This window comes from Calonectris borealis, chromosome 25 (genome assembly GCF_964195595.1).
Source record: "Calonectris borealis chromosome 25, bCalBor7.hap1.2, whole genome shotgun sequence".
NCBI lineage: Eukaryota > Metazoa > Chordata > Aves > Procellariiformes > Procellariidae > Calonectris > Calonectris borealis.
Genome location: NC_134336.1, coordinates 4949787 through 5185099, shown reverse-complemented (window position 1 = coordinate 5185099; position 235313 = coordinate 4949787). Strand labels below are relative to the sequence as shown.

General features: G+C 56.3%; 10 protein-coding genes, 3 long non-coding RNA genes and 1 other non-coding gene across 35 annotated transcripts in view; 8 read left to right on the top strand and 6 right to left on the bottom strand.

The window, feature by feature from the left end:
* Positions 1–19585: 19585 nt before the first annotated feature.
* ID3 (inhibitor of DNA binding 3) lies at positions 19586–21179 on the top strand. The gene is made up of 3 exons (XM_075173588.1): positions 19586–20111; positions 20306–20377; positions 20600–21179. The coding sequence occupies exons 1-2, from the start codon at positions 19791–19793 to the stop codon at positions 20360–20362; spliced, it is 378 nt and encodes a 125-aa protein (XP_075029689.1). The 5' UTR covers positions 19586–19790; the 3' UTR covers positions 20363–20377; positions 20600–21179.
* Positions 21180–26155: 4976 nt separating this feature from the next.
* Positions 26156–31756, top strand: LOC142093011 (cation channel sperm-associated protein 4-like). Its single transcript, XM_075173875.1, has 11 exons — positions 26156–26176; positions 26293–26361; positions 26455–26601; positions 26969–27070; positions 28266–28363; positions 28630–28738; positions 29078–29211; positions 29408–29620; positions 30088–30213; positions 30493–30655; positions 31640–31756. The coding sequence occupies exons 1-11, from the start codon at positions 26156–26158 to the stop codon at positions 31754–31756; spliced, it is 1299 nt and encodes a 432-aa protein (XP_075029976.1).
* Positions 31757–32030: 274 nt separating this feature from the next.
* E2F2 (E2F transcription factor 2) lies at positions 32031–41518 on the top strand. Its single transcript, XM_075173582.1, has 6 exons — positions 32031–33030; positions 38379–38466; positions 38833–39052; positions 39168–39326; positions 39509–39623; positions 39914–41518. The coding sequence occupies exons 1-6, from the start codon at positions 32740–32742 to the stop codon at positions 40397–40399; spliced, it is 1359 nt and encodes a 452-aa protein (XP_075029683.1). The 5' UTR covers positions 32031–32739; the 3' UTR covers positions 40400–41518.
* Positions 41519–44951: 3433 nt separating this feature from the next.
* ASAP3 (ArfGAP with SH3 domain, ankyrin repeat and PH domain 3) lies at positions 44952–64029 on the top strand. Its single transcript, XM_075173587.1, has 26 exons — positions 44952–45077; positions 49101–49173; positions 49543–49688; positions 51487–51561; positions 51894–51943; positions 52183–52309; positions 54502–54587; positions 55374–55449; positions 55579–55665; positions 55991–56100; positions 57010–57079; positions 57611–57698; positions 58082–58130; positions 58234–58421; positions 58554–58687; positions 59142–59236; positions 59555–59735; positions 60234–60319; positions 60421–60536; positions 60655–60722; positions 60864–60971; positions 61092–61335; positions 61423–61711; positions 62240–62384; positions 62561–62683; positions 62956–64029. Exons 1-26 carry the CDS (start codon positions 44952–44954, stop codon positions 63028–63030), a joined length of 3015 nt encoding a protein of 1004 aa, XP_075029688.1. The 3' UTR covers positions 63031–64029.
* A 1389-nt stretch (positions 64030–65418) lies between these two features.
* Positions 65419–73674, top strand: TCEA3 (transcription elongation factor A3). The gene is made up of 14 exons (XM_075173581.1): positions 65419–65727; positions 67500–67562; positions 67695–67800; positions 68156–68327; positions 68592–68660; positions 68874–68942; positions 69053–69136; positions 69415–69492; positions 69593–69747; positions 70853–70909; positions 71900–72054; positions 72577–72723; positions 72805–72876; positions 73015–73674. Exons 1-14 carry the CDS (start codon positions 65659–65661, stop codon positions 73021–73023), a joined length of 1305 nt encoding a protein of 434 aa, XP_075029682.1. The 5' UTR covers positions 65419–65658; the 3' UTR covers positions 73024–73674.
* Positions 73675–92334: 18660 nt separating this feature from the next.
* Positions 92335–100440, top strand: OPRD1 (opioid receptor delta 1). Of its 4 annotated transcripts, none has more exons than XM_075173583.1 (3): positions 92335–92564; positions 98847–99195; positions 99904–100440. In XM_075173583.1, the coding sequence occupies exons 1-3, from the start codon at positions 92335–92337 to the stop codon at positions 100438–100440; spliced, it is 1116 nt and encodes a 371-aa protein (XP_075029684.1). The 4 variants fall into 4 exon arrangements, with proteins under 4 accessions (XP_075029684.1, XP_075029685.1, XP_075029687.1 ...); XM_075173584.1 differs by having other exon boundaries at positions 98847–99196; positions 99908–100440; XM_075173586.1 differs by having other exon boundaries at positions 92518–92549; positions 98847–99196; positions 99908–100440.
* An 8922-nt stretch (positions 100441–109362) lies between these two features.
* Positions 109363–118598, bottom strand: RCC1 (regulator of chromosome condensation 1). 4 transcript variants are annotated; one of them, XM_075173570.1, is made up of 11 exons: positions 118530–118598; positions 115585–115646; positions 114516–114726; positions 114216–114403; positions 113758–113937; positions 113576–113672; positions 112922–113044; positions 112553–112708; positions 112072–112191; positions 111481–111633; positions 109363–110871 (listed from the first exon to the last, which is right to left on the bottom strand). In XM_075173570.1, exons 3-11 carry the CDS (start codon positions 114586–114588, stop codon positions 110696–110698), a joined length of 1266 nt encoding a protein of 421 aa, XP_075029671.1. In that variant the 5' UTR covers positions 114589–114726; positions 115585–115646; positions 118530–118598; the 3' UTR covers positions 109363–110695. The 4 variants fall into 4 exon arrangements, with proteins under 4 accessions (XP_075029671.1, XP_075029672.1, XP_075029674.1 ...); XM_075173571.1 differs by having other exon boundaries at positions 114516–114600; XM_075173573.1 differs by lacking the exons at positions 115585–115646; positions 118530–118598 and adding an exon at positions 115298–115337 and having other exon boundaries at positions 114516–114647.
* PHACTR4 (phosphatase and actin regulator 4) lies at positions 118074–209337 on the bottom strand. 11 transcript variants are annotated; one of them, XM_075173565.1, is made up of 19 exons: positions 189704–189761; positions 164601–164647; positions 162721–162791; positions 135778–135954; positions 135257–135337; positions 131942–132106; positions 131452–131811; positions 127447–128038; positions 126513–126736; positions 125903–126053; positions 125227–125282; positions 124278–124339; positions 123317–123454; positions 122554–122630; positions 120032–121932; positions 119742–119790; positions 119248–119290; positions 118530–118592; positions 118074–118231 (listed from the first exon to the last, which is right to left on the bottom strand). In XM_075173565.1, exons 4-15 carry the CDS (start codon positions 135917–135919, stop codon positions 121917–121919), a joined length of 2064 nt encoding a protein of 687 aa, XP_075029666.1. In that variant the 5' UTR covers positions 135920–135954; positions 162721–162791; positions 164601–164647; positions 189704–189761; the 3' UTR covers positions 118074–118231; positions 118530–118592; positions 119248–119290; positions 119742–119790; positions 120032–121916. The 11 variants fall into 11 exon arrangements, with proteins under 11 accessions (XP_075029666.1, XP_075029659.1, XP_075029658.1 ...); XM_075173558.1 differs by lacking the exons at positions 162721–162791; positions 164601–164647; positions 189704–189761 and adding exons at positions 187502–187593; positions 208853–209337 and having other exon boundaries at positions 118074–118367; XM_075173557.1 differs by lacking the exons at positions 162721–162791; positions 164601–164647; positions 189704–189761 and adding exons at positions 187502–187593; positions 208853–209337.
* Positions 119420–119624, bottom strand: LOC142093058 (small nucleolar RNA SNORA73 family). Its single transcript, XR_012677287.1, has one exon. It is a non-coding gene; the product is annotated as a small nucleolar RNA SNORA73 family (small nucleolar RNA).
* On the top strand, positions 196639–205740 carry LOC142092913 (uncharacterized). The gene is made up of 2 exons (XR_012677236.1): positions 196639–197398; positions 202546–205740. It is a non-coding gene; the product is annotated as an uncharacterized LOC142092913 (long non-coding RNA).
* On the bottom strand, positions 207027–208830 carry LOC142092918 (uncharacterized). Its single transcript, XR_012677237.1, has 2 exons — positions 207462–208830; positions 207027–207427 (listed from the first exon to the last, which is right to left on the bottom strand). It is a non-coding gene; the product is annotated as an uncharacterized LOC142092918 (long non-coding RNA).
* Positions 209338–209954: 617 nt separating the features above from the next.
* SESN2 (sestrin 2) lies at positions 209955–214998 on the bottom strand. The gene is given in 12 exon segments (XM_075173569.1): positions 209955–211285; positions 211367–211511; positions 211710–211900; positions 212187–212302; positions 212473–212623; positions 213164–213373; positions 213740–213922; positions 214350–214547; positions 214716–214843; positions 214846–214918; positions 214920–214955; positions 214957–214998. Coding segments are annotated over 12 exon segments (1545 nt in total). The 5' UTR covers positions 214984–214998; the 3' UTR covers positions 209955–211198.
* On the top strand, positions 210438–212587 carry LOC142092919 (uncharacterized). The gene is made up of 2 exons (XR_012677238.1): positions 210438–210528; positions 210599–212587. It is a non-coding gene; the product is annotated as an uncharacterized LOC142092919 (long non-coding RNA).
* Positions 214999–228377: 13379 nt separating the features above from the next.
* FAM76A (family with sequence similarity 76 member A) overlaps positions 228378–235313 on the bottom strand; it is a 14526-nt gene continuing 7590 nt past the window's right edge. For 3 of the 6 annotated variants that reach the window (XM_075173578.1, XM_075173575.1, XM_075173579.1), the window contains 3 exons: positions 232263–232398; positions 231695–231796; positions 230124–230355 (listed from right to left, as the gene is read on the bottom strand). In XM_075173578.1, coding sequence (XP_075029679.1) covers positions 230248–230355; positions 231695–231796; positions 232263–232398 — 346 coding nt within the window. In that variant the 3' untranslated portion in view covers positions 230124–230247. Of the gene's footprint in view, positions 229106–230123; positions 230504–231694; positions 231797–232262; positions 232399–235313 lie in introns of those variants that run through there. The other 3 variants (XM_075173577.1, XM_075173580.1, XM_075173576.1) reach the window with 2 other exon arrangements.

Here is a 235313-nt window from a genome sequence, read left to right as displayed (position 1 = left end):
CCTGTAGGAGCTCACCAAAAAGTCTGCTGATTTTTTATTATTATTATATTTTTGGACTTAACTCTTGCTTCTGGAAAGCAAACAAACAAAACCCAGCTCCAAATAGCCCAGTCTGTGTTGGGTAAGGACTGGGGCTGCTTCCTGGGAGGGGTGTGGGCTGGTGTCAAGAGCAGTTGTGTGGCCATTTGCATTTGGGATATCTTTCTTGTTTTCTTTGGAAGAATTTCTGCCTTCTTAATTCTTCGATGGCTTTGGCCTCTCTGCCTCCAAGCTGGCCGAAAACCCGAATTCCTTGCTGGTGTCCTCGTGCATCTTCAGAGAGAGCATAAAACCTGCGTTGGTTGCAAAGCTGGAGGAAATAAGGGCAGAAAGCTTGACTTGATTAAAGGCCTAAATGAAATGATTTGTATTTTGAGAGAATCTTAATTGTGAGTTTAAAAAAAAAAGCAGAGGGAGGGTTTTTCTGCCGTGCCTGGCAGGTGTTTGCGTGCTGGGTTTCACTGTTGGTCAGAGACAGTTTGTTCCCCCTTTTGGTCTTCAAGCAACAACCCAAGAGAGACGTGAGAGGAACAGGAGGATGCGATTTGAAAACCACAATACTTCAGATGCAGGAGCAGTACCTGCAGTTATTTTGACGTAAGAAAAAAAATAACTTTATTCGCAGGTCGTATCCGCGTCCTCTAACCTGGGATGGCCCCATGCCGGTGTCGCGTGCTGCTGCTTAAATTTCCCCTTGTGTTTAGCTGTGAGAGCTAAAATACTCTTTTTTTTTTTTCTCTCCTCTTTTAAGGCAAAGCAGGTGAATTGCTGGGACGTCACACTCTGATGCCTGTGTTCCCCGCAGGATTTATTCCGCAGCGCCTTCAACCTTGGCATCTCTTCCATGGAAACCAGCTGCCTCCGGGGCTGTGCGTGGGGGCAGGAGTCCGGCGTGCCCAGGGACCTGAAACAGCCCCGTCTCACCCCAAACTGGAGAGGGGAGAGAAAAATAGGTAGTTTTGTACATCGCTGGCTGGCTGCCTTCCTCCTTTGCGGTTTGGGGAGACCTCTGGAGCTTCCAGAGGGGAATGGAAAAGATGACACCAAAACAGGGCCTGATGTTAAATATTAGGAGGGTTTTTTTTAAAGGAAGAGGCCAAGTGAATGTCGGGGAGAGTAGAAATAGTCCTGGGAAAAAGGGGTAGCTCGGATGTGGGGAAAAAAAGTGGATATTTGATGCGTGACTTGGAGGTAGCTGCTTCTGCTGACCCTTCTGAGGATGCTCGGAGGGCAGGGCTAGTGGGGAACGGTTTCAGTCTGGACCTGGTCCTGTTCTGGTCTAAACTGGGACAAAAATGGGAATTTTCTAGCGCATCTGAAGAGGCTTCGCTTTCAGCCAGCGTGGCAGATTTCAGGATATGGGCAAAAAAAATCCACCCGTAACTATAACTGAAGACCCCAACAGCATGCAACGCCGTCTCCCCGTGAGCGTGGCACAGGTAAGAGCAAAAAGGTATTTATTACTGCTCTTTCTTTGCAAAAACAAAAAAAAAAAGCCAAATTGGGGCCGGGATGCTTTAGGACGAGGTGGCTGGGAAGCAGAGGACAGATGCGAGCCAGGGGCTGCGCTCACCGGATACCATCGAAAGAAAAACCTCTCGGCTGCTGCTGTTCTTGAAGTTGTATAAACCCGGGCTTGGCCCTCGCACAACGGGTCCGTGCAGGGACTGGTTCGGGGTTTTCCAACCTGTTTGCGAACACCCCGACCCCGTGGAGGGAAACGCAGCTGAGCTGAGCCCTGGAGGCAGCAGAATCCAGGCAGGGGAGTTTGGGGGGGCAGTTTTCCGTGCTGTGGCTGAGCACCCAGTGCTGTTCTCGTTCTTGGCGTCAGCCGCGGCTCTGCTTCGGCTTTATTGGCTTGGAAAAAGGAAATTCGCCGCGGGAGGGCTCCCGTGCTCCGCTGCCTGCTGTCCTGCACCGCTGTGCAGGGTTATGTACTGTTGTGCACGGCTCTGCAGCGTTGTGCCCGGCTCTGCACCCCTGTGCATGGCTGTGCCCGGCTCTGCACCCCTGTGCGATGCTCTCCCAGCCTCCCTCAGCCGTTTTGGGGCTGCAGAGCATCGCAAGGCCTGGAAGGCAGCGGTGCTTGCAGGGAAGGACAAAATACTTTTAAAATAAGCATTTTTGATGGCTCCAGGCTGGGGCAGAGGCTGTGAGGGGTATAGAGGAGCCTGGTGTCATCGCTGCAGCCCTCCCTCCGTGGCCTCGAGGTCCTGCAGGGACCCCAAAATCTCTGCCCTGCCCAGCGTCCCTGGGACACGAGGGGAAGGTGAGGGGGGTCTGAGCATCGCGCTCCCCCTTGGGCGATGCCGAATGTGTGGCTGGACTGGAGCCCGGCTCCTTGCCCCGGAGGAGGGTGGGTGCTGCACCCCCACTGCCAGAGCAGGGGTGGGAGCCTGGGGGGTGCAGGGACCCTGCCACGAGGCCGCAGAGGCTCTGCAGGGCTGGGTGCTGTGACAGCCCCAGTTGCATGCGGCTCCTGGGGAACCCGCAGCTCTTCTGATGCCCGCGGGTGCCCAGTGGGTCCCTTGGGAGGGGGGAGAGACCAGCCCGAGGGTGCCATGGGCTCACCCATGTCCTCGGGCCACTGGAGGTGAGCAGGGTGCAGGGGTGCTGAGAGCCCGGAGGAGTTAGTGGTGTTCCCAGAGCCAGCTTGGGGGATGGCGTGTCCCCCCACAACGTAGCAGCCGGGCTGCGTGCGTTTACGGACGAGATCCTTTATTGACAAACCAGCCCCTTCCCCTCCCGGCCGCCCCGGGACAGCCCCGGCCCCGCGGGTCACCTCCCACCCCAGGGGCTGTCCCGTGGGGAGCCAAGCAGCAAGACACAGTCCGTCCCCCAGCTGGACCCTCTTTTTGGGGCTTGTGGGGTGTTTAGTGGCCCTTGTTGGCTCCTTCATCTAGGCTTTGGTGGCCGGGAGGGGATGGAGCACGACGCCTGATCCTGCCCTCCCTGAGTTTTGGGATGGGAATGCGAAGATCTGGGATGCGAAAGGAGCACGTTGCCTGCAAGGACGCCTGTCCGGGGGCTCGGCGGCTCCGCTGCCTTCGCTGCTTTCCAGGGGGGCAGGGGGTGCCCCAGGCTCCTGGGGGGGACGGGGCGGTTGGGGTGCACAGGGCCCACAGGAGGATGAGGATGCAGCAAACGTGGCTTCGTGCTGCCGAGGCTGCGAGTGGGTCCCGGGAGAGGCACGGGGCTCAGCACCGAGCCGGCCTGGCTGCAGGGACGCTGGCAACCGCAAGCCTTGGAGGACAGCGGGGACAGCGACAGCAGCAAATCTACAGGGATGAGACTGGTCCTGGGCAAATTTATTGGCAGGGGAGAGCAGGACATGGGGAAAAGCAAAGTCTCCTTGTGCTCCGTGCAGGGAAAACCGCAAAAAGAAGCCTCGGAGGGAGCAGACGTCAGCTCTGCTGCAGCCTTTGGTGATGAGCAGGTTCCTGGATTAGTCCTCGGGGAGCTGTAACCCTGAGAGCCCAAAAAGCACCTTGCTGGGACAAACACGGATAAACCTGGAGCTGCAGGGAAGGCCGGCTGAGACGGGGCAGGTCAGCGATGTTCTCCCTCGCAGGAGCGATTTATCCAGCCCTTTTGCAGCACCGAGGACCGTGGTGGGTGAAACCTCCCTCCGAAATGTGGCTCCCGACTTGCTGGGAGAAGGGTGTTAAGGCAGCCGGGTCGGTCCTCATTCTCCTCGTTTTCCCCCGCTAACGAAGGCTCGTGAAGGGCTTTCTGTTGCTCCCTTCCCCCAAAATGTCCTCTCTGTTCCCTCTTCCCACCCCATCAGCTCCAGCGCCTCTGAAGGCAGCAGCACCCACTCCTGGAGAGGGAAACTACGGGAAGGGTCTGTGGTTGGGGCTCTGTGGGTTGGGGGGGGGATTTGGGGGCGCCCTGGGCTTGCAGCCCCTCTCCTGTCCTTGGCAGAGCTGGGGGGGGGTCAGGGTGGGGGGCTGTTTGGGGGGCCCTGATGGTTTCGGGTGGGACTGGACAGGGTCGGGGGGGGCCGGTGGAGTTGGGGGGTGGGAGTGCAAACAGGGCTGCAGAAAGTTGGGGGGAACGGGGAGACTGGAGGGGTCTGGGGGGGCAGGAGGGCTGGGGGTGCCGGACCCCTCCCAGCCCCGATGCTCCCTGGGGTCCCGCAGCGCGTTCCCTTACCGGCCCATGGCGATGGGGTGCTGCTGCTCAGGCTTTTTGGCATCTCCACGCTCCTCCTTTGGCGAGCGCGGCCCCCCCCCCCCAGCCCAGGCCGGCCCCCCCCTTTGGCATTCACCGCGTGCCTTAATTGTGTGACATTAAATCAAGGTCCGCGGTGAACACGAAACGCTGGGGCCGATGGCCGGGGGCGCACGGTGGTGGTGGGGGGGTCCCGAGGTCCAAACCCTCATCACCCCCCTCAGCCCCAGGACCCCCATCACCCCCTGTGCTGGGACCAAGCTGTGCCCCCCCACCCCCCCGGGGTTGGCACAGGGGGAACAAGCGTCACGGCAGATTCGGGGCTGGGGGTGCCCCCATCCCTTGTCCCTATAGAAGCCCAGATGCACCCATACCCCCCGACCTCTATAGGGTTACCATAGGAGCCCTATATGATCCTTCTTTCTCCTTTGCATAGAACTCTCCCCAGAGACCCTCCCCGCCCCATAGTGCGTGGCCGTGGGCCTGGGGTGGGGTGGGGGGCTATGATGCACCCCTGGATCCGGCCCCATCCCACATCCTTCAGGCCCAGCTGGAAAGTGGCTGCTTGACCCCCCCTGCCCCGGCGCAGGATCCGACCCCCGGCGCCAGGGCAGCTATTTTTGAATGAGATAAAAAGCAAATCCCCCCCCACCCCCCCCGCCTGTCCTCGCCTCCCCCGGCTTTCGTCAAGCCATCCGCACCCTCACAGCCATGGAAACCCGGGGGCAGCGGGGGGGGCACCTTCCTACTGGCTTAAACTCCCCAACAGATCAGTCCAGGAGGGATTTGGGGGGGCTGGGGGCTGCTTGGTTGCAGAGGGACGGGGAGGTCCTGGAAGACCAGCTAGAGCGAGGTGAATTTGGGTGTATTCAAGTGGTTTTTGGAACACTGGTCCTAGAGCGGTTGCTGAGGGGGGGTAAAACCCAATAAAACCTCATCTGCTCTATTTCCATAAGGCATTTAGCAGCAAAATAGTTGAAATGGCTGAAATTGCCTCAAATTCCCATCCTATGCCCTGGGCCTTCTTCCCTGCTCCAGGCCAGGACTCGGTCCCAAACAGCAGCACGTAAAGGCCAGTCGAGACCTCACAAACTCAGCACAGGTAACCCCCGCTCCCTGCTGGGGACCTGGATGGAACCGGGCTGGAGCGGTACCGGGCGGGGGGGGGGGAGGGAGGAACCCCAGTTTTATCCCTGTGTCCCCCCGCATCCCTCTGGGCCATCCCAAGTGCACCCCAGTAAACACCACTTTCCACCCGTGGTTTTTTTTTTTGCGGCGGGGGGAGCGGATTTTCTCAGTGCAAATATTCCCAGGCTGGGGGGAGATTTGGGGGGGGGGGGGGGGGTCGCCTTATCGGGGTCCTCGGGCCATTCCCGGCGGGGGGGATTCCTTGTGGGCCCTGAGCCCCCTTCTCCTCCCCGGGCTCTCGGGGGGGGGACGGGACACCCCCACCCCAACCCCCCCAGCGCATCCCGCATCCCACCGGGAGCAGCCGCACTGCGCCGCCCGGGCTCCCCCCCCACCTCCGTGTCCCCCCCGGGGGTCGCGCCCGGGCAGCGCCGTGGCCCCCCCCCGCCGGGAGCATCTATCGGTACGTGCCCCCCCCCCCCCCCCCCCCCGCCGTTACCTCGGTGCCCGCGGGGCTCCCCGGCAGCAGGAGGAGGAGGATGATGAAGGGCACCGCAGGCAGAGCCCGGGTGGTGGCAGCGGTTGGGGACAGGCCGCCGGCGTTGTCACCTCCCCAGGCAGAATGAGGCCACTGGGGGGGGGGGGGGGGGGGGCGTGTGTGTGTCCCGCGTGTGCGTGTGTGCGGGGTGTGCGTGTGGGGTTAACCCTTCCCTGCCCGGCCCCCGCCAGCCTGGGGGGGGGAGCCCCTGGGAAAATACCGGCACTTACTGATGGGGGGCGATGGGGGGGCTCGGGGACGGGCACGGTGTCACCGTGTGTCCCCCCCCCGCTGTTCTCCCCCCTGGGGTCGGCCCTTGTCCCCCGCTCGGGGCCAGGCCGGTGGGGAGATGGGATGGGGATGGGGATGGGGATGGGAGGGATGGGATGGGATGGAGGGGAGGGGAGGGAGGGAGGGATAGGATGGATGGGAAGTGAGGGCATGGGATGGGATGGGATGGGATGGGATGGGGATGGGATGGAGGGGAGGGAGGGAGGGATAGGATGGATGGGAAGTGAGGGCATCGGATGGGATGGGAGGGATGGGATGGAGGGGAGGGGAGGGAGGGATAGGATGGATGGGAAGTGAGGGCATGGGATGGAATGAGAGGGATGGGAGGGATGGGATGGGGATGGGATGGATGGGAGGGGAGGGCATGCGGTGGGATGGGAGGGGAGGGAGGGATAGGATGGATGGGAGGGGAGGGCATGGGATGGAATGAGAGGGATGGGATGGGATGGGATGAGAGGGATGGGATGGGAGGGCATGGGATGGAATGAGAGGGATGGGATGGGATGGGATGAGAGGGATGGGATGGGAGGGATGGGATGGGAGGGACGGGAGGGGAGGGCATAGGATGGGATGGAATGAGAGGGGTGGGGTGGGGTGGGGTGGGATCTGATCTAGACGGGGCAGGGGGATCCACCGAGGGTCCGCAGGGACCGCGGGTCCGGGCTGTCACCTGCCTGGGCCATGGCTGGGGGGTTCCCAGTGAGTCGTGGGTTATGGGGGGGGGCTGCTCTTTGGCGTAGGCTCAGATTGGGGTTAAACCCAGCGGGTTTGGGGACAATTCCTCACGTGGGCAGGGGAGTGGATGGGGGATGTCCTCGTGGACACCCCAAAGTGGGGGTGAATTCGGATGCGGTACTGCCTGCAGGCAGCGTGGCTCTCCCAGGGGGGGGCTGGATCAGGCCCTGCCCTACCCCGATGAGCCCTCGGGCATCCCCGGGTGGGACCCCCCCACCCCACCCCACCCCACCCCACCCCACCCCACCCCACAACCCCCTCAGCCTTGGGGTGCCAGGTGCCGCCCTGGGGACCAGCAGGGTCTGGAGCCCCCCAGCTCCTGCGGGAGGCTTTGGTGGGGCTCAGCCGTGGGGTGAAGGGGGGGCTGGATCCGGAGTGACCTTGGCACCGCCGGCCTCGCGTGCGTTAACGATTGACGTGGCCGGACACACCGGGACTCTGCTCGTCCCGTGGGGTCACCCCCCCGGGCCACCCCTCGTCACCCCCAGTCAGGGTTCATCGCCCCATCCTGCCCCTGGGACACGCGCTGACACCCCCCGGGGGTCCCGCGGGGGCATTTTCCCCCTGGGGCTGAGCACCCTGTCCCCGTGTCTCTGTGACAAAGCGGGACGTCCCCTCCCGTGCCCCCCACGGTGACCCCGCTCCTGGGGCCAGGCTCTGCCTCCCCAGCCCCCTGCACCCTTCTCCCTCCCAGTGTTCCCAGTGTCCCTCCCAGCACCCGCAGCTCCCTCCTCCCAGTCCACAGGGGCGGTGGGGCTCGGTGGGACGTCCTGTCTCTGTGGGGGCCATGCTGGGTGCCGGGGTGCTCCCCAGCCCCCCCGAGGCTCTGCTGGCCAGAGCCCAGAGGGTGCTGGTGGCAGGTACCAGCACAGGCCTTGGGCTGGGCTGGGGGTGGCGGGGGGCTCCCTGGGGACAGGGAGAGGGATGGCACCCTGCTGGGCACCCTGCTGAGCCCCCGCCCCAGCACCCTTGTGTGTTTTGGGGGGCTGCTCCGGGGGTATCGGTGCTGGGGGATGATGGTGGCAAGGAAAAGTCCAGGGCAGGGTGCTGGCGTGGCCCCATCACTGGGGTGTTTTGATCCCAGTGCCCCCCCCACTTCACCTGGACATGTCTGGGGGTTCGGGGGCGGGGGGGGCAGGCTCCTCTGTCCCCCCCAGGAATGCTGTAACCCCCTGGTTTGCTCACGGGAACCATCCTCGCAGGGATCTTGGGGGGGGACACAGAGGGTCTGGGAGCCCCAGAAGCAGGAGGGTGAGGAGCACGGGGGGTGTTCGTGCTCCACAAGTGTCACGAGCGGCCAGGTCTCAGCTTCCCTTTGCTGCTGGCCGGGGGGTGTCTGGGTGGCCGGTCCCAGCCCTGGCATTGCCCTCCTTAAACTCCCCGGGGACGCCCTATGCCAGGGGGGGCAGGGGAGGCAGCGGGACCCCCATGCACACCCACAGCGGACCCCTCATCTGCGGTGGGATGGAGATGGGGGGGATGTGTTCACCATGGCAACCGGCGGGGTTGCTAAGATATGGCAGCCTGGGGGGAGGGGAGGGATGCCTGCAGCCCCCCCGTGCTCCCCCTCCCCAGCCTTGGGTAGGTTCCCCCCAGCCAGAGCATCCCTGGGGCAGGGGGACATCCCTGGGGCGGGGGGACATCCCCGCAGGGGGGGAAGTGCCAGGCAGGGCACGGGGGTACCAGAGCATCCCTGGGGGAAGGTGACAGCCCCGGGACCCCCCCAGGGGCCAGGTTAGGGTCAGGGTGATCGTGAGAGGACACAGGCCAGGGGCCAGGCAGGCCGAGGAGCTGGAGGAGAGTGTGCCTGCTTTTGGGGGGGGACACAGCATAGAGATGGCTGCAGTTTGGGACGGGCTGGGGGTCCTGACCCCGTGTGTCCCCCCCGCAGTCACCCCCACCGTCATTGGGAACCCCACGCTCCCGCCGTTCCCAGCGGAGATGCAGAAGGCGATTTTCGGTGAGTGGTTCCCCCGTGCCAGGGAAGGGGGGTCCCGGCAGCATGCGCTGCCCCCAGGCCCCCCCCAGCCCAGCTCACCCCTCCCCTGAGCGAGGGCAACCAGCTGCCCGCTCCCTGCCTGTCCCCCCCCGAGGCTTCCGGGGAGCAGAAGATACCGGGGGGCTTCTCCACCCAGGTGGGGTATGCAGGAGGCTTCACCTCCAACCCCACCTACGAAGAAGCGTGCACAGGCAACGATGGGCTGCGACGGGGACCCCCCAATGTCCCCCACACGCGCGGTGGGGTGATGTCCCCATCCAGCGTCACAGCGTGTCCCACAGCCCCCGCCTTGCCCTGGCCGGGGCTCCCGTGGGACGCCCTCCACCATCCGTTGGGTGATCGGGGGGCTGCTGGAGCATGAGAGGCTGGAGGTCCGGGGGGGCCGTGTCCGTGGGGCTGCGCAGTCCGGGGGTGCCATGTCCGTGGGGCTGGAGGTCCGGGGGGGCCGTGTCCGTGGGGCTGTGCGGTCCGAGGGGGCCGTGTCTGTGGGGCTGGAGGCCCAGGGGCCCGTGTCCGTGGGGCTGTGGGGGCCGTGTCCGTGGGGCTGGAGGCCCGGGGGCCCGTGTCCGTGGGGCTGGTGGTCCGAGGGGGCCGTGTCCGTGGGGCTGTGGGGGCCGTGCCCGTGGGGCTGGCGGTCCGGGGGCCCGTGCCCGTGGGGCTGGCGGTCCGGGGGGGCCGTGTCCGTGGGGCTGTGGGGGCCGTGTCCGTGGGGCTGGAGGCCCGGGGGCCCGTGCCCGTGGGGCTGGCGGTCCGGGGGGGCCGTGTCCGTGGGGCTGTGGGGGCCGTGTCCGTGGGGCTGGAGGCCCGGGGGCCCGTGCCCGTGGGGCTGGCGGTCCGGGGGGGCCGTGTCCGTGGGGCTGTGGGGGCCGTGTCCGTGGGGCTGTGCGGTCCCTGGGGCCGCCGGCGGGCGGGGGCTGCAGCCCCGCGCTCTCCCGCCAGGGGGCAGTGCCGGGCTGCGCCCGCTGCGCCCGCCAGGGGGCAGCGACGGCGCAGGCAGAGTGCGCGCCTATACGGTACATACGGTACGTACGGTACATACGGTACATGCGTGCGCACGAGAAACACGGCACATGGGCCTGTACAGGTATGGGTGGCACACGGGGAGAGGGCACATGCGTGTGCTTGGACAGGGGCGTGCAGCACACACCTACATGCATGCACATGGACATGCAGCTCACATACACATACATGTACATGCATGCACAGGGCCAGACAGCTCACACGTACACATACATGCATGCACAGGGGCATGCAGCAAACGCATACATACACATACATGCATGCATGCACAGGGACATACAGCTCACATACGTATACATACATGCATGCACAGGGACATGTAGCACACATATGTACACATACCTGCATGCACAGGGACATACAGCTCACATACATACATGTACTTGCATGCACAGGGACATGCAGCACACACAGGTACCCACGGCACACGTAGGTACATGCACCATGGGGGGGCACTCAGCGGGGGCACTGCCTGCCCTCCCGCCTTTGGGGGATGCCCTGGGCCCCCGCCTGTCCCCCATCGCTGGGCCACGTCCCTCCTGTCCCCCGAGTCCCCAGACCTGTGCCCCTGGCCCAGGCAGAAGGGATTTGGGGAGCACGGTCCTGTCCCCTTGCCCCAGCGCTGCAGTGACAGCGATGAGGGACAGACCCCGTGATGGCCCAGTGTGACATGGTACCGGCTCCCAAAGGGCTAATGGCCCCCATGAGCCCAGTTAGAGCCAAACTGGCCCTAACTGGTGTGTGCTGGGGGGAGGGATGGGGTGCACTGGTGGTGATGGCGGTGGCTGGAGTGGGCAGGTAGGCTGAGCATGGGGTGGTGTTACCCCTGCTGTCACCCCTGTCCCCATCCTTGGGGGTGTCCCGTCCCCCCAGCAGCAGGCAGTCTCCATCCCTCTACTTCTCATGGGTGGGGGGTCCCAGTGGCCGTGTCCCACCTTGTCCTGGGCAGACTGGGTTTTGCAGGAGTGGAGGGACATGGGGGGGGACATGTCAGGACATGTTGGGACATGGGGGGACCCCCCCAGACTTGGGGGCTCAACACCAAACCCTGCCCCCTTCTAAACCCGCTGTGCCCCTTGGAGGGGGGGAGCGACCCCTCTCCCCAAGCACCCAGAGCCCCCTGCACCCCCTCACCCCCAGGGTGACAAGGACATCCGCACGGCCCCCCCATCCTTCCTCCTGCCCTGGCTCCTCAGTGGGTCCCAGTCCCTTTGGCTCGGGGTGCTCTCCTGGGTAGGGGGCCCAAGGTCACCCCCACCCAGGACCCAGGCAGCCCGTGGGCTCCACGCACCCACCCAGCACCCAGAAGCCCTTGGCTGGGTCCAGCTGGGGACACCTCGGTGTCCCCAGGGAGGGTCTGTGGCTGGAAACCGTCCTGCAGGGGATGCTTTGGGGGTGTCATGATGTCGTGTCCCCCCCCAGGGCAGGGGGGTCCCCGACTCGGTGTCCCCAGCACCCCTCTTGCACAGGGGGATTTGGGGGCTGCGTTTGGCGGATTTACACGAAACGGCTGAGCAAGAAACGAAAATAAAGCTGAAACCCCCCCAAAAAGGTTGTCAAGGGTGAGTGAAAGCGGAGAACCGAGACTCAGCTTTCGGGGAGGGGCTGGGGGGGTGACATGGCCCGGGGGAGCCCCTGGGTGCCACAGGTGCCACATGCTGGGGACCTCCCGACCCCCCCCTTGGCCAGCGCCGGCATCCCGGCTGGGTGCTGGGCGTCCCCTCGAACTCCAGGGATGGGTGCACAGCTGGGTGCCATCACGTCCCCATGCCACAGGGTGTGAGCGGAGCCCGGCGTGGGGCTTGTCCCCAACCCTGTGGGGCGGGGGGGGGGGGGGGGGAACACGGGGACAATTTTTTTTTTTTAGAAAGTGAAGTTCTCCGGGTCAGTGGAGAGCGAAAAAAATAAATAAAAGCCGAGAGAAAGCGAGCGCAGGTCGGCTTCCGGCACCTGGCCCCGCAGCTGCCGCATCGCCCGGCTTTGAAGAAGGAGTCAAAGAAGAACGAAAGCCGGGGACAGGGACGGGGACAGGGGACGCTGGCCTTCAGCCTCACGCCCCGGCATCCTCCTCATCCTTCCTCATCGTGGGCACCCGCGGGTGGGGTTTCACGGGGCGGGGATGGGTGGGATGAGGATTGCCCAAATCTGAGGATTTGTGGGTTGTTCTTTTTTTATATATAAATCCCCAGCGGCTGGAGTCAGGGGATGGGACCGGGAAAAGGGCTAAAGGATGGGGAGGTGTCCCTTGGGATGATGTGCCTCCCCCCCCCCGCTGCCGCAGGCAGCCTGCCCAGGGGACCAGAGGTGACAGCCACATCTCCCCGGGGTTTATCACTCAGGCTGTGACGGGCACGTGGGCTGTGGCAGGGCTGGGGTGTCCCAGGGGACAGATCCTGCCCCTGTGTCCCCATCCCCAGCCGCTGAGGGTGGGTGCGTAGCCAGGATTGCACCCACCGGCCACTGCTTCGGTTCCCCCCCGGGCTCCACCACCATCTCTCCCCCCATCACCCCCCCGGGATTTATTTCCCACCCCCCCTCAACCCTCGGGGTGCAGGATGGGGCCAGGGGTGCTGGACCCCCCGGGAGGATGGGGTGATGTTGGATTCTCTGATGGTGTGTGCCTGCGTGGGGAGGCAGGATCTGGCCCCAGGGTGCTGGGGGGGGGGGAATAGGGTGGGCAGAGCTGGGGGGGGGTGCACAGGGGGGACCCATCCCTGCAATAGGGACAGACCCCTTGCGTCAGGCTGGATTTTAGGGAGGGGGGGAGTTTGGGGGACCATGGTGTTTTGGGGGGTGTCCCCAGAGACTGAGGGGCAGCATGGGGGGGCTCCCACAGCTCCAATGGGTTTGGAAGAGCACTGGGACGTACTGGGGGAGACAAGCCCCGTGTCCCCCCCTTTCCTGGACGGGGCCCTGCAGGGATGCAGCTTGAGGAGAGGCGATGGGGGGGCCCCTTCTTGTCCCCCCCCCCCACTGCCCCTCACCTGGCACCTGCTCCGGGCGGATGGAAACTCTGTGTCAGAGGAAGCGGGGAGGGGGCCGCGCTCCCGGCCGGGGCGGGGGGGGGACACCCAGCTGTCCCCCCCCTTTCCAGCGCCTGCGTCGAGGGGCTGAGCTGCCCTCGTCCCCCCAGCACAGCTGGGATGAGTTGGGCAGGTCTCAGCCCATCCCCATGGGGGTGGGTTCCCAACCCTCTACCCCCCCCACTTTGTCCCCCAGCTTTTTCATCTCCTGCGTGGCCGCGCAATCCAAGGACCCCCGAGGAGTGGGGGGGGGGGGGAGCCAAGCTGGGACTCCCCATCCCCAAACCCCAGCGCTGCCCCCCATCCCTGCCTCAGTTTCCCCACTCAGGGTCTGAAAAGCAGCTGCTTCCCCCCGCTGGGGCTGGAAAACTGCGATTCAAGGCTGGAAAGAAGTGGTCCAGCCCCGAACCTCCGCCAGCATCCCAATCCCACGGGGATGCTCGGATCCCATTCCGAGAAAGCGGGGTGGCAGGGGTGCGGGGGGGGGGGGGCCGGATAAGCGGGGAGGTCGGGGAGGGGATGCTCACGCGTTATTTATACCGGGGGAGGTATCTGCAGGGTTTTTCGCCGAACGAACAAAATAACAATTCAGGCAGGTTTGAAAAGCGCCGAAACCACGACAGGAAACCCAAATTGTACAAATGCAGATGTGAGTGGAAAAAGCTCTTGAGCTGGTTGCTCTGGCTTTCACCTTCGCTAAAAATAAAGCTGCCTTATTAGGGGCCGATGGGGGCCGAGATAAAGCATCTTCCCTCCCCCTCTCCCCGTGTTTTTCCGTGGGGGGGGGTGGGGGGGTTGTTCTGCGCGATGCTGTGGGACGCAGCTTTCCGGCTGCGCCCGGGGTGGTGGGGTCAGGTGGCTGGGTTGGGGGCTTCTGTTGGCTTTTTGGGGAGGATCTGGGGGGTTTTAGGGTGCTGGGTGGGGGGGGTCAGGTTTTCTGAGGGGGGGGTTGCCAGGGATGGTGTGATTTGGGGCTGGGCAGCGCGGGGTGGGGGGTGTGATGAGTTGTAACGGTCTCTCTGGGTGTAACGAGGCAGCCTGGCAAAGCCACATCCTGCAGCGCGGCAGGACCCGGGGGGAGGAATTTGGGGGGCTGAGAAAGGGAGGGATTTTGGGGGGGCTGGGGGAGAACAGCAAAACCCCTCCTGGGACCTGCCAACCCCCACAAAACCAGGGCTGGGCTCCCCTTCCCCGTGCCTCAGTTTCCCCTCTCTGAACCATCCCAGGGCTGGAGCACCCCACCTTTTGGGAGGGGGGGGTGCGGTGAAGGCGGTGCCAGCTTTGGGTGCCCGCTGCCCCCCCCGCCGCCGCACCCTGGCCCCGGGAGGATATCGTGGGAGGCGGGAGGCGCCTTCGCTTGCCACCCCGGTGGCGGTGGCAGCGGGGCCCGGGCTCCTCTGAGTCACCAGTGTCCCCACACCTGCGGCGGCCGGGGGCTGCGAGTAGGGATGCTCACACCTGCGGCCTTCGCACCCCCCCCAGCCCCATCCTCCTCCTCCTCCTCCTCCTCCTTTTGCAGGGGAAATGATGGATGCAATGGCGGGGGGGGGGGGAATCAAAGGGGTGGAGGGAGAAGGGGGCGAAGCACGGGGGGCTGAGCGCCAAATTGTGGGTGCACCCACAGCATCTCGGCACCCACTCTGCTGGCAGCACCCCAGTGTGCCCATGGACCCCCCCTGGGCCTGTGCGGGTGGGGGGGTTGCATGGCACAAGCTGTCCTTACCCCACGGTCGCCCTCGGCCCTGTTGGGGTAACATGGGGGTGGGATGCTCCAGCCCCCCCATAGCATGACCCCAAAAGGATCGGGGGGGGGGGGATAAGACCCCCCAGGGGGGCAGATGGCACATGGGGGGCTGCTGCGGTGTCAGGCCTCGGGTGGGCATCAGGGTGGGGGGGAAGCGGGGGGCTCTGGCCGGCGTTGGGGGGAGGCCGTGAGAACGGCGACCAGGGCTGGGGGGGGGGGGGCAGCGCAGGAAGCGCCGGGGGGGGGGGTGGCCGCTCCCGGCTCCCCCAGATGTGCCCGTGAGATAGGGCGGCAGGAAGCAGCTGCGGGGAATCGCGGCGCTGGGAACGGCCGCTGCCGCCCGCCCGACGCCCCCCAGGCCTGCGGGACCCCCGCCCCCGCTGGCTCCCCCCGCAGCCAGGTACCACCCGGGGACGCTCCCGGTCTGCCGGCTTCTCCCCTCCAGGGGGCTGGAGGTGCCTGTTTGCCCTGGAGAAGCGGTTCTGCTTCCCCGGAGGAAGCCGCGGTTCCCTCCGGCCCTGCCGGTGCTGCAGGGGATGGAGATGGAGCCACGGCTCTGCTCCTGGCTGGGCTTCGAAGGGGAGGAGGGGGTCTGGGGAAACTGAGGCATGGCTGCTGGCTACTGATCAGGCTGGGCAGCTGGCCAAGGCTGGGGTCATGGGCCCCCTCCAGAGGGATGTGTGTGCTCCTCTCCCGCCCCTGGGTGCTCTGGAAGAAGGTAATGCCTCCCTGTGTTCACTCTGGCCCCTAATGATAACCTTCAGCCCGCAGTGCTGGGCGCTGCCTGCAGGCTCAGGCAGTCGGGCCGGGCTCCCCTTGAGCAGCTCCAGGGTAGGATGCTCAGTCCCTGCCTCGGGCACAAGGGCCGAGGGGGGTCCCCGGGGCTAATCCCCTGCACAAACAGCTGCACATTCCCCAGGCCTGGATCCAGTCTCCTAGTGACAGGGCTCGGGGGGGGGGGGGCTTGCTGCCCCTTTTTGGGTGCCCACTCCCAGCAATGCTGCTCCTTGATCCCCCCTAATTTTCCCCCTATTTCCCTGCACATCCAGCCCTGTGCACAGCACGGACCGGAGCCTCCGGTGCTGTCTGGCTCTTGTGGTGGTGGATGAAGGGGTAAACTGAGGCACGAGGCAAGGCGGGTGGCTAGGGCTGGGCTCCTTCCCGCACCACCCTGCCTGCACGTGCTGCTGTCAGCCTCGTGTCGCTGGTGGACATCCATCCAAGTCTGGCAGCTCCAATTTATAATCCCCATTTATCCCAAAATACCCCAAATCTGGGCAGGGACATCGTAGCCCGGGATGGGGCTGTCACCGCGGCCAGCGGGACCCCAAGGGAGGCTGTTCGGCACGTCCTCCGTGTGACAGCCGGAGCGGGACCACGATGCCCATCCCTGCCTGTCCCTGCCCATCCCTGCCCGTCCTGGACTCAACACCCATCCGGGAGCACTCGACCCTGGCGCAAATTGGGGCGTTGGGAGAGCCGGCAACCTGGGGAGGAGCGCGGTTACCAAACCTCACCGCGCGGCACAGCCCAGCGTGGCACCGGGCTGCCTCCCCGTGCCGGATACGGCCCTGGGGACGAGGCGGGAAGGAGATTTCAGAGCCGGTTTAAGAAGCCAGAATCCCTTTTTCCCCCTTGAGCATCCAGCCGGATATCTTCTCCAGCACCGAAACTCCCTCGGATCGCTGCCGTGCCGTGCCATGCCGTGCCGTGCCGTGCCGTGCCGTGCGGGTGCCCAGGCTGGGTGGTGGGCTGGAAGCATCTCCAAAAATCAATGAATTAAAGCAGGCTGAGCTCTCGCTCCCACGTTGTGCCGAGCCGGAGCGCGGCTGACCGGGTCCCCCCAGCTTCCCTCTCTCCCAAAGGATCCCGAGGGCCTCCGAAGATCCCAGGGAGACGGGATTTATACCCCAGCCCTGTCCCGAAAGCGAATCCAGATGACCCCTGGGGAAGAGCCCTTCCCTTTGTAGCTGCCTTGGGCGCTCTGCCACGTCTCCGATCCTCCCCTCTCCCGTCCAAATCCCTTCCCCGCAGCCAGCACTTCCAGGCAGCCTCCGGCTTCCAAAACACAAGAAATTCCCCCAAAAACGCCGGCGCTACCCCCTCCCCCGGGAACGCCGGGACCCCCACGCTCGCCCTCCCTGTCCCGCGGCAGCCGGGCTGAATCCGGCCCTTTCCACGCCGCTTCACGTCCTTCACATCCTGCCACCTGTACCGACTTATTTAAGGAAAAAAAATAAATATATCAAACCAAACCCAAGCCTGAGGGGTGGATTTTTTTTGGGGGGGGGCGGGCAGCTGCTTGTGACCCCCCCCGAGCACGATGAGCCGCATGGGATTAACGACCTGTCCCTGGGAAAGGGGGAAAGGTTGCGGGGAGCGACGGCCGAGCCGTATGGGGGGGCGGGGGACATGGCCACCCTCCCCCCCCCGGGGACATGGGGAGGCTTTGCATGGTTTTGGGGGGCTCGCTGAGCCGGGTACACCCCAACTCCCGCTCCCTCTCCTCCTTTTTTTGTTTTTTCTTTTAATAAAACACCCAGTGTGGGCCCTTTTCACCATGAAATCATCGCGCTCCGGAGCATTCGCGCTCCCTTCCTCCCCCCTTTTCCCTCCTCCGCGCCAAGAAATCCGCTCTCCCCCCGCAAGCCACGGAGCTAGGACACCCCAAACCCAGAGCCGGTGATGGGACAGCACCCCAAAAGCATGAAACCCCCAGTTCGGACCCCCACCCCCACGAAGCACCCCCAAAGCTGGGAGGATAAAACCCCGCGCTCGGGGCGGTGGCGCTGGGGGGGGGGGGGAACCCCAGAATCGCAACTCTGTGTGTGCGTGTATCCCCCCAAATTTCGAAGCGGCGCGGATTGGCGGTGGGGGGGGGGGGTGTGTGATTATGGAAAAGGGGGGGGGGTGGGGGGAAGGTTGCCTTGGCCACGCATCCCTGTGTGAATGCATGACGTGCACAGGGCTGGCGCCAGGCTGTCTGGGGCCGGGAGTTAGATCAACACAGCTGGAGGGCCCGGGCCACAGCTGGGCAAAGGCAGCGGGTCCCGCCGCCCAGGCAGGGCCTGTGGGAACCGCCGCCAACAAACCCCCCCCCCCCCCCCCCCGCAAACAAAAGCTGCCCCCCCCATCCCACCCCGAGCAGGCTTTCAGGCTTTCTTCCCCCCCCCCCCCCCGCCATCGTTGGGAAATAGGGGGGGTTGGAGGGGGGGGGGCATGGGAATAAGTGGGGTTGGTGGAGACGTAGAGTGGTGTTTTGGGGTTGGGGGGGGGGGTTTCCCTTAACCGGGGGAAAAGTATTTTGGTGGTTTGAAAATAGTTTTTAAATGTTTTGTAATTTTTTTTTAATTTTTAAACTTTTTAATTTTTTTTTTATTTTTTTTTAATTTTTTTTCCCCCTTTTTTTTTTAAATTTTTTTTTTTTCCTCTTTTTTTTTTTTTTAAGGGGGGGTCCTGGTTGTTGCCGCTCACCCCCGGAGCAGGTTAATGAGGGTAATTATGGCTCTTCCCAAGCTGCCACCCTTCACACGGAGGCGATTTCCCAGGAAATTTGTCCGGGGGGGGGGGGAAGATGGGGGGAGAGAAAAGACAAGACCAAAAAAAATAATCCAACCCAAAAAATGGCTGGATGCTGCTTTGAGGAGGGGGTTTGGGGGCCGATGAGCAGCTCCCGGGCTGGGGGAGAAGCGGGGAGGGCGGCTGCCCCTCGGCCTGCGGCCCCCAGACCCCCGGGAGGGGGGGGTTGCAAAGGAGGGAAACAAAACCCAGCGCCACCGAACTGGGATTTGGGCAGATCTGGAATAAATTGCTGCTGTGGGCAAGCGTAATTTGGTCCAGGTGCTTCTGCCCCCCCCCCTTGCACCCCCCCATTAGCTGGGACCCCCGGGCCGAGCGAGGTCCCAGGGTGCCCCCCACCCTTTTGGCTGTAACATCCCCTTCCTGCGCTCACCCCCCATAACCAAAACCTACGGAAATTAGCCCAAAACAAGACGCGGGGGGGGGGGCATTACCTCTTGATTTTAACAGGGATTCACAATCTGGGTGTTGTGGGACCGTCACCACCCCACCCCCCCTCCGCGAAACCCCCCCACGTGCCACCACCACCCGCTGCAGTGTCACCCGTGGGCACCGGCCACCCCACATCGCTCCGGCATCGGGCTTTTAGAAGCAGCGATGACTCGGGGGGGGGGGGGGTGTTTGCCTTCATCCCCCCCCCATCACTTCTACTGAAATAACCCCCGTGCCTATAAATCAACTCTCCCCCCCCCAAAAAAAAAACCCCACCCCAACCAACTCCAGGCCTCTCGCAGTCGCTGACCTAAATCTGGTTTCTCCATCGTAACCTCAGTTTTACCGCAATTAATTTTTTTCTGCTGGTCACAAGATAATTCCTGACGCCAGAAAGTCTGGAGGTCAGATGAGAAGCGGATTGAGGAACGGGGCGGCACTAATTTCGGCCGGTAAAACCGGGGAGGGGGGGGGGGGAAGTGGGGGGACCCCCCCCCCATCGTCCTGCCTAAAAATAAGGGGGGACTTACTGGGATGGCGGGGGGGCAGGTTGAAGGGGCCGGGGGGGGTCCTTGGGGGTTTGGGGGAGGGGGGAATCCCTCCATCAAGGGGGTGGTTTGGGGATCTGGTTGTGGGGTGGGGATGGGAACTTGCGTGGTCGTGTGTGTGTGTCCCCGCGTGGGGCCACCCCGGCCACCAAGGGTCATTTTGGGGGGGGGGGGAGTGGGGGGTGGTGTCTCTCGCTTCATTTCGATGCAAGGGTGGGGTTTAAGGCTTCATTTACATAAAAGGGGTGGGGCTACCTCCTCATTTGCATGCAGGGGCGGGGCCCCGCCGGACTGCCTATATAATGGGCGGCGCGGGGCTGCCCCCTCCCCAGTGCGCCAGCGAGGTCCCAGGGTTTGGGGGTGCGAGGGGTGTTGGTCCCGGGGCTCGGTGGTCCACGCTTTGGTGGTGGCGGCGGTGCTCGGAGGTGCCAGCAGAGCCCCAGCCGTCGCAGCACCCACCGAGGCAACAAGGCATCTCCCCTCCTTCCCCCCCCCTCCCCTTCCCTTTCCTGCATCCCCAAGCGAGCTCTTAACTCCAACCATGAAAGCCATCAGCCCGGTGCGATCCGTCCGGAGCTGCTACGAGGCCGTTTGCTGCCTTTCGGAGCAAAGTCTGGCCATTGCCCGGGGAAGCAACAACAAGAGCCCGGCCTTGGAGGAGCCCATGAACTTGCTCTACGATATGAACGATTGTTATTCTAAATTGCGGGAGTTGGTGCCGGGTATCCCGCAAGGCACCAAGGTGAGCCAGGTGGAGATCCTCCAGCATGTCATCGACTACATCTTCGACCTCCAGATCGTGCTGGAGGAGGGGGCCAAGGGTCGCGACCCCTCCTCCGAGGCCACCCTGCTCTCCCTTAAGGTAAGGGTTGCTTTGGGCTGGGGGGGGGTGGATAGGTTGGGGTGGGGGGGATGTGGGGCTGGGGGTGATGCACGGTCCCCGATGCGGTTTCGGGGGGTGGGGGGGGGGGGGGGTCTTGGCGCGGTGGGGAAGGGGGAGGGATGGGGACCGCCTGCCACTGGGGTGGCCCTGAGCCCTGTCCCCGCTTTCCGCAGGCGGCCGAGCTCGCTTCTGAACTCTGTTCCAAAGACGAGAGAAGTTTGTGTCACTAACGGCTCCTCCATCAGGTGAGTGTCCTCCCCCCCCCACCCCGCACCCTAATTCCACCCACCCAGCACCAGCATCTCCAGGGGACCAATACCAGCCCCGATGTAACTCGGTCCCCCAGCTCCCTCCGCTTCGCGCGGCCCCCAAATCCCCATCCCCAAATCCTCAACACTAATTATATTTTTTTTTTTTTTCCCTCTTCCCTCCCCCCCCTTCTTCTCTCTCCTCCCGGTGCCAATTAGCAAACAGGCAGCGAGTGTCGGTTCCTGGTTCGTTATCAGCCGGAGGTAAATAGCAGCTTCCTCCGTGGCGCCGGGCTGTCTGCGACCTACCGGCCCCGCCATCGCCTCCCCCGGGCCCGGGCACCGCAGGCGGGAGCGGCTGGTCCCGACCCCCCCCACACCCCATCCCTCCACCTCCAGCATCGGCACCCCCCCACCCCGAGGAGAGCAGCATCCCGGCTTTAGCAGGACTTTGGACCCGATCTTAATTGAGATACTTTTAACGATAGACTGATGAAGAGGCGGTTGTCTGTATATTTTTGGATTATAGCAGCGAGTCCTTTTTTTAAAGGTGTTTAATGGGATTGGGGGTGGGGGGAATTAGGGGGTTTTGGGGAGGGGGGGGGACACATCCTCGAGTATGAACCAAACTCTCTGGGGCCGCGGCCTCGTGTATTGTGGAGCTCTATACTAGAGTATAACGTTTTGTACCTTTTGTGCAGGAAGGTGAATTTCTGCGAACATGCCTTGTACTTGCTTTATAAACTTTTTATAAAAGTTACCATTTTTACATAATAAAAAAAAAAAAAGTCGTTTTTAATGTTTTCCCCATCCCTTGGGCTGGAGGGAGATGGGGTGCACCCATGGATGGGAGGAGCAGCACCCTGGGGGTGGGAGCCCCCGAACCCTCTTGCTGATTGTAACTTCTAGGGTTACGGTAGGAATCTCATTAATTGTTTAATAGCTTTGAAATGTCAGCTCAGGTATGGGAGGAATTAACCCTAGGCTGCCGTCTCCCGGCGGAGGTGTCTGCCAGCTATTTTGGGTGCTGCTCTGCTTATCTGATATGGAAGGAGTGAAGACGCTGCCGAGCCCCGGGGACCATCTGGAGGTGTAGCTGGAGCCCTGGGAGGGGGGAAAAGATGCTTTTTCCAGGGGTTTCCGCTCTCTGCCTTGCAAACAAGGGCTGCCTGGTGCCCTGGGGCTGGATTTGAGCTTTTTGGGCTGGAAGGGGTGATGTTGCTCCCCCCAGGATACCCCCCCTCAAGGGAAGGGAAGTTTCTGGGCTGCAGCTGCCCTGGCTCTAATTAGGGCTGCTCTGAGCATTGCAATTCCCCAGCTGGCATCCACACTGTGCACCCCTGCCCGGCCTGGAGCCCCCCCGGGTGCTGGGGGTGGGGGGCAGCACCTCGGGGAAGGGGCGATGGGGGCAGAAATGCCTTTCCCTCCCCTTGGATTAATGCTGCGGTTTCCCCTTTGGCCCCGGAGCAGATGCAACCTGCCGGCCGGCTCAGCTGCGGAGCCCCATGGCTGCAGCACAGCTGGGCCGGATCCTGCTCCCTAGGGAAGGTGCTGGCCTGCCTGCAATCAGGGTCAGGCCTGACTGCTCTTCCCTGGGGTTCAAATCCCCCACCTGTAGCACCATCTCCTCCATTCCCTGGGTTGGGTTTCGGCTTTGCTGCTGGGGGCTCGGCCAGGCGCAGCGTGGGTGCTTGCCCCGTGGCATCGCGGTGTCCCCGGGGTGCTGCAGCATCCAGGTGAGCTGGGTCAGGGGCTGCAAGATGGGAGAAGGAGGAAGAAGGCTGGAGGGGTCTTGGGGCACAGGGTGATGCAAACCTTCCCCCACATGCACCGTCTTCAGCCTCCATCCCCGTGATGGCCGACGTGAGCTCGGGGTGCAGCCAGCACCCAACAAGCACCCCTTGTCCGTGGGCATTTCCACAGGGAAAAGCAGCACGTGGGGTACCCAAAAAGCACCAGCCGGTCCAACGGGATCACGAACCCCTGGGAACATCCCTCCCTCCTCCCAGCTTGATGTCCCCAGGCTCCCTGAGGGCAGGTTATCCTCTGGCACCCACGGATGGGGTGGGATGGGGTGACACAGTGGGATGGGGTGACACGGGGCTGTCCCGGGGCGGTGGGAGGCAGGTGAGGGTGTCCAGCTGCAAACCACCGCTTCTGGGAACCGAGCTGAGGTTAATCTAATGGCTAAAAATAGGGGTTTGCCATCTCCACTGGCTTTCAGCTTGGGAGGAAAAGCTGAGGGGTGGGTTAGGGGCGAGCGTCCCCGTGCTCACCCCGGTGTCGTGGTCCTCCAGCTGCGCCAGTGCTGATGTGCCAAAGGGATTTAATTGGGATGGGTGGGAAAAGCACCGCGGGAATGAGCCAGGGGACGGGGATGGGTCTCGGTAGCTGCAAAATGGGGCTCCCCGTAGTGTGAGCACCCCAGCTCGCCACGGGTCCCCCAGCTGGGACGATGGCGGTGGAGATCCTGGACCCATGGGAGCAGTTAATGAGCCTAGTTTGGGGTTACTGGGAACAGTGGGGACAGGCACTGGTGGGGTGGGAGAAGTTATCCTGCTGGGGCTTTTGGGATGGAAACAGCATCGGGGAGGCAGACGGGGACTCCCAGCCTGGGGGAGCGGTGGTGGCCCCCTGTCCCCGTCCCCTCACTGTGGGGTTGGGGCAGGGGATTCCCCTCGGCTGGGGCTGGGGGCCGCGGCTCCTCGGGGGCCCCGGGGTTTGGCAGGGTGAGGGGTTGGCGCTGGCTCCCAGGGCCGTCGCCTCCTCCCCCGTGGCGGACGGATCCCAGCGTCTTTCCTGGAACAGCCGCTCCGCCGTTCCCAGGCCCTGGGGATGGGCGGGGGGGGCACAAACCTCTCCTGGACCCCCAGCCTGGGCAGTGGCGCGATGCCGATGCTTTCCTTGGAAACCCTGCTTTAGGAAAAAAAAAAAAAGAAAAAAAGAAAGAAAGAAAAAGGGAAAAAACACAACTAAAAATAGATGCCGTTGCCCCGCCGGGGCTGGGATTAACTCGCAGGGCAGATTTAGTGCAAGAAATGCCCCCGGCCCCCGAGCAAACCGGGCTTTGCTTTTATCTTCCCGCCTATATTTCATGGATGCAAAAAGAGGATGAGGAGAGCAAAAAAAGAACCCCAAGGGGGGGTTGAAGGCCAAGCGTCCCCCAGCCGCTGTGCCGGTGGCCGGCCAGGCCGGCTCACTCGCCTCTTGGCAAGAGCGGGAGTCTGATGCAATCGGTTGCGCTGACGGAGGCCGCGGTTCCCCACCTGTATTTGCCATTGTGTGCCCGGAGCTGTTTGCAGGTGTTTGCTGGCGCCGCACTGTCTGAGCCGCACTTCCCTCCTCCTCCTCCCGCTGCCTGCCCCGGCCAAGGCCTGGGCCCCCCCCCCTCCGCCTCCTGCTCCCCGGCTCCCCGCCAGCCGGCCGCCGCCTCGCTGGGACGGATGCAGCCGCTCACACGCGTGGCCTTGGGGCGGGCGAGCACGGCTTGGGCGCGCTCACGCGTGGGATCGGGTGCACATGTGTGCGCTCGCAGGGCGCGGGGCGTGCGTGCTGTTAGCGTGTGTGCACACATGCCTCCAGACGCTTACACACGCGCCTGTGCACGCTTAGGCGCACGCATGCGTTTGCATGTGCGTGCATGCACTTACACATGCACATGTTTACGCGCATGTGTAGACAGACATACCCCAATGAGTGTACGCACATGTGTACACATGCACGCTCTGGCAGCCACACATGTGCACACACACCCGCAACAAGGCACCAGCTGCACGTGTGCTCCTCCGAGACACGTGTGTGCACACGTATGTATGCACTAATGCACATGGGCTGCAACACACAAATGCACTACCCTCAACGGGCACGTGCATGCACACACACGGATGCACACACACGTGCACACATGCACACACGCATACACGTGCACGCACACAAACGCATGCACATGCACGCACACGCACATGCACGCACACAAATGCGTGCACGTGCACGCACACACATGCACGCACACAAATGCATGCACACGCATGCACACACATGTGCGCACATGCACGCACACACGCATGCACATGCATGCACACACACACGTGTGCACACGCACATGCACGTACACACACATGCATGCACACACGCACGCACGCACACCCCAACCCAGCCAACAGGGACACGCATCCACACCCGTACACATGCACAGCACCCCAAATCCAACCAGGCAGCCCCCCCAGCACCTTGGTCCCCCCCACCCCAGGCACCCTGGCTTTGCCCCCAGCCCTGGAAGCCGCCCTCCCCAGGGGGGGCCCTGCGGCCCTTCCAGCTCCTCCCGGCCCCGGTGACGGTGCCGAGGGACCGGAGCCCGGCCTGGCTCCGTGGGTGGGGATGACTCAGGGCCGCCGGTGTATTTTGGGCTCTGCTGGGGATGGCACCCAAACCGGCCCCACGCGGCTCATCCTGCCCGGCACAGGGCGTTCCCAGTGCCCTCGACACCCTGCTCACGCCTCGCCCTGCTCCAGTTCCCACGCCAGCGCTGAGTGGGGAAACTGAGGCACGCTCGGGATTTCCAGTGTGGGGAAAGGGTGAACAAAACCCCAGCCGCCCCCACCACCCACCCAAAGGCACCCAGGTTTCCTCTGGCACCCTCCACCCCAGAGGCTCCTAATTGCCAGGCCAGGAGGGCTCATCCTGCAAACCGAGCTGTGGTGGAGCTCAGCACCCCCTTGGCTGGAGCTGCTGGGAGTGCTATGGGATTGGGGGGGGCTATTCCGGCCCCCTCCCTTTAACAGGGAACAAACAGGGTTGTCCGCCCTCATTTTACAGGTGGGGAAAGCAAAGGCCCCTCCTCCCCCCCCTGGAGACCACCCAGCGTCCTGGCAGCCCCCCCGCGTGCCCCTGCCAGCCCCTCGCCTTCTTTTTCCCACTGGTGACACCGGGGCTCTGTCCCACGGAGGGACCCACGGGGCTCCCCACGCACCTGAACGTAGCCCCAAAATTCACCGGGACCAGGGCTGCAGGGAGGCGGAGGCTGGAGCGGAGGAAGGAAGGTTCGTTACCGCTGGGTTTTAATTAACGAGGGGATTTGGAGCAGGGAGCTTTGTGATGGGCTTGATCACGCAGAGAGACCCGAACCACTGACACCCATGGGGACATGGTGGTGGACCCACGGGCTCTCCTGGGGGTGGGCGAGGATGGGTGGGTGATGGGGGAGCGTTTGGGGGCTGGATGTGATGTGGGGAAGGTTGTCCTGGTCATGGGGCTGAATCAGCAGAGAAACCTGGTCCTCCAGCCACAAAAAATTGGGGCCTTTGGATCCCTGGGCTCCCTCCGTGCCTCAGTTTCCCCAGCTGTAGAGAGGGAAGTGGCTGCAGCTCCAGGAAGCAAACTGGGACAGAGGAGGGGCACTGCTGGGATAACTGGGAAAGGCCCATGGTGATACTGGCCCAGCCTGGTTCTGGGAGTGCTGGCATGTGTCCCTTGTCCCCCCACCTTTCCCTGGCTGTGCAGGGGTGCTGAAGCCACCAGTGTCCCTCTGGTTTCAAACTGGAGCCAGACCAGTTTGGGGGACTGAGTCCCCATTAACCTCTCTGCCTCCACAACGCTCCTCTGGTCCTTTCCCCCTTCCATGCCCCCCCACCCCCCTTGCTGGGGAGAAGCAGTGATGTCACAGGGCATGGAAGCGTGATGTCACAGGGCACGGAAGCGTGATGTCACACATTCTGCTGCTTGGAAAGGTGAGGTCAGGCTGCAAGCGGGCGCCCGGGGCTGCTGCCAGCACCCGCCATGGCTTCTCTGTGCAGGAGGGTGAGGGGGCTCTGCCGTCACCCTGGGTGGGGGGGGGGAGCTGCGTCTGGGGGGGCCGGTTCCGATACGGTGCCACCAAGCGCCTGTCTGACTGTCTGTCCCCTCCCTGCCACCAGTGCAAGCAGGAGCTGGACATGAAGCCGCGGTGGCTGCTCATCCACTTCAGAGATGTGGTGCGCAGTGAGGTAGGGTGGGGTGGGCGATGGGTGCCGGACCCGCAGCCCACCGGGACAGCGGGGACACCCCACCTGGGTTCCCCACCCTGCCTCCCCTTCCAGGACTCCTGGGAGCACAAGGAATACATGGCCAAGGTATGGATGAGCCGCTTGTTCGCCCACCCTGCTGTCAAGCTCACCCTGTCCGTGCTCATCATCATCAACGAGGTGTTGATCGCCAGCCAGACCCCCCCGACGCTGCCCTGGAGCGTGAGTGCTGGCCGTGCCCACCACCGCCTGCCGCTGCCCCTTCCCGCTCCCTTACCTTTTCCCCGGCCCTTTTGCTGCCTCCGGGATGGGTCCGTGAAACCCCACAGCCCCGTTTGATGGCAGAGGGATACCCCAAGGTGGCTTCTTCCCTGAGAGCTTCGTGCCTAGGGAGGGGGTCACCACGCTCACAGCTGGGCAGTGAATTCATCCATACTAGCCACTGGAGAATCCACAAGGCTTTGTATTTGACACCCAACATGGGTTTGATGGGAGAACCTCAACTGGTTTCCCAGTGGGCCGTTGCCACGTGTCCCTCGGTCCTGCCCTGGGGCCCAGTGGTGCTCTTGCCTCCTTCTTCTCCCCCCAGTTCCAGTTTTGGCTGAGCCATATCATAGACATCGTCGTGCTGGTGGCCCTGGTCACCGAGGTCCTGCTCAACTGGCTTAGAGGTTTCTGGCTGTACTGGAAGGTGGGAGCTGCAGCAAGCCAGGCTGAAGGCCCTCAGCATCTCTCTCCCATCCCAGTGTCCCTATGTTCCTGCATCCCTGAGTCCCTCATCCCTCCATCTCTGCCTCCCCCTGTCTCCCTCCCTGTGTCCCTCGCTCCCTGCATCCTTCTGTCCCTAAGTCCCTCCATCACTCCATCTCTCCACCTCTGTGTCCCTATATCCCTCTGTCCCTCCACCCCCGCATCCCTCCATCCCTCTGTCCCTGTATCCCTCTGTCCCTCCATCCCTGCATCCCTCCATCCCTCTGTCCCTGTATCCCTCTGTCCCTCCATCCCTGCATCCCTCCATCCCTCTGTCCCTGTATCCCTCTGTCCCTCCATCCCTGCATCCCTCCTTCATCCCTCTGTCTTGCATCCCAGTGTCCCTTCATCCCTGTGTCCCTCCATCCCTCCTTCCTTGTGTCCCTCCGTCCCTGCATCTCTCCATCCCACGGTCCCTCCGGCTGCGGCCCGGGACGCCGGGGAAGGCCGGGGGGGGCCGGGGCGGTGCGGGCCCCGCAGCCGCGGCTCGCTGCTGCCGTCTGCAGGGGAGAGGAGGAAGAGCCCGGCTCACCGCCGGCCCCGCCGCGCTGCCGGGAGCCGGGCTGCGGGGCTGCCCCCCGGGGGGCACCGGAACCTCCTCCGGTGCCCCCCCCGCAAGGACCGGGACCTCCTCCGGTGTCCCCCCGGGAGGGACCGGGATCTCCTCCGATGCCCCCCCCGCAAGGACCGGGACGTCCTCCGGTGTCCCCCTGGGAAGGACCGGGACGTCCTCCGGTGTCCCCCCGGGAGGGACCAGGGACCTTCTCCAGTGTCACCCCGGGAGGGACTGGGACCTGCTCCAATGTCCCCCAAGAAGGACCGGGACCTCCTCCCGTGCCCCCCCGGCAAGGACTGGGACCTCTCTCGTGTCCTGCCGGGAAGGACCAAGACCTCCTCCGGTGTCCCCACCCCAGGCACAGGGATGTTTGGCCTTGGGGCTGCTGTGGCTAATGGCAGCTGGTGGCCCATCACCTGCTACCAGGCCAGTTGTGCCCTCCTGGGCAGAGCCACGGGGCACACGTGCCCCTCGCAGCCCCCTCTCCCCTGTGGATGTTCCTGTGGGAGGAACATTAGGGGAAGGGCCCTCATTTGGGGTCCGCAAGGGCAGCCTCAGCCCCCTCCTCCCCTGCCTGCAGGATGGCTGGAACATCTTCAACTTCCTCCTCATGGTCTACCTCATGGTGGGGCTGCTGATCCCCAAGTTGAATGTCCAGAAGATTTTCCAGATCCTGAGGTGAGCGAGGGAAGGGGGGGCCGTACCCCAAAGCCTCCGATGTCCCTGCATTGATTTGGCCAAGGTGTGGTGCCCCCATCCCATGTGCTGGATCTGCACTGGGAAAGGCAACGTCACCGCTTGTTCTTCACCCTCGCTTTTTTGCCCTGATTTGGGGCGCATCCCTGGCAGTGCAGCCCCTCCCCAGACCCTGATGGTCCCCCAGGAAGGGACCAAGGCGTCCTGGCACGGTCAGCGCGGTGACGGGAGCTCTCGCTTTGCCCCAGGGTGATGAGGCTGCTGCAGATCTGCGGACCAGTCAACGTGCTTCAGGCCATCCTCAAGGTCATCCCCGACCTCTGCAACGTCATGTTCATCCTCTTTAACTCCATGCTGGTAAGCGGCTGGGAAATGCCCGCCTGGGCTGGGAGCATCGGCTTGGGGAAGTGTCTTGACCAACGGGGTCCAGCGCTGGCCATGGCATCTCGGGGACCATGGGGACAGCAGGCACACAGCCAGCAGCAGGATGGTCCTTTCCCACCACGTTGGTCCATCTCACCTTCCCGGCAGGCTCTGGGATGCTGGAGGGGGGTTTTGAGCTCCTGGCACCAAGGCTGAGGAGCTCGGCTGGACCCTGCTCATGCCAGGGAGCCCCTGTGCTAGGGCTTGGAGAATGCTGAGCACCCTTCCCACCATGAGGAAGGTGCTGGGACCCCCCTCACTGTCTCCATGCAGATCTTCTCGGTGCTGGGCATCATCCTGTTTGGCAAGTCTGTCCCGGCCCATTTCGGTGACCTGGGGAAGGCCCTGTACTCGCTCTTCAGCTGCATCATGCTGGACGGCTGGCTGGACATCTACAAGGCCTTCCAGTGAGCACGCAGCAGGGTGTGAGCCCACCATGGGGCGGGGGCTCAGGGACCGCTGGGGCTGAGCTGTGTCCCCCCACCCCGGGAGGGATGTGGGGTGCACGGGGGGCTCCTTTCCCGTGGATGCTGAGAGGTTCCCCTGGGGCTTGGTGCTGGGGAGGTGGCCAACCATCAACCAGATGGTCCCTGTCCCCAACAGGGAAGAAGGGCAGACCCTGAAGATGATGGCGGCTGTTTACTTCATCATCTTCATCGTGAGCCAGGCCTTCGTCTGTGCTAACCTACTGGTGGCTGTGGTGACATCCAGCCTGTGGGAATCCTTCTTCACCCAAGCCGAGGAGGAGCAGAGAGAGCAGGAGCCCAGCCTGGAGGAGAGCCAGGACCAGGCACCCAGGGCAGGCTGCCTCTGTGGGCAAGTGTGGGCAGAAAGCATCTGTCAAAGCTACCTTGAAAGGGCCATGTTTTGGTGGTCCCCCGTAGAGATGGCCTGGGTGGAGAAGAGCTTCATGGTTCTTCCTCCCCAGCCAAAAGCCAGGAGAATTTTGACAAAATGGGTGTTTCTTACAAAAAACATCAAAGGGAGGAGGGGAAGAGGCTAAAAGTGGAGATTTTCCAGCAGTTTGAAGGTGGTTGTAGCAGAGATCTGCACTTTGCACCCACCATCAGCATTTGAAGGCCGGGATTTCCACCTCTGTAGTGCTGGACTCTGGGCTTGGCTTGTTTGATGATGAGGGTTGGTCCTTTCGTGCAACCGGTGGAGGGGAGGACATAGCCACATTGCTGTGTTAACCCTTTCAGCTAAACGGTGGGGTGGCCAACATGGACCCTCAACTCAGCCCGAAGGTGATGGGGGACTGGGTCTTTATGTACATCTCCCAGGACCTGTTCACCTACAGCGGAGTTGGGGGAGCTGAGCGAGGAGATCTTGCTTGAAGTCCAACACCTCTTGGAAGGCAGCAAGGAGAACATCGAAGAATACAAACAGATCTTTGAGGACCTCAGCGTGTAAGACCTGCTGCAAACCTCCTTCCTCTTCGCTGGCTTGGTCGTAGGGTGGATGGGGTGGAATCAGCCAAGGGGAAACCTCTCCAGGGAGAGATGTCCCTTTGGGGTTGTCCCATCTGGAGGCATTGGTGTCACAGGGAGATATCAGCCTGTGGCTTCTGGCATGGGAGAGGACTTTGCTGGTGGAAAGTCATGGCTGGAAAGCCTGGAGAAGGCTTATTGAGCAGGTACTGGGGGGGGAAGGATGCTCCTAACGCCTCCCTTGGCTGTGCCTCCCAGCATCATCAGGGAGGTGAAGGCCATTGAGTTCAACGCGGCGCAGGAGCACGAGCTGATTCAGCAGAAGCTTTTCTACACCACCTTCTCGGACAGCCCTTACCCCACCGAGATCACATTGATGATGTGTGGGGACATCACCTCCACTTTGTCCGAACTGGAGGAGGTAGGGGCACCACCTGCCAGCCCGAGCCCCCACAACCCGGGCCCTCCCCATACCCCGATGTCCCTGTCCCAAGGGTCACCCAGCTGAAGCCAGCCCAAGGCAGCCAAGCGACACCGATTTATCCACCCTGTCGGGCACGGCGTTGTCTTTGTGCGCTGAAAAGGAGACAACAGTTGCCTTCTCCCCGTAGGGGGGAAGATGAAGGTCTGGGTGGGTTGAGCTGCCAAGCTCAGCCGTGCTCCTGGCAGAGGGACACGGTGCCCAGCCGCGCGGTGGCTTTACTGCTGCCAGGCTTTTTGATCTGCCCCAAAGCCCTTGCATGGTGGGAGGCAAATGTCTGTCCTGGATCAGAGGCTCCTGGCAAATTTTTGGGGGTCCCCCCCCCCCCCCCAAGCTGAGTTGGAGTCTGGAGGTCTGGTGTCCATCTGGTGTCCATCCTCATCGACAGCAGAGGCCATGGTGCTGGTGTGTGTGTCCGCCCATCTGTCTGTCTTCCAGGAGGCTTCTTTGCAAGAAAGTCCATCCCTGCACCTGAACATCCTCATCCCAGACCTGAACATGAGGTTGCCTTATGATGGAGAGGAGAACGATGGAGAGGAGAACGATGGAGAGGAGAACGATGGAGAGGAGAAGGATGGAGAAGAGAAGGATGGAGAAGAGAAGGATGGAGAGGAGAAGGATGGAGACGAGAATGATGGAGAGGAGAATGATGGAGACGAGAACGATGGAGAGGAAAGAATGGATGGAGGGTAACCAGGTGATGGAGAGGAACCAACGGCTGTGGCTCGGTGGCCTCAGCAGGATTAAACTGTGGCTCAGCTCAATGGCTGTGGTGGCCTTTTACTGGTCCCAGTAAGTCTCGGAGTTGCCCTCACCCAGGGATTGGCCATTGCCCCGGTGCTTTCTGCCGCTGCTGCACCCTGAAATACCCCGTGGGCCAAATGGGGAGCCCTTCTCCCCCTCTTTCTCCCTCCCCTTTGCCAGGCAGACCTGGTGCACCCCGAGGACACGTGGTGGGTGGCCGATGGCCGGAACTGGGGACCAGTGGGTGGTGCGTTGAGTGAACCAGGGGCCAAATCTGCTCACGCTGAAGCCCTCTGAGATCCCTGCCCCCCCCAAACAGCACCGACCCCTGCCCGCTCCCTGCCTGGGGGGGGGGGTTGCTGTCAGGCAGCCTCTGGCTGGAGAACCCCAAAATGTTTTGTCTCCCAAATAGATGCAAACCCCCCGCACGCCGGGTGGCTGCAGCTGGGGATGGGGGGGCGATGGGGGTGGGGGGGCGATGGGGGTGGGGGGGCCATGGGGATGGGGAGGAACCCACTAGATTGGGGGGGGGGGAGTGTTCTTTAATAAATAAATAATTAATCAAAAATCAATCCCAACCCCAGTGACCCCCTCCCTCCCATCCCAGGCGCCCCCCCCTCCCCGAGCTGGTGATGCCAAAGAGACCACGCCCCCTGATTTGCATGCAGGGCCCCGCCCCTTCCCGCCCGCCCGCGGCCGCGCGGCCCCTTTAAGGCCCCTCCCGGCGCGGCGCCGCTGGCTGCTGCGGGTGGGGGGAAGGGGCGGGGCGGTGGCGGCGGCAGCCAATCAGCGCGCGGCGTTTTCCGCGGGAAATCTGAATTTCGCGGGAGGGCGTTTGGCGCTTAAAAAAAAAAAAAAAAAAAAGAAACGAAAGGGAAAAAAAAAAAGAAAAGAAAAGAAAAGGAGCGATCGGGGCCGGGCGCGATCGGGCAGGAGCGGAGCCGGGCGCGGGGGGCACCCGGCCGAGGCGGGGCCGCGTTCCGGGCTGCCCCGGCCCCATCCGGCCCCAGCGCGGGCGATTTTTGGGGCTAAAGGCGCCTTTTCCGCCCGGTTTTGGTGGTGCCGCCGCCGCGTTGCTTCTCTGCAGGTTTTTCGGGGGGGGGTGGGTGGGGTGTGTTTGGAAAGCGGCCGGTGTCAGCGCCCGGTGGGGGGCCCCCCCCCAGGGCTGCTCCCCAAAAATGCCACCGCTGAGATTGTGACACCCCCTCCCACTTTGCTGCAAAATCGCGGGGTGCTTCTGCCCCCTCCCCCGGTCCGGCCTTCTCGGAAAGGACTTTGCAATGCTGCGGCTCTCCAGGGGAGTGTCCCCCGCCCCGGGGAGGGGGAGTGCCGCCCTCCCGCCCCCCCCTCCTCCCCATCACCACCACCCGAAGAAGGTCATGTCGGTGATGGGCTCCTCTGAGCGGGGGGCTTCCAGCCTGGGCAGCCCCCCGTTATCCACCGGTTGCTTCACCCAGGTCTACACGCCGGCGGCTGTCAGCGTCCCCGCTTCCCGGGGGGGGTGTCTCTATGCCACCCCCCAGGGCCCCCAGCTCAGGACCCTTCGCTCGGCCTCAGCGGGACGGCTGCCGGTAAGGTGTCTGCACCCCAGCCCCTCCTTGGGCATCGCTTCGGTGGGACGGGGGTCGGGGGGCTCTGTGCAGGGCAGGGAGCAAGGAGTGGGTGACCCCAGGATATAAAGCACCCTCCCCTTCTAAATTTTGCAGCTTATATTGGGGTCTGCACCCCTCTCAGATGTCTCTTTGGGGTGGGGGAGGGTAAGGTTTGAAATCAGAAGTCGCAGTGAAATGGCTCAGATGTTTCTCAACTTCCCTTTGCCCCTGCGTGCCCGCAAAGCTGGCTCCCGGCTTCCGCTTTTCGGCCTTTTTTGGCCTTTTTTTTCCCCCTTTCTCCGGCTTGCAAACAGTTCGGGTCGTGCCTCAAAGCCCTTGAGGGGCTGAGGCCCTTTGCAAACCTCTTTTCACGTTAAGGAAGAGAGGGCTGGGTGCAGGCAGTGCTCCTGCCTGCTGTGGGGTGGGGGGCACCCTCCCCGCCCGCTGGCTGTCCCCGCTTCGGGGCTGTGACCCCCCGGGGTGACCCATCACCCAGGGAGGTGGGGGGGACACGGGGCAGGGGTGGTTCAGCACCGCTGCCCGAGCTTGGTTCCTGCCTGGGGTTACAGCAGGGCTTGAAATGCCTTTTTTTCTTTGGGGGGGGGTGGTGAATTTGAAGCAATCCCCTTCCTCCCTGGGACACCCCAAGGCTTTGAACCTGAGACCCCGATGCTGGGAGCTGTGCAGGTTGGCACGGGGAGAGGGTTGCTGGTACTGGCTGTGTCCCTGTCACCGAGCCTGGGGTCAGGGCTGCCCAGCACCCGCTGCCCAAAACGGGGAAACTGAGGCCAAGGTCGGGCACTGGCCCCGTGCCCAGCATCAGGGTGCACGGGCGGCTGTGCCCAGCCCGGTTCTCCTCCTGGAGGGCCCCCGCCGAGCCCCCGGCCGGTCGGCCCTGCTGGCAGCTGGCATTTAATTCCTACCCGCCCCAACCCGGGCGCGTGTCCAGCCCTCACTGTGAGCCTCTGTTCTCCCCAGGTCCTGGGAGGGATCCCAGACCCCGCTAACTTCGATTTAGTTTGTTCAAGGCTTGATTTATTTATTTATTCCACCCCCTCCCCTGCCCTTTCCCCGGTCCCTGATGCTCGGTGCCAGCTGGGGACATTGCTGCGGCTGGGGGAGAGGGGGTGTCTTTGCTCCCCGCTTTGTGCCATGGCTGTGGGGGTGGCTGGGGCCGTTGCGAGCCCCATCCCGGGGGGCTCCGGGGCCACCTGTCTCCTCCCCGGCTTCTTTGTCTCCAAACCACGTGAGATGCCGCATCCTGCGCTGCCAGGGGCTGTTGTTTAAGGAGACACCCCCTCCCCTAAAAACACCCCACAAACTCAGAGTCCCCGTTTCCGTGCATCGCTGCGGAGGTGGTTTGGGGTTAACGGCCTCTTTGGCATCACCACCATCATCATCATCACCCACGCCAGGAGATGCTCAGGGTGCTCCTGCTTGCGGCTGTTCCCTGAATGGGGTCTGGGGGGGGGCTTGTGTGGCACTTGGGGACATGAAGGGCTTGGGGACATGAAGTGTTTGTCCCCAAGTGACACTTGGGGACAAGAGGTTTGGGGTTAATGGCCTCTTTGGCATCACCACCATCATCATCATCACCCACGCCAGGAGATGCTCAGGGTGCTCCTGCCTGCTGCTGTCCCCTGAATGGGGTCTGGTGTGTGTGGGGGGCCTCGTGTGACACTTGGGGACATGAAGTGCTCCCCCTTGGTGGCTTGCAAGTGGCGTTCCCCTCTGTTTCCATCCCATTCCCTGATGCCGTGATCCCATTCCTGGCACTGGAGATCCTATTTCCAGCCCCAGTGTGACACTCGCAGCCCCGGCAGCTGGGGCTCCCCCCCCACCCCCCCCCCCCCGTTTATGGGCACAACCTTTGTGTGCAGATCCGGGGCAATCAGATAATGAAGGTTTCCTCCCAATTCCCGAGCAGGGCAATTGCGGCCGCTCCCACCTGCTTGTGGGATTTGTGCCGTATAAATGATCAGGGGTCACTGGTCCGGCTGGAGGGAGCCCATCACCCTGCGTCCAGCCGCGGGAAAATGGGATGGGTTTTCTCTCGTGGTTCCAAAAAAGTCTCAGATTTCCCTTAGTCTCTGATTTGAGGGTCCTGGAGTAGGTAAATGCGTTTTCCCCCATGAAAAAAATGCAAACGAAACGGTTTTAGCCCGTGTCAATCCCCCCCTGAGTATTTGCCCTGCTCCTGGCTATATGGGATCTCTATAGGGGCCATAGATCTCTATAGGGGCTCAGGGCTGCGAAGGAGCCCTGGAGACAGCGATGTCTTCACCGCGGGGTCCCAGCTCTCCCTGCCTCCTCCGTGCCGGGACAAGGGCGTTCAGAGTCCGCCGCGGTTTCGGTGCGAGCTGGCAGGGCTGAGCCGCCCGTGCAAAGAGCACCCAGGGTGGCTGGAGGGTGGCAGCCCCTGTGGGTGCTGGGCTGGAGCCCTTCCCCGGTCGGAGAACCGCTCAGCAGCACCCCAGTTTTTACTGGGGTGACCCAGGGTGATCCCATCAAGGGGTTTTCTGCACAGGCAGGAGGGGCAGATTTTTAGGGGTGCTGGGGAGGGGCGGGGATGGGTGGGAAGGTGGTGGCCGCCCTGTCGCCTTCGGAGGGGCTTTTTCTGGCTCTGGCTTTTGCAGCCTCCAGCTCCTCTCTGCCGGGGAACGTCTCTGGCCAGGCCTTCCCCCTCCGTCCGTGCTGGGATGGGGCTGTCGGCGGGGATGGAGATGCCGGCTGCATCTCGGAGCGGTACCCAGGGTGGGGGTACAGCCTTCCCCCCCAGCGCAGGGTGGTCTCCCCAAACTGGGGCCAGGGCTGGGGTCAGCCTCCCTCCCCTGCCCACGGTGGGGCTGAAAGCTCCCCTGTCCCCCCAAATCTGGGGGTTCTCCATCCCTCTGTCCCACCCCCCCATGCCCCGCTAGCGCTCAGCCATCCCAAAGACCGGGAGGGGGGGCCCTTGGCATGAGCAGCACGTGGTGGCACGATCCCGGGGTGCCCCGTGGCCCCCCGCCAGCTCCGGGTGCCCGTCCCTGGGCGCTGCGTTCCCACGCCCCAGGGTGGTGGGGGGGTGAGGTGTCGGAAGGGCTGGCACATGGTGGGGGGGCCAGGGGGGGCCCCAGAAGGGCCAGGGCAGGGCCCGGGCAAGCCCGGAGAAGGCAGTGGGTGCTGTTGAAAGGAAACGTTGGCAGGAGCAGCGCGCAGCGGCCCCCCCGGGGGGAGAGGGCTGCTCTGATGCTTGGGCTGGGCACGGGGTGTAGCCCCCGGCATCAGGGCTGGGCTGAGGGCTGGCGGGGGGCCCGGCCTGCCCCCCCCCTCCACCTTACCCCCCCCCCCCAGCAGGCTCCTGCCCTCGCCCGAGCCTCCTTTCCCACTCTCAGCATCGTATCGGGGTGTAGCTGGTGTGTCCCCCCCATCCTGGGAAGCTGAGAGCTGGCGAGCAGCACGGGGGGGTCCCGCAGTGCTCTTGGGGGGGGGGGGGTCTTGGGGTTTGGTCCGTGTCCCACCCCCTCCCATCTGCTCGGGTTCGTGTCCCCCCGCCAGCCCTGGCAGGGTGCTGGGAACCCCTCGCTGTGCCCCGCTCAGCTGTCGTGTGCCTAATCCTGCCCAGCTCAGGGGGGGCAGCAGCTGGGACACAGGAGGGACCCCCTTGTCCATTGTCCCTCACTGGTGTGTACCAGCGCCATGGGGTCTTGCCCAAGCCCACCGAGCTCCCCCTGCGTGTGGGGGAGCAGGGGGTCCCCCTTTGTCCCCTCCTGCACATACAGAGGGGAGCCCACCTTGGTGGCCGTGGCTGGAGGTGGCCGGGACCACCAGGACCTGCCCTGTGTTGCTCCCGTGCCTCAGTTTCCCCATTGCTTGGGCAGATGGGGTACAGCTCAGCCCCCCACATCAGCAATGAGGACGCATGGGTGGCCATGGCCACTGGTGTCCGGAGAAGCAAGGGTTTGGGTGCCAGCAGAAGGGGGACCCCAGATGATGCCCCCCCGCCCCATCCCGAACCGTGCTGGCAGATGCGTTGGGGTCTGATCCGGGGCAGGTGTTTCCCATGCGCTCGGTGTTAACCGTTGGGGTGCCGGCAGCTCGGGGGCAGATCCGGGGGCGCGGGGCCGGGGATGGAGGCACGTTCGCTGGGGAAAACCTGCTCGGGGAAAGGAGGGAGGGAACAGATTCCCACAGGAGCTCGGGACCAACCTGGCTCCCTGGGGGGGCGGAAAACAGCCCCCGGCGCTTCTCCCGCCGGCCCCCTCGGGTGGGAACGCCGCCGAGGTGCCCAACCCTTCCCCGCAAAGTGGGGTGCGCTCCCCAGGGAGCTGCTGGCGGAGCTGCGCTGAGCCGGCACGGGGATCTGGGCACCATGCGGGACGTGCTGGGGGGGACCCTGTGGGACAGCCCGGCCTGGGAGCAGGTACTGGGGGGGGGACGGGGATGGGATGGGGCTGGGGGGCTGCTTTCTGCTGCTGAACCAAAGTGTCCCCCCAAGGGCCCCCTGCTCGTATTTGGGGATGTGGGGGGACCCTGGGGGATTTGCACTCATTGCAGGGGTGGTTTGGTGGCACCCCCCCAGCTCCTCTCTGCATCCGCTCTGCTGCACCCCCCCTTTCCCTGGGTCTCTTCTCCCCAACTGATGCTGGGGGGGGGTCCCTTGGGGGCGATTTCAAAAAGCTGCTTGCCCTGGTGAGGGGACAACATGCGCAGGGAGGTGTCCCCGCTCCCAGGACCCAGCACCCACCCCTCCTCTCCCCCCCCACCCCGCCTCACCCGTTTCCCTCCAGCTGGGTGCACGTGTTCGGGGCACCCACGGGTCCCCGGGGAGGGCTGAGCCCAGCCGGTCCCAGCTGCGCCAGTGGCAGCTGGGTGCCCTCGGCTGCCTCCAACCGTGGCCGGGGGGGTGAACCCCCACACCCCAACAAGCCAGCTGGCAGGGTGGGAGGGCGAGGATCCGGTCTCTGAGCCGCCGCGTTCCCAGGGCTCGGCCCCGTGGAGCCGTGCCAGGAGCTGGGGGCGAGGGGAAATCCCGGTGGGTTCCCCACGGCTGCCAGGGGAGCGCCGGGGCGGGCTGGGGTGCTGCGGCGGAAGCGGGCAGGAAGCCATGGGGGGTGCCGGGACCCCCCTATCTCCTCCCCACCCAACTCTCCCGGCAGCCCCCTGCTCTGCTGGGTGCTGCGGGAGCCCTTCCCAGAAGGGGTTTTGCAACCGGATGAGTCTCTCACAAGATCCCCCCACCCAGGGCTGTGGCACCCAGGGCTCGGCCGATGCCCCGGGGGGGGGTCCGGGCGGCTCAGGGGGGTGTCTGGCTCAGCCCCGACGCGGGGTTTTCTCTTCTGCTCCAGGCCAAGAGGAAGCTGGACCTGGAGGGCCCCGAATTTCGCACGCCCAAGGGGAAGGGCAGGACGCTGGCGCGGGTCCCCAGCCCCAGGAGTAAGTGGCGCTGGGCGAGACTGGGCGGGGGGGGAGCTGGGAGGGGGGCAGACCCCATTTCTCTCCCCTCTTAGAGCTGCTGCGATGTCCCCTCTAGCATCACCCAAAGTGACCCGAAGTGGCACCGTGGGAGCAGTGCCCGCGCCTCAGCCCCTCCTCGCTGCTGCTTGGCAGCTCTTTGAGCCGGTTCAACTCACTGCGCTGGCAGAAAACTCCCTGGGGGGGGGGTGTCATTTCTGGGTTATTTTTCCACCAGGTTAGAGATCGTACAGTGTTTAATGTCCCCAACATGTCCAGCCTCGTGTCACCTCCGTCCCACGCTAAGGAGAGGATGGGGGGGGGGGTGTGTCTCTCGTTTCCCCGCAGCCCCCAAATCTCCCGGGGAGAAGACTCGCTACGACACCTCGCTGGGGCTGCTCACTAAAAAATTCATCCGTTTGCTGAGCGAGTCGTCCGACGGCGTCGTGGATCTCAACCGGGCGGCCGAGGTGCTGGAGGTCCAGAAACGTCGCATCTACGACATCACCAACGTGCTGGAGGGCATCCAGCTCATCCGCAAGAAGTCCAAGAACAACATCCAGTGGATGTAAGTGATGCTGGAAGGGACGGACATGGGACGTGGGGACGGGGCAGGGTGGGGGGACAGGCGCCTGGGGGACATGCAGGGTGTCCTGCCGCTCAGGTGCCATCTCCGCTCGCAGGGGGACGGGGATCTTTGAGGACGCGGCGGTGACGGCGAAGCAGCAGGCGCTACGGGGGGAGTTGGCCGAGCTGGCCAGGACGGAGAGGACGCTGGACCAGCTCCTGCAGGACTGTGCCCTGCAGCTCCGGCAGCTGGCCACCGACGAAGCCAACCAGAGATATCCTTGCTGGGGGAGATGGGGAGGGAGGATAGGGTCTTGGGGACCCCTCTGAGTCACTTCTCCTCCAGTTGGCTTCCTCTGCGCTGGGGGGGGGGATGTTCGGAGGTCGTTGTCAGGATGGGGGGGTTGAGCCGTCCCGCTCGCAGCCCCTCTTTTTCCTATACCTCGTCCCCGTCCACGCTGGCGTACGTCACCTACCAGGACCTCTGTGCCATCAGCAACTTCCAGGAGCAGACGGTGATCGCCGTGAAGGCTCCCCCGGAGACGCAACTGGAGGTGCCGGACTTCAGCGAGGTGAGCGTGGAGCCGGGAGCCGTTCCCCTTCTTGCAGCAGGGTTGGGGCCGGAGGGCGGGTGCTGCTGTGGGTGCTGCTGCATCTGCGCCATCCTTGGTGGGTTCGTCCCAAGGGTACAGCCCAGCATGGCCCTGGGTGGTTTTGGGGTGTCTCCGTGGGGCTGTTTGACCCTGACCTGGTCCTTTAGGGGTTGCGATGCCCTGCCGGGACCCCGCACGGGTTGGGGACAGCAGGGTGGGATATGGGTGCCCTTCTGGGTGCCACCCTGAGCCTTGCTTTGCCCTCCCAGGACAACCTCCAGCTCCACCTGAAGAGCACCAACGGCCCCATCGAGGTGTACCTCTGCCCGGAGGAGATCGCGGAGGAGAGCCCCACCAAGGACCACGGCGTCCCCTCCGCCGCCACCTCCCCACGGGACCACGCCGTACCCCCTTCCCTGCCCAACAGCCCCGGGCCAGCCCCACGGCCACCCCACGCCGTCCCCCAGAGCTGGGGGGGCACAGGAACCCCCTCCTCACTCCCATCTCTGCCTCTCACCGTTCCGGGGGGGCCCAGCTCACTGCTGGAGGTGGAAGCCGGGCTCCTGGGCTCACCCCCGCACCTCCTGCAGCAGACGGAGGACCAGCTGCCCTGCACCCCCTCCCACCTGGACTCAGGACCCTTCGTCACCTTCTCGCCCCCCCTGGAACAGGACGACTATCTCTGGGGGCTGGAGGGCGAGGGTGTCAGTGACCTCTTCGAGGCGTACGACTTGGGGGACCTGCTGAAACACTGAGCCCCCCCACTCCCCCATTGCCTTTATCTGCTCCGGTCACTTGTGTCCCGAGTGCGTGGGGTCTCTGTAGGGTGGCTGGTGGGTCTGGGAGTGCTGGGTTTTCTGAGGGTGGTGGTGGGGGGGTGGCTCATGTCGGCCACCCTGGTGGCTTCTCCTCGCTCTCCTGGCTTGGTTGTCACTTGGGGGCTTTGTTTGTCACCTCGCTGGGCTCCGGGAGCGTCCTGGGGAGGTGTAAGCCCCTGGGAAGGATCCAGCCACGTCCCATCCCAGCGCTGGCCATAAAACCGCAGGGGGCCAGTGCCGACGCTCCCCACCATAACCCCCCACCACCCTGGGGCTGCTGGTGGACTGGGGGTGCCTTTGGGTGCACGGGGTGGGTGGCAGAGAAACCCCTGCCCAGAATGGGCCGTGTTGGGGGGTATGTGTGTCATGTTTTGGGACCACTCCAGTTGCTCCCCAGTAAGACTGGTTCTTTGGGGTCATTTCGGGTTGTTTTGAGCGGCGTTTCCCCCTGTTGCGGCTGGAATACCCTTAAAAAAATAATCAGGCAGCAAAGCTGAAGTCACCTTTGGGTGAAGAGAGGATGAAGCTCATGTGCGGGCACTGCACCCGCAGCCTCCAAAATCAGCGGCTCCGGCAAATCCCCGGCCAGGACACGGAGCCATATTTCCCGGGGGGCTGCAGCCCCTCTCCCCCAGTCCATACCAGCTCCCTCCAGCCTCTCGGATCTATTGGTGCTGGGGGTATTGAAACTGGAGTGTAGTGGGAGGAGGGATGCTATCAACTGGTGGCTGGAGCATCACCTGTGGAGAGGGGCTTGGGAAGCAGTGCGGGATGAGCCCCCGGACACGGGGCTGGATACGGCTTTTAATTGTGCCATTGCAAAATATATGTAATTATTGCACTGTATTTATACGGGACCCCCCTTTCGGCACGGCACTGGGGAGGGTCAGGTTGGTTATTTTGATTTTTAAGCGAGTGTATTTAAGTTGTCCTTCCTCGGGTTGGTTCTCCTGCGGTTTGGCTCGGAGGCGGTGTGGGTGAGAGTGTGTTTTGGCGTGGAAAAACTTGTGGCACTTGATGCTTTCTGCCCGGGAGGGGATGAAATAAAATAAAACTTTGGAGTTATAAGGGGTTGTTTTCCTATAAGCAGCAAAACGCTGGGGTGGTTTGGGAGGAGGGAGGTGTTGGGCTGGTTTTCCTCCTGTTTTCAGTGTAAAAAAGGCTGTTTTGGGGGCTTTTAACTGGCCAGACTGCTCTGGAGGAGCTGGTGGAGAAGGGGGTTGAGATGAAGCTGTGGCTGGAGTGAGGGAAACAGGTCCGACCTGCTGCGGATTGGTGATTTCCAGCCCAAATCCGGCTGGGATGAGCCTTCGCCGGAGCCTTCGCCCCTTGAACCAGGAGCGTGGGAAAAGCCCCGGGGCGGGGGGCCGGGTCCCTGCGGGTGCTGGAACTGGGGCGGGCTCGTGCACCCAGATTTGAGGGCAGGTTTGGAGGCTGCAGAGCGAGACCCTGGTGGGGCTGTGCCCATGGAGGGTCCTTCCCCAGGGTGCTGCCCCAGGTCACCCGTCCCTGCCAAGTCGCACCATGACCTGGTGATGCCAACAGTGCTGGTGGCACGGTGATGGCCGGTGGTACCTGGTGATGGCCGGTGGTACCTGGTGATGGCTGGTGGTACCCGGTGATGTCCAGTGGTACCAATGATGGCTGGTGGTACCCGGTGATGTCCAGTGGTACCAGTGATGGCTGGTGGTACCTGGTGATGTCCAGTGGTACCAGTGATGGCTGGTGGTACCCGGTGATGTCCAGTGGTACCAGTGATGGCTGGTGGTACCTGGTGGTGTCTGGTGGTACCGGTGATGGCCGGTGGTACCTGGTGACGGCCGGTGGTACCTGGGGTCGTGGCACACATTGGCCTTGCATCACTCGTCTGGTGGGGCGGAGGAAGAGGAGGAGGAGGAAGAAGAGGAGGAGGAGGAGAGCCCCGGGCCAGGTAAGCCGGGTGAGGGGCACTACAGAGTGCTGTAGTCACGGTCCTGTCCCCATCCCTCGTGGGGCTGCGTGTCCCGGAGCAGTTTGGGGGTGTTCCCAGGCCGTGTCGCCCCCCCGCGCAGTCCCCAGGCCGGCCAGGAGGTGGCAGGGCCACCCTAGCAAAGGGGCTGTCCCCAGCCCCGCGCCTGGAGGGACCCCGCGGTATACCGGGGAGAAGCGGGGTGTCGGGGGGGCGTCTCGGCCCTGTCCGGGGGGGGCTGCAGGGTTTGGGGGGGGTTCAAGCCCGGCCCAGGCTGCTGTAAGCCTCTGCCCTGAGCTGCCCCTATGGCTGCTCTGCTGAGGCCAGTGACCCCCCCCGCCGCGTCCCCCAAAGGAGGGTCCGGAGGTGCCTGTCTGCTGGGGGGCTTTTACCCATCGGGAACCCCCAAATTCCTCCTGTTCCCGTCCTGCCTGGGCTGCAGCCTCTTAACCCTGTGTCTGCCAGAGCCCTGCTGAGGGAGATGTCCCGGGACCTCGGTGATTGCTGGGCCCCCCCCAAGCGGGGGCTGCACCCCAAAGCCAAACCGTGGGCACCTCTGCTTGAAGGGCTGAATCTTTAAAGTGCAACCGTTCACCCTATGGCCTGCAACGGCTCTTTCCGCACCTCTGTCCCCCCCAGCACCCCAGTAACACCAGATTAGAGCAGGACTTGGACCGGCTCTGTCTGGTTAGGCACAAACCTGAGTTCTACTGAGCCCCACTCCAGGCCCAGTAAAGGGGATGGGGGTTTGTCACCCCCCAATCTACCCTGGGTGAGGGGTGCTTGGTGCGGGGACCTGGGGGGTCTGCAAAGCAACCTCGCACCCATGTTGTCCTTTCTCATGGCAAACCAGCCCCACAGAGAACGGCTGAGGCTTTTTGTCCCCTTCTTTCCAGTTTGCCCCCATGGTGGGATGCACTCGGCATGTGCCCGGCCTCAGCGCCTGCCTGCAGGCTGTCCGGGCTTCCCCGTCCTCCGGGAAGAGCAAATAACCAGGGAATGGGACACCAAAATCCAGCTCCTTGGACCTGCGAGGGCTGGGACGAGGCGAGGGGACGGGTGGCTGCAGAGGTCCCCTCCGGCGGGACGATGAGCCCCCTGTGAAGAGCTCAGGGCTCCGGGAATCGGTCCCTGCCGAAAGAGGGATTGCCCCCTCTGGGTCCGAGGAAGGTCAGGGTGGGCAGGCCTCCAGTTAAACCAGTGCTTCAGGGGGACTGGGTTTAATCCCAAGCCATCCATGCGCTACTTGTGTGCCCAAGTTGGGCTTCGGGTGAGACCTCACTCCTGGCCTCCCCATCTCCCCTCCATCTCCCATCGTGCCAGGATGGAACGGTGCTGTCCTTTCGCCCAGTGCGTGGTCACCCATCGCTGGGTGCTCGCCAGCTTCTCCCTAGGCGAGGTGGGTGCTGGGGTGCCAGTGCGAGGTGGGTGCTGGGATGCTGGGGTGAGGTGGGTGCTGGGGTGCCGGGGTGAGGTGGGTACTGGGGTGCCAGTGCGAGGTGGGTGCTGGGGTGAGGTGGGTGCTGGGGTGCCAGGGTGAGGTGGGTGCTGGGATGCTGGGGTGAGGTGGGTGCTGGGGTGCCAGTGCGAGGTGGGTGCTGGGGTGAGGTGGGTGCTGGGGTGCCAGTGCGAGGTGGGTGCTGGGATGCTGGGGTGAGGTGGGTGCTGGGGTGCCGGGGTGAGGTGGGTGCTGGGGTGCCAGTGCGAGGTGGGTGCTGGGGTGAGGTGGGTGCTGGGGTGCCAGGGTGAGGTGGGTGCTGGGGTGCCAGGGTGAGGTGGGTGCTGGGATGCTGGGGTGAGGTGGGTGCTGGGGTGAGGTGGGTGCTGGGGTGCCAGTGCGAGGTGGGTGCTGGGATGCTGGGGTGAGGTGGGTGCTGGGGTGCCGGGGTGAGGTGGGTGCTGGGGTGCCAGTGCGAGGTGGGTGCTGGGGTGAGGTGGGTGCTGGGGTGCCGGGGTGAGGCGGGTGCTGGGGTGCCAGTGCGAGGTGGGTGCTGGGGTGAGGTGGGTGCTGGGGTGCCGGGGTGAGGTGGGTGCTGGGGTGAGGTGGGTGCTGGGGTGCCGGGGTGAGGCTGCGGGTGCGGATGCAGCCACACCCCGGGGGTTTTCCCTTCCGCTCGCCGCCGCACCCCGGGACCCTGCACCCCCCAGCTCCCCTGTCCGGGGTGGGGGTCATCGGGGGACCGGAGTGGGGGTCGGGGGGGTTGGGGGGGGCACCGGGGCGCTTCGCCTTTAACGGGCGGGCGGGCGCGGCCGCCCACGTGATGGCGGCGGGGAGGGAGCGGGCGGGCGGGCGGAGAGAGAAACTCCCCGGTGCGGCGCGGAGCTCCCGGGGCTGGGCATGGGGCGCTGAGCCGGGCCTCGCCGGCACCCCCGGGGCGCTGAGCCGGGCCTCGCCGGCACCCCCGGGGAGCTCCCGGTGCGCTCCCGGTGCGCCCCCCGCGCGCTCCCGGTGCTTTCCCGGTGCGCCCCCCGCGCGCCCCCGGTGCTTTCCCGGTGCGCCCCCCGCGCGCTCCCGGTGCGCCCGCCGGCGCCGCCCGCACCATGCCCGAGCAGCTCAGCGTGGCCGAGTTCCTGGCCGTGACCGGCGAGGACCTCAGCTCCCCGGCCGCCGCCGCCTTCGCCTCCAAGATGCAGAAGTGCCGGGGGGCGGTGGGGGCTCTGGAGGAGGTGAGCGGGGCCGGGGGGGGGGGGTGTCGGGCTGCCTGGGAACACCCCCCGCGCTGGGGCAGCCCCTGGCACCCACAGGTATTGGTCCAGCACCCAATGCCCACCCCCGGGGGGCACCTCCCTTCCTTGGGCTTCTATTTAATGGGGTCCCCCCCACCTTCACCCCGAAACCCCCGGGGGGAGGCCGGCACGGCCTGGCTTGCGCTGGCGTCACCCTAAGCGGGTGCTTTGGGACCCTCGGGCCAGGGTGGCCCTTTGCATCCTCCGAGCAGCCCCACCATGCACTTCTTTTCGGGGCCAAGGCCTGCAGAAATGGGCAAAACTCTCCTTTAAAGGTTTTGTCTCCAGCTCCAGGTGCCCCCCGGGGCCAGGGCATCCCCCCCTCCCCGGGGCCAGGGCATCCCCCCCCTCCCCGGGCCAGGCGGAGCATCAGCCCCCGGCTCCGGCCACTATCGAGTTCCTAGGCTGGAGCCAGCCCTGATGTGGTGTGGTGTCCCTGGGGGTCCCCCCCCCACTATTAAAGTCAGGGGAGTATTTTTAGCCTCCCCCCAAAATCCCCAGCAGTGTTTGTGGGAAGGGCGGAGGTGGTGGGATGCCTTCGTCCCCCTTCTCCCGCCTGGAATAAAGGCGTTTTCCAGCTGGTCCCATGGCTTTTGCCAACTCCTCTTAGCGAAGGAATGGCTTTGAAGGGGAGCCAGGGCTGGTGGGGAGCGCGGGGCCCCGGGTGCCGGGGCTGCCGGGATCCCCAGGGACAGCGGGACGGGTGTCCCCAGGCTGGAAATCTAGGGACAACACCATGGAGCATCCCGGTCCCAGCCAGCACGTGCTGGCCGCTGCCATGGATCTTCCTCTCCGCTGGGAAGGGGGAGGCAGCCCCAGCCAGGAGGAAGCAGCAGGAATTTCGTTTGGCTGCTCGGAGAGGCTGCGGTTAAGGGGGACGGGGATGGGGGGAGAGGCGTCCCCCAGGAACGGCGGGGGTCTCCGCAGGATTTGCTTAGTAAAGCTCCAGCGAGCGTGGCTGAGAGCTGGGAGTTGTGACCGTCGTTGTGCGTGCCATGGGGGGGGCACAGGCCTGAACCCCCCCCCATCCCACCGGAGGCTGCGGGGAACCCTCGTAGGGCCTGAACCGCTGCCAGACCTTCGGCATCCCCGTGCTCCAGCGCGAGGGGAAGAGGGAAATCCAAGCAAACAAGCCCCAGCCCCGCGCCGCCCTCTGAGCCCCGATGGGGCGATAGCGTCAGGCGAGGGAAATAAACACCGGCGGCTTTGGGGAGCGGGAGAGACTCTCTGCGACCAAACCGAGCCTTGGTCTTCCCCGTCACCACCCCAGATCCCGGCTGGAGGCTTGGCGAGCAGGAGGGAGCGAGGGTTCCCCGGTCTTGCTGCAGCGGCTGCTGGGTGGGAAGGGGTGGCCGTGTCCCACCAGGTCCCCAAAACAGGGTGCTGCTGCCTTCGAGGCACGGCTGCATGCACCCACCTGGGAGCCAGTCCCAAATCGGGGGGACAGGAGCGACATGGGTGAGCAGGGCGAGGGCCGGAGGCTGGTGCTCACCATCGAGGAAACATACTGGTGTTGGCCGGAGCTGCTCCGTGCCTCAGTTTCCCTCTTGGGATTAAAGAGGGCTCTCCCCTCCCAGGGGGCTTGTGCGACCTTGGGGTCCTTGGGGCTGCTGCAGAGGCCAAACCCAAGGTCTCTGGAGTGGGCTGGAAGGTCGGATCCAGCCCTTGGTGGTTGGGGCTGGGTGCTGCGTACATGTCACACAGGACTGGGCGCCTCCGGGCCGGGGCAGGGTGACATGGCAGAGGCTGCTGGCACGTTCAGTGGCAGAGCTGGCAGCCGGGCTCTCAGCTCACCCCGTCACCGTGTAAATAATACCCTGCCCCTGCCACGCGCTGCCCTTTGCACCCAGGGTAGCGCCGCATCCTGCTCCCGGCCCGGCAGCGCCGCCGCCCCGGCCCCTGGCACCCACGGCGGCTCCTTCCCCGGGCGGCACGAGCCAGCGGCGGGGGTGGGAGGCAGAAGAATGGCCCCCATTGAGCATCCTGCCGGGGCTGGGTGGGGGGTGGCGGTGGCTGCTCGGGGTCCCCAGGCTGCGGGTGGCTGCGGTGCAGGTGCGGATCTGTCCCTTCCTCCATCCCTATGGGGAATCCCTCGTGCTCCCGTCCCCAGCTGTGCCGACGTCCTCAGCTTCCCCCGAGATGGGGCCGGGGGGTGATGGGTGCTGTGGGGGGCTCCAGACATTGCTGTCCCCGCTCCGGAGGGCTGTCCCTGGCAGCCGGCCCAGTACATCGGGGATGCCAGCGATGCCCGCAGCCGGAGCAGCACCGTGCGGTGATTTCCTCTGCATTTACCACCCCGGTGCTCGGCTCTGCCTGCCCCATCCCCACCGGTCGGCTCATGGACCCCTTCCCGAAAGCCCCCGTGACCGTCCCCAGATTGTCTCTGGTCCCTGTGTTCAGCTTCCTGCGGCCGTGAGCTGGCACTGGGATGCTCTGGCACTGGGGTGCGCTGCCCCGTCCCTGGCACTCAGAGCAGCTTCTTCCCCCACTTGCACAGTGATGCATCCAGAGCATCTCATGCTGCCTCAGTTTCCCCTTCCCGAGGCAACGCCATCTTTGTGAGCCTGGGGCATCCAGGCGTCCAGCCCTGGCATCCCCCTGCGGCAGGGGATGCCTCTGCCCCAGCCCGCGGCTCTGGAGAGCCTGGGGCACCCAGATTTGGAGCAGAGAGGGGACATGGGGGGCTTTGGGGCACCCCAACATCCTCCCCATTGTAGCTGCATTGCAAGACCCCTCGGGGCGGGGGGTTTGGCTCCCGCCTCGGTCCCAGTCCCCTCCCAGCCGGCTCATCCTGGCCAAAGCTCGTCCGCAGCATCCCATCCAACGAGGAGGGCCTCGGAGAGCGGCGCCGAAGCCAGGCTTGACCCCGCTGTCAGGAAATCGGCCTTGACATCAGCCCGAAAACCTTCGGCGAGAGCGCGAGCGAGAGAGAGAGCCTCTTTATTGTAATTCCTCCGCGGTTTCATCCCTCGCCCTTCTTGCCGTTCACGCCCTCTAAATATTTCCAGCCTGTTATCATGCCTCTGGTACCTGCAGCCAAGCCGCCCTTAACCCTTTCCTGACAGCTTGCGTTCAGCTACGACGCTCTGCGGGCAGCGCCGCGGGCGGGTTGGCGTTGGGTTGGCGTTGGGTTGGCGTTGGGTTGGCGTTGGGTTGACGTTGGGGTTGAGTTTGTCCTGGTGCTTGGTGGGGGCAAATGGGGGCTGCTGGGGTAGGGAGGGATGGAGCGAGGATGGGGGGATCAGGCTGGGGATGGGGAGCGCTCTGAGCGAGCGCAGGATGCAGCCGGTGGGGGCTGCGGAGAGGTCCGTGGTGCCGGGGGCCACCGCCAAGACCCTGCACGAGCTGGGGGGGTTGTGGAAAGCTGTGTTCCCAGTTGCGGGATTTATGTGATTTAGGTCCCTGTTGGACATCGGTAGGAGGTGGGTCCTGTTTTCGGCTCTGCTGTGGACCCCTGCGGGGAGCTGGGCACCCTCGCAGGTCTCTCCCGCCGTGCCTGGCCCCGAGCCGTGGGGACGCGTGCTGGGATGGCGAGGACGGACTGGTGTATTTGTGCTACGTGATGCTTCATCCCCTCCTTGGTTGAAACAGCCCCTGCGAGAGCCAGGGAGGCATTTTCCATGGTTGCTGGAAGCTGCTCGGATCCAAAGAGGCGCTGGGCGTGCTGGCCGCTCACCCCCTGCTACCCTCTTGCTCGAATCCGTCTCTCCCGGGGCAGCCAAAGCCCTGCCTGGCAGCAAAAGCCATGGGGACCGCAGGCCTGGCAGGGGACCGGCTGGACGCTGCGGCTCCGGTGTCCCCGGGATGCCTCCGGCTCCTCTCCCAAGCCCCGGGAGCTTGGCCGCTGCCCCGCACATCTGCATGGCAGAGCCGTGCCGAGGGCCAGCTGGGCTGGGGGGGGAGCGGCGGCGGCGCTCGGCGGGGCTAACGAGCTGGGTTTGTTTTCTTTCTTCGCTTTCGCAGAGCTTGGATGGGGACCAAGCCGTACTCCAGAGGATCAGGAAATATGTGAAAGCCATTCACGTCTCCGGGCTCAGTGAGTTGTGCTTCGAGAGCTGATGGGCATCCCCGGGCTGGGGGGGTCTGTGATGGTCCCTCCACCAACGCTGGTCACGTCTATCCATGGGGACGTGATGCAGCCAGATAGTTGGGTGCTGGCCAGCCTGGCAACATGATAGGGTGCCCAAAACTGGCTTAAAAAGGGGTAAAAAGGGAAATGGAGAACCTTAGGGAGGTTGTTTAGGGCAAACCACAAGCTGTCCTGCAGGAGGATCAGCCCAGCTCTGCCTCGGAGGGATGGGGAGATGGGCGGTGGGTGCTGGTGGGACCTCATGATGTGGCCATCTCCCAGGGACGGGGTGCTGCAGGGCCACCCCGTGTCCCTCACCGGTGTCTCCCCGCGCAGCCCACGTGGAGAACGAGGAGCAGTACAGCGAAGCCCTGGAGAACTTCGGCAACAACCACCTCTCCCAGAACAACCACGAGCTCTCCACCGGCTTCCTCAACCTGGCCGTCTTCACCCGCGAGGTCACCGCGCTCTTCAAGAACCTGGTGAGCCGCCCCACGTCCCCCCAGCACGCTGCTGAGATCGGGGGGGAGGCTTTAACCACCCAAGGGGGGGATCATGGGGTTCACGGCATCTCCGGTGCAACCTCAGGCTGTTCTCTGCATCCAGCTATTGCCAAGTGGGGGAAAATCTCCAGGATCCATCTGGATTTGGGAAAACCCACCCGGTGCAGCCCCCCTCCTCCCAATTTAGCCGCCCTCCTCCATGACTGGCAATCCCCAGTTCCCATCCCGTGCTGGGGGACACGCTCCTGGTGCTCCCAGACCATCCCATACTCCTCCTTACTGGATTTACAGTTCATTCCCAGCTCCGCCCGGGGACGCCGACGCTGGGACTCAATGGGCGGTTGGGACTGCTATTTTCTTTTTTTTTTTTTCCCCTTTCTATTTTTTTTTTTTTTCCTTCACATCAATTGCATCTCTGATCTCGCTTGCCAAGAAGTAAATCAAAGCCACGCCGAGCGCAGCGGGGCCTTGGGGAGCCGCGGCCGCGCGGGAAGCAGGCAGGCAGGCAGAGGCAGCTACGAGCCGAGCCGGCAGCACCTTCCCCACCACGGGAATGGCTCCGGTGGAGAAGTCGGTTCCCGGCGGGAGCGGGGTCCGTGCATGCCCAGCAGCAAAGCCCTGGGGGTCCCGTGCCGCTGGTCCCCTCTCCAGTCCTTTTCGACCCCCCCCCAAAGGGTGTTTTTGGCCCCGGCTCTGCTTAAGGAGGAGATTTATTTCTGCTGCCCTTCCCCCAGCAAGAATCTCAGATTTCGGCGTTTTCCTCTCCCAGTTACCCCAGTCTGGGCCTCCCCGCTCCTCCCCTTCCCCGCTGTCCCAGCCTGGCCGGACCCCCGTGCGCCGGGGGGGGGGGGGCTCTGCGGGAACGTCCCGGCGGAGGAGTCGGACCGGTTCCCGGGCGAGGGCAGCGCCGGTCCCCCACCTCCCGCCCCACGTGCTGCCGGTGGGGGAACAGCCGCTGCCATGTTCCCCCGGCTCTCCCCGGAGCAGGGGGTACGTGCTGGGACCCTCGATCCGAAAAGCCAGGTTTCCACTCCCGGAGTCCCCCCAGAGCTGTCGGAAGCGGGGTGTCCTGTCACCCCGGAGCTATCGGAAGGGGGGTGCCCTGTCCCCCCTCGTTGGGGGCTGGTCCCATGCCCCGGAGCTGGGTTTCTTTGTGGGTGCTGCCGGGGACCAAAACCCCTGGGAGCCTTTAAAAGAAATCTGGGTGCAGTGGGGGGGTCCCGCGTGGGTGCTGCTCTCACAGCCCTAAAATGGGGTGCTGCCCCACGGGGCACATGGGGGGATGCCGGGACCGGAGCAGGCTCCTGTGTCCCCACCACGGACCCCTGCACGGTGCTGGTGGGGACGGCGGTGGCCGCATTGCTGTCCCCAAACCCCCAAAAAGGGGGACATTTTGGGAAGCCCCTTTGACATCGGCGGGGAGGGGGGGGCCATGGAGGGGCTGGTGGCATCACCGGGTGCCGTGGGGGGACAGGGACAGGGGTGGCGATGGGGCGGGGAGGGGGACAGCTTTGGTTTTGGCAGCCGTGGCGCTGATGTGGTTTGTGGGAAGGGCCCCGCGTCAGACATCTTGCAGCCAGCTCCGACAAGCCCCAGCCTGCCCCGTGCCTGGATCCGGCCCCGATTCCAGCCTCTTTAACCCTTCACGGGGCAGCGATGGAGCCTGGGGGGGGCGGCGGGGGGAACCCCAGCGCTGGGAAGGACTTGAGGCTCCGGCTCCTCGACCTGCCCTGAAGTGGGGACCCTCCTGGGGTAACCCCATCTCTACCCTTTGCAGGTGCAAAACCTGAATAACATCGTCTCCTTCCCCCTGGACAGCCTGCTGAAGGGGCAGCTGAAGGACGGCCGCCTGGTGAGTCCCCTCCGGCACTGTCCCCGAGTCTCTGAGGCTGCAAGGTCACCCATTTTGGGGACATATTGCAGCAAGACCCCCCGTTAGCGACTCAGCTTGTGCCCATGGCCAGGAGAAGGAAAGAGCAAATCCCAAGGCTGGAGGGCAGCAGCGAGGGCTGGAAGGGACTGGAGCAAGGGGTGAAGACCCGGTGGGGATGTCCCTTGTCCCCGAGGAGCAGGGCAAGGCGCAGCGATGCAAAGCAAAGCTCTCGGCCGCGGGATGCTGCTTCGGTGCCCCCGGGTCTTTCACCTTCCCTGACAGCTGCCATCCCCTCTCTCCTTTTGCCGCAGGACTCCAAGAAGCAGATCGAAAAGGCCTGGAAGGATTATGAGACCAAAGTGTAAGGAACCTGCTGCCTCCGGCAAAATCCATCTAATCCCGCTCCGCACAAAGATGTTTTGTCCCAGGGCTGCAGCCGGGCGCTGATCGATGCCAGTTTGCCATCGGGTGGGCTCCGGTCCAGCCTTTCCCAGCTAGAGGGGCTGGAGATGTTTCTCCTGATCCCGTCCCCACCGTAGCCCACCCCATGGGACACCCCTCGGAGCAGGGTTGTCCCCAACCCGCTGTCCCATCCCGCAGAGGGAAGATGGAGAAGGAGAAGGAACGAGCCCGCTTGGCGGGGGTCATCCAGGCCGAGCCGTCTGCGGCGGAGGTGGCCGAGGACATGCAGAAGGAGCGGCGGCTCTTCCAGCTCCACATGTGCGAGGTAGGGGCTGTGCCGGGGGGGGACACGGGGACCGTTGGGCCCCGGGGGACACAGGGGACCGCTCTGCTCAGCGCTGCGTGGGGATGTCGGAGCCTGTCCCCGTCCCTACCGCCGAAGCAGCTCCGCGTGGGTGCAGTGTGGGACCCTCGGCTGTCCCCATCCCATCGTGTCCCTGCGTGGTCCCGGCTCAGGGATCCCCTCCATTCCCAACTTGGGGTCCCTGCGGGATGCGGTTTCGAATGGCACCCATGGGTTACCCTGCAGTGAGGCGCCCGGGGGTTGCACCCGCATCCTCCCAGCCCTGCTCCTACCCCTCCTGTGCAAAGCCAGAGGCTGGCGTTTGGGGTGAAAAGTGAGCTTTTTAGATAACATCCCCGAGGTTGGCTTTGTGGGTTTGCCCTGTTCTCAAAACTGCTCTGGGTTTTGGTTAGGGGGGGCTCACAAACGGCCCCAGATCCCCGACGATCCCGGGGGTCCGTGCTCAGGAGGTGAGATGGGAAGAGGTTGAAGGATGGAGACCCAATGTCGGACCCCGCAGCGAGGAGGGCACCCGGGTGTCCTAGCTCCAGACATCCCAGCAACCCCATAAACCTCTGGAGAGTGACCCAGAGCAGGGGACAAGTCCCCAGTGGCTTCTCCCAGGTGTCTCCCACGTCCCCAAGGGCCAGGCAGCAGCATTGGAACCCCGGGCAGCCCCATGCCCCCTCCCCAGCAAAGGGCAGGGGCTGCGGGGAGGAGAACTGCGCCCGCCGGAGCTGGGCACGGGGCCGGGGAGCTGGGACCCGGCCAGATGAGTCACCCCCTTGAATAGCACCACTGTGAAATAAATAACAGCACATGGAAACGCGGGAGCTGCGGCTCGGCCGGGGAGCGGCTGCGTGCATGCGAGTGGGCGCACGTGCGCACCGGCGTGCACGAGAGCTGCTGCTTTCTCGGGGAAGCCTGCCTGAAAATGGGGGGACAGGACAGTTTTTCTCGGGGGTCGGCCAGGGCTGGGATGTGTGTTGCATGGAGGATGGTGTTTGCTGCTTCCTGGGGTGGGGGCATGATCTGATTTCAGCCCAGGGGGTGAGGTGTGGGGTGGTTGCATCTCCCCATCGGGGGCCATCTCACACCCCCAGGGGCCGTGGGGTGGATGGATGCAGGACCCGGACCCAGGCGGTGCTGGGGTCCCTTTGCACGTGGGTCTCAGCCAGCGCCGGCCGGGACTTTCCCCTGCCACCGTCACCCCGGGGCAATGGGTGGCAGGGCAGGGAAGTCCCACGGGAGCCGGGCACACGTGGCCTTTTCCAGCTGGGATTTTGTTCAGGGGGTGCAGACGATGCCGGGCACCCCAGGGCTCCGGCTTGGATGCCACGTTGGCTTTGCATCTCCAGCTCGCACGGAGCAATTTAACACCCCCGCCCCGGTCCAGGTGACCCCTCGCTGGGCAGGGGTGCCCAAGAGTGCCCAGGAAGGCTCCATCCTGGGGGCTCTATCCCACCATGAAAAGCCCCCGGAGCTCAGGGCTGCCTTCCCCTCCCCTCGCCTCCCGCTCGAAACCATCCTCCAGCAGCTGCGCCGGCCCGGAGAGGAGCTCGCAGGGGGGAGATCTCTTCCCCCCCCCCGCCCCGTTATTTGGCTCGGGATGAGCAAGGCTCTGGGTCTTTTCTGCCTGCAGCTGATGGATGGGTTTGATGTCTCAAGCTGAAATTCCCCGTCCCGCGGGACACCTCCGCGAGGATTGCAGACCTCCAGGGCTGCTGTGCCGCAGGCGCTCGCCGCTTGAAAATGGATTTTTTGAGAGCAAAGGGGTCTTAAAAAACATTCGGGCTATTTTTTTTTTTATTTTTTTTTTTTTTCCTTCCCCCCTCTTCGCGAGCTGCCTTGGCTTTTGGTTATTTATTAACTCCAGAAGTAATGAACAGCGGGAGAAGCATGCTCGGCTGGAAACCCCGGGGGCCTGCCTCGGTCCTTGAACTTTTCAGGGCTTGGAGGACTTCCAGAGCCAGGTTTTCTGAGGGTGGTCCCCAGCGAGCTGCCTTCAAATCCAACGTCGTGAGTCGACTTCTTGAAACCCAGCCAGCGTTTTAACCCTCCTCCCCGCACGGGGAAGGGAGGCGAGGGCTGGGCAGGCTCTTGCTCTTTCCTCTGGGATATTTTCAGCCGGTCCTCGTCTCCGTCACCTAACCGGGTGTCTTCTCCTCCTCCAGTACCTGCTGAAAGCCAGCGAGTCTCAGATGAAGCAGGGACCAGATTTCTTGCAGAGCCTCATCAAGTTTTTCCACGCTCAGCACAAGTAGGTCCTGCCTGGGGCGAGGGGGTCCATCCCCGGGGTCGGTCATCGCCCCTGGGAGGTCCCACAAGGGTCTGGGGGCACCTTCTCCCATCCCAGCTCTATAAAGCTCTTGGTGAAGGTGTTGGGCAGAGCCCGTCGCTCTCTGGTTGCATCCGGGGAGTTGAAACGTGCTTTGTTGGCTTGAGGAGCTGTAAACGTGTCTGTGGGGGCTGGGGGGAAGGGGCTTGGCTCAGGATATATCCGATGATTTGGTTTCTGGATAGATTTCCAGGGATGAGTTCAGCCGAGCGGCTCCGCCGTTAGCTGTAGGGCTCATAACGAGGGTGTTTGGAGCAAGGATTAACATCCCGTTGCTCAATGAGGCTGGAGTAGCAGTGTGTGGGTGTCATGTCATCTCCTCTGGCTCCCGAGTGGGGAAACTGAGGCAAGGAGGGGGCAGTCACGTTGGCTAAGAACATGACCTCGACTAGGGCCATGACCCAGAGACCCCCAGGATCTGGCTTCCAGCAGGGCTGGTCCCCAATGAGATGAGTTTGCATCGAACAAGAGGCCAATCCTGCATCCCAAACACCCCAAATATTTGGGGTATCCAGACCCCATGGGCTGGGCTTGACCTTTGGTGGGATCTCTCCAGGTCCCAGTAGCAGGGGAACCTCAAAGCAAGAGCAGCTTCCCAGGGGGGTTGCTATGGTCTCCTGCCACGTTTTCTCTAAAAAAAAAATCTCTTTTTTTTTTTTTTCTCCATCCTCCCCATCTGCATCTTAATCCCATTAAATAAATGCCCAGTTTCTTCCAAGACGGCTGGAAGGCTGCCCAGAACCTCTACCCCTTCATTGAGAAGCTCGCTGTGTCCCTCCACGCGGTAAGTCCCCCGGCCTGCCATCCAACATCGCTCGGACGTGTCCCCCAAGATGCCACCCCCCCCCCCGTGCCAGCCCCTGAGAACGCCCGCATTCAGCGCAGCAGTGAGGGCAGCTGCCTCCCTTTCCAGCTCCACCAAGCGCAAGAGGAGGAGGTGAAGCAGCTCACGCAGACCCGCGATTCCCTCCGCAGCATCCTGCAGCTGGAGAGCAAGGAGGTGAGACCCTGGGATGGGCACGAGAGAGCCGGGAAGGAGGGTCAGGAGGGTGCTGGGTGCTAAGGAGGGGTGAGTGTCCCGGGGTTAGCTTTGGGGATGGGGAGCAGCAGGGAAAGGGGAGCTGGGGACCAAAGGGAGCATCTGTGGGAGCAGAGCAGGAGACCTGGGAGATGCTCGGAGGCTGGGAGGGGACGGGGGTCTCTGGCATCCTGATGGACGCTGCACCCACATAAGGACGAGATCACTTGGGGGTGGCAGCCACCTCTGCACCTCTCACTTTGCTTTTTAAATGCTTTTTTTTTTTTTTTTTCTCGGGTGAGCTCAGGAAAACCTGAGCAGGAAGAACTCTGGCAGCGGGTACAGCATCCACCAGCACCAAGGGAACAAGCAGTATGGGACGGAGAAGTCGGGATTTCTGTACAAGAAAAGCGATGGGTGAGGATGAGTGGTGTTTGCCCAGAGAGCTCCTGGCTCCATCCCAGTGTTGCTGTGGGCTGGGAGAGCACCATGCTGATGGGAGGTCCCAGAGCTGGGACATCCCGAGGTGGAACTGTTTGGGTGAGGTTTTTGGTTGCTGTTAGGTCTTCAGGTGCAATTGGTCCCATCTGGGTCTTAAGCATCCATCAACGCTTGGAGAATGGGATTTTTCCCCAGGCTGGAGGAGACCTGAGAGCTGGTGGTCAGGGGGTTGGTGGGTCTCCAACTGCGGCTGGGGAAGGAGGAGGTTTAGAGGTGGTGCAAGGGACCTTCCCCCGCCATGGTTTGGTGTCATTGGCCCATTTCTTATGTGAAGGCCCCCAGTAAGGCTCTGATGCCCAGGGTGCTTCTCCTGTGATGCTCTCCTGGGTGGCTGGCTATGCACAGCGGCTGGTGTCCGTGGATGTGGGTCTCCAGGAACAGCCGCCCAGTGCCGAGTTCACTGTGAAGAGCTGTGAGCTGTGCGGCTGATGGGAGAGGAAGAAATTCCTTGTTTCTTGGGCGTGGAGGGAGAAGGGATCCTGGTGGGATCTTCTAGGGTGAAAAATGAGATCCTCTGAGCCCCAAAGAGGAGGTCTTCACCTTCTCAGTGGACCTCTGGGTGATGGGCACCAGGTTTTGAATGGGTGGTTGTGTGTTTTGCTGAACTGGGACTACAAGATCCGTGATGCTGTTGGCCCGCCTGGCCCGTGGCCAGCCCGCTCAGCGGGACCTGTTGTGCTCTGTGAGTTACAGGAAGCACAACCCCACGTCCAGAAAGCCATCAGGCCTCTGCCGAGGGCTGCCGTGGGTGGTTTGGGAAGCGGATGGATGTGGGCGATCTGGGTTGTGCAACGCGTCCTCATTCCTCCTCTTCCTCCTCCTCAGGATCCGCAAAGTGTGGCAGAAGAGGAAGTGCGGCGTGAAGTACGGCTGTCTGACCATCTCCCACAGCACGGTGAGGAGCAGCGGGGGGGCTGCGGCCCTCGCCCTTGAGGTCACCCTTTGAGCTTTGACGTCCGTTGGATTTCAGGTTTAGTTTTGCCTCAACTGGGCTTAAAAACTGGGACTGGAGGTACTAAATGGGGTCCCCCATGTCTGATAGGTGTCAATGGGAGGGGACGCTGGGTTTGGCTGGGGCAGCAAGATGGGCGTTGAGGTTCCAGACAAGGCCAACGGGAGCGGGGTGCTTTGGAGTGGGATGCTGCCCCCTGGCGGTGGAGGTTGAGAACTGCAGCGGGGACAGAGGACACGGCTCGGGGACGTCCCCGAGCCCTCTTCTCCTGCAAAGGGGCCCTCTTCTCCTGCAAAGGGGCCCTCTTCTCCTGCAAAGGGTGGCAGAGGGTCCGACTCCCCTGGTTATCCCAAGAGGGACCATCTGGAGATGGTGGTTGTCCCAGCGGAGTTGCCATCGGAAGCACGCCCTTGGTGATGCGCATCCCACCCCTTCCCGGTCCTTCAACCCTCCTCTTGTCCTCACCCCCTGCAGATAAACCGTCCCCCCGTCAAGCTGAACCTCCTCACCTGCCAAGTGCGGCCCCACGCCGAGGAGAAGAAATGCTTCGACCTGGTGACGCGTGAGTGACCGGAGTGGGATGCCACGGCTGGGGTGGGTGTGTTTGACCCGGAGGTGGCCGAGCTGCAGCTGGGAACTCCCTTTTTGGAGGAGAGCATCCCAAATGGGTTTTCCCAACGGCCGGTTGGCCCTGCCACGGCACCTGGACACCCTTTGCCCCTTTAATCCGGCTCTGGGCATCTTCCTGGCTGCCTCTACAGAGGAAGGACCGACCTCTCCCAGGAGATCTAGCGAGCTCAAGACAAAAAGAGGTCGTGACAGGGCTTGGGTGATGGTTGAGTGACGTGCAGTGATTTTATTTTATTTTAAAGCAGCCCCTTCGGAGTAGTTTCAGCCCCTTCAACCCCTCACTTCACCTTCTCCCCCCTCTCCCCATCCCTGCAGACAACAGGACGTATCACTTCCAAGCGGAGGACGAGCAGGAGTGCGTTGTGTAAGTGCCGCAGCCCGTCCCCACTCTTTGCGGTGCTGGATCCTGCTCCTTCCTCCTCCTCCTCTTCTTCCTCCTCTTGACCGGGGCTCCCCCCCCTACCCAGGTGGGTCTCGGTGCTGCAGAACAGCAAGGACGAAGCCCTGAGCAACGCCTTCAAGGGGGAACCCAACGGCGGCGGGGCGGCGGCGGGCGGCGGGGCGGACGGCGGCGTGCAGGAGCTCACCAAGCTGGTCATCAGCGAGGTGAAGAACATGCCGGGAAACAAGCAGTGTTGTGACTGCGGGGCCCCGGGTAGGTCAGGGCTTGGCGTCTCCCCCCTTCGCCCCCCACTTCCCCGGGTGTGGGTCGGGTACCCGGGGAGGGGGTTGCAGCATCCCGTGGGGCTGGATGGTGATGCTGAGCCCCGCGCCGCTCTTCCCGCAGACCCTACGTGGCTCTCCACCAACTTGGGCATCCTGACGTGCATCGAGTGCTCCGGTATCCATCGGGAGCTGGGTGTGCATTATTCCCGCATCCAGTCCCTCACCCTGGATGTCCTCAGCACCTCCGAGTTGCTGGTAAGCTGCCCCCCGAGCCCGGAGATCTCTGGGAATCACCTTCTGCAGCCACCGGGAATCACCTCCTGCGGCTCCCAAAGCTCCTGGGACGCAGAGTTCAGCCCTCTTCTTCCATCCCATCTGCACCCAGTTTGCTCCAGTGCTCGCAAACCTGCCTCAGTTTCCCCAGCGGCAGGTTGCAGCCCCCAGCGCGGAGGTCTTGGGCAAGTCGTGGGGCGGGGGGCGGTTCTGCAAAGCCGCTTGCTAAGGGGGGGATGCCAAGAGCCCCCCGGGATTTGCTCCCTTTTAAAACAGACTTTCCCTGCCATGAAAGAGCATCACCCCCGGGGGAAGATCCTGGGTGGATCCAGTGGATTCCTTCCATCTGCCTCTGGGGTGGGGATGGGGATCCGGCTGGGGCAGGGCGAGCGCAGCACGAGGGGCTCGTCTCCCCCCCGTCCCTCTCTCGCCGCAGCTGGCCGTCAGCGTCGGGAACACCCGCTTTAACGAGATCATGGAGGCCACGCTGCCCGCCCAGGACTGCCCCAAGCCCTCGGCCGGCAGCGATATGTGAGTCGGCCGCTGGCCGGGGGGCTCGGGGTGGGCTGGGAGGAGGAGGAGGAGGAGGAGGAGGAGGAGTGCACGGTGCGGGGTGTGTTCTTGTCCCCGTGCCACTGCCATCGGCTCTGAAACAGCCCGGGGATGGGAGAGGGGGGATTCTTGTGTCGTCACCTGGATTTTGGTGGGGATCTGCACCTTTTTTGGAATTTTCCTCCTGATCCCAAGGCTTCAGGAGGAGGCAGGAGCCCAGGGTGCCTCCGGCTGCGGGGGGGGACGGAGGGGGTCTGGTCTCCGTGCCCATCTGATGCCACGCCGGCCCTCCCGCAGGGCTGCCCGCAAGGAGTACATCGTGGCCAAGTACATGGAGCGACGCTACGTGCAGAAAAGCAGCCGCGACGACCCCCACCGCCTCTGGGAAGCCATTCGTGCCCGCGACCTCCTGGCCCTGCTCCAGGCCTTCGCCGAGGGGCACGACCTGGCCAAACCCCTGGTCAGCCCCGAGGGCCAGGTGAGCCCCGCGCCGCCGCCCCGCTCCCGCTGCCTGGCCGCATAAATGGATTGTCCCCCTCTGGGTGCCCATGCTCAGGGTTTTCCCGGCCGTTGGGTGGAGATGTGCCCTTGGGAAGATGGGCATCCTCAGGTCCAGCTCTCTTCTCCATCCCGTGGGAGATGGGCATCCTCAGGTCCAGCTCTCCTCTCCCTCCATCCTGTGGGAGATGAAGCATCCTTAGGTCCAGCTCTCCTCTCCCTCCATCTCGGGGGAGATGAAGCATCCTCAGGTCCAGCTCTCCTCTCCCTCCATCTCGGGGGAGATGAAGCATCCTCAGGTCCAGCTCTCCTCTCCCCTCCATCTTGGGGGAGATGAAGCATCCTCAGGCCCAGCTCTCCTCTCCCTCCATCCCGTGGGAGATGAAGCATCCTTAGGTCCAGCTCTCCTCTCCCTCCATCTTGGGGGAGATGAAGCATCCTTAGGTCTAGCTCTCCTCTCCCCTCCATCTCGTGGCAGGACCCGGGCGAGCTGGCGCTGCACGTGGCCGTACGCCACGCCGACAGATCGTCCCTTCCTCTGGTGGACTTCATCATCCAGAACGGGTGCGTCCCCAGGTGCTCGCGGTGTCCCCTGCCCGCTCCCCCGCGGGACCGATGCTCGTGTCCTCTTGAGCCTTGAATTTCTCGCTGGTGGCTTTGCCCAGGGGGACGCTGGACCGGGTGACGCAGGACGGGAACACGGCTTTGCACTACGGCGCGCTCTACAACCGGCCCAACTGCCTCAAGCTGCTCCTGAAGGGCAAAGCCACCTTCACCGCGGGTACGGGGCCGGGAAGGAGGGTTTTTTGGGGGGGGGGGGCCTTTTGCTTGGGGCTCTGCAGCGGGAGCGGAGCAGCGAGGCTGTAACCTGGATCCGGTCCCTTTCATCCCTCGGGCAGTGAACGCGGCGGGCGAGACGGCTTTGGACGTGGCCAGGAGGCTCAAGCACGTCGAGTGTGAAGAGCTGGTAGGTGGGATGGGGGGGGGATGCTCAGGCTGGGGAGAGGGGACTGAAACCTGGGGGGGGGGGGAGCTGTCATGGAAGTGGGGGGCTCCTGGGACCTGTCCCCCCCATGCTGAGACCCCTCTGACCGGCTCCATCCGGCAGCTGGAGCAGGCGCAGGCGGGGAAGCTCTCCCTGCAGATCCACGTCGACTACGACTGGGAGCCCCCCCAGGAGTTCCCCTACGACAGCGAGGACGAGCTGGAGGAGAAGGTACCTGGGTGCGGGGGGGACACCCCATACCCCCAGCAAGGGGGCTGGGGAGGGGGTGCAGACCCTGGGGGGGGGCCTGGTGGCAGCGGGGCAGCCCTGGAGCCGGGTCTCTGCCCCCAGGTGAGCCCCCTCCAGCGTTCCTTCAAGGGTACGTCGCCGCTGGCCGCCAGCCCCCCCCCCGCCTGCCCCCAGACCCGCTGGAGCTGCATGGGGATGGACATCACCAACAAGACCTACGAGAGCATCCTGGTGCCCTCGCGTCCCGCGCCCCGCCGGGCCCACAGCGAGGAGATCCCCCCGCCGCTGCCCCTCAAAAACCCCACGCGGGGCGGCTCCCGCCCCAAACCCGGCCACAGCCCCACCGGTGAGTCGGGGTGTCACCCATGATGTGGCTGTCCCTTCACCCAGACATCAGGTTTATTGTCCTCATCGTGTGTCCCCCCCCACCCAGAGCGCCCCGAGCTTCCCCGGCAGGCGTCGGAGCCGCACTTCCCGGGGCCGGCGGAGGCTCCGGCACCGCGCAGCCTCCCCTCCGCTGGCAGCGCGGGCACCCTGGATGGCACCGCCGGTCCCCCGGCCCCCAGCACCCGCAGCCCCACCGAGAGCCGGCGGGCAGCGTACTGGGAGACCCGCTCGGAGACGGAGAGCAGCGGCACCCGGCGGGGGCCGGAGCTGAGCCCCCCGCCTGGGCAGCCCCCGCCGGGCAGCACGGCCCCCGATATCCCCCCTGTCAAGTTTGGGTAGGGACACCCCCCCACCCCCCCCACCCTGGGGGTGCACTGGGTGGGTGGGGGTCATTGCATGGTGCTGGTGGGTCAGCTTCAACCCCTGCTGGGTCCCCCCCCAAGCATGGGGACCCCCAAATTGTCCCTGGGGGGTGTGGGGTAAAGGGGTCCCCACCCTGACCTGGAGTCCCCAAGGGAGTTGATGCTGGCCCTGGGACGCAGGAGGGGACAAGGGCAGCGGCGGGGGTGCTGGGTTGTCCCTGGAGAAGGTGATGCAGATTATTTGGGGGTGACACCAAGACCGGGACCCCTACAAGTTATCAAATATATTTTTTTCTCTCTTTTTGGGAATTGTGGTGGGATGGGCTTGTTTGAGGGAGGATGGGTGCTGGGACCCTTCTCCATCAGCATCCAGGGGGCTGTGGGTGGGACCCCTGTCCTTTGGGTCCCATCGGGGAGCGCTGACCCCACTGAGATGGGGAAGGGGGACGGGGACGGAAGGCACCAGCAGAGAGGGGGTGACGCTGTCCCCACTGTCCCCAGCTCAGAGAGCACCCGCTCGTACCGGCGCATCAGCGGCGTGGGGGGCAAAGCGGGGTCGGCCGTGTCCCCCCAGAGCCCCGGTGGCCCCGAGGACCCTGCGCTGAGCAAGGTGCCCCCCGTGCCCATGCCCAGGAGATTTGCTCCGGTAGGTGCCACAACTCGGGGGGGGTCTCGGAGGGGCTGCAATGGGGGGAGGTGTCACCTTCTGCATCCCCAAGCATCCCAGTTCCCCTTATCCTGGGGATGGAGGGATCAGGGGTGTCACATCCCTGCACCCCGCCTTGGGGGGGGTCTGTCACCCCTTCGCCCACCCCTCTGCAGGCCAAGGGGAAGCAGAAGCGGGTGAAGGCGGTGGCTGACTGCAAGGGGGACAAAGCGCGGGAGCTGACCTTCTCCAAGGGAGAGGTGATCGTGGTGACGCGGGAGGAGGACGAGCAGAGCTGGGTGAGTGTCAGCGTGGCGCCGACGGGTGCTGGGGTCTCAACCCTGGTCCCTTACACCCCCCACTTCTCTTCTGGAGGAGGCTGGGTGTTCATGGGGGGCATGGATGGGTGCCCCCTGCCCCATCTGTGCACGGAGGAGGGCCGGGGAGGCTCCCGCTGACGTGTCACCACGGCTTTGCCTCTCTAAATCCCTCTGGGAATCGGGATATCATCCCCAAAGCTTCACCCCCACCCAAAATGGCACTCCCTGACCCCCCCTCTCTGCACCCCCAGGTTGGCTTCATCGAGGGCGATGGCTCCCGCACCGGTGTCTTCCCAGCCAGCTTCGTCCACCTCTTACAAGACTGACTGGGTGGCGGTGGCCCCTTTTGTCCCTGTCCCCTCGGCCAGGACCTGAGGCACCTCCCCACCGCCCGGCGAGGGCTCGGGCGCAGCCCCAGCCCCTGGGTCTAGGCAGAGCCGGGCCACGAGGGACACGTGCCCAGGACCCTGGTGTGGACACTGCCCCCCAAGGGGGCTCGGAGACCCCCCCCCCCTTGGGAATACCGTCCATGGACGACGGCTGCAGGGAGCTGAAGGGCTGTGGGTACGGCAGAGAACGGACGTGCTCACTACAGTGGTGGGCTGAGCCCTTGGTGTCCCCCGTCCCTGCTGCACCCCCATCCCACCCGTGGGCTCTGCCCATCCCCGGGGCTTTCTTCTCCCCTGTCTGCAAGGCCTTGGGGATGGGGGGGGCTGTGCTTGGTGCCCCCCACCCTCCTCTGCTGGGGGGCCATGGACACACCCCCCCCCCCCCAGCCTGGGGGGAGCGGGGCTGGGGAGCAGGCGGGTACCCCCTATTTTCTCCTCTACCCCAACTGTGAAGCATTTGGGATGGGCAGGGAAGAGGAAAGGGGTTTTAGGGACCTCGTCTGGGGGGGCTCGAGGGTCTCTGGCCCTGGCCCCCCCCCCCCCCAGGCTCTGGGAGCTGCCTGGGCTGGTGGGGCTTGGGGATGCTTCAAAGCCTCCCCAAAACTGGTAGTGAAATGCCATTCCCTGATTTGGGGGGGGTTCAGGTGGCCCCACAGAGCCCCTGCCCCGTGTCCCTCGTCTGGGGTGGGTGCTGGATCACCGCCCCAGCCCTGGGGGTCCCCCCGGGGGGATTTTGCAGCTTTTACTGGGACCAATGTCCCCCCGTGCTGGCATCCCTCGGGAGCCACCTGCCCCCCATCCCCCCCCCCAATTTACCCTCTCCCCTTTCTCGTTTGTGCGTCAAATGTTTCATCTCAAAAAACAGCCTTTTTTTTTTTTTTTTTTTTTAAAATGTTCTCTCTCTCTGGTTTCTAATAAAGCCATCGGTTTTGTAAGCGCCCGGGTGCGTGTGGGGGGGCAGTCCCCATCCTGGGCACCGGGGTCTCCATGACTTGCCGGTGCCCGTCAGGGATGTGACCCTGGGCTTTGGGGAGGTGTCGCGGGGCAGAGCGCTGTTTTGGGGGTGCTGGGTGGGTGGGTGGGTGCACCAGGTTGAGTTTCGGGCAGCCAGGCTGCCCTGGCTTTCCTGTGCTCCCCGGCGTTGCCTTCACCCATCCCATGGGGCCAGGCTGGGGCGTGGGCACCCTCCCTGCGTGCCGGGATGGATCCAGCGGGGAGCGGGGTGCTCACCCTCCGGCCACCCCTGTTGGGTGGTGGAGCAGGGACAAGCGAGGGTGGCATACTTGCCGTCACCCACCCATCCCAACCACCTGTGCCACTCGAGCCTGGGGACAGCATCCCTGCCGTGGTGCCACCCCGCTGCTGCCAGTTCTGCCGGTGCTTGGGGGGCTCCTGGCACCCACTGCGGGCTGCTATGCCATGCACCGGGTGCTCTTGGGGGGCTCCTGGCACCCACTGCGGGCTGCCATGCCATGCACCGGGTGCTCTTGGGGGGCTCCTGGCACCCACCGTGGGCTGGCATGCCATGCACCGGGTGCTCTTGGGGGGCTCCTGGCACCCACCATGGGCTGGCATGCCATGCACCGGGTGGTCTTGGGGGGCTCCTGGCACCCACCGCGGGCTGCCATGCCATGCACCGGGTGCTCTTGGGGGGCTCCTGGCACCCACCGTGGGCTGGCATGCCATGCACCGGGTGCTCTTGGGGGGCTCCTGGCACCCACCGTGGGCTGCCATGCCATGCACCGGGTGCTCTTGGGGGGCTCCTGGCACCCACTGCGGGCTGCCATGCCATGCACCGGGTGCTCTTGGGGGGCTCCTGGCACCCACCGCAGGCTGCCATGCCATGCACTGGGTGCTCTTGGGGAGCTCCTGGCACCCACTGTGGGCTGGTATGCCATGCACCGGGTGCTCTTGGGGGGCCATGCACCGGGTGCTCTTGGGGTGCTCAGTACAGCAAATGCCGGTGCAGCCTTAGCAGCTGCCGGGCTTAAAAGGCTGTGGGAGGTTTTGGGGTGTCATTTGTCATCGCAACTTGTTCCCCCAGGGAACTCGCTGCTGCAGGACACCAGGTTTGGAAAGAGCAACCCAGAGCTTGCACCGCGCTGCATCGCCCCTTCCCAGGCCCTCTCCCTGCCGACACCAGGCTCCAGCCCCGCGCCGGGCAGCTCCTCCGGCACCCCAGCACCCCGGGGCTCCCCTCCGGCGGGGACGGGCGTGCGTCCCGGTGCACCCCGCCACGCGCCTCCCCCCAGCTCCTGCAATCGTGGCCCTGCCCGGCGTTCTCGGCTATATTTAGCCCTCCCCCGTGCTATTTCGCCTGCCTGGCAGGAGTTTATAACTGGCCGGGACAGCCCCACCTCCTTTCTGCTTTCTCTCCCTTCCCTTCTCTTTCTTTTCCCCCTTTCCCCCCCCCCCCCGCTCCTTTCCACCCCGGCCACCCCTTTGCACCCAACTGCCCTCCCACCCCTGCCCGAACCCCCACGCTGGCAGCGCCCGGCTCTGCCTGCTGCCGCCTTGGTTTTGCTCCACCGGCCGCCGAAAGCCGGTGAGCGGCGAGGCGCCGGCATGGGGCCCGCCGAGGAGCTGGTCCGGATCGCCAAGAAATTGGATAAGATGGTGGCCAGGAAGAGCACGGTAAGGCGCTGAGCTCCTCGGGGTGGGTGTGCACGCGTGTGCAAATTTGCACGCGTGCGCATGTTTGCATGCATGTGATATTCACACGCATGTGCGTATTTACACGCGTGTGCGTATTCACATGCATGTGCATATCCTCACACGTGTGCATATCCACACGCATGTGCATATTTACACGCATGTGCATGTTTACACGCATGTGCATATACACACGCATGTGCATATTCACACGCATGTGCATGCATGTTTGGATGTTGCAGCGTGGCTCGGGACAGAGGAGAGAGGGAAAAGGGGGCTTTGCTCTGCACACCCCCCCCCCTCCTGTTGCTTATGGTCCCGGAGCGGCTGAGCGGATCCAGGGGGTGCTGAGCACCCACAGGTGCCACCAGCACCCTGGGGTGCTGCCTGCGCCGCCGCAGCCCAGCCTCGCGATGTCGGAACCAGCACCCAGGGGTATTTTATTTTGCCTCCAATTTGGGGCTCTCCTGCACCCCATCGCTCCTGGGCTCTGGGGGCAAGGTGGGGGGGGTCTGTCCCAGGGGTGGCAGCTCCGGACACCCCTCAGCGACACGGGACCGCGGGTGAACGTGGGTGACAGGTGCTTGGCCACCGGCCCGGCCACCAACACCCGATCGGGGCCGGGACCGGTGCCGCGGGCTCAGCCCCGTGCAAGGGAAAACTCCCTGGGGGGGGGGGCCCCGAGCTGGGGGGCACGACCCCCCTCCAGCCCTGCCTGTTGCACGAGCGCGTGCAAGCGTGCAAAGGGAGGGGAGGGGGCCGAGCGCTGGCTCCCGGGTGGCTTCGGCGGTGCCGTGCCAGCGGGGAGCGGCCTGGCACCCTTTGCGCCAGGTGAGGATCCATCTGGGGATCCTGGGGATCCGGTTACGTGTGGGTGAGCAGAATTGAGCCCGGCCCTTAAAGTTAATATTTGACCGTTTCCGCCGACCTTTGCCCCAACGAGGTGCAGGCTCCCAGGTGGGGGGGGTGGGGGGAAAGCGCTGCTGTCCCCCCAGCTCCGGTGGTTTTTTGGGATGCCAGCGCTTGGAACCGAATCCCTGGGAGCCACACGGGCTCTGCACCCCACCGGGAATTAACCCGGGGTCAAGGGATTAATCCTGCCCACCCCTCCTGCTCCGCACCCCCTGTGCCTGCGCTTTGGGGAGGGGGACAGAGTCAGGGTCCGGCTGCAGCGTGGGGACGTCCCCTGCGCCCATCGTACCGGGAGGGCCTGATCCAGCCCCTCATGGTGGGGGGGGGGGGTCCCGCCAGGGCTGTGTCCCCTGTGGGGGGGATACCTGCGAACTGGAGTCTGCTACTGGGGCTCTAAAAATACCAGGGAGGAGGAGGAGGAGGAGGAGGAGGGCTCCGTGCCGGGGCTATGTTTAGCCCTGCAGCCGCTGCGTGCCCAGCGTCAGGCTGAAACCCCGCGGGTGCATGTCCCACGGACCCTCGCACCCCTGCGTGGGGACACGCGTGCCGACAGCCCCGGGTTTCCTTACGGAGGGGTTTTCCCAAGCATTAAGGGAAGCTCCTGCTTCCCAGCCGGGAGATGTGACCCCCCCGTGCCGGGATGATCCGGCAGGATTTGGGTTTTGGGGTTTTTCTACGAGTGCATCGCTGCGGAGGGTCAGGCGCTGCCGGGGACCTTGGGGTGCTCCCCCCACCGCTGCCTGGTGCCGGCGAGAGGAGAGGGGGGATGCGGGCTGCCTCGGCATGGCCCCCCCATTTCTCTCTGGCTCCTCAAGGGCCCCCGTGGCCTCTCCCCGCTCTAGGAAGGGGTGCTGGATCTCCTCAAGTCCCTCACCGGCTACACCATGACCATCCAGCTGCTCCAGGTGAGGGGGGCTGGGGCGGGGGGGCAGCAGTTGCAGGTGGGGGGGACACCCCATGGGGTGGCTCGTCCTGTCCCCCCCCCGCCATGCCAGCCGGCACATCCCTAAGGACGCATCCCTGCCGTGCGTCCCCAGACCACGCGGATCGGGGTGGCCGTCAACTCGGTGCGGAAACACTGCTCGGATGAAGAGGTGGTGGCCTCGGCCAAAATCCTCATCAAGAACTGGAAGCGGCTGCTGGGTGAGTGATGCTGGGGAGAAGCAGGACCCCCCCCCCAAACCCCAACCCTCCCCAGGCCATCCCGGCACCCCAAACCCCTGATGGTCTCCAGGGGGGGTCGGGTGGGATCAGCCCCGAGCTGGGACGTGCAGGCTCCCCTGCATCGCAGCCGCCGTAACCCAGTCCTGCAGGCGATGCACGGACGTGATGGGTTTTCCAAGGGCTTGTTTTTACTCCGGGGTGGAGCGATGTAAATCAGTGTGTGCCCCCCCACAAGGGCTGAGCATCCCCCCCAGCCATCCCCCCCGCCCTGGGATGCAGCTCCCCGGGTGCCCTGCGCTGTTTTGGGCCAGTGACACCCAAATCTTTCCCCCAGAGTCCTCCGCCACCCCAAAGAAGGAGAAGGACACGGATGGGAAGAAGGAGAAGGACACGGATGGGGAGAAGGAGAAGAAGGAGAAGGGGCTGGATTTTCCCAGCTGCCCCAACGAAGGGGTGAAGCACCCCAAGAGCCCGACCGAGAAGCACAAGGAGAAGCACAAGGAGAGGTGGGGGCTCCTGCTCGCTGTCGGGGGGCTCCAAGGCATCGGTGGGGCCGATACAAGACCACCCTCTGCTCGCTCCTTACCAGTTGTTTGGTTTTGGTGCTGGCAGCACCGCCGGAGAAATAAAGGGCAGCTGCCCGCAGCCGTGGCAGCACCAGGGCAGCTTTTGGAGGAGGAAAGGAGAAATGGCATTATTTTCTTTTCCCTTCTCTAGAGCTATTTATTCCCCGGGCTCGTCTGACCCTGCCCTGCTCTCTCTGTCCCTAGGAAGCCCAGCAAGTCCGGTTCTCGTGCCAGCACCCCCCGGGGCCACCCTGCCGACTCCATCCCGGAGAGGTACCGGCCAAAGGGCACAGCGAGCCTCGCGCCGGGCTCTGCCGGGTACCGGCAGCTTGGGGGAGGCTTTGCCGGCAGCCTGGGGTCTAGGGGGGCTCGGGGATGACTTGGCTGGGGATGGGGGGGGTGCAGATGGGCAGGCAGGATCCGGGGATGCTGGGGGCCAGGCTCACTGAGAGCACCTCTCCCTTCCTTCGGGCTTCTGCGGTGAAGAGAGTCGAGCGGCAGCCGGAGCCCCGCTGCGTCCTCGATGAAGGCACCTCCGGATGGCAAGAAAGAGAGGTGGGTGACTGGGTGGGGATGGGAGAGGTTGGACCCCAGCCCCTCGCCGGGGTCTGGACCCACCGCCTGGTCCCTGTTGTCACCCTCTGACGTGGGGCTTGTCCTGCCAGGAGATACTCTGCCGACTCGAGGTCCTCCGCCACCTCGGCCGTCTCCTCCTCTTCCTCCCCGCAGAAGAGACTGTCAGGGGAGAGGTAAGGAGGGGGTGTCCCCAGGCAGCCTGGGGATCCCCTTTGGGGATGCTCTGACCATGGGACCCACGTCCAGGGTGGGTGGAGATGGCTGGGAGCCCTGATCCTGCCACGGACACTCCCCATGAGGAGCAAATTCTCCCCCCGGGGAGATTCCTGTTGGCTTCTGAGCGCTTGCATTGATGTTCTGGTGCCTGAGGTCCTGCCACCGGTCCCTGCCCCCTCTCCTGCTTTCCCCGTCTCTGGTGTCATCCCCACTGTCCCCCCCGTGCCACCCCCAGGAGAACCTCTGTGGGCACCAGCCCCTCACCAGCTCCCACCGGCTCCCGGAGAAACTCCAGTGACAGCAAGGAGGAAAGGTAGGAGAGACCCATCCCACCACCACGGGACCCCCGACAGGTCCCCCGGGGCTGTGCCAGGACCCCAGCGCCTCCCTCTCCTCCCCGTGTGCCCCTGCAGAGCCAACAGCAGCAAGGCCAAACCGGAGACGCCGCGGACCCCCACCAGCCCCCCCTTCTCGCCCAGCCCCTGCCTCCTGGCCCCCTGCTATCTCACGGGGGACTCGGTGCGGGACAAGTGCATCGAGATGCTGACGGCCGCCCTCCGCGTGGACGGTGAGTGGGTCCGGGGGGTGCTGGAGCTTGGGGGGTGCTGGAGCTTGAGGGGTGCTGGAGCTTGGGGGGTGCTGGAGCTTGAGGGGTGCTGGAGCTTGGGGGGGTGCTGGAGCTTGAGGGGTGCTGGAGCTTGGGGGGGTGCTGGAGCTTGGGGAGTGCTGGAGCTTGAGGGGTGCTGGAGCTTGGGGGGGTGCTGGAGCTTGGGGAGTGCTGGAGCTTGAGGGGTGCTGGAGCTTGGGGAGTGCTGGAGCTTGGGGGGTGCTGGAGCTTGAGGGGTGCTGGAGCTTGGGGAGTGCTGGAGCTTGAGGGGGGTGCTGGAGCTTGAGGGGTGCTGGAGCTTGGGGGAGTGCTGGAGCTTGCGGGGTGCTGGAGCTTGGGGGTGTGCTGGAGGTTGGGGAGTGCTGGAGCTTGAGGGGTGCTGGAGCTTGAGGGGTGCTGGAGCTTGGGGGGGTGCTGGAGCTTGCGGGGTGCTGGAGCTTGGGGGGGTGCTGGAGCTTGGGCGGTGCTGGAGCTTGGGGGGTGCTGGAGCTTGGGGGGGTGCTGGAGCTTGGGGGGGTGCTGGAGCTTGAGGGGTGCTGGAGCTTGGGGGGGTGCTGGAGCTTGGGGGGTGCTGGAGCTTGGGGAGTGCTGGAGCTTGGGGGGTGCTGGAGCTTGAGCGGTGCTGGAGCTTGCGGGGTGCTGGAGGTTGGGGGGTGCTGGAGCTTGAGCGGTGCTGGAGCTTGGGGGGTGCTGGAGCCCAAACTGGGCTGTTTCTCCTATGGGACAGCCCTAATAAGAGCAACCCTACAATAACAAGCAAGACTCTGCGTCCTGGGGCACCCACAGCCCTGCGACAGCAAACTCACCCTGGGCTTGCAGACAAACTGGGGGTGTAGCTCATAGCTCAGTGTTCAGCCCCAAAATGAAAGAAAGGGAGGTTGGTAGGGTCTGCGGGAGGGGGTTGGATGTGGGGATGGGGTCTTTGTAAGGTTCAAGATGGGTAAAAATAGGGTTTTTTAGAGATGGGTCAAGTTGGGGGGGAGACATGAGGGTTTTTTTTGGGGGGGGGTTCTCGGTGCATGGTGAGACCCAGCTGATTTCACCCCTCGGTCTCTCTGCTCTTTAGACGACTACAAGGAATTCGGTGTCAACTGCGAGAAGATGGCATCGGAGATCGAAGACCATATCCTTTGGGGGAGCCGGGCGTCCCCAGGCTCCAGCTGCTGGGGGGCACACGCCTGGGCTCAAGAGCGGTGGTGGGGACAGGATGGAGGGTGGCAGGGACAAGGACAGAGGGTGGCAGGGACAAGGACAGAGGGTGGCAGGGACAAGGACAGAGGGTGACGGGCTCTGCTGTCCCCGTTGCCTGCAGAGGGAGCCCAGACCCCGGTTAGAGGCTGATGCTGATGCTGAGCAGAGCATCCCCTGGGCACCTGCCTTAGTCGGGGGGTCCGTGCGTCCCCCCCCCAAACCCCTCTGCTCAGGGACCTGCCTTCATCCCTGGGGAAATAAAACCCAAATCCAGCCAAGGGCCCCTTCTTTGAGCCTGCTGTGGGTGCCCGTGTCTCTTGCCAGCCCCGGTCCGTCGCGGTGCCCAGGCTGTGCCACGCTGACAGGGATGGAGCCACCTCCATTCACCCCCAACTCAAGGCTTGGGGGGGGTCTCCTGGCAGCCCCCCGAGACAGGGACCAGCCCCAAGGTGGTTCCCCCTCCTGGGTACGGTTCGATTTTTGGTGCATTCCAAACTCTCTGCCCAGTGCCTGGGACCTCACAGGACCCCAAAGCTGCCACCTCAGCCTGTCTGCCCGCATCCGCGGCTTTTTGGCCGGCGCAGGAGGAGGAGAGCGGGCTGAGTCCTCCGCACCATGAACTCATGTCCCAGCACAGGGCTTGGTGACGGTCCCTGTGCCCCGACAACCTTTGGGTATCACAGCAGGGAAATGCGAAGTTGTTTTCCTCCCCACATCCCAAGCTGTGCTTCATCCTACGGAACCCAAGGAGGGGGAGATCCCCTACACGTGGTCCCCCAGAAAGCAAAGCCCTGTTGAGATCGGCCACCTCCACATGCACATGGGCACTGGTCCCGGTGACGATCGGCACCAGAGCAGCAATGGGTGCCCACAGGGCTGGCATCCCCCCACCTTGCCCCCTTGATTCCTTGACGGACCCCACATATCTTCCAGGAGCTGAAGAGCACGGACATGAAGTATCGCAACCGGGTACGGAGCAGGATCAGCAACCTGAAGGACCCCAAGAACCCCAGCCTGCGGAGGAACGTGCTGTGCGGGGCCATCCTGCCCAGCCTCATCGCCCGCATGACCGCCGAGGTGGGGAGCAGGGTGGGGGGCACGGGGCTGGCTCCGTGCTGCCTTTGCGGGGGGGGTGGGTGAGACCCCCCCTCAGCCTCTGCTCTTGGGGGCTGTGTTGGTGCGCAAGGGTTGGCCGGGTGTTGGTTTGGTGGTGTCCACACTGGGCTTGTCCCAGCATCTCCCCATCCCATCCTGGTGCTGGCTGGTGCTTGAGGAGCATCAGGCACAGGGAGAAAGCAGAGGGCACTGCCTGGTCCCCCCCTCAGAGCCCTGCAGCCCCCCCAGCCCTTCGCGGAGCCGGGTGTGGGATGTCACACTGGCAGGAGTCAGGCTTGAGGGTCCCCATTCCTCCTCCTCAACCGGCGTCCCCCACCCCTGGGAGCCCAACTCCCTCCGTGGGGAGCCAGGTTGACCTCCTGGTCCTGGAGAGGATGGGGAGGGTGATGGACCATGGCGGCTTGCACCCTGTGCCGGCTTGGCTGCGAGCCCTGGGGCAGAGCCGCGGCAGCGCTGACCCTGCCGGGCCGATGCCGGTGGCAGGAGATGGCCAGCGATGAGCTGAAGGAGCTGAGGAACGCCATGACCCAGGAGGCCATCCGGGAGCACCAGATGGCCAAGACGGGCGGCACCGTCACCGACCTCTTCCAGTGCGGCAAGTGCAAGAAGAAGAACTGCACGTACAACCAGGTCAGTCCTGCAAAGCCCCCAGGGATCCCCCCTGTCCCCACGGGACCCCAATTCTCCACTGACCCCAATTCTCCCTCCCAGGTGCAGACGCGCAGCGCCGACGAGCCCATGACGACATTCGTCCTGTGCAACGAATGCGGGAACCGCTGGAAGGTCTGTGCCCGGCGGGGGGGGGGGCTCTGGGTACCCCAACCCTTCCCTGGTCCCCAGGGATGGCAGAGCCCCCCGAAACAGTGCCGGGGGGGCTGGGTGAGGGCTCACCACCCACCCCCGGCTCTGCTTCTCCTGCAGTTCTGCTGATGGCGCCCGGCGATGGGGCTGGAGGGGACGCGGCGCGAGATGGGATGCTGTGACGGCCACATCGGGCAGCCGGGGTGGGGAGGGAGGGTGACGGGTGACAGTCCCAGCTCCCTGTTTCCTTGCACTGGGCTCCCTCGAACATCCCGGGGAGCCGGGCTCCGACGACAGGCGGGTTTGCTTGGGAAGACCCCGGTGAATTCAAGCGGTTCCTCCCTGTAAATACCTGCCCTTTGCTTGGGATGCGCTGGGATTCCGCTGAGAACGGACACATCCCTGGAAAGGGAGACTGGTCTGACCTGGGCAGGTTGCCCTTCCCTGGGGGAAAGCAAGACTCGGATGATTTGGGGGACAGGAGGGACGTTGTCCCGTGGATGTGGGGCTGTGCCACTGTCCTGGGAGCCAGGGGTGGGAAGGGGCCAGGTTTTACCCCCAAACACCTTCTTCTTCACCTAAGCGCACACAGCAGGAGGACACGGAGGGAGACAGGGTGGTTGCAGGGTGTCCGGATGCCGGAGGGATGCCACCGTGTCCCTCTGCTCCGTGACACATGGACTTGGCTCGAGGGAACTGTGTCCCCAGGAAAGAAGAAGGGATGAGGGGGAAAGGAGTGGGAAAAACCTTCCAGCTGGAGCAATAAAGGTGTGAACAGCCTCTGCGGCACAGACTGCTTTCTGAAGGGGGGGTTAGGACCTGTGCCTTCGTTTGCACCCCGCCGCCTCGAGCCTTTGTGGTCCACCAAGAGCCCCCCCCAGCCAGCTCTTGAATCCACCAGCCCCCAGCTTGGGATGTACTGGTGGCTTGATGCCCATCCATCACCTGCCTGGGGATTAAAGATCTTTAATTAAGGTCAGAGCGGCTCCCTGGCTGGGTCTGGATGTTGTCCCATGGCAGGGCAGCACCTCCGCCGACAGTCGGGGGGGTTTTCCAGGGAAAGGGCATCGGGGACTGGCCGGGAGATGCACTTTTGGCTACAGGAGCTGCAGGATGGAGCCTTGTGGCACCGAGCCCGTCCCCTGCCACCAGCCTCTCCCAGCGGCTCCGTTCAGAGTCAGCGAGAGATGACGGGGACGCAGGTAAGGTCACGGTGACCGTGGGTGACCGTGGACGGGGGATGAGGGTGCTGCTCCCGCGCCTGCGTGAGCCGACGGGCAGGAACGGAGGAGGACGGTGGAGCTGTTGGATTAACCGATCGTTAATTTTTTAATCTTGGGTTGAGGTGTGAATTTTTCCCCAGGCAGAGCTCAAGGCAGTTTGCACCCAGATTTGGGTGCTAACCTCCCAGTCTCTGGGGGTCCCGGCAGCCCAGGGAAGGATCGGACACCTGAGAGTCCACTTCGGGTTTTGGTGCTCATTAGCACGCCAAAGTCATTAACAAACCTCCGAGGCAATTATTTACGCTTGCAAAGTGCATGTGGCTGCAATTAAGGAATATAGTGGATTGGGGGGGGGGGGTTGAATAAAACAGCGGCGTGACCTTGCGCGGCGGCGAGCAGCGCGCGGGGAGCGCGGGACGGGCAGCACCGCGCCAGCAGCGCTCAGGACCAGGGCTCGCGTGCTGTCCCCGCGGTGCAACAGGGCACGTTTGGGTGGGACAAGCCCAAGATGGGGGATTTGGACCAATATTTTTTTCCAGTTCAGTTGAGCAAGGGTGTCTGAGCAATACCGGAGGGAGCCTGGCCCCCAAACACTTTGTGATGGAGCTCCTGGCCCCCCTATGTGTCCGTCTGTCCCACAGGGGACATGTCCCCAAGGGAAATGTCACCCTGTGCACCCCCCCCCAGGTCCCCTGAGAAATCCCAGAGGAGGAAAGGGAGCAGGGAAGGCAAACCGGAGAGCTGGGTGCTGCCGGAGGCTCCCCCGCCATCCATGCAAGGGTCCCCCCCACCCAAGGATGCTCTGGTCTCTGGGTGGGGATGCAGGATCCGGTGGGTGGGTGTCACTGGGGCAGGGGACAGCGAGGGGTTCTGGCATCCAGCTGTTTCCAGGGGTTGAAACGGGCTCTGGGTGGCTCTTGGGGACAGTTCCCAGGGCTGAGCCTCCGACCCACTCCGCGGGGAGAGCACGCACACCCACTTCCCAACTTTCCAGTCCCCAAACTGGGATGGCTGATGGCACTCAGGGTCTGGCTGAGCCCCCCCAGGAGATCCCACCATCCCCTCCCCAGCCACCAGCCCCATAGGTGCCATGTCCCCGGGGCTTTCCCCTCCATCCCTCCTCCTGGCGAGCAATAAGTGCAGGCAAGAAAGCCGGCAGCTGCCTGTTTTGCCAGCGCTCAGCCCAGGAGCTCTCTCTTGAACTTTGGAGGAACTTCAATTCCGATTGAAGCGCTCAAGAGGTGTAGCCATGGCTTCGAACAGCAAGTGCTAACGCTGCTTCCCTGCCCTTCTTCTGCCTGCACAGGCTCCGCAGGCAGGGAGGCTCAGGCAAGAGCCCTCGGGAGCTCTGGGGCTCCGTCACGGCCCTGGGCTGAGCTGAGCTCTCAGGAGCGGGTGGCCCGGCTCCTCCTGGAGCTGTTCGTGAGCTTGCACTGATGGAGAAGTCCCTGCGGTCCCTGCTAGGGCTTGCTTTGCCCCCCCCGGGGCTCCAGGTTTTGGATGCTCTGAAGCTTCAGCAGAGGTTGGTGCCTCTTCCTGCCCGTCCCTGCCTGAGACGCTAAACCCTCGATGTGATGGAGGTCTTATTTTCGACTTACAACTTGCAAAGCTTTAAACAACCCCACGGCATGCCCCTTCCTCACGCCACGGGGGTGACGGGGACAGCCGCCACCGGTGTCACCAGACCCCATCCCTTCCACCACGTCTGTCCCGTGGGTGCAGGATCCAGCACACAGGTACCCGAGCATCCACGTTTTGCTTTGCAATCCCGGCTTGCTCAGGGTTCAAACCCCCTGCACCCCAGCCCCCCCCCCCCACTCACCCGCATCGCCACTGCCCTTCTCCCCCGCATTTTTTCCAGCTTTGACAAAAAAAAAAAGCAGCGCTTTGCTGTTCAGCGGTTTCCGTGGCAACACCATTTCCCCATCCTCTCCGCTGGATGCCTCGCTAACCCCCCCTCTAAGTCGCCGGTCCCCAAAGTGCGGTGGCAGGTCCCTGTCCACAAGGATGGAGGAGGAGGTGGTGGGTCCTGACCCCCCCCCCCCCCCGGGAGGGGTGGTCCTGGGGGGGGGACCCTCGGCCAGGGCTCGCCAAGCACCTGGGGCTTCTTGGAAAGGGGATGGAGCGGCTGGTGGTGAATTATGTCTGAACCGAACTGAATTAATGCAGTTCTGAAGCCGGCCTTTACCCCTCCATGCGGGCCCCGTGCTCCCCCTGCATCCCCCTCCCCAGCCCTGGGCAGCGGGACACCCCCCCTCAGCACCGAGGAGGGATTGGGCCCCTCTGGACCCTCTCTGGGGTGATGCCGTGGCCGCAGGAGGAGGCTGGCATTGTTTTGGGGCTACTTCTGGTCCGTGGGAGCATCTCCCAGGCTGGATCTAGCTGATCTCCGCATCTGCCAATTAAGCCCAATCCTGTGCATGTCCTGAGCTGCAGCATCGCAACCCAGCACCTGCCAGGATGGCTGAGCACACGGCCCTCGCCAGCAAAACCTGGCACTGCCGGGGTTTCAGTCCGGGGTGAGGAATTGGGGGGAGCGATGGGGGACAGCGGGGCTCACACCGATGTTTCGCTAAGCCCTGGGCTGGTGTGGTGCTGAGCACGGGGTGCTGGGCTCACCCTGCACCATCAGGGCTCGCAGACGAGCCCTGGACTCAGGACTTGGCGAGCCCGTGACTCAAGAATACACCCAAAGGGCTGTGTTTGACGGGAGCCTGACCCTCGTTAGGGCTGCTCCATAATTAGCCATCAGGTCCTGACGTCCCCCGAGCCACCCCGCCGGCTCGCCCGCCTTGCAGCCGCTGGAAACCCGAGTGATATTTATCCGTAGCTTCATCAGCTGTTTTGTTTTCCCTCTCCTTAAATGTCAGGAGGTTCTGCCTGCTCTTCCCTCTGCAGAGCCACGGGGATTGTCCTCTCTGGTCCCCAGCACCGGGGCACAGCAGCTTCTCCAAGCACCATGCGAGCATCCACGCACCCGGCTTTTAGCCCTGCGGTATAATCCTGCTTCGTCCTCCTTCACTTCGGGGCTGCTCGAATTTGCGGTGGGGGAAGCAAATGTGCATTAAATAGATTAAACTGCCCCTCCACTCGCTCCAGGCTGGGATGGATGAGCTGAAGAGGTGCCCAAAGGAAGGGTTTGCCTTCAAAAACCAGAGCAACGTGCCAAAGTGCGCTGCAAGGGAAAACCTGAGTCAACACCAGCACCCTCTGCGATAGAAGCCAGGGGATGCCCAAGGTGAAGGACAGACCCCAACCCCCCCCATCCCAGCTTCCCAAGCCCCCGTTTGCAGGGATGGCCCTTCCCCTCCCAAGGGAATATCTCCCCTCCCGTAGGAGGACTCATAGGTGCTATTTCCACACCTCGCTTGGTGCTCCCGTCCCAGTTCTTCAGCAGGGCTGGGCAGATTCCCCCCTGCCTGTCCCTGTGCGGAGGTGCTTCGTTTGCAAGCTGAGCAATCAATAGGTAATTAACCCCCAGGCACAGGCACTTGCTGCCTCCCCAGACCTCAAACACCACATGCAATATTTATCTACCCTACAGACGGGGGGTTCTCGGCATGACCCGCTTTGCCGTTGTCAGTAGACGGGATTCGGTTCTCCCGGGAAAACCGCCGCGGCTCCGCTGGCGCAAAGCCACATCGCTCCCGCCTTCGCAGCCGGTGACGTCCCCGAGGTGATGCTCAACGTGGAGGGGACCATGCTCGGTGCGGGGGACAGGGGAAGGGATCAGCCCTGCTCAAGAATTGAGCCGATTTGCTTTTAAAAAAACAGGAAAACGCAGCGCTGGGGTTGTTTGGAGGGGGCAGGAATGGTGCTGAGGGTGCTGAGCAGGGGCGGGGAGCTCAGAAAACTCCCCGTGCCGGGAAAGGCACCCGCCGTGCGCCCCAAATACAGGGATGCATCGAGCATTGCTGAGCTCAGGGACACCAACAGCTCTTCCCCAAATCCCAAAGGGGCTGCTCGATATCCCCAAAGCCCAGCAGACCCGGCTCCAGCCTGGGACTTGATGCTGGATGAAAGCAAGAGCTAGAGACACCCTCGATTTTTTAGGGGGACCACGTCTGCTGCATCTCCTTCGAGCCGTGGCTCAGTTGGAGCCTTTCAAGCGCTCGGCTTTATTTTTTTTGGCTTTTTGTTTTAATTAAACGCCAAAGCTCTGGTTTTCCTGAGCACAAAGGGCACGGGAGGATGGGGTGTGCAGGGATTTGGGGCTGGATCGCATGGGTACCGGCTGTCAAAGGACGTGGAGGTGCAGTGGGTCCTGAAATACCTGGAGGATCCGGGCAGGGGTACACGGGGCAATCACCGCAGGACACCCCAGGCACTGAAAAACCCACAAACCTCACTAAAATAGGGGGGGGGAAAAAAAATTGCTGAACCTCCCAGTGCCTGCTCCAGCTCCGGGCTGGGATGCAAACAGGAATTTCCTTTCTCCTTCGTTTTTCTGCGGTGATGGGAGTGAATCAGCTGCTTCGGAGCAGCTCCGAAACAACACGGTGACTGCTCAGCCCCACCGCCCGAGTTGCTCTTCCCCGGCCAAGCCAAAATACTCGGAGCAAAGCCATGGGGTTTGGATATTTGAGTGGGTATTTGGTTTTTTTTTTTTCCCCTGCAAAAAAAGGGGAAAAAAATCAGTTTGTCACCTGCAACATCTGCAATCCATGGGCGGGAAATGGTTTGTTGAGTTGTAGGGCTGCAATTCTGCAGTGCCCTAAATCATCCCCCAACCTCCCCCCAGGTTTTTTGACGATTAAATGCAGCAAATGAGCCCAAAGTGGACCCAAACCTTCGCTTCTCAAATGAAACTTGTTGCATGGAAAATTACAGAATATCCTTTTCCTAAAGAAAAACCCGTGCCCTTTGGTTTCCTGGCCAAAGAGGTTTGCTGAGTCTGCAGAGCACTTTGATCTCAGCCTTCCTAAAATCACAGCGCTTGGCAGGGACTTTTTTCCCCTGCCTTAGCTGAACAGGCAGAGGAGGAAGAACTGAGCAAAGATCCCCCATTAAAGGCAAAAAAAACCCACAAAAATCAGTCTTTGTTGCCATTCGGCTTGGAGCCATGCGTGCTCTTCCCTCTCGGGGCCAGGATGGCAGAGATGCCAGGGCAAACACCCCAAGAAATGCTATAAAACCACCCCCTGCTCCCCCAGACCACACGAATTCCCATCCCCGCGCTTCCCACGTCAGTAAGTCGACCTAAATATTCCAGGAAAAAAAAAAAAACATTGGTTTTTTCGTCTGACGCTTATTTTTCTCCCTGCCAGGCGCTCTCGGGCACTTGGCAATTAGGAGCGGCAGATTAATCTTTAGTGATATAATGAAGTGCCACGCGGCTTGAGGAAAGGGCTGGCGAGCAGGGGCGGTTTGCGCTCTGAATTAGCACGGTTTAGGCCAGGTTTTGGGTGCGGGCAGAGCACCCAGGGTGGGAGGGTGGTGGGAAAGAGGAGGGGGCTGGGGAGCTCAGCTGGATGTTCAAGGCTCATTCCCATCCCCTGGTCCTCTGCATCCCACTGCATGGACCGGGCAGGGTTGGTGCTGTAGAAGAGAAATGATCTTTGGACATTTTCTAACCCTGATTTGCTTGTCTGCAACGTCCCCAAAGTATCTTTCCACCTGCTTTGCACCATCCCAGCATCTCCCAGTCCCTGGCCGATGATTTCCTTGAGCAAAAACCTGTCCCGGGATGGCGGGTGGGGCTTGCGCCCCAGCTCTGCTTCACCCCAGCCATGTTTGTGCCTCCTTTCTCCAAGGTCCCCGCGAGCCCGAAAGCTGAGAGCAGCTGGCACCGAAGGCCACATTCTTCCAACGAGCTGCCTTGTCTTTCCAAAGTGAAAATATAAATAGCTCGTCCTGTAACGAAGTGATTACCCAGGAGCCGTGCCACCACTGCCAGCCGCTCTTAGCAAACCCATTACCCACAGCAGCCAATTTACTCCCGAGTCTGGCAGGGTCAGCAACCGTCAGGGAAGCAAATGCTAATTAATTGCACTCTGCAAAGCAGCCTGGCCGAGCACGGCATGCAATTAGTGAGTTAACTGCAACCGCCACTGCGCTGGGATTGGGGCTAAAGGGGTGATCGAGCTGCCGCCGGCCGCGCCGGGGGGGGGACCCGCTTCAGCTCTGCAGCAATAATTTGGGGTGAAGGTAATAACTTTGTGTCACGCTGCAAACGTGGGCATCGGGGAGACCGTGGCACCCTGCGGGCGTACGTGCATCCCTTCGGACCCCCGCCCTGGTCCAGCACCCATCTCCATCACGAGCTGTCGAGGGGACGTGCTCCCTCTGCCCAGGCGTTTTGCAGGTAAATGTGATCTTTCCTTCAGGCAGGAGAGCTGCTCTGAATAGAAAAAAAAAACCTCCCGGTGATGGGGAGATGCAGAGCCTTGGGAGGAATCATGTGCTAATGCCCTTCCATCGCTGCCGCGGTGAGTCATCCAGGCCCTCCGAGGATCCCGGCTGCGCTTGCATCCGGAGAAAGGTAGAAGCACAAGGCGAGAGGAAAAATTGCTTCGCTCATAAGATACCTTGGCTACAGCAAGGGGGGGGGGGGGGGAAAATGTCCCCTTGCCATCCACCCACAGCTCCGGTCCCAAGGCCATGGGGAGGAGGGGACTTGGTGTTGGGTGGACAAGGAGAGAGGCTCATTTAGCAGAGAAATGGGAGCACTTAGCCCGGGAACATCTCAAGTCATTAACGGAGCACAATTATTAGTGTTTTTCTTTCCCCCCTGGTAGCTGGTATCTCTTTGCAGGTGGGAGGAGGATGGGTCTGGTGGGAAAAATCCAGGCTGGGATTGGGAATCAGGTTGGAGCAACACCTTGAAGGTGGTTACGGGCAGATGCTGCCTTCCTCCACCCGCGGCAGCATCGCTCAGCCGCATCCCTGCCAGCTTTGCTGCATCGATGGGGACAGGAGGGTCCCCAGCTCCCGGGGACCCCCGGCTTTGCTCCCTGCCGTGCCGTGGGAGATGCACAGCCGCGTTCGCACGGGAAGGGTGAGATAAAACCCCAAACAATAAAAAAAATCCCTTAAATCAACAGCATTTTAGCTAAGCCAACACCTCCATGCACCAGGGCTGCTTCCCGAAGCGGCTCTGCCTCCGGGGAGCGAGGGGGGATTTACACATCAAACACATCTTCTCCCCCAAACCGCTGCAGCCAAAACCTTGAGAAGGGGAAAAAAAAAAAAAAAATCCTGTTTCCAGCCCGTTTTCCTCTCCCCCGTAAATAAACATTTCCTATCGGCAGAGCGCTTCCTTCAGCCCAAGGGTTTCGTTAGACATCGGTCATTTAATATTGCTGTTAAATACTTGTGGTTGGCTCCCAGCTGCTTCACCTGGCACGGAGCGGGGATGCTGGCATTTTGTGTTTAGAAAATATATCTCTATATTTAGATAGGCAGACAGATAGATATGGAAGAAGAGCTGTTCCAATCATGAAACCACCACTTTCAATTCTTCCTTATTACTATTCTTTATTTAACCACAGGCTGGGCTGCCCAACCGCTCCCTGCGGACGGACCAGTTGAGACCTGCAGGTTTGCAGCCCTAAAAGGGTTCTCCAGAAAAAAAACCAACCCCAACCCGATAATCAGAGAAGAAATCTTCCCTGCAAATGTCTTCTCAAGTCTGCGGCGCGTGGCCGGAGGGCCGAGGTGGGTGATCCGGAGCTCGGTCTGTCCCCGGCTTCGTGCCGGGCTGTGATGGCTTTGGGGAGGAAGAGTGGGAGCGAGCGGGAGGAAGATCTTGCACATCTCTGAGATGCAGGAGGGGGACAAGGGGGGGGATTTTTGTGCCTTTCAGGAGAAGAAAGAAAATGGAGAGAGGAGAGAGAGAGAGAGAAATCACCTTCTGCGATCAGCTGCCGCAGGTTTTGCAGGCTGGAGGAGGGGGAGCTGCCTTTGAAGCTGGGAGAAGCACAAACAGGCGATGGCTGAGCGCAGCAGCCTTCGCTGGCACCGCTCCTCTTCCTCCGGCCCCGCCTGCTCCCTGCTCTCGCCCAGCCCTGGATCAGCACCACGGTGCTGGCAGCCCACCCTCGGGATGACCAAAACACCCGTGCAGGGGTGCCCAGCACCCCGCCGGGGCCGCGGTCATGCTCCCATGCCGGGCTCTCCCAGCGCCAGGGATTTCCTCCAAGACCCATCACCGATGGGATTCAACTTCTAATTTAAGCCACCTCAGCTCGGATGTGTCTGGGTATCTCCTCTCTGCTAGTAAAGACCAAAACAGGGGGGCCAGCACCCCCCGAGGACCCCCTCAGCCCAGCCCTTGCTGGCATTCCCACCCCTTTTCCCTGGATAACACCCACTCGCTTCGCTTGGAGCATTTATTTACTAAATGCCGTGATTTACTCCCTCCCAGCCTATGGCACTTAATCATCGCAACCAAGGCCACCCCTTCGAGTGCTTGACCCCCGGCCGGACACCAGCAGCATCAAAGTCATGACTGCAGAAGAGCCGTGCCGTCCCCCCCGGTCTCCGGAGGCTCCCGGTGCTGGCCGATGGACCGGGAACGCCGGCAGCAGCTCTGTCCCATGGCTCGGCATCGCTCCCCAGCAGCGGCGAGGGAAGCAGGTGGCCGTCTTGGAAAAATATGGCATTGGGGAGCCACCATCTGTGTCCCCTTGGATGGAGGAGGTGCTGCCCTCCCCAGGTGCTCTCCCGAGGCCACCGGGACAAGCCAGGACAGATGGCAGCGGGCATCGGATTTTATCAGGCTGGGAATTGAAGCGAAGCAAAATCCCTAGTGCTGGCAAAGGGCCGGAGGAGGAACCCACCGAGGCAGCCGTGGCAGGGGTGGTACCACCGTGAACACCGACGCGCATCTTCTGCAGCTCTCTGGTGAGGGTGGGAAGGTTCAGCACCTTCTTTAAAGCTTTGAGCCCTCGCCAGGCGCTTGCACACCTTCACAGCACCCGGGAGAGGAGGATGCACAAGTGCAACCGTGAGAAAGGGGGCAAGCCCTCACCCTACAGCCGTGTTTGACACCCAGCGGGGTAGACACGGAGCTTTCCATAAGTTCCACTGGTAGTCGCAGCTTCCAATGAAGAGGCTGGGCACATCCAAACCCCCACCCTGCAGCAATTTATTTGAAGACAGGGGTAGGGCTGGCACCTACAGCCGGATGCTTTCAGCCCTCAGCAGCCATCAGGGAGATGTGCGTGGGTACGTGGTGGTCCCTGCGCCTGCCTTGCTCCAGGCACCCCGGGGCTGAAATACCTCCTGATGTAGGGGAGATATTTTAAAACACCCAACGAAGAAGTGAGGTTGCTGGTTTTTCTGCTGGAGATCCTCGTTGGATAAGCCAGGGATGAGCTGGGTGGAAAGCGGGTGGCTGGCTGGTGACAAAAGGGCTTTGCTTGGGCTCTGGCCAAGCCTGCGTCCAGCCTGGCTCTGGCTGATCCCAACTCCTGAGCCCTTCAGAGTTTGATCAAAGCGTTAAGGAAAGACCCGGAGCTTTGCTGAGCTTTTTGGAGAGAGCCCTGCCCTGGCAATGAACCGGCCATCACCACCCCTGACCGAAGCCAGGCAGGGGAGGGATGCTGCAGCCTGATTCCCTGCAGCAAGCCCTGCCTTCAGGACCCGCTGAGCACCTTTCGAAACCTCCCAGGATCCTGCCACAAATCCAAGCATCACTCCAGGACCTGCTGCCTGTGAGCCCGCACTGCGGTGGGGACACGCTGGTCCCCGCGCTACCCCACGGCCGGGGAGCCACCCTGCCGGGACCGGGCGGTTGCTGGGAACGGCGAGCAGGCTCCCAGCTAGCCGGGAAAAGAGCCTTAATCACACGTATAAAATACCCTGTAAACCACCAGTGCTCAATCGTATTCCATTGCTTCCCTGACCTTCACATCCCGGTGCCCTGCAGGCACGACAGCAAAGTGCCGGTGGGAGCTGGATGCTCCTTCTGCTGCTCCTGATGCTGATGCCTCCAGGTCTGAGCCACCCCAATCTCCATCCTTCAGCCCAAACACAAACCTTAGCCAAACCCTCCCGTGCTTTTCCACCGGGTTTCCACCAAGAGGAGGTTTCATCTCCTCTCCCAACCCCAAAGCAATTCATCCCAGGGACGTTTGGAGGAGCGTGAACAAGTAGAGGGGAGAAGCGAGCTCTGCGCCTGAAGCAAGAGGCAGCGGGGAAGAGCCGGGCTGCGCCCTGGGATTTGGCACAGTTCGAGAGCAGCGGGATTGCAGCTGGGTTAGCGCTGACCTGGATTCACAACATCAAAGATGACACCCGCCTCCTCCCCGGCGGCCCCGGAGCCCTCGGAGGAGGTGAATCAATGGGTTGAACGCCCACGCGTCCGTCCCGACCCGACACCGGCTCCGCGGTGGATGCGCCAGCGATGGCTCGGCTGTGGGGACCGCGGGTCACGGCAGGAGCATCCCCCCTGCAGATGCTGCAGAAAAAGTAAATACTTTATCTGCTGAGAAGAAAAACTGCCTCCTCCATCACCAGGGTTGGAGGTGGCCCAGGGGTGTAACCCAGGTCTGGCCTGGGTCGAAGCCCTGCCCTGCTGGTCCAGCAACGGGCGCCGGCAAAGCCCCCGCCAGAGCCGCGGGAGACGGACAAAGGGACATTATTCCCTGGGGACACCGGCCGTAAAACTCCTCCCTGGCCCTTGGTAGTGCAACACGTGTGTCTGCACGCATGCACACGGGGCCCTCGTCCCTCCAGCATGTCACAGCCAGCCCCAGGGACCAGGACACACGGTCCCCATGTCACAGCCAGCCCCAGGGACCAGGACACACGGTCCCCATGTCACAGAGAGCCCCAGGCACCGGGACACACGGTCCCCATGTCACAGCCAGCCCCAGGCACCGGGACACACGGTCCCCATGTCACAGCCAGCCCCAGGCACCAGGACACACGGTCCCCATGTCACAGCCAGCCCCAGGGACCAGGACACACGGTCCCCATGTCACAGCCAGCCCCATGTCACAGCCAGCCCCAGGGACCGGGACACACGGTCCCCATGTCACAGCCAGCCCCAGGCACCAGGACACACGGTCCCCATGTCACAGCCAGCCCCAGGGACCAGGACACACGGTCCCCATGTCACAGAGAGCCCCAGGCACCGGGACACACGGTCCCCATGTCACAGCCAGCCCCAGGCACCGGGACACACGGTCCCCATGTCACAGCCAGCCCCAGGGACCAGGACACACGGTCCCCATGTCACAGCCGGCCCCAGGGACCGGGACACACGGTCCCCATGTCACAGCCAGCCCCAGGGACCGGGACACACGGTCCCCATGTCACAGCCGGCCCCAGGGACCAGGACACACGGTCCCCATGTCACAGCCAGCCCCAGGGACCAGGACACACGGTCCCCATGTCACAGCCAGCCCCAGGGACCAGGACACACGGTCCCCATGTCACAGCCAGCCCCGGGCACCGGGACACACGGTCCCCATGTCACAACCAGTTCCAGTCACCAGGACACGCAGTCCCCATGTCCCAGCCTCAAGGGACCTGCTCCCTGCCCAGGAAAAAGCCCCTTCGGGGAGCCCAGGGCTCACGGTCACATCAATTCCCTCCAGCAGCAGTTCCAAGCTTTATTTTTCCATCACAGCTCCGGCTCGGAGCAGCTTCCCACCTTGGACCCCCCCTCCCCAAATGGTTCATTTCGGCGATGACTCACAGGTTGTTAACGCTCCCGAGGTGCATGGGATGGAAAGCAGCGATGCCACCTCCGAGAGCCAGCCGGGGGGGACAGCCCGGGCTCCCAGCTCCCCGAAATCCAGGGAGATGCTGCCAGTTCCCAATCAATGCTCCATTGTCAGCCGAAGGCGGCACCGAGGCGGGTATGAAAATACCTAAATAAGCAACAAGCAGGAAAAAAACTGTAAGTCTCCCATGGGGATTGAATCCCCCGGGGACGGGGTACGGTGCAGTGTCCTTCGCTGCCAGCGCGGCTCGGGGAGGCTGGCGGTGCCCGTGAGCCGTACGCTGGCCCTGTCCCCCTCCCCTCTATGGGGCCAGGCACAAGCTGGGGTGAAGGAAAAGGGTTCAGTCACCCCTCAAATAAAACAATCACTTTGGAGGCATTTTTCAAGGAAACAGGATAAACCAGCTGATGCACCCCACTGTATTTGTAAGGACCCTCGGTGCACCCAGCCCTGGGTGGGGGGAGCGGGGGGCTCAAGGCAGGCTGGCACCCGTCACCAGCTCGAGCCCGACGAGGGGACAGTCTCCCTCGTGTCCTGGGGACACCGAGAACATCTCAGGGACACCGATGGCATCACCCCCCCCCGGGACATCGCCGACCTCTGGGAGAGGGATGGTTGCTTGCAAAGTGCCGAGCAGAGATTTTCCATCCAACCCCCCGACCCGGCTCCAACCCCGGCCGTCTCACAGCACGTCCACCGCTCTGCAAATGCCCTGCCCTCGGAGACAGCCTCCCTGCAGACACTGCCGAGGAAATAACGCTGGGAAAACAAAAAAAACCCCTCCCTCTCACCATTCAGCCACGCATAACGGCGAGGCAGAGAAGAATCTCATCTAATTTTAACTCCCCTGACGGACGGGCTTTGTTCTTTCCCAGCAGCTGTCCCGCAAGGTATGAAAACACTCAGATCTGTTGACGTGGGAAAACAAAACACACAAATCAGCCCATTTTCCTCTTCAAGGCCAATTTACCTGGAGCTGTCAGTGGAAGGAGGGGAAGCGATGAGCCCGGCGGAGCCGGGGGGAGCAGCCTGGACCCGTAGTTTGGTGGGTACCGGTGCGGTTGGGCTGATGTTTGTGGAGCATCTGGTCCATTCGCTCCCTTTCTTGCAAGCCTCGAAACATCTCAGACCTACAGAAAAACAGGGCGACGGTTTCTGCTGCAATTCCCCGAGGTGTGATTCTGCACATGCCCCAGGTCATCCTCCTAAACAAGGGGAGCTGGGTGCAAGCGGAGCCCCCCCCAAAAGCAGCTCACCACAAACTGGGCTCCAGCCAGGTGCCCCCACCGCACTGACCGCGTGGGTTTCTCAGAGATGCAATGAGAGAGGCAGAAATCCTCCGAGCACATCCATCCAACCCGCCCGAAGGGGCTGAATGAGGATGGGCTGAATCAGGCCCTGGAGAATTCTAATGGCAGCTCGGGGGGGTTGGTCAACCCCATCTGTATATCAGTTATGTAAGGGGACGGACGGACGGACGGACGGATGGACAGACTCCTGTTTGGGCCACGCATATGGGACCGCTCTCACCATCATGGTCCTTGCTTCTCATTGAGGTTGGTGCTGGTCCCAGCACCCAGCACCCATCCCCTCCCCAGGATGCTCAAAGGGGAACAGGGGTCCGTGGGGACCGTGGGGCTCCGGCGGCGTGGCAGAGGCACGGTCACCCTCAGCCCCGACCTGCCAGCTTCGTTAATCACGGAGGATTCGTTTGGGCACTTCCCCCCGCTGCTTCTTGTGCCTTGCTTTTAACGCAGCTTCCCCGCGGTGGTTACAGCCCCTTTGGGCCAGGGTCCATCCCTGGAGGGGGGTTTCAGGACAGGGCACCCCATCAGCCCTCCCGCAGCACCCATAGGGTACAAACACAACCCTGCTCTTTTTTACACGTGGTTTTTCTGGGTGCTGCAGCACCCACCTGGATTTCCAGCCTTGAAGGGGGAGCCTAGATCCCATCTCCAACTTCCCATCTTTGACCTGGAAAACGCCAGCGGCTCAGCCTCCGGCCATCCCGGCGAGGCTCCTCCTGCAGCAGAAGGAGCTATTTTAGCTCGCTCGGCTCTGTCCAGGTTGCTGTCTGCCTCGCTTAGCCCAGCTGCCTCCTCGCACGACGAGCCCCCTCCCAGCTCCTCTTACGCATCCTCCTATTTTTAGGCTTCGCCCGCAGACCCCGCGACGGGTTCGCACCCCCCCCCCCCCCCGAGGGCAGACAGCTTCGCCGAGCAGAAGGGAAAGGAGCTGGTGGGCTCGACAGGAGCCGTTGCCTCCCCGTACCGCGTTCCTTCCCCGCAGGAGGGGTTGCATTTGGTACCAAGAACAAAGCCATGCAAATAAAGTCTCTCTCTTGGCAGGGTGCAGATGAAACATTCAGGAAACTTTCCAAGTAGCATCTGATTTTGACTTCTGATGCTGTGGATTTGTTGAGGGGTTTATTCATTTGCTGCCATACCGAGGTTATTTTGGCTCCTCTTGAGCACCCGGGGATGCGATGCTCCGTCAACAAAGAGCTGCACAAAATGCTTTTGTCAAGGGCAAGTGGAAAAGCAGACAAAGAGATGGAGAAAAAAGGTGCCCGCACACGTGGTGTGTCCCTGCCCGTGGGTACCATCCTGCACCAGTTCATGCCAGGGCGTTAGGAAGGGTCACGGATAAGGGTGGGACCAGGGTGCAGCACCCACGGTGGCATTTCAGTCGGTCCCCATCCCCATAGGATCGATGGAGGATGCCAAGCTCCAGGTCTGAGCGGTATCTGCTTTAAAAGCAAAACCCTGCACAAATAAAAAACTTGCGTAGAGCCGGGAGGCGAGAAAGCGGCACACGAGCTGCGATGCAAGCCAGGGAAAGCCCGTGGTCCAACGCTTGGGGCTGCTCGTCTTGCCAGAAGCAACCCTCAACCCAGGTGTAAGCCATTGCGCCCAGCTGCCCCAGCCCCGCTTCTTCAAATTTGGGGCAAAAATCCAGTAAAAAGGGAAGTCAAACACCCAGGAGGGGGAATAAAAATCGTAGCTTCCCCTCTATGCATCACAGCCCTGAATTGTCACAGGCAGGATTCAAGCTGGCTGCCAAACTGGAAATTATATTTATATATAAAGATTTTAAATATATATTTTTATATATTTATATACCTGGCAGAGCTGCCCTGGCTCCTCGGCTCGCGCCCGCGGCCATCGGCACAAGACACAGCCATCCCATTGCCGGAGCCCGGGTTCAGGGCTCTCTCCGACAGGACCACGGCCGGACCGGGTGAGCGGCACCTACAGAGGCTCAGTGTCCTCCTGAGTTCCCGAAAATCTTCTGGGAGAAATCATCTCCCCCCGTTTCCTCCTCCATTAACCTCCAGAGATTCCCGTGGATTTTGACTGGAGTCCTGCCAGAGCAGATTCACGGCTCCTGTGTGTTATTTTTATGGCCATTTTAATTAAAATCAATAAATTCCGGAGGGAAAGAGGGTCTTCCCATGCTTTGTCGACTTTGTAGCCTCTGAGTAAATGAAAACGCCGCCGTTAGCAGCCGCGGCTGTAAATCCCCCCGGATGGACCCCAGCTCGCCCGGCAGACGAGCAACATGAATTTTCCTCCTCGACGGCCTCAGCATCGCTCTCGCCATCTCGATTTGATTTAACTCCTCTTCTGCACAGGGGCTGTTTGGAGGGGGTGGGAGAGGCAGCATCCCCCCGTTATCCAGGGTGTGGAGGAGAAAATACAAGCTAAGGCAAACGCCATGGACAACTTCCTAAGGGGAGCAATTCCCATGGGAGAGCAGGACTCAAGCCAAGGTAAAGTGGCACCCATAAAACTCAGGGTGCAGAGAGAAGTCCCGGCTGCCCGGGCACCCTTGGTCCTGGCTGGGGACTGACCAGCACCAGCGATGGGAGTCAGGATTTGCAGGAGCCATCGCTTCCCTTCACCTGCTGCATGCACGGTCCTCGGGCTCTGTGGGTGATGGTCTCCCCTCCGACGTGACCTCCCTGCCTCAGTTTCCCCAATTTTGGAAACTACAGCCACGGCAGTAGCCCAGCTCAACAGGTGGAGCAGCAAAAAATGAACAGCAAAGCCCTTTAAAGATTTTCCATTTGTTTTATGTACCCGCTGGGTTTATTTTTAACATTCCAGCTGAAAAAACCCAAATGCATGCCGGAGCTGAGCCGAGAGGACGTGTTTGCTGGAATCTGCCAGGACGATGAGCTCCTTGCAGATAACCCCTTGGAAAAGGGTCAGCGTGGGGTTCTCCAGCTGTGCTGGGAGCCAAGCGAAGGGATGAGCCCTCTCCCAAATTGCTCCTCAGCCACACTAAAAGCTCTTTTGCGCTCCCCAACCCAGCATTTCCTTCCCACCGGGACAGACCAGCAGCCGGACTGCGTCGGAGCTGTGCACAGCAGACACTCGCCACCTTGCTCTGGGCCTGGGAGGCTGTTTTCACCCCGGGAAGGGGTTTAAACCCCGTGTCCCGGAGGACACGCATGTGTGGGACATAGCCCTCTGCCCCACCTGGGCTTTCGGTGCCTCCTCACAAAACCATCACAGGAATGGAAACACCCCCCAGGCAGAGAGGCTGCTGCATTGCATGAAGATGCAAAGTGCAGGACGCAAGGCAGATAAAACACATTAAAGCCAGCCCTGTGCTCCCCATTCCCGCCCGTACCCATCCCACCAGCCCTTTGGGATGAAGCCAGGACCGCTGTCACCGAAACTCTCGCTCCGTGACGGCAGAAACCCACCGCACGGCGTTGCTGCCTCCTCGGTCAGCGGCCCAGGAGCCGTTTACCATCATCTGAACCATCGGATGAATGAAAACCTATTAATTCCCTCCTAGGCATTTTTATGAGGCTCTTGATGACATATCTGGATGCTTCGACACTGCAGCAGTTTCATGCTGGCAGAGCGCTACGGAGACTGAAACCCCCATCTCCAGGGTTGAACCAGCTGCTGGCCTTTCCCCCATGTCCTGTGTCCCCTTCCCTGTCCCTCCTGAGCCAAAAGCACCCAAAATTGCAGAAAACCATCTTCCCTGGCCGAGCCAGCTCTGTCCCAGGGCATGGCGATGAATGAAACCATCCCCAAAGTGAAGAGGCGACGGAGGCACCCCAAAAACGGGTCCCCACAGCCCCCACATCTGCTGGGACTCCAGGAAAAATAAGGCTCCTGCTTCTCTGCTTTGCAGATCCTGAAAAGAGGGAGACCTGCTGGGGGGGGGCCGTGCCCCAAGGAGGGCGAGGGTGACCCTCAGCATCCCACAAGCCCAGCTCTGCCGAGCAGGCGGTGCTGATGGGTCCGTGTTTGCACCCCCACCCTCCAGCATCCCCCTAAATCCCTCACTCTGCAGTAGCATCCCTCCCAACCCCCCCAGCACCCCTCTTAAGCCCCCCCCAGCATTGCTTTTCAGCAGCCCCCCCAAACCCCTCACCCCACAGCAACCCCCCCAGATCCCCCCCTGCCACCCCACCAAATCTCCCCCCCAAAGTCCCCCACCAACAGCATCCCCCCCAGTCCCTCCCCCAAGCCCCCACCCCCCAGCATTCCTCCCGAATCCCCCTGCAACATCCCCCCAAACCTCCTCAGCATCCCCCCAAACCTCCTCAGCATCCCCCCAAACCCATCCAGCACCCCCCAACCCCCCAGCATATAGGGGAAGAGAAGGAGGGGGAGAAAAGGCACAGGGCCTGGGGGGGGGGGATCGGAGAGACCCCAGCTTTGCTTTGGGGACAAGAGGGGGCTGTTTGTCCCCCCTGCTTCTTCCAGACAAAGAAAACCCGAAACAGCCACAGCGCCGAGATACATCGCACCCCCCCCTCAAGCCCGGGGCCCCCTGGGGATGCTCGGGGCCACCCCCGCAGCCGTCGCCGGTTCCGGAGGAGGGCGGCAGGCAGGGGTGGGGGGCAGGCAGGGACCACTGGGGGCGCAGGCAGGGACTGGGGCGGGGAAGGCAGGGAGGGATGGGGGAGAGGCAGGGATGGAGAGGGGGATGCAGGTAGGGACCTGGGGGGTGGGAAGGGAGGCAGGGTTTGGGGGGGGGGAGGGGGTCAGGCAGCGACTAGGAAGGCAGGGGTCGAGGGGGCAGGCAGGGATGGGGGGAGATGCAGGGATGAGGGGAGATGCGGGCAGGGATGGAGGGAGATGCAGGGATGGGGGGGAGGCAGGGAGGGATGGGGGGCGGGAGGCAGAGACCGGGAAAGGAGACAAGGACCTGTCGCGGGGAAAAAGGCAGGCAGGGACCGAGGGGGGAGGAAGGCAGGCAGGGACGGGGGGGGACAGACAGGGAGCAGGGGGGAGGATAGCAGGCAGGGAGCGGGGGGAGCAGGCAGGGAGCGGGGAGGGGAAGGCAGGGAGCTGCTGGCGGGAGGTGGGAGGCAGGCAGGGGTGGGGGCGGGCAGGGCCGCCCCCGGCCCCACGTGGCTCGGGGGACACGCCGGGTTTATAAGGCGTCCCCGGCCGCTGGGCGGGTGCGGGAGGCGGCGGCGGCGGCGGCGCTGGCCGGGAGCGGGGCTCGAACCCGCGGCTCTCGGATGCGCCCGGCGGCCACGGCGGGGCCAGGGCCGCCCGCGGGCCATGGAGCTGCCCACGGAGCTGCCCACAGCGCTGCCCACGGCTGCCGGTACCGCCTGGGGCAACGGCACCGCCTGGGCCCCCCTGCCCGGCCACGGGGCCAACGACACGGGGCCGCAGCGGGTCAAGAACGCCACCTCCATCCTCATCGCCATCGTCATCACCGCCCTCTACTCCGTGGTGTGCGTGGTGGGGCTGCTGGGCAACGTCCTGGTCATGTACGGCATCGTCAGGTGAGAGCGGGGCGCCCTGGTGGCACCCCACGCCGGCCTCGGTGCCGGGGAGGGCGAGAAAAAGGGGAGCAAGGGTGTGTCTGGGGGTGAGCGGGTGGGAGGGGAGTGTGCACCGGGGTGAGTGTGCACCGGGGTGAGTGTGCACTGCGGTGAGTGTGCACCATGTGCAAGATGCAAGGCAGCAGCAGAAGCAAGTGTGCCCCAAGACTGGGTGTGCACCAGGGGTGAGAAAGCAGCAGGAGCGAGTGTGCACCAGAACCGAGCGTGTACCGTGTGTGAGACAGCGTGCACCGGGTGTGAGTGTGCACCGGGTGTGAGCCAGCAGCAGGAGCAAGGGTGGGTGTGCAGCGGGTGCTTGTGAGCAGGGGTTAGCACAGGTAGCACCGAGATGGGTGTAGCTGGTGGGTGTGACATGCGTGTGAATAGCGTGTGTGCCAGCACAAACGTGTGTGCAGGATGTCCAGATGCTGTGCGAGAGGAAAATGCAAAGACTGCGTGTGCACAGAGCAGCACGGGGGGGTGCACGGGAGCCGGCGTTTGGGGGGGAAGCGGGGGGACACACCCTGACCCCAGCAGCCGCGTGTTCCTCGCCCTTGCGTGGGGGAAAAGAAGCTGCAGGACTGGTCACACTGTGGTTTGGGAGAGGTGAGAGGCTGGCGGGGTATTTATTTCCAACACACAAATGCTAAGAGCTGCCCTGTTTGCAGGGAGGCTCCCGAGTCCCCTGAGCACCCACCCCACAGCCGGGGGAGAGGGGCTGGTGGGCTCCCACTGGTACCTTCCCCACTCCGTCACTGGGACCCGAGGTGCTCAGAGCGCGAATTACCCACCCCAGCCCATTCCGGGCTCCGCCGCGAGCTTGCGTTCGTTCCGTCGGCACCTCCCGCAGCTGACTCCTGCTTTTCTCTAACAAAGAGCTGGAGCCCGCGTCGCCCAGCCCCAGCTCACACCACGGCCGAGCTGTCCCCCGGCCCCCCCAGCACGAGGTACCGGCTCCAGCAGCACAGAGACCCACTGGCATCCCAGGGGTCCCTGAACCCCACTTTGGCCCCGTCCAGCATTGCAATGGGAAAGCTGGGGCAGGTCCTCGGCGGGCGGAGGCACCTCTCCCTGGGTCTCTGCACCCCAGGATGAGCCACAGGACCCCAATGCCCCCCTTTTCAGCAAACGGGGCACGGCGAGATGCTGCTGTATCCAGCCTGGCGCTTCTGCCAGGGTGCAAAATTTCCTGCCTCTTTGTCCGAGACGTTGGTTGATCCTCTCTGGGTAAGACAGGTTAACGTGGCCGAGGCTGCTGTTCGTATGGGACAATAAAGCCAAGTCCTGCAGACCACAGGACCACCGCCGGCAGCGGGGGGCTGGCAGAGCCCTCCGTGGCCCCCAGACCCCGCTGGCAGCGGAGGCAGGAGCCGTGCTCACCGTCACAGCGCTGGCGGCGGCGGCACAGAGACTTCACCACCTCCAGCCCGGCAGGAGGGAGCAGAGGTCTCGCTGACCTTCAACGCACCCTCTCCCACGCCGGAGAGGGCTTGTCCTGGGGGGAGGACAGGATTCATGGGGTTAATCCCAATTCCCATCGCCCCAGGGGTTGCTGTAACCCCAGCCGGGGCCAAACCAAAGCTTGAGGCTGGATTTAAGCAAACCCTCGGAATCCTCATTTTTAACCATTTCCATTCCAGCCCCCCCTCCCCAGCACTTTCAGTCCATAACGATCGTTACAGGAGGTCAGCACAGCCCGGCACTCCCTGCGCACGAAAGAAATGTGGTGACTCACTGTGGGGAAGGAAACCAGCCTGAAACGTGCCCACGAGCCGCACCGGGCTGCCCATCACCCCTGCGCCTGGCTCCCCGCTCTTTGGGTAGCTCTGCTGTGTATTTTTAACCACCCGAGAGGGTAGGCGGGTGGGTAGCGGGACGGGGGTGTCACTCGCTGACCCTACCTGCTACCGGATGGGATTTTTCATCAACTTGAGGCAGCTTTAAAAAAATCAGCCCTAGATTGAAAAAGCAAATTAAGGTAATTGTCGCAGAGACATACGCCACGTACGGTGTCACGGTGAAGGATGAGTGTTATTAGACCCCCCTTCCAGCTGGTTCTGCTCTTGGAGAAGAGGGAAGGCATTTTAAAGACAAGGCTTTAATGTGCAAACATCGTCCTCCCTATTTAACTTGAGCCTAGTGTTACCCATGCTTTACAAAGCCTGACTCTACAGCATCCACAGACCCCATCACCGTGGTTTCCAGCCCTCCATTTTCCAACCTACCAGCTGATGCTGGAATTAAATGCATCTCCAAGGAATGGATAATCGCCGTCCTCCGAGCCCCTGGGACAGGAGGGGCTGTGGACACGCACAGAGCCCGGCGCGTCCCTTCGCCCCTTACGTGGCCGAGCCCCCCTGGAGTTTCACAGGGGTTCGTTGGCAGAGCTGCTCCATGTCGGCAGGGTTTAGGCCAGGACTAGTTAGGCTCCACTGGGGGAAACCTGTGTCTATGCAGGATAGAGCTGTGAAATGGGATCAGGTTGGGTTCAGTCCTCACTGATGGGGAGATGCTGGGCCTTGTGGCCCTGGGGACATCTCCCGGTGTCACCTCCCACTGCCCTTGGACCCGCGCAGAGTGCCCGGGCAGCCCGCAAGCAGGGCTGGAGCGCATCCTGCGAGGCTCGGGGACCTCGGGGTCCCTGGGGATGCCGCAGAGCCCGTGCGTGCCAGCGCACAGCTACACGCAGGACCCTGCTCCACGACCCCCAGCCGAGCTCCCCAAATGGGCACCCAGCACCCCAAAAAGCCGAGCACAAAACCCAAAGCACTCCTTGCCCAGAGCAACCAAAACCCAGCCGCGCGCCCGGCGGGAGCTCAGCCTCCCCAGCACCCTCCGACACCAGCGCGGCCGACAGCCCCGCCAGCGACCGGCGCCGCCGTTACCACCGCATTGTCGGGCGCTTTTCAAAACACCCCTGGAAGCAATTTACAGCTGCGAGCTCAGGCTTGCGAGCGCCCACGGCCCCGCAGAGCCCATCAACCCCCCCGCCAGCTCCCGCACGGGCTGCAAGGGCATCCCTTTGCTGGGCGCAGGATTTGTTAAGCCAGGTTTTTTAAGGCTGGGGCTTTTAGGAGCTCACGGAGTTTTGCAAGTTGTTTCTTTTATTTCTTTTCCGAGAGGTTTGGAGAGCTAAGGGGTCCCTTAGCTGCTGGCATCGCTGCTGGCATCGCAGCCCTGCGCTCGCTCCATCCCCTCAAGCCTCATCTCTCCAGCAACACCTTCCAGATTGTTTCGTTCAAGTGCGTAACTTCCCAATCAAGGCACTCGCTTAATTGCAATGGGTTTGGCAGCCCGGGGAGCTCCATCAGCAGAAGCGGCCGGTTCGCTCCACTGCAGGGGATAAACCTCTTTCCTGGAGCAGCGGCTTCATTTGCAGCTCGAGGGGGGGGTCACCACGATGGACGCCCCCCACCCCGTGCAGTGGGTTTGACCCTCAGCCCAACCCTGGGGCTGAATCCTGCTCCGGGGGGGTAAATTGAATCATCCCCATCATCCCAGTTATCCCCATCGCTGCTTTGCCCTCACCAGCAAAGCCCCATTCTGCCTGGGGAGGGGGCTACAGCCCCGGCCCCCCCGAACCCCCCCAGCCCCGGCACATCTGGCAGGGGGTTGGGGAAGTGCTTACCCAGCACGGCCGAGCGCGCCTGGCAGAACACGGCGTGAATAACTGATTTTTTTCCACTTTACTCGAAAAGCAGAGATCAAAGAAGTGTGGATCTACTTGAAACGATTATTTTTTAATCCAGGTGAGGCAAAACCTGACAATAACACAAATTCTCAGCTTTTTGTTTAACCTGGAATGAAACTTTTCTAAGAGATGCATTCGCAACAGAGCTTGGAAAATAACACTAAAGAGAACTGAAAAGGGCTTTTCAAGGAAAAGACATTTTTAATGCTGTATTTAAAATAATAAAAAAAAAAAGTTCAACTCAAATGTTTTCACCCTTGGGCAAGGGGCTGCCATTTGCAGCCGAGGCGAACGAGAAGGGAAGGCCGCTGGGGCTGGGAGCCGATCCGAGCTGCTATCTTCTCCCAGAGAGAAATGGTTTTTGCAGCCTCCATCTCCTGGCTTTACCGACAACGTAACCCGGAGGGTCTCTGCCCCCGCCGGCACGCTCTCCTGACCCTGCTGAGATGGAGAAAAGGATAAAGTGAAGGGAATTGATATTACCATCGAGCCCAGGAACCTCTTTCCTACACCAAGCCGCTCTCCTGGTCTTCAGCCGGGGCGGCAGAGCAACAACCATCTGAGATGGGAGCTACTCAATCCCCTCACCCCAATTTACTCCACGTACCCCACCACATGATGGGGTTATTCTATGAGCTGTGCCAATATCTTTTCATCTGGCAACGATGGAATCATAGAATCATTAAGGTTGGAAAAGACCTCTAAGATCATCGAGTCCAACCCTCAACCCAACACCCCCATGCCCACTACACCATGTCCCCAAGCGCCTCATCTACACGGCTTTTAAATACCTCCAGGGATGGGGACTCCACCACTTCCCTGGGCAGCCTGTTCCAAGGCCTGGCCACTCTGTCAGTAAAGAAATTTCTCCTCATGTCCAATCTAAACCTCCCCTGGTGCAACTTGAGGCCATTCCCTCTCGTCCCATTGCTGTTACTTGGCAGAAGAGACCAACCCCCACCTCGCTACAACCTCCTTTCAGGGAGTTGTAGAGCGCGATGAGGTCTCCCCTCAGCCTCCTCTTCTCCAGGCTGAACAACCCCAGTTCCCTCAGCCGCTCCCCATCAGACTTGTGCTCCAGGCCCTTCACCAGCTTCGTTGCCCTTCTCTGGACACGCTCCAGCACCTCCATGTCCTTCTTGTGGTGAGGGGCCCAAAACTGAACCCAGGAGTCGAGGTGCGGCCTCACCGGTGCCAAGGACAGGGACGATCCCTTCCCTGGTGCCAAGGACAGGGACGATCCCTTCCCTAGGGATCCCTTGTGTCCCCCCGTGCACCGGGGCTGAATTCAGCCCCGCTCTGTCTAGGACCGGCCCCCCCCGGGATGCTACAGGCAGGTTTAGCCACGCACAGAGATGCTTGTGTTCAAACTGACACTTTTGTTAATTAATTAGGGTGCATCTAAATGAGCTCAGGGCTACGGAGGATGCTCTGAGCAACAGGGACTTGCTGGAAGGGAGCTCATGGGGAGGGTTCGAGCCGCCGGCGTAGCCCCGACCTCAGCCTAGCAAACAACCCGGGGGCGGCCGCAGAGCCCCCACCCCGACCCAACCCCAGGACCCCGGAGAGCAGGGCTGAGCACCCATTTCCAACCAACCACGCCATTCAAAGCACCACCTTGAGCAACACCTGCGGGGCTGGATGCTCGGAGAACACGCACCCATCCCCACCGGCCACGGCGCTTACCGGTCCTGGCACCCACCAAAACGATGCCTCATCCCTTCAGGAAGGGTTTTTGGCACTCGGGACCGGGCGTTTCTCTTACCGGCACGTGACAAGGACCAGAGCTGGCGTGCCAGCCCCGGGTGGCCGCAGCCCTTGCCGAATGCCCCGGGGAAAGTGGCAGCGTGGCCCCGAGCCACGTGGCCGCGGCCGAGGCAGCCAGGCTTCCCCAAAGGCTCTGGAGCTCCAGCCTGGCTAATTGGGCTGCTTCCAGATGGGCAATTTCCGGGGGTAATCGATCCAATTTCTGCAAGTAAACTCGACAGGGAAGCAAGAGAGATAATCATGATTTACTGGGTGGAAAAAGCAGATAAAGGAGGTTTCAAGAGGGAAAGGACGTTGCGCAACTGATTCAGGGAAATGGAGTAAATCGATTTAATCGGAGGAGTGACTTCTCTGAAAATTTCTTCAGATTTCCTTTGAATAAAGGCAGTGAGGTGACTGAGCGTCACCTCCCTGGTCAGGTATGGGATAACTGCTTCGGCAGGGTCTAAGCCATGTTCTGCAGGTGCTGGATAAGGTCTCACGTGTGAGTGCAACCCCCGTGCTCAGGCACCGGGATTTCCACACACACTAAAACCATGCACGAAGACCAATACTTTCTCAACGTGCTCCCTGGTCCATCTGGAAAGGTGCTGAGCACATTGGTGCTGCAGAAGGGCACGTCACAAGCACGTACCTTTGCCCACCAAGGCTGATGGCACCATGCGAGAAGCCAGGGAAAGCCAGGCTGTGCCCCCTCCTCATCGCCTTGAGTGTGCACACACAAACCTGGGCATGGTAAACCAGCCCTGACCACCTGTAACGGCTCCTTTCTCTCCCACCCCCAGGTACACCAAGATGAAGACAGCCACCAACATCTACATCTTCAACCTGGCCCTGGCAGACGCGCTGGCCACCAGCACGCTGCCCTTCCAGAGTGCCAAGTACCTGATGGAGACCTGGCCCTTCGGGGAGCTGCTCTGCAAACTCGTGCTCTCCATTGACTACTACAACATGTTCACCAGTATCTTCACGCTCACCATGATGAGTGTGGACCGCTACGTCGCCGTGTGCCACCCGGTTAAGGCCCTGGACTTCCGCACGCCGGCCAAGGCCAAGATCATCAATGTCTGCATCTGGGTGCTCTCCTCCCTCATTGGGGTGCCCATCATGGCCATGGCAGTCACCAAGTCAAAAGGCAAGTGGCTTCTGGGGAAAGGTCCCCTCCTGTCCCATTTGTCCATCCCAGGGGTGACCCGGTCAAACCCAAACCACCTGGTCCTGAACCAGGTTTGAGCTCAGCGATGGGCACCCCTCCACGGGACCATAAGCGTGCCCTGCCGTGGAAAATCATCACGGTGGTGTTATTTTCCACCTTGGCTGCAGAGGTTGGAATCTGTCCCAGAAATTGTCCTCCCTCTTCCCCATCTCCAGTCCAACCAGTGCCTCTCCCCAGCTCCTGGGGTGCAAATCAGGTGCCTAAAAAAACTCCCAGTGGTATTGCAAAGTCCCCAACTGGTCCACACCAAGATCCGCAGGCCCGTGTGAGGACGCCAGCCCTTGGCTGCTAGGAAAGCTCTGGGCGTCTTGAGGAAGGGGACAGGTTTCAGTGGAAGGTGACACAGGGACGTGTCCATCACGGGGGTTGGGAGGAGACAGCGTGGGGATGGCCCAGGAGGTTCTTAGGGAACAAGTTCCTGGGTCACTGCACCCACCACGTCCCCTCGGCACCCCGGGGGCAGGGGGCTGGTGGCACAGAGCTCCTGGGGAAGCTCTGGAAAGAGCTGGCATGCATCTCCTTGTGGTTTTAACGAGCATGGACATGCCCAGCCATGACCGAGCAGAAAGCAGACAGTAGTCACAGCAGATGCTCCACCGGCTCCCTCTTTGATCATCCTCTCTCCTGCAGACGGGATGGTGCTGTGCACGCTCCAGTTTCCCGATCCTCCCATCTACTGGGACACCGTGACCAAGATCTGCGTCTTCATCTTCGCCTTCATGGTCCCCATCTTGGTCATCACCATCTGCTACGGGCTGATGATCCTTCGCCTGAAGAGCGTCCGCCTCCTCTCGGGCTCCAAGGAGAAAGACCGCAACCTGCGGCGCATCACGCGCATGGTGTTGGTGGTGGTGGCAGCCTTCATCATCTGCTGGACGCCCATCCACATCTTCGTCATCGTCTGGACGCTGGTGGACATAGATAAGAAGAACCCCTACGTGGTGGCCAGCCTGCATTTCTGCATCGCCCTGGGTTATACCAACAGCAGCCTCAACCCCGTCCTATACGCTTTCCTGGATGAAAATTTCAAGAGGTGTTTCCGAGAGTTTTGCCTGCCTTTCCGAACCCGCGTGGACCAAAACAGCTTCTCCCGCGCCAGAAACGCCACCCGGGAACGTGTTTCTACCTGCACCCCTTCCGAAGCCCACAACAAGCCGGCATGACTAGACGTGGGCAGCCTCCAGCGGGGCTGCCGGGGCCACGGAGGGGACGACCTGCGCTCAGAAGTGACCCAGGTCACCACCACGGAGCTCTAGCGGAGCGGTGGCCCGGGCGCTGCTCGATAACGTCGCTGGGTTTTTGTTCCGACTGACAAGAAGTGACTGCAAAGACTTTGTTCATCCTGGAGAAGCCAGGATGGGAGAATGGGGACTCACCAAGCGAGGTGGGGAGAGGACCAAAACGAGAAGCGACCTGGGCAGAGCTGCTCCGCTGCTGCTCCCACCGCAGCCCCGTACACCGACAAGGGTTGTCACACCGACCCGCGGCTGTCGGCGAAGCCCGAACCTCCTGGGACACCACGATCGCAATGACCACTGCATCTCCTCCCGCATGGGCCGAGACGGCGTCGCATCCGAGGCAAGAGGGGAAACGCTCCCGCGGCAGACCGTGCCGGTGGGGGGGGGGGTGATGCCACGTCACGGGGCCTCACTCCATCCCCCCTCTGAGCTGTGTCCAAAAAACGGCCAGAGATGGGAAGAGAAAAGGGTGCCGCTTCAGAGACGGTGTTATCGAAGAGGATCCATAGTACAAATTTTACTGGAGTCCTTCAAACTGGGACTGGCCCCGGAGGACAACTTTCCACTGCTCATGTCCTTACTGTATTATTTAGAGACCTCTGACTGCAGCCAGGGCAGCCCATCACGGATGTGATACTGGGAATACGGATACGGCCAGGGGACGGGTGGGGGGACGGGGCAGGGTCCCAAGCTCACCCCGTGTCCGCGTGCCCATGCCAAATTCCCCCCAGCATCCGTCGGGGTGACAGGGAACCGCTCCTCACCCGTCTGCCTCCAAAGCCCGAGAAAGATCTCGTTAAGGGGGCAACCTGGGGGGACTTGAGGAGTTTCTCGCAGTGCTAAAGCAATTAGGAGGGACTAACGAGCGGTGCTGCGGGGGCTTTGCCTTCCCTGCCCGGTGGGTGAAGGAGGAGCAGCGGCACTGCCCAGATTTCCTTTAGCAAAGCCCAAAAAGGATAGGATTCCTTTTTTTTTTTTTTAATTAGTAGAAGATAGGAAAAAATCTCACCATCATTTCATAATTCCCCAAGCGGGGGAATTCTGTGCCCAGAAAGGACCCGCAGCCCCCCACAGAGGCAGAGATTTTGGGATCTCCCGCTCAGCGCTGCTCCGGATGGAGCAGCCGTCCCTCCGGAGAAGCGGCCGAGCTCCAAGGCAGCGCATCCCGCGGGAGCCGCCGGCCAGCGACCCCGCACCGCCTTCTCTGCCGCTAAACCATGACCGACGGCTCCTCCCGGCCTTCCGCTCCCTGCGCCATCCCCGCCTGCCAGCGGCGTCCGGGAATCGCGATTTTTTCCTTCCTCTCACCTTCCCACCGCCGCGCTGGGAGGTCAAACGGGCGGAGGAGGAGGAGGAGGAGGCTCGGAGGGAGCGGTAATAGCATTTAGTGGACAAATTGATGCAGCTGGAGGAAGCAGGCGAGCGCCCGGGTGCACCTGGGGCTCGTGGGCTGGACGGAGAGCCTGGGTTGTGTCTCTGGTTTTTCCAGTTGCATCAATTTAGCCAAATAAAGGTCATTACCTCTCCTTACCAGCCCTCACCTTTCTCCAGAGCCTGTGGAAATTGCAGCCTCCCCATTAGGAAGGCAGAGCCGACCAGGCAGCCAAAACCAATTTTTCTTTCAAAGGAATCAAAATAGGGTGAAATTGCCCGTTTGGATCTCAAATCAGTCGCTGCCGAAGCGCGCCAGCGATCCTCCCCGTCTGCCCGCACCGCGTCCCCTTGCCCTGAGCAAAAGCCTCTCGCTCGGCGTTCCGTCAGCCCGGACGTCTCCAGCTCCCGCCCAGGGCTCCTCGGGATCCCGTTTCAAGCACGGACGGAGTCCTGGACCACCAGCAGAACCACATTTGCTCTGCTCATCCCCTGCCTCCGTGGACCCAACGTTCACGAAGCATCGGGAGCTGGAGGGCGAGCAGGATCGGCTCCGGAGCAGGAATTGGGGGAAAACCCCCAGGGTCCCATGAGGCTGAGCTTCAGCTCCATGAGAAGAGAGCCTAAGGTATCCAGAAGGAGTTGGAGACCACCCTTCAGCTCTCCATCTCCACCCAAGCTGGGGGCAAAACCCTCAGCGAAGTGTGGTGGGAAAGGCTCTTGGTGTGGAGCTGGTTCCTGGGGAGGTCCTGGCAACGGGGGGAGGTCCCGGCAGGGCTGGATGTCCTTGCAGGGGTGGGATGTCCCACGCTGTGGACCAGGACAGCCCGGGTTTCATTCCAAGTTTCAGCGTGAAGCTGAATTCCAGCTTGATATTTCAATTTTGAGGGGTAACCCCAAAAATGTGATGACCCAAAATCATTGGTCTCTTTAATTCACCTTAGCCAGTGCCTCAGTGTCCCCGAGAAATACCGACCCCCTCATCAAGGCTGGTAAAGGCACGAGGGGAGCGGCGTTTCCAACCGCAGCCGCGGTGGCTGCCGAGAGGACAGCGAAGAAACGGGGGGACACAGGGGAGGTGAACCCCATCACCCCTCCCGGATGGGGCATCTCTGCCCCCAGCGCAGCCCCTTCGAGGACACGCCATCGCCTTGGGGGGGACGGAGCCGCGAATGCCGGGGGGCTGCGGCTTGACTCGGCCACCCCCCAAAGCTCCATCACCCCATTTCCCATCCCCACGGGATCTTTCCCTCTGCCGAATTCCCAGCCTGCTGGGAGGTGTTGCCTGTAACGGCCTTAAAGCGAATTAAAAGGCTTCAAATCATGATTTTTTTAAACTCAGCCACGCTCGGGCAGAGCTGGGAGCCCCGGACGCAGGGAGGATCCTGACTTTTCTTAGCTTAGGTTTTGCTGAATAATAAAAAAAAAAAAAAAAGACTATTCCTGGGGAAAAAGGGGACGCTGATGGCAAACACCGCAGCGGAGCCCTTGCGATGACGCAGACCTAGAGCATCCCTCGCCTACGGCAGCAGCCCGAGGGCTGAGCCCCGCAACGGCACCCACCCAAAAACCAGTTCCACCAGTCCTTCGTTTGGACTGGGAAACCGGGGTCGAATCCTGAGCCAGGGAAAGATCGCTGGGAGCTTCTATCTGCCCATGCGGAGCCATGCCGCAGCTGGGATGCTCGCAGGGCACTCTGTATACTTATATATACATATATATATGTACATCTCTCTCTTGTCTATAGCTGTATGAAATCAAAGCGACCCCAGGTCACCCCGTCCCCGCTATGGCAGAACCCTGTAACCCTGCGCGTGGTGGAGCTCGGGCTCCTGCCCCAATCTGCCGGGTCCACAGCATCGATCAGGACCTCGCAAAATGCTTCAGCCAATATTTCCAGCTCCCAGCCCTCGTGATTTTGGGTTTTCGCTGGCATTTCCGTATAGGAACCGCGCTTTCTAAAAAAAAAAAAGAATAAAATAAACTAAGAGATAACAAAGCAGTTTCCAGCTCTCCTTTGACTCTCAGGCACTGGAAATGAGCAGGGTCCCGCGCAGGGCAGCATTTTGGGGAGTGGTGGGAGAGGAACCACCTCTAAATTCAAGTTTTGAAGACTCTCCTGTACTGGAAAAAATCCCTCGTAAAACCCCGAGCCCCTTTAGCTGAGGTTATTTTGCAAGCCCCGGCAACCAAAAGCCTTCGCACCGCACCGGCGGCATTCGAGGCGTCCCTCTGCTGCCGGTCATCCAGATATAGTTTTATTTTAATAGCCCAGCAGCTCAAATTCTGGCCTAAATTACATTTGTAATTTAAATGCAAATGAGGATTTAGTGAAAATGCAAGGGAAAGCGGTGTCGGAGCCTGTGACTCCACTTCTGCTTAATGAGACTTTGGATTTTAAAGTATTTATCACTTCTGCCGTGTGGATTTGTGAAGTGTTTTGTGAGTTCCCAAAGAACGGGAAAACCGTAAAGAGCACGGGGGGGGATGCGAAACCCAGATTTCCAGCCTGGAGCTGATTTCTAGCAGGGGCATCGCTGCTCCAGCACCGCTCCAAGACCCCTCTCCATCCTCCAGCGCCCTCGGAAAACGAATCCAGGCACCGACTCCAGCAATTTCACAGCCCAGTTAAACCAGCAGCCAGCCCAGCTGAATAATGCAGCAATGGGAGCTGCCCCGCACCTACAAGCTCTTTCCAGGGACCGTCTTTGCAGTCTAATAACATGTTTGCCACTGCAGAAAACGTTCTCTTTTTTTTTTTTTTTTTTTAATTAATCCACCAAATAATGAACCCTAATGTAACAGGCTTTATTCTTACACGTGTGATTAATTACCAAGCCGCCTGTTTCTTTTGTCTGCACCGCAGGTTTAGCCTGACTTTGTAATTGCATTATTATGCATATGGAAATGAGTAAATCTGGCTTTTCTGGCGAGGACGCGGGCGATATCTCCCACCGCCCTTGCTCCGGAGCAGCCTGGGGGGGATTCAGGCTCTCAGCCCTGAGGAGACGCTGCTTGACTTGTGATTCATCATTTAAAAAGAAAAAAAAAAAAAAAAAGCTATGAATAATTACTAGAGCTTCCCCCCCCCCCCCCCCCATCTCCTTTCATAGTTATAAATTCTGCTGTTTTATTCCCTTGCAAGCGGGACTGGGAGGATCACGCAGAGCCCAGGGACCGGCGGTGGGGGGTGGCTGGTCCCGGGGGTGCACGGGGGCTCCTCCACGCAGGGAAGGAGCCGGGCTCCCGCTCCCCAGCTCCCCAGGGCTGTCCTCAGCCGGGGGAGAAGTTTTCTCTATTTTTGGCCTGTTAAAGGAGATGAACCAGGACTTCAGCAGTTTTGGGAGGGGGCAGAGAGCCCCACGCGTCGCTATTTCAACCCAATTCCCATCCCCAACACGCTCCTCTACCAGGAGCCCGCACCATTGCATACCCCAGTTATACTGGGATATACTGGTCAGATTCCCAGCCTTTAGAACAAGACTCAGGGAGGTGAGACCGCCCGGTGCAATGACCAAACTCTCTCCTTCGTTTGCAGCCCCATGATTAAAGACCCGCGCGACCCGACACGCTGCAGCAGGCTGTTTAATTAGCCGGCTCCCAAAGCCCAGGGAAAACCACAGGGCCCTGCCAGGCAACTTGGCAATAATTAAAACTCTTTTCCTCTTTGAGGCAGGAAAAGGAGGACAAGAAATCAACTCGGTATCACCCAAATCCTCTTGAAGACGCAATTCCCTCCCGCTAGATCCTGCAGGAGCGTTGCACAGGTCAATTTTTTTTGCATCCAAAAAGGAACATGTTAAAAAACAAAGAAAAAAAAAACCAAAAACCAACCCAAACAAACCCCACCCATCGCTCGAACAACACACAAAGTGCTTTTATTCTGGAGACAAAAGAGCCTCACAACACCAGAGCTCATCTTCCGCGGATGCTAAAAGCCCCAAATCCCACGTTCCCATCTTTTGTCTGTAAATTAAAAGCCTTTTACGCACTTCGAACAGCAACAGATGGGGACCAGGAGCGCGGGGTCTGAGCCGCCGAGCGGGGACCCCCCCGGCAATGAGAAAGGGCCTGGCTGTGCCGGCGGGGGAAAACCTCCACCGTGCGCTGAGGTCGGACCCTGGCAGAGCCGGGGGTCCCCCCCAAACCCCACCATGGGACCCAAATTCCTCCTCATCATCCCCACCGCTTCGCTCCGCCGGCGCAAAACCTCATTAATGAGATGTTTCCCTTTCCTCAATTAAGCTGTTTTCCTTCGCCCGCCCTCTCCCCCCCGCACGGGGGCTCATCCTTCCCCCAATTTCCAGCAACTTCCCATTGAAGTGTCACTCCGGCTCCCAAGACAACGCCGGCTGATTCATCAGCTCCGAATATTTTAAACCCTATTGTTCTCCCCAGCCCCGTTTTTCCCTCTTTCTTGAAAATACCAGCGGGCTCCCTACTCGCCAGGGGATTTTTCCCCCCCCCCGCAGAAGCAGGACCAGCCCCTCGAGGACGGGTGGATGGGAACGATCCCACCCCCTTTGGGAATGATCGGGTTTTTGTCCCCAGCTGCAGGAGATGGAGGAGGGAATTGCATCGGCTCCTGGCAGGATCCGGCCCCGGGGGCACCACGCAGGATGGTACCACCAGCCCGGTCGCTGCAAGAAATTGCCCAAACCTGGGGGATGGATGCAAAAACCTGCCCATGCTAAGGCGATGGGGAGCAACTGGGAGCACTGGGATGGGGGCTCCTGGCTCGCACTGCAGGGAAATTTGGGGAGGAGGCGGAGGTTGGGCAGGAGGAGCCGACCCCTCCGTAAGGGTGTCCCTGCCACGGGGTCGGTGTCACCCAGAAGGGACAAACCAGCCCTCGGCCGAGACGCTGGGCGTTTGCTCTCGGAGGTTATCGACCGCGCTCGGGAAGCGGAGCCCGGCCACCGCGAGAGGCTCCCGGTTCACCGGCGGCCGAGGCGACGGGGCAGGAGGCGTTCGGCAGCCGAGGAAACAAGTTAAAACCCACTTGGCAGAAGGGAGGAGGAATCCTCTCCATCCGCCCGGCCTTTCGCCCGGTGCTGCGCCCCGAGGGGGACACCCCGGTTCAGAGGGACGGGAGCTTCTTGGTGCCACCAGAGCAACCGGGCCAGGCTCCCTGGGGAAAAGCCTCCCCAGGTACCAGCTTGGCCCTTTGCACCGGCTTTTCTTGGTTCAGTTTTGCATCACGAAACTCTTTCCCATCCAACGGTGGGATTGAGAAGGAGGAATCGGGAAGAGCTGCCCCGAGCTGATGGCGAGAGATGCTGGGAGCGGAGCTGGACCCACCGGGGACGCCAGCCCCAGGGACCGGCAGCCGAAGGGGTGACGAGGAGGGGAGAGCCGAACCCAGCCAGCCCCGGGTTTGCAGCAGGGAGGTTGCAAAGCAGAACACTTGGTTGCTGGGACGTGGTGGGGTCCCTCGGATCCCTCCCCGGCTGCTCTGCGCGTCCCCTTCCCCTCCATGCTGCCAGCAACACCTCAGGGGGCTCCAGCCCCTACTAGGGCGAGTTTTGTCCTCCCTAAAATCATTTTCCACAGGGTTTTGAACAGGACATCACCTCTACAGGGTCCTTACCCAATCTGGGAGACATTCACACCATCCAGGAATTGCACCGAAACAGATTCCTCAAACTCCCCGGACCCTGGCAATTTAATCCATCTGCATCCAAGCCCAACCCCAACACAGCCGGGGCCGGAGCTGCCTCCTTCCACCCGGGCGCTGTGGAGTGAGAAGCCGCTCTTCGAACCCGAGCGGCCACCGTGGCTTGCCAGCATCGCCCCGATGCCGGAGGAGTCCCATCTCCCTTTATTAATTCTCTCTGCATTTCTTAGCTATAAACAGGTCAGCGAGGTTCAAAGCAAAGCATGTGAAGACGCATGAAAAGCAGTGGCCGAAGCGGGACTTTGCAGAGCCCGGCACAGCCGCCTGCGTCACGGCGGCATCGATGGGCTTGGAAAAAAGGGTGGCAAAGCAAATCAGGGTGGGGTGGGTTTTTTCCCCCAGAAGGGATGTAAAAATACCAGTGCTGGTTTTGGAAACAAGACATTAACATTGAACTTGTCGCTGGGAATCAGGCCCAAGACAACGAGCAATTTCCCCAGCACGTTCATCCCTCCCCTTTGACGGAGGAGCACCAAATGGAGGGTGATGGTCCCCAGGGAGCAGCCACGATATTTGTCAGCACTTGCCCGTGGCTCAGCCCACACTGGTGGTGAATTGTGGGCTCCATCCTTGGCGATAAAACACTCTCCACGGGCCCACATCCCAACTTCACGCTTCCATGGAAAAAAAAAAACCTGAGCCCTTTGCAAGCCCGGCACCGCGATCACCAAACACAAACCCGGTCGTTAGTGGGGGGGGGAGATGGGTGCCCACAGCACCCCCAGCCTCGTGCTGGACCCCCACCCGCTCTACGCTGAGGCCGTCCCTAACCGCAAAGTCAAAGCTCGTCCTTCCCCAGCCCAAAAGACGTGGGAGCAGCGGAGCCAAGAAGCCGCCAGCAGCCCGAGCTGCTCCCGGTACCCACCACCCACCCACCCAAAGCCCATCCCCGGCCAGAGGCTCATTAAGGAACCTGCTCCTTTCCCAAATTAATTAAGAGTGAACAGACACCAGGGGCTCTGCTCACACCAGGAGGCGGAAATTTGCTCGGTCGGTGCCAGTCTCTGCGCCGGAGCACACACACACACGCGTCCGGCTCAGCTCCAGCTCCGACAGAGCCGCCGGGAGCATCCCGGGGCAGGGACATGCCCAGCCGCCTTCCAGCCGTGCCGGTGGGCTCGGCCGTGTCTCTGGAGGCCCAAATATGCCAGGAATAGGGGTCCCACGGGGTCAGGGAGGGTCCCACGGGGTCAGGGAGGGTCCCACGGGGTCAGGGAGGGTCCCACGGGGTCAGGGAGGGTCCCACGGGGACCATCCCTTTCCCTGCCCCACTTCCCACAGTCCAGCGGTCCCCAGCACCTCCTCCTGCTGCCATCCCGCGGCCGTGTCCCACAACTGCACACGCGTACGGCACCGGACAAGGCTGTGGCCAGGCTGGGACCAGGGCAGCACCCAAAGGTGGCCCCGCACCCCTACAAAGCAGGCACCTATCTCAACCTGTCCCCAAGTGCCACGGCCACCGAGGACTGGCCCCACGCTGCGGCGGCCACAGCGGCCCCTTGCCCAGGGGTGGCAGGAGGCCAAGGTGTCCTCAGCCTGTCCCCATCTCCCCGCCGAGCACCGGCCAAAGGGTGCTGGGCCTCTGCTCAGCCCTGGGCTCCCCGGGGCCACCTCCGTGCAGATGCCAAAGCGCAGGCGGCAGCACGGGGACAGGAACGCGGCAGGGTTTATGGAGAGAGGTGGCAGGAGGGGACACGAGCGGCCCGTCCTGGCCCTACCACCCTCAGATATCAGCCCAGAGCGGGCCCGTGCCCACGGGAGGGCTGCCCACCCCTCCAAACCACGGGAAACCCCCAAGGTTTATCAAAACTCTGTTTATTCCAAATGTTAAAAGATTACAGTTTTTTTTCCTCTCTTCCTCAATTAATCAACCAAAATACTTTACATTTTCTTTTAAAAAAATTCAACCTATTCTGAACCATTGTACAAGTCCCAGCCCGCCGCCCCGCACACACACCCCGCTTCCCCCTATTGCTATAACTTAACGTATAAAATTTAAATCTTCGCAGACCCCCTTCTCAGTCCAGGTACCTGGGAGGCAGCACGGAAAGAGAAGATGGGGCAGGCCGGGCGCAGGGAGCGAGACCAGTTGGACCGAGACCGGAGGCGATGGGGAGGAGGGAGTCCCGTTGTTTCGAGTGATTTGATGCATAGCTTGGGTTTTGGTTCCGTCTTCTCAGCGAGGCCCTAACGGCAAAGGAAGCTCCTTCCTCAGCAAAAGGAAGAGAGAAAATTAAAATAACAGAGTCCCCACCTGTGGGATGGATTTTGTTGGGTTTCCAAAGGCAATGGGAAAGAGCAGGAGTGGCTGGGATGGCAGAAAGCAGCGCTGGAGGCGGCCGCTCCAGGCAGGAGGGAGCGGGGGAACCTGCTCCCGGCCTCGCTGCCTGGGGGATTTTGGCTCAGACCCAAAAGCGGTGACGGGTGGGAGGCAGGAGCCCCCCTTTTCCAGCAGCCACAGCTCTGTGCGCAGCGCGGGCCGGGCACCGTCCAGCAACATTCCCCCTTGCAGGCTCCCAGCCGCCCGGCAGCAGCTCCCCGCCGCAGCCGCAGGCGTTGGGCGTGAGAGGAGAGAGCTCCCCGGGAGCGATCCTGCCAGACTGAGATCTCACCCGGAACGAGCCCAGAGGGGTTTGGTGGGTGGCAGCGGACAAATCCAAGGCAGAGAGGTAAAAGATGTTTAGGTTAAGTGGATGGGGGGAGCACCCAAAGACTGTGGGAACACAGGGACCTCAGAAAGTCCGATGCCCAAACCCTTTTGTGAAGAATAAGGCCCTCAGCTTTGCCAGGCCAGGAAATATTAAAAAACAAAACAAACGAGAAGTGGAAAACCCATCCAACCACAGCACTGAGATCAGTTTAGGACCAAGCCAACCCCGGGGAGCTGACAGAGCACCAGGCACCACGGGAAGACAGACACACGCTGGCAGGGAGAAATCACAAGCATTCCTGAAGAGCCCTGCTCCAGCCATGCAGACGCTGCCGGGGTCCGGCTCCGGGAGCCTCCTGCCCTCCCCACCGCCGTCGGCGGGAGACCAGAGCTGGAAACCGGTCGCCCAACCCGAGTGGAAGGTGGGGGTGTGTGCGCGGGTCCCGCGATCCCGCTGGGCTCGGCTGCACGGCGTCGCTTCATCAACTCTGCTCCTTGTCCTTGACCAGCAGCACAGTGTGTTGGCCGCCGCTGGAGATGGCCAGGACCGTGCGGTTTTCCAGCTGCTTGCCTGTCATCTCCACGGGGCTCCAGACATCGTCCTCCTCCCCTGTGCCCAGCTGGTAGTTGGTGCCCATACCCCAGGCAAACGCACGTCCTGCAACAGAGGTGACGCAAGTTTTGGCTTCCAGGTGGCCGCAGGTGGAGGTGACAAGCAGCCAAACCCAAGGGGACTTCACACCTGGGCAGGGGGCTTAGTGATGGGTGCCAGAGAGGCAGGCAGGAGGAAGAGGAGCAGCGCTGGCAACTCCAAGAAGCATTTCATCCCCCAGCCAAGGCAGTGTTTTGCCACCGGGGAGCAAAGCAAATCCATCAGCCCGCTACAAACCCTCCTTCCCACAGCCGTGGGCTGCAGATGCTGCGCAGAAGCATGCACAGCACCAGAGCACGGAGGTCTCGCAGCAGCGAAGTTCAGGGTGCGGAGAAGGGACCGGCAGGCCAACAACCCCCTCCTGGTCAACACCCTGTTACGAACCTTGCTGCCAAGGGCCCACAAAAATATTTGAGCAGCTGCTGGGTGCTCGGCGGGGGTTGCATCAGTGCCAGGACCTGGCTCCGGTCCTGACCCAGCCAGCAGCATGCGATGAAGCTGTGCAGGGCCGGCCAGATCCAGGGGGGCCGGGCAGAGCACCAGGACAGACAGACGAGGGGGTGGGAGGGTACATAGGGTGGCGTTTCTGAGCCCGCGGAGGCCCCCGGCACTCACCGTCACTGCTGACGGCGTAGCCGACCGATGCGCCGCACGCGACGGAAGAGATGCTGGGGAGCTCCGGGATGACCGTGGGCGTGCTCTTCTCCTCCGCCCCTGCCCCGAGGCCCAGCCGGCCGTACTCGGCCCTGCCCAGGCTGTAGGCTTTACCTGGGACATGACAGACACACAGGAGAGGTGACTCGAGGGGGGACAGAAGCCTGCAGCTGGCCATAGCCAGATCCTCTCCCCCCAGTCTGACTCCTGGAGGAGCATCACTCCTCCCTACCCCCCCCCAGATCCCAACCAGGAGGTGCAGGGTGGGATAGCGACTCTTGAGCTCCCCAAAAATCCATAGGGCGGGCGGGTGCCTGGACAGACTGTTGAGCCTGTGAGAGCAGAGTTCACAAGTGACTCCGCGTTCCTGACACCCTCCCTGCCCTTTGCTGCAAATTGATGCCACCCTCGTTGCCTTGAACACCAAGGACTCGGAGCGCTCCAGCACGTCACCCTCACCCCAACACCTCTCCAGCCAGGACAAGGGCCATGGGAGTCCCCCCCGGTCCTGCTTTGTGCGACTCCCAGCCCACCCATCACGCTGGCACTCACCCTCCGAGTCGACGCACACCGTGTGGTGCTGCCCACCGGAGAACCCGACCCAGGATTTGGTGGAGTTCTTGAAGCACGTCAGGTTCTGCGGGGAGAAGCAGGGCTCGGTGCCCTGGGTCCCTGCGGGGTGGGACGCATAAACCCAGGCAGATCAGGACCACAGGCACGGACAGCCCAGGCCAGGCACCGGCACTGAGCCACCCACCCTGGGGCTCATCCCACCAGGGACTAATACAGCCCTCCAAGGCCCAAAATCAAATTTCTGCTCAAACCCACTGGCTGCAGTGCCTGGGACCTAAGCCCAGAGCTATGCAGTGTGACCCCCCACCCCAATTTCCAGCTCTGGTGTGGCCGGTGGGTGCTTGGGGTTCGGGATCTGGGGCACCCAGCAGCGTCCCCCCACCAGGCCAGCATGGGACCGGGAAGTCCACAGCCAGACCAAAGCGGGCAGGAGATCTGGAGGGACATAAGCAAAGCTCACCCAGCTGGTGGTAGTTGGAGAGGCCGAATCCATAGATGTGTCCCTCCTGCGTGACGGCGAAGGTGAAGTAAGCCCCGCAAAAGGCGTCCTGGAAGCGCATTTTGCCTCTGTTGCCTTTGCCTCTGACAGGGACGCGCTGGGGGACCAGCAGGCGCTCTGGGGGCAGGAGACAAGGCGTCATACGAGGTCTAGTGATTTACACCCTTTTCATCCCCCCTTAGATCCAGCTCACTGAATCCAAGCAACCGATTTACACACAAGCCCTTGAGCAGCACGGGAAGAAACTGGGTCTCTTTGCTCCTCTGCAAAGCGCAGAGCTGGGGCCGAAGGACACAGCACCGCGCTCCTCCGAGCACCAAAGCAACTCACGCAGCCCTTTCCTTCCTCCTCGGTTGGCAAAGAGCGCCGGCACTCTCCCCAGCTGGCCCTGCTCGCCGCAGCCGCATGTGAAGAGGTCACCGTCCACCGTCAGCATCACTAAGTGGTCGTTCCCTGGGAGGAGATGGGGGAGATGAGTGAAGCAGGAGTCATGTCCAGGAACCCAGCAAGACCCAGGGGCTGAGATCCCACGTGGAAACCCCAGCTGTCCCAGCTTTCTAGAATTCAGGGGGGATAGCTTGATGCCAGCTTCTGGCATAGCTTAAAAACACCAGGATCTCCCTCTTCCTGATGCCAGTTCCCCATCTGAAACTCCAGAGAAGTTTCTCTGGGAAGGTTTAGGGGAACAGGTCCCCCGCAATCTCACCTGGGCCCTGGACAAGTTCCCCAGCTGCTCTGCTCAGCTTCCTCAAGTCTAGAAGAGGGCGAGCGCTTTGACGCAGTTAAGGCACTCTTGTAAGGCATTTTACATCAGATTGGGTCAAATATTAACAATATCGTTGGGGCTAGAAGAGACACAAGGTCTGTTCTCTCAAGAGCCAGAGGAGAGCAAAAGGACAGGGACCTTCTGGACCTTCGCCTCCTCCTGAGGGTTGCAACAACCTCCTGCACCAGCCTGACCCGCGCGCACCCCGGGACCCTCACCTGAGACAATTTTAATGACGGGTGCGCTGAGCTGGAGCAGCACAGGAACGGAGCTCGTCTTCATGGGCTCCAGCAAGCCGATCACCCCGTTGTTATCCTGGGTGGAGAGACAGACGCGGGGACATGAGTCACAGAAACAGCAACCACCAGCAGAGCTTCCAGCGTCCGAGAAATCAACATACCCGGAAAGAGCCCCAGACAAAAACCCTGCCGTCCTCCGTCAGCGCGGCTGTGTGACTGTCCCCCGCAGAGACCTGCACCACCTTTTCCTGCAGCTCCACCAGCCCCGGCGTGGTCTCCGACCCTTCTGCCGAGGTGTCGCGCCCGAGGGCGCCTTCATCGTTGCAGCCAAAGGTGTAGATCTGCAGATAGAGAGCGAGATGGTCAGGATGGGACCCGGAGTGGCAACAGGTTGAGTGTGAAGCCAGGGGACAGACACCCACCAGGCTGAATTATCCCTTTGACCCCCTAAAATTTTGTGGTCCATGGCATGGAGACCACGTTCATTCCCGGAGCTGGAGCAAACTAGAGCAGGGTCCAATTCAGACCCCCTGCTCCAGGACCCGTCCCAGAGCTTGCGGGGAAGCGCAGCTCAGCTTCCCCCCACCCCTGGGTGCTGCCCCCTCCACGCTGCACTCACTTTTCCCGTCTGGCTGAGGCACACCGTGTGCATCCCTCCGGCTTCCACCTGCACCATCATCTCCGGCAGCGGCACCAGGGCTGGCTTCTTCCTCTCCATCACGTCCTCCCCCAGGCCCAGCTGGCCAACATCCCCCTGCCCCAGCGTCAGCACCAGGCCAGGCTGCGTCCGGTGGGACAGATGGCAGACTGCGGGGCAGAAGGGAGATAAATAACGTATATAATGTACGGGAGGAACAACCCTTCCATTAAAGTTGGTCCTTGGGAATGGGGAAGGAAAACTCCCAGGGATTTTTCTTACCTTTAATCCTCTTCCTTCCAGGAGACTCTTCTTCTGGCACCGGGCTCTTCTTCGCAGTGCGTTTCCCTGGCATAGTGCTTCAGATCTAAACACCAAAGACCCCCCTGTCAGGGGGTCACCCACGGGGCTTTGCTGGAGAGTCACAAGGTGCCTATCAGCTGTTTGGGGTCTTTTTCTCCCTCCCCCCGCTTTAAAATCACCGTGGATTCTCCTGAAAGACCGGTGACTGGATTTGAGCACCGATCTCCATTCCCAGTTTGGAAAAATATAGGGGTTTTCTTGCGTGTTTTACCCACTCTCACGCAGACGTGAATCCCCTCCACCCTTCGGGTCAAGGCAGCCCGGGGGAAAAACGCCAGGCAAGGCAAGGGAGGGCTCCAGCCCCCCGCCTGCCCTCCCTGCCTCCACCAAGGCAGAGGCCCACGTATTCCGCCCCCCCCCGGGGGGGGAAGCCGGAGGAAGGAGCACCCTGCGAGCTTCCCCCCACCTCCACGGACCGAGCCGTGCCGCCACGCGGCGTGTCCCGGCCCCACGAGCCGCGTGGGCCGGGCTCATCGCCCCCCCCCCCCCCCCGCCCCTTCCCGCCGTTTGAATTCCCCGCGCCGCCCCCCGCCCCACGTGGGGCCGCGCAGGCCCACGGCCCGGCCCGGCCTTTTCTCCCGCCGGCTGCCGCTTGCCCTGGCGGCTGGACGTACCGAGAGCGGGCCGGGGCCCGCCGGGACCCCCCCGGGACCGCCCCCCCTCCCCGCCCGCCGCCCCACGGGGCCGCGCCGCGTTCCCACCTCCGCTCCGCCGCCGGCCGGCCCGCTGCCGCGCTCCCTCAGCGCGCATGCGCGGGAGGGGGCAGCGCCGGACGCTCGGCGGGGCACAGCGCCCTCTGCCGGCCGGCGGCTCCGCCGCGGCAGCGCAGGCAGCGCAGGCAGCGCAGGCAGCGCAGGCAGCGCAGGCAGCGCAGGCAGCGCAGGCCCCCGGGGAGCCGCTGCGGCCCGGCGCAGGCTTCCGCAGGGACTCCCTCCCCGTCAGGGCGTGCCTCGGTTACCGTGTAAACAGCTTTGTCCTGGCGTCCTACCTCTAAAAAGCCGCGATTCCTACAGTCTGCGCAGCTAGGGGTTCAGCGGTAAGGGGATCGATCTGCAGCAAAAAAATCAGGTATTTAACACAAGGAGAGGCTAATTGGATGATGATAATGAAGCAAGACAAAGAGTATTAACAAAATCCGGCAGGTCCACACTCTGAGGTCTGGTAGTCAGGACCATAGCTAAGATGCCATCTAACAGAGGGTGTTCTTGAGCTATTTGATGGAAAATATGAACTTTCTAACTTATTTACGCCCTATTTGATCTGTTTGGATTGGTTTGTATGAAGGCAACAAGCGATGCCAGGAGGTAGTCTGAAGTCCGTCGGTTCTGGGTAGTTAACTGAGAGAGGCAGCTGATTTCAGACTGAGTTTTTCAAAGCACCTACAGTAGCGTTTTGAACCATTTCAAGCGTAGCAGAGATGTTTGAGATGGCCTTCTCCAGCTCAGGAATGGCTAATTGTGGAAATAACGATTGCATGAGTTGATGAAAAGTCGTTGACCTTTCTACCAGGGGATGAAAAGCATCTTGTTTGCAACGCGAAAGGGCTTCAGCAGAGGTTCCTTGAACCACCGCGACGCTGGCAGAAAGAGCCAAAACCCACTGCTGGGTTTTGAAGAGCAATGGAGTTTTATTAAGCACCTTTGCCTCAATTGGACTGTTCGAAAGGGTCAAATGTTGTTCGGACAGCAGGATTCCCAGCTGCGGTCAGTACTCAACCATTCCTTTGTCAATTGTAATGTGTGGAATTGGGACTCATCAATTTATAGTATTTTTGGCAGTTTGTGCCAAATGTTCCAAGTAAGGTTCCAGAATTCTGTTCATTTGAAAACTGTCATTCATCATCACAGATTCATCCTTACAACTGGACTCCTTAGAGTCCAGTTGTTGGAGTTTTGGAACTTTTTGATCCTCATAATTATTACAATACAATTAAGATAAAGCTGAAAGCTTTATCTATTTGGCTTCCTGTGGGGGGGTTGCAGATTGTTTATGGGTTTGTGGTCCCCCATCCTCATCTTTCTTACAGACTGCTCCACCTTTCCATCACCCCACTGCTTTAAGTGGAAAGTCCACTTTTATTCTTGAAGCGGGAACCAGACCGAATTTCTTGTGGTAATGGCAAGACAGCAAACCAACTGTCCATGCCTGCAATGGTAGCGAGTCCTGCCTCTTACCTGAGAGGGCTAGTCTTTCCTAGTCCACTGATCAGTTCTACCCCAGCTAATAGGTAAATCCATCCCTCGGATGTTCTAGACCAAAGGCCTACATGATCTGTTTGGCATTTAATTGCCCTTTTTTAACAGAAATCAGTTCCCAATTGTGTACTTGGCATTACTTCAGCCAACAGACCAGCCTTGCCTACTACTTTGTTTATACACAGATCCCATTCCCGGTGCGCCCACGCCGCTCCTGCAGCCAGCGGCCCAAGGGATCAGAAAACCTTCCAGGAGGGGCACAACCCCGGCACGTTCATCAGTTCCTGCAGAACTCTTCTGACGAGCCGATACCTCCATTACCTGAGCCTTTCCCTTTGGGTTCCAGGTGAGGCAAGGGCAGGACACCCAGCCAACTGCTGGAGGGTAGCGGCAGGGAACTGTTTGTGTTTTAACTCTTTATTTAAGCACAACCTCTGCAGAAGCTGCTGCCATCGGCATTGTTCCCCTTTTGCGATGAGCGGACTCCTCATTCGCCCACAGCAGACCTGGGCTACACACTTCATTAACCGTTCTGGGTTTAGCCCTTAACGGCCGATAGAAAAAACCACACTAAAGGTATCGCCTAGTCCTAATCCAGCCCCAACAGCTAATAACATGGATTTTAAGTGGGTTTCTGCACCTTTCACCATCACACTCCAGAGAAGACACATGAATAGCACACAGAAATCCCACTTGTGACTCCAAGTGAGAGGCACCAACAGGAGCATCCAGGATTTCTTTCATATTCCAGGACTAACCAAGTGATCACTCACAAAAAAATGCACACCAAGCAAAAAAAGTTTATTTAGTTTTCTACTGCAGCTGAATATGTTTACAATCAATCAATACTTTAAGGCCCCCGGAATGTCCTCGCCACGCATTGGGTTGAATCACATCTTCCCCGGCAGCTGGCATCAAGGGCGGCCCCACTGATGGGTGGGATTGTTGGTCCACCAAGCCAGCTGCGGCACGTCCGAGTCCACACGGAGTATGTGGCTTCTTTTCTTATTCCTGTCCGAGTCCACACGGAGTATGTGGCTTCTTTTCTTATTCCTTTCTTACACCCCAGGCTCCCACCCTTTGGGAGCACCCCAAAGGTAGCTCCTTCCTGGTGGGCCAGGCCATCCAGAGCCCTGCCCTTAAACTTTGGGGCACCTTTCAGGTGCGTACATGCCAATTCCACCACAGTCCCATTCTCACCCACACAGGCTCAGCCCCAGACCCTGCTTCATTGTACCACAAAATTCAGCAGCTACATAACCCACCACGCCACCAGGGACACTCCGATAGACACCATTTAACGGGCAGTCCCCAGCATGAAACACGTGCCACCACATGCAGGTATCTTCTGCTTCCAGCCCCTTCTGATCTCGGTGGCTGTACCCTGATTGCACATACTGCGCGAACTGAACCTTAGCCGCCACCTCTATTTAGCACGGCCTGTTACAACAGGACAAGGGGGAATGGTTTTAAGCTAAAAGAGGGTCGATTTAGACTAGATATAAGGAAATTTTTTACGATGAGCGTGGCGAGACACTGGCACAGGTTGCCCAGAGAGGTGGTCGATGCCCCATCCCTAGAAACGTTCAAGGTCAGGTTGGATGGGGCTCTGAGCAACCTGATCTGGTTGAAGATGTCCCTACCCACGGCAGGGGGGTTGGACTAGATGACCTTTAAAGGCTCCTTCCAATCCGAACTATTCTATAATTATTCAGGCTGGTACTCTCAATATACTTACCCTCTCCCACTAGACACATGGATTCTTTTCTGTTAGCATCTCATCACAATCAATCACCAGTGTCTGCAACAATTTAGAAAAAAAATAATTAAGAAAGCTTACTACTTGGCAAGAAGCACATTAGACACATGATGCTCAGCTGAAGTCCAGCCACACATTCCCTTAAGTCCCAACCACCACGTGTGACATGTGCCTACCACGCGCCTTCCCCCAGTACAATCCCAGTGCTCCACACCCACGCTAATGTTACGTTCTTCACAGGGGGTAAAAAAGTCTGCTAGGACTGATTAACACGAAAGAATGGGTGATTACAGGGGTCTAAGCCAAGGCCTTCATGACTTTCCACTAAGTTTGTTTCTGCTCTTTCCCCAATTCCTGTATCGCACAAGGCAGGCCTCAAGCTAACCAAACAAATATCGCTCACCTCCACTTCACCAAGGATTGTTTTCCCCCTTTTTAAAAAGATTCAGGCATCAGCCTCTGTCCCCTATCCATCCAAAGTCCAACAAAATCTTATAAGCTAGGGAATGCCTAAGCTAGGCATTGTTGTTAAACAACGCCTATGAAATCTGCATTGGTATTCAATTACTTTAAGCCGATCCAATTCAGTTTCCATAAGCCACTTAGAAATAGCTCAAGCTTATTTTAACTATAAACTATTAAGAGAACCATATAACTACGCACAGCCAACAATACTACATTATTAGTGCAGTATTACCTTCCATATCAGTGATCCACTCACTTCAAACTTGTCAAGTTTACTGGAAATAGTAAAAAGGTATTTTAAGTAACTGCTCAAGTTTCTCCTTTTCCCTTCGCCCCCCCCCAGCCGTGCAGACCACACGTGTCTCCCCATGCCCCCCCCCCCCCGAAGCCATTTTGAGTGGAAGAGCTGTTTCCTGCATGGTTTATCTCCTCTGTCACCGCCCGAGGGCTCAGAGAAGCAGTAGGAATATGCAGGCTGCAGACTCGAGGCCCGGCTTGTTCTCCAACGTCGTGGAAAGGGACTGTACGTCACGGGCCCGAAGGCCTACGCTCCCATGCGCCACACGGACAGAGCCGAGAGAGAGCGACTTCTCCGGGTATCCACGTTGGATTGATGTTTTAAAGCACCGCGGCCACCTTCATCCCCAAACCCACACGCGTCCCCGCTTTCCCCGGCTCCCCGAGTTACACACGACTCACAGACATGACCCCACGGCCGATACTCACCTCGGGAAGGAGCTGGACGAGGCCGGGCCGGGGCAGGCGTCAGCACAGCCTTAGGGAAAAGAAAAACCAGGTGAGGAGCGGCCGAGGACAGTGCGGCCCCAGGGTGTCCCCTCAGCAGCGCCGAGCACCCAGCGAAGGCCGCTCACGGCCTCTTATTGGCACGGAAACAGGGACGCAGTGTCCCTACAGCTGGCCGCAGGCAGCGTGGCCGTAGGGACCCCACGCCACAGCGCAGGGAAGCGGGGAAGGGGAAGGCCGCGGCCCCGCCGCCGGGGTCGGACCAGACCTACCTACCGCCACGGCTCGTCGCGAAGAAAAAGGACCAGCGGCTCCCGCGTCGCGGTATTTATAGAACGGCAGGGGGCGGGGCTAGAGTGCGCATGCGCATCAGCTCCGCGCAAGGGGCGGGATAAGCGGCGCGTGCGCAGTGAGAGGGCGTGGGCGAGGAACTGGCCCATGCGCGGGGGCGGGGAGGCGGCGGTTGGCGCATGCGCGGAGGGAAGGCGGGAAAGGCGGCCGCCTGCGGTGAGGCGCGGCCATGGCGGAGCCGGCCGCAGCCGCTCCTGGCCCTGCCGTTGCCTCCCGTGAGGTGCTGACCCTCAACTGGAGCCGCGCACCGCAGCAGTCCTTCTTCCCCTGACCAAAAACCACAACCACAAAAGCAGTTTAAAAAAAAAAATCCTAAAATACTTTTATTCAATAATTAAAATCTGTTGATGAGGAGACTGATATACAATGCAATGATTTAGTCTACAGGCGTACTGTACAGGGGGAAGCTGTGAGGGAAGATCCCCCCACCATCTCCCGCGGGCAGGGCCACGGCCACGGGGCGAAGGCAGCCCGGGGTGAGGGCCCCGTCCCGGGTGTTGGCACAGCGCGGAGGCACAGGCAGCACAGCCAGGCCCACCCCGAGCAACAAAGGAGACGGGTTTGTGAACAAGGCAAGTCCTTTTCTCCATTCGCGCACCCTCCTCGTCCTGCGATACTCCCTTCTTCACGTTAAGTGGCATCTCACACATGGGTTAGGTTTTGTGCATGATACAGCAGTGGCCAATACCAGATTTTTTTTTTTTTTTTAAAAAAAAAAACACCCACATTCAGGAAGAACCAATATGAGATCATTCTCAGAAGAGAAAGGATATCTTTTTAAGGTCACTTTTTAAAACCTCTTGTTCCCCTCCCTTCCACCCACACAGTGAAATTATCAAGTTTCCAGTAGGTTTAGCTGTAAAAATAAGAAAAGGCAAGTTTCACCCTGATTTGGGAGAGTAAAAAATATCTGAGAGGAAGCCACAATATAAAGAATTGACTACTCTCACTGCTTCCCCAAATTAAAAAGTTTTAAAAAGGCAACAGTCATTTCCTGGTTCTGTAATTTGTTAAACAAGCCTAGATATCTCAAGACAAGATCTGTTAACATCACAGCAAGTGTGAGAGAGAGTGGGGAGGGAATGTTTTACACATTTAAGTTGTGGTTTTTCTTTTTTTTTTTCTTTTTTTTTTTTTTTTAACAAAAAGATGCAGCATATGTTAATATCTATACAATTCCCTTCCAGGACAACAAACCGTTGGTCAGTAGTGATTCAGGACATTAAGGACATGACGGAGACGCAAGCAAAACCAAAAAATGATGAGTCACATGTCAGTTCTCTGCCAGGTCAGCATCTGTGCGGGGTTCTCTGTACACAGCTAATATACACACGTGCTTCTTAGCACATCCTCTCTCCGTTCCTCAGCTTTCCAACACTAGAGCTGCCTTTTCCCCCCCCCGCGCCTCTCGGTAAGGAGGAGGAAACGAAGGAGTTGCACCCCAAAAGGAGTATGTACAGCTGAGAACTGGGCCTGTCTGGGCTGAGAAAGGGAGCTGGGGAACGAACCGCTCATTCACATGTGCATGGTCTCCTGGCAGGGATGCTGGCGCCGGAGCAGAGGCGTATTGCTGAGCTGCGCGAGGTATAGTGTTCAGTTCCAGCCTGATGGCACTCGAGACGTGTTTGTTCCAGTGAAATGCTACATTCAGACAGGATTCCCCTTTCTCTGGCCGAAAGCCCTTTTCTGGATATGTTTTGAAGGCAAATCTTGGAAGAGCCGAGGTTCCACCCTCGCTGTATTGCCTAGGAGAGGGACGCAGAGAACTTCCAGTCCTCTCGGGTCTCTTGCTCCCTTCTTGGAAGATTATGGTCGATGGTACCTAAAAGCCAAGTGAAAAATCCAAGTGTCATCCTTGGAATTCAGGTTAAATGGTTACCGAGGCACTACAGATGGCCAAAAAGAGTAAACTGAATTATCTCTGAACTCTCAGCCCTCAGTGAAGCTGTTAACATCAAACGATTTCACCTCTGCACCTCTTGTGCTCTGCCAACACCCATCTTAGCCACACAGAGCAACTGTTGGGGGGGGGGGGGGGGGGGGGGGGGAGAATCACTTGGACCGTGATCCACATGTTACTTCATAGATAATATCTGAGCTAACTACCAAGGTGTTCTGTGGCTGTGGCTCCTGCTGCACATGTCTCTAGCCCCAGAAAAGCACACTCCAGCTGCAAGGTCACACTGGTTTCAGATACACCTCAAACCAGCCACTGGTGACTTTGAGTTTCCAAGATCGAAGCCGCAGTTTAAGGAAAAACAACCCACTTCATGTCTGCTACTCCTCCAGTCACCCAACACCACCAAGGCAGAAAGGGACATTAAATCTCCAACTGCTGTACAAGTCATTTTTCTAAGGTTTTAACGTTTTGCCTCTCAGCACTAACCCTGCAGCACAGCTCTCCTAACAAGACTGAAACTCTGAGCAATGTGTTCTCACTCACCTCGTGAACTGCTTGCTGTCCTCGTGGACTTCCATTTCACAGCTCTTAAACTCATTCAGCTCCTTCCGGATGGCAGCCTACACAAAAAGTGAGATTTTTTTTTTTTTTATCTCCTGCTAAAGCATATATTATCCTCTCTCCCACCTCAGGTGAGCTCAGACCTGGCAAGAAGGTGCTGCACCTCCAACCCCTGCTCAGGGCTGATCTGTACCATCTTTCAGTGGTGAAGAGTTAAGAGCAGTTTTGATACGCAGGGTGTTTTGTCCCACAGCTCCTTTGGTAAAGGAAGGAGCTCAGACTGCAGCAGCCACCCCAGCTTTCGCAGCCCATTCACACCAGGCTACGTTTAATCCGCCCCACCTCCTCCCCACCGAGGGCTGGGCAGTCCCAAGTGGCCGGGGAAGACAAGAACAGATTGCTTCCCTGCCAGCTTCTTGCCTAGGCCTGCCTCAGCCTGCAAGGAACTGCACTCCTCTGACCAACGCCCTGCACCTCGCGTCCTCTTATATCACGCAGAAGCTGAGGCGGAGGCCACGCCGGCGTGCAGACCGTGCCCACTTGGGCTCCACGTCACCGTGGAGGGGACAGCAAGCAGGGCTGGGTACAGCACCCGTGGGTGAAGGGACACTGGTGGTGCTTGGTGGGGTGGCGGAGGGAAAGATGCAGAGGTGAAGCAAAAGGAACAGAGCAAATCTCCTTGGCTCACGCCCTTTTGCGTGGGACGTCCCGGTCTAGCTCCTGGGGACAGGGCACTCCCTGTTACCTTGTCAGCTGGTGTTAGCTTTGTCCACGGCTTATCCGCTCGCCGGTCATAGTCTTGAGCATCTGTTACTTCCACATATTCGTTAAACCTCAGGATCTTCCTGGCCTGCAGCTCTGCCACTGTAGGCCTTTGGCTAAGCTGAACACCAGCAAGAACAAAGGAAGTTAGTTTGTGCCCTGTCCACAAAAGCATTTCAGGACTAAGCGTTCTAAGCAAAACTAAAACCAGTTCCCTCACTGGGCCTGAACCACAGATACTACTAGGTCCTGCTCGCAGCCTGCAAGGGGATAGGCAAACCCTCTTACAGACAGCGTCGTCTCGTTTGGATCACGAGAACAGGCTAGGGCAGAACCAAGGCCACACATTGCCAAGGAGAAGGAAGACACTGAGGGGTTTGGGAACAGCCATTACGAGGGTGAGCCCTGCGTGACACCCTTAAACCAAGCAAGCCCGTTCCCCGCTTCAGCAATGGCACCACTCGCATTTCATACCCACAGGCCCTTGGGAAGTTATTCCCAGCCATGAGTAACAACCACAAGTAACTCGAACGTAATAGTAAAAGCAGCTGTTGCTCTACTCAGCTTCTCCCACACTGCTGTTACTTTAGAAATGGATTTTGGGGCACCTGGTGTGAAAGTCGTGGCCACTGAAGTACTGTGTTAGAACAGCCAGGCCAGCACCAGGAAGCCTTTCAAGTGCCAGGTGCCAAATTTAGTTCTCATCTAGCTTGTTACGCTTGATGCCAGCTCAGATCTATCACTGACAAACGTGGCCGCGGTGCCAACGGCTCACCGTTGGTGACAGTCCACGTTCCAAAGTCACTGCAGTCAGAGGGCACTGGGGACACTTACACAATAGCCCCGTGACTTCACCCACAGCAAGGGACCTACGATGTGCTCATAGCCACCACCATCCCGACAGCTCTGCCAGATGGCGATCACAGCACGGAGGCCAGCAGTACCTTTCTGGTGAGCCTGCGTTTGATCTCTCGCTTCTCAGCTTGACGGTCAGCTTCATTTTTCGCTGCCAAGGGAAAAAATAAATTTTTCCTGTAAGCATCACAGGCTTTGAAAAGTGCTTTCTGGACTTGAACAAAGGAAAGTATCGAGCTATATCGGATTATCTACATATCTGAAAGCTCACTGTGGCACGTCTGCACTTATTACAGGCAGAGAGCGCAGTCCAGCTCAATACCCTTACTCACCAAGCACCCCCTGACTGACAGTGGCAATATGGGCCTTTACGCAGCACGAATGAGTCATTCTCTCCAGCCCCGTGTATGTTAAAGATTAATGGCCATATTGTCAAAATACATCCAAGCCACTTTGCAGATTGCTCCTCCTCAAAGCTATCATACTAATAGCTTAAAGAGAACAACAGCACAGATAAATATTTTAAATGGAAACTTCCTGAACTGACATTTCCCTTTCCTCAAGATGTTTATTTAAAACTTTTGCGGAGCAAGGTACAGCCAAGAGAAACACCACTGACTGAGCAACGAACTGCTGCTTTTTGGATCATGCGATACAACGCTGTAATGTCTGGACCACAAATAAAAGTCCAGCCCAAACAAAAACACCTTTAACAGACCCTGCTGTGTAACACCAGAGTTTTAACCAGTTCGCATACTTTTCCCTGAGGTGTCAGGCAGGGGACAGGTAGCCTTTCTATAACATGATGCTTTGAACTGTATTGCTTGGTACCACCACTAAGGTCTCACTTTATCCAGAGCCAGTTTCTGACAGTAACGAAGTACTGGGAAAAATTAGTTGAACTGCTTTACTACAGCACTATAACCAAAACACAGTCCTCCACCACTACATTTCAAGCAGATTCTAGGTACGCCCGGACTAAGATGTTAAAGGCAAACTTATTTTATTACTTAGGACCACTAGAGAAGCATTACTCACGTTGAAGTATGTTCCTCTGCTCCAGTTCTTCTGCTGTTGGTCTCTGACTCAGTCGCCTAAAGAAAAGCATGACAAGTGCGTAATGTTTTATCTGGTCATTCATCAGTAGGGGATGAAGAATACAACTGCTTGGTTTCAGTGCACTGGAAAGCCTCCTCGACACCCTCCATTCACCAGTGGAGACCTCTGCTGCCCTGTTTTGCACTCTCCTCCACTCAAACAGCCGTTCACCCACAGGCACAGGTTTGGAAAGCGCTACGGCCTCTCAAAAGCTCAGAGGCAACTTTACAGGGAACTCAAGGAGATGGCAGAGCCCGGACTATCAACAGCCTCAGCTTAATCACCACCTAATGCATCAGCGCTCAGCCTGCGTCTGTCCACGTCTTTATACACCATCCATATTTCACAGCAGTAACATTTCTGTAGTCCTTGAGATTTTCCCCTCCCAGTCCTTTTAACATCTGGAAACAGGGGCCTGTCAGGGGACATTGCTCAACTCCGGAAGGAACTTCCAACTTTTATAACCAAGGGGGAAAAGCAACACTTAGCCTCCCAGCCCTGATCCAGCAGTAGTGCCCAACCACCCATCATATCCCAGGCAACAGCTTTGTCCAATCCCACCCCTCACACGCTGTGCCAACGGCTCAGACGTATCACCCTCCTCCATTCTTCGTACCTGATCAGCGTTGTCCCAATCTGGTGCCGAATTTCGTTCCACTCCTCCTTGCTTTTCCGAGGGAAGACAACCTTCTCCTCCTGCGGCATGGTTGCGTTCCCCAGCTTTATAGCTAGCGTGTCTTTCCTCTTCACTTTGTTAGCCAGCGTGCCTGTGGGGAGGAAGAGCAACGGGACGCGACTGAAGACTGCAGTGCCTGAGCACAACGATACGAGCCACGTGCCCCTGGCAGTTGCGCTCCCCCTGAAGCTTGCTTTCAAAGCTCTGCACTACAGCTCCAGAGCTAACCAGAGCTAGTCACACTACAGCAGCCGCCAGCACTTCTGCGTGATGCCCGCATGCTCACCTAATGCTATCCCACCTGAAGGGGCAGGACAGCACAAGCTGTTGCAGGAGCCATCTGCAACTGGAGCGGTGCATCTCAGCAGATGAGCATACAGGTTTGGCTGCAGAGCCTTTGAAAAAGTGAGGAAGAGGACATGTGGTACATCATGAAACCAAGAACCAGCTGCTTTGAAGCACTGTTTGAACTAGCTCTTTGATCCAAATCTCAATACAGCCAGGCACGAGTTCAGCAGAGAAAAAGCCAACTGCAATGTCAAAGCCTTACTGTTATGGCTTTCATCTTCTTCCTCATCCTCGTCATCTTTGTACAGGATGGGCCCCTCCGAGTCAGAGTCGCTCATCCCTTCATCTCCTTCCTGCTCCTCCGGCAGGACCTGGGGTACCAGTTTTGGGATGACCGTGACAGATGGCACATCTCCAATATACACACGAGGGCCCGAATTCTGCTCCTCTTCCTGGTCATCTTCTTCCTCTTCCTCATCGTCTGGACTAACGAGAAGCACACTATTACATCTCTTAACACATGCCACGGGCTGGGGAATACCCCCAAGATCAACACCTTGTTAGCTCTCCTCAGCACGTAGAAGGCAGGTCTGGGGGCAGCCCAGGAACCAGAGATGCAAGAGCCGCCCCCACAATCCTGCACCGTTCCCTCTCTCCAAAGCAGAGGGAGCTCTGGCAGAGGAAATGCCAGAGGCAGATTCTTTGCAGAACCAAACAGCCCTCTCACCCCCCTGCTTTGGGACTTGCAGGTTCAACTCTGTTATAATACAAGACAGTCCTTTTCCCACTTCTGTTTTGCAAAATGAAAGGCTAAGGAAGGCCACAAATGGATGAAATCCAGGACCTTGTTTTGTCTTGGTGCAATTAAAGACAGGCCAGGCCTGGATTCCTGGCATCAGCCTGTGTTTGTAGTCTGGAACCCATTTCCCTTTGTAAGCAATAAAATCCCAGAACCAGAGTTAATTTCATGGGCAAGATGCACTGGTCCCCTAAAAGGCTGAAACACAGATTCAGCCAACAGGCAAAATGGTTTCTAGGCTGTTGCAAAAAACCAGCAAAGGAGCCAGCCCTGCCCAGAGCCCTCCTCACCATCACAGCCTCGCAGAAGTAGGGAGTACGACACCAACACGTCAGAGCCCAGCGTGACCCACACCACTGCTAGGCGTTCACTGCACACGTGTACAGCAGGTACTCACACTTTCAGCATCTCGATGGTGACAGGCAGGGACCTCGTCCTGCCCAGGGTGCCATTGTCTTCTCCAAAGCCATCGTTCTCGAAGAGCAGCGAGTGAGCCCTGTGAGACCCCTCGGCAGGTGGGGTGACAGGCAGAGGACTGGCCAGCGCCTGCTGGATACGGATGTGCAATGGGATTTGGGGCAGGCGAGGCAGCATGTGAGATTCACCAAACCCTTGCTCTGCCATCCTCTTCGACACTTCCAAGGACCTGAAGTCTTCAGGAGGAGGAGGAGGAGGAATCGTCGTCTCTTTGGGTAGATCCAAGGAGCGCGGAGGATCCAGGACAGGGGTGGAGGCAGGCAAGGGCATGCGCGGAGGCTCAGGGGGTATGTGGGTGGGCAGCGGCGGCGAAGGCGAGGGTGGCGGGTAAGCAGAGCTCATGTGCATCGGTATCAGTGCGGGGCGGTTAGCTGTCACTGTCCTGTCGTTCGGGGGCTTGGAAGTGATAGCTGCCTCTGACGTGTTGTTAGGCAGGAGGCCTCTCTTCGGTGGGAGAGGAGGGGAAGGCTTGGACAAGCCTGTACCACTGTTCATTGCTTGAGAAAGTTCAGCTGAAAATAAAACGCACAAAAGCCACTATATTTAACAGGGCATTTTACAGATATCCTTCACCAGTGTGGAATAAGCATGGCAAAGCACTCGGAGCCTTGGACCAAGCAATCTCTGCTGCTTTTCTGCTAGAACACGGTGCCAGAAATAACCAGGTTGCAAGCCTGTAGTTTGTCCTTCCTGAAGCAAAGGTAAGTCTTGGGAGAGCAGCCAGAAACAAGCAGGCTGGGAGAGGTCTGTGCATCCTGCTGCTTTGGAGAGAGAGAAACAGCACCAGCCCTCAAGTGACAGCAGATGGAGCTCACCCAGATCAGCCCGCGCCCTCAGCCAAGGAATGCAGGTATGTAGGGCATTTTATGGCTATATTTACAGCATCGGTTTGCAAAGGAATCTGAGACATCCAGGACACCCCAGACTACAGTTGTGTTAATGGTTCCCTTGCACATTAAAAAACTTTTTGGGAAGTCTCACTCAAAGGCAAAAGTCAGAACTGCAAGCAGCAATGTGCTCTCCCCCTTTCCGTTCCATTCACGTGCCAGACCCAGCCCAAGAACACCTTGCTGCCAGCAGCTCCTGCCTGTTTGAGGATGAGGTTCTGCTCCACTCCCTTTGCACCCTGTTCCTTAAGTCCCATATAAGCTTCTCTGCAACTACAAAATAACTAGCAAAACTTCCAAAAATATTTAAGAGCCTTGAGTCTACATAGAGTTTGTCTGCTGTGTGAGAGAGAGGGAGAAATGGAGACTGTGTCATATCATGGAAAATGCCTGCAGCAGGTAATCTCAGGTTCCTAGAACACCCTTTGGTTCCTAGGGAAGAAGTTGCACCAGTGAAGACTGTTCTTGCTTTAAAAGTTTGTAGCCTTTAACATTCATACATCGATGGCTTCTTGGGCTTGGAAAGGTTTTGGCCACCTGCTTGAAGAGGATCAGACTCACTGCACATTTCACCTGGATCGGGTGGTGGTCACACAGCAGTGGCCCCAGCACGGAGCTGGGAGGAATCCGCAGTACCAGACACCACAAGAGGGTGCTGCAAGTAGGGGGGTGTTTCACCGAGATAAGGCTGCATAACTGCAGAGAGGTGGGCACATTTTTGGGATGTTTAGCATTTTCAGACTTTCCCCTTGTAGATTAAGGTCCAGATTGCGCAAAACACCGAGTGCCCTCAGCTCCCATCAGCTTCAGCCCAGAGGGATTTCAGTATCTCCTCAGTAGTGCTGGAAGCCTGGCAGGACCAGGCTCGAATCACCTTTGGGCAATCAAAGACAGATTTTGAAAGGGACCAAGTAGCTGGCAGAAGGGAGAGGAGACAGAAAAGGGCTGGGCACCACTCAAAGCATCCTCCCGAGCCAGCCCGTCTCCCTGCAGTGTGATAAACCCAGTGCAACGACTGGCACCACCTCTTGCGACGTGCCACTGCGGCCAGATCTGGTGCTCTAGCCCAGGCTACAGAAACTGTGGCTCCTGAAACCTGTCAGCGGCACCAACACCAGGGCTGCCGCCAAGCTCCCGGCCAGCAGGACACCACCATTTGCCCTGCTTGCTTTTTCAAGCTGATGCTGATTAAATTCCCATTCCCCAAAAGCAAGTGTTTCCTGAGCCTTATTTTCAGCTACTGCATCAGACACACCAGAACTGCTCAGAGAACGAACATAAGGGAACATCTTCAGGAGGGAACAAAGGGGCGATCTGCACATTAACAGTCCTCCACTGCCTTAGGTTATAATAGCAGCACAAAAGCACACACATGCCCGAGTCAGAGCATGCATCAAAGACCTGCGGAGAGCTCATGAAGCTAATTCCACTGCTGCTTTTATCCACAGCAACAAAACAAGGCTCGCACGGCAATGACTGCACGCAGGCCGCAGTTACAGCTCCATCATGCTGGATGCACAGCCCTGCAGAGAGCTGCAAAGCCTCTTTCTGCATCTGCATTCTCATCCAGGAGACAAAAGAGGGGCTGGCTGCTCTCCTCTCCTCCACACCCCTGCAGCCGCAGGTGCACTGAGCCCAGCCCTGTATTGTTGGGGAGAGAGGCAGGCTGGGTCTGAACATATGTTTGATAGACTGCTGTCTCCAGCCACATTTTTTGTTCCACAAGTACCTCCTGCAATTAGCGCTGGGGCATTTCAAATACCATCTGTGATGTGTGCAAGCAGCTTAAAGAAAACAAGAAAGTATTTCATCAAGTGCTCCAGTACGGTCAGACTAATCAAGCTGGTCTGGCATACAGGAGCGTTTAACATCGTATCAAGGTTGCTTGCAAAACCTGTTAGAGCAAGGAGAAGCCCCAAGCAGAACAGAGCGATGCAGTGACCCAGGCTACTTCAGATGGTAACTTGCACACGATCTAAGCTTCTACCACTGCCTCCCAAACCACACCTGGGTAACGCCTCCAGTTTCTGTGATAATAGTGCAGACCTGCCTGATTGATCTTCCCGGGAACCCCTCTCCTGATCTGTACTAGCCTCTGCTAATGCAGTCCAAAGATTAGCAGGTGGTCTGTGAAATGTGAACAGGCTGGCCGTCGACTGGATGGGAGTTGTCCCATCTACTCCAGCAGTGATGCACCTTTAAGGCCTCTAAAATGCCTAAAGAAAGCAGGGACTCATTCAGCTTTAAGAAACTGTCCCCAGATCTTCTGCTTAGAAAAGTTACAGAGATAAAGACATTTAATTCTTTAAGTGGGAAGATTCAGCTCAAATTACAGTTGAGCTGATTTATCCATGGGACAAGACTTAAGGACGAGACTAAAATGGCAATACCCTAGCGTGGAGAAGCTGCCTGAGTATAACCAGGGAAGTCTGAATTACCCCTGCCAGCTCCTGGCCTCTCTGCACTAAGTGGAAACGACATGGCCCAGCGGTGAGAGCCATAACAGACATTGTTTGGTGTGATGTGGATTTTTTTGGTTTTGCTTTTTGCAAAGGCCAGCTAAAAGCATCAATTCTCACTGACCATAGTCTCGCAAAGCAAAAATCTCATACACCATCCACCAATCCCAGCTGTCCACAGCTGAATCCCAGGTCTCAGTGAAGCATCAACATCCAAAGACACTCTCTTACAGTTGACAGAAATGCCTTCCCCTCTCCTTGCACCACCCCCACTCCTGCCAAAAGCAGGCAGGGATTCCCTCCTGCAGGTAGCTGTTGGAAACACGCACGTCTGACAGATTGGATGGCTCACGGCAGAAGACTCCAGTAATTACATTGTTCTCAGCACACATGTGTCCTGGCTAAACACTGGCAGATCTTCTGAGTCCAAACTGGACTGTATTCAGGAAAGATGGTCAGACATTCATGATACGTTTGCTACATCATACTAAAAATCTTCCCTTATGAAGGGAAGAGACTCTCAAAGCAAGGGCTCCAGAACATCCCAGGGTACAAAAAACAGCTAACGGAGGCACTTACCTATTACTGAGTTGCTATTTCTGTTGACAGGTTTGGGAGGAGGGACGGGAGGCTGTTTGGCAGGAGCTGTGCTGGTTGTACTCGTGGGAGCAGTAGTGTTGGCACTGGCAAGAGTAGGGGGCAGAGTCCTGGGGGCTGGGGAAGGGGCAGCTGTGGAATTGAGTGTCTTTGCCGCAACAGGGGCTGTGGTGGAGGGTGCAGTTTTTGCAGTGCTGCTGGCAGGCGTTGGATCCTTCGCCTGTGCTTCGTTTGCCTCCTGGGAAGTGGAGGGAGGTCTTTTTGGGGGAAGGAGAGGCTGTCTGGGAACATATGGCTCCTGAGGTGGTTCCAGTTCAGGCCCAGAGTGGCTGCTGGATGAGCCTGCAGAGTGAGAGAGCTCGGTTTAAGAGACTGGAGGGCCCAGAGCGGGGCGGGAATAATCAGATAGGAATTCAAAACTGGTCCTGGGAGAATCTGAAGCAACCGATTTTGTACACATCTGGTTTCTTACCCTGCCTTTTCTTTGGTTCCTCAGCTGGAACAGGCTTCCTAAGGCTGGATGGCTTTGTGGCCTCTTCCTCCTGGCTGGCCAGGTTACAAACCCCAGGACCACCGATTGGGACTGTGTGGCCATTCTTCAGCGCGGGTGGGTTCAGCTTATCTGGTTCTTCACCATCTGCAAGGGGACGGGAGGGGAGAGAAGCAAACAGAAAACACTCAGAAAGCACGAGACGGAGGAGACATGGCTGAGCTGACTGAACTGCCATCGATCCGCACCAACTTCTCTCTGGCTTCTGAAACAGCTGGTCTTCAGTCTACCTTCTGCAGGGGAGAGCACAGCAACACCGACTAGCCGAAGCTGAGAGCCCTTGATTGCATTATCAGCAAGCAAAACAGTACAGCACTGTATCCCATCAAGAATTTTTCTTCTTCAGCAGCCTCTTAATCTACCACCTTGTTTAGAAAGAATGCTATTGCATTTAAGATTAGTACGCCCAATGCTGCGCCTCAGCCCAAGGAAGTTGCAATGACAGGTAAAAACCTCCAGCACCTTCTGTATCTATCCACCATTATAGAGCATTCAGAAATTCTCTGCTGCAAGACAAAATCCAACACTAGCCAAGTAATCTGCTGGACACGCAATAATAGATTTTGAGAAAGTCTTAAAATTAGTTGAAGCACCTCTATTTTCCTTCTTCCAAACTCTACCCTGAATTTGGCACAAAAGTCACTGCTCTACCCCAAACATCCCGCAGCAAGGCACATTTCCTCACTTTTTTACCTTTGTTTTAATCATTTGTAATGATACATTTCCAGAATCTGATGTAGTTCACTTGGACTATTTCTGGTTTTACAGATGGAGTTTCCCAAATGTTAGAAGCAAGACCTCTTTTGGAAAAAAAACATCCTCTTTTCAGCCTGTGCTTTTGAGAGCACTGAAAGCCTTAGTCACAATGAGGAAATACTCAACCATTCTCTGCCTCTGTCATTGCCCTGACAGGACAAACTCTTCATAATATTATTCCCAAAATCAGACTTAGCATCCACTCTAACGGGGGGCATTGCCCATTTTGACTGCTTTCCAACTCGAGAAAACTTGAATAGACACATCACCAATTTGATTAAAAACCCTTAGCATTTTCAGGTTACCATCTCTCAAGCAACTGCAGTGTACGGCATCATGGGCCCCCCAGGTGTCAGACCCCAGCATGCTCTGTTGCTCTGATTTTTGATGATTTATTCCACTGCCCTCTTCACCCCTCCTCTCCCCCCCAAGGTATTACCTCCCCTTCCCTAACCTGGTGTTATTTAGAAACTGAAAGCAAAGGTGCCAAGAAGCCAAAAGCTCCCCAGGCTCTCTTTTCTGCAAAAGACAGCCTTGGTTCCTGAGAGGAGATGGAAGACAGCTCTGCCTCGCTTGCTTAGCTGCCTTCCCTGAAATGCAGGAAGTACAAACAGCAGCAAGAGGGAGTTTCCTCCCCAGCCAGGGCTGAAACTCAAGAGATGAGCCGGAGCTTTTTATAGCAGCAATTGCCTCTGGCTAGCCGAAGTTCTCAGCAAGGGAGACAGGAACAGTACGATCTAGCTTTCCTTACCATTCAAACCTTGCATGCCCTTCTCTGGCTGGGAGCTGCAGCATGTGCAGAACGCTCCTGATGGCCTTCTCACACCACCTTACCCTCGACTTCAGTTCCAGTGACCTCCTTCAAGGTCAAGACAGTCCAACGCTATCTTCTTTCCTTACTGTGAGCCCAGCACAACCTGCTGACCACCAGCCCAGAGAGCAGCAGGGCCTCCTCTCCCAGCTGCACTGGGTTTGAAAGTCTCTGCTATACCTCTTCCCTACCTCCTTGCTCACTCGTCTCAAAGGGTTTCCAGCATTTTTTCCCCTAAGAACTTGCCTAAGAAAGTTAACTGACCTTGTAAGAGCAGTGTTAAAATTGCAAGCAAACACAATAACCTACCACCACCATCTTATGACCGCCCAAGTGTCTTAAACTCATAGAAGACATTAAGATACGCACTTTCCAGTCTAACCCTCCCGACAATACTGACTGCCCCCTCGTACCTTGGGTTTGCACTTTGTCCAGATTATAGCCATCTTCTGCTTCTTAAGCCAGATCAGATGACTCGAAGCAGAAAATAATTCCATCTCTTAGCCAGGCTTCTGTCACACCCTTACAGTTCGGAAGATGTCTCCTCTGTCATTTCTGGTTGGAAGTTTGTCACCCAAAGCCTTTGATCTCTCAACCACAGTTTCATCCTGTGACCTCATACACTTTTGTACCCCAGTGAACTCTTCCTCCAGCCCAGCATTTACACCCTCGGGTAGTTGTAGATGGCTTTCATTACAGTGTGGCTGCAAACAACCATGTTAAGACTTTTCCTCTCAGTTTTGCTTTCAGTGGTTTGGTCTGAAAACCACTTTTTCACCTCCACTTTTCCACTTTGCATCTGTCTTAGAAGCAGCCTGAAATTTGCATTAGGTTAAGTCTGCCTCTGCAGTACGTCTTTTGAGGTGCACCTACACATTGCTCTAAGCCAAAGACCACGCTGCCACCCAGACAGGCTGGCTGATCTCCCACCACATGTCCCTGCCCCCTCCCTTGCACCCACATCACCCAACACGCAGCCAGGTGAGTAGATGGTGAACTGATCTGCATGAAAATTCATTTTAGCAGGATGGCCCCAACTTAGAGACATCAGGGATGACAGAAAAGGGGAGAAGACTTCTTTGACAGCAGGGCAAGCTTCAATAAGCTTAGCCATGACTAACTATGACACCATACCATGAAGCATCTCGTCTATAACCCTTTGAGGAAATGCCCTTACCCAGGCAGCTCAAAAGTCATCAGTTGGTTTCTTTTTCCACGCCTAAGGCCTTCGAGCCTGAGCTCCGAGGTTAGAGTGCAGTCTGGAGTGTGACCAGAACAAGCCGGAGATGGTGAGCGCAAGTGTGATGGAGGAGCTTAGCAGGACAAGACGAGGCGGCTGGAGCGGGACACGTACAAGAGGGACAGGATAGGAAGTGACACACAGAAGACCCCTTCCCTTCCCGCTGGCAGCAGGCAGGAAGATGTCCAAGACAGGCATCGCGCTTTCTTAGCAACATCTTCCTAACTGACCAGGCTGCCTTCCTCGTCAGGTGCAAAAGTCAGACGAGAGAGCATATTGAGAAGGGCAAGACAAACAGACAGGAACCACATTAGCAAAGAGCCATCAAATTTGTCTCCCAAAAAAGAACGGCTGCAAGGGTGAGGTTTTGCTAGAGGAAGATCAGCTACACAGAACACAGACAGGAGGAGAAGTTCATTTGCAGACTCACCCTGCTCAGGGTCTTCCAACAGAACCCCTCTTTTTACCAGCTCCTCTCTTGGCTTGCGCATAGAAATCTTTCGTTCTAAAACTGATATTAAATTGAAAAAAAGCACTCAGAAAACAGGGTAAGCTCTAAGTTCAAGATACTTTTTTAAAGGGATCCTCTGGAGGAAATAAAAGGGCTTCAAATTTCACTGTTTTTGCGTGGATTAAGAGGAGGGAGGAGGGACTGCACGTTCAGGCCTGCACTTCACACTAGATTGGTGATCGTGGAGCAAACCCTCCCTCCCCACAGCTGCTTGGGGAGGTTCCTTGCAAGAAAGGAATTTGTTTGTCTGAAACTACTGCTCCATGGCAAGGTGTCTCTGGAGAGATTGCAGGTGCCAGCCCGTCGCCAAAGTCACATTTTGGTTCTTACGCGTGTCAGCAACTCAGGCTTGTGACAGCAAGCCCCTCTCACTAGCCAGATGGCTAATGGTAGGTTTCCCAAGTGGAGGAAGGGACTCCCACCCACCCCGATTACTCTACCTTCCGAAGTCTCCTTAAATTTGTCACTGCTTTTCTTTTTCCTCCACTTCCAGGGTTTGAAGATCTTGCCAAAGCTTGAGAACTTGCTTTTCCTCTTTGTAGGAGGTGTGGTGTCACCCGACTCCAAAACATCTACCCCCATGCCGGCATCAGTCGGGGGGTGATCCACCTCTTCGGCTGCACAGAAAAGAATAAAGAAGTTACCTTTGTGCTGCAGATAACAGCTGCCATCTCCCACCAGCCTGCCCCTTGCACACTGGGAAACGGTGGTGCACGTTCATGCAAAGAAGGTAGCAAGACTCCATGCCTTCACGTAACCCGTCAGCGTTTCGCGTTAGCTTGGGGAGACAAGAGTGGGGTTTCCAATGTTAACAGTGCAAAGGGTGACCGATACGAGGCTTTCTAATGAAACAAGGATTAGTTTAAATTTGCAGCGTCACAGCTTCACCCAAGGAACACAAATCATTTTGCTGCAGTTTCTCATCTTCAGCTGGAAGCAACTGGTGCTAGACACAAGTAATTACATGAACACAAATACCTTCCAGACTCCAGAGCTGACTTTCATGACTGTCTACACACACTGAAATTACCAGACCCATTACAACAGCTGTATGTGCTAGAACTTAGCCTCTCTGATTCTTCCCTCTATAAATAAGGCCAGCAACGCTGGCCAAGAGCAACAACTACACAGGAAAGCAACACAATACAGGCCTGCGCTCCACCTACTGTACTCGAAGTCTCTGGAGAACAACACAAGAAGGACATGGAGGCGGGAAGGGACACGCAGAAAACCCCCAATTTGCTGCAACAAAAAAGCTCATAAAGAAACAACTTGCAAAGCAGAACCAGAGCACGAAACGTTAAGCTGGTGACTGTCAATTCTGGCTTGCCTGATGTTGCTGTTTTCTGGGTATTTGATGAAACATAAGGGAACACTTACAATCAGCAGAATCTAGCAATGCCTGCAAAAAAAAGAAAAATCAGAGTGCACACAACCTAAGTGAAGCCAGCTGGTGGCCTGTTGCATGGTCTTAATTTACAGACTGATAATCTCTTGACTTCAGCACTGGAAAAGTCAGGAGCACCCAAGCTGCGTCGCAGAACTCTGAAAACACGCAATATCGAGAACAGAGCCCCGAGACTTCCTAGAGTCCTACGATGCAGTCCTGCCAAGCACCGCATACCGCAGGCTGAGGTGCCGTGTTACAAATTGCACTTGCGCGTCTTATTTTTGAGCCTCTAAGTCAAATGTTCTGGAGTTTGCAAGCCTCCTGGGATCACAAAAGACCTTTTAGTCAACTTCAGACAAGCCTGTATGACGTGCCTGCAGAAAAGACAATACCCCCTAGGCCACGCAGAAAGTTCAGCCAAGAATCCCATCTCCTGAGGCTAAGAGATTGGGAAAGGAATTTTAGGGGAAAGCCATTTTGCACATAGGACAAAGAGCTAATAACGATTCTGCTATATCCTACGCCTATCCACCAAGGATACAGACCCAGATGTGAAAAAAGCAGATTCTTGTCAACATGGGGAAGAGCAGATTTAAGACAGGGAAAAAACCAAACAGGAAAAACGGAGCTGTTTGATAGAGCTCTACCTGCAACCCTGTAGTGCTTCCTAGCATGAGATTCCAGACCCCAGGAAGCATCAAGCACGGGGAGCCCCAGCCACGGCCACGAGCAGCCTCAGGCCGGCTGGGCTGGGGACAGGCTGTCACTGCGCAACACAGGACAGGCAGACCCCAGGTTTTCAGTCCGAGCGCAAATGAACTGGAAGATCACTGAATAAGAGGGACGAGAAGAGCAAAAAAGACCATGCTAGAGGCACACGGGAAACCTGGGAGTATTTCAGTAGGAGGGTCTAGATCACATGCAAAGAGCGCAGTCTTTAACCAAATGACTGAGGAAGAGGAAAGCCAGTCCAGGACTCCGGTTTACCGAGAGGCTGGAGTGGCAAGGAAGTGCCACTGTGCTAATCAGCAGGAAAAAAAAGGCTTTTCAAAGCTAATTGTGGCCATTTCAGGCTTTACCTAAAATGCATGACCCTTCCAGCTCTGTACAAGTTTCTCCCCTCTCACTCGCGGGACTCCAGATTTCATACAGTGGTGGTTGATGGGGTTTTTCTGTTTGGTTGTTGGTTGTATTTTTTTTTTTGTTTTAAATCAGCCCCCTAACAGAAAGCTCACTCAGAACCAGTGAAAAGCTGATGCCAGCCAACGTTTATTTGAAAAAGCAAGATTAATTCAGCATCTGAGCTGCTTCTTAAAAAAAAAAAAAATCTGGCTTCATAACAGGAGAGAAATTGGGTGGAAAGTAAGATACAAGATGTCAGCACTGATCTGTGATTTTCTGTGGCTCTATTCTGTGATTTTCTGCCGGGAGGGAGGGTGGATGGGTGGAAGTGGGGACAAAAAAAATGGCATTTCAAGCTCCCAGAAACCCAAGAGGAATTGTCTGGATGTTTAGAGGCACTTTCTTCAGAGACTAGAACATTAGCCCTGGAGTTGTACATGTAATTTTAAAAAGCAGTATTCACTTTGTTCAATACAGCGTTCCCAAAGTTCACCAGGCAGGCAAGACTGCTTGCCAGGCACAAGCTGCGGACTGAATTTGGATCCCAAGTGCCACGCAAAGGCATTTCCCTCACCTTTCCAAGGAGCAGTAACAGCGCTGAAGGCAGTCGTACCAAGCTCACTTCGTATATATCCCTTCCCTGAATTGCTCTTAGGAATGTAACTTATGTGCTGTCTGCCACCCAAGGCGTCAGAGTGCTGCACTAAGCAAAATAAGTTATTAAAAGAAAACTTAACCATCAGGTCCACAGATTAATGAACGGAGACCTCAACAAGCTGTGATGTCTCCATTTCCAATTAGAGGGAGAACGACAAGCATTCCCCTGCCACGGTCACCTCCGAGCAGCTAGGGAGGAACAGTGGACATGAAAGGATGAGCCGAAACTGCAGGAGACACGTGATATCCCCAAAGCGGGAGCAGCTAAAAGCAGGGAGGGTGGGGGAGAGCCCACATGCGAGTTTTAGTCCAGGCGGAAGAACCTCTTTCAGCAGCTTCTGCAGTCCAGGTCTGGCTGTCAAATCAAATACCATCTCAGGGTGGAGTTTCACACCAGGTGCCTGACTGCTATTAATTGCAATCATGCAGGTTAATACAAAAGCCAGGTTTCACAATGACATTCAGCATCGATATCGAATAACTCAGTTCTTGCTTCTCTGCCATGCTACTCCATCAGCCATGCTATCAACGGCTTGTAGGCTTGTGCCGTGCATCAGGTCTTGTCCAACATGAAAACACCCGGTTTTGCTGGTTTATAATCAGTTCTGTGTCTAAAAACAGCCACGCAAGAGGGGGAGATAGGCACACCATGTACCCCTTCATAGCATAAAACCACAGTCCAAATGATTTTCACCATCCCTTTTGCTCTGTGTAGAATAAAACTCGATACACATTAAACAGTGTGAAAATCCCGAGACCGCTACAGCCCACCGGGTGATACCGATGCCATGAAAGCAATTTCCCTCCCCGGTACAAAATGGGATTCATTCTGTCCAGTTCTGCAGCACAGGCTGCTCACAGGAGAGCTTGTAATGCCCTTCCACAGCACTCTTCCTTTTATCATCCATAATTACCACCCGGACATAGACATTTAAAACAGTCTGTTGTGATGCAATTATGAATTACATTTACTGCTAATTAGCAGGTGGATCAGCAGCTGTAGGTGTGCTTTACTGATCTGTATTTCAAATAGCCTCATTGTTCAGTGATTGTTCACATTAGATAGGGCTCATACTCCCTCAGAAAAGGACCTTCCCTTCCATTCACAACCCATTTCCAGCTCAAATTTCCATGAAATGGTGCAGAGAGGACATTTCTTGCCCGAGCTGCCTTCACTGTGAAGGGAGCCTCGGCAAGGTGGATTCTCTGTGCCTCCTCTTGCTCTGCTCTACAAGGTACAGGAGGGTCCCTAAGCCGCTTTGCAATGCAAGGCAGAAACCCCTCCTTATCCGAGTCATGCACTGGGAAACTGTTAAGGAACCACAGCGCAGTGCTTGGGGAAAGAAACGGGGCAAAAAGAGACAAACTGGACTTCAAGTGAAGGGTGAGAAGCCTCAGGAAGCTGATGCCCTCGCCCGACCCAGCCCTTGCTCAGCACCACGGCTGGTTACCTGCATGGCAGGTCTGTGTCTAAGAGATCAGCCTCACCTTCTTCACTGCGGTCCCAGGCTGGAAAACTCATTTAAAGTTTATGAATAAGGTTAAATGAGGTCATGCAGGTGATCCCAGGGGAGTCCTCATTAGAAGGTCAAGAGCTTTCCAATAAGCAGGTCCCTAAGGTGCCCCCATGCCAAAGCACAGCCTTGTTTAACCTTTCTGCAAGAACTACACGAAGTACCCACTTCAGAAAAGCGACCCTGAAGCAGGGAGAGCCCCACAGAGCCCACCCCGACACCAGCACGCCATGCCTAACGCACTGCCCCGGTTAAGAAAAGCTCCAGAATAAAACATCTACTGCAACTTCTGCACATTGCCCCAGGCAAGCGTGGGTGCTTCTCCTCGAGATGATGTCCTGGAGCGCTCAACCTGCCATGCCTCGGACAGACCCCCGCGGCCCAGCTGGTCTGGGGAGGGAGTTGTGCCCTGGCTGCTATCTCCCAGCTACCAGAGCCCGCTGCCATTTCAGATCTTCTCTCTGAAACACTTAACATGCCCTGATCCTGTTCCATCAAAACAAGCAGGTGAATTTGAGCTGTTTAAACAGCAGATTTGTGTTAACTCAAAATGTTTAGACTGAAATAGTCTAGGGAAACGTCACAAAATTGGCACAGCCTGGAGACACAAGAAGGCAGAAAGCTCCAGCAGTGCCAAGCAGCTAGGGATGCGATTCTCCATCAGCAGGCCTGGCCAGCTGGTCTTTCAAACCCTCCCCCTGCAGATTGCTACACACATTTACACTCAAGTCTTGCCGTTAAAATGCAGGCGGAAAAAAGCTCTTAGCCCACTGTACCTTGTATTAGGTGCAAACTGTTGTGCAAGAACATGGGTGGTGTTGAGCTACTGCTGTAACGTTTTTTTCCAGAGAAGAGAAACCATTTCAGTGGAAGAAGCTGGAGACTCGCAGTTGGTCTTCAAGCTCATCACTCAGTCAGCAAGTGGCTGCTCCCAAAGCTTTTGTCAGGCTTGGGGCACCCATTCCTATTAAAGATGGTAAAGCTTTCACTTCTACCACTGCTCTCAATGGGTCAAACCAGCAGAGCCAGGATCCGTGGGGTCAATTAAAAATATCACACGTATTCACACCATTGCCATGCACACGGGACACTCACAACAGCAAGCAGCTATCTAGCTGACCTTTAGGAAATACCAACGTATAAATGTAATGGTTTAATGGTCATACCGTGGTCTAAGGGAGGAAAAGCCATTACGTGAGCAAATACAGTTAACCCCCATCTTCAGAGATCAAGCCCCAGAATACCCTTTCATACAGCAAAAGGCACAGTAGAGATTTCAGGTACCAACACGAATAAACAAAAAGCCTTTCCTGCATTAAGGACCACCTCTCATAGGGGAGATACCTGCAACAGTACATGAGATAGCGGCACCTTTGAGGCACATAATTTAAAAAAAAAATTTAAACCCAAGCTGCATCTAGTGTAGGTCATTACAGAATTAGTCCTGGTGAATTTTTAAACCATTTTAACTCAGGCCACACACCATCAAAAGCCAGCATGGCTGTGGAGAAGTTTATTTTGTTTTTAACTGGCACACCATTACATAAGCTAAAAATCACTTCAAGATCCAAGTTACAGACCCTAACAAAACAAGACTGAAGGCTGTGAAGAAATCAAAGAATTGCATCCCAGATGCCGACAGTTCATATTATATTGCTATATGCCTGGGAGGGAAACTACTGATTTCCAGTGTTCATGAAGAAAACGGCACAATCCTTTAAGGATGAAGAGTCAGTGAGCCCCAGGACAGGACTGCAGACTGAAGCTGTTAGGAAAAGACTGAGAACATGCTGCTTTCCTCCCCGAAATACCTCCGCAGACGTCCAAGAGCTGGTGGAGCAGACTTTAGCTTCAAAAGAAGCTAGATCTCTCCACTGCCTAAAGTACAACAGGCTCTTTACCCCAGTCCTTTTCAGAGATGTTAAGATCTGTTAAATTCTATGTTCATTAAGAGAAATCCTTGCAAAGGAAACAAGAAAGCTCCACTATTTGGCTTTGTAGCAGGACTTGCATAGTGTGTAAATCATGAGCTTGAGCCAGATTCTTTCCATCTGCAAACCAGTTCACCCAGAACCTGATCCATCTCTTATCATAGTAGTTACTACAAGATTTCCACAAATCCCAGCAGTTTCTGTTCACAAGGAGCTCACCAGGCATTTCTGTCTCACTGCCATAGCCTCGAGGCTCACAGACAGACAGAACTGCAGCAGTGAGACTACGCTACAGCAAAAAACAGCATAAACGTTTAGCTGAGAGCTAAAAAGCACTCAGACAAATGAGGCACTTCAATGCCACGCACCAACTCTGAACACTTTTGCTTAATCACCTCTATTTTCCTAAGTTACACATGCACCCAAAATTCTGCTACCACAAGCCCAAAAGGTGCATCAGGAACTTTTGCTGAGAACGTGGCTGCTCATTATACCCCTAACATCACCGAACCTTCCGAAGCGTGTTTTGCAGTACAGCCCGGACCTAAGGCTACAGCGGGACCAACTGCCTCGCAACACCGAGCCTGCGCGGGATCCTCGCTGGCTAACGCTGTGGGACTGCAACAAACCTTCCGTTGCCAAAACAGTGTTGATGTACAGGCTAGAGAATAATTCGGCTCCCTCGTCTTCAGCTTTGTTGTGTCGGGCAAGGCAGTTAAGAATCCAAAAAGCTTTCAAGCAAACAGCTACAACTCAAAAAGCAAACAAAGACTCTTTTGAGGGAAATGCTGTTAAGGTTAAAGTATCAAAAAAGCACTTCAGGTAAATGTTTCTAGCTTCCTATAACAGCTTTAAAACCTTCATGTGCATTTCCTGAATGGTCCAGGGAAGACGTGAATCCTGACCTTAAAGCAATAAAAGACTGTGGTCACAAAACAGCCTCAAATAGTCCCAGCCCTTGGCTTCCCTGTCTTTTGTACATTTCTAATCACCATAATCTTCACAACACTGTTCTTTTCAACAGCATCCTGCCAAAGTTAATGCAAGAACCATCTTTTCAAGTTCACAATTTATTCAGTAGGAACTACGCAAGCTGTGCCACGAAAAAAAGACTTCAGATAGCAAATGACCATTTGCGGAAACACCAGGTCTGCTGGCCCCCAGTCTCCGGCAAAGGACAACGTCATTACACCAAGTGAGCCCACTCCCTTGAAAATTACCACCGTCTCTGGTGCTTGATGAGAGAAAGAGCCCAAGACAGAACAGGTCGGCTTCTAACAGCGCATAAGACCAAGGAGAAGATGCTGTTAATCTCCATCGACAGTGCGAAGAAGACTGAAGTTTTACTTCTCCCTTCCACTCTCTCAATACCACTTATTTTTAGCAGCTCTTGAACAAGACTAGCTGGATTGAACTGGGGGTGGGGAAGAGAGAATCACTGGTTTAATCTGAGCCCTAAAAATACGTGGTAGGTTCAAAGTTGTAAAAGTGAAAAAGAATGAAAAAAAAAAATCTGTATCTCTGGGAGCTCTCCATGTGCAAATGTCAAGTGTTTCTCTAAAAATCAGATAATTCCACTTTACAGATGAGAGTAAGCAACGCAGCCCAGACAGCTGACAGCGAGTCGGTATGAGATAAAAGGGAAGGGCACGATGCGTAAAGTCTCCTCTTATAGTCAGCGCGTCGCAGTCCCAGCGCTGGGAACAGCACCTAAGACAGAGACCTGGAAATAACTGACCTACACGCAGTGTTCTGGAAGCAGTGCTACCTCCAGGACTTAAAGCAAGGTTGTATTTGCTACAGCCTGCCAGTTACTCAGACACCTCGCAGAATAGAGAGAGAAAACAAGCGGGAAGATGACCGCCGAGCCCCTTCTCCCCCCAGAACTACTACAGCTGCCCCAAAAAGCTGGGTGTTATCACACCCAAGGAGGCAATTCTGGGCAGCTTTGATCCCGGCAGACTATCGGGGCTGGCTCCTGCCCATTCAGGTGAATTTTACCGCTGTCCAAGCGCTTTGTGAAGCCAATGTCCCTCAACCTGGCCCCGCAAGACAGAGGCTATCCCTAAAAACGGCAGCTCGGAGTCTGTCCAAAGATCAGCAGAACATGTTGCACAGCAATTGCATGTGACATGAGTAAGAGAAAGGAAGGAAATGGAGTTATTTCTCTGGTTTCTCTTCCCAGCTCCCAAGCCGGGCGCAGGTTACACAAGCCCCGCATTCCACTCCTCCGACTCCTCCGTTTCACCTGCAATCCTGCCCTGCCGCAGCCCCAAAGTTTCCTCCGTCTCCCTTGCCCTCCATTACTCACCAAAAGCAGCTGGATTTACCGGTCTCGAGAAGTGCGGCTGCCCCATTAGATTCTTTTCTAAGCAGCTCTCCGGGACGAGGCGGGAGGGGGAGAGAGGAAAAAAAAAAGTCTATCCTGGGAGAGCACTTTAGTCCTTTAAACTGATAAATCCACGCTTCGGACTGGGAGAGAGCCTGGCAAGCGAGGCGGCTGCCAACCCTCAGGCAACGGCACGGGTGTCCGACGGTGCAGCGCAGGTCCTGTTCTCCCCGTACCCCATGGCAGGGCACTTGATTCTCATAAATAGGCGTCCGTGCCAGCTCCCTTCACGCAGGAATGCCTGTCATTCCAGAGCCGAGCTGGCTAGGGCCGAAGCTCAGGAAGGGGAGGAGACAGCCAGCCACGCTCCAGCCACTTAGCTGCATAATCCAAATCATCAACACCCCTCGCTCCTTCCTCGCATCAAGTTTAGGGAGAAGAGAGAAAAGCTGGGAGCGAGGAGAGAGGGAGACCAGGGTGTTTTGCTCAAGGAAGGGCTTGGAGAAACCACGCGCGCCAATGCACGGAGTGGTTTCACCTCCCAAACGGGATCAAGGAGGTAATAGCGTACCTGAGCCTGCAAAATATAAACTAAGGCGGTGATGAATGAGAAAGCGTGGTGCTCTAACTGTAGGAGCTGCACTATCCTGAGAATAAAGGGAATTTCAAAAAGAGTGCCTGAGCCGATATGCATCTAGCCAGACGTATAATAAAAATACAATTTCATAACAATTCCTCTCTCTACTGAAGTTACCAGGAAGAAAGGAGGAGCAGGGAGCGTGTCTTCTCATTTAATTTAAATTTAACAAAGGAAAATTTAAATTTAACAAGGAAAGTAAGAGTTTATTTTTTATTTTGTGTACCACATCTTCATTGTTAAGGTAACAATATCCCCCTCAACATCTGCATCACAATAAGAAAGATCTCCAGAGTTTAAATATGTCCACTTGGATACTTTAATTTTTCATCAAAATTTCTGTTAGGACTTCAGTGAACCTACAGATCATTTCCAACCCCTGTACACCACACTGCAGAGGAGCAGGAAAACCTTTAAACATCCAGAAGCTTAATCTTAACTCAGGGAAAAAGATAAAGCAATTTTCAAAAACATACAGGAATTTGCTGCAGCATCGTACCAGTGACTAATCAGGAACTCGAACCCATCTGACACATCCAGGTTTGTTCGCCCCACTGTAGGAAGGGCGGTAGGAAAAAGCCGTTTTAAACACACTGAGATCTGCCACAGCCCTCAAGGTCCCTGTCCTTGTCAGGCCACCAGCCGCATTACTTCAGCATCGCTGAATATTACTCAGGCAGCCAGGAAGAGTTCAGGACAAGCTCACTACTGCAGCAGTCCCAATAGTAAAAAATCTTCTATTCTGGGAAACAACAAAATCCAAGATTGTCAATTTGGGCTGGTGCAGCTGGGAACAATCAATGCTGCAGATTAGTCAGAACAGACACCCAAAGCGAACGCCTGCTTCACAGCGGCGGAGATCACCGTTCACCGCCGCAGTGGGAGGCAGTTTTGCAGCCAACACACCCCAGAAGAGGGAAGGGGGTACATTTGAAATCTAATAAAACTCCACCTAAGCTACAAACACACCTGGAAGATGTTGATGCTCTTGGTTCCTTCACTAACACACTAGACATGCCATCGGTCAACCTGCAAATCCATTCCTCTCTTCCAAAGCACGGCCGTAAAAACACGGGAGGAAGCAGGACACTCTGCACCTTCTCCGCCTGCACCAGCACCCCGCTTGTCCTTAACCCCTGCCTGCTGAGATGACCACCATCCCCACGGACAGCAAGAGCACGGCAGCAGGAGCAGGTGGAGGAGCAAGGGATCAGCAGCCACGTGGAGGCGGAGGAGCAAATAGCACTCTCCTCCCTCGCGCAGAACATATGGACGTTCCTGAAAGCGTTGCTCTTCTCAGCCTCCCACCACCAGACATCTCTGTGCTCGGAAGAGGAGCCTGCGTTTCTGTCTGATCAGCCACAGCAGTCAGTCTTCCAAGTACTTTTGATTTTCATTGTGGGCAATTAACATACTGATTCACAGGCATGCTCCACCTCATTTAAGACTCTTTGCTTTGAAACAAGAAAAAGCCATTTTAAAGCCATTTAAATACGCTGCCATCTGGCAAAGACCCACAAAGTTCAGAGATAGAGGCTGGAAGACTTCTCCAAGTCTGTAAATCAGCTGTCCAGCTTGGAAGGAGGTCTGGAAAAAATCTCCCTGCATCTGGGAACGCTACAGAATGCTAAACACTGCATCTAGACTTGCCTGACTTCCAAGGAGATTAAAGCCACTGCATTTCATGTTGCATTTGCTGTGAATTAAGAGTGCACAAAGCTCTGCTGCAGAACAGATAACACATGGTAGGTTGTTAAAGCACAGCAGCACAATCATATGCCTGACCCTTTAATTCTACATTAGTAAAACATGAAACATTAGCTTAAATTTCAATGGAAGAGATTTAAACTAATGCATTTGAATTCACAGCGGCTGCAGTCCAAGAGCACGCGCGACAGTTACTCAGGCCCTGCTGCTGCACAGTAACTCACCAGGCTGTGAAGAGACAATCGTGCAATAAAGCACTTTCACATCTCTGTATCGTTGATCAGGCCTTACAAACCATCACAAAGAGAATAACATGACTATTTGGCAAAGGCACTTGTAATGAAGTTTGTACCAGAAGCATTATTTGCTTCCGAAACCCAGGGCTGTGGTGCTCAAGGAGCAAAGAGATACAAATCTGCATTTCCAATTGCAACCTCAAACATCCCTTAGCAGTATTCAGCTGCAACTCTCTCCTCTTTGGGGTAGAACGAGCAAAAACCCCACCAGAAGAGGGATCACAAAATGCAGAGAACAGCAGAAATCCAAACCAAAAGTAACACCAACATCATTATTTTCAAGGTGGACTCCTGGCCAGAATAACCTGCCAGTTCATCCTTCGCTGCCAGCTCTGGAAAGAAAGGTGCAAATTCTGCAGCAGTAGACACAACGTAAAAAAATGTTCTTGTCTCAACTCTAGCCCAAGAACAAAGCGTGAGAGCAGCCATACTTACTGTGCTCCTAAGTAATCCTTTGTTTCACAGCTGGGGAAAAATACGGGACAAGGCAATCTGCCCAAGTTCCCTGCCACCAGCACATGAAGAGCAGAGCACCGACGCCTGGGGTTTAGCACCCCCTCTAGTAAGGTTGCTGCCAACAGCAGTAAGGAGATAAAACCTCAGCCCACATCCAACCGCAAATCTAGGATAAAGGAAAATTCACATTTCAAGGAAGGACAAGTAACAAATGTCCAAAATTCCCATAATAATGCAGAAGGGCCATCTGACATAACAGCAACCAGAAGAAACCAGAGTAAAGCTTTTACTCCTCAGGGACAGGTGACCTTTATGAGAAGGAAAAGCTCGGAATAGCAAAGAGCTTTCCACAGGAAAGCAAAAAGAAATACGGCTGATAGTGCCTTCAATATTTTCTTCTAAAAATGTCGTAACCAAGAAATCCCAGTTACATGAAAACTTTACAGGATTTCAGGAGAATCAGATGGGTAAAACAAAATAAGACGACCGGTTATGGGCAGTAAATGCCCAAGAAGCGGGGTGCATCGCTTTCCTCTGAAGTTTCATTTCCTCTCCATCCAGACCAGCATCCTATTAAAAACCCAGCATTCAAATGTTAATGGTCTGTTTATATACATCGTAAAAGGACCTCTTCTAGATTGTTTCACTTTAAAATCTAATGAAACCCATAATGAGCACAAATATTAGCTCCTCTAATAAAGACACTGTTGTTCACATTTCAATTCACACCAACGTGAAACACCGCATTCATCTGCAGTGACTCAGACATTTACGTTCCATGATTCAGCCACAGGAACATTAAAAAGAACTCCTGGATGAGCCCATCCATGCAGACGGAGCTGTCTATTTAAAACCAGTGATACTGGGCGTTTTCCTTTAGAGCCCATCAGCAAGAGTCAACAGTAGCTACAGGATGTTTAAGGCTCCTTCCTTGCTGGAGATGCACCCACCTGAAATACTAACACAGGCCCATGGCACCATTTTACCAGGAGGATTGGCAGGGAGAAGAAAGAGCGGCAGCACCACGACTCTGGATGCATTTCACCACAATCTGCTTGCTAACAATCCTCAGCAGCTTTGGCAGAACACGGAGGATATGAAAAAAAATATTATATATACATAACAACTCCGGCTACCTACAGAGATAACCATTTCTGGGCTGTGCTCCGAAATGGAGCATGTGGAAGAGTTATTAACTACGACAGCAGACCAAGGGGAAGCAAGTGGGTAGGAAGCCAGGCAGTCAATCTGAAAGGTCACAAGCCAACACAACGTGACGTTCTTCCTTTCTCCTCACACAGTATTAAAAGTCAGCCCGATACCCGGTGTGGAAATGGAAAATGGTTTATTTATAAGCCAGCTGGCATCGCATTGTTTAGGTTCTGTATACTTTGATGAAAGGGCGCTGGTTCAGATGAGCCAGAAAAGTGAGGTAACCGCTCCTAAACCACATGATTTCCTCCATGCTTCCTGCGACATTTCCAAGAGGGAAACTCCTATTTCCCAGAGCATTCCAGTCCCCTCGTCCCCACTAATTAGTCAGCACGGCGATAGTAGCTGCTCAGTCTCAGAAAGCAAAGAGCAACGGGTCTAGCACACCAGGGACTGTCTTGGTGCCACCACCTATGTGCTGGTGGTGGGGAAGGTGAGCAACCCATGTCCCTACAGCAGCCCAGATGTTGACCAGGATGGAGCACAGCTGGAGGAAGAGCATTGCTCTGCCAACGAGCTGACTGACAGCACGTTCAGCCTCACATTTAGGAAGGGAAAATAAAGCTGAGGACATGCTCCTGGAAAGCCTCGTGATCGCAGCGGGTGGCTGGAACACAAGGAATCGCTTAATTGTCACAAGGACTGGGCTAAATAAAATTGCGTAGTAGGTCTTGGGGCCAAGAGGAGCTTAAGGCCAAAATATCCCCCAGTCCTGTTTTCCAGCGGAGGAAGTGTAACTTTCAATGAGAGCACATTTCAGCCAGTACTGAAAACGTATCATCTCCAATGCCTCCTCACCATTCACTATAATTACAACATATGCTAAATATTTTCTTGTTTACTAGTGAGGGAATGCTAAGGAATGTAACCCTGACAAAATTAAAGATTCAGTCACATCTTGGCTAACTTGATCACCGCGGTGATTCATGGCTATGCCATCTTGAAGCAAGGGAACCTCCAAAGCTGACAAACTACTTTTTTGGAGCACCTTGAAGCAGCGTTAAGAGAAACACTGGTCAGAAGCCAAAGGAAGCACAGATATAGGACACATTCCAGCAAAGCATCACGCATCAGCAAAGCATCAGCATATTCCCAACAGTGAAGCACTCGGAGGCAGGATACCCATCTGCCACTTCCAGCTATATTATTAGGAACACATTAAGCAAAAACATGGAGAAGAAAATTGCATTAATTATTCCATTGTTTAGAGAAGAAACAGGCATGGCATTTAGCTTAACTCTTATTTAACCCTCTCCCTCAGCAAAAACTAAGATACTCAGAGAAGAACCTATAAACTAACGTCACCCAAGGCTTCCCATTGCAAAACACTGGAGATAAAGAATGACAACACTAACAGAGCTTCAGCACAAATCAAAATTATATCCCTCTCCTTTCAAACCACTATCTGGCATGTGCTTTTAGGACTGGCACAGCACAAGTATACAGTGCTCTTCCTAAGCGAGCGGCTGCAGTACAGACGTGCTAGACAGTCACATCCTCTGTCTGTGTTCACTACCTTACTGGACAAACCTAAGATTTTACAGCTTTATACAGATATTATCCAAAATAACCGAGTCCTTTGGCAAAGAGGTAAGTCCATCTATGCCACCTATAAAACTGATGGGACAAGCTCTGTTAAGCACTACACTGGAGATTGCAAACGAACAGCAAGAATAGCAGTAAATATTAAACCTCTAAAATAAGATTAAATTGAAATTAAACCTCAGAGGTAGCACTATATTTAACTCTAGAAGCTAGTCTGCAATGTATAGGTCAAGGTCCACAGGCTAGTATCCCTGCTCTGATTCATTAAAAGACTCACGATCCCAAATTTCTCTTCCTACCTCTAACCCTTCAAGACGACAAACTATGTCTTGAGCAGAAAGCCCCTCTGCCCACGTGCTAGCTGAAAAGAAAGGCAGCAAGATTTCTCTGTAAAAGTCTTGTTTCCTCTTTTTAACATTTCACAAAAATCTCAGCAAGTCCACGCGGCTCTTCATATCCGAAGATGAAACTGCAGCAAAACATTTTAGTATTTCCTCGGCCACCCCAAAGGGCTCATTGCAGGCTCGCCACACCAATAAGGCAAATTATCCTTCAACACCTACAGCTCTTCAGTTACATTTTTTCCAAATTACTGCACAAAGCCAGCCAGTGCCAGGGCATCCTACCATCCTTCACTCGCTTGGCTCTGCCCAGGGAGACTTACAAAAGCGCCTTGGTTTAGCTTTTGGGGAACACCCAACTTCCCCACCGCACCTGCTCTGCTTTAATTATTGACTAGGCTAGAAACTCCTTATTAAAATGCAAGGCAAGTTTGGCACGCAATCTCAGCTTCTGATCATCTCAAGCAGATATATTTGGATGAGAAACCCAAATTCCCTGCCACAGTTTAGAAATTAAAAGGAACGGCAGATAGATTTGGCTTAAGGCACTTAAATTTGGCAAGAAAAATAGTTTTTGCACCCATGTAACTGAAAACTCATAAAATGTCAAATTTTTAACCACGACTTTAGATTCACGCACAAACATCAGGTTTAAAAGCTTCCTTTCAAGCGTACGATGTTTTTACAAGGCATTTCTACTAGAGTGAACCTAACAGGTAATTACAGGTTTGACCTCCATCTATTGCACAAATATGCCTTTTGAAACAATGTGGATAAATATTTGCCCAATACGAGAAGACAGCTCCAAGAGGAACCATTCCAGTTTATCAACTTTGTGATTCATGTTGATACAAGCTTTATTCTCTATTTAAGGAACAAGATAATGCTTAGGAAGTTCATCTAGCCAAATATATTTCACAGATCTACCGTGGACCACCCTAAACGGTGGCACATCCAGACCACGGGTCACACCCAGACAAGAGCCACCAGCAAGACAGTGAGCGAACCTCAACCTCAAGTCTCCAAATATTTACTATTGCTCAACCACCACGGTATCTCCAAGCAGCAGCGAGGCTTAAGATTGAAACGTGCCGAGTAAAAGATTGCTGCTAGCATGATTAAAGCAATGCTTGGTTTTGTGTTTGTTGTGAATCATCCCCTTCCTTACGCCTTTTGAACTGGTTCACTGGGGGAGAATTATGGAGGCCCAAAGGAGCTGAAAGCAAAACATGAGCTCCCTGTCTAACCCCCTTAGGTTCCTCTTGAAACCTCAGTCCCTGCCCTGATGCTCCTGTGTCTTCTGCCAGCCCCAAGAGCTCCTGTGAAAAGATGACGGTGACAGACACCAGCGCTAAGCGCCATCCCAGAATATGGCACAAAAAGCAGACGTGACAATTGCAAACAGGTAGCTTACGTCCCAAGACATACACAGACCGGGTCCCCCAAACCAAACGCTGTTTATGCATCACATTGACTCACACAAGCTGCAGGGACAATGCCATGGCAATTGTTTACAGTGTCAAGGCCATTTCATATAATTAAAGGAAATGTCAAGAGATGAGATAACACCAACAGTTCAGGAGGTACAGCTAATCGTAACCTCGTACGAAGCTTTTTCTCCCACAGTTGTTCCCCCTCTTGTAGATGTGACCCTTCACACGTTCCCAGAAATCCTCATTTCACATAATCTCACCTAATCCTCTCGCTCCTGCATTTGTAGAGCACCAGCAGTGACCTTGTTTAGGAGCAAGTAGCATCATACTAGATAGAATTCTATTCTATAGCAAAACAGCGGCTGAAAACCCCTTCCGAGACTATCAAGTAACACTCCTGTCTACTCACGCCTGGCACAGTTGAACACGGGGCTGCAGACAGCCTCTGAGCATTGTTGCAGGCACCGCTGCCGAGAGGAAATACGGTTAAATTGAAACAGGACTGTTTCTGCCAGTAAGAGGTTTGACTGTAGCCCAGCATGACCACTGCAGTCCGTTAGGGACTGGCTTCGAAGCAGACAGCTGAAATGCCAACAGCCCTGAGCTCTGCAAGGGTGAGCTACTCAAATATTTACTTACCTTCTCAGGCAAATTTTGCAGCACAAGAGTTCTAGCACGCTACTATTTCAAGTACTAAGCTAAGAAGCTTACAGCCAACCCAGGAAGGCTTATGTGAGCTGTAGTTCTACCTTCACGTGCAATGCAGATAGCCCCCAAGTCAGTGGGCTAGACAGAGCAGCACGATTCACCTTGTTCCTCCCATGGCAGCCTGTGTAAGCCTCACGCCTCTGTTAAACACCTTGAGATAGGGGCTCGGATCAAAGAATCACGTGGCGGAGATTAGGCAGCCACGGAGTTCCATGCTACATCCCATGGCTCCATGAGGTTACAACGCACACTTCCCAATGCTCAAAGAGGTCAACGCTGCTGATTAGGGAGGAAGATCTTACAGGCAAGTATCAGTACAAACTCCCCACCATGGCATCCACCAGAGTTCCCACCTCAAGATCCAGAGCACGCAAGACTGAGCAGCACCATAACTCAAGTTCAAGGGTTTTCAGCTTGCAGGAAGAATGAGCAAGAACTATCTTGAAGGAGTCCAAAGAGAAGCCACTGGGAAAAGCAGGCACATTTGGATTAACTTCACAGGGGTGTGCGCCTTCTATCAAACACTGTTCAAAGGCGCACAAATGAAAAGTTGAAAACCGTGGCTCCAGTAAGCATATTCTTCAAGCAGTAGTTATAGCAAGGATACATTAGAGCGAGCATTTGAATTGGTGCACAAAATTTAGGGTGTGTAAACATAAATATTAAACCATTTCTCCATGCGCTTTTGGTTTGAAATAGGGAGTTTGTTCTTGTGCTGATTCCCATCTCAACAAGCTTGCAGAAGGCGCTAGCTCCCTTGCTGTAAGAATGCCATCCCAGGGCTTCCCCCAAGGTCCCTGAAATTACAGGCTACGACGACGCCATCTAAATCCATTACATTATCAACAGCAGGGCTATCTGGCCCCTGGGCACTTAAACTGAAACTCCAGCTGGTCCAAAATCCTAGGTGGCCCCTTGGCTACACCAGCTCACGTCCTCTCCCGGCCTTCTTTGCGGCAGCCCAGACACATGAGTCATTAGCAACGCTGAAGCCCATTTCTGCTGTAAGGGAGCTCCTCGGAGCTTCCAAAGCAATTCTCACCTTCGTTGAGGGAGTAGAAAAGAATAAAACTTCACCAAAAAATCTGCAGTTCTTACAAAGATTCAGATCAGCCTTAAAAAAAAATAAAAATCAAAGCTTGGAAACTAAAAGCTGACTGACCGTTTAATGGAATTTTCCCATATTTATGGAAATTTCTGGTTTGGCACAAAAACATCTGCTCATTTAGTGGGTGTTGTAGAAATCACTTCTTTACTCCAGTGATGCTGAAAGAAAGATGCCGGTTTCATTGTTAATTGAGCCTCTGGCTACAGAGTAGAGAAAAAAAAATGTTTTCCCTGACTTTGAAACTCAAATTCTAATTCTCACCAGGGTGTAGGTCTTTACCTCTCGCACGATACGCGGTAGTCTGATTTCTGTCCGTAACTGCAGAACAGTAAGTCACTAGGTTTTGCCCTGCTGCAACCAAGGACATAACCTGACCTGGCAGCGACAATGCCGATGTTCCAGCTCATGACAAACCCCGCATAAAAGTCAGGCCACTAAAACCTGGAGGTCTGAGGGCCCAACAGGAAAGCAATCACGTCTATAATGAACACCAGCAAGTGACCAAATATGCATTAGGGCTTTTCTCTCTCCTCCCTACATGATCGTTTTTGGTTCCTGTGTTTTCCTGACATTGATTACCTTGCAATTTATCAGACTGCTTGAAAATAAACTCAAGACAATCCTTTTAAAAACCCCGCCAGTTACTTTTGTTTAGAACAATTGCTACAGGCCATCACGGATGCAAAATTATGCTTTCAAACCAGAACTGATTATACTCTGGAAATATGATGGCCCGGGAACGGTCTCCGGCACAGGAACTCACTAAACTGCAGATTCTGGATGCCAGGAAGGCATGACGAAGGGAAGTCTCCTTTTATACTTGTCCTTGTTCTTCAGTTCTTTTCCTAAACATTTATTTAGGGATGGGCTCAAGGGATCTTTGCTGCGGAGGAGTGAATGGCAAGAGGGTGCTCATTATCAAACTCATTTTTCAAAAAAATCCAGCACCACTGGAAGAGGGTGCCCCAGACACCACCTCCCAAAATTAACTCTAGGAAGACTGATCAACACTTTATCCTGAACAGAAGAATAAGAAAAAGCCCTGAGACAGGGAGTGTCGAGGGTGCCAGACTGACTAGTATAATCCCATTATAGAGTTATCCAGAGCAAGCAGTTTGCTCAATATTTGCGAGATAACAGGATTAACTTCATGTTCAACATCATTTCAGCCTAATAATTGCAGAATCAGTCCTAAGGCCCTAATGTCATTGATTCAACAGGGGATTCCCATCAAACCCCCACCAGTCCCAGCTTTGAACGCCCATTCATTAGCATCAGCATCTTAAGTTAATTACTTTGAGAGATTTTCTTTTCCTCCCCAAAGCAAAATGTAACTTAACCCCTGCAACGCACAATGCTTGAGCAGAACAAACTTCTGCCCTCCCTCCAGGAAGGGACGATATTTACTTTCCTAATCACCACTAAACGTCGCCAAGATTTAATGTTAAGATCAAAGGGCTGGGGAGGGGGTAGGAGAGGCAGCTTTTTCAACATATTGGTTGAATTTCAACAAAAATCATCGCAGAGGCTGGTTATAGTCCTCTCAACGACCAAGGATCAGCCTCAGACGTCTGCTTCGCTCTACCTTCCTGAGATGGCGAGAGGGTGTTGATCTGCCCTTTGAGAACAGAGCTACCAGCAGATCCGTCCAGCCAGGATCACCACCGAGTCTTCGGGACTTATTTTCCTTGCCAAGAGATGACTCACTGTGCGCCTATCCTTGGAAATGAGTCCCTTACTGCAGCCGTGCTGGGGAAATAAAGGGAAAACATACAAAGCAAACAGTACACAGAGCCATTTCCTAGCCTGCGGGAGAGAGCTGGGGAGAACCACAGGAACTGGGCCGTGTTTTTCTACGGGATTCTTATATGGAGCATGGAAAGTTATTAAATTCCACCTTTTCAAGCACAGGGGGAGGCTTTTGTTTGGACACGCTACATCAATTAGGCCACCCTTATTATTTTGCCCCTCACCTGATGCAATTGCAGCATGCTGCCGAGTCAACCCCCACTTCACGGTGTCCTCCTGGCTCACCGCCTGTGGAAGCTGACATCCATGGCCGCTGCTTGGCTGCACTTTCATGGTTCGTTTCTCCCCCCACACCCCACACCCCCCAAAAAAAAGAGGGGGAACCCCCAGGCCCTCCTCTTGCCCTACAGAAACACAGCTTTTACAGGAAAGCGCCCTGGCAGGGGTTGCGGGCACGCAGTTCCCCACCTTTCGGGAGTGAAGCCATGGCAGGCAGCGCTCCGGTGCGGGACAGGGGTCCCCGCCGAGCCCTCGCCCACCCCTCCGGTCGCCCCCCCTCGCTCCGGTCCCCCCGCCGCTCCCGTCCCCTCCCCGCTCCCCGGCCCAGTACCGCCCGCCCCCTGGCGGCCGCAGCGCAGGGCCGCGGCCGGCGCCCCCCCCCCCGCTCCGCACCTCCCCCGGGGGGTTTGCGGGGCTCAGGGCCGGTGTCGCGGACACCCGACCCGGGACAAAACCGCCTCCCGCCCCAGCACCAGGCCACCGCAGGAGGAAAGCGATGGGGGCGTCTTGCAGCACCGGGGTGCAAGGGTCCGCCGGGTCCCTCGCGAGGGATTAAACTCAGTCCCGTGGCCACCACAGGCAGGGAGGGGAGTTTGCCTGCCTTGCAGCAAGCATCCGTGTCTACCCCACGAGAGAAGTCTCACAGGCGAGGTGCTGTCTCAGACACAGGTCTCTGCACCGATTCTGGCCTCTTTACGTGACTTTAGCACAATTTGTTTCTATTTCCATCTCTCCAGCGACTGCTCGGTGACCTCCCAGGTTAGCAGCAGTGACGCCCGTACACCTGAGGTGACAGCGGGCTTCCAGGCTGAAATGGAAGATACTGGCAAAAGGACTGAGACGCTGCAAGGAAATCGTACAGCTGAGTTACACCAACGCACAAGGCTTTATCTTACACAGCCCTAAGACAAGCTCTAATAGGCACCAGGATCCATCCCAGATCCTGAACCTGCAAAGCTCAGCTCCGAAACAGAACAGCCCGAGCACCAACAGGCTACACAGATCTAGAGGTGGAATTTAGTAACTCGTATAAATATTATTTTTCATGTACAAGGGAATACAAATTTATCATAACCCAGCTGGCAAGTCCTTCAGAAATCTTAAAATCTATGCTTCAGACAGCAAGACAAAACCAGGCTGGGTTGAAGAGCAATACTCCTCCTAACCGAGTCGTGGTTATCGCTCGTCCCATCGCAGCTGGATTGGTCCAACCTGTAAAAAAGCCACGCCAGATCTCTGGTTTCTTGTTGCACTCAAGTGTTTTAGGAGACAAAAGACACCTTCAGACATCAGAGCCAGGTTCCTTTTCAAGACAAATGAGAAAGAAACAGATAAAGCGGTGACGTCAGCAGTGACAACATGCAACTGTTGGCAACCAGGCTGCAGATCAGCACCAGCCTTGCAGCCCAGCAGGGCCTGAGAGGCAGCTTTGTTCAGCCAATGGCTCAGCTAACACCATTTACAACTCACAAGGGCAGCAACATTAATAAGAACGTTCAGTATTTTGTTTTTAAAAAGCCAGGTTTGCCAGTCAGCCTGGACACATTGCTGCTGTGTGAACTAAGAAAAACAGTAATAACAAAAATCACTTCATTTATACTAAACCCACTTCCCTCTGGTTCCAGGCAGGCTCCTCTTCTACCCCCAACCCCAATAAAATCAGCTACTAAAATCCTTTGACAGAATTTACAGGCAGCAATGTTCCAGAGAGCAAGGTGAATTTAAGGTCCAACAAGTTGAAAATGAAAACTAGAAACTCTCAAAATCTGACCCTTTTGCTCCATGCCCTACTTACTGAACCACTGCAACTCCACACTCACTATTTTACAGTGAGTCGGCCTGAATTATCCAGAGGATGGATTACATGTCCTACAAGGTCTTACCTCTTAATACAAGGAATAAAATCGTTCAATTCAATCACGAAGCACTTCAGCGGATACAACATTTCTCACTCAACATCAGCCTCTGCTACTATCTTGCTCCAGCCAGCCTGGAGGCCAAAGCATCTCATTCCCAGCACATCCACAGCTTAGCCACAAAACCACAAAACCAGCAAAATTAACCTCCGCTTTCCTCCAGGCAGAGCTGTTTGCAGAAACTGCACGGCCATTTACTACAACAGCTTTAAAAGTCACTTGAAATGGGGTGCCACAAGAATTACAAGGTCTCCGGCAGGTCAGCAAATAATCTCTGTAACACACTTGGCTTGTAGATCAGGAGGGAAAGGGAGCAAGAGTTCAGACACCTACTCAAATCATAAGGGGCTTGTTCGTGGGGGAATTATTGGGTATTTATTTTCTTAAATGCCACACCAACTAGTAGATGGAGAGCTGATCAGAGTCACTTGCAAATACAGCAGGCAGAAGAACAGCACCCAGCATCCCATTAACTGCCCCAAGCACCCCGACAGCACTCAGCACGTTAATTGCACTAAGAACTAAAACGTCCATTGCAAATTTAAGAACCAAACACTGTCAGGATAACGGCCTGAAGTATTTTGCTAACTTTTCAAGCGCGCTCGACTTATTTACAATAATGCTTTCACGTAGGTAGGCAAGTGTTCTGTACTGCACCTTCTTTAAAAGTCAGTCGGTCTCCACTGAGTTCAGTTCAACCCTCTGTTAAATCTGGCTAAGGAACAGTAGGATTTCGCCTTTCTGCGTGTTTGCAAATTAGCATACTTCAACTGTAATTAAATGTTTAATCTCAGGCACTTTGACCGCTTTGGCTCTCTTCTATTGTATTGCACAAAGCAGTTATATTGCTATATACATAATACACAGGATCTCATAAGGGAATCACGGCTTCTGTGTCTTCCTGGAAGAAAAACCTGTTCTTTTGTTCTGGAACAGACATTATAAAGAGATTTCCACTGGCTAGTTAGCATTAACTGTTCTCCTCTGGCAGACTTCAGAGGCGTGTGACAGCGAAGCGCTCTTACCACTGCAGTGCTCTATGTCTGACTCTGCAGATGAAAACCAGAAAACAACCAATGCCATCTCCAGCAGCCTAGTTTAAACCAAGAACCACATCGTCAAAACACTTTAGTTCAACATAAAAGTGCACATTTGACAAGTTTTCCCTAAATGCTGCTGAACGGTTAGTTAAATGCCTGTCCTGGCAGCAGCCTCGAAGCAGCTGATTTCCAGTTGAAACTTAGTCATCAAAAGGGGATTCCCACCCAGCCAGTCCCGAGCAGCAGCAGCACCCGCACCTCGAATCCTGTGTTCAGTGTTGGGCCCCTCACGACAAGGAGGACATGGAGGGGCTGGAGCGTGTCCAGAGAAGGGCAACGAAGCCGGTGAAGGGCCTGGAGCACAAGTCTGATGGGGAGCGGCTGAGGGAACTGGGGGTGTTCAGCCTGGAGAAGAGGAGGCTGAGGGGAGACCTCATCGCGCTCTACAACTACCTGAAAGGAGGTTGTAGCGAGGTGGGGGTTGGTCTCTTCTCCCAAGTAACAGCAATGGGACAAGAGGAAATGGCCTCAAGTCGCGCCAAGGGAGGTTTAGATTGGACATTGGGAGAAATTTCTTTACTGTAAGAGTGGTCAGGCCTTGGAACAGGCTGCCCAGGGAAGTGGTGGAGTCCCCATCCCTGGAAGTATTTAAAAGACGTGTAGATGAGGCGCTTGGGGACATGGTGTAGTGGGCATGGTGGTGTTGGGTTGGCGGTTGGACTCGATGATCTTAGAGGTCTTTTCCAACCTTAATGATTCTGTGATTCTAAGTTGAAGAACCCCTGAATCAGAGACTGACCTTTCAACCAAGTTCTTCAGCAAATGCAAGAATAAACCAAAGTGCCCTCCACCTCACCCTCTCCCTTCCTGCCACTATTTGGACCCTTCCCTTTTTGAAGTGCGTTCCCCAAAGTACCAGAATGACTGTCCTAGAGATCTAAAGCCTTGTTAGGTTTCTGAGGAACAGAAGACTTTGAGAGCAGCACGTATTTCCTCCTCAACCCTGACACCCTGTGGCAGTCACCATCAGATCAGAGGGAGGTGCAGGTGGAGACCTTCTTCCCACGCAGGCAGCTCCATCTGGCAGCTGTGGTCCTTGCAAAGTCCTTGTCTCTGCCACCAGTCTCCAATCCACTCCAGAGGCACAAGATGGGAACTCATGCTCATGATCTCTCCCCTTAGGTTCAAACTAACAACCTACAAGCAAAACATCTTACATCCCAGCAGCCACTCCCTCAGCTTTCACTGCTGCTAAACACAAAAGGCTTCATAAACAAAGGAATAGCGAGAAGAAAGTCACTTGGCAAACACCTTTGAAGCAGAAAACTGGTTTTCCTGAACAGGTTTTGTTTCCTCATAACAGACTTTGCACATCTGCAGTCTTCTGCTCTCTCCTACTTGTACATGGTGCCTACCCGGAGGAGATGCTGAGCTTGGTGGGCCTCGGTAAAGAGCAGCAGCGAGGGGTCCTGGCAGAGTGCAAGAGGGATCCCATACACGTTCCACGCATCAGCCAGCAGCCGTATGAAAACCAAATGTTATTTTCAGACCCCAAGGCAGCAGGCTGATGGAAGCCAGTGATTAAAGTGTCTTTGGGACAGGTCATGGTCATTGCACCTTTACCATTGTGCCCATCTCCCTTCTGAGCATTAGTCTTTTAAAAGGCTGCTCAGAACCTGCTCAGACAATCTAGCCCTGGAACAGCTTGATATGTCTTTTTGATCTCAAACTTCCTTTCAGACAGCAGGGCTGCTAGGAAGTTGGCAGCAATGGATGTATACTAAAAGGTATTGCTTCTACAGACATGCTTTGAACCAGAAGTGATCTAAAAATGCTGTTACCTATGCACATGCGATGATCATGCACTCATTTCCATAATGGTTTTGAACCTCTGAGCATCTGAAGGTATTGCTCTCATTTTTAGGGATAAAAATGGGAATCGGGTAGCCAGCCATGCATCCTGCCAGGAACAAGTAGCAGAGCTGGTGGCATAAGAAGCAAGTACTCATATTTCTAGCCGTTTCCTCTACTCAGACTATATTTGGAGTCTAAGTCTCCAAAAGCAGCAGATTCATATCACGCTGGTTTCCTTATGAGGCATGTAGCCCAGAAGTCAGCACAGATGCTAAAACAAATTACTTCTTTGTTTGCACAAAGGTTAAGGACTCGAAGAGTATTTCCTATTTTTAGTAGGAAAAGAATTGGAAAAAAGTAGCACAGCAGGAGATAAAGGGGATGAAAGTCAAAGGGGATGAAAGTCAGCCTTGAATAAAGAAATAACTGCAGAAGATTCTTAAAGCATCCATAAATTTAGTATTTCAAGTGCTATTCTAAAAAAGCCGCTGTGTGTGCAAAGGCTACTTCACTAATTTCCCAAAATGCTTCACAGTTGTCCCACAGAGATCCAGACCTTTTAGGGAAGCTACTAAAAGCTTCATATCCCAATACCTGCAGAGGAAGCGTGTAGCCACAAGCAGAAACTGTAAACAGAGCACCGAAGCACAGGAGGTCAAAGGACCCAAGAGCAAACACTTCCCATGAAGAAAGGCACTGCCGTGCTCTCTCCACAGCTATTCATGAACGATTAGCTCCAAACATCTCTGGGCAAGCGAACTGCAGGCCTGCTTCCACGTCAGGTCAATCCAACACCACAGCAGAGCTTTCAAGGAACCACAGGCACAAGGTGAGACTTGCCCTGCCAAGCACAAAGCTCCCACTTCTTCAGTATTTTGCTTTTTAAGATCTCACAGACTTACAGGCAGGTGAAATGCTAGATCTGAAGACAATCCCTTGACTAAGAAAAAGGCCCAAACTTGGCCCCTATCATGCTAAGATAAGTGAGTGGTCTTTGGGAGGTCTGGGCAGCGACAGCGTGGGCAATAGATGGAACAGCGGAAACAGGCTCCGAAAATAGAGCGTGATCCTTCACCCGCACCACAGAAGGGAAAGGTATTCCAGTGACATTTCCCTTCAACAGATCACTTGTGTAGGTGGGACCTCGGAAAGCAGGGAAACTCGGCCTGGCAAGACGTGTATATTTAGATTTCATGTATTCCTCTCGCTAACTTCCATCCTCCCACCTGCCTCACAGCTCCGCTGACGACTCGGGCACAGCACTCTCCCTCCGGCACAGACTACAGGGCTGTGCCCCGGCCTCGCACCCAGGCACAATCCATCGCCACCACCTCTCGGCTCCTACACAGAACCTTGCAGGTTCCCACCACTTCAAAACTTCTTCCATCTCCAGGAGGTTTCACAGCATGAGTCGGTAGCTGAGGGCTCAGGCTGACAAGCTACACAAATTGCTGCGACTTGAGCAGTTTATGCATTCGTTAAGCCAATGCCAGTCAGGCAGGCACAGCCTATAGCAAAGTAATTTGGTTTTGCTTAAGTCCAGCATTAGGGTGAAAAACTAAGCCATCTGATGCTGCCCTACATGCACATCCAAATTACTGCAGATAACTGAGATGTGGTTACTTTAACTATAGTCACTTGCTCAGGGCCACGTCCCAAGGCTTGCAAGAAGTTTCTGTATATTCTTCTCTATACTTGAAAAACAACCCAGGTTAGGGTTGCGAGCAAATTTTAAGTTGCATACCTCTTCTAAAATAACTGTGTATAGCCAAGCTCTGAAACTTGACTGCAGCTGCCTGGAGACCATGCTTCCACTAGTCTTCAGGGATGAGCATGAATTAAAATCTGAAGACAACAGCAAATTTCATTTTTAATTAGCCAGGGCAGCCAGCCAAGGAGGGCTCCCCCACCCACCCACGGCTAGTGAAGCCTGACGGCTAAAAAGGATTTATGCTTCACTGTGCAGTCCCAGTGGCCATTCGAAGCACACCAACTCTGAACACGCGCCAATGCAGTTAAAACAAAAGCCAGCCATGCAGCATTGTGAATGCAGTTAATATACAACCAGTTAAGGACAGCAATACATCAAAAAGCACCAGGCTTTGAGGGAACAAAGGGCATCGACTTCAGCTCAGCTCCTGCACGCAGCCCCGCCTTACCTCATCTCCAGTCTCAGTGCCGGGAACAACCCAGGAGTCCTGAGCTTAGCAGCACTTGGAGAATGAGCGTCCTTAAAAGCAAAGTAATTTTAAGGAAATAATAATAGAAGACCCATCTGCTTATTCTGCCTTTAATATGGGGCTCTTAGCTCCCAGCACTAAGAAGGCAACACGTAAAGCTTCACAACCAGCTGCGTGAAGTGTCCGTGCATGCAAAGGTCAGGTACGGATACTCCGTCCTAAATTTGCACAGCTGAATTTGTTCAGAGGAAAAGGAGAGGTAATTTTACTTAAGTTGGCAAAATGCAAACAGAACATAAGGCCTTTCACATTCCAGGCCACCAGCGCTGCTCAAACCAGGAGTCAAAGCTCTTAGTAACCTCAACAGGCTCCAACCCCATGGCTCACTGACCTACCCAAAAAATGGAGTTCAACTGCCCGTAAAAAGGGACAAAAAGCTTTGTTGTATGAACACAGCTGGCTGCTGGCAGTCCCAGCAGAGGCCAAGTCCTGGTGAATAAGCAGAGCTCATAGTGTTGCTTAAAGCCATCCCATTAATGCAGGCTGCAGAGATGGAAAAACTCGCCCTGCTGCTGTCTGTGCTTTGTCCTGGGGTTGAGCCGGGAGCTGTCATCTCCACAGCCATTGCTTCAACATCGGCTGCCAGCACCACACTCACTTTACCCATCCTCCCCTTTCGAAAGTCATCATTTGGGATTAGTTTGCCACAAGCAAATCATAAGGGAAAGCAATCACCACAAATTAAATGTGCACCTTACAGGCTAACAATTAGAGGGCACAGCAGCAATTCTTGCCGCCAGGATTATAAGCATGACATGTTTTTATGCATGTACACTTGGCTTGTAGCTGTTCCAACTGGGCCACTGGGTTCCAGCAGACCAGCTTTGCATGAAGTCAAAAACTGGCCTTCAGCAGACAGGCCCGGTACATCTGCCACAGCAAGCACACCACACTGCTGACAAGTACGTCGATTCTCAAGTTTTAAGGATGGCATCACCTAGCTGCATAGAAATAACCTAGAAATAGTATTTACGGTCACAGAGTTGCACTTCACTACGAGTTAGAAGTCACCAACTGCAACATCATGGTCCACAAGATGTGAGGTCAATATACTTCACGGAGACTGGCTTCCCACAGTGCTGGCAAGAGCTTTCATGTAAATCTCATTTCAATGGGAAGGAAAAAATGGCCATTTAGCTAGTGTCTTCCGTAGCCATTTTAGGCAAACAGATGGAAAAAACATTCAAGGCAATCTCTAAGTCAAAAATCTACCAGTTTTAGTTGCAACCATAACCTTGCATCAGTGAAACCTAACAGCAATGAGTTTGCTTGCCTGAGGGCAAACAGTACACAGTGCCTAAAGCAAGAGCTTTAAAGCCAAATTTTGTTTAATAAAAAAATCCTACACCTTTTGCAAGACAGAGCAGCCTAGAGAAATAACTACAGAAAGAGAAGTCAGGAGCTACCATGAGCTGATCTTTCTTTATGGCTTGCCATGTGACTTGTTCAAAACGCATACCAGCTCAAGGCTTCTAGCTTCCTACCTATGAAGAAAGGGGATGTTACTTGTTTTCAAGAGCTTGGGATATCCAATAGACTTGTATTCCAGGTTTCACAGATGGGAGATTTCAAAAAAAGATCTTCCAGACGTACAACACAGCTTTACTCAGATCTGGTCCACACCAATAGTGCAGTCCAGTTGCAACCGATGCATCTGCCAAACTAGCTTATTTTCTAATCACCTTCTACATGTGAATTGAAGACACAAAGTTTAAAGTAATAAGGTTCTTTATGATGCTTAACCAAGGAGGAAAGAACAGGTCCACCACCCATGGCAAGATATCTAAGAGGGTACTCACCAGTGTTCTCTTCCATTCCTCTTGCACACTAGCTTTCTGAGCAATTCCTACAGAAACAGGAAACAAAATTGACACACAAATTAAAATTCCAAGTGTGACCAAAACCCAGGTTTAGTTTCACTTCTCTATCAGCTCTGCTCAGTCCAACACATAACCAGCATCGAGGGAACCTGGAGCAGAAATCCTGCCCCGGCAAACCAGGAACGAGAGTGTGTGGCATCTTCACCCCTGTTTGAAGATATCACTAGTCTCTAGCCACACACGTGATGTGTTGGAAGGAAAAGGGAAACAAAATTAAGGTGTAATAATTACAAAGCATCAAATGTTTGTTCCCAGGGAAGACATCCCACGTCTGCCTCTTCAAGAAGGCATGTGTCTGCTGTAAGGGGACAGCTAATGCTTATCTAGCAAAGGCAGAATGGCACGTGCACAAGAAGTATTTTAGATGTCACACAACATCAAGACAGTTCTGAACGTACTGGGGAAAAAAAAGACAAAAAGGAGGAACTGGGATTTTAGTAGCAAACCCAGCTTTTCTCTGGAGAAAATTCTGAAATGAGGTGCAAGAGGAACTAAGTTTGGGGAAATCAGGAGACATCTTGATTCTGATATATTATGTAGCAGGGTAAAAACACGCTCAGCATTTTAGAAAAAGAGAGCTTCTGTCCTAAAGAGCTTACAGTTCAAACTAAGACAACCACAATAGGAAATGTCAACAGGCACAGCATGGTGTGATTGGGAAAGAGCTACAAAATAAGCTTGTTTCCAGTGCTGAGAAGTCAAAGCTAACTTTTATGAGTAGCCCATTTCAGCCTAATCCTTCACCACTAAGTCTAGGACAGCTCATCACCTTAACTCCCAGCAGCAAAGCGCAGTTTGGTGGCTGTAATGCAGCATCAGATCAGATGGATCATTTCCATCTGATAATTTGCTGACTTTACAGCACGTGCTCAGCTTGCACGACAGCATCGGTGCCTCACAGGGCTGCGGTGTCAGAGGAGATAACCCTACCACACCATCACTGGAAGCGCGCCTGAACAAGCTATCGCCAGCAGGGCTTTTAAGCTTTGCTGAACTGCGTGGGCGAAACGCTTCTTTTGATCAGACAACCATGCTCCAGGCTACTTCTCTCAGTGGCAGCTAGAATACCATTGCAGCAATATTCTTAGATGGGGAGAACACCTCGACAAAGCCATTAAACTCTCAAAACATCGTTGGCAATCACAGCATTTAAACAGCTTAGCAAAGAGAAGCGCTATCTGTGCAGACTTCTGGGCAGCCCAAAAACATCAGATCTTCATTTCAGATGCAGGTTACCATGATGTTACTTGGGAAACACCCTCAGAATCCCGCCAGCTTAACCCATTAACACTTAAAATACAGCTAAATTTCACCTGCATTTTGGATGTGCAATTTGGTACATCCATGTGACATGTCTATTCTAAAGGCTGCATCAAGGACACCATTTGCACAACTAGAACAAATGCTCCCCACTGAAGGCAGAAGAGCCGTAATGATTTTTACAAATATCATTTTCAAGTCAGCATTCTTCACACAAACCCAAACCCCCAGTTAGTAGCAACTCTACTGTACAGGGCGTCTGCAGGTAAGGTCTCCCTGTCTGCCCTTTCAGTAAACCCTTCTGGGAAGGGAAAGCAAAAGAGAAACAAAAGCAGACACCTCAAAACCTACTTGAACCTCCGCATAGATGACAGCAACCCTCCTACTCCCCCAGAGAGTTCAGTTTAATTTGCTTTTCAAGGGCATTCCTGCACAGGCTGCGCTGAGCTTTGCATGTTACGAGGGGCACGTTTGTGCCTGGAATACTAATCCTGGCAGCCCATCGCTGCCGGACACTCACTGTACGCACCAAGGACATCTGTCATCGCCTGACAGCACGGCTGGAAGCACCTCAGCCTGTATGCGGAGGGATCCTTCTGAGCAAAACACTAAATCCACAATCATCTGATTATTAATAGAACAAGCATAAAAGGCACATTGGAGAAAAAAAAATGTGATGCCGATTAGAGCAAGAGGGAGCAAAGTCAGGACTCCCAGGATTTCTAAGAGGCTGCCAAAGCAGGAGCACACATCTCTGCCTGCGCTAAGAAAACAGGCACTTTCTCAGCGAAGCAATGGATTAAGTAGTGCAGATCCTGCTGCCAGCATTAACTAGGGCTGGCTAATTGGGAAGCTGTATTCTGCCACAGACAGTTTCAGATAACCTGCCCCGCAGAACAGAAAATTACTTTTATCGTCTACTGTCAGACATTTCCCAGGTACGTAAGCCGGAGAAAACTTGGATTTTGCATTTCCTTTAGTATGACACATGCTACAGCTCCTCTGAATATTCATGTCCTCAAAGTGCTCAGACATTCCCTGGGCCTGACAGCTGCGTGAAATTCCTCTGCCACCACAGAGCCGCCTGTTACCGGCACAGCACAACTCCTTTCACCGCTCCGGGATACACCGCTCAGCAGCCCTGCTGCCTGCCCCTTGCTGCTGCTCAGCATCGCAGCAAGCAGAAGCACGGCCTTTGTCTGGCTTGTTAGTTCAAACACTTGGGTTTTTTTTTTTCCCCCCCAGCTCTTCGTACCAATCTAAGAATATATTCTTGTTCCATTGACCCGTCTCTGAACTCTCAGCAGCAAGGTGATGGCTTTTTTCCAGCTAGGCAGCTAATCCACACACAATAGAAAATGACTGCTCCGCAGCCATGCTGGAGTATTTTCTACGCTCTTTTCTACCCCGTTTCTTCAGTCTTCTCACACGCTCTGCTGAAGCAGGGACTTTCATCTGTCCCAGCTCTGCCCATGTGCTCGGCTCTGCTGCATCCTCCTGAGGGTGCGGTCCCACAGCAACATGAACCGACCAAAGTCCAGACTCCGGACCTCCTCCCGCGCCTTCCCACCCCTTCCTTGCACCAGCACTGACCCAGCCGCCCGGGGAGCAGCCAAAGCTGACCCAGATGCCATCTAAGCACTTTCAGAGGGGCACACGGTTGGGAAGGACAGGACCTTGACAGCCCCAGCTCCAAACACTAAGTCACCACAAAGCTGCACACTAAGGTGCCACTTTTTTCCAGCCTCAGGCAATCCACATAGTTCAGCTAGGAGCTTTACTGATTACCAGCTTACCCACTTTCTCATGGTCTCATTTTCAGCAACCCTTCCCTAGACCTCTTGAGGATTACGCTTTCAGCTTCCTCCACAGCGAAGCTCGTTAGCTGTACCACTCCATCCTCACAGGCGCTTCTGATCTAGGATGCTCATCTCCTCCAGCTTCCTTCAAAAGACTAAGGGATTTTCCAAAAGTCCAACTAAAAGCCAAGCCAACATTGGTTGTTTTTCCCAACTAAACTAGAAAACTGACAACTCTTCCAAACAGAAGTGGCACATCACTTCTCGGCAGCATCTGCTAACAGGCTTGCCTTAGGCACGGAAAGCCAGCTTCCATGCTGGCTCAGCTCTAAATCACCATTCCAGAGAGGGACGCGACAGCAGCTGGGCAGCTACTACAGGGCTCTTACTGTAACGAGAGACAAAACCGGAGGCTGTCTTGGGAAAAAAGCATGTGGGGGAGAGAAAGGATGTTCTTATAACAGTCTTGAACTATACCCATCAGTCGGAGGGAGAGGGATGGGGAAGTGTTAACAACCACCCAATAGCCTGAGGAACAAGGTCCTGCATTAATACAGACCATTAGCGAGCGCTCAAGTGACATACCCATGGAATGAAACCAAACTCACTTGACAACCTCCTAGAATATATTTTATTTTGACCTAATATGGTGCTAGTAACAGTTAACAAAGAAATATTATAATTCATTATGCTAGTTCAGTCCTTTGCTTTACACCGTTTTAAAAATGATGTTACTACAGCAGCTCCCAGAAGCCCAAATCCAGAGCCGGTCCCCATTGGACCAGATGACAGATGAGTCTAGCGAGGGACTACTCCTGCCTGCAAGAGCTCACAATTATAACAAGAAAGAGTGGGCAACCAGGAAGAAAGAGTGGGCAACCAGGAAGAAAGAGTGGGCAACCAGAAAAAGCTAGCTGGGAGACTGAGGCCAGGCACTGAGCAGTCTGCTCTTCACCACACAGGTTATCTGGGGAGGTTCTGAGTTTTCACCCCTGGCTTGCCAGATTTTACTCGAATGGTTGAACCAAGCCCTCAGAAGGACTCTTCTCAGTGCATGAAAGCCAGCTGCAGATGTTTCTGAAAGGCTGGACTCACAGAAAAAACTTCCCAACTGCCCCACCAGATCTGGTTGTCCATCCCTTTTCATAAATCCAATTCAAAAAAAAAAAAAATCAACATTTTATTCTCTCACCAATCACTTACTCATTCCAGGAAGACAGATGAGCGGATTTTTGCAAAGCTGAGATAACTCCACCTAATGCCATGGGTCTGCTGTCCATGAAGCCCCATGAAGTCCCCAGGGGGAGGGCTCAAGTAACTCAATTAATCTGCCAGCCGTAAGATTAAGAGCATGGTAAACAGTATTAAAATTCTGTTCTACAAAGCAGAATAACTCAACAGCACAGAACAGTTCTCCCAAGGGGCAGCTTATAGCACGGGTGCACAGACGAGAGTTTAAATATCACAAGGGAAATTCTTAAAAAACCTAAACTGATCAACCATGCCAAATGCACTACTATAAATTACAAGACGAGGTGTGAAGGTAAAGTTAACATCTTGTGGGACCGAGCAGTACAGAGGGAAGAGAGACACACAAGCCCTTTTTCAGGTCAGCAGAAGCCAAAAAGCTTGTCTGTTTTTCTGACTTCATCTAATAACAAATCAACTCCACCTAAAAATCTTGGTTTCCTCATGTCCCTCAGCTGTCACGGTTTGAAAATCATTTGCTACAAATGGGTATGCTGGTTTCAAAATCCAAGCAGCTTCTGCTGACCCAGTTTGTTCTGCACTAATCGGGCACAGAACGATGGAGAGGTCAACTCCTGTGCATCCTGGAGATAAATCAGAATATTCCCCCTCAATAAAATGACACAGATTAAACCAAGTTGTTCTCACAACCTAATCTGGCAACATGTCAATGAACGGGGTGCACCAGTAATTAACAGCCCTGCAGTTTCTCTCTCTTCACAAGGATCTGACTGGAACACAGCTTGCATTTCTTCACTTGTTGGAAAGCAATTGCTGTTGAGCAGGAACACAGCGGCCGCTTAGCACAAAGAAAGGGTTTTGTGGAAGAAGTGACAAACATCCCATGGAAACAGTGGGAAAAAAATCAGAAAATGCTGTAACAACTATAAATGCAATTTAAACAGAATACTAGAATAACTAGGTTTGGGAAATCTAAATACAGTAGATATTACAGCAAATGAAACCAGCCGCTTTTCGTCACAGATTTAACATTTGATAACTGGCTCCCCATGCAAACGGCAAATATTTTTCAGCAGCGTGGTAGCTGCCTGTGGGTGGCACAGTAATATAACATTACCAGAGAGGAACTGGAAAGGGAAGGGAGCTGCATCCTCCGTGGCTGTGAGATGTGGTAGGCGAGTCGGTTTTTTCATCGCTTGAGCAAAGTAAGCCTTAAAAATACTCATCGACACGCTGGGCAGAACATTGAAGTGGGACTCCAGACGCACCTTCACTCGCAGCTCTGCTACTGACCAGCACATTTGACCCTGGACAAGGCTCTTTGTCTATCCGTGCCTCAGTTTCCCCCTCTTCAAGAAGGGATTCACTTCTTTTGTAAAGCAATTCAAAACCAAATGAAAACTTGCAATACTCCATTTCCAAGAAACTGCTACCTTATACAGGACTCCCACAGTAGCACCTGGGCACCTTACTCAGCCAACAAGCCAAACACAGCAAATTTTTTTCATAGTTCCACTTGAAACAGATCATACAAAGTCTCAAAAAGCCACCTATAGCCTCTCCCAGGTGTTTCAGTTCACTGAATGAGCCATATTCACCAAACCTTAAAGAAAAAGCCAGCAGCCTATAGGAAAGCATGGCACAGAGATGAACACAGCATGACTTCTAAGCCAGCTCCCAGTGACAAAAGCTATTTCTATTTAGCCATCAGCACGGTAAACACTTATAATTTGCCTCCAGACCTTTTGGCAGCTGATCAACCACTCTGGAGGTGTGGATGCACGCAGGGGAAAAAACCTGCAGTATGAATATAGCAAACCAGCTTCCCTACTCGCTGTCCTTGAAGCCGCTGAAGGGCTTGCCTCTACCAAAATTATCTTCCTGATAAAAGCAGAGGGTAAAATTAAAGCAGAACGGCTGATTTGTGCAGAGGACTGATGCTCTTGTTCTTATTATCGCGGAAGCTGACACAGGAGTAAGAGCATCCAAAGGGAGGTAGCAAGGCATGGTTATTCCCGTATCAGCCTCCCGAAAGATGGAAGCCCTAAGTCACCAAGAACAAGGCACTGTTTACCCTCTGGATTCCTGACTGACAGCTAGACTGTAAAACTTTAGATTTACCTCTACTGTTGAGTAGATGTGGAAGTTTTTCCCTAGAAGGCTTGACAGATGTACTCATCGCCTGCAGGTTACCACACGTCTGCGTGCAGCTGGTATTTAGTGCCCCATCTTCTCAAAACTCCATTTCATCGGCTGTCTGCCCAACATTTAGCAATGCAGCTTTCAGCTTGGAAAAGTTTCATAAAAGACACGATTTTAGCTTGGCTCAGCCAGAAGGCTCAACACCTAACACTTGAACCACAACGCTCAAAACTCACCACCACAGCTGCAAAACAGTTCTACTGCAGAAATCTTTTCAATAGAGGAAGATGTACATTTAATTATAACACAGAACGAACAAAATAGCCTGTTTGCAGAGATCAGGGATGAAAACTAAAAGCAACCCAAGGCTGAAGTTTTAAAAAAGCCAGAAGACCAAGCTTGATATAATTAAAACCAGGGTATTAAAGATGATCTAGACATCCACAAGACCAAAACACACTATTTTATCAACATGTATGAACCCTCAAAATGTGAGCGTTAATAAATTCTTATACTGAAGAATGCAATTCACACATTTTGCTGTTACCCAGAAAAGTCTGGGCACACCAAAAGGAGAGAAGGAAAGGAACTGATGTATTTGTAGAGTAGTTTCCACAGAGGACCCCAGATATCCGAGTACCCAACTCATTTTTGCACAGTGGGACTTCAGAAAATGAACCAGCTCCACCAGCACCTGCTTCAGCATACTGCAAGCAAAAACCAATGAATATTTGAAGTGCAGAGCTCATTTGCCCAAAATCGAAGCTGTACTTTCTATTTCTCCCTCTTTCCAAAAAGCATGAGATGACAAACTGAATTCTTGACTACTTAAGTCCCATATCAGGAATAACGTTATTGCTGCTCGAGCCACCATAGCACCAGAGCATCCCTAAGCTAGCTACGAAAATACCAGCTGAGCCTCTGCAAACCGAGACCACAGCCCTATCTCTGCACCAGAGCAAGGTCTGTATAAATTAATTAGTGCAGTAATAGGAAGCACACAGGAGACCGGGAAATGCCTAGAGTCCAATTCACCTTTCAGACAGGGTAATACTAGTGTAAAAGGAAAGCATTCAGGAGTGCGGTCCCTATTCCTCAGACCTGTGAATATTAAGAACAGAAAGTCTGGAGATGCCTTTTTTTCCTAAAGGCCATAAAACAACACACAACATATTAAACATTGAGTATCTAAGATTCAAACCTGAAAGTCAGCCTGACTGCCTCAAAGCACCCTAAATGCAGGCCACCAATAAAAGGATTCATTTTCACCCAGATCTTTTCCAGCTTGTTGCACTGCCACAGAAACACCAACCCCCTTTTTTTAAGGGAGAAAACATGGTAGACACAGGGCTGAAGAAAGTCTCCCTTCCAAAAGCAACTAAAGGTCAGCTTGCAGCTCCTGTGAAATCTCAGCCCCAGCAGCACCACACGCATTTCAACTCTGGAACTGGCATGTTTCCATCGTGTCTTTCTGCACAACCGATTTCAGTACAATAGGGCTTGTCAGAAATCAAAATTGCTTTGTGATCAGTACATACCTGCTCATACAACAGTTTGTTCTTGTACCACACCTCACAGGGAATTTCAATTTACTCAAAAAACCTCTAACCAACTCTATCCGTACAGAACCACGGACACAATTAGAAATGAGAGGATTACCGGGGTGAAGAAACTGCAGCAGCCCGAAAGCATGGGACAGCTTGTCTGAAGCTAAGACGCAATACTGCAAAGCAAAGCAAGCAGACTCATGATAGCCACTTCGTGATAGAAATAAATGCCCCTGCCAACTTGCACTCAACTGTACATATGAAGTTACATTTTCTCCCCCAATTTTAACAATTATTTTCCAGCCTTTTTGAATTTGTACAAAGACCAATGAAGAATCTCATACCTCTGCCACAAAAGACTGATCAGAGATAATCATCACGTTCATTAGGTCTCAGCTCTGCACACAGCACTGATTCAGCAAAAAGGCTTTACTGTTTCTGAGGAAGCCTACAGCTTTTGAAGTAGCAAAAGCTGCTTTTATAACCCAACAGGACTTCCCAAGAAAAACTGCATCTAATGAACAAAATCCATTTTAACCTGACAAATGCTACTGAAAACATGAACTCTGCTTATAGTTGTCTGCCATGAAGCATAAGAGTGGCCTTGTTTGGATGTATCAGCAGCAAAACCACCCTCGACCTACCATTAAGGCATGCAGTTGAGGACTGTGGGTTGCACATATCATCTGGGCTATATATAATCTGCGTCTGCATTGCACTGTAACACACACCCAAAAGGCACGTAATAATAGGGTTACTTATTTACCTCTGGCTTCTGGGGTAAAATACAAACCACCTTTGCCTTAGTTTTGTGGTTTCCATTTTCGTCAAACTTTCAATGAAAACAAAGTAGCCGAGTACACGTTGCAATGCTGTGGTAATGCCCCCGTAATTATGACTCGATAGACGATTTCATTTGCAACCACCATTTCCTCACCAAAATGAGGCCACTCTTCACCTCAGCCACTGCAAAGCCAGTTCACGAAGCGTTTCTTCTTGCCTCTTTTTAAAAAACGACAAGAATGAGTTTAGCCATTATCAAAGCACTAAAACCAGTTTGTCAGAAAGCTCACCTGAACTCTGAAAAAAGCCAGCAGCAGTTCAGGCAGTAGCTGAATTTGCAGTCCTGCCACATGGGTCCTTCCCAAGGCACCTCGCAGGTTCGTTCCCCGCTGCGTGCCTGACTGCTTCCTGGGATAAACAGACCGCAGGGTACGCGCAATCTGATTAAACCCCACGCTTTCACCGGTGCACGTTCGAGTACATAAAACAGGCACCTCTAATCAAATTCCATACTGAAAGGCAATGCAATGTTCCCACTTGAAAAAACACGACATACAGGAAACCTGTAGGTGTCTTTATCAACTTAAAGTATAGAGTAGAGTCAACGCTCGTTAACTGGACACAGCTCAGCTATTTAAAATTAAATCTTTCTGAATGGACACTCTGGAATCACGTCACTGCATCTACAGGAGCCTTAAATTTCACCTTTTGATTCAGATTTTGCCAAACAGTAAGCAATTCAGGTAGAGTTTGTAATTCAGTTGTAGCCTTATTTTTTCCTTCACAGTCTCACTACAATAATTTCTAATTACTCCTGATTAAGAGATCGAATTTCCTTAAAGAAACCCTCCCCAGGCAATTTATTATTCTTGTGTTCCACAGCTCCAGCTTTAATAAAAAATTGCCCCAGCCATAACTAAGAAAACAGAGAAATTAATTCCCACTACTGATCTGGAAAAGTCTTTATGACACCAGTACAGGCAGCGAGGCATCCCACCGTGAAAATAAGCCCATAAAATTTCTGAACAAGAACGTTTCCTTTAAAAAAAAAATAATCATTTGTAGTTCTCATCACTGTGCACAAAGTTTACGAAGCAGCAACGCTCTCTGCATGAGGATCGTGCTGGCTACAGCAATCTGACCTAACGTGCCCCAAATTGATTCTAATCTCAGGGGAAAGTTGTGCCTTTCCTGACGCTCCTCCAAACGCTTCCGGACAGGGATCAATACCATTGCTAATTCATACATGGTCATTCATCTTTCAGACCTGTTGGAGGTTTTGGACCGATACACTCCCCCAAACCTCGGGGAGGATAATCTTAAAAAAGGCAGTGGTGATCTCCTGAAACTCCACCATGAACAGGAATGTTTCTTGCAGCCTACTCATTGCCACTCTACTAACTCTCAATTTAGAGATGACAATTTCCAGCCAACACACTTAGCTGCATTAAGAGCTCAACAAACTACCACCACTTCTTTTCAGCCACAAATGGACCTTCCACCATAACAATGGCTAGAAAAACACCCAACTGAACAAGCAAATCTCACATCGTGCCTTGCAGGTGGGCAAGTTGATCTGATCCAAGAAAGTCAACCCAGTGAAAACTGCTCTTCTACCAACGGTGCAAAATTAAAGAAGAGGAATCCATTTCAACAGCAACGAGCAGATCAGTGAACAGACAGGAAGGAGAAAGCACCAAGTGTCTCAAACACATTTCCAAGGCACAGAGGCTGCTAGCCGAGGAAATGCCTTCCGATGGGGTGGATTAACTGTAAGCTCACTGGAGCTGGCTCTCTGCTCTGCGTACCTGGCACAGGGAGCTCCCGGTTCACCAGCGGAGGATCCCACACACACGAGATGCCCCGGACAGGAGCACTCGGGGTACGTCCAGCAGCTCAAGGCCTGCCTCGGGAACCAGCACACCCGGGTGGTTTGTCAGATCACTTGACTCTGGATCACCTTGAATAAATCCACCTGAGAGCTAAGCGAGAAGTACATACACCTCACAAGGTGATGTAATAGAAGTCCGATATGACAAAGAGCCTGTTAGGAGCTTCAGAAGAGAATTAAAATCCAATAAGGAAAAAAATCCTTAAAAAATGAGCAAGTTGAACTGTAAGCCATGACTTTCTGGTGACCTCTCTTGTATGCCAGATCCAGCCTTTCTGTTCTGTTCAACTGCTGTGTCCTTGGACAGCAGAGCAGGTTCGTTAACACACTCCGTGACCCCCCCACACTCCCAAGCACAGCTATCAACAAGCCAGAAACTGCTGGTTTGCTCAGCAAACAAGACCTTTTGAGAGGCGCCAGCATGAGGAATGGTTACAGAAGTACCCCCCATTCCCTCCACTAGCACTCCCAGCAAATTTTAAATGAGAAGGCTTCTGGGAATGGACTTTACTGTATCAGAGCAACAAAATAGATGAAAAGGACCGAAATTGAAGGAGAATGTGCTCACTTACAAAATGTAATATGGAAAAAGCATATTAAGAAAAAATGTTAACACTAGCAGCACCTAAATCCATACTGAGCCATATAAACTAGAAATAAAAGCATAGCAAAGCACTTTTTGTTTAAGACTTCAAAGGTAGCTCTGAGTAAGCCCCCGGAGTTAGAAACCTGCACGAGTATCAGGCAGCCACGAGTATAAGCTGACAGCATTTCTGGAAATGTAAAAATATGCTGAAATTATGTTAGGACTGTATCCTTACCTACAGCTGGAAAACTTACTCATTTTAAACAAAAGCTGACATCAGTCATGCGAAACACACCTTGGTTCAGTTCTTATAGAAGGCAGCAGGTGGTGAAATATTCCATTTTAAGAAGAAAGATTCTTCAGCATGGCCCATGCTTCCAAGGAGATGTCGTTAGCCACAGAGAGACTGCACACCTACCCACCCACGTTCGACGCTTAACCCCGTTAGATGTGTCCACAGAAAGCCACACAGTCGAACGCCCTCTCCACCCCTACCCCAGCACAACATGCCCTTCTAAGGAGCAAAAACCACCACTTTGCCACCGCTGACAGTCATCTCCAGCACGTACACGGCGACTCAGCACACACGCAAGGGCATGCATTCAACAGACCTGCTGCATACCTCTGCCACGCGAAGTAAGGAGCTCGGTCCCTGCATGTAGGGATTGCAGCACACCGTCACTTCTCACTTCCAAATGTCAAGCCAAGCTGTTCTGAAAGGACACCTCGTAGTAAGATGGCCAAGGGAAGTGTTTGTGCAGATTACACTGACTTACGGTGACAGCTTTATTAAAGGAAAACTCTGTTCTGCAATAAAAAGGGTATTGAGGAATAGCTATTTTGATGTAAAAAGGAACTGAAGCTTGATCCAATCTGCCCCAGCTTCACTCTGTAAATTAATGATGCTTACAGCAATCTTCAGAATTGATAGGTACCCTTTCCCCTCTGACATAAGTCAAAGTTGGACAGATGATGTAATTCACTTGAAGGCCACAGAGGGTATTTGTCAGCCAGCTTTGGGGTTTGCCTATAAATGGAGATTTCCTAAATGACTTCATCTGAGGAACACTTCAATTCACAAAGAGGTGTCCACAAAAAAGTGTTTAGATACACAACAGCTGCATAACAGCAATAAACAGCTATCCCAGAATACAGTGAGCTGTAAAACGCCCCCACACAATCGAACACAAACCTACAGCAGCCTTCACTGGGACTTAAGCTAACAGGTTTGCACTCTCACATCCCAACAGCGAGGAATGAGCATGCAGAAAGCTGCAGGAGCTCTGCCAACTATCAGTCACTTGCTTCATTGTACATTTATTTGCCGGAACCTGTAACTGCACCTTCTCTGCAGCCTCTCCTGTCCCTCCAGATGGGTCAGGGAGCTCCAGGGAAAGGCAGCCCATGAACCGAGCTATAACTGCTCTGCAGCGGGCTCAGACCACTTAACCGTAACGCTTTCCTAGCTCCCTCCCGGTTCCAGCAGCCAAAGGGGATGTAGCGACTGATTTCTTAACTGCCCTCCCCATCACTAAGACTTCAGTCTTGGGTTAGGTCTGGGTATTAACTATCTTGCTGCAGAGTCAAGCTTTTACCATAGCACAAACTAAAGAGGTCTTTAGGTCACATACCTGTATTTGCAGCAAAGAGAGCGCACCACAAAAAGAACCAAAGCACCCCAATTTCCCTGATGTCTTGTGAAAATATAACATAGTAGTGCATGTGGGATAAAATAAGCTTTTTGTCAGGAGAAAGCATTCATCTGTGTAAGCCAAAGGAAAGAACAGGCTTCCCACAAAAATTAACAGGCCTGAGGAAAAGCCCCCCAGGAACAAACCATCCTAACCCTGTAGAGTTTAGCGTAGCTCTTCCATGCTTGCAGCATCACAGCTTTTTCGGGTTAGTTTGAACTGAAAACGAAACTGGAGAAAACTAAACCTGAAAGCTTCCTCGAGGGAGCAATTCAGTGGCAAGCACCAGGTGAGGGCATGCAGGCACTACCACCAAACACAGACTGCCCTTGAACCCCAAAATAGCTCCACGCAGAAGGCAACGACAGCCGTAGTTTCACAGGCGCTTGGCAGCGCACAGAGCAGCTCTGCCTGCCCTCCTCTCTGCTGGCATCAGGAATCTCATCAAGCAGCTGACCCCAGTCAAAACCAGCCTGGTGCAGAAACAGCTGGTTATAATCCAATTCAGTTCCTCAATTTGTTTGTCACATGGCCCACAAACAGTTGTTTGAGTATAAGGGAAGGGAGTGAACACACAGGACCTCTTCTTCAGCAGCTACAGCAGTTTTAGGTGTTTACACAGCTGCAACCCAAAACGGGGGTCTCGCACTGGAAAGCACAGTCTGCTGTCACAGAGAAGGGGTAAGAGTGGGTTAGGAAGGCATCAAGTCAGGCTTTCCAGCACCACAAACAGGCTTGAAAGATCTGCCGTGAATCATCAGATCCTCCCCGCTCCTTTATTCCTTTTGCCACAGCAAACACCAAAGGAAAGGCACCATCCTTATCTTTCCACGCTGTTTGAGCCAGTTAGATCACCAAGCCATGAGTATCTACGCTAGATGCTCTCAGAGTATCTAATACTGTGGCAAAACAGGACTTGTTTACTCATATTTGTAAGAATATTTAAGATCTCTACTGCAAAACTATTATTAAACTCCTCCAATACACTTAGGAGCAAAAACCTGAAATGGCAACAGATCCCAACGCGCCAGGATTTGCCAGCCCCAGGTTTTGAAACGAGCAGGACCTTGCTGTTCCTAACCCAAGGCCAGGCATGACCCGGGAATTCCAGTTCAACCAGTTCCACCCTTTCTGCCCCTCATTTCTCCCACTTTCTTGGAACAACAGACAACAACAAAACCCTACCCCAATCTACACCGGAATAAACTATTCATTGTAAACCCACGCAATGGAAAGCCACTTGCTCCCCTGCACAATTAAAAGCATTTCCAAATTCCAGCTCTCCCTCAGACAGCGCAGACAGATGGACACAAGAGGCACGCACGCACAGAAAGCCCCCTCCACTTCCAGCAAAGCCTTTGTACTGCAGCGGCCCGAGACACAAAGCCTCATGGCAGTCTGCCTCCACAAGAACTGTTTTGTTAAGGGATCACGACATAAATCAGCAATCCTCCAGCCACAAAAACAGCTCGGACTCACATGTAGGCCAATTAAACTTGCAATCTGCTAAAACACACATGCACTCTCTCTGACTTCTGGGGACTGTCTCTCTCAGCTGGCAGATCAGGTCCTGCAATCCAGCTGACATATTACCTGCCCCAGATGTCCCCAGATAGCAACAGTAAATGTGACTAAATTTAAAAATGCAATGGCTCAGTCATCACCACAGACAACTACAAATTTTCACTTTCTTGCACGCCCTCCTCTCATTCAATACCATGTTACAGGAAGGAAATAACCCCTTTGCAAAGGAAGCAATAGCCCTGAAAGCAGGCAATAAAATGCCGAAATGGGAGCCGATCTTCTGCCTTGCTCACACCTGCAGGACCTGCCCCCAACATGATAATCTCTCAAGTCTGCCAGGTATTTAGGTTAGACCTGGATTCTCAGCAGGAACCAGGCTGCACTATGCAAATGGAGCGCCTGGCCACCAGAGACTGCCAATTATTCCAACAGATACTTGCCGCTGCCTTTGCCAAGACAGAAAATCAGTGCGAGAGGCTGTTCCTGTAGGGCTCTGCAATGCACACCAAGTACAGCAAGCACCAGAGACCGAAATCTCCTTCCCTTCTCCCCTACTTGTGGTCCCCATGTCCAAATCTGGCCATCTGCAGGACACTTCCATTTGAAACACTGGCTATTTTCAGGGCTGGATTCCCGGCGTGGTTAATCATTTCCCCAGCAGACCTGAAGCAGATCTGCTACGCCATAGCTCCCAGGCCCCTCGAGAAGCTGTGGACTGGCACAGCAGCGACCAGCATCCAGGCAGAGCCCTCATTCACCCGCGCAGCACTGCCCTCGGTGCCGTCCTCCCTCTCCGCACCCCGAGCACAAGGGGAAGAATTTGTGAGCGCGGTGCTGTGTGGCTCACGTTGCCTAAGCACCAATTCTTCCAGCCCCCTCAAGCGTACCGAGGGCTCTATCCACAGGACGTATCCTATCAGCACCGCTCAGGAACCATTTCTGTTAACTTTTGGCTTTCAACTCAGATTTCTTTGAAGACAAATGCTAATAGCCTTTAAAAAAAAAAAAAAGGTTCACCAATCCAAAAATCAAAGACTCATCACTCTTATGAATCACACAATGTTATTTCTCCTGCCCATCAAAACAGAAACGTCTCACCTTGCAGAACAATTGCTGTGGTTACCCAGGCTCACAAAAATCTATCACATCTGTTAAAAACCTGAGTGCACTGAATGAAACTATTTGACAAGCACTCTGCTAAAAGACAGCAAACATTTCACCCCACAATGGCTACTTCACACACAGTCAAACAGCAATTGCAAGGCAGCTCGGCTCGGTTGGTATCAGCCATCAGAAATACAGCTTTCTAGCAAGTAACTCTTTTTGAAGACAGAGCCTGTGGGGACACTGAATTTAAGACTGCAATTGCGAGAAAGCTCCATAAATGCAGGTTTAGAAGATCTCATGTCCCAACTACTACCATCAGAAAGCAAGGATCAAACTGTTTCTGCCTCCAACACTGTAACAGAAAAGGCAAATAAGCCAGGACCTCCACTTTACCTGCAAACTCTCTGTGTAACTGGCAAAGCTTCTCTGATCTCCGACTGCCAGGGACAGGCAAGGAAAGGACACCTACAGTAACACAGGAGCTAATCACCACGGAGGGTGAGACACTAACATCACTGATGGAGCCAAGCCGCATGCTGACGTGCGCCACCCCAGCTCCTCATGTACCACGTTCCCAACCGCTTTACTGGCCGTTTTTGAAGAGCAGTTCAACCCCAAACATGATTCATCTTGGGGACACAGGCAAAAGTCAGTCTGCTGCTGGTGAACCCAGCACACAGTAAGTTAAGCGCAATGATTTTTAACGAGCATCTCCCTGACAGACTGTTGGCAATGGACACATTCTCCTTCTGTTTAATGCAGATACAAATCCATTCCCAACAGACTCCTACTTCAGTTGCCCTCGTTGTCAGTGGCAAGTCACGTGCCATATCAGAACCAGAATTTTGGACGAGAAAGCTTTATTTGCTTTTAAAGCGTTCATGCTCAAAAGGGGTGCGAGGATGAAGAGAGTGGACGATTGATGCAGGCAAACAGCAGCACAAGCCATCATGCTTTCCCAGAGGAAAGCACTTTCCCGAGAGCAACCCCTAACACCAACTTCAGACGAGGCTTTGTTGAAGCCCAACTCATTAGCAGCATGGTCAGCCATCCCAGAAGCGCTGCTCACTGAGGACCCATTCAGCTAATGCCCTTCTCCAGGATCAATGTTGTGCTCCAAGTTCAAGAATGCACTATATTTTTATAGGTCAAGATGACATGTGGCTTTAAATACACAAAGAAACACTATCCCCCGCATTATCTTGATTAGGCGGATCAAAACCCTTGCTACTGGCATTAAGAATGAAGGCTGGAATAGCTTCCTGCAGCAAAGTCACCTTGGAAATACCTAAAAATTTGAGCTTTCAGTAAGACAGGGCTAACCTGCAGTTGTGAAGAGTGTCCCATAACTTATGAGCCAACAGATAATGTCAAACCCCGAGGGAACGATTTGTGGAGAGCACAGGAGAACTCACCATCATCCGCCCGTATATGATCAGGTAGTTCTACTATCTTAACTGATAATCAAAAGGTAGTAAGCTAAACATCTCGCACCAACATAATGAATCCTACTCTTTGCATTTACTTAGCAATGCAGTCACACAGCACGGTACAAACAAACCTAAAGAAATGCTCACGCCAATTATTAAAAAAGCTGGAGTTGTTTCAGTACTCATCACATGCACCACAAACGCAGAATATCCTTCAACATTAGCCCCCTATAAAAATGACTATGATCAGCAGAACACATTAATGAATCGGCCACCATATTGACAAAAATCCCGCAATGAACTGAAAGTGAACTCCACCCTCTCGTTAAAGATTTAACTGCGATAGAAACTATGATTAAACATCCAGGGCCATGAATCAGCTACCCGACATGAAGGTACGCCTCGGCAATCATGGAAGTGCCCAGCACTAGCGGGCAGACTGACGTTTCGGTCACCAAAGGCAGCCCCCCCAGCATCCCAAAACTGCAGCACCGTGCAGACGAGCAGCTTTAAGACACTTCACAGTTCCCACAAACATTAATTTTTCGTACCTTCTGGGTTGTTTGGTTTAGGGGCTTTTTTTCTTTTTTTTGGCAGTACTCAAAGCTGCACGCATTCATTACAGGAACAGAGCAAACAGTTTTCAAATCCATTTTGACCCAACTGGATAAAGCACCTAAAACCAACCCCCAGATGCCTCTGGACCAGCTGTGTCTCTCTCCACCGCATTTCCAATCAAGCCCGCAGAAAAGCTAGAGGAAGATGGCAGGTCTTACCAGCAGTTCCCCAGTCTAGAGTCTGAACAAAGTGGATTTAAAAGAGGTTTAATTTTCCCAGAGACTAATGCCCTCAAATCAGCATAAATCCTCCAAAAGAAGAGGATTATCCATAAATTTACTAGTTAGAAATGTTAATATATCCAGTGTTTATGCAAGGACTGCTGCTCTCTCCATGCAAGAGCATCACCTATACAATTTCCTATTAAAGGAGAAGCCGATTTCTGCTTGTTTCTCCCCCCACCTCCCTTTCCACACTGAAATGTAGCACAGCAGCTTTATAAATACCACTTTCCAAGCGCAGCAGTAATTTACTGAAGAATCAAGGCAAACTTGTTCCTATTACACTAGGAAAAATCCTCCCCTGCAAAGGAATTTAACACAGAAAACAAGATCCATGGGCAGAAAAGTCCAGCGTGAAACCTGAAAAACATTCAAATAAAAAAAAAAACGCAGAGCTAAAACTTCAAATTACACGTTCACAAAATATAGGACATAGTGCAAATTAAGTAACAACTACTTGAATGCTGCTGATTCAACCAGAGCACAGCAGCAATACCCATCTGCATTGCCGGACTTACCCAACACATACCTGCTACTCAGACAAATGCTTCCTCCTGTTATTCATATTCTATTTACTAAAGGCCCCATCTACACACCGTATGACACGTAGTATGATGGGACCCAGACCAGTATAACCTGGCTGCTAATTACGGCCCTTAAGGCTGTGATGCGTTAATACATCCCTCTAGCTATGAACACGAGTATGGCTACGCCCTCACCGAGCACACGTAATCTCGGAGAGGATAGACAGGAGGATGAAACAGGTACAGGAACAAGTGACTTGCCTGACATCAAACAGCAAAGCAGCAAAACAGCTGGGAGCTAAATCAGGCCTCCTGTCCACCCAAGCATCCTTATTTTCTCTGTACTCAGCCTAGTTGATAGCTAGACAGAACCCAGTCATTAGAATACAGATTGAAGGCTGCGTTTTGAAGCTAAAAGCAGATGAGAAATAGTACTGATTAATGTAATCACTGGTGTCAAATTGATTTTGGAGATCCAGCAGCCTCGCAGCACTCCCTCATTCTACTTTCCAAGCCTGATGTGTTCACACAGGTTTCTGCATGCCTAATGCCGGTGACCAGACTGCACGCACTGCAACATAATTCAAGAGACCTCAGAAAGCCTGCTCGGTAAATTAATCTTGAAAATTCCCCGATTTCTTTCCACCAGAATTCTGTGTAAGCCCACCAATACGCCCCAGAGAAGCTGGATACTTTCTTAATGCTCCCAAATAACAGCCTCGCTGGGTGAGGTGTGGAAGGCACCAGCCTGAACTGAGATGTCAGCAAGAGCAACTGAGCAGCCCGTGCATGAGCGAAGTTTTCCAGCCCAGGAACTTCCCTCCCTGCAAACCCTATTTATCTTCATCTTCAGAAAAAAAATCCAGTCTTTATAAGACAAGTGAAACAGAACAATAACAACAACAAAACAGAACTGCAAAAACCACTTCTTGTAACGTTAGGTGTCAGGTTGAGTTACCAGGTATGAATTTTCCTCAAGTTTCCCCGCTCTGCCAGAGCTGGCCCTCTATGAACTGTCTTCACTTGTAACAGAAAAGCCAGATGGCCTAAAGCCATAGCTAATTTCAAAACTTCTGTAAAATAGCACAAGCCAAGAGAACCTGACAGCACTCATTTGACAATTCCACCCAAAGGTTGATATTACTCTAAAAAGGCGCAAGCTGAGCCAAGAGAAATTGTGTTTAAACATGCCTGCAATCTCAGTTTTTTCTGTCGATAATTGTGGGACTGTATGTTAAAAATTGATCTGGAAGTACAAGATGAAAAATTCTGTGCCCTTGCTCACCCCTGGCCCTGATCCACAGCCAGGAGGAACAGGATCCAGAACAAGTTAGGAGCAGGATATAAGCACTAATTTAACTCTCAGCACAAGGTAAATGAAGTTTCAGTGACAGGGAACATGCCACTTCTCACCTGCTACTAATCAAAAAAATCTAAGTGAAAAAGACTTTGCTTCTAATTATTTGTTCTCTTTTGGCATCAGGCAAACACCCTTTACAGGGGAACAAACCCAATGGACTTAACAGCCCTTTTCCTACTTCTGCCATTTTCCACCTAGCAGAAAATTACACCTGGTTTGCAACAGACAGACTTAATATCCCCAACAATAAAAAACCAACCTTGCTAGCACAAATCAGACAGCCTATCACTCATTTCAGTAATTATTATCCTCCTCCTTCGAGGTCCCAGCTGATAAAGATAACCTAGGCAGCACAAGGTCACGCCATACAGGAGCACAGATCAGTAACTGAAATTCTGTGGGTCCATCCAGATTTCCACTGTCAACATTGCAGCAGAGCAGCTTTAAAAAATGCATTCCCGCAGAACCTGAGGCAGCCTGTTCAGCCAGCAAAGACCAGCCCAAACCCTCTTGACCCTGCTTCTGTCCCTGCGTAAACCCGCTGAAGTCTCTCCTGCACTAGGACGTGAAGGCTTGCTGGCAATAGCTGTACCTGCAAACCCGCTTCCTGCAGATTTTGGCAGTACACCAAACCTGCAAAAACTTTTAGACAGCTCTGGAGATGAGAGCAATCAATAACATACTGGCACCAGCACTTTTATACATCTACAGGGGAGGTCTTGCCAAGGCAGAAATAATATTGATAGAAATCACACTTCCAGCAGGCACTGCTAGAACAGCCGATTACCCCAGACCTACGCCAGCAAATTTAGTCAGTGACATAAACATTACTGATTTAAGTAGGAGAGAAGAATTAGACAAGAGAACACAACCTTCACAAAAGGCATGCGAGTACAGCAAATGCCAAAGTCCCCTTAAAATTGGCTTAGACAGTTACACGCTTTGTTCAAAGCTCAAATTCTCTGAAGGCGACGACCTTTGGCTTTTCCCCCCATCCATAAGCACCTCTGGAAACTTCACCTCCATGAGCACAGTCTCTGCAAACCCACCGAGACATGGCTTGCGATCCTAACCTCCTACCTGAAGGCCATGCCTAGCAATAACCTCTTTTTTTGCTGAGACACCCTCTGCAACGCGGTGTTTATAACACTGAGAGCCCTGAGCACGTCCTGGTGCTGCACACTGTGCAGACACCAAACACGACAGTGCCTCTCAGACTTCGATCCAAATCAAGGCTTCTCAGTGGGATTCGGGCCAAATTTTTCTTGCTTGCACCCTTAAAAGCTAACTATCTTTACGGGAGAAAAGTAGGCACGTTCAGAGAGATTCACTCCTCCCGCAGACAAGCGTAAGGCAATGAAGGAAGCCCGTAAGGGGCTGCCTCCAGTTTAAAATCAATGGTGGGGATTAATCTTGATGGATTTTGGACAACTAAGACTATGGCAACAAAGCTCTAATTAAGGGGTTCACTTTTGTGGATTGGTTAACTAAAGGAAAACCTGGCTGCCAGTACCTCACTTGTCTGCAAAGAGGTTCATACTTTTAGCAGCAGCTTTCTGGAGCTGGCAAAGTGAAAAGGTTCAGCCCCTCTAGTTTAAGGGCCATTAGACCGCAGACCAAAGTCCAATGATCTCTACCAAATCTGTTTCAAAAGGCACGCAGCCGGAGGAGCCTAGTGCAGGAGCTAAAGTAGTGCCAGACTTGCACAAACCGACCTCATCAGTATGCACCTTATTTTGCCCCATGACATTCAGCAGACATCGTTAATTAGTTCATGATAATGCATTGCCCATCACGGCTTCTGAACTTAGCTGTGCAGCTGGTAGGTAAGCAATTCTTAACTGTGTTTTGTCATCAGCATGCCAAAAGCACAAACACAAAAGAATAAAGTTAAGAATCTGTTTACCCGTTCCCCCCTCCTCTGACTGCTGCTGCTAGCCAGCTCGGGGGGGGGGGAACCCACACCTATTTCCAGGATTCAGCAGAGAGAAATCATTTGGACTGCTCTCAATTTTCATATCTTTGCCACCGGTGCTTCATGTTATTTCACACAATTCATCCAGTTACGAGATGAAGCCTGTTCCTTTGACTAATAGCATTAAAAGCCTCTCTCGAGATAATTAGTCCTCCCTCCCCCATCCCTTCCCCAGTGCAACGTGGAAAGAGCATACAGTCATCAGTAAACAAAGAAATTCAAACAGTGTGACAACCAGGCTGTAGCTGGGGATGAAAGCTGCCTCTCACCTCCATATCTCAGCACAGCTGATAATCAAAAACAAGTCGACACCACAACCAATAGAACCAGCAACACAAGAAAGAGTATCTGTAGATAACGGCTTCGTCATTTAGAAATCGGGAAAACAGCAACCCCTCGTTTGCAAGGAGCATAAATACCAATGCATAATTAGTCATCGCTAGAGGTTTTGCATGGTCATCTTCCAACCCCGGAAGATTGACCAGAGTCATTGAAAACCAGCAGATAAGAGCCCGAATCAGGAAATCTGCAGTCTTTTACCTATGATCCCAGGCCGGTCACCCAGCCATCAGCAAATCACACCAACCTCCACACCTCAGTTTCTTACGAGATACAGAAAGTCCTCTGGGGCAGAGAAAAATTCCAAACAGTCACCATTTGGAAAGCACTTTGAGACCCTCAGCTGAAGATTGACAAAATTCTATATATCTATACACTGACTCCTCACCTGGAATCTGCCCTTGGATTTGGGGGCACAATCTGGAAGGAGTTAAAAACCCCCAGCCAGAGCCAGCCAAGGGTATGACTGCTGGCTGCTGCGTTCACTGCCTGACTAATGCGTGACCCCGCTGCGCAGAAAAGAACTGGAAATAGTTATCACCGCAGCATTGACAAGTCAGCAAGAGCTACTAATTAAATGACAAAAATAGATCTCTGAAAGGGCTTTTTTCCCCTCGACACAAAGCCGAGGCCTAACGCTGCCGCAGTCGCACATCCATTCGTTTTCCACAGGCTCCAAACCCGCCAGCAAAAAAAAAAAAAGCGTTCTCACATTCACAAAAAACCCACATGGCACTTTTATGCAGAAAATCCCAACTAAACAAAATTCTGAATGACATGGAGCATCTCTTCACTACGCGCACTCCACTCCCACCTTTAATGGAAGCAGGAACAAGACGACATCTTTGCCCCCAACAGCCGTACAAGCTTCCTTGCACTCCCTGTAGTCCAAAGTTCTGGTTTTGCCTGAAAAATGAACGCGTTTTGAGGTGACCCAGATGACCCAAAGGATATCTGCAACTTGCTTCGCGCATGGCATCACTTAGACCAGTGACAAAAAACTAGTATCAGTGCAACTTCCACCATTGCGTGGGTTTCGCTTTAAGCCCCCCCCTCCCACTCCCTGCCAGACACAGGTTTTGTATAGCTCATAACTGAATATTCATCACCAACTAATAGACCTGCAGCAACTGCAGTGTCAGCGATTTTTAATACATATAATGCCTCAACACATGCCAAACACAATGAAATTTGATCAAAATAGAAGCCATTTGTTTAAATACAAGTAATTTGGCTCTCAAAACTGTCATCAAATTAAACTGGAAATCAAATTAACCAGGGACTGAATGAAGTAGAAGGCTGTATAATCACAGATTACCGATCCAGCGGCATGAAAACAAGGATGCAATCACATTTCCTTGTTTCTGGCAGCCTCTCTACACTGCCCCATACTTCCAACAGGACTCCCCCTCCCCATCTTCCAGGACTTGGTGCTCTGTGCCTCAGATACAGCTCACCCAGCCATTTCTTGGTAGCCCAGAAAGGAAACATTTCTTACAAAAACACCCTTTGAGATATTATCCAATAACAAAGCCAGCCCTGTGAAAGTCCAAGCTGACACACTTGAAACCACGCTAATTTAGGGCAGACCAGCGCAGTCATTTCCAGCACTGTCGGAAAGAACAAGTTTAAACCTACTCTGAATGGGAAAATGTTTGTTACCATCGCCATCCAAGGATTTAACTTCAGTTGGCATAACTGTGTGCCAACCAGGCTCCCTCGTAAGTGGCCTCATTTTGGTTTTATTTCCCCCTTTTTTGCACTCTCGTTTAAAAAGGAATTTAAACTATGTAAAGTTACAATTTTTACGTCTTGTCTACTCTTAAAAGTAATTTGGATTAATTTAAACGGTATGTTTGAAGAGCAACAGGCATTTACACTGAAATCATAGCAGGCAGAGGAATTTAATTACTCTCCCATGCAACTTCCACAACACTAGCACAGCAAGCTAATTCAGCCGAACCGATCCTTCACCCACCGAGAATGGACCACGGAAAACTTCATCATTCCCCTTTCTTTGCAAGCAAACCTGATTCTGCCCAGGATTTCATACTTTTCAGAGGCAAGCTTCAAGTTTAAAACTCACTCCTGTAGAATTCAAGGTTTCTTTACACATTAGAGGAGCAATCACAGGCATTCCTACTTCTCTTTCTAGGCTTGCGGAAGCAACATTTAAACATCCTAACGTTTGAGAAGAGGAGCTTTTTACTTCATTTCAGCCTCGATTAAGCACCTTCTCGCCTCACTTTTTTTCAGTGCCTTCAGCCCCAGAGAGGGGCACCAAGCCCTCACCTACCTTCACCTGGACAAACACAACCAAGGAGGTAAATAATTCATCTGCACGCAAACAGAAGGAAAGAACAATTAAACGAGAAAGCACAGCAGGGACGTTTCAAATTTCAGCCAACATTAAGACAGAACAGATCAAACAAAGAAATACCAAAGGGGCTGCCTCAGAAAGAACTTAAAGAAGGCGAAAGCGCTCCCACAGAAAGCAACAGGACGCCAAGGCGGATTAAAAACCAGGTTTTACTTTTAGTCGCAGCCCAAGCCCTTCAGAGGACAGCAGCGCACAGCAACTGAAGCTCCGGCCGGCGCGCTGCCGCTTGTTCTGTTTCGAAGCAGGTTTCTAGCATGACTTTGAACTGCCAGCCGCCTCCCGGAGGGGCTTCCCCGCCGAGGAAGCCCCCGGCCCGGCCCGGCTGCAGAGCCAGCCCAGCGGGCAGAGCCCCAGCCTCCAGGGAGCTCCGGGGGTCCCCGCCGGGCAGAGCGCGGCCCGAAGTCACCCTTCGCCGCCCGTCGTCCCCCGCCCGCTTCCCCTCACTGACCCCCCCCCCCCGCCCCACACCAGCCCCCCGCCACTCCACACAGGCCCCTCTCGCCCCCCGCCACCCCTCGCAGCCCCTCGCTCGCACACCGCCCCCCCACCCGGAGCGCTGCTGCTGCCGCCGGGGAGAGGGGCCGGGCCGGGCCTGGCCACCCCCCGGCGGGGCTCCCCCGGGCCGCCCGCCCTCACCTGCTGCCCGCGGCCGCCGGCTCCCTCCGCCGCTCCCGGGCCGGCCCCGCCGGAAGCCTCGGGGGGAAGGGGCGCGCGGAGCATGCCGGGAGTTGTAGTCCGCCCGCCAGGAGGCCACGCCCCTTCACGGCATGCCACGCCTCCGGCGGTAGGACACGCCCCCTCATCGCGGAACGGGGCGGTGGGAGGGACGTGAAGGGGGGGTCGGGGGCCGGGGGGGGTTTGGGGTGGGGGGTGCTGGGATGCTGGCGGGGGTTGGGGTGAGGGAGGCCGTGGGACTTTGGGGTGGGGGGTGATGGGGTGATGGGGGGGTTGGAGTGAGGCTTTGGGGTTGAGGGTGAGGGGGGCTGTGGGGGTTTGGGGTGAGGGGTTTTGGGGTGCTGGGGGTGGTTGGAGTGAGGCTTTGGGGTTGAGGGTGAGGGGGGCTGTGGGGGTTTGGGGTGGGGGGTGATGGGGTGCTGGGGAGGGGTTGGGGTGAGGGAGGCCATGGGAATTTGGGGTGGGGGGTGATGGGGTGATGGGGGGGTTGGAGTGAGGCTTTGGGGTCACAGGGTGACAGGCGTTGTGGGGGTTTGGGGTGGGGGGTGATGGGGGGTGAGGCTTTGGAGTCAAGGGGTGAGGGGGGTCGTGGGGAGTTGGGGTGTGGGGTGTGGGGGTGCTGGGGGGGTTGGGGTGGGGGGTGATGGGGTGCTGAGAGGGCTGAGGTGAGGTTTTGGGGTGGGGGGTGATGGGGGCTCTGGGGGGGCGTGGGGTGAGGCTTTGGGGTCAAGGTGTGATGGGGTGCCCTAGGGCGGGCATTTGGGGACAGGAAGGATTTGGGGTTAGGAGGATTCGGGGTTGGGACTTGGGTTTGGGGATGTGGGGGCCAAGAGGGTGCTGGGGTGCTGGGGGGTGGGGATTTGGGGTCAGCTGGGGCATTGGGGTATTGTGGGGTGGGGGTCTTGGACCAGTTACTGCACCACTGCAGATGGAGGGATTTGGGGTGGCACGGGGTTTTGGGGTCAGTCGGATAGCAGGGTGCTGTGGGGTGGGGACTGGGGGCCAGGTGGGATACGGGGTACTGCTGGGGGGGGACTTGGCATCAATTAGGGCATCGCATGGAGGAATTTGGGGCTGGGGGAAGCTGAGACCAGTGTGTCAATGGGGTGCTGTGGGGTGGAGTATTGGGGGGCAGTGGGAAGAGTGGGGGTGAGGTGTGGGGTGAGCCCCCTCCCCACACCCCGACCCCAGCGGGGCTATAGCACGGCTCCAAAGGGACGTGACACCGTTGACACTGTCACCAACCTCCACATGAGTCTGTCTAATTACTGGGGTGTAGATTTGACTCTCTAATTCTTCGTTAGCTTGTATGGGAGCCCCTGGGGAAACAGGGTGACGTGTCCTCGTCCCCCAAACGGGCCGCAGGGCACAGCCGGGGCGTGGGGAGGAGGGGGCAAAGCCGTCGGTACATCCACAGGGCATCGAACCCCGCTGCCCCTTCCCCTTCCCCTTGGGCGATTGCCCTAAATCACGGGGCGAGGGGTTTTACAGGGCCACCACTGGCCCAGGGACAGAAAATCAGGATTAAAATGCTCGTGGGGCACGCACGGGGCTTCAGATCTGACCTGCGGGAGGGAGGGAGTATTTAACGTCCTTGAGCAAAACAAGGGAATATATATTTTTTTAATATATATTTTTAATTTCCATTCTCTCTGGTGAAAGCTCAAATGTCAACAAACCCCTTGGATTCATTTTTATATGAAAGTTTTCAATCACTGTAATACATCAAATTACAGAAACAAACACTTTCTATACCAGGAAAAAACCCCAAAAACCCCTCGTCCTCACCCACAGCTTAACACCAACTTTCTAACAACCACTGCGCTGCCGCATGAGCGAGTCCCCGGTGCCGGCGAGCCCGGCCATGTGCTCATTTGCCGCCGTCCGATTCCCAGCCGATGGTCGTTTGTCTGGCCACGTTGTTTGTCCGGCCGCGACGTTCCCTCCCGGCACGGCATCTCCCCACGCTGGCACCCACCCGCATCCCTGAACCCTCCCACGCCGAACTCCGGCTCTAAATTCCCTCCGGGGAGCCCCGCTGGGGCTGGTCTGGCTCAGCTTCCCCCCGTTAGTGGATCCCGACGTCCACCCAGAGGCAAAGCTCGTGTGTCAGATCCCCTCAAAGCAAAACATCACCTTCAAATAATAAAACTGAGGTTGTTTTGATTTGCTGCTGTGTTTTCTGAGCTTGAAAGGGGGGGGCACATGTCAAAGCCCGGTTTGTTCCCCGTGGCATTAAGACCCCTCCCGGGGTGGGCACCCCTCGCCCCGTGGGTCTGCGGCAGCACCCGCCCGTCGTCCCCGGCCAGCGAGCACCTCCCAGCGCCGCGCCCCGAACCCCGAATGGTTGCAAAACCACCTGAAATCTCCCATCCCCCCAGCATCTCTGCCTCAACCGGCACCGAGCTCACCTCCCCGTGCCCCGGGAATAGGGTTTTGCCCGCGGAAGCCTGAGATGATGTTCCCTGGGTCACACCTGGGAGGTGGATTTAGCCCTTAGCACCCTGGCGAGGGAAAGCTCACCCCCAAAAACCCGGGGGGGTGCTGGCACGTCTGTCCGAGGGATTCCTGATCTCCTACGACACCCCCCGCTTTCCCCGGGTGCCCTCTCCCCCACCTTCGGGTTCCTCTGTGCCACGTTTCCATCGCAGCCTCATTAACTGGTAGCCTCCAGCTCTCCGGCAAATAAATCCTGGGATGTTCAAGGCTCTGCGAGGGATTTCTGCAGGGAAAGCTGCGCCGGGGCTGTCTCCCGAGCTGGGAAACTGCAGCCTTTACTCTCCCGGTGATGCTGATACTATTTTTAAGTATTACCAGTGCTCCCAGCAGCTCCCAAGGAGCCCCCAGGGCTGCATCCTCCTGCCCCCCGATTTGGGTGAGCTCTCCCTCCCGAGCCAAGGAGCATCCGAGATGCCGGGAGAAAGCGAGCGATGTCGGGAGCCACAATCAAAATCACTCCCGGCCGCTCTCCCGCAGCTCCCGGGAGCAGCTCCGGTTTCCCACGGTGCGCGTGGGTGCGTTACTGATGCTCAGCGGCTTCTCCCCATCGGGCTGCATCACCCGGGCGGGGGTCACCGCACCGCCCCAGCTCCCCACCATCCCCTCGTGACGCACAGGTCACCTTCCCCCGTGACAAACCCCAGGCTTTCGCTGCCACGGCTTCCCCTCTGGAAACACGCCAAGCGCGTGCTAGCCACCCAGAGCTCGCTCTTTCCTTTTTCCGTGTGAATATATGTATTTAATTCCCTTCTTCTGTAGCCGGCTCTGGGAAATGTGACTCATCCTTCAGTCGCGGTTGGGGTTCCCCTTTCAGCCACGGAGCGAAAAGTCACCAGAGCGGCTGGAAACGGCCGTCGTGTGTCTACACCGGCCCGGCTCCGCGGCACGGGGCGAGGATGCTCATGACCGTCCCGCTCGCCGCAGGGGAGCAAAACCCAAGGGCAGCCTTGCCTGGGATGGAACCGGGAGTGAGGGTCAAGCCGTAAACCACCCTCCGTAAAGACGTGGGATGCTAAAGCAGCTCGTGGTGGAATCCTACTGATTTCAGCCGGGCCAGGACTGAGGGGAGATGCTCGCCAGCTCCCTTCCCAGCAGGAACGGCCAGGGACATCCATCAGCTCCCCCGCGCCTGCTCCGACAGCTCCTGCGCCTCTAAACCCTGGAGAAACCATCTTGGAGAGCTCGCAAAGCCAAGCCAGCGCCTACAAGGAGCTTCCTCTAACGTCTCAGCCAGGAACAGCGATTTTTATCAGCCGGAGGAGCTGCCGCCGGGCGATGCACCCTTCCCAGCGCCGGCACCAGCAGCGTCCCGTGCACACGTGGATGGCAACGATGGTCTGGCACATGGGGAAACCCCTTGTGTCCTCGTCCCCGTGCGACTTGTGGGTGCGAAGGTGCCGTGGGGGGGGTGATGAGCCCACCCCGGGGTGCTGTGCTCGGAGCCACCTTCCTCAGTCACGACAGGGGCTGGCTGGCATTAGCAGCTCAAGACCATCCATATTTTATGAGTCGTGCTCGGAGCCCACCCGCTGGGTGATTAAACAGCAGAGGCGTTATCCTGCGAGGGGTCAGGGGAACGGGGCGCAAACCCCCGTGACAGCTCCTGGATGCCGAGCAGCATCCTTGCAGGAGCAAAATCCGAGCTGAAGGGCTGTGTCCTGGTTCCAGCAAGGCACAGGCTGCTGTCACAACCCACCTCCAGCCCGCAGGAGCTGTTAAAAACCCTGGCTCTGGATGTCAAACCCTCCTCCCCAAAGCCCCCGGCGGTTAGAGGGACCCCTTCGAGGTGTCAGGAAAATAACGAGAGGAAAAGGCTTTGCTCCTGCAATGCGCTGTGTGCTGCAGAGCTTGCTCGGAGGTAACCGGCCCCTGCGGGGAGCAGTGAAGCCCAGCTGGGGCTCTGCCCTGCTCAGCACCTTTGCTTTCCACCCCCTACTCCTCTTCCAGGTGTTTTTTAGATAAGAGCATCCATTTCGTGTATTCAGCTTCCAACCCTTGGAGGACATGCTTTCCCTAGGTCCCCAGGGAGTCCCCCAACTCCTGTGCCCGGTGGGAAGGGAGGAAGATGGGGCGGGTGGGAAGGGAGGAAGATGGGGCATCTCCCTCCGCAGCCAACCAGGCACAGGCAGAGCAAGGGCAGTGCTGGGGATGGGGTCTGAGACCCAAATTGCCCCCACGTCGAGGGTGGGCAGCCAGCTCTTGCTGATCTCTCGGAAGGAACAGGGATGCTCCAAACCCCACGTGGAGAGGGGATTTTCTGTTTCCTGGGGTGGGCCCTCATCCCCCGCCACCCTGTGAACCAGCCACTCAGCAAGAAAATGGGATCAGGAGGTCCTTTCCCAGTTTTCCCCGCTGCAAACCTGCCCTGCAGCCCTGCTGCAAACCTCCCACTGCAATCACCCCATTGCAAACCTGCCCTGCAGCCCTGCTGCAAACCTCCATGCTGCAAACCTGCCCTGCTGCAAACCTGCCCTTCAGCTCTGCTGCAAACCTCCCACTGCAACCACCCCATTGCAAACCTGCCCTGCAGCCCCGCTGCAAACCTCCCACTGCAACCACCCCATTGCAAAGCTGCCCTGCAGCCCTGCTGCAAACCTCCCACTGCAACCACCCCATTGCAAACCTTCCCCACATCCCAGCAAGATGGGCAGGGATGGCAGTGGGGCTGGCAGCAGGGACATGGGGACAGTTTGCAGTGGGGCTGGCAGCAGGGACACAGGGAGGGTTAACAGTGGAGCCAGCAGTGCGGCTGCGGGGAAGGCTTGCAGCAGGGACGGTTTGCAGCAGGGACATGGGGAGATGGTTTGCAGCAGGGAAGATTTGCAGTGGGGATTTGGGGAAGGTTTGCAGCAGGGAAGGTTTACAATGAGGTGGTTTGCAGTGGGGAAGGTTTGCAATGGGAATGCAGGGCAGGTTTGCAGTTGGGAGGCTTGCAGTGTGGAAGGTTTGCAGCAGGGCTGGTTCGCAACAAGGGTGCAGGGCAGGTTTGCAGTGGGGCTGGTTTGCAGCAGGGCAGGTTTGCAGCAGGGATGCAGGGCAGGTTTGCAATGGGGCTGGTTTGCAGTGGGGAGGTTTGCAGCAGGGCAGGTTTGCAGCAGGGCTGCAGGGCAGGTTTGCAATGGGGCTGGTTGCAGTGGGAGGTTTGCAGCAGGGCTGCAGGGCAGGTTTGCAGCAGGGCAGGTTTGCAATGGGGCTGGTTGCAGCAGGGCAGGTTTGCAGCAGGGCAGGTTTGCAATGGGGCTGGTTGCAGCGGGAAGGTTTGCAGCAGGGCAGGTCTGCAGCAGGGCAGGTTTGCAATGGGGCTGGTTGCAGTGGGGAGGTTTGCAGCAGGGCAGGTTTGCAGCAAGGCAGTTTGCAATGGGGCTGGTTGCAGCGGGAAGGTTTGCAGCAGGGCAGGTTTGCAGCAGGGCAGTTTGCAATGGGGCTGGTTGCAGCGGGAAGGTTTGCAGCAGGGCAGGTTTGCAATGGGGCTGGTTGCAGCAGGGCAGGTTTGCAGCAGGGCAGGTTTGCAGCAAGGCAGTTTGCAGTGGGGCTGGTTGCAGCGGGCGCTTCTCAGCGCTGCTGCCGGTCCCCAGCGAGCGGCGCTGCCGACCCAGGAAAGCCGGGAGCGGCGGGCGGAGCAGTCGGAGCGGCGGGGACCAGCGAGCCCCGGCCCCGCCAGCCCCGGGCCGGTCCCGTCCGGCCGTGGAAAGGTCCCTCCGGGCCAGGGCTGGGACCGGCCGCTCGCCCGGAGATCGTTTGGGCTGAAAATCTGATGCCAGACAAAGAAATAGAGGGTTGAGGGCTGAGCAGCAGCGGTGCCTGTGGAGCTGGTTTGTTCCCCTTTATTGCACAGGCATGTGATGGGGACCCCTTTGCACCCATCGGGGTGCTTTGGCCCCCAGGTGGCGCGGAGCTGGGGGTGCAGGATGGCACCCCAGAGCCCGGGGCAAAGGAGGTGACAGCAGCTTGGGGACATATCATGAATTAGGGCTGCCTGCGGTCCCAGCCCTCCCCGCACACCACCATTCCATCGCTGCTGCCTGGCTGCTTTGCAAGGACTAAAATGCTCCAGCAGCCAATTGGGATTTACAGCCCATGGTGCCCAGAGCCCGCAGTTCCCTCGGGATAAGCCCAGTTTGTCCCCAGTGAGGACAGCAAGTCAGCTTCCCAGTGACAGCCAAATTGTCACTCTTAAATCCAGAGCAAACAGCTTATTACCTGCTGCAAAGGAGCAGGGGGCTGGGCGCTCATCCGCCTCCACCCTGCGAAGCTTTCCCTCTGTGCCTGCAAGGATCGAGCTGATTTTGGAGGGGCTTGTGGTGTGACTCTGTCTCCCAGCCACCAGCGGGATGGCTCCTGGCACTCCGGGAACCCAAAGGTGCCCATGTCGGTGCACAGGCTGGGTGCTGGTGTGATAAACTGTGAACTGTTTTGTTCATCAAAGCCTTGTGATATGTGTTAGCAAAAAGTTAGTTAAACCGCAGAGTGGCATAATATCCTCTGAGCTGGCTGCAGTCTAGTTTGAATCTTGTCTGACTACGTTTGCTAAAGTTCGCTAAAGTTTTCTTAGAGCGTTCAAGGTTGAATGGTAATGTTAAAGGGTAAAGGAGCTGTGTAGTAAATTGGAACGGCGTGGTAAGAAATCGTTGTTTAACACCTTGAGTACCCCTGAGCACGTCTGGCAACAAGGCAGGACCTGCCTGGCAACAAGGCAGGACCTGAGGTGGAGGGGGGCGGAGTGGATTGCCATTGGAAGATTCGAAAGAAAACGCGGATTATGATTGGAGGAACTGACAACCGACAAGGAGACGAAAAGTATAAAGAGAGGACTGAAAGACTCTTAAGCTGCCGGCCGTCGGTGGAGCAGGAGACTCCCCGGCCGCCCAGCGCTGTTTTGCTTACTAAAGCTTTAATAAACCAAAAAAATTTCTAATTGACTAGTCTCTGTCACTCAGTTGGACAGGTAAATTATAAGAATTTTGGTGCCGTGACTCGGATAAAGGCAATCTGGCCTGAGGTCCCCGGCAGGGGAGGCGCCCCGCTGAATAAGCGGCCCTTGTCAGGGTGCTTCTACGCCAAATCCTTTACCGACGAACCTCAAATTTGACAGTAAGCAAATAAAACCGGTAACCCCGTAATCTTTGTGCACGAAGCCCGAACGAAGACGCAGGACGCGTGAGTATAGGGCGGTTAGCCCTTCGGTTGGGGCTGGGTATCCCGAAGCGTGCTTGTGTGAGACGTCCAGCGGGCGAAGGGAGCGCGGACCCTCGGCGGCGCGGTTCCCACACCCCGCGAGGGGCTGGGCCGCGAACCAGGGGGAGCGAGTGTGTGAGCGAAGGAAGGCGCTTCGGAAGATGGGGCAGAGGAAAAGCAAGCCCTCTGATCCCATGGGTGGTTCTGGGGTTCAGATTGGGCTCCCACAGATAGCACCGGATAGTCCGTTAGGCTTAATGATTAAAAATTGGGATGATTACCCCTCTAGGCGGGGTAAGGATAAAGTAAAAATGATTCACTATTGCATGGGAGTTTGGGGTGGTAAATTAGAGGGGACCATCTATATTGGCCTGTATTTGGGGCCTTTGAAGATTGGATTTGCCAGGCCCTAAACATCTGTGTACACTCAAAGGAACCTTTTAGTTTGGAAGAAAGTGAATATGCCCATTTATGGATTAGGTCAGAGACCATAGTGAATCTATATCCTTTAAATAAAAAGAAGCAAGGGGCTAGGAGAAAGAAACCGAGGGACGAGGAAGGGGTTCCTACCTCGCCTCCCCCTTATATTCCATCACCCTCTCCTCTGCAGCCTTCAGCACCCCCCTCATCGGTGACGCCGGGGTATGAGAATGACTCAGCTCCAAGTTCCCCTGAGGAAAACAGGGCAGTAACCCGTAGCCAAACTAGACGGAGAAAGGAGCAGGCAGAGTTATACCCCCTTAGAGAAACTGCGATGGGGGGACCTCAACCTGGCGTGGGGTATGTATCCGTCCCACTTAACTCAGGGGATGTGAGAGAATTTAAAAAAGAAATGGGGAGTTTGTTGGAAGACCCCCTAGGGGTCTCGGAAAGATTAGACCAGTTCCTAGGTCCTAATATATATACCTGGGATGAGCTACAAGCGATTTTGAATATTTTATTTACGTCTGCAGAGAGAGAGATGATCAGACGAGCTGGAATGAGGATATGGGACCATCAAGATCAAGGAGGTCCGGCAGCAGATATAAAGTGGCCAACCCAAAAACCTAATTGGAATAATCAGAACGAAGTTGATAGAGGCCACATGTCCGATTTACGGATAATAATTATACAGGGAATTAAAGAAGCTGTTCCTCGAGGACAGAACATTAACAAAGCATTTAATGAACAGCAAAAGAAAAATGAAACCCCTACAGAATAGTTAGAAAGACTGAGGAAAAGTTTACAATTGTACTCCGGGTTAGATCCAACCACTGATTTAGGGCAAGCTTTATTAAAAACTCAGTTTGTGGCTAAATCATGGATCGATATCCGGAAGAAATTAGAAAAGATGGAGGACTGGCAGCAAAGGGGATTAGATGAGTTACTCCGGGAGGCGCAAAAGGTTTATGTCCGGAGAGAAGAAGAAACTCAGAAGAAACAAGCTAGGCTTTTGGTTGCAGCGGTAAGGGAAGGACAGAGAGGTACTGCGCCCAGACGGAATAACCCATCGGGACCCTCTGGAGAGGGAAGTAGGGAGCAGGGAAGGGAAAAAGAAACAAGAACCTGCTTTTATTGTGGGAAGACGGGACATATTAAGAAGGATTGTAGAAAAAGGATGATGGATGAGAGAATGTTTAAAGACGATTAGGGGGGTCAGGGGCTCTATCTGCTGGGGACCCGTGAGAAAACTGAGCCCTTGATAAAATTAAAAGTGGGTCCCCAGCAACAAGAGATAGAGTTCCTAGTGGACTCTGGAGCAGAAAGATCTACTGTTCAAAAATTGCCCCGGGGGTGTAAGATATCCTCGGAAAAAGTGGAAGTTATTGGAGCGAAAGGGGAGCCTTTTAAAGTTACCGTAATAAAAAATGTGGTTCTTGAAAGTGATTCTAAATTAGGGGTGGGGTCCTTGCTGTTAATGCCTGAGGTGGACTATAACTTATTAGGCAGGGATTTAATGATAGAATTAGAGCTTGGTTTAGAAGTCATAAGAAATGAACTAAGAATTAAATTGTGTCCTTTACGGACAGTTGATGAGGGAAGAATAAACCCTGAGGTATGGTATACTCCGGAGACCATTGGAAAATTAGATATCAAACCTTTTTCGGTGACAATAAGGAACCCAGAAATACCAGTGAGAATAAAACAATACCCCTTAGCGATGGAGGGGAGACAGGGATTGAAACCTGAAATTCAAAGGTTAATTGAAAAAGGAATATTAGAACCTTGCATGTCCCCTTGTAATACCCCCATCTTACCTGTAAAGAAACCTGATGGAACATACCGATTAGTGCATGATTTGCGAGAGGTTAACAAACGAACGGTGACCAGATTCCCTGGAGTGGCAAACCCTCATACACTTTTAAGCCAGTTGGGCCCCGATGATCAATGGTATAGTGTAATAGATTTAAAGGATGCCTTCTGGGCATGCCCCTTAAAGAAAGATTGTAGGGATTATTTTGCCTTTGAATGGGAAGACCCGGACACTCACAGAAAACAACAATTACGGTGGACGGTCTTACCTCAGGGGTTCACCGAGTCTCCAGATTTGTTTGGACAGGCATTAGAACAAATATTGCGGGGGTACGAACTAGAAGGGGGGATGACCCTTGTCCAGTATGTGGATGATTTACTGTTGGCCGGTGGCGACGAAGAGGCAGTTAGGAAGGAGAGTATTAGGTTACTAAATTTTTTAAGTTTACAGGGATTAAAGGTGTCGAAATCAAAACTGCAGTTTGTCGAAGAGGAAGTGAAATATTTAGGACACAGGCTGAGTAAAGGAACTAAGAAATTAGACCCAGAAAGGGTACAGGGCGTATTATCATTGCCGGCTCCAAAAACTAAGAGACAGATCAGACAGTTGTTGGGCCTTTTGGGATATTGCAGACAATGGATTGAAGGCTACAGTAGAAACGTAAAATTTTTATATGCTAAGATACCTAAGGATAGCCTGTTAAAATGGTCTAAGGATGATGATGAACAATTAGAAGTTTTAAAAACGGATTTGGTAAACGTTCCTGTTTTGAGCTTACCGGATGTCAAGAAACCATTTTATTTATTTATTAATGTTGATGAAGGAACGGCATATGGGGTGTTAGCGCAAGAATGGGCAGGGAAGAAAAAGCCTGTAGGATACCTTTCTAAATTGTTAGACCCTGTAAGCAGAGGATGGCCTATCTGCCTACAAGCTATAGTGGCTGCGGCTCTGCTAGTGGAAGAGGCTCACAAAATTACCTTTGGGGGAAAACTGAAAATATTATCACCCCACAATATCAGAGGAATCCTACAACAGAAAGCTGAAAAGTGGGTTACTGATGCCAGGCTCCTAAAGTATGAAGGTATCCTGATATCTTCGCCTAAACTTGAACTTGAAGTTACTGGTTTACAGAATCCAGCACAATTTCTGTACGGGGAACCGTCAGAAGAAATAACTCATGACTGCTTGCGCACTATTGAAGAACAAACTAAAATTAGACCAGACTTAGAGGAAGAAGAACTGGAAGATGGGGAAAAACTTTTTGTAGATGGATCTTCCCGAGTAGTGAAGGGAAAAGAAAATCAGGATATGCGATAATTAATGGAAAAACATTCAAGGTAATGGAATCAGGGCCCCTAAGTCCCAGTTGGTCGGCCCAAGCTTGTGAGTTATACGCGGTTTTAAGAGCTTTACAATTATTAAAAGGAAAAATCGGTACAATTTATACGGATTCCAGATATGCCTTTGGAATAGTGCATACACTTGGAAAAATTTGGGAAGAAAGAAGCTTAATAAATTCCCAGGGAAAGGGGTTGATTCATCAGGAATTAATAGTTGAAATTTTGCAGGCTTTACGGGGACCAGTAGGAATAGCAGTGGTTCATTTAAAAGGGACATCAACGGGGATTGACTCCGCTGGCAAGGGGAAACAACTTAGCAGATCAAGAAGCAAAAAGAGCTGCTCTGATGGTTTTTAAGGAGAAGAAAGATAGAAATCACGGGAATAAAACCCGTCAAAGGTGTATCAATTGCGGGGATGATTTGCTTGAGCCTCCCTGTTATGATTGTTGGAAGGATTTTGGGAGCGATGCGCTCCATTGTAGCTGTGATAATCCCAAGTATAAATTTGGTAGTGTGCATGGAAAAAAGTTTTACCTGTACAGCTTTACTGTACAGGAAAAAGACAAGTTAACTCGGATGGGAGCAAAGGAGATCGAATCAGGAAAGTGGGAACTTCCTGATGGGCGAGAAGTCATCTCAAAGACTATGGCTATAAGAATCATGCGCAAGTACCATGAAAACACCCCTTGGGGGGTTCAAGCATTAGTAAACCAATTTGCTATAAAATATGCATGTATTGGGGTATATAATATAGCAAAAAGAATAATTGGAAACTGCTTAACTTGTCAAAGGGTGAACAAGCACCAACTAAGAGAAAGGCCATTAGGAGGAAGAGAGTTAACCCATCGACCTTTTGCCAAAATTCAGTTAGACTTTACCGAATTACCAAAGGTAGGGAGATAGAGATATTTGTTGGTAATAATAGACCATTTAACACACTTTGTAGAAGCATTTCCGACTGCCGGGGCCACTGCCCAAACGGTAACCAAACTACTGCTCGAAAATGTGATACCTAGGTATGGCTCTATTGAAACTATTGACTCTGATAGGGGACCACATTTTGCTTCAAAGATTATAAAGGAAGTTTTTACTGCCTTGGGGACTAAATGAGAATATCATACACCTTGGCACCCACAGAGTTCGGGAAAAGTGGAACGGGTAAACGGTGAGATAAAGAAACAACTGACCAAATTGATGATGGAGACCAAAATGTGCTGGGTGAAATGCCTTCCCCTAGCCTTATTAAATATTAGGACTCAACCCCGTACTGATGTGGGAATCTCCCCTTTTGAGATGTTATATGGAATGCCTTATGATTTGGAGGTTCCCCGAGATCATCCCCGGGTTGAAAGTTTACAACTGAAATCCTACATAATTCAACTTATGTCTATGAAAAAACAATTGCGAGATAAAAGCTTAGCAGTACAAAGGCCTCCATTGGACATTGCAATACACAATATACAACCTGGAAATAAAGTTTTAATCAAGACATGGAAGGAGTCCTCATTAACTCCCCGCTGGGAAGGGCCTTATCTTGTTTTACTTACTACAGAAACCGCCATTCGGACTGCTGAAAGAGGGTGGACTCATGCCAGCCGAGTGAAAGGACCCGTCTCTGAGGAGCAGCGGGAGAGCTCTGGAGATCCAGAAACTCTAAAATTAAAGCTGCGTAAGAAAAAGGCTAATGAACTGGATTGAAACGAACTGAATATTTTGCCCTAGAAAGGATTGTATTTGTTATCCTCTTGTTTGTATAAAATGCAATTTATGTAAAGAGAATTGGTGGAATCATTGTAGCGAGGATTTTCTCTTATGGGATCACTGCGAACAGTGTTATAAAAAGGAAAGAAAGGTAACTCAACAAGCTTTAAGGTTATCGGTGGCCACTGGACGAATAATTAAGGGGACCCAAGCCTGGTGGGAAATTTTGGCACTCGGTATTAACCCAGAAAAGGGGTGTACGCACCCAAACGAACCTCGAGAATACTACCACCCAGAGATTGTACAAGTAATTTGTAGAACTACAGTGCCTAACATTCCTTGTATACAACCTCAAGTTAAAGCAAAAAAATTGGGAGGCCTCTAAAAAGCGAAAAGAGAAACAAGAGCATTCTCCTGAAGAATACGTTTGCTGCCGAGAAGATGGTACACCTCGCTGCACTAGGCAAAAGTGTAGGCGAAGGAGGCAGAGACGTAAAGAAGTGGAAGCTGGAAAAGAGACGCTCAAGGGGGATGTATAAGAATGACCAACATAACTCACCCCCGAGGCCTCAGACCTTTTTGCTTGAGGAAAAAGGAAAAGGCACAAGGGGCACAACCAAATTTTACAGGCTAAAAAGGGAAGTTTCGATTAGAAATAAGAACCCACCAGCTCTCCTTAACATTGGGTACGTGTTTGCTTTAATCTGTGTAAACTTAATACAAGCGGAGGATAACCCCCACCAACCTTTTAATTGGACATTGGTCAATTGGGAAACTCAAAAGGTGTTGCAGACTAACGTTACCTCAGGACCACCCAGTTTTTCTTTCTTCCTTTGTGATGTAATTCAAATGAGGCCTTGTCTAAACCTTCGCGCTTGGTATCTTTGTCCTGCCTCTAATCCAGGAAAAAGCTATTGCAATTATCCAAACGAGTATTATTGTGCCTACTGGGATTGCGTAACACTAGCTATTGCATGGAAATCCACTGTAGAGGACCTGTTCTTAGACGCTGAGTGGGGTCCCCCTAAATGTAAGCGTCCCGTTTATGATCGTTCAGGAGGTTCATCATGGTCCTTAAGTCAACCTCCTTCTGATGCTTGTAAATATGTAACAGTAACAGTAAAGCAACCAAATCATCAAGGATGGATTATCGGAAAAACATGGGGAATAAGAATTTGGGAGTCAGGAAAAGACCGGGGAGGACTGTTCCATATAAGGAAGAGCGAAGTAAAAACCCCACACTGAGCTGTAGGCCCCAACCAGGTACTGACTAACAGTTTGGTTGAGAAAATAAAGAACAATTTAACGATGGTTCCTGTGATGAATAGTATCCAAACCACCCAAACCCCTGACATAAACCTTGAGGATAATTCCCTTTAGAAACGGATGCAAGCCAGTTACCTGGTGTTAACCAACACAAATCCAAATATGACCCAACATTGTTGGTTGTGTTACGATATAAAACCCCCCTTCTATGAGGCAATGGGCATCCACTTAGAGGCGAAAAGGGTAAATGGTTCAAACTCAACACAATGCCTGTGGAATTCTGAAGGTCGGAAACCAGGCCTGACAATGCAATATGTATCAGGACGAGGAAGGTGTATTGGGAATGTACCCCCAGAGAAAATGAAATTATGCAAGACAAACACTTCCCAAAAAGAGAAGCCCCCTGCTGATTGGCTAATACCAGCCAATAATACCAAATGGATCTGCTCCAAAACTGGAATCACCCCCTGTCTATCTCTCAAATTGTTCAACGAATCCGAGGAATTTTGCATACAAGTGATGATAATTCCCCGGATCATATACCACCCTGAGGAATTTGTATACAATTACCAGAATACCCAGAGTCACCCCTTACAAAAACGAGAACCCTTCACCCTTACGGCTTTGACGGTAGCCACTTTGATAGCTGTAGGAGCAACAGGCGCAGGCACAGGAATAACATCACTGGTCCAAGAAAATCAGAAATTTCAATCACTCAGAATAGCGGTAGACGAAGACTTACTTCGAATAGAAAAATCAATTAGCGCTTTAGAAAAATCATTAAGATCATTATCTGAAGTGGTGCTACAAAATAGAAGGGGACTGGATTTAATGTTTTTACAACAAGGTTATGTGCCGCCTTGGGAGAGCAGTGTTGTGTATATGCTGATCACACCGGGGTCGTAAGAGATATATGACAAAACTTGGAGAGGGCCTAGAAAAACGGAAACGAGAGCGAGAAATGCAGCAGAGCTGGTGCGAGTCCTGGTTTATCACTCTGCGTGATTAAACTACGCTATCTACCATTGCAGGACCCCTGATTATATTGATATTGGTATTAACTTTTGGACCCTGGATATTCAATAGAGTAGTTACAATTGTAAAAAACAGATTAGAAGCCGCTCATTTGATGATTATAAAAGCCAAGTACGGACCTTTGGAAGGAATACCGGAGGTGGAAGAGACCTTCATTTTAAACCAGCAGGAGCTTAAGCGATTTGATGAACAAAATTGTGAAAAGAAAAAGGGGGGATTGTGATAAACTGTGAACTGTTTTGTTCATCAAAGCCTTGTGATATGTGTTAGCAAAAAGTTAGTTAAACCGCAGAGTGGCATAATATCCTCTGAGCTGGCTGCAGTCTAGTTTGAATCTTGTCTGACTACGTTTGCTAAAGTTCGCTAAAGTTTTCTTAGAGCGTTCAAGGTTGAATGGTAATGTTAAAGGGTAAAGGAGCTGTGTAGTAAATTGGAACGGCGTGGTAAGAAATCGTTGTTTAACACCTTGAGTACCCCTGAGCACGTCTGGCAACAAGGCAGGAGCTGCCTGGCAACAAGGCAGGACCTGAGGTGGAGGGGGGCGGAGTGGATTGCCATTGGAAGATTCGAAAGAAAACGCGGATTATGATTGGAGGAACTGACAACCGACAAGGAGACGAAAAGTATAAAGAGAGGACTGAAAGACTCTTAAGCTGCCGGCCGTCGGTGGAGCAGGAGACTCCCCGGCCACCCAGCGCTGTTTTGCTTACTAAAGAAGCTTTAATAAACCAAAAAAAATTTCTAATTGACTAGTCTGTCACTCAGTTGGACAGGTAAATGATAACAGAGGGACTCTGGCTCCCAGCCACCGGCGGGATGGCTCCTGGCACTCCGGGAACCCAAAGGTGCCCATGTCGGTGCACAGGCTGGGTGCTGGCAGGGTGCAAAGGTGCATTTCTGGGTAAAACACGGCTGCAAAAGCCGTGCTTAGCGTCCTGAAATTGCAACGCCACGTGTGTGCCATGATGACAGGGTCACAGCAGTGACCCGGTGGCACGGCCGCGGGCTGGCAGCCCCGGCGGGGCTGGGCACGGTGTGGGTTACGCATGGAAGCAGGGCTGGCGCCGGGCGCAGGTGGTGCCAGGGGATATTTTGGGCTCCAGGGACAGGACACATTCTGTTCCCATGAGCTCAGGCAGCGAGCAGGGGCCGGTCCCTTCCCTCCCACCCACTGCCCCGTAAAACCCTCACCGGGGTCTCTGGGCGGCTTCGGAGCTCCACTGCTGAAAGGGGCTGGGAGGGACTGGGAGCACTGGGGCTGCGGGGCTCGACTCCATCGCAGTCGGGGGTGACCACGGCAGAGGCTCTGCCGAGGCAGCTGCTCACCGCTGGGAAACGTGTGATCCCACGGCAGAGACGTGGGATATCCCACGGGAGAGATGTGGGCTTGCCCACGGCCGTGCGGACACGGGCACTGGGCCAAGCCAGAGCAGAAACCTGCATCCACCGCTCGCTTCAGCTGAACCCCCACATCCACCTCCCCCTTGAAGAGCCGCTTTGTTTCCAACCTGAATTTATCCATCTCCAGCCCACGCAGCGGGTCCAGGTATCTGCTCGCAGCCACAGGGCACGGATATTCCCCCTGATCTCCAGCCCCGCACCAACGCCTGGGTGGGCTGAGCCCCATCCCGGCTGCTCAAATCCCTCCTGCAGCTCGGCCGGGCGCTGGGCTCGGCCAGAGACGACCCTTGGCACGGCACGGTGCCGCTGCACCCTCCCCGTATTACGGCACGGCAGCTCAGCCCCGGTAATGCCCATTTTGCAAAAGCACTTTGGACTCCATCAGCCTTCAAACACTCATTCAGCACAGCGTGCAATTATTAGTAGTATTTTCCCATTGCACTGCTGCATTTTAAACACCGCTAACGTTACGTTTTTAAATTGAAGGCAATTGTAGTGCAAAAAAAATTGCGTCCATTGGGATCATAACTATCAGCTGCAGGTAGGGAGATTATTAACGCGCCTCCTGCCCTGCAAGACTGACAAGGAAAGCTGCCGATAAATTATATCCATGCACACAAATTGCAGGTCTTGGTTAAACTCAGGATGAGGAATTTATTGGTTTATAATTGTGACCACCTGAAAAAAGGGGGTTAAACCGATAGAATGACCCAGGCGATGAGGTGAAGGAGGCCCACGGCCCCGGCTCACTCCTGAGTTATTTGATGCTGCAGCAGAAAAATGGAGAAAAAAATAAAGCGAGGGGCTGGTCCTTCCCGGGCATCCTCGCGGCTGGCGGCCGTTTGGTGGGAGTACGGGAAGCACTGGGTGCCCGTGGTAAATCCTTTGTGGATTTAAAATAAATCTGAGGCAACTGGGGAGGAAAATTTGGAGGCCAAAGCAGGACTTGCTGCTAAGGGCAAAAAAAGGGGGGGGAAAAAAAAAAAAAAGGCATTAAAACTAACACTTTCAAGAGCCGTCCCGCTTTGCAGCTCCCCGGGCAAGGCTCAGAGCCGCGCTGAGCACCAACGCTCGCAGCCCTCCTTCCACCCGCCCCCCGGCACCGGGGAGCCGAGAAACCCATCGCCAGGCTCCGATTCACGCTGGGCACCGCTTGCTCGGGCGTTGCAAACCGGTCGCCATCCCCGATGGGTTTGCAATTGCTGATGCATCGCCCGGGGCTTAAACATCACCTGGGGTTTAAACACGAGCCTGGGCTGGGTTTGCAGGGCTGGAGGTTGGGTGCTGGGGTGGCATTGCTGGGGACCCGGCTGGTGTCATCCTGCTTATTTGATATTGCTGGGAAAAACGAGACGGGGTGGGGACGCAGAGCGGTGACCCCACAAGATGCTGGTGCTGATTTTGTCAGAGACGCTGGGGTGAAACTGCAGCGAAGAGGGGTTTTTTCCCCTCTTTTTTTTTTTTCCCAAAGGCTCGGCCCCTCCCGGCGTGGCTTTATGACCAGAAATGACGCCTTTACTTGGAGGATTTCTTCCATTTGAACAAAATATTTCGGATGTCTCAAAGAGAGCCAGAAGGCAGCAGGAAAAATCCCTCCTCGGACAGAACCTCCCTGTCGCCTTGACCCTTTCCTAATGATTGTCTGGTTTTCTGAGCTGTTTCAGTTCCCTAAAAGATAACATTTTCTCACTTCTTTTGAAAAACCAACACACAAAACACAATTTTCCCCTCACTGCAGCTGAATCGCCGGTGCCGTCCCCCCAGGACCTCCAGCCACCCCAGGTCCGCGAGACCCCGCAGCCGGACCCCTCCATATATAGGGTAGAAAAGCCACTAGCATTAAAAATCTCAAAGCACCCTCCTTAAAATCACACCAGACTCGCTTAAAAATAAGCTCGCTCTTGCCGTTCCCAGTATATTTGGGGAATAAACCCAATACCCCCTGGGGCAGGGAGCTGGCACCCTGGCAGGGGCTGGGGGCTGCCCTAGGGACCCCCAAGCACCCCCAGGTCCCCCGCAGGGTGTTGTCCCCCCGCTGGTTGGGTGTTAGAGGGTGACACCTTGGAAATACAGGGAAATACTTGAAGGAAAACCGCTCGGCCCCGGCTGACGCCTCGCACAAGCCCGGCCAGCGCAGGCAGGACCCCCCCCTGCACCCCAGGGGTTCTCCGGTGTCTCCTAAGCATTAAGGTAACCCCAACCTGCGAAGGGGACCTGGACAGACGCCGGGATGGGAATTCCAGCCCAAGGACTTTGGTACAACCAGCAAAGCCAAGGGAGACCTGCCTTCCTGCCTCAGTTTCCCCAGTGCTGCCCCAAGAGCACTTTTCCCCCCCGCGCACGGTGCAAATAGAGGCTCTGCCCTATAAACCCCCAAACCTTTACCGAGCCCCGTCCAACCTCGCTGTCCCCCACCCCACGTCCCCACGCAGATGGGCAGCACGGTGGGTCCTTACCTGTCTGCGGGGGCTGGAGGGTCCGGACAGCCCCCCGAGCCAGGATGCGGCTCCACGGGCACACGGATGCACCTCGGTCTGCAGGGACGGGGCTGGAGCCGGGGGACGTGGCGGCTCCTCCTCGGGGATCTTATCGGCCGCTGCCAGGGGCTCCTGCCCGCACCCTGATAAGTGCTGGGCTCCACATCGCGGGGTTGGGGTGCCCCCAGTGCCGCTTCGCCCCCCCAGCTCCACTGCACCCCGCCCGGCTCCATCCCAGGAGCATCCCAGGAGCAGCGGGACCGGAGCATCCCGCGGGATATCCAGGTCGTGAGCTGGGAGTCTGCGATATTGGGAGGCCCGTCGCCGACGTCGGGACTGGGCTGAACCCCGTCACTCCTCGTAGCTCGACCCTTCGCCCGTTGAGAAAGAAATGCCGAGACATTCGACGGGAATATTTCTTCACTGAACTCGAGGGGAATTTTTAACAGGTACCTTCTGTACATAGACGTATATATATTTCTGTCTGTCTGTCTGTGTAGACTAACAGTAAGCCTAATCTGTAATTAAGTCATGATTATATAGACTCTACTAACACTTATTTTGTAAATATTAAATTAGTTAATGATTAAGCGCTACTGAAGTTTGTTGACGATTAAGTGCTGCTAAACACATATAGTCCCTACGACATAAACCCTTAGCTGATTTTCCCTTATATGTTTCCCCTGTGTAGTCAGTAAAAGCGTGAACCTTGCCATCGAACGCTGTTCGGTCGCACCTCTCTAAATCTCTATTCAAATCACTCTATTAATACTTTTGACGGCGATTCTTTAAGCGACGCACCCATGCTGGGATGAGCGTCGGTGCCCCAAATCCTGGCTGTCCGGGAGGGTGCTACACCCAGGAGAGGGTGCACTGGAGCCGAGCCCACCCCCCTCAGGCAACTGGGGGGGGTGCGCGGACCCCCCATTTGTCCCCTTGGACAACCCAGGGCTGCTCCCAGCCCCCCCCCAGAGCAGTGGGACACCCCCACCCCATACCGCACTACGCGGGATCAGCAAGGGGAAGGGGAAACTGCATCTCACAGCCGCGGGGCGGCGTTGGGAAAAAGGAAAAAAAGAAGAAAAAAAACCAAACAATTTTATTTTTTCCAACAAGATCTGTAGCAAAGTCACAGTGGCATTTCCATGCCCGGTCAGGAGTAAATACACCCCCCAAAAAAAAAATATATAGAAATAACTTAATTGGAGCTACGGTTCAGCAGAGACAAACCAAGAGTGGCTGAGCAGCAGGCGATGCTGCTGGACCCGGACCCGTGCTCCAGCAGAGCCGGGAGCGGGGGCTTTCCTGAACCAGCACCCCCCCGGCGACCCGCACCGCTGGGAAATGCTCCGGGACAGCTGGGTAAAGCCACGGCCACCCCACGTCCCACCCCACGTCCCACCCCGGCACCCTCACAGCAGGCAGGAGGGCAGCCGCAGGCAGCCCCCCGCCCCAGCACCGCTCCCCAGAGATGGGCCGGTGGCTGAAAAACGATGCAAACAAAAAAAAAAAATATGGTGTAAAACACACCGCAGGCGCTCCTGCCCTCACCCCGGGTTAAGAGGCACTTCACATCCCAAATTACTGGGGGCTGGGGCGGGCAGGATGGGGCAGAGCTCCCTCCGAGGGCTGGGTTGGGGTCCGGCCGTGCCAGGGTCCCCCCCCACCCACGGAGGGGATGTCCCCATGTCACAGCAGAAACAGCCGGGCCGGGGCAGGGAGGAGGCGCAGCCTCTGCCCCCGCCGTTGGGACCCTGATGGGGGGGGACGGGGACTCAGCTCGGAGACGAGCGGCACCGGGGGCTGCCCGACGGGATGGCCGGATCCTTCCTTGGATGCAAGCCAGAGGTGGGGAGGGGGTGCCAGGGCAGCACCCCCACCCAGCAAGCTGCACGTCTTCCAGCACGACGAGACCCCAAGAAGCAGGGACAAAGGCCACGGTACCCTCTGGCGATCTGTGGCCCGAGGAGGGTCCTCCGCGGTGGCAGGATACGGCCCAGAGGTGTAACACCAGCACCGCATGGCAAAGGCAGCGCCCACAGACACCCCAGTTTGGCTTCATCCAGCCTCACCCCAAGAAAGGCACAGAGCAGCCGAGCACCCCCAGCTCTGCCAAGCAGCACTTTGGGGTCTTCTCAGCTTCTTGGGGACCCCCTCTCCTGGGAGGAGGGGCAGGGAAGCCCCCCCTTTACCTTCCACAGCTCCAGGCCCCTTTAAAGGGGGAGACAATATTCCAGCAAAGTCTTTAGGGTACCAGCTCCCCCCTGGCCTTTCCCCCCCCCCAAACCTGGGGCAGGAGGAGGAGGAGGAGGGAGCGGAGGCAGGTCAGGTCATGTAGCGGGTGACAGCTCTCAGGGCGTAGAGCAGAGCCGCCTGCATCCGAGCCTCCAGCAAGAGCAGGTTGATGTGCACCTACGCAGGGAGAGCGGGGTCAGGGCACGGGGTGGGGGGGCTCAGCACCACCCCCCCCACCCTGCCTGGGTGGGGCAGCACCTTTTCCGAGTGCTTGAAGTGTCTCCAGAACTGCGTATACGTCCGCTTGGTCGTCTTCTCCGGGTAACAAGCCACCGTCTTGATGTAGATCTTCAAGCTGCGCTCCAGGAGCTGGTTCACCTCCCCATAGTCGTAGTCATCGTAGCTGGGGGAGAGGGGCGTTATTCCAGGCACAACCCCTGCCCATTCGCACACCCCGGGGTTTTTCCAGACCTAATCCGTACCCTCCAACAGCATCGCTTTGCCTTAGTCTAAGACCGAGTCGCGGGCTCCCGGGCTGGACCCGTTCACGGGCTCTACCCGAGGTGGAGAAGAGGGCTCCAGCCGCGGCTCGGGGACCTACCGGATGCCGAAAACGCAGTGGACGTAGTTCCAGATGGCCCTGCGCAGCATGGAGGTGTCCACGCCGCAGTGCATGGCGATGGTGTTGTACGTCAGGTTGTAGACGACCTGGAACTTCTCATCCAGGAGTTGACCCACGTCGGGGTAGAGGCGGTTGATCAGCGAGTAGCCGTGGTCCTCCCAGGTGTAATCCTGCAGGAGAAAGGGTGCTGGGGTAGGGGCTCAACAGGGAAACGTGGGGTCCCTTCAAAGCCAGGGACACAAGCTGGGGTCTCCCCCTCTCATGGTGACCCCCCCCCAACTATCAGCATCTGCTCAGACAGCTCCAGCCCGGTCCCAGCCCTTCCCCCTCTGCACCCACCTTGTCCACGATCCTGGGAACAGCCCCGCTGTCCCCCCCACCAAGACAAGCAGGACCTGCCACCCAGCACCCTGCCACCCCGTCCCCTCCGGCTGGCGCGGGACCGCGAGCACCCACCTGCGCACGGAAAGTGGGGGGCGCCTGCTCCCCCCTCCGCGTGAAGTCCTTGTAGCCGAACTCGGGGTCCTCCACGAAGCAGAGGACGTTGGACTGCAGGGAGTGATCCGCAATATCTACAAGGCACCACCGCAGCCGCCGTGAGCGATGCGGCGTGACCCCGGACAGAGCCAGCCCTGCAGCTGGGGGTCTGATCCTGCTCCTCCCTGGGCAGGTACTGGCTCCTTCCCCTCCTCCCCTGTGACTTCCCAAGCCCGCAGCCGGCTGCACCCCTACACCTCCTCACCCGAGGGAGCGACCAGCAAACTCTCCGTCTTCTCCAGCTCAAAGCGCGTCGCCATCTCCTCCTGCGTGACGCCTTCCTCCTCCAGCTGGTTTTCCTGCAGCAGCTTCATCCTCTCCATCAGCACCTCCACCTCCTGCAGGGCGTCTCTGCCCTGCCGAAGCAGAGCGCAAGAGTCAGCCCTGCCCCAGGTCGAGCAAGGTTGCAGAAGGGTTGCAAGCCCAGAGCAGCACGGAGCCGCTCTCAGCTCTGCTGTCACTGCTCTAAATGTTCTAAAGAACAAACTGGGGTTTGTCCTGTCCGGACCCCAACTGCTCCCATGCCCCATCCCGGCGACTGGGAGAAGGGGGAAGCCCTGCGGAGGATGCTACTGGGCAGAGGATGCTACTGGGCAGCCCTAAAGCATCCGCTGTTCCCAATAAAAGGCCTCGGGGCGATTCCCAAGGGAAGCACCATCAAGCAGTCCAGCACCCCACCGTGCCCTCCCTTCCCACCGCTGCAAGGCAAAGCCCGGCGGAGGATGCTACTGGGCGGAGGATGCTACTGGGCGGAGGATGCTACTGGGCAGCCCTAAAGCTGTTCCCAATAAAAGGCCTCGGGGCAATTCCCACGGGAAGCACCATCAAGCAGTCCAGCACCCCACCGTGCCCTCCCTTCCCACCGCTGCAAGGCAAAGCCCTCCCCCCCGCCTTACCCCGGAGCCCCCCATGCTGTCATCAGAGGCAGGGCTGCTGTCGCTGTGGGGTGAGGGGGGCCGGCAGCCGTGCCCCCCATCCTGGTCCTCCTCGGGGTTGATGCCGCAGCCGAAAACGAAGGAGGCGAGCGAGTGGTAGTGGGTGAGGAGCACCAGGGCCTGCACCAGCTCCGCCAGCGACCAGCTATTCTCCCCCGTCTTCAGCAGAGCCTGCAAGGCACCTGGGGTTGGAGAGACCCCCCCCCGGCTCGCTGTGCCGTACCCCCCACCGCACCCCCAGAGCCTGGGTAAGCCAAGGGTGGGGAGCCAGGAGGGTGTTTGGGACGTGGCTCCCCCATAAACCAGCCGCTGTCGGCAGGACAGTCCCCAACCACGGGGGACAAGTCACCCCTTCCCCATCCATCGGGAGCAGCACAGACCCTGCCCTCCAGCTCAGAGACCCCCCTGAAAGGGTTAAACCTGGGGGGGGGGGGGGCTTGTGCAAGCAGGGATGTTTGGGGTCAAACCCCCAAAAACCAGAGTGTGGGTTTTGGGGGGGGGGGGGGTTTGATCTGCGCCGGCAGCATCAGCTCTCACCTCGATGTGCTCCTTGGTGATGAGCCAGGGCCGGTGCGCCAGCAGTTTGTTGATCTCGTTGAGGTTTCTGAGTTTTTGGGGGGCACAGTGCAGCCCCTGCAGCCACGCCGGGTTGCCCCCCACCTGCAGGAACTCCCCCATGTGCAAACCCACCAGGTAGGAGCACTGGTGCCGGGCTGCTGCCTGCGGGGAGAACCGGGCAGTCAAGCCCCTGGCACCCGCCGGGGGGCCCCCCCACAACCCTGTTACGAGCCCTTGGAGAAGCCAAGGCAGGGAGCCACCCCCCCGCATCGCCCTTGGAGGGTTTTCCCTGGGGATGAGAGTCCAGACAGGGATGTCTGCCCCCCACCCCCCCCGCACCACCAATGCCGGTCCCCAGGGCCTGGGAGGGGAGGGGTGCTGGGGTACCCCGGGTGGGCACCACGGGACCACCCCAAAGGGGCTTCCAAGCCTCTGGGACCACAAATCAGAGGGAGGGGCCCATCCGTGAGGTCCCAAATGTCTTCCTGCCTCCAGGGAAAAACGCAGCAGAGATGCCGGGACCACACATACCCCCAAGGGACCCCCCACCCCCAAGGGACCCACACCCCCAAGGGACCCCCATCCTCACCATGATGGCGATGTAGTGGCGCTTGTGGTAGGGCAGGGGTCCGTCCATCCGCAGCAGGAGGTACTGGGTCTTCCAGAAGCTGCTGAGATACTGGGGGTGCAGCCCCATGACCATGGTGATGTTGTCCACCCTGCCCGCTGAGACGAAGGCTTCGATGAGGAGCTGGCGCCGGCTGCTTTCCGCACCTTCCTGCAGGATCTGCCGGGATGGGGAGAGGAGGGCGGTGAAGGGCTGTGTGCTGCAGCCCCCCACTCTTCCCAACAGCCCCCCTAACCTAGAGGGAGAGCCCCCGCCCCCCATCAAGCATCGGTGGCCAGCAGGACCCAGGCATCCAGGAGCACCCATCCCACCTCATCGGATGCTCACCCCGTCGGAGGTGCCCAGCCTCCTCCCTGCCCGGTACGGACACCGCCGGCAGTCCCCGCTGCCCGTCTCCCCCCTCCCGGCCCCGGGGGGCAGGGGGTGACGGGGGGTCTCCATGCTGGGACCAACAACCCAAGCCTGCGGGTTGGGTTGTTTATTCGGGCGCTGGTGTGCGGCGGGGAGGAGATGGGGCTCAGCCCCCCCACCCAGCCTCTCCACCCCCGCCGCGGTGACGAAACCACGGCGTTATCTCTGCCGAAGGAGGAACCATCTGGGACACCGACGCCGGGTGCTGAGATAGGGCTGAGGGTGCCTCGGCATGGGGAGCCCCGGGGATTTCAGGGCACAGGGTTTTTTTAGGGGGGGCAGGGCAGGACGGCGGCTGCCTTTGCAGCACAGGGGAAAGACAGCCACGTCTGGATGAGTGGGGAAACTGAGGCACGGGCAGGGCAGGGACTTGGGACTGGAAAACACCAGGGTGAAACACAACTGCTCCCCCCATCCTCCAAAACAAGACACGCCCCCACTGCCACAGGGATACCCCCAGGCTGGGTGACCCTTCCCCATCCCACCCCCCCCAGCATCCCACCCCCACCCCAGTTGGGCACTAGCAATTGGGGGGTGCGGGAATCCTTCCTTAACAGCCCCCCGTGGCCCCCACCGAGGGCAAGGAGGGGCAGAGAAGCCCCCCCCCAGCAGGGAGCGACGCACCCACCCAAGACCATCCCCACCGCTCTTACCTCTCCCAGGGGGATGAAGGCGCTGGGGCCCTTCCCCAGCTGCCGGGGGACCTTGTCCTAGGAAGGAAAAAAGCAGCAACTTTAGCCCGGGAGCAGCCGGCAGCCACCGAGCGTCCCCGGGACGAGCCGCCGGTGGCGGGAGGAGCGCGGCGGCACCGGAAGGGGTGACTCACGCAGGGACCCCGCACGGGCCACGGGGACGCGCGGCCATCGCCCCCGCGCCCTTGCGTCAGGCCGGGCAGCGCCTGATGAAATCGGGCAGGGGTGTTGCTGCGCACCCCCGGGGAGGTGCGGGACACGGGGACCGTGCCAGGACATGGGAGCCGCGGCACGGTAGGCCGGGAGAGCGGAGACACCCCTCGCTCCCAGGTCTCGGTTTATCACCTCCACGGGAAAACCGGAGCCCCCGGGGGGTCCCGCGAGCAGCGCGGCTCCGGCCGTGGCCCTGGCTGCAGCCGGGCGCTGCGGTTTGCAATCACCAGCATAAATAGGGTGCTCGGGGGGTCCCACTAACCCCCCCCCCCGGGAACAAAATGCCAATAAACATCTCCACCAGTTTTTTTTTTCCTCCCCAAAACCATTAAGGCAGCCAAGACAGAAACAAGGCACCGGTTACAGGTTAGCTGCTGCTCTCTGCGCTCCAGGCACAGGGTTCGGCTCCTTTCTGACCCCCCCGCCATGCTCCATCTCCCCCCCCCCCAGCTCCCCAGGGAAAAGCAAGTGTTTTCATGCTATATTTTCTCCAAGCAGATATTTTTTTCCTCTCTGCTGGCGGCTGCACCCAACCAGGGTGCACATGGGGGCAGTGAGGGGGATGCCGCAGAGCATCCCCACCCGGAGCACAACTGCAGGGGTGGCTCGGTGCCCACAGGGACCCCCCCCTAGCCAGCCCCGGAGCCGAAACACAGGGATGCAGCAGAGCCTGAATCCACCCCCGTCCCGCTTTTGCGCTGCAACATCCCACCAGCTTGCAAGTTTGCAGCGATGCAGGGGAAATTTCTCTGCTTGCATCACAGCAGCACCCATAGGTGCCAACCGCAGACGGGGGGGATGCAGCACCCAGCCCTGAGAGATAAAATAATCGCCCCCAAAACACCTACAGAAAACCTGGTTTGGGGCTGGGAGAAAAGAGGGTGTAAAAGGATTACAGCCCTGGGAAGGAGGCGAGGGGGAAGGGGGGGGCTGGTGTCCCCTCAAATAGAGGGGGGGGAACCAGGACCGAGACGGGGCAGCGGCAGCAAAAGGGCATTCGGCAGACGAACGCCCGCAGCATCGCTTCCTCCAACCCACGCTCCGGATACAGGTGCCGGTGGCAGCACCCGCCGCCCGCCGCGGAGGAGGTGCTCAGGGCCCCCGCTCTGGGTGGGGAAGCAGCACCCTCCTCTTCCCGTCCCCTGCAGAAATCCCCCGGGTCCCTCCATCAGCCGGAGCCAGGGTGGCACCGCCAGGCTGGGACCCGTCCCCAGGCTGCACTCGGTCACCTCCGCTGGGACTTTTGAAGGGGAGCCCAGCACCAATCCTGCAAGCAGGATGCGAGCCCCGGGGTTTGGATCTGCCCTCCCAGGGAGCAGGCAGGGTCGCAGCCCCCCCCGGGATGCCCACAACCACCCTGCTCCATCCCATGGCATCCAGCAGCCGTGCCCGTGGTGTCGGGGACAGCAAAGCTCCCGCGGTTTTGCTCCGGGTGCAGGGAGAGATGCGCCAGGGAGACATGCACAGGGCAGGCAAGGGCCCCCGGTCACCCCGCTTGCACTGCTGGGGACGCAGAGGCATGCCTGGCCCCCTGCCAGCCCCCAGGACCCAAAATAAAGGGCTCATCCCCAGCAGGGAGAGCGGGGTGCTGCCCACACGCTCCTCATGACTGGAAGCGGGCAGCCTTGCCCCCGCAGCACCCAATTACTGGGTTGAACCAACCGAAGCTGGAGTTGCACTGGGGACCGTCTGCAAGGCTGCTGCTCCCACAGGACCCACGGCTCTTGCTGTCCTGGGTGGGGGGCAAAGGCATGACTCTCATTTTATTGCACTCCCCCCTCCTGCGGCTCAGCCAGGCAGATCCTCCCCCCATCCCATCCGCCCCACTGCACCAAGGCAATTCCCAGTGACCCCCTTTCTCCCTTCCCCACATCATCTCCCTCCACCCACAGCTGTCGAAGGCTCCGTGGGGTGGGCAGGGCACGGCCACCCCCCGCACGCCCGGCCCGCAGCTGGATGAGACGTGAGAAACCCACGGCATCAACGGCAGAGAGAAGCAAGCACAGCACCCAGCGGCGTTTTCCAAACCCAACGGCACAATGGGACACGCACCTTCCAGCCCATTAATGACGGGGAAGCTCAAAGGGCAGCTCTGCCCCCAAATCTGCTCTCCCACCGCCCCCCCCCCATGCTCAGCACCCAGCATCACACCCAGCACCACGCTCCCGGCCTCCTGCAACCGTGCAGAGGAGGCTGCGGCGAGGTGGCAGGGAATCCCACTGCGGGAGATGGAACATGTCACGGGGGGACGGCGGCAGCACGAAGGTGCCCGGACACGTGCAACGGGGGGTGCTGATGGCAGGACAGCCGTGGAGCAACGGGACAAGGAGCCGCTTCTCCCAGGGGTCTTTTCCGCGGTGCCCTGTGAAGGGACGAGCCCGGGGATGCCGCCCGGCTTCACCGGGAGAGATACCCGAGAGCTGGAGCCAGGCACAGCCCAGGGGATGGCGGGTGCCTTCTCCTGCCGGCTGCCTCCAACCCACTACCGAGGCGGCGGGCGCAGGCTGGCACCCTCTCCGGAGCGGGGAAGGGGTGTGGGATGGCACGAGGTGACCACGCAGCAGCTGTCATTGCGGCCACGCGCTCCCCACGTGTCGGGCAGTGGGTCACGGCACGCCGTGGGCTCTTGCCAGCACTGGGCTGCAGCCACCCCGGCAAAGCGAGCAGTGCCCACATCCCCGACGGCTCCGAGTGGGTGGGATGCTCCTGCCCTGAGTCACCACGGAAGCGAGACTGGGGTGACAGCGGGAGCAGGCTCATGCCATCGCTGCTCTGGGTGCTGAGCTGGCTCAGCACTGACTCACGGTTTGGGGAGAAAGAGCTGCTTCGGTGCTCCAAGAGGCTCCCCGGGAGGGGACGGCAACGAGAGACCCCGGCAGGCAAATCCACGGGACGGAGACGGCAGGAATTCTGACCCCGAAGGCAGCGAGGAGCCGGGCAGCTGAGCCCAGCCCACCCTGCTGCTTTTCGGTGACAGCTCAGGGTGACCTTTGAAGGTGCATTTTAATCATCCCTACGCAGAGGCTCGTTATGTTTTGCTGCATTAAGCAATCCTCAGGGGTGCTGCAGTTAACCCTCGCCACGCCGCCGCCGAGGAGGGTATCACCTCCTGCTTAGGCTGATGGGGAAACTGAGGCACGGAGGCGATGCTCCGACCCGCACCAGCCACGCAACCTGCTCCCAGGCTCCTGCCAGCACAGGGCAGGCGGAGAGTCTCGATGGAGACACGGAGGGAAGGAGTTAATCCCCCGGGAGCGGGAAGATGGGTGTGCTGAGCAGCGAGCCCCCCCCACCCCATCCTCACACTGGTGCCAGTGCTTAGTCAGGGGTTGGAAAATCATTCCCGATAACACGAGGTTAAATAAACACCATTGCAGCCGCCCAGCACAGCAGGTTTGCCCCCTTGTAACCGTGTTCCTGCCAAAAAAACCGGGCAGGAGGCTGTCCCTGGGCCGTACCGGGGGGCGAGAGCAGCGCCAGGGCTCGGCCCCGCTGACGCACGGAGCCGACGTGCGAGTGCAACCTCCTTGGCACAAGCCACCCCCAGCCCGACCTGCTCCCGGAAAGCAAACCCAGCTACCACCACGCTCCAGCAAGGAGGGTAACGAGATCCCCAAATCCTACCCTGCCTCCTGAAAAGGTTTCACGGAGAAAAGCCGAGCTGCCGCTGAACAGCCAGTCCTGCAGCGGTGCAAACCCACAGCACGCAGGAACAAAGCCGAGGCGTAACCGTCCCAGCCCACGGAGTTTCAGCGGTACCTGCTAGATGTCGGTGGCCAAGGTCTAAAGCATCCCCGCCGCCGCCGTCCTTCCCCCAGCCTGCTCCAAAGCACCCATTTCAGGCCTCAGCTCATGCCAGGACAAGCGCCGGAGGAGATTCCCTGCTGTCTGGGGTCTTTCCCACCCTCTGTCCCAGGGTTTGCAGCTTCCAGCTGGAAGTAACCGTCCCCGCAGCTACGCCGAGGTAGCACGGCTATTTGGGGAACCACCGACTCCCCGCAAGCAAAAGCCTGAGCTGCGGAGCAATCCCGCTCTCCCTGGGGAAACCTGAGGGAAGGGGAACGCAGGAGCAAGAGGAAAAACTGCAAATGTTGGGTTTTTTTTTTTTCAGAGGGGAAGATAAGTCTTACAAATAGAGGCAATTCCCAACTTTCCAGGAAACTCAGCAGCTGAAGTTGCGGACCGACCCGATTGCCTGGGAGGGACAGGGAGGTCCTGCAAAGCTCCACGGACACCTCAGACCTCCAGTTCTGCACCCTGGGCTCCAAATGCAAAAGCCCTGGGCGCTGCGAGATGTTTCCCAGACTTCTGGGTTAACGGGGACATCGGAAAGATCCCATGCCCGGCCCGAGAACAGCAGCACAACGACTGGATGGAGACCCTGGAGCCCTCCCGCCAGCCCCTACCCCCAGTGGGCATGTCCCATCGCCAGCCCCTGCCTCAGTTTCCCTTCACTGCCCGGCCGGTGCCCGCAGGCAGGGCCTCTGCCCACACACATGGCAGCTCCGGGAGGGTTTGGGGAACCCCGAGATCTCCCCATTCAGCCACACCAGTGTCCCCCTGCCAGGACAGGGTCACCCCATCCCCAGGAGCCCTGGGTGGGCTCCCAGCATCCCAAACCTGCTCCCGCACCCCAGCACCCTTATTTTTAAGCTCGCTGCAAAGCAGATGAACAAGAGGGTTATTTTTGCAGCCCGGCCCCGGCTCCTCCGCCCGGCCCGACATGTCCCTGCTTGTCCCCCCCCTGCAGCCGGCCAAGGGGGGGGACCCCCGGGCGGGGGGGGGGGGGCGGGACAGAGCGGTCCCGGGGGGTGGTGGTGGGGGGTTGCACGGTAGCAGCACCCCGTCCCACCCCGGGGTGGGGGGCGATGCAAATCGGGCAGGCGAGCCCCGAGCCCCTTACCTCGCCGCCCCGCCGAGCCCCGCAGCCCCGGTACTCCTCCAGCCCCGCGGGGCGGCACGGCGAGCCGGCCACCAGCATGGCAGCGCGGGGGGCTAGGCGGCGGGCATGGCCGCGGGCGGGGCGGGGGGTCCCCGGGTACCCCCGAGCTCTAGAACCTTCCCCGCTTCCCCAGCGCCCCGCGCCCGCCCCGCTTTCATAGAGCGGCGGCGGGAGGGAGGGGCCGGGGCGCAGCCCCGCCCCCAGCCCCTGTTCGACCAATGGCAAAGCCGGGGCGTGGCCAACCCATAGCCGGCAGCCAATAGGAAGCGGCGGCGCGGGGGATGCTGGGGGTTGTAGTTCGCCGCGGGTTCCCGGGGTTGCTCCGGGTTGAACCCTACGAGCCGCGCTGGACCCCCGGGCTTGCAGCAGCGGGAACCCCCCGCCCGCCGCCGAGCTCCCCGGTGCCGGCTCAGGGGGGGGTCTCGCACTCCGTGCGTCCTCTCTGCTCCGAGAGGAAGGGCAGGATCCCCCCGCACAGCCCTGCTGCGGCGCCTGCCCGACCCTTTGACACAGGGTGTCACGGCAAATGTCTCCTGGGGCCAAAGGGAAAAGAAACCTGATGGAAAAGGCACGCGAGGAGCCTGCGCGTGTCTACGGGCAGTGGTATTTGTCCAAAATTACTCAGCTGCCCTGGTCTTACCTTGTGCATAGAGCCTGCCCCGTGGCTCCGCGTGGCCATGAGCAATCGCTGTGTCCCCCCTCCTGCCACCCTCGTGCACCCCGAGGCTCCCGCCAGCTTTGCACGGAGCAGTTTGATTAACCCAGTGCAGAAGAACCTCAAGAGTTGCCGAACAGCTCTCCCCTCCCAGCCTCTACAAGGCGTACAGCCCCGTGCCAGCTCTTGTCCATTTCAATAACAAACACCAAACCCAATAAAAGAAGGTGAAAGAAGGAAAAAAAAAAAAAAAACCCACACCAACCCCACCGCACAACCACGGGCGGCCCCAGACAGCAGCGCTGATAACAATCTGGTGCTGCTTGACAGCCCGCACATGGCAAAGTCCAGCAAACGGGAGTTGCTGCACAAACAACTCAGGTTTTGCCTGGCAACAGCCTCCTCCGGCTCCGGTCCTGAGCTCCTGCCAATTAAGCGAACACGTCAGCGCGCCTCGGCAGCGCGGTGCCGGCGGCACAGCCAACGGCCGGCACGCCATGGCGCGCTCGCAGCTGCATCAGCCTCTGCGGGGAGAGAGGACAGAACGAGTTTCAAATGCTCGCGGTTGGCTGCTCCTTGTCCTTGTCCCCTTCCCGGTGCACCACAGCCTGCAAACACCCTGTGCTATTTTTAGGGGTGTTTTGCAAGAGCGGTTCTGCACCGAGGGTGTGGGCTCCGGGCAGCTCCGGCCACCCTGAGATGTCTGCTTCTGTATTTGCACTTGTGTCATTTGAGAGGAACGATTTGGGGGTTTAATTGCATCTGAGCCGAGGTCTAGGTTGTGCCTGCTCCGAGGGGAACCCGGCCCCCTGCTCCCCTGGCGCCAAAGGTGCTGTTTCAGCCCCTGTCACCCCGGTCCAGCTCCATCGCCTGCTCCTTTGGCCCCGTCGCACCCCCGAGCTGCCTTACACGGGGCAAGAGCCAAGATGCTGCCGGGTCCCGGGCCAGCACCGGGGCTGCGGCTACCTGAGGCCACGAGCTCTGTGTTTGTCCTGGCTGAACACGCCAGCCTGGAGACGAAAAACCGTCTCTTGCTTTGCAGCAGTGAAGGCAACACAGCGTAAGGAAAGCAGGGTGGGGGGGCTGCCTCTGTTCTCCCTTTTCTGCCCCCCAGAAAGCTCTGGACTCGAGGGGGACAGGCTGAGATGGCCCTGGGGACCCCAGGGCTGTCAGGCGGTGGCCCAGCTGGAGAGATGGGCTGGAGATGCTGCCAAATATTTAATATAAAAATATCCCATCAGAAGACACCGAGGGCCGTGCTGGAAGGACGTTTGCCCCGGCAGGGCCGGCCAGCGCCGCCGCCCCTGTGTGCAGAGCAGGGGCCGGAGGGGCCGAGCACGGCCGGGCGGTCGCAGAGCCGGGCAGCGCGCTCGCTCGGCAATAAGGAGCAGCACGCAACCCCCCATCTGCTCCGCAGCCCCGGGTCAGCCCACCCCGGCCGATTAGAGGCAGCCGGCACGTTACCTGCAGCCTCAGCACTTTTCCTGGCCTGTTTGCAACGCTCCTGCCCACGTAGCAGCCGGCTCAGGCTGTCAGCAGCATCTCCCCGCTCCCCGAGATGGGAGGTGACCTGCCGCCACCTCCGAGCTGCCAGGGGCTCGTACCCTCCCATGCCGCGTGCCAGGAACGGGTGACAGCGGGCAGTGCCAAGGCAGCTTCAGCATCTCAACTCCTTTTATCCCACAAGCCTCACCCAAGAGCGCTCGAGGTCTCACTTTTTGTCCCAATTTGAGCTCAGCAGTGCTCGTTCTTCAAGGAAATACAACGGCAGGAGGGTTTCTCCAGGCTGGCTTATTCACAGGGGTTTATCCGGGCACACAGCAGCGTTGCAGCTAGGCTCCTTACAACATTCATCGGAAAAAGGGTGGCAAAGGAGAGGCAAAATTTCCTCAAGAGAGGAAACCAAGAGCTGAACCCAAACACCCTGTTTCCAGAAACACCAAACATGCAATGGTTCAGTAATTACTTAGGGATTGACGCTGCTCTAGTTATCAAGGTGCTGACTGTACAAGTCCGTTGCTTTAGTTTAACAGCGCGCTGCGACAAAGCTAAACAGGAAGGGCAGACCAATTGCTTAAGATAAGTCACCTTCGAGCAAATTGCAAGGTTAGCTGGGGACAGGCGTTGCCTTGTCTGGCCTGCTGGGACTTCACCAGCCCGGTGGCTTTGGCCAGCCCAAACCCTGGGGACAAAGGGAAGCAGCAGAGACCATGCAGGGACTCTCTGCAGGGAGCTACTGGGGCATCTGGAGCGGACAAGACGTGCACCGTTGTTTAAGCGTTTCCTTTCCTTACGTGCTCTGCTCCTGTCCGAAGATTGGGGAGCTGGGTTGTCACCGTGGCTGGTCACCCCACATCTCCCCATTAACAGCCTCCGGTGGGAAAACCCACTGGCATCTTTCCTTGGTGGGCTGGAGGAAGGAAGCCCGGACCATTTGTGGAGTGGAGAAGGGAATTCCTCCGCAGCTGCATCGCTTGGAGCCGTGGAGGGAAGGTTACCCCAACGTGGTCCTCAGCACCTCCTGGGACAACAGGAGCTGCAAACGCTCAGGACCTCGTCAGGATTTTTGCACTACAAGCAGATGGCTGTGGCTTCAGCAGCATAGACACATTAGAAACAATGGTTTGTACTGGTTTGTACTGGTGAGTGATCCTCATTGGGAAGAGCAGCAGGAGGGAGCTGCTATCCCCGTGTGCTCCAGGAGCGGGGACTGAATACTGGGGACTGCTGGTGCAGCACTGGTAAGGACGGGGGTTACAGCCAAACCACCTTTGGACTCCTGGACCTCTAGAGCTTTTATTTGGAAGAAGGCAAAGGGCAGCTGAGTCGTCTTCATGGAAATCTCCGGCAAAAGCTCCATCCCAAAGGAGCAGGTCTCGCTGCCTGGGCCAGTTTTACCCCCTCAGCAGATGACTGGGGTCGGTAGATAGCGCTGAACGGTTCCCACTCCTACAACCCCGCTTGCTTTTTGCAGGGCTCCGAAGCACCCTCTGCTCTCTCACGGGCTTTGCAGGGAGCCCAGTCTCTCACTTCTCTTCTTTCTGCCCTTGCTTCCCTCATCTCCAGAACAAGGCTTGTGCTTACCTCTCCTGGCCCAGCTACAACACTGAAGCTTTAAAGGATTTTAAGATCCTTAGTGGTTTTTTTTTTTGTTTTTGTTTTACAAAGACAATTTTAAAGCCTGTTGCCCCCAGGGCGTGCTGCCTGAGCCAGCGCTCCCAGAAAGCCCCAGCAATTAGGGAGGAATGGAAGGGATCATGTTTGTGGGTAATTACCGGCTGGTGAAGTCAGTTTACTTCTGCTGCAGGTTTACTCCTGCTGCGGGTACGCGCTGTCAGGCTGCAAACCAGTTTATGTTCATTAGCGTACTAAAGTTTCAGGTCCTTGCCAGGGGGCCTGCAAGTTTGGAAAGGAGATATTTATTCAAGTAATTACTTAAAAAAAAAAAAAATTTCTAATCCTCTTGGTTCGTAGATCTCAAGAAATGCTTTGTAAGAGGTTTTCATTGTGCCCTGAACCCAACCACCTCCAGCTCCCCAGGTCAGTGCTCCGGGAACTTTGAGCTTCTGCATCTTCGGAAGAGATTTCTGCTGGAAGCAGGCAAAGGGCAGCCAAACATCAACACACCTGAAACGAGTGGAATGGGGAAAAACACTGACCAAAAATCTGCAAGTCTCATTTTCGACCTTGATTGCATTACTAGCAGGTGGCTGAGATCAGTATGTAATATTCAAGTGTGTTCAGTTACTGTCAAAACCATATTTTCCTAAAGCTTTGGAATAGAAATAAAGCAATCACAACCCAAAATAAATAAATAAATAAATAAAAATAAATATCCTTCTGCAAACATTCAAACTGCTTTAGAAGCAGTGGATAAACCACAGAGAGAAGGAAGCATGTGCTAGCAGATAAAGGCAGGAGCCAGCCATTTCTTATCCAAGGTCTGGCTGGGAATTGCAAAAATTGCCCGCAAGCCGTTTGAAATCCTCCTCGCAGCTCTGCCAGGGCAGAGACAGAGCGGCCCCTCGGAGACACGGCACGGGAGGTGGAGCGCGAGGATCTTCGGCTGGCCCTGGCTCTACCCGCTGACTGGGAGCCCAGCCTGGGGCAGACCAGCTCTCTATCTCCCGACCTGCTGTAAATGAGGAGAATTGGGCACATTCCAGGGTACGGCAGGGTTTGTGCTGCGCTCAGCAGAGATAAAGCGCCCTGTAAACGCTGAGCACCACTGGCGCGCTTAGGCAGCGCTAACCGGGGAAGAGATGCCAAGCTCACCTTCCCGCACGGGGCGAGCCTTTCACCTGGCAGTCGTGGCAGGCTGCGATTTAGGCACCTTCATCTGAAAACGAGCCTAAAGGAGGAGGGACGAGGAGCTGCTAAAGGGCACAGACGCAATGCCCAGCTCAGGAAGCCTCCGAGCCACTCGGTGTGAAGGACACGGTGACCAAACCGTGCTGGTTTTGCACCCTCTCCCCGGGTATCCCCAGCAGCCCCTGCCGGGATCGAGGGTACAGATTTTTTGCTCTGACCCAGCGCAGGGGTTGTACGAGGCATCACCTTGAGCCGCAGGAACTCGGCGAGGCTGCGATGGCTTCAGTGCTTCAAGCAGGACGTCCCTCCCTCGCCAGGGCTCTCAGCGAGGTCACGGGGCTGAAATCCGGCAAAGCCGGGATGAAAACTCGGAGCAGCGCGCATCAGCCTCTGTTTTCACAGGCACGAGAAGCCAAAGAGGTTGGAAGAGTAACAAAGAGATTGGAAGAATAGCACTGATGAGAAAGATTTTACAGAAACTATTTTTCTTCCCCGCATTTAACTATGAATTTGGGGGTTTGTCACAACTAATGATTCCCAGAAAAATGGCTATTTTCTGCGTGCAACTCCAGGCTTTGAAAAATATAATATGGACAGACTCTTTTGAGCTGGAAAAGCTGCTGTGGCGTTTCAACAGAGCTAGGGTTTGCCCTTTCCCACCCTGCGCGCTGGGAACAGATGCTGAAGGACACGGCAGCTCCTCTGCCCGGCCAGAGGGACGCACGGCGTGCCACGGCGCTGCTCGGCTCACCGGCAAGCCGCACCAACAGCGGCCGAGGAAAGCACCGACACGCTGAACTGCGGCTCCCACAAGGACGGGGGCATTTCCAAATGGCAATCTCGGGAGAGGTTTTGGCTACGAAATTTCTGCTGGAAAATTAGAAGCTTTAAAAAAAACCCAAACCTGTTTTCCCTCTAGACTCCTGGCTGAGATAAGGGGAAGACTTCAGACAGACAAATGGTCTTTACTCACCGAATTTGCATCGGTATCTTAAAAGAAAGGACCCCCTTACCCTCTCGTCTTTTTGTTTCCTATCAAGACCGTATTGTTTCTGCGCTCTGTCTTCATTCACGTGGTTGGGGAAGAAAATAGAGAATAGATCTCGTCGGATACAGCCGGATGGGTCCTGGGAAGCTGGATGTAACCAAGTAACGAGGATCCTAGCAACAGGCTTGATTGGGAGGATTTAAAGATAGAAACAAAAGTAAGAGCAAACAAAACAATAGAAAAATGCCGTCTCCTTCTCGTACGCACCAGACCCCGAAGCGGCACAACCGATGCTTCGACCAGGCAGCCGCCAGCAGGAGATAAATCGGTTCCAGGCAGGGAAGGATGCTTTGGTTGCTTTTTTTTTTTTTTTTTTTTTTTAAAAGGCAAATAGAAAGTATCAGACACAGATGAGGATTTTTTAAAACACTTTTACAATTGTCAGAGTTTTGTACAAATCAAAGCATCCCTTTTAAAATCTCCATTATTACAAACATACAAAGAAACAATGTTATTACTACAAATCATCAGCTACTCAACTGCATGATCAATTTATCACAATTAAAAAAAAAAACCGCGATAATATATACAGGGCCCTCCTCCCTCTATTTATTTCTGTATCTCGAGGGAAGCAAAAAAGCAAAGCCCCCATTTAAAAAAAATCCCACCAATGCACCTCATTTTCTAAAAACATGTGAAGTATAAAATCAGGTGAGTATTTTCCTGCTGTCACACTCTGGCAAAGTGTAACAACTTTTTTTTTTTTTCCTTTTTTTTTTTTCTTGTTTTCACATCAGAATTCTCTTAAAAAAAAAAAACAAAACAAAAAACCCCAAAAAACCACATGGCAGAGTGTCTGATGCTGCAGCGTGCTCCTTCCATGCCGGAAGCCAACATCATCAAAAAAAGTGCCTTTGAGTAAAGTCATCTTTAGTAACAAAAAAAAGGATGAAAAAAAAAAAAAAATAATCACAATCTCTAGTTAAAAGCTTAATAAAACCCCTGACAGAGCAGCCGGCCCTGCATCAAAAAGGACGATTTCTCCTCTTCACTACCTACCTTCAGCGCTGCTCCAGACTAAGGTTTCATCCCCTAGTCCTCCGCCCCGAGGGTCTCCAACCCCTGAGATGTTTCTTCACACCCTGAACGGAGCTCGGTGCCGGGATGCCGAGGAGCGCTCCTGCCAGCCGAGAGCTGTGCCGTGCTTTCCCCCTCCGCAGAGGCCAAGTGCTTTTTATCCAACCCCCTCCTCGCCCCAAGAGACAGAGCCTGGGGAGCGCCCACCCCAGCCGGCCTGGCTGAAAGGGGTCTGTGGTCTCTGTGCTGTTTCTGAGAAGCACATCCCTGTTCCAGGGAACTTTCATAGCCCTTTTGTTCTGCTGGCTTTTAATCAGCAGTGAGAAATGTCCCTGGAGAGCCCCAAGAAACACTCCCCGGCTTGGGTCGCTGCCTGAGTAAGTGCTTTCCTGGAGTCAACCTGGCCCCTGCTTCTGCGTCTGGAAGGGAGCAACGGGGCAGGGAAAGGGGGAGAAGAGGGAGAGCTCAATCCAGGGTCTGAGGGGAGCAGAGGGAACATCCAAGCCTTGAACTCTCCTCGTGTAAAGAAATGGAGTAAGAGACGCTTGATCACACCAAGCTGCAGAAGTCATCAAAGCCCCAAAGGTCACCAAGTAACCAGGGCACCGGGGGGGATATGGGGTGGGTTTGGGTCTGTATCGTTACACTCTGGCTCCCAACCCAAAAGCTATCGTAACAAAACAAGAAAACACAAAACCAGGCAGTTCGGTTTGCCAAGTTGACATAGAAAAGAAGAAAAAAAACCAAACCAAAATAAAAAACTTCCAAGATAAATACAGAGCCCCCATTTTGGAAGCATCTTCAAAAAGCTGGATCAACCGTTCTCAGCAGTGGCACAACCTTCCAGTAACATCTGTTGGGCTGGTGATTTATCGGCTTCCTTTTGAAGAGGGAACAGTTCAAGAAAAATCAAGCTCCCACCACACGCAGCTCCCGTCTTATCTGCGTAACAACTGGCCACGGCTATTGCCTCACAGCAGCAGGTTTGGAACCAAGCAAGAAGTCTCTAACGCAGCAGGTTCCCGTTTGCTAATGGAAAGGGTTGGCAGTGGTAGTAACTGGTTAGGAAAAGACTTCTTCCAGAAAGCAGTACTTCGGGGGGAATTTAGGATGGCTGGGACCTCTCCCCGTGGATCACCGTTATACAGACCGGTATTCAACAGAGATCGAAACCAGACACGCTCAAGCATGCTGTCGAAAGGCAACACACACCAGGCGTTTCCATCGAGTCCACGGCAGTGGGATAGCGACAACACTGAGGTTTTGGCTTCCAGCGATCAGGCAGGCCTCCTAGACTCCTTGGCTAATGCTGGGGAAAGCTCCCAGATTGGGGGTTTGGTTTTAAGGGGAGGTTATTGCTCCCGACTTCTCAGGCTTTTTGCCCTTCGATAGGGCAGCTGCTTGCTTCAGGAGTTCTCTGTTCTTGGCCTGGAAACACAGTGAAAATGGGTATTTAATGGCACGGATCATCATTAGTTGTTGGGATCCTAGAATTGCCTGCACAGAAGCTGCTGGCATCCTGCGCACAGATGAAAAAGGAGGTAGATGTTGCTGCGCGGCATCGCAGCACGAGCTCAAGTCCAGCATCTCATCTCTAACCACCTAGAAAGGGCTCTTCCCATCCCTTCCCCCTCGCGTCCCCCCGCTGTAACTGAGAAGTGGGCTGAAAGTTAACAGCTTCCACAGTGAAAGGTGACAAACGCGCAACTCGCAGTAAACCAGCCAAGGACACTCACCAAGGTCACCGGGACTGGCTTTCCTTCCTTCCCCTTTTACCAGCCACTGTGCTTTGACAGCGTGAGAAGCGGTGGAGTAAAACTCTGGTGACTCAAGCCCCCATCCTGACTCTTGTTTTAGCGAGTTGAAGGCCAGCTTCCCCTACCCCGCACTCTCACTTATTTCAAAAACGCAGGGTGAAGCAGCTCACTGTTCTCCAGCTTTGCCTCACCCTTGGTTTCTTCAGGCGCTGCCGACATCTTACCAGGGTTCAGCACTGTACTGATTCTGCGTCCCTAGGAGAAGCCTTCTGAACCCATCAGAGCACCAACATGTAACAACTTACAGTTCCTCTAGTTTACACTGAATTAAAAATCACGGCAACTTAGGAACAAGGCTCTCTAGCCCCTTTTACCAAACTTCTGAGCTCGCTCTCCTCTAGCCTATGTAGTAAATTATGCTATAGCAGTAGTAAGAGGGGTAGAACCCATGTGATACAGGTCTTCTGCATTGGCTTCCAGTGAATAGAAGAATACACAAAGGGTTATTAGAGGAATGAAACCCTCTGCTCCAGTGCTGCATGTGGTAAAGCAGCTTCTTTTACCTCCTGCAGACTGGAAGAATACAGGCACCCCTGCTTCCCCCCATGAAAAGACAAGACAAAACAATGAAAACCAGGAGCACGTTCAAAAAGTGAATCATATGAACACTTCAAGGCACCTACAATACACCGAGAGGATTTGAATTTTTATTTTGGAATCGGTGAAGAAAGTTTCCAGAGCCTCAGTCAATACCAGCTGAAGTAAAACATTCGGACACCAGAGAGAAGGAGTTCAGGGCAGTCCCAGTCCGAGCTAAGTACAGAACAGCACAGCGGGCGACAGACATGCAAACCCCTCTCCACCCAGGAGAGGCAGGCGGCTGCCGGCAAACCTGCTCGTGGATTTGACGCTTCCTCTTTCCTTTCAGAATTGAGCAAGTTTAAGGCTGTTGGAAGGTGTCTGACAGCTTTCAAGGCAGACGTCCTCTTTGAGCTACAGCAAAGGCAGCAGCAGGGTATACTGTTCCCACGCACACCGAGCAACCAGCATGCCCTGCCTTGGGAAACCACTGCAAGGAGGGGGTCATCTCCCAGTTAGCCCTTGACCTCACAGCCAGGGCTGTCAAGGCCGCCAAAAAGTGGTTTGCGCTAATGGAAAATTGTCTATTCAGAACTGGAGTAAACACCAACTCATTCTTTGCAGGCCTCCCAAAGCTATGAGATAGAAACGGCTCTGGGCTGAGACGGGCAGTGCGGGATCAATAAAGCAGCGCAGAGACAGAAGGCTCTGTCATCAGTCCCTCAAATACAAACCACCGGTGCCGCCCAGCTCAGGAGGAGCGGGAAGCACGTCCAGCCCCCGGCACACCACACACAGATATTCCAACCTTCCAACAGGCTTACGGTGCTTAAGAACGTGCACTGCGAAGGGGATCTCACAGGCACCAGCTTTCTGTAGTAGCTGTAGTCTCCAAAACCTGTCTTCCGCTCCGATAATTAACTTGGGTGTGTGCTAATGGAGGAGGGGCTGTTTTCTCAGCGGGAATATAAGCCTTTTGTCTTATCCCCTCCCATTTCTCATCGCTAGGGCTTGAGATCATTATACACCCCAGAGTAATTAAAGGGTGCAAAGTTCACTTCTGTGTCTGATTTCTTCCCTGTAACCGGCTCCCCTTTGACCCGATCTCTTCAGTGGCTCAGAGCGTATTCATGCTGATAGCCTGCCTAGTGTTTCCACGGCCATGACAAGAATCCTGCTCTCCCTGTTCCCTCAAGCTCAGGGACTTCTTTATTTGGACTGCAGAGATACAGCGCTAAAGGAACTGCCAATTGTTTCTTGAGCTTTGTTCTCTCTGGTTACTGGTCACATAAATCACATTAAGAGCTAGGTGGTGCAGGGAGCTGACAAAGGTTCTGCAGTCTGGAGAAACAGGTTCAAACCTGATTTTGGCGATAGGTAAAACGAGTTTGATGGTTCCCGTCTAGTCCACAGGGGACACAACACAGCACTTTACAATACAGTAAGCCTGAGCCTGAGTAGAGAGTGGCAAGGAGGATGTAAATAGGGGTTATGATGCACTGCAGCCTGGTACAGAGCTGGGGAGGGGCTTGCCTGGCAGAGCAGAGAGGCTGTAGGACAGGGCTGAGAAGCGTTAGCAGAGCTGTGTGTGCAGAAGCTCACGGGGTGTTCTGATCTGGAGTGTCCTCAGTCACTCCTGGGTACAGCACAGCTCAGCAAATTAAAACAAAAATGCTGTCACCTGTAACTGCTCCATGACCTCCTTGTGCGTCTTCTCCATTTGGTTCATCTTTGCCCTCATCTGCGACTCCTGGTATTGCAGGTCGGCTTTCAGCTCTGTGATCTGCAGATAAACCAGTAAGGAGCAAATGAGCTGGAAGAAGAAATGAATGCCTTAACCCCAGATGCACCTTGCCACAGAAAACGCCTCTGCAGAAGTTGCGTGAGACTGGCTGAGTTCGGAAGTGTGCTGGGGTGGGCAGGGGGAGCGCAATGAGACCAGAATCGTCTCGCTGAGCGGCACAGAGAAGCCGGAGCGGCCAGGGCTGTCTTTCTGCATAGAGCAGCATGGTTTTTTTCAGTCTTGCCGCCACATGGAGGTCTCTGAGACAGTGGTCAGAAAATGACCCTTTATGAAATGAGATCTCCTGGGTGGGTCCAGAAAGCCTCTTTAACTTTGGAAAGGAGGCAGCCTGGAAACAGCCAGAAACTCTCTCGCTCACTCCAAGATAAAAAGCCAGACTCCACTGGAGTGTGATCTGCGTGAACATGTCAGCATGCTGTGGGGGGAAGCAAGCCAAGGGCTGTACCTTCTTCTCCTTCTCCAAAATCATCTGATCTTTCTGGTGCAGCATCTTTTTTAAAGTAGCCACCTCCTCCTTCAGCTGGGCAATGATAACAAAGTGGTCAGTGCCAGGAGAGTCCAGGGCGAGGTCCGGAGAAAAACTGCAACAAAGAAGAGGGAAAGTCTCTCATCACGACACCTTCTCTTCAGTGAGGCAGGGAAACTCTCATAGATGGCACTCGAAGGAGAATGGGAATCACTTCATGACACTCATTGTGTCCTCCAAATACTCCTTGAATGAAGGTGTTATCTGTATCCCTGCCTGGATGCCACATGGAATTTGGGAAACACATGGTATGAGAGGCAACAGGGATTACGTGTGATATATCGGGTTGTTTTATTGCACGATCAGCATGGACACGGGACTCCTACGGGTGACCATTGGCCAGTGTCTGCAGCAACCATTCAAACAGTAAGGAGCCCTTTTCAAACCAAAGAGTTGAGGACAGCAATCGAGAGAGCTAATGAAACCTTATGCAACCACTTTGGAACCCTCTTTGCTCACAGGCAGTCCTTGGATGTACAGCAAAACTTTTCACTAAATGTAAACAAACACTCTGGCAAGGAGGGAACATGAAAGAGAAACAAATAACCTCAAGCTAAATAAACAAAGCAAAGGGAGATACCTAGATTAAAGTCAGCACTGTCCTCAGCAGGGAAAAGGGGTAAAAAGACACGCTGGAGTTCTGTATTTTTATTCCACCATGATACAGCAATTTGGGAAGAAGCTTCATTACCACTTCAGAGCAGGAAAAACTCTCTCCAGGAAGACAGAGAAATAGCTGAGCACACCACTTGTACACAAATAGGTACTCTAAACCTAAGCAACCAGCTGAAAACTTATCTGGACATGAGTCCCTCCCCTGTCCTAGTAATTCACAAATCTCCCTACTTGATACCAGTGATCTGGGCAGCCATGCACAGTCTTATGCTACAGGAATATTTCAGATCGTAAGATACGATAAGCTGCAGCCACAGGCCCAGGGAGCTCACCTGATATTTGCCTGCCTTCTGTTCCTTACTGCTGTAATGGTAAGCCTGATTTTTATCTCTTGGTGCTAAAAGGGCAGCACACTCCCAGCCGCACACACCTGAAATTGCTGTATAAAAATTTAACAGTAATAAGGCAACAAAGCTTCACCCAGATTACTTCAAGTCTGGCCGTTATCAGACAGCACTGCCGCTATAAAGATAAATAGCCAGGGTTACCTCAAGTCTGACTTTTTTTTTAAAGCCTCCAGAGTAGGTCAACGCACGTTCCAAAGCCTGCATTCAGCTCTAAAGCTGGAAGCCGCAGCTGGGGAAGGCATGGTCTGAACCCGAGTCACTGCCTCTCTCAAGTACGCTGCCACCTCCACGCTTCCAGTCCCCCGTCTGTACATGGAGGCTGCTCACCTCACACAGGGGTCTCCTCTACGGACATAATCCGTTTTCTAATTAAAAGCACAATCTGCATTGATTGGACTGGTTAGCAAGGATGTGGCAGAAGAAAAGGCTCTTTCCACCACTGTATTGGGGATCTACAGAGGGAAACTAAGCAGGGGCAGCTTCACAGATCTGAAAGTCACAGGATAGCCCTGCGGCACGGGGAGAGAAAGCCTGGCAAAGGAAAACTCAGAACTGAGGGTCTGTAGGAGACAGCTCACGGTGGAAGAGTCTTGCATGGTTAAAACACGCTGACAGCAGAGCCCACACCATAAGATGTGGCAGGTCTCTGGGTACACCAGATCTAGCACTGTGCTTGTCATGCTGGGAGCTCTCGAGTGCAGAAGAGGTTCACACACGCACACGAGCGGAGAATCCCTCCATTTTAAAACTGTTCCCGAGTACAGTTTCCCCAAGTGGAGGCTGTGCAAGATGACGGTGGGTGCTCCAGCACCTTTCTGCGTGCAAGCATGTTACTAACAGTATCTTTAATTTCCCACTCACTGCAAATATGCTGGGGAGGAGAGAAAGAAAGGGGAAAAAAAAAAAGCAGCCTCCACAGAGAAAGAAAGGTTTCCTCATTGATTCCCTCTGGCTAAAACCAAACTCTTGCTTACACCGTTCCTTTGCCCAGGCAAGCTTCCCTCCTGCTATATCCTGGGGTGATAAAGAGTGCTGGGAGATGCTCACATTTCCCTGAGCAGCTCCAGCATGAAAAATTCCCTCCTTGGCAGCTCCTGTTACAGAGCACACTGCGGAGCCGGGAAGGTGAGAGCCGGCCCTGCCACCCAGCGGGGAGAAGGGACAGGCGGGCCACCAGCCTTCACAGAGCCGCTCTGGCACTCAGCAGACCCGGTACCCGACCCCAGGGCTTCGAGGGGCTCCTCCTGCCCCTGGGGTCTGCACCCACAAGTGGGTAACGGTGGGCTCAGAGTGCCCAGGCATCCCCTCCTGCCAAGTACGTGAGCACAGGCAGGTATTTTCCTGTCCAGTTGCTGCAAAATGCACCCTCTCGTGTGTCAAGGTGCTAATTAAAGAAGCAGCTTCCCACCCCCCCTTTTTTTTTTTCTGAAAGACTGACAAGTTAGTAATGAAAGGTTTCTCTGTCTTTAACCCTGCATTAAGGAAGCAGCCTGAGACGCCAAAATTAGAAGGAAAACTGCCAAATACAAGTCACTCCATTCCTTTAACAAACAGATTAAGAATTAAAACAATCGACCAAACAAAAAAAAAAAAGCCATTTTCCCTACAAATAAACTCTATCCCCAGGATCCCAGCCCCTTGGGATAGGCCAGGGAGATACGTGCTCTCCATGTTTGAACAGTCTGAAATGCATGCCTCTAATTAAAGTGAATTGATGAGCTCCCGTTGCTTTCAACGGAGACAGAGGAAAAAATGGAGCTCTTCCAAAGACACCTGCCTCTCTCTACTGAGTGGAAAAGAAACCAAAATGACTGCCTTAAACTCTACACCTGTTAAATGGCTGAAATTAGGCAAAACAAATGCCAAGCTTAAAGATTTTGCTATTCAAGTCAGGCTAGCATAAAAAGGCGCAGACCAGGCTGACCGAACCAGCATCCGAGTTTCACCT

Coding starts and splice junctions, on each gene's coding strand:
- ID3 (XM_075173588.1), top strand. CDS start 19,791: ATGAAAGCCATCAGCCCGGTGCGATCCGTCCGGAGCTGCTACGAGGCC. Junction 20,112..20,305: donor CCACCCTGCTCTCCCTTAAG/GTAAGGGTTGCT, acceptor CGCTTTCCGCAG/GCGGCCGAGCTCGCTTCTGA.
- LOC142093011 (XM_075173875.1), top strand. CDS start 26,156: ATGGCTTCTCTGTGCAGGAGG. Junction 26,362..26,454: donor GAGATGTGGTGCGCAGTGAG/GTAGGGTGGGGT, acceptor CTCCCCTTCCAG/GACTCCTGGGAGCACAAGGA. Junction 27,071..28,265: donor GTTTCTGGCTGTACTGGAAG/GTGGGAGCTGCA, acceptor CCCTGCCTGCAG/GATGGCTGGAACATCTTCAA.
- E2F2 (XM_075173582.1), top strand. CDS start 32,740: ATGCTGCGGCTCTCCAGGGGAGTGTCCCCCGCCCCGGGGAGGGGGAGT. Junction 33,031..38,378: donor CCTCAGCGGGACGGCTGCCG/GTAAGGTGTCTG, acceptor CTTCTGCTCCAG/GCCAAGAGGAAGCTGGACCT. Junction 39,053..39,167: donor AAGAACAACATCCAGTGGAT/GTAAGTGATGCT, acceptor CTCCGCTCGCAG/GGGGACGGGGATCTTTGAGG.
- ASAP3 (XM_075173587.1), top strand. CDS start 44,952: ATGCCCGAGCAGCTCAGCGTGGCCGAGTTCCTGGCCGTGACCGGCGAG. Junction 58,688..59,141: donor TCAGCACCTCCGAGTTGCTG/GTAAGCTGCCCC, acceptor CTCTCGCCGCAG/CTGGCCGTCAGCGTCGGGAA. Junction 60,723..60,863: donor ACGTCGAGTGTGAAGAGCTG/GTAGGTGGGATG, acceptor TCCATCCGGCAG/CTGGAGCAGGCGCAGGCGGG.
- TCEA3 (XM_075173581.1), top strand. CDS start 65,659: ATGGGGCCCGCCGAGGAGCTGGTCCGGATCGCCAAGAAATTGGATAAG. Junction 67,563..67,694: donor TGACCATCCAGCTGCTCCAG/GTGAGGGGGGCT, acceptor GTGCGTCCCCAG/ACCACGCGGATCGGGGTGGC. Junction 70,910..71,899: donor GGCATCGGAGATCGAAGACC/ATATCCTTTGGG, acceptor GACGGACCCCAC/ATATCTTCCAGGAGCTGAAG.
- OPRD1 (XM_075173583.1), top strand. CDS start 92,335: ATGGAGCTGCCCACGGAGCTGCCCACAGCGCTGCCCACGGCTGCCGGT. Junction 92,565..98,846: donor GTCATGTACGGCATCGTCAG/GTGAGAGCGGGG, acceptor TCCCACCCCCAG/GTACACCAAGATGAAGACAG. Junction 99,196..99,903: donor TGGCAGTCACCAAGTCAAAA/GGCAAGTGGCTT, acceptor ATCCTCTCTCCT/GCAGACGGGATGGTGCTGTG.
- RCC1 (XM_075173570.1), bottom strand. CDS start 114,588: ATGCCAGGGAAACGCACTGCGAAGAAGAGCCCGGTGCCAGAAGAAGAG. Junction 114,404..114,515: donor TGGAAGGAAGAGGATTAAAG/GTAAGAAAAATC, acceptor TCTGCCCCGCAG/TCTGCCATCTGTCCCACCGG. Junction 112,709..112,921: donor AGGAGGAAGGAAAGGGCTGC/GTGAGTTGCTTT, acceptor TCCTGCCCCCAG/AGCGCCTGCTGGTCCCCCAG.
- PHACTR4 (XM_075173558.1), bottom strand. CDS start 209,337: ATGTACAGAAGGTACCTGTTAAAAATTCCCCTCGAGTTCAGTGAAGAA. Junction 128,039..131,451: donor AAATAGCAACTCAGTAATAG/GTAAGTGCCTCC, acceptor TTTTATTTTCAG/CTGAACTTTCTCAAGCAATG. Junction 123,455..124,277: donor AACGCAGGCTCACCAGAAAG/GTACTGCTGGCC, acceptor GCTGGTGTTCAG/CTTAGCCAAAGGCCTACAGT.